This window comes from Cryptomeria japonica, chromosome 4, assembly GCF_030272615.1.
Source record: "Cryptomeria japonica chromosome 4, Sugi_1.0, whole genome shotgun sequence".
In the NCBI taxonomy this organism is placed as follows: domain Eukaryota; kingdom Viridiplantae; phylum Streptophyta; class Pinopsida; order Cupressales; family Cupressaceae; genus Cryptomeria; species Cryptomeria japonica.
Window position 1 is genome coordinate 609,057,246 of NC_081408.1, and position 250,427 is coordinate 609,307,672.

At 35.9% G+C, this 250,427-nt stretch overlaps 2 protein-coding genes and 1 long non-coding RNA gene across 10 annotated transcripts; 1 reads left to right on the forward strand and 2 right to left on the reverse strand.

The window, feature by feature from the left end:
* Positions 1-33,699: 33,699 nt before the first annotated feature.
* Positions 33,700-38,324, reverse strand: LOC131875497 (uncharacterized). 5 transcript variants are annotated; one of them, XM_059219992.1, is made up of 5 exons: positions 38,163-38,324; positions 37,254-37,419; positions 36,226-36,574; positions 34,144-34,265; positions 33,700-34,063 (listed from the first exon to the last, which is right to left on the reverse strand). In XM_059219992.1, the coding sequence occupies exons 2-5, from the start codon at positions 37,323-37,325 to the stop codon at positions 33,878-33,880; spliced, it is 729 nt and encodes a 242-aa protein (XP_059075975.1). In that variant the 5' UTR covers positions 37,326-37,419; positions 38,163-38,324; the 3' UTR covers positions 33,700-33,877. The 5 variants fall into 5 exon arrangements, with proteins under 5 accessions (XP_059075975.1, XP_059075976.1, XP_059075974.1 ...); XM_059219993.1 differs by lacking the exon at positions 38,163-38,324 and adding an exon at positions 38,040-38,152 and having other exon boundaries at positions 34,144-34,253; XM_059219991.1 differs by lacking the exon at positions 38,163-38,324 and adding an exon at positions 38,040-38,152.
* Positions 38,325-116,648: 78,324 nt separating this feature from the next.
* On the reverse strand, positions 116,649-237,330 carry LOC131032194 (ankyrin repeat-containing protein At5g02620). Of its 4 annotated transcripts, none has more exons than XM_057963138.2 (4): positions 237,154-237,330; positions 236,533-237,026; positions 194,903-195,423; positions 116,649-117,397 (listed from the first exon to the last, which is right to left on the reverse strand). In XM_057963138.2, exons 1-4 carry the CDS (start codon positions 237,183-237,185, stop codon positions 116,693-116,695), a joined length of 1,752 nt encoding a protein of 583 aa, XP_057819121.2. In that variant the 5' UTR covers positions 237,186-237,330; the 3' UTR covers positions 116,649-116,692. The 4 variants fall into 4 exon arrangements, with proteins under 4 accessions (XP_057819121.2, XP_057819124.2, XP_057819123.2 ...); XM_057963141.2 differs by lacking the exon at positions 116,649-117,397 and adding an exon at positions 130,988-131,435 and having other exon boundaries at positions 237,154-237,318; XM_057963140.2 differs by lacking the exon at positions 116,649-117,397 and adding an exon at positions 190,195-190,305 and having other exon boundaries at positions 237,154-237,319.
* Positions 140,298-145,669, forward strand: LOC131032195 (uncharacterized). The gene is made up of 3 exons (XR_009103395.1): positions 140,298-140,411; positions 141,156-141,418; positions 145,443-145,669. It is a non-coding gene; the product is annotated as an uncharacterized LOC131032195 (long non-coding RNA).
* Positions 237,331-250,427: the final 13,097 nt, after the last annotated feature.

Here is a 250,427-nt window from a genome sequence, read left to right on the forward strand (position 1 = left end):
TTTCTTACATTTTTGGAAATATCTTAGAATTATACATAGGATCTATTCTTTGTGATTTTAAATTTGATGCAAAATCAATCCTAAAAAATCAGATCTTTGAAAATTAGGGTTTTACATTATTTTACTCATATCTCACAAACTGCTTGGATTTGTTGCAGAAATTTTTTTATACAGGTTTGGAAGACCATCAAGACTCTCCAGTAAAAATGTCATATTTTTTGGATCAATTTTGCATTTTATATGAATTTTTTATAATTTTTCATAAAAAATTAATTTTTGGAGCAAATTAGCAAATTTTTTGGATTTTCTTATATTTCTAGAAATCTCTTGAAATTTAACAGGTGCTCTTTTTTTATGATGAATCAGATCTTTGAATTGGTCAGCAAAATGCATTGTTGAAGGCCCCTATTTCACAAAGTCTTTTGGATCTAAAATTTACCTAACTTGTGTGCTTGCAGGAAGGGGTGATTATTTCAAACAATCCAAACTACTAATAAATCTTTGTTGCAAGACCTTGGCAAGGGTTTTTGATATTTATTGTGTACCTTGTTTTCATAAACTAGCAAACACTTCAATTGGTGCACTAAAATTGAATCATTGTCTTTTGTGTCTTGAGCAATAGACTCTTTTTGTTTAATCTGTAGAGGGCCTGTCTTCCTGTGTGGTCATTAGGACTACTAGTGAGAAGAGAACGACCCAAGTGGTAGCGAGGAAAACCCACCTCTTTCGAACCACTATAAACAACTGTATTCATGGTGAAAACTATGGATAACGTGTGCTGATTAGTTCATACCGACACTATGTCTCCCCATAAACTCGTTTGATCAAATTTATTTGATCAGTTGTAGGGTGTAACCCTATCGGTTGGGAGCCTTTTGTATTTACAGAGCTAAAAGTGCCACATGTATGGCCACATGAGTAGATGTCCTTACTAGCACCTTTTTGTTTTAGAAGCCAAAATCTTTCTAGTTGTTGAGGCAGGAGGTTGGACCTTTGGTAGCGGCCCACACAAATACGGTTTTTAGTAGAGATACAAAGTTCACCACGGGGACTTTTCGTGGGGACTGATGCTTGGTTGACCCAAGAAGTGAGTGTCGAGGGTGCAGCCAGTGAGTTCAAGCATCTAAGTATCCGCTTTGAATAGCGTAGCCTCAGGGGTAAAACCTCATGTGGGATCAACAACTATTGTCTTGGCCAGCCATAATAATTGTGCTTGACTTATTTTAAACATTCAAAACAGTCAAGACCAAATAGCAAAACATTGTGTCTTTTGTGTCTTCAAGTGTATGCAAAACATTTTTACATCAAACAACACACTTTTCTTGGAGTCATTTTGAGTCTAAACACTTGCAAACATTGAGTCCTCATCAACATTGTGTCCTCTTGTCACGAAAAATAGTCAAACATTCAGATTTGGTCACAACCAACAACTTCACAAATTGAAAATTTTTTATAGTCCAACAAACAAGAGCAATCAGTTTCAGAATTCTTGAGCTTCCTAAGTTGTTTCTCCAGGTTTTCATCTAGCATTCAACTTGTCTTTGGGTCTCACAAAGTCCATCATTGCTTTACATCTTGCATTAAATTTACATTTGTCTAAACTTGAGTCAAAAGGTCACTTGCTTGTCCTCATCATACTTTGTCAACACACTACATACAACAACATTTTGCTAAGTGGTCCCTCATCAAGGTCTATCACCTTTGGGTCTCATTTGGTCTTACTTAGAGTCAAGGTCAACTTACCTCATCAAGAGAAACTATCCTCTCTTTGGAAGTCACACCTACTCTACTACATACATGCTTGGTCTTACACTTTGGACATTGCAAGTAAACCTTAGATTCATTTACATTCCATCCAAACTCTTGGTCTTCCATACTTTTTCCATTTTCATCTAGTCTCACACATCTCGGTCAATACCTAGTTCATGATTGAAACCTATCTTCAAAAATCTAGGAGAGAAACTAAAGAGGCTCAAGAGTCCGCAAACATGAGTTCTTCTGAGTATGACAATGATATCTTTTTCAATTCTGATCATACTACATTACCTGACATGGATGCCTATAGAAACATTCCAAATGTTGAGAACATGGACACTACAAACAATAATGATACACACAATGACAATATGGACAACATTTCAGTACATTCAGAAGAGGTGGAAGACACCATTATGAATCCTCATTTTAATCGATTGGTTGAGGAAATACTGAGGAGAGATAGACAATGCTTCTTACAAATGATGGCACAAAGTGGAGCCAAGATACCTCATGATTTTGACATGTCTTAAATAATGGAAAATCGACCTTTGCAACAACCTCACTTCAACATGGATCAAAGGAGGCCTAATAGTGGAGGCAATAGAAGACCACATCTTGTGCCTGAATCACCATCATCTTTGTTTCAAAAACCAGAGGTCCCACATACACATGGTCAAGCATATGATACTCACCTTCGCAGACCATTATGGAAGTCTTATGCAGAGAAATATGCTCAATCACATATCAATGCTAAGGATCAACCACCAAAGCAATTGGATATTCAAAGACATGCTCAAAATTTGGATACAAGGAAACCTCATGTCAAATTTGGGGGCAACACATTAGAACATGACATGCCTGTAGAGTACGGTATACATGGACAAAATAGATATTTCATTCCTCAACATGAATCTATACCAAGTGGTCCATATATGCAACATCACTATAGACCTCCTCCATATGAACACGTGTATAATCAATATCATCCATATATGCAACATGCTTCTCCTCCAATTGGTGCCTCAAGCATGGGGTATGGTCCAAGAAGTCGATCTCCACCTAAGAGCAATTTGGAGCAACAAATTAGGGACTTACAAAAGAAAATGGAGGACATAAATACACCGAAGCCAACATACACAATGAGAGACATATGTCCTTATCCATTTGACAAGAGCATTCCAATGCCTCCTTTTCCTACACATTTTGTGACACCTAAATTTGATAAGTAAAGAGGAAAAGGGGATCCTAAGGCACACATAAGACAATTTTTCATAGCTTGCATTGAGATAGCAGTAGAAGAGACATATTTGATGAGATTATTCCCACAGAGCCTAGGCGATCAAGCTATGGAATGGTTCTCCCAACTTCCACCTAGAATTAAGTCATGGGGTGACTTAGCAGAGGCATTTATTCAACATTTCTCCTACAATATAGAGACAAACATATCAATCACTACTTTGTGCAACACCAAGCAAAAAGATGGAGAGTCTTTTGCATCATTTTTACAAAGATGGAGGAATCTAGCCAGCAGATGCTCTTGTGAAATTCCACAAAAATAAATGGTATAAATGTTCACCCAAAATGTTAACAAAGAGATTGGTTATGACTTAAGGAAAGCTTGTTTGTCCACCTTCAAGGACGTCATTGAAAAAGGCTTAGCAACAGAGAAGGTCCTAATTGAACAAGGAGTCATTAAGATATTCAAGGAAAACAAAGATGACTTTAAAGGAAAAGACAAGCTAAGATTTTGGAATAAAAACAAGAACACAATCAATGATGGTGTTGTTGATGCCAATACAGTGCAACCCAATTTCATTTTTTCTGGATCAAATCAGGTGAATACTCAAACAACTTCTAAATCACGAAGGAAGTACACTCCATTGGGCGAACCACTAGAGTCAATTTTCAAGAAGCTAGTGGCAAACAAGATAATCACAATTCCAGATTTGCCTCCATATGAGCCAAAGGTTAAACCAAATTGGTGGAATGATGATGAGTATTGTGAATTTCATAAGAGCAAGGGTCATAAAACAGGAAATTGTCATTGACTGAAGAACATCATACAAGATCTCATTGATAGAGGTGACATTGAGATTGAAGGGCACTCATCCAATCAAGAACATGAGATGTTTAAGGAATCATTCCCAAAACATGACAAGGGAAAAGCTAAAGCCATAGATGATCAAACCAACTATACCAGAGCATCTTATAACTATGATTCAACTATCAATCAGATCTCGATGGACAATTACGTCTCTACCATTATCATCAAGGACAAAACCCCTGAGAATTCTACCCAGAGACCCAAGATCGTTCTAAAAGGCATTGGATCTTCTTCCGAACCTACCTCTGAATCTCATGTCACAACCCACTGAGGTAAATTCACTTTGCAATGTGCTCCAGCTAAAAACACCGCTTCCTCATCAACCAAACTTGAGTATGACCTTGTTTAACAATTAGGGAAGACACCCACGCTCATCTCCATACTTGAACTCTTGCACATATCCCCCGCACATAAATCCATTCTTGACAAAATCTTGAGAGAAACTGCTGTTCCTACTGATTTGAACGTGGACCAGTTTCAAGCCATGGTGGGATACCTTTCCGTTCCACACTCCCTTACATTCACAGAAGCCAATGACACCTCCGTAAGTCAACCACATAATGCACCTCTACACATTGAAGCCTTCATACACAAACATCAAATAAAACGAGTCCTGATAGATGGAGGAGCAGGTCTAAACATTTGTACATTGAGCACTATTAAACAATTGGGATATTCTGATAAAGCTTTAAATTCTACAAACAAAATTACCATCAAAGCATATGATGATGAAGAGCGTTCATCCAAGGGAACAATCACCTTACCTTTCAGAGTAGGGCCAGTTATAAAGGATGTGGTTTTTCAAGTCCTAGACCTAGAGCTCACATACAACATATTGCTGGGACACCCATGGATTCATGAGATGACGCAGTCCCATCTACATATCATCGATGTATCAAGTTCCCACACAATGGAGTTGAAGTGACCGTCAAAGCTGACCCAAATCCATTCATATATTACAACAATCTGTGACCTAGATCAGAAATAACAATTCTAGCCAATCGAGAAGCTATTCCTTCATCAACATATGTGGATCTAGAATCATTAAAAGCTTCTACATCAAAACAAGCAGAGCTTAAAGAAAAATTCAAGATTAAAGACATGGGATGTGGTGAGTATATCTTTCATGTTGATCAACTCCCACTATCTCCTAAGGTATTCAGTCAACATGAACAATCTATAAATAATTTGCAATGTCAAGGAATTGGGTGTGAACCACCTAGTGTTGTGGCTACTAAGTCTGAATGCAAATCTCCTCTAGTGGTGAAACCATCTCTTGATATCAATAGTCCTATGAGTGGTTCCAGCGAAGAATCTATTGAGTGTATTGCCAGCCCTCTTGAGAACTCACATAGCCTTACCATTTCATCCACTCATTCCATTTCCACTCTCCTCCCAGACTTGGATCAACAAGAATTACAAAAGCCCTTACTCATTAGGGATAAAAAATCACACTTTGAAAAGAAAAATCTAAAAGTCAAAAATAAAGAAAAGTCCTTTAGTCCAAATCAAAATCAAAAGCTATTGGACTCTACAAAAATCAAAGTCAAGGATAAAAATCCTATGAAGCAAAAAGAGAAAGAGTTGATCTCCCCTAATACCAAAATAATCGGGGGCAAAAGTTCTAAAATTTCAAGTCAAAATGCATACTTGTTGATCCTAAGTCTCCATCATGCTATCCTACTTTCACTTCTTTTCACAGTCATAAGCCTTCATAACTCATCCACTTGTTCCACACATCCATCCCCTTTTGGTGATACATCATGGACATTTAATGGAGCTTCCTTGAAGGACTTTGTTATCAGGGATGCCCAAACTTCTTCAGGTGACACGCATATGGGACTACGTAGACCACATGCTAGTAATTCTATCTCAGTTCCTTTATCAAAGAAGACAGTCACTCAAGCTACACATCATTCAGTCAAGGAACTTTGCAGTTACAATCATAAGGTTAAGCCTCACACATTTGAGGTGGGTGCCTTGGTTCTTAGAGAAAATCCTAAAAATCAGCAAGACAGAGAGAAGAAGGGCAAGTTTGAACCAAACTGGCTTGGTCCTTGCATCATCACAACAGCATATGGATCTGGTGCATATCAGCTCTCAACAACAGAGGGTGAATCTTTGGAGGATAGGTACAATGACTTTCTAGGTCGAACATATGCCTCGATTGTCATAACCTACTTGCTATAATAAAGCTCAATGATGATAACGCACAAGAAGCTCTTTCACTTTCATATCTTCTGTCTTCCATCCCCCTTTCTTGATTGACTTCCATCATCCTTCTTGAGTCTGCGTAGCCTGCTATCACATGACTGAGTATAATGACACACCAAAAACATTTGCATTTCATGTAGTTGCACCTGCATTACCACATATAAGCATTTCATACATACATATAGATATCACAACTGCATCACATCCTGCACACAACACCTGTTAGCACAATTTACATTTGCATTATCATATTCATCTGCATTACATACATTCACATTTGCATCATGCATACACATATAAAACATAAAAGAACAAAAAAATATATTGCATTGCATCATATACATATTTGCATCCATATCATAAGCATCACATAGAAACATACATCACATAGGTATGCATGCATATAGCTGCCGCAAAGATGAATCATCTCATATATATAATCATAAGTGTCACGATACAATGATGTCAAAATCATATGGCTACAATCACCCGAAGGTGTCTACATCATCATACAAAATGGTACAAAATTGATACATAGGGAGCCCTCTAGGGCTATGATAAACTCCCTCCCTCAAAGCTGGCTAGCCTCGATGGAGTATGAGCCCTGGAAGGACCCACCCCATGATCATCTCTCTTGTCCCCTCTGTCTTTTGAGCCTAGTTGTCTCATCCTCCTCTCCTCCTCCTCCCCGATCCCGCAGCCAATCCTCATGTCGCCCTATCCAGACAGAGGAACCCACTGATCACTCCTGCCAATACTACTAGTAGTGCTAATCCTGTCTGTGTCATTGTGTCCCATGCCATGTGTCCAGCCCTCATCTCTAGTCCTGGATCTTGAAACACTCTTCTCAGGGCTTCCCTATCTCCATCTCGATCGTACGGAATTAGCTCCCCATCGATCGGTATCCGTATAATCCTGTATACATCCTCCAGGGTGACTGTCATCTCCCCCATCGACAAATGAAAAGTGCAAGTCACAGAGTGCCACCTCTTCACCAGTGCAGTCAGCAATCCCATGTTCGCCCAAAACTAAGGCACATACAGAATATGTCTCAATCCCATAGCCTCAATCGCAGCTCGGTCCTCAGCTGTCAACTCAGGTCGCAACCTCTGAGTCGATGGGAATCTCTCCCGTGACTCCAGTATAGGCAAATACTCCTGCAGTCACACAAATCAATCATCTCAGTCCTAGTGACACTCATTGTTCATCACAAATTGTTGCTTCTATCCTAGTGGTACTCCCTGTTCATCACAAAGTACTACGTGTTTGGCACTCCCTGTTCATTACAAAGTGCTGCTCACATTTGCACTCACTGTTCATCACAAAGTGCTACTCATATTTTAGTACTCCCCGTTCATCACAAAGTACTATATCTTGGTACTCACTGTTCATCACAAAGTGCCTTGATCTATCTTATCTTATGGCCTATGCTCGAGTGAATCCTCTTGAGTAGTTTCCTAATTGGCAACGTATGTTCTATCACAGAATTGTCAATCCTAGCCCTATTTGCTATCCTAGTTTTCCCTAGAGGACCTGCTTGAGTGTATCCTCTCAACAGCTTATCCAATCGACAACGTATGTTCATCACAGAACTGTCGATTTGACCTAGACGACACAAATGCGCTTTCATGACATAAATGCGCTTATAGATTGCACAGACACGTTTGAAAAACACAGACGTGCCTGAAAAATAGACGTGCCTATGCTCTGCATAAACGCGCCTATCTTACACAAATATGCTTGAATTACGCAGACGCGCCTGGCACCAACGCAGATGCGCCTGGGTGTTTTTGACATTTTTTGGACCCTATCCTAGAGTGCATTTATTACACTATCTAGCATACATTAATGACAACAATAAATGCAACAAAGTACAAGAAGGTTTTGTGGTACTTACTGGCTCTCCTGCATCTGTTGGCCTTTGAAATCGGCGAACACAGTCGAATCTGTGAATCATTGCCATCGTTGCTGACTACTGCTGCTCTATCTCGCTCTGCACTCTGATCTCTTGAAGGTGTAGATGACAATGATGATGTTTTCCCCTCGTGGTCTATTTATAGACTGCCCTAGTCTTAGTCCTAGCCCTCATTTCCCGAGTCAGTCTTCATTATCCCGTGACTCTGTCACTTTATCTGGTCAGTCCATTCTATCCTGTCCTTCTTATCGAGAGATTGTCTGCGATCTTTCCAGACATTTTTTCATCCAATCTCTCGAGGGGGCATATCATTCCCATCTTGGGGCAACTTTGTATCAGTTCATATTATCTTCTTTGAAACAACGTGACAAGCTGCATTGTTTCAAAGAGGGGCAAAATGTAGACACCTAAAATTGTCATGTCTAATTAAATAAATATTTTATTTATTTAATTATCTAAGCCTAATTCTTTTATTAATTAAATAAATCCACATTTATTTAATTAAATTCATTTATCTTCTTCTAGCCTTATTTCTCATTTAAATAAATACCTTTATTTATTTAAATTATCATTTTTCTAAATTAAATAAATATCTTATTTATTTAATTGATCTCACTCCTTCTATTAATTAAATAAATCTTTATTTATTTAATTAATTCGTTAACCTTTTCTACCCATGACACATGTCATTCATCTCTTAATTCATACACTACCTACCCTCTCATTATTTTCTTATTTTCTTTACCTACCCTCTAATCATAGCTGACCATTTATCTTTTACACCTCTCAATCTTATCCCTCCATTTCATATGGCATCTTCTATATAAGAGGATACTTCCTTCATTATCAACCCTAATCAATCTATGCATCCTCACTATGCATTCAACCCTGTTGACTACTTGACTACACTACGCTTTTGAACATAGGCGATCCTACTTGTAACCACATTTCCGTTCTTTGTTGAGCTCTTGTGCACACATAAAATCTGAGAGCAAATATATCAAGCAAGATCAATGGAGATAGGAAGAATGGAGATCCAAACCCTATTAGACATGTGATGGTATAATCTTTGTGATTTCATTTGATTTGCATTGTCTTAGGTAATCTTCATATGTTATGGTGGATCTTTGTTGTTGTTAGGCTAGGGTTTTGTGGTTGAATCTATTTAGTCTTTCAATATTGTTAATCCATTTTCACCATATACAAGAATCAACCGACTTATGCAGCAAGAGTAACACAATGAAAGCAGCAAGAAAACATAACAAGATTACATAAACAAATCATATTATTGCTTTAGAACATCTGACAACCATCTGGTTATCTTCATATAATCATCAAAGAACATCCAATAGTTAACCGGTTACATGTAGGCTATCAGCCAGATACAATCCAACCAGGACTCTAAGAATCAACCAGATCATAAAATGTGAATCTCAATCCTTATTCTCAATTCTACTTCCTTTGCCCCTACAAATGATTACATAATATCATATTTATACCCACCGGAACATATTCGGGTCAGCCTCATAAGATTACATTTACCAATGCAGAAAAATGAAACGTGTAACTAGGTTGGCCCTAAGAATTAAAGAAATCTTTCCAGAAAATAATAACCACGAAGTGCGGTTCAGCAAGAAGGTCGGCCACATGCCAAAAAACATTGGACAAGACCCAAAATAGATCCACACACCAAGAATCGCGCTGGTAATGAAGGAAAACCAACCGGTAAGCACAAGAACTGTCCCGAAACCCAGAAACAGTTAACCAAAAGCAATAAATGACCAAAAAAGAACCCAAATGAACTGAAAATCTGGACTTAAGCACACAAACTAGCCTAGAAACCAGAAATAATATTTGCCATGAAAAAAAGCAACTACCGGTACCAACCGATAAGAACACAAAAAACTACATGATGAACTAAACAAGAAAAAAACTAAAAGGAAATATTTTTGGTTGATGCAAGATTTCTCATCGACTGGGGATGCTCCTGCATCAGACAACCCAGGTAGAAAAAGATGTTCCATGAGAGGCAACTCATGAACATCTAAAATGATTCAGAATAAAGACCCCATGCTCATTTCTGATCCAAACATCTTCTTTATCTACCAACCTTTGCTTTAGCTCCTTCGGTGCCTCAACCGACTTCTCTAACCCTTGACACTCTTTGTTTCTCTTCCTTTGCTTTAGATCTACACATTGTCTCTGTTTATTGGCTTCTTTCTTCTGCAACTCTGATTTGTCTCTGCCACAAGACTTCATCTAGTTTGTCACCATAAGATCTATGTCATCCGGTTCCATCTATCTATCAGGATCATCTGTCAGATCCTTTTGCAAACTCATGTCACCCTCCGGTATAACCTCTGCAACTGTTTCTACCAGATCTTTCTTCAAACCTTTCGGCATAACCTCTACCACCGATTTCTCAGTACTGCAACTTTTCTCAGGACTTTGATTCTTCACCTCCTTCTCTTTCTCCTTCAAATAAATCAATATGAACTTCTGCCCATCCTTCACAATAGTGACTAGGTTTCTTCTACATTCATAAATAGCTCTTCTATCAAATCACCAAGGTTTTCCCAATAGGACATGACAAGCACTCATAGATACAACATCACACAAAACCTCATCCCTGAAAGGCCCAATATTAAAATTCACCAAACACTGCTCCTTTATCTCTATCTTTTGATCATCTTGTAACCAACTTACCTCATAAGGACAAGGATGCTCAAGCCTCTTCAATCCAAGATATTAAATTGTTAGTACTTCCACTATCTACAATAACCTTGCATCACTTACCACCTAATTTACACACAGTCCAGAAAACTCTTCCTCTGAGTAGATGTTGCATCCTTTCTTCTAAACATAAGAGATTCTCCTTGCTCCGGTGCACAGTCAGATTTGGTACCTTCACCTTCTGGTTCCTCATTTGCCACACAACTTCTTGCCATTCCCTGCTTACATTCATAAAATTTATGTCTGGTTTCTCCACACTTGTAACATTTGTCAGGAAAATTTCTATCGATACTGCCAGTGCCTTTCCTCTATATTTTCTGCTCTGGTTCTTTACTCCACTTAGGTTTTGATTCATCTCCCTCAACTGGTTTCTTCATATTGTCACTCATTTGACCTCTGAATTTCTCCTTCCCTCTATTAGGTTGTCTTCTCCTCATCTCTCCTCAGCCTTCAAAGCATACTAGTAAGCTTCTTCAACTGTGGAAACCCTTAACATACTCATCTCATCCTAAATATTAAAAGCAAGTCCATTTATGTACCTCGCCACCTTTTCTCTATGTCCAGATCTAATCACCACCTTGTAGAATTCCTCAGTCTATTCCTTCATAGTCATGTTTCTCTGTTTCAGGTTCTGCAACTTGTTGAACAACTCCAACTCATAGTCTCCTGGTATGAACTTGGTCTTCAATCTTGCAACCATCTGTCTCCACCAGGTGGTTTTCAATTCACCATTCTCTTCTCTGTCTTTCTATAATTCTTTCCACCATAAGGTAGCGTGCCCTTTCAACTTAGTCTATGCCAACCAAACTCTCTGTGGGTCCTTGACATCCTCAAACTTGAAGTAATCCTCCAACTCTCCGATCCAATTGATCAGATCCTCCGAGTTCAGTGTTTCGGAAAAGTTGGAAACTTAAAGTTTATGAACTTTACTCACTTGTGCCATTCCTCTCGAGAATCTTTCCTCTCTTTCATCTTCCGGTCCTTCAGCTTCTTCAAGCTCTTCACCGGCTTCCTCATATTCATCCTCAGATTCAGGGTTTCTTCGCAAACCAGCCAAAGCATTTCGGATTTCGTTCGTCACTTCATTCTTGAAGTCTTCCATCATCTGCTCTACCCTCTAGGGGTTTGTCCTCCTAGGCGACATCTCCTCTTCCACTCCAGTGAACTGCCTCAACTCGGAGATCTGACTACTAGTTTCAATTGCCTCCCCTCGATGATCTATTAAACACACGTGCAACCTGTCTCCAATCGATGATCTGTCCACCCAAAGGAATGCCTCAATGTTCACAAACAATTCTTCCACTAGCCAGTCTATAACCAACTCTGATACCACTTGATGCAGCCATAACCGATAAAACCTTCAAAGAGAATCAATCAACTTATGCAACAATAGTAACACAACGAAAGCAACAAGAAAACAAAATAAGATTACATAAACAGATCATATTATTTCTTTAAAACATTTGACAACCATCCGGTTATCTTCATATAATCATCAAAGAACATCCGATAGTTAATCTATTACATGCAGGCTATCAGCCAGATACAATCCAACTAGGACTCTAAGAATCAACCAGATCATAAAATACAAATCTCAATTCTACTTCCTCTGCCCCTACAAATGATTACATAATATCATATTTATACCCTTGGAACATATCTGGGTCGGCCTCATAAGATTACATTTACCAATGCAGGAAAATGAAACGTGTAACTAGGTCGGCCCTAAGAATTAAAGAAATCTTTCTAGAAAATAACAACCACGAAGTGCGATTCAGCAAGAAGGTTGACCACACACCAAAGAACATTAGACAAGACCCAAAGTAGATCCACACGCCAAGAATCACACCGGTAATCAAGGAAAACATACTAGTAAGCACAAGAACTGTCCTAAAACCCAGAGTCAGTCAACCGGAAGCGATAACTGACCGGAAAAGAACCCAAATGAAATTAAAATATGGAATTAAGCACACGAACCAGCCTGAAAACCGAAAATAAGATCTACCATGAAAAACAAGCAACTACCAGTACCAACCGGTAAGAACACAGAAAATTGCACAATGAACTAAACAAGAACAAAACTGAAAGGAAATATTTTTGGTTGATGCAAGATTGTTCATCGATCGAGGATGCTCCTGCATCATCGACTTAGTTGTTCTACACATTACACCTTCTTCATCAACATTTGTTTTCATCTCGGGCAGACGCGGATCATCCCAGAGCTATGAATATCATATACATTGATGTAAATAAGCATATGGTAGAAAACAATTAGGACATAGAGGAATGATCAGAAGTTTAGGAGATCTGAGGTTGGCTCGCATTCTTGCTTGATCCCGTATTCTGTACTTTGAGCATGTTTGTAATCAGGCATGTGTGCCGAATCTGAAAGCCTGCATGTTGCCAACCAATTTGTATTTGAATTCCATAATATAATATAAGTCTGATTCTTCATTGCCTCCATCACATTATATTGATTTTGTTGTGTTTACTCTTGCTACATAGTTCAGACTGTTCTCCTTGAGGACTCTCCTACCGTGACTGCTTCAAGAAACATATTTATGTATATATTAGACTTGAGGCTATGGTTTAAATGAAAATAACATTCATTTTTATATTATTTACTTACATTTCAATTTTGGTGAAGTTTGGGGTTGATTTGACAATCAAAACTACAAATCGGGTGTATAGTTTATAAGATAAACTGTTAAATCTTTGTGGGTATTTTAGTTTATTTGGAAAGATTAATTATATGAGGGTTTGGAATAAGAAGTGAATTATAATTTTCTATCCCTTGATGCAAATTCAATTTAATATCACAAATTTACTAGTTTGAGATGTTACATATTGGTCAAGTCTACCCATCATGACATGTGGTGGCCCCCTTTCTAGTCACACAAAGAACTTGCATCCAAAATGTAAGGTTCTCTCTCCTTAAACTATATCACGAAAATAAATAAATACTCAAATCCATGTAATTATGAAAATGAAATAATCTCTCTCTCTCTCTCTCTCTCTCTCTCTCTCTCTCTCTGTATATATATAAGAGTTCCTAATCCAAATGTTAGTACATGAAATGAAATATAAAAATAGTACAACTTAGACTGTCATGCCATGTAATAAACTTAATACAAAAAAATAATGTACAATACTTGAGTACCAAGAGAAGATATATGAAATATAACCAATGAGTCTTTGAATGTCAATGATATATTCTTTCTAACACAAATAATACCCAACCTTGCATGAAATACCTAGCAACATGGGAATAATAGGCAAGAGGGAACCTTTATGCAACCTAACATTTCTACATGCATTTCTATCATGAACATGCAATGTCATACTATCAAGATATGGAAGAGAGATATTAAATATAATTTTGCTAGGCTACATTCATTTATTTCAATGAAAACATAGCTTTGACCAAAGCACTTGAAAATATTTAGTATATTTCATAAAGAGGATCAACCTTCTTTGTTAGTCCATATTAAACACTCATCTCGATCACACACAATAAAATAAACTACTTTATTTAATAAAAGACATAATAAGCAAAACATGCATATGCTCTTTAAATCAACTCTTTTCTTTTCATGCAAATGATAACATCATGATACTACATGCATTCATTTCCTACTATGAAACTGTATACACCTAAAAATGGTCTGAAGATAATTAATTAAATATGCAATTATTTAATTAATCTCCCTTCCTAATTTAATTGAATTCATTAGCAATTTGATTAAATCCTCCCTTTCATCTGCTTATTAATAAATCTAAGGATTTATTTTAATAGGTTCATTTCAATAGTCCCCTTTGATTAATTAATTCAAATTAATTAATCCTCTCCCCAATTCGATCAATTCTTCTAATCTCCTAATTAATTAAAATAAATCAATTTATGAGTTGTTGAAAATTAATTAGTCTTTTCCTATTATTTGAATTTTTAAATTCAAATTACCTACATGCCTCCTAACTTCTAACCACCTAACCTAACCATCCCTCTAACCTAACCCATTCCACCTAATCTTGGGTTTGCCTAACCCTATCCTATCTTGCACATTCTAACCTCCTTATCCTAACCTCTTATGGTGTGGATATTCTTCCCTTGAGACACATGGCACTTTGGCCACATGTCTCCTCCCTAGGACACTTTCCCTCTCACGAGCAAGGCTCCTGGACACTTGTCACCATAGAGATGACAAGTGTCCCTTCCTCCAACCTCTTCTCCAACCTCCTCCAATTTCACCCTTGATATCTTTAGACTCAATCTTGACCGTTGATTCATGCCACCTCACCCCTGGCCTTGGAAATCCTATAAATATCCCCCATTTTGAAGCACAAAGGATCCCATCTCATTATCAATTTAAGCATTGTTACTATAGGCATATCATTTGAGCATTGCTATTATAGGCAATTGCATCTTAGATTTAGCTTAATTTGATCATTTTCTAGCATAATTGTTGAATCATGTAGCTTTATCAATCTCTTTTCTAGCTTAATTGCATCATCATCATAGCTTAATCATGCATATAATTAGCTTAATTAGTCTCTTTGATCAATCTAGCTTAATCAATCTCATCTTTGCATATCATTATCATTTCAAATCCTCCATCTAGGTGTAGTCAAGTCACTGGGATTGCTTATCCAGATCTGAGAGCAAATCCATACTCGCATCTCTTTGGAGGTGATAGGTCACGTTGTCATGGTTCATCTTTCATTTGCTTCTTATTTCCTAACCATGCTTGTAATGATATATTGAGTGTTTGTGTTGCAGCTGCAGGTATCACACTTCACAGGCATGACATTTTGGCACCCACCATGCGGCCATAAATCTCATTTTTGGCCTCTTAACATCATCAAATTTTCAATCTAGCAGGTTTCTAATCGGTTTTGATTTAGAATTTTGTACGAGTTCCCTTTCTGTTTCGTACGAGTTCTTTTGTGTCCTTGTACGAGCAGGTGAGAATTATCATACAAAATTCTGCTTCTTTGTTTTCAAAACAGATTGCATTTCAGGGTTTTCATGCTTCAATTTGATTATTACTAATGCTAACCCTAGTCTGTTTGTGAGTTTTTTGGTAGCCTAACTAGTTTTTGCAATACGATTGTCTAAGATTACGCTTGTCAAAGCTTCATTTCATCTAAACATCATGACTACTAACATATCTATTTTGCAGGTTGCTTAGGAGGACTCAACCAAACTTTATGTCTTCTTTAAATTTTCTAGGCACACTAGTTTTGGCTAATGGAAATTAACAAACATGTCTTATGTGTTTTGATGATAGGAGAGTATTCTCTCACATTTCTTAGGTGATCAGAAAGCCAGACTCATCCTTTGCTTTCAATAATGCATATCTTTAGCGGGCTTGCCCTCCCGAGGAGCCTATAAGGCCAAAGCCATTAAGGCCGGTGAGAGGGGAATGACCCAAGTGGGAATGGCTAACGCCAAGTACTCCAACCCACTATAATATAAACACAATTTGATGAAAATCAAGTCAACGACAGTGCTCGAGAATACCTCTCCTCTGTACCTTCGGGTATATCAAACCTTGGTTTTCAAGGCTAGGAGACCTCTTAATTGAGTTTATACCTCGATGCGTCAAACGAATCCCTTACTAGTTCCGATTAAAATTAGAAGCTACCTGATTCACCTCTGAAAGGGGGATAATATCTGTGCAAGAGAGATAGTAACTCTCCCAAGACACTTGTCATATCATGCCCCCATTAGCGTTTGGAGTCGGATAATACGGTGTTGAGAATCCATTGTGTGAGACTCAACAACCGTATTCTGATTAGCTATTGGGTGTGTACCTAAGTTTGGAAGCAAAAATTTTCTCTCTCAGCTAACTTCCTTAGGTAGCGTATTGTGCTTGAGGTCACTTATCATATCACGTGTTTGTTGTGTCTTCGTCCCTAAAATAGAAAAATCAGACATCTAAAAAATTAGAAAACAGAAGCAAAACATCAAACTTCAGTAATCAACAATTTGTCCAAACAAAGTTTTTGTCTCTAAACTGTCCTCTGTCGTACGAGTTTGTTAGTTTGTCGTACGAGGCATCTAGTTTATCATCCGGTCCAGTGAGAATTATCGTGCGAGTATTCTTAGCAAAAAACTTTGTGTCATCTTTCATTGTCTGGTCGAGTGGGAATTGTCATACGAATCAGCTTAGCAAAGAATTTTGTGTCATCTTTTGTCGCCTGGTTCTATGAGAAATCTTGTACAATTTTCTGTCTTTTGTCATGCGAAATTTCTGGTTTGTCGTATGAGCCTATCTAAATTATCGTTCAGGGCTATATAATCTGTCGTACGAATTTATGTCTCTATCTGTCCAAAATGGTCTTCTTGTATGTCTTTTTCAGATCTGTCATATTTGCTTGGTCAATTTACAGTGAGCATAAACACTTGTTATCTATCATTCTGTGCTTAGAGTGTCTCCTTGGTTCGCTTGGTCAAGTTAGCATCTATCAAATCGGATTCTAGAAATAGACACCTCAAGATTTTCAAGTATTCGCCTTCAACAAGTTCAAGATCTAACATCTCAAAGTGCATTATCACCCTCTTTGATAAACTGATCACTCAAAACGTAGTTTCTCATCAGGATCTATCATGAAACTACAACATTTGTTTAGGACAACCTTGTTCCACATCGTAGGATATATCATTCCTATTGGACTTGGTTTTTATCAAAATCATCATCATTGCACTCCAAAATCGAAGATCGAAAAACTTACAAACTTTTAAACACTTGAATCGTCTTTTCATGTCATATCACTCTATTGTATTTACATTGACAGTTGATCACTTATCAAAACAAAATTTGGACAATCGAATCCTAGCACAATATCTAACACACGTGTATGCCGGTTTTAACCAGATCTCAGAGATGAAAGATTGCAGAAACAGAAATAGAAACATTTGAAATAATTGAAGATTATAGAAACATGGAACATGAAGATGAATACAAGTTGAAGAGGAAATAACAGAACAACATGTCAGAGACATTAAAAAAGATCCGCAATTTGATAAATTTATGGAAAAAAAATTGGAGGGTGACAAAGAAAAATATTTCCTAATGTCAGCAAAATTTGGTGCTACACTCCCCCAAGATTTTGATGTGAACAAATTGACACAAAGAGAAGTGACCTCCCCCTTAATAACGAACAATATGAGGATATTTTTGGTCTAAAAATTAATGACACGTCAATTCCTAGTAACACCAGAACCAATGAGGAAACTTACATGCCCAAAAGGGATGACGTAGAAGTTCTAAATAACGTTCAATCCAATGAGGATACAAGAAGGGGTAGAGATGATACAAGAAGAGATCAAGATCCTCCTAGAATGCAAAATCATGGTTATACAAGAACAAATCATGTTGATAATCCTATCACAACTCTCACACAACAAATACAAACACTGCAAACACAAATTCAAGATATGCAGAGAGGAAACATTAGAAGATACTCACTTCAAGAAATCTATCCTTATCCATTCGACAGAAATCTAAACATGATACCATTTCCTATAGGTTGTGAAACTCCCAGATACAAAAAATATGATGGAAGCACTGATCCCGAAGATCATATACGAGAATTTTGCACAATAAGTATGGAGTTTGCACAAGAGGATACATACTTGATGAGATTATTTCCGAAAAGCTTAACTGGACTAGCTATGGAATGGTTCTCTGAACTTCCACCTGGAATCAGATCATTCTCAGAATTGGTGGATAGATTTGTTTCACAATACTCTTACAACATACAACATGAAGTAACGATGCTAGACCTATGTAATGCCGAACAAAAGAGTGGAGAACCTTTCATGACATTTTTACAGAGATGGAGACAGTTAGCTTCACGATATCCTCGTACAGTGCTAGAGTATGAAAAAATGGATATATTCATCGACAACCTAAATGATCAAATGATTTATCATCTAAAAATGCATGGACATGAAATTTTTGGAAAGATGATTGATAATGGAATCAGAATGGAGGAAGCCATGATAAAGAAGGGTGAGTTGAAAATATACAAAGAAGGAGTTCATCCTCTTACCAACACTAACAACAACAACATTGATAAGCCAAAGTTTTGGAATAGAAATTGTAATGTCATCAACGATGGGATAGTGGATAACAACAATGTGAAACCAAAACAACCAGTTTTTAATTTATCTAATCACTCAGCGACGGCTCAGCAAAACAACAATCACCAAAAAGCTACTATCAAAAATTTCTTTCGAAGGTAATTTACAAACATTGGTGAACCCCTAGGGTCAGCACTAAAGACACTTCTCGAAACAAAATTGATTACTTTGCCATAAGGAAGGAAGTACGAACCTCAAGTAAAAACCCCTTGGTGGAATGATAACCATTATTGTGATTTCCATCGAAACAAGGGACATCATACAAATAATTGTCAACGATTGAAACATGTCATGATGGACATATGACAAACGAATCTCATACAACTTTTAAAACTCTACTTCCAAACTATGAGAAGGGTGAATCATCAACAACAAATAATGGTAAGGGTAAAGCAAAGATAAACTACGCTCATACATATGATAATGTGGTAAATGTGATTGCAGTTAAAGAAAAGCAAAATCAAGAACTTGCTCATGCTATCACAAGAAGCAAAGCTAAAGTTGTTTTGCCGGGTCCTACCACCAACATGTCATCCACTGCAAAACAATATAATCTAGTGGAATAATTTCAGAAAACGCCCATGCAAATATCCATCTTAGAACTTTTAAAGCTTTCACCTACACACAAAGAAATTCTTGAAAGAGCATTAGTAGATACAACAGTGTCTAAAGATCTTGATATAGATCAATTCCAAACCATGGCGGGACACCTCACAACCCCTCACTGCTTATCATTCACTGAAGAAGACAACATGTCCTTGCAACATCCCCATAATGCTCCCTTGCATATCGAAGTCATCATTCATAAGACGCGAGTTAAACGTGTCCTAATAGATGGAGGAGCTGGCTTAAACATTTGTTCTTTGAGTCTAGTCCGTGCTCTAGGTTATTCAGAAGATGCAATTGATCCCCCCAAAAAGGATCACCATTAAAGCCTATGATGAAGAAGAGCGTTCCTCTAAAGGAATTGCGATGTTACCCATCAGAGTGGGACCTTTATAGAAAGACACAACATGCCAAGTTCTAGAATTGGACTTATCATATAACATACTCTTGGGAAGACCCTGTATACATGATATATAAGCTATTCCCTCAACATATCATCAATGCCTAAAGTTTCCCTACAATGGGCAGGAAATAACGAACTCAGTAGATTCAAATCCATTTCAGTACTATAGTAATCTCAAACTAGTTCAAGAGGTCATTGTTCCTCATAATAGGGAGACATCATCTTTGAGCACACAATCTAAAGAAAAATCATTTGCCTCAATTTTGTCAAGTATGGAAAAACAAATGCAGCTAAGAGATCGAGAGAATGGAGAATATTCAATATCACAATTACCACTTTCTCCTAAATCCTTTGGAAAACCATCAAACTCTAAACAACAACCAATTGTGAAACATCTTCCGATATTTGATGGAGCATTTGTTAGTGCTGGGACCTTATCAGAGGAAACAAAAGACAAAGATGTACTACAATGGCTATACAAGGATGAAGAAGTCCAACAAAAGATCAACAATGTTCGCATACCTACAGAAAAGTATGGAAAAGGATTTAACATTCTTAGAAAAATGGGATACACTAGAACATGTCCTATAGGAAAAAGAAAAGAAGGTATATCAGAACCTATCCAACTTTACACTCAGCAGGCTATAAACAAAGCAAGCTTAGGGTATGGACAAGTTAATCTACCGGAAGACACATCTTTTAGCCAACAACAAGAGGAATATGAAAACATACAAGAACAACTGGCAATTGAAAGAGAAGAAATGTTAGCTAAGCAACAAGTACAAGCAAACATGAAATGGAAAAAGAAGCAAGATTCAAATCAACAAGAAAAACAAACTAAAAACACCTCCCAAACAACCTTAATTCTCAATCAAAACAAGAAAGAAGCTAATACAACTCAAGGAGAACTCATAGCAAGGTTGACAAAACTCAATCTTAGTCCAGAAGAGGTTGAATATGAAAGAAGAAAAGATATAGCAAGAAAAATAGAAGAAACAAATCAAATACTATATGAACAAATCTGTAGATTGCAAGCTGCAAGTGAGACAGATTCTGATGAATGAGAATGGGATTCCTATCACTCTAAGGAGTCAGCTGAAGAAAATTGCTTTGAAGAAGATGTAGGAGTCGATATAGTTCACACGTATGTAGGGCAAATGTTAGGAACTAGCTCACTTGAATTAGAATCACATTCGACTGACTTGGACTTAATCGAGGATGATCAAGAACTCCTTATGCGAGGTCATTTTGATGAGAGTACCGTTCTAGACATAGACATACATATTGAAAAATTTAATACATCCATCATGACCCTTGATACTCTTGAAACATCTCAACTCGATGACCCCTTACCTCTAATCCACCCCGAACTTATTGATTGGGAAAATGAAGGACATACTTCCATTGATACCTTTTCGAATGACCATGCCATATATGTATATCTTAATGCAATAGAACCTACAACAACTTTCACCAGGAATTTTAGCACCGCATCTTCCAGTCAAGCGGGTGCCAAATCTCCTAGTCGCAAAAAGAAAAATAAAGAAAACAATATCAGGTCTAATGCTGCAAACCATTTCTTGGCAACATTAGATTAGAAAAAAGTAAAAAGAAAGGACACATCTAATGGTGAAAACCTCCTCGAGGCACCAGAAGATGGGAGCTTTGACACTTTACCTGAATACTATCAAGAAAGGTCATCAATTTTGATCGAACCAACAGAGGCAGTTAACATTGGGACAACAGAGCAACCAAAGATACATCCAACAACTTCTCTATTAGAAGAAGAAATGCAACAATATATGGAATTGTTCAAACGACGACAAATCAATTTCACCTGGTCATATGCAGACATGCTAGGATTGGATCCAGAGCTTATTATATATCACTTAAATGTTAGTCTAGGAGCCAAACCAGTTAAACAAAAATTAAGGAAAATGCATCCACATATCGCTCTCCTGGTCAAAGCAGAACTAAAGAAATTACTGGATGTAGGATTCATCAGACCTGTAGCATATCCTCAATGGGTATCCAACATCGTTCATGTTTCCAAACCAAATAAAAATATCAAAATATGCACAGACTTCATAGATCTTAATAATGCATGTCTAAAGGATGACTTTCCTTTGCCTAACATTGACATCATTGTAGATTTAATTACTGGACACTCCATGTTTTCTCTAATGGATGGTTTCTCTGGATACAATCATATTAAAATAGCACCCGAAGATCAAGAAAAGACAACTTTCACATGTCCATGGGGTACTTTCTGCTGGAACGTCATGCCTTTTGGACTAAAGAACGCAGGTGCTACATATCAGAGAGCTATGACAATGATATTCCATGACATGATGCATAAATTCATGGAAGATTATGTGGATGACATCTTGGCCAAATCATACAACAAGTAAGACCATATAGGAATACTAGAAAATATATTTGACGGGTTAGAACAGTGTAAGCTACGGCTAAATCCTAAGAAATGTGCCTTTGGTGTCACTTCAGGCAAGCTATTGGGATACATTGTTTCAGCTAGAGGTATCGAAGTAGATCCAACTAAGGTCAAAGCAATCATGGAGATGGCATCTCCCAAGAATATCAGTCAACTCAGATCACTCCAAGGAAGAATCCAGTCAATTAGAAGATTTGTTGCTCAACTGGTAGATAAATGTCGACCATTTACTCATCTATTGCACAAAAATGTTCATTTCAAGTGGGACCATCAATGTGAGGAAGTGTTCAACAAAATCAAGGCCTATCTCATGCAACCACCCATCCTAATGTCACCAATTCTAGGAAAGCCATTATTACTCTATGTATCAACAACTAAAGTATCATTAGGAGTTCTGCTTGCACAACATGATAATGAAGAAAAAGAATGATCCATCTACTACATGAGCAGAACATTAGTGGGATACGAGATCAACTATTCACCAACAAAAAAAGCATGTTTGGCGATAATTTTTGCTTCTAAAAAATTAAGACACTATCTACTATCTCACTCCATCAAGTTGATAGCTAAAATCAATCCATTGAAGTATTTACTCAACAAGGCAACATTAACATGAAGATTAGCAAAATGGATCATGATCCTGAGTGAGTTTGATATTGAGTATGTTGACAGAAAAGCTATAAAGGGACAAGTCATTGCAGACCAACTAGCAGAGGCACCACTTCAAGATGATCGTCCTTTACAGATTGAGTTTCCCGATGTTGATATCATAACAGTCACCACAAAAACATGATAATTATACTTTGATGGTTCATATACATAGCATGGATTGGGAGCAGTTATTCTATTCACCACACCACAAGGTCATACAATTCCAAAAGCATACAAATCAAGCTTTCCATGCACCAACAATACAACTGAATATGAAGCTTTGGTTACAGGTATCAAAATGGCTATAGAATGGAACATTACACAACTTCAAGTCTTTGGAGACTCTCAGCTCATCATCAATCAAATCAATGACGATTATCAAACAAAGGATGAAAAGTTAATGCCTTATAAAAAGATGGTCGATGATATCAAGAAATACTTTGTAAAAATAACTTTTCAGTAGATTCAAGGAATGATAACAAAGCAACAGATGCCATGGTTACACTTGCTTCTCTCCTTCAGATACAAGAAAATCAACAACGTTATGAATTCCTGGTGGAAGAGTTATTTTACCCTACTCATAATTGTCCTGATTCCCAAACTATCTGTCACCTTGTTGGGCATGATTTCTCCTGTTATGGCCAAACTTACACATACCTGAAAGATAACACCCTACCTCCTGATTTATCAAAGAACCAAAAGAGATTCTTTATTCGCCAATCCTCTCATTATACTCTTGTCGCAGATACCCTTTTTAAATGAGGTCTGGACGGTACTCTTTTAAGATGTCTCGAACAAGAAGAATCTGAGAAGGCCTTAAGTGAAGTCCATAACAACATTTGTGGCACTCATTCAAGTGGTCTTACCCTTTTGAAAAAACTCAATACGCTTGGGCTATTATTGACCAACTATGGAACGAGATTCTTTTCAGATAGCTAAAACATGCAAACAATGTCAGATCCATGGAAATTTGATTCATGCACTAGCACAAGAACTTCATGCTTTGGCAACATCTTGGCCTTTTTGCCAATGGGGTCTTGATCTAGTAGGAAAGATAAATCCTTCTTCATCTAATGGTCACAAATTCATCCTTGTAGCTATAATATATTTCACAAAATGGATTGAGGTAGTACCTCTCACAAATATCACAGGAAAACAAATTGTTGCATTTATCTTGAACTACATCATCTGTCACTATGGAATAACCATGACCATTATCATTGATAATGGGCGACCGTTCAAGAATCAGGATGTCCAAGAACTATGTGAGAAATTCAAGATCCAACACAGATTTTCCACACCCTACTATCCACAAGGGAATGGGCAAGCAGAAGCATCAAACAAAACTATTTTGAAAATCCTTAAAAAGATAGTGAATGATGCTGATAGAGATTGACATATTCAATTAAAACCTGCTCTATGGGCCTACCATACTAGTATCCACACACCAACAGGTGCCACACCTTTCTCTCTTGTTTATGGATCAGAAGCAATATTACCAATAGAAGTAGAAATACCTTCTCTATGAGTATCATTAAAAGGTCTTACCCCAGATGAAGAACAACAAGTATCTAGATTGCAGGAGTTAGAATTGATCCATGAATGAAGACAAAATGCCTTTGATCATTTAAAGGTATATCAGCAAATAATGTGCCGTAGTTATAATCATAAGGTCAAACTGAGAATATTTCAAGTTGGGGAACTAGTACTCAAAGAAAATCCACACAACCAAGCAGATCGAGAAAAGAAAGGAAAATTTGAACCAAACTGGTTAGGTCCATTTGTGGTCACAAAAATATTTGGGTTAGGAGCATATCAACTATCAACACAGGATAGGGATCAGCTCGAGGAACCCATCAATAGCATGCATTTGAAGAAGTTTTATGTTTGAAAAAGCAGAAAAATCCAAAAACAGTGAAAAAGCAGAAAAATCCAAAAACAGTGAAAAAGCAGAAAAATCCAAAAACATTGATAAAGCAAAAAATCCAAAAACAGTGAAAAAGCAGAAAATCCAAAAAAATCAAATATGAGAAAAAGTGCAATAAAAACAGATGGTGAAAACCTGGCAAACAGGCACTATCTGTCTGATAGCTCTTCCATCTATTGGTTCATGCATCCTTCCGCTTGCATTCATTTTCCATAAGCACTGTTCATATCCATAATAAAGCCTTTGTACATATGCAGGCATCCCGGGTGGCTTCTCGCCATGGTTTGGATCATTGGGTATATCATAATGAATTTGTTTCTAGGCTTGGGGTAAAATCCTACACCTAGCTAGGGGAAAAACTTTTGATCATTTTGAGCTTAATCAAATAGGAAGAACAATAATCAGGCAACTCTTATCAAGCAAAAACTGAGACACATCCAACGTTGAACACAAGATCAAATTATCAACCATCAAAGTATCACATGTCAGTCTAAGCACATCACACACTTTTCAATGGATGATATCTTTTGGATAATGATTTTAATACAATTGTTCAACTTTTCTATCTTAATTTTCGCTATCATGATTTCTGAGTGACTCCAGGATGTCTCTGACTAGAGGAACAAGGAAGGAACATGATATTTTTCTTATTTGCTATCTGTAAATTAATCATTAATATGTGCAAATTTGTCTAAGGACATGATCATTGGAGTACCATCGAAGACATTTCCAATTTGTGTATTAAAATGGTTAATACTGCCTGTTTTACGCAATGGAACACTCAGGTCATCTTGGCTCGATTATACCTCAATGCTTGTGCTAACTTGCCATATCAAAATCCAGAAAAGTAGTGCTTAGGTCATCATGGTTTAATTATACCATCGATGTTTGCACTCACTTCCCACATTTAAAAAAAGCTCAATGATGACAAAACACCCAGTGACTGGTCCAGTCGTAGCTTTGCATTTGCATTTTCATTTAGCTTGCATCTCATTCTTGCATGGGATCCCACATGCTCATTTTATCCAAGGTTAAATCTATCACAAGAATCATCAAGGTATCATCATAAGTGTATACGCAATCAAACTGATGACTCATCTCTCTCCAGATATTGTCGACCCAACAAAAATCTTATGCTGTCCTCTCAACTGAACCAACATCAGCATATCTGAATCTTCCTACAACTTGTTATCAACAAACTGTTGGTTCTTTGCTCAATCAACCTTATCAATTCTATCAACCGATCGCATCTAAATCGATTCTATCATGTCTTATACATGATGTATCTTCCTGAAACCAGACGTTCTGATCATGTCTTATGTAGGATATATCGATCCTAAAACCAGACGCTTTGATCATCTTTGTCTTATACAGGAGGTGTCATTCCTGAAACCAGACTGAATCTCGATCTTATCAATCTAATCAATCAATCTTTATCAATAATCAAGAACCACATCACCGTGATCGCAAAACTCGCATTTTCATCAACCATAGTTGCAGAAATCAAATCATTTCTAATCGGGATATTAGTTTCACAAAAATTCACACTCCAAAAATCAATTATCTCATTTTATCTCCCGAGGGGGCATCATCGTACCGCAATTTATCAATCAATGTCTGGGGCATCTTATCGAACCAATATCATCATCAAAATGAGATTATTCTTTGAATCAACGCATCATCACACCTCGCTTCAAAGAGGGGCAAAATGTATACACCTAAAAATGGTCTGAAGATAATTAATTAAATAAGCAATTATTTAATTAATCCCCCTTCCTAATTTAATTGAATTCATTAGCAATTTGATTAAATTCTCCCTTTCATCTACTTATTAATAAATCTAAGGATTTATTTAATAGGTTCATTTCAATAGTCCCCTTTGATTAATTAATTCAAATGAATTAATCCTCCCCCCATTTGATCAATTCTTCTAATCTCCTAATTAATTAAAATAAATCAATTTATGAGTTGTTGAAAATTAATTAGTCTTTTCCTATAATTTGAATTTTAAAATTCAAATTACCCACATGCCTCCTAAATTCTAACCACCTAACCTAACCATCCCTCTGACCTAATCCATTCCACCTAACCTTGGGTTTGCCTAACCCTATCCTATCTTGCACATTCTAACCTCCTTATCCTAACCTCTTATGGTGTGGATATTCTTCCCTTGAGACACATGGCACTTTGGCCACATGTCTCCTCCCTGGGACACTTTCCCTCTCATGAGCAAGGCTTCTGGACACTTGTCACCACAGAGATGACAAGTGTCCTTTCCTCCAACCTCTTCTCCAACTTCCTCCAATTTCACCCTTGATATCTTCAGACTCAATCTTGACCGTTGATTCATGCCACCTCACCCCTGGCCTTGGAAATCCTATAAATATCCCCCATTTTGGAGCACAAAGGATCCCATCTCATTATCAATTTAGGCATTGTTACTATAGGCATATCATTTGAGCATTGTTATTATAGGCAATTGCATCTTAGATTTAGCTTAATTTGATCATTTTCTAGCATAATTGTTGAATCATGTAGCTTAATCAATCTCTTTTCTAGCTTAATTGCATCATCATCATAGCTTAATCATGCATATCTTTAGCTTAATTAGTCTCTTGGATCAATCTAGCTTAATCAATCTCAGCTTTGCATATCATTATCATTTCAAATACTCCATCTAGGTGTAGTCAAGTCACTGGGATTGCTTATCCAGATCTGAGAGCAAATCCATACTCGCATCTCTTAAGAGGCGATAGGTCGCTTTGTCATGGTTCATCTTTCATTTGCTTCTTATTTGCTAACCATGCTTGTAATGATCTATTAAGTGTTTGTGTTGCAGTTGCAGGTAGCACACTTCACAAGCACGACAGAAACATGCAAAGTTTATGTGATTACATATTACTTTTCATGCACAAAATAATGAGACAATTGATCTCTTATTATGAATTTCATTCAATATCTTATTTCAATGCATTTACTATCTAAATTTGTGTTTTTCTAACCATGATCATGCTAATCTAGTAACAAGAATAAATATTTTTTAGTCATAAGGAGAAAGATACAAGTATTTGTCTCATGAAAGTGTGTATATATATGTATGTGTGTGTGTGTGTGCGCGCGTGCGCTATCATGTCAAACAAAGACCAATTTAATGATTCCATATTCATAACAAAATTTGATTTCATACTATAACCCTAATAAGATCAAAGCAAGATATTAGAAATGATCATTCATGAAATCCAATTACATTTTGTCATATATATATATATATATATATATATATATATATATATATATATATATATATATATATATATATATATATATATATATATATATATATATATATATATATATATATATATATATATATAGATGTATGTATTTCTATACACTGTTGATTTAAAAATAGATCAATAGAAATGTCAAATTTTCATAGTTTTCATGATAAATAAGGCAATACATTAAGGAAGATGAGATAATAGAGAATTCATTTTATTGAAATTAAATTGATTAAATAATATTTATCATTTTATTAATTCAAATGAATCAATTTTCCCATAAAAATTCAAAATAATAAAATACCCAGTTAAATCCATTATAAAAATAAATAAAAATACATGATTTAATCAAATCATTTAACTCTTTGATCAAAATAATTAACAAATCTTTAAAAGAAAAAAGTTGTACCAAAACAAAATCAATCAGTGAACTCTTTAAACAAAATAAATAAATAAATCTATTAAATCATAAAAAGAACTAATTAACTAATAATAGCCACTACCTATTCTTATCCACTCCGTCTTTAATAAGATAAGTTTTGGATTTGAAATTAAGTCCTAACAATTCATCCATATTTTCAAAATTCAATAGATTGAGATTAAATCCTGAATTCTAGAACACCATAATCCTGATTTGAACAAGTATATATCTAAAAAACAACAACAAAGATTCAAGAATTATTTATCAGGAGATATCCATTTCCACTCTTTGGTTTGCATGAAGTTAGGATAGCAATTTTTAATATATTTTTTAATGTAGTATATGTTTGTGATTTCAAAGTATTAATAACTCAACCCAACCATGTATTTATATGTCAAGGATTTTATTAAGCCTCATCATTTTAATACAAATGACCATCTGACCATTGGAGATGATTGAGGTTCATGGTATCCTCATTCCTAATCCCTTCAAGTGATCCATACCTATATTGCAAAGTTTATATTGGTTGTTATTCAAAAACTCATCTAAATGATGTTATCATCATACTTGTAAATGGTCAACTTAAAATTAACTAAATAATGTAATAATACCCTTCGACGCTTGCTAAGATCCACACATCCAATAACAAAAAGATGCCAAATAATAGTAATAGTATGTTGAAATAGAATAGAAATAAGACAACATAGACCAAGATACCTTAAAATCCAATATATGTAAAAATAAAATAATTACCTATAATAAAATACTTTAGGAAAAAATCTATTGAATGTAATATTTGCAACTTAAGATCCCAAACAAATATAATACTCATTATATGTTTGACAATTTCACAACGATTCTCAATTCTATATAAAGACCTCCCATAATAATATTGGAGAAATAAATCATTAATCCTAAAATAAGATGACTTATTACTAGGTATAACTAATTGTAACTTCTTATTACAAAGTATAACTAATTCCACAAGTTACAATACGTCCCACTATAGCTTACAACATCATCACTCCAAATTGAGGTTACAAGTCCACTTAGTAAACATTTTTGATATATTAATGCATATGTTGGATGAAGGGTGCACATCAATAGTATAGGAGTTCAAGCTTGGAATTAAATGAAAGAGTAGGTGGTTTGGATTTTAATTACAAGACTAACAATTATTCTAATTTTTTTATTTATATTTTTATGATGTTTATAGTTGTCCAACCACCTTTGGCGCACACATTAGCTTTACTAGACTCGACCGTAAATTTTACAACATACTTTTGGTCAATCCAAACCCTTAGGCAATCCTTAATTTTGTTCCTGTAAAAATTGGACCATAGTGGTGAATTTGATAAATACAACTAATTAGGTGAATCGTTTATCTTCAATATAGACAACTAAGTTCTTTAAGGGAATATATGTCCATTTCAACACAAAATATTTTAGAGGGTGTACAAGTAAAAATTATTTTTGTTCATGTCAAATAAACACTCTAAAGATGAAACAATATGATTTTAAAAGGTTTAAAGGGGTAATGAAAGGACAATAAATTCAATCATGACAATTATTATTTGATTAAATTAATATAAAAAGGAAAAATCCTTATTCCATAAAGATAAAAACAACAAAATCTCTTTCTAAAAAGGCATGGAATGATGATTGGTTTTGGGCTGGTAGAATAATAATAAAAAAAATTCACTTGTGTTTATACCACTTCAAGATTTATAGGTCATAAGGCTATAATGCAAGACCAACCCAACTCTTAAGGTAAGCCATATTCTTAATCATATTCTTTTTTTTTTTACGAAAACACATCAATGTACATAGATCTCAACATATTTGCCTTTATTTAGTGGAAGCAATAATTTGAGTAAACATTTGTATCTAAACCATAAGCCTCTTTTGGCTAGGCAACCACGTGCAAGGGAATCCAATCCATCAAATTTACCTCGGGGTCAAACCTGTCCCAAACATGCCTTTGGGGTTTAAACCTTGGTAGATGACCTCAATATCACACACTAAAATCCTCACCGATTGTGCTCAATCAATTGACCTACAACACTTGGCTTAATTATATTCTTACCTATAATCCTATTTATATTTTAAAGTTATTTAGAAGTATTAATAAAGTCCAAGAGTTGTAAAATTCTTATATTCTAACTATTCTTTAATACAAAGTTAGATTTGTTAGAGGGATAGTAATGTGAATGATTAAACCACTACCTTTATGTGGAGTTATAGATTTGTATTAGGATGAAATTCTTCATACAATTCGATAATTATCACAACAACAATTAATGCATGCAAATGTGGAGTGCCCATACAATAAAAGCTAAATTATCCACCTTAAAAATGGATTAATGAAAGAAGCTTGATAAATTTGACATAAAAATTTAATCCTACCAATACATATGTATTACACACATAAATAAGTATAATCTAGGCTAATAATGAATGCAATCAATAATTATCACAACAACAAATTAATGTATGCAAATGTGGAGTGCCCATACAATAAAAGCTAAGTTATCCACCTTAAAAGGGGATTAATGAAAGAAGCTTGATAAATTTGACATAAAAATAGAATTCTACCAATACATATGTATTACACACATAAATAAGTATAATCTAGGCTGATAACAATGCAATCAATATCAAACAATTAATCTAGGCTAAATTCATCACCATCTTGAAAACTATGCCTTCTAAATAAATACAATATTTAAATAGGAGGAAATTAGGTTCTTAGCTCTAGTGATGATAGTGTGGCAATGAAGGGCATACTCAATTCATCACCATCTTGAAAAATACGAGGAAATTAGGTTCTTAGCTCTAGTGATGATAGTGTGGCAATAATGCTAATCAATGGCATACTTAATTCATCGCCTTCTTGAAAATTATGCCTTCTACTTGATGAATGTCATAGAACCTTTAAATATGTATAAAAAACCACATGGTTCAATCCCACATTTGTGGGTTGAATCACGATCACTTTAAATTTGATCTCTAAAATACATGGATATGAACTAATACAACAAAAATTCTTAACTCTACTAATGATAGTGTGACAATAATGCTAATGAAGGGCATACTCAACTCATCGCCATCTTGAAAATTATAGCTTCTACTTGATGAATGTCTTAGAACCTTTAAATATGTGTGGAAAACCACATGGTTTAGTCCTGCATCTATGGGTTCAATCTTGATCACTTTAAATTTGATCTCTAAAACACATGGATCTAAACTAATACGACAAAAGCTCATGAAACTTATTTAAATTTGATCTCTAAAACACATGGATTTGAATTAAGACCACAAAAACTCTTGAAACTTGTTTGCTTTAGTCTCTAACATCTGATGCGCTCGTGAGGACTATTGTGTTTATAAACACATTCGATTTTTTTTAGATTGCTAAGGTTAAGTTCTCCTTACACAACTACATAACTATACCCTTGGTTCAATTAACTTTACAACTTTGAACAAACATTCAAAGGCAACACACAAGCATGAAAATGACCTATATGTAGATGGCACAAATTTTGATTTTTTTCATGTGTTCTAGAGATTTCTTACCACGTCCCCATGCTACTGCTTAAGTGCAAATTTTGCTTAAAAGTTTAAGCAACCATAGTGTTCAATTTTTTTTATTAAAGGGAGAGAAAAAATGAAAACAAGCTATGAGTGGGGGCTAGAAATAAGCAACATCTGCTTATTGGGAAAAATGACATGTGTCTCTACAAAAAAAATTCACATTTTTTTTTGTTTCAAGTTTTTTCTCCAAAATTTACATGAAAAGATATTAAAAATTTCTTTCAAAAATACAATTTAAGATAGAATGTTGATTTTATAAGCATCAAAATTTAACATTCATGGACTCCACAAATTCTACAAATTGCTACAATTGAGCAACAACCGCTAGCTAAAATAAGCTAAGCATCAACTAAATTCCACAAATTGCTGCAATTGAGCAACAACTGCTAGCCAAAATAAGCTAAGCAACCGCATGGAGATCTGCGCTTAGATCTCTTTTGGCTAGGTGACGTATTAATGCCTTTAAATACCAAATTATAACAACATGCCACACAAAAGTGTGTTGAGCTCACTAAATGCCTTTAAATACCAAGACATAACAACATGCCACACAAAAAGCGTATTAAATTAGCTCACAATGATTAGAAAGAAATATGAACAAGATAGTTTAAATTTGAATTTGAACATTTAATAATTAGCTTAAAATGACTATAAAATATAAGAAAAAAATGAATATAATTATTATTTAATTTAATTTTTTTTTAGGAATATAAGGAAAAAAAAAAACAGCAAAAAAAAAAAGCTAAGAAAGATTAATTTGAACGTTTAATTTTGGGGTTATTTTTGCACGTTGTGAGACCTATCATAAGTGCTTGAAACTAAGCAGGGATGTGGTAATCTTTAAGTAGGGAGGGAGCCAATTGTGAATAAGAACCTAAATAGTTGAATTAGAACATTTAATGGGGACGTGATAATCTTGAAGTAGCGAGCCAAAGTATTGATGTAATTGTGAATGATATGTAATAATTGAAGGAAATGAGGGAAATAAAAGAAAGATTTGGAGTGTAACATATTCTCAATAATATGTAATTAGAAAGATTTGGAGTGTAACATATTCTCAATAATATGTAATTATATTCTACTAAGGAAATGACAATATCATGTAGAATGAGCAGAAGTGTGAGACCAAGGGACTCAAAAAATGAAGCCTGTGAGGAAGAGAAACAATAAGAGAACCGTGTCCCCTACCTACCTACAAACAAACCACTCTTCAACGACAGTTTTGTAAGTAAGGGTACATTTGTATAGGTTTGTTCTTAGTGCCCACACTATAAAGAGTCGACGATCATGGAGGCCATGACCCCACCAATATTTGAACTAAAATAAGACTTTTGAGGCATGGGGTCCCTACTTATCCCTTCATAAGTGAGGGATGCCCCCATGTTTGAGGACCTTAGATGCTCATCATGGGCAATGAAAAGAAAAATCACTAATTAAACATCAAATGCAAGTAAATTTGTAGAAAAAGAAATATACGGTGTTATTTCTGAGTACCATAATTTGTAATTGGATAACAGTTAAAAGAACCAATTATGCACTATACAATAAGTTATGCACATGTAGATGAATGGTCAGGAAGCTTATACTATCATCTTCTACAGTACCTCAATAAGTACAGAGTCTTATTACATCAGTCAATCCATTATACATTACTTATCAGACAACAACATTACATCTGCATGGTTTCGGTGGATTGGGAGCCTGTCCCTGAGAGTAGTTGTTGGTTTGTTTGCAGAGAAGATTGCCTAATGCTAGCAAGAGCTTGCATTGCAGTTGCAGGGGTCTGTGCCGCTTGAGATATTCTTTGTGCTTCAGCCATTTGATTCTGAGCTACATCTGCTTGACTTTTGGCAGCCTGCTCACAAATACTGAAAAAATGAACATTAACTAAATGAACATTAACTAGAGCAAGTAGAGAGTTATGGGATAACATACCATTAGAGCTTGTGGATCTTGAGTGGTAGATGCTAAAGTATGAGCAGTGTACATTCGAGTTGCAGCAGCTGAAGCCATCTGATTGGCAAGTCCTAGCAACTCTTGTTGGTCTGCAGTGATGCCTATCAATTGTAATATTTGATTCAAATCTTAGTGTCAAGAAGAATTTAGGTAAAGAAAAATTCCAAAACTATAATTCAAGTTTTGTAATCATGTGGGTTTAAAAGAGGTGAAATGGTCTAGCACTAAACATGTCTCCAAAAGCTTATGTCATGAAAGTATTTGAGAATCAGAGTTCTTTCCAAATGGTTGAACTAATCATAATAACAACCTTAAGACTGTTCATTAATGAATAATTATGGCTACACAAAGATATTTGGACAATTCCTTTTCACGCCATTGTCTATGCAGCACCCAGACTTATCATTTGATCGTGTTTTTTAAATCATTATAAATTAAAATATAACTAGTTTTTTTTTTTCAACTAATTATTAAACATGATCAATGATAAAATTTTGGGTTTGGATGCTGGATAGACGTTGCCCCTTTTCACAAGTTCTTCGCAAAGTATTGCTTATCTATATCACAATAACCATCATAAATTACTCAAAGAAATATTAAAGGAAGTTTTGGCAAAGGCCATCCACCAGAGGCGTTGTTAGGAAAGCAATCGTTTTCTTGGTGGAGATGTAGCTCTCGAGTAATGTGTGTTATTCAACAACTCATACACTTCTACAAGCAATGATTCTGAATATTGAAAAAAAAGTACAAATTCTCTGAAAGACACTAACCTTGTATCAACCGAAAGAAAATAAGCATACTTAATTATCTAAAAGACACTATTGGGGGGTGATTAATTCCTTCAATTCATTATTCTTCAACCGTTGAAGGAGCAGTTGTGCATTCATATCCTTCAATTCATTATTCAAGTGTTAGAAGTAGCAGCCGTGCATTCATATCAATTCAAATGATCGAAGTGTTAAATGAGAGTAGTTGTTCATACATATCCTTCAATCAAGTGTTGAAGCAGTAGTTGTGCATGCAATCTTTATAAGGTGCCAATAGATTGTGTATTACCACGACATCTCAGCAAGTTGTATAAATCCATCTGAAAGTCCAAAAACCCAAATAAGAATGAAGGACAATAAAAGATTTTTTTCATTTCTCTATCTAGAGGGTTTTCTCATGGAGGAAACTTTTTTGAGTATCTTGTTAACCATTCGAAACAGACAATAATTGTGAGAAAGAAGATAGTTTATGAGGCATTATTTCCTTCAAAAGCTTTTCCAAACCAAAAGCAGTCATTTAAGTGGAAGTCTCCAGTTCTGATGGTTATATAAGGGCCCTCGCAAACTTTGAAGGATGCATTTGTAATGATTTAAGAATTAGGTTACAATCCCTTGTAAAAATTACTAAAATCATATTAGGTTAGTATATTCAATATTTATGTTGTATATATTTAAAAACATAAAAAAATTAATATTTAAAAACAAATATTAAAATACAAAGGACAGACACATCCATCTGCACAGAGAAACTGATTGTAGGGCCAGGAAAAGAGGATTACGTTATATTTTGATAGGTGGATTGAATATTTGTAAAGTGGTTGTTAGTTAAGCAGAGATTCTCAGGCATGCTACAAAACAAGTTCAAGTTAAAACAAGAACTTTTTGTCTGTTCAAAATTGGGAAGTGGTTGTTAGTTAAGCAGAGCTTCTTAGGTGTGCTGCAAGGCCGGTTCAAATCAGAACAAAAACTTTTGCTACTTAGAACCATGAAAGTGGTTATCGATTAAGCAAAACTTCTTAAGCATGCTGCAAAATCGGTTCAAGTCACAAGAACATTGACCATTATAAAATTGCAAAGTGGTTGATGGTTAAGGATAGCTGGTTAGGCATGCCGCAAATGTGACTCAAAAAGCATGGTTTAGCTTTTACTTTTGCATGTCATTCAAATCCTTTTTGGTATAAAGAACTTGCACACCCACATTGTAATAGATAAGCAAAACACACTGTAATGTCTCGCAAACAACAGGCAGATAAAACTACATTCAGCCTTAGCGAAGACCTTGGAAATGAATTACCTGTAGGCTGTTGGAAAGAAGGCACATTTCCCTGAGAAAACCCTTTATTAGCAGCCATTTGAGATGAGGCCATGGATTGCTGGGCTGTTTGAGCGCCCAACATTTGTGCTGTCAGAGCAGTTTGATCTATCTGCTTCTGGGCAGCAGCTTTCTGCTCTTCAACGATTGCTGCAGTCGCCTCCCGAGCAGCAACAGTTGCAGCTTGCTTTCCACTTTCCTGCTGTGCAAGAACTTGCTGCGCAGCCCTTTGAGTTTTCTCTCGAGCTTCTACTTGATTAGCATAAGCTTGCTTGATTACCTCTTCTGCTTGCTGCTGGGCTGCAAACGCTTCCTTAGCTGCCTCTTTTGCCTACAACACACCCAAAAGAGGTCACCTATCAGAAATGTGCCCCAGATTTGGAGGCTTCTCTAAACTATCTGCATGGTGTACTTTGTGGGACTTCTTACATAGCATGAATAGGAGGAGAGAAGATTAATGTGGCACCATCACAGGGATATACCACTGTAGTAACTAACTTGTAATTTCAGACATCACATAGAACAAAACCACAAGGAAAAGAAGACCCACATGGCATGGGGCCAAAACTCCTGTGGAGACGAAAGAAATGGTAAGATATGTAGTATTTTAGAAGCCAAAAGAGCCTCACATACATATGGTATTTTAAAAGCAAATTGTTTCAATCTCATTTTCCATGGGAGAGGAAAAATGATTCTCATTTGTGAACTATAAAACAAATGCTTAGCTAATATAAATAAATTGTAAACATCTGATTTCATTTTTTAGGCTAAATCAAAATGCATTCAGTTTTATGTGCCCTAGATGACTTTGGGGTAATGTATACCCTTCAGAGAGGGGATCTCGGAGATATATAAAATCTTTCATGAATAATACACAGTTTCAGAAGAAATACATTTCAAATGCTTAGCTCTCTAATTTTAAAATGTGAACCCAGAAAAATATTCAAGTCAGTTGATGCAAAAGAATTAAAGAAACAAAAAACTTTATCCTTCAAGGTAGGAGCAGATACCTCTTCTTGCACTTGGAAAGGATTGATTTCCTTCGGATCATTTTCTTGACGTTTAGGTTGCTCAGACGCCATCTCAATTTATGTCAAGTGTGCGGAAAATGTTTTCCAATATGAAGCAAGGTGCCAAATATTGAATAGATTCTTTTCACCGGCGTCGGAAGGATATCTGAGACACAGTTTCAACAAACTGCGGTTCAATTACGAAACATACTTTAAGATTGCAACAGAAATATCTACGAAACCAAATGAAAAAAATCTCCAACTGCGTAATTTACAATATCTAAGAAAAAAATCTCCGACTGCATAATTTACAATATCTAAGACAAGACATATTTGTCCTACAGGGTCTTTTATTGCACAGCTAAACTGCAATGCAGTACTATTTCTTATTGCTCTGAATAAGGGTCAAAACTGACATAATTGATGCAGAATATCAAAAAGGATTGTTTGAAAAAATACATCAATTAGTGGAAATTTGAAAATCCTGCCTCCAAAAATTGTTTAAAAAAACAGGTCCATCGTTAACAATTCCAAACATTTCATTTTAAAGAGCGTGTTACAATCAAGTGGAAGGGAATCCTGTATATAATTTTCAAAAAAACTAACTGAAATCAAACACAAATGCGCTTTTTCACCAAACAATAACCTCAGGAAGCCATTAATCTCACTATACATAAAAACTCCTCCAAAAGAAATTGTGACTAAATTTCTATCCACATAATTTGATTCCTTCTTATAAAGGTAAATTCGTAAAATGTGGATTAACAGAAAAATTTCACATCATACCTTTGTCAGGATTGTTTCCTGAATACCTTCAATAACCCACAGATAATAACAAATTTGAGGCAATTCCTTCTTATAAAGGTAAATTCGTAAAACGTGGATTAACAGAAAAAATTCACATCATACCTTTGTCAGGATTGTTTCCTGAATACCTTCAATAACCCACACATTTTATCGTCTTCATTTTTCCCATTTATAAGCAATTTGAATGCAATTCAAGTGAAGGGAGCTTTCTGAAAAAATCCACTACAATTTTAAGCTTCATCAGGTACGTTCTGCGACATGTAGCAGCTACGTGGCAAGCGCATATAAAATTCTTCATGGTTTGAAGGATTACAGCTTTCCTGTACTTGACAGGTGGACTAACACAAATAAAAGGGCAGGAAGTAATGCAGGGGACTTCGAAATGCAATTTAATTTAGGTAGCTTCAAATAAATATTTGACAAGGTTTCTAGGATCTTAGGGGAAGCCTATTAGTAGTGGATATAGTTAGTTTTGTGTATCTAGATTTCTTAAATGGTATATTGGATTTCGATGATTGTTTTTGGTTGTTTTCATATGCGATTTAATTGCTTATAATTACGGATCTGGCTTTTGGGTAGTAGCGATGCACGTTATGAGATTAGTTATGCACACAAGGGTCAAAAAGTACACATTTCAAAGTATCGTCCAATACCTACTTAAAGATGTTCCAATAACCGTCCACTCAAAATTGCCAGTACTTGTGGACAAATGCCCCAGTTTTGCACAAATGTCCCACTAGTGATGTACAAATGGGCCAATTATAGATCAAAAAAGCTAAAAAATGATTGGCTATTGGTACATGTGAAACTTATTAATGAGCTTTTCATTATCATTTTTTCGACTCCTTTAAAATTAGTAATTGGGGGGTTAGGTGCACAAAGAATGATCGGTTATTGGAACACAATCTAGTAGTGGTGATCTTCCCCTAATTCCTAGTCTAAAAGAAATCTTTGACAAGGTTTATATCTTAGTCAATATTGTTGCAATCATATTGGTTATTACTAATTGGTTACATCTTAGTCAATATTTTTAAAATTATTTTTTATCAATACGATTGGTTAAAAAAATTAGGTGTTAAGGGCTATCTTTTTTGAGATGGTGGACGTAAATATTTTTAGTGTCACAAACTGTTTGATGCACATGATTAATATGTGAATAATTATTTTTTATTTTTAAAGATCTTTTTAAATCCATTTTGAAGGCATGTCTAAGGAATTACTAATGGCAATAATGATGGTATAAATCATTAATTTGTTATCGTGTGGAAAGTGGTGCGAGGTAACATCTCATCAATCGTTAGATTGTTTATTCACTTGTTGATTATATATACATATATGAGACTTGTCCATTGATGGCTAAACTTGAATCATTTTAGCCTTAATTAAATTGTCTCGGATTCCATTTATGTGAAGGAACAAGTTTATCTATGTGACACATTTTGTTTATCTATTCAGCACATTCTCCCTAATGCTTCGCTGTCATCATTAACAAGATTTACTAAAGTAAAAAAAATAGTCATTATTGTGTAGTTACAAACATATTAATTTAAAAAAATATATATAAAAATAAAGGGGTTCTGATGCAACCATAACCGGTGAAAAGACTTAAAAGAGTCAACCGGCTTATGCAACAAGAGTGGCTCAACAAAAGCAGTAAGAAAACATAACAAATTCATATAAACAGATCATATTCAACTCATAGAACTTCCGAAAATCATCCAGCAATCAATAGATTATCATCAAAGAACATCTGGTAATTAATCGGTTACATGCAGGCTTCAAGCCAGAAACAACCCAACCGGGGACTCTAAAGATCAACCAGATCATAACATGCGAATCTTAATCCTTATTCTTTGTTCTACTTCCTCCGCCCTTACAAATGATTACATAACATCATATTTATACCCACCGTAACATATCCGAGTCGGCCTCAAAAGATTACATTCACCAATGCAAGAAAATGAAACGTGTAAATAGGTCGGCCCTAAGAATTAAGAAATCTTTCCGAAAAAATAACAACCAAGTGATGCAGATCAACAGGAAGGTCGTCTACACGCCAAGGAACATCAGACAAGACCCAAGATGGATCAACATGACAAGAATCGTGTCGCTAATGAAGGAAATATACCAGAGAAGAACCCAAATGAATTAGAAATCTGGAATCAACCACATGAAACCGCAAACAATATTTGCCACGAAGAACAAGCAACTACCGGTACATACCGGTAAGAATACTGAAACTGCACAAAGAACTAGACAGGAAAGGAAAATGTTTTTGGTTGATGCAAGATTGCTCATCAACTAGGGATGCTCCTGCATCAAACAACCCAGGTAGAAAAAGATGTTCCATGAGAGGCAACTCATGAACATCTAAAAGGATTCAGAATGAAGATCCCATGCTTATTTATGATCCAAACATCTTCTTTATCTATCAATCTCTGCTCTATCTCTCCCAGTGCCTCAACCAAATTCTCTAGCCATTAAATCCCTTTGGTTTTCTTTCTTTGCTTCAGATTTGCACATTCTCCCTGTGTACTACCTTCTTTCTTTTGCAATTCAGGATTTCTTCTACCACAAGACTTCATCTGGTTTGTCACCATGAGCTCTTTGTCGACCGTTTCCATCTATCCATCAGACTCATCCTTCAGATCCTTCTGCCAACTCATGTCACCTTCCAGTATAATCTCTGCAACTGGTTCTATCAGATCTTTCTTCAAATCCTCCGGTATAACCTCTACAACCGATTTTGTCAAACCTTCCGGTATAACCTCTGCTACCGGTTTCCTGCAACTTTTCTCAGGACTTAGATTCTTCACCTCCTTCTCTTTCTCCTTCAAAGAAATCAATGTGAACTTCTACCCATCCTTTTCAATAGTAACCAGCTTTCTTCTACAGTCATAAATAGCTCCTCTATCATACTGCCAAGGTTTTCCCAACAAGACATGACAAACATTCATTGACACAATATCACATAAAACTTCATCTCTGAAAGGCCCCATATTAAAACTCACCCAACACTGCCCCTTTATCTCCACCTTTTGATCATCTTGTAACTAACTTACCTCATATGGACAAGGATTCTCAATTCTCTTCAACCCAAGCTTCTCAACCATATCCTCAGATACTAAATTATCAGTACTTCCACTTTCCACAATGACCTTGCAACACTTACCACTTGATTTGCATACAGTCCGGAAAAGACTCCTCCTCTGAGTAGATCTGGTATCCTTTCTTCTGAACATAAGGGATTCTCCTTGCTCCGGTGCACAGTCAGATTCGATACCATCCGGTTCTTCACTTGCCACAAAACTTCTTGCCATTCCTTGCTTACATTCATAGGATCTATGTCCGATTTCTCCACACTTAAAACATTTGCCAAGAAATTCTCTACCGGTACTATTGCTACCCTTCCTTGGTGTCTTCTGCTCCAGTTCTTTACTCCACTTAGGTTTTGACTCCTCTTCTTCAACCGGTTTCTTCATACTATCATTCATCTTGAATTTCTCCTTTCCCTTATTTAGTTTTCTTCTTCTCACCTTCTCCTCAGCCTTCAAAGCATACTGTTAAGCTTCTTCAACTGTGAAAATCCTCAGCATACTCATCTCATCTTGAATGTTAAAAGCAAGCCCATTGATGTACCTCGCCACCTTTTCTCTGTCCATCTCTTTATGTCCAGATCTGATTACCAACTTGTATAGTTCCTTAGTATATTCCTTCACACTCATGTTTCTCTATTTCAGGTTCTACAACTTCTTGAACAACTCCAGTTCATAGTCTCCCGGTATGAACTTGGCCTTCAACCTTGCAACCATATGTCTCCACTTGGTGATATTCAATTCACCATTCTCCACTTTGTCTTTCTGCAACTCTTTCCACCACAAGGCAACATGCCCTTTGAACTTGGTTTGTGCGAACCAGACTCTCTGCAGGTCCTTGACATCCTCAAACTCAAAGTAGTCCTCCAAATCTCCGATCCAATCGATCAAATCCTCCGGGTTCAGCGTTCCAAAAAAGTTAGAAACCTCAAATTTATGCACTTTACTTGCTTGTGCCACTGCTCTTAGTAATCTTTCCTCTCTCTCATCTTTCGGTCCTTCAGCTTCCTCAAGCTCTTCACCGGATTCCTCATACTCATCCTCAGAGTCAAGGTTTCTTTGCAAACTAGCCAAAGCATTCCAAATTTCATTCCTCACTTCATTCTTGAAGTCTTCCATCATCTGTTCCACCCTCTGGGGGTTTGTTCTCCTCGACGACATCTCTCGTTCCACTCTGGTGAATTGCCTCAACTCGACAATGTGACTACCGGTTTCAATTGCCTCCCCTCGGCGATCTATTGAACACCCACACAGCCTGCCTCCAATCGGCGATCTGTCCACCTCAAGGAATGCCTCAGACGATTCTTCCACCAGACGGTCCATAACCAACTCTGATACCAATTGATGCAACCATAACTGGTGAAAACCCTTAAAAGAGTCAACCAGCTTATGCAACAAGAGTGACACAATGAAAGCAATAAGAAAACATAACAAATTCATATAAACATATCATATTCAAGTCATAGAACTTCCAACAATCATCCGGTAATCATCAGATTATCATCAAAGAACATCCGATAATTAACTGGTTACATGCAGGCTTCAAGCTAGAAACAACCCAACCGAGACTCTAAAGATCAACCATATCACAACATGCGAATCTCAATCCTTATTCTTAGTTCTACTTCCTCTGCCCTTACAAATGATTACATAAGATCATATTTATACCCACTAGAACATATCTGGGTCAGACTCAAAAGATTACATTCACCAATGTAGGAAAATGAAACGTGTAAATAGGTTGGCCCTGATAATTAAGAAATCTTTTCAGAAAATAACAACCAAGTGACGCGGATCAACAGGAAGGTCGGCCACATGCCAAGGAAAACCGGACAAGACCCAAGATGGATCCACACGCCAAGAATCACGTTGGTAATGAAGGAAAACCAACCGGTAAGCACAAGAACTGTCATGGAAACCCAGAAACAACCATCCGGAAGCAATAACATACCAGAGAAGAACCCAAATGAATTAGAAATCTGGAATCAACCATAGGAAACTGCCAGGAAATTGCAAACAAGATCTTCCACGAAGAACAAGAAACTATCGGTACATATCGGTAAGAATATTGAAACTGCACAAAGAACTGGATAGGAAAGGAAAATGTTTTTGGTTGGTGCAAGATTGCTCAGCGACCAGGGATGCTCCTGCATTAGGTTCTCCCTAAGTCAAATGAGGTTGAGGAAGGAGCTATGGGGGAGGTGAATAATCATCCTCCATTGTCTCTCTCTAGAGCTCTTGTTTCATAGGAGTATTATATTAGTACTCTTTGTCATCTTTTGTGTGATTAGTGCTCCATTGTCCCTTTGCTTTTAGATTTGCAGTGTTGGGGTGGTCTTGGTTGGGTTGGTTGGTCTTTTGTTGAGTTAATTTGGTGTTTTCTTTTGTTTTTTTGATTTATTGCTTCCTTATCTATTTCAATTTTTTTTCATCCAGCAATCCTTATGGTTGTTGGTGTAGATAGCTAGTTAGCTTAAATAACATACCTAGAGAGAGCCTTATTCACATTTCTTAAGTCTCCACTTAGGTAATTTTAGAGTTTTGTCTTACATCATGTGGTTGAGACATCTGCCTCACTTTGTGAGACACCTTGTGCTTTCACATTTGATTCTTTCTTACACACTTGTCAAGTGAGATCACAAGTGTTGCTTCTTGGAGGGGGGGTTTATAATTGTCTCCTACCTTATCACCTCATCACCCTTGCCTATATATGTAAGGTATCTATGTACATTAAATACACTCACATTTCATATGATAGATATTGCTATTTGCACTAATTTTGGTTTCATTTGTAGAAGGTTTTATTGTGTATTATGATTCTAGATAATTCCTTACATGGTACTAAAGCTAGTTTTGGTTGAAGGTACTAGTTCGATGTTTGCACAAAGATTACTCATATTTCTTGGCTTCTTGCATACCAGTTCTCTCTCCAAGTTTGCATGTTTCCTTCTCACACCCAAGTGATTCTGCACATAGCTCTATCATCAAAGTGTTGTGGAGTCAAACCATCATTGCCATTGAATTTGAAAGGTCTAATAAACAAAAAAATATTTTCATTTGGCAAAAAAAGGAAACTATTTTTTGCAAATCAAGTTCTAGATGATCTAGTTAGCATTTTTTGGTAGAATTTTTTTTTATAGAATTTTTGGCCATTTCAATTTGTTTAGGTTGTTGTTTTCCTTTCTTATAGGCAATTTAGGTGAAAATATCTAGTCAAGAGTCTCTAGTATCATTCTTGTACAAGATATTGGCGTGAAAGTTTGAGAAAACACATCCTTCATTGCAGGTCAGTTGTCCAACAATCTAGTGTATAGAGAGTCGATTCCATAAGGCTTCTCTCTGCATGCCACCATAGGGAAGTTGCTTTAGTTTTGGGTGTTGAAATGGGCAAAGTATGAGTCTCTATTGTGCATTTTCCCTTTTGCAATAGACAAAAGGAAATGACTTGCTATCTCCCTCACGGGTAAGGCACCAAGATGGCAAACCAAAAGGGCACCTTAAGATACCACTTGTTTCTGAAATCAAGAAAGTCTGGTCTTAGATGAGAAATTCAAGATAGTAAAGCTCAAAATTTGAAGATGCAACTGAAGAGGGGAAAACAGATTTGAAGGTCAAATGATCAAAACATAACGAAATAAACATGCAGAATGCTAAAATATCATTAAAAGACCATTTCACCTTGCTATTTTACCTTCTCCTTCGGATTGAGCTTGATGAAGTGAAGGCACCCCTTGATAATGCTCCACTTGATGTGCTCCTTTGATTGCTGGATGTGGATGGCTCTCCAATGTTGTGCACAAATGGAATGGATTTAAAAAATGATAAGGATGAGATGATCAAGTTGCCAAGATGATTTCCTAGGTTCAAAAGGGCAGCATAAACTTATTGGATTTCAAGTTGTTTTGAATGAAGGGATGGAGCCCTATTTTATAGGAAGAGGAGAGGAAAACGAATGGCTAGGATGAATTCGAGATGAAGGGCTAAGATTTACTTGTGAGCTCACACAAGGTCCAAGAGAGGGTGTGGAGACCAAGAAATATGCCTTAAAGGCATTTCGTATCTCCACACTCCACAAGATGCATTGGAGGAATTAAAAATTCTCCAAAAAAGGATATCATGGGGATTGGAGGAATAAAAAGGAATTAAAAATTCCTTGGGAGAGGGGATGCCTAGAGGAATGTGTGATTTCAAAAATCTTACATTCACCTAAGAAAAAGAGCATTTAAAGCTAGTGGTTGGATGAAAAAGACAAAGAGTTGATTTTGTGGCTAATCATGATGATTAACCATTAACGACTCATTAGGAGAGGGATTAGGGGAAATGTTAGGTGGGATTAATATTTGTAGGAGAATTTGACTAGGAGAGAGAATGAGTGGAGGGAATAAAAAATTAGAAGAATAATGTTAAGTGAGTTTAGGGAGTTTCTAGAAGAATTTATTAGGTTAATGATGAATTAAGAAGATGATTTGTAGGAATCATGTAGGTTAACTAATTAATTGAAATTAATTAGCTAAGAGGAAGATTTGTGAGGATTTGATTTTTTAGAAGAATAAAGAAAGGGATTGATTTATCAAATAAATCAATCACATGCTATAGTGACAATATTAATTATATTTAATTAATATTGAGAGGAATTTGAATTAACATAATTAATTAATTAATTATGCGAGGAATTAAAAATAATAAAATAATTATTTTTAAGTGTCTACATTCTGCCCCTCTTTGAAGCGAGGTGTGATGACACATTGATTCAAAGAATAATCTTGTTTTGATATTGATATTGGTTTGATAGGATGCCCCGCCACTTGATTGATAGATTATGGTATGGTGATGCCCCCTCAGGAGATCAATTGAGGTATTTGATCTTTGGAGTTTTTGCGAAATTGATATCCTGATAGATTTGATTTGATTCGATTGATAAGATCTAGATTCAGTCTGGTTTCAAGAAGAATTCATCCTGTATAAGACAAAGATGATCAAAGTGTCTGGTTTCAGGAAGGATTCATCCTGTATAAGACATGATTGATCGCAATATCTGGTTTCAGGAAGGATTCATCCTATATAAGACATGAAAAAAAGTGTCTGGTTTCAGGAAGGATACATCCTATATAAGACATGACTGATCACAACGTCTGGTTTCAGGAAGGATTCATCCTGTATAAGACATGATCGGAGTGTCTGGTTTTAGGAAGGATACATCCTGCATAAGACATGACTGATCACAATGTCTGGTTTCAAGAAGGATTCATCCTGTATAAGACATGATTAGATCACAACGTCTGGTTTTAGGAAGGATTCATCCTGTATAAGACATGATTGATCACAACGTCTGGTTTTAGGAAGGATTCATCTTGTATAAGACATGATCAATCACAACGTCTGGTTTCAGGAAGGATTCATCCTGTATAAGACATGATCAGAGTGTCTAGTTTTAGGAAGGATACATCCTGTATAAGACATGAATGATCACAACGTCTGGTTTCAGGAAGGATTCATCCTATATAAGACATGATCAAATCACAACATCTGGTTTCAGGAAGGATTCATCCTGTATAAGACATGATTAGAATGTCTAGTTTTAGGAAGGATACATCCTGTATAAGACATGAATCAGAATCAGAATTGATTATGTGAGGAAAAAAAAATAGAGGAAGAAAAATTAAGGTGGAAGGGATAGATGAGGAACAAATATGAAGCAGTCGTGAGGTATTTGGAAAGAAGAATACAAGATGCGATACCGTGGAGGAAAATGGGGGCAATTGAGAACTCCATGGGATTATTGAGTTTAGGATTTGATGGAATTATGGTGAGATTTTGTGCACAACAAATGTGGAGAGACAACCTAGTTTGATGCTGCCCTGAGTGACTTGCACCATTGATTATAGAAATCAGGATGCCATGAGAAACGCATGGCGTGGACTGACTCTGTAGACAAACGGGAATTTCTTGCACACAACAATGCAAGTGTTAAGAGACACTAATACAAAGTTGTGGGTTCGTGCAAGGAAACCCTCAAACACACCGATACCTCTTGTACACGAGAAGGTAAGTGTTGATAAACACTAGTACTAGGTCGTCAATTTATACAAGAAGGATCCAAAACATGCCATACTATGAAATATGCCCTAGTATGCACCTATCATAATGTATCTGGATATGGAAGAAACTAGGCAGTCGTAAATAGTGGTAGTCGTAGGGCAAAAGATGCAAGCCTATATGAAAAGATCTAACAAAATCTAAAAAGTATCTTCCTTGTGACCACATGATACCTCTTGCCAAGAGTAGAACTAGGATGGACTTGGGATTGTTTCTCAAGACTTCTTTAAGCTTACACACAGAGGCATAAAATCTCAGTTTCAATGGGACATTCCTTGTTCATGACTCAGGCGAAGACTTCATCATCATACGCATGTTTTATTGGGAGGCGGAAAAGAAGGAATGTTGCGCATGGGTGGGCTGGATGGCAGATGATTTGTAGTATCGACATGATAGACAGTGGATCCGGTTATTTAGATCTCAAAAATTTGTGCAGATGCGGATGCCCCTAGCAGGTTTGCCGACAGGTACAATGTTGGAGACCCATTCAGCATAATCTATTGGTTTGATAAATTCTACGTCTAACAACTTTTGGAGTTCCACCTTGACCAAGAGTGCAATATGTGGGTGCATTTTGTGCAATTTTTGTTTTACAGGTTTTGCATCTGGGTGGACGACGAGATTGTGAACCACCAAGGTAGGGTCCAACCTTGGCATATCGGAATAGGACCATGCAAAATTGATTTTTTGCCTCTGTAAAGAAGTTGATGAAGTCTTGTTTCTCGATTTCTGCGAGGGATTTGGCAATGAGCACATTTTTCGGAATGACTTTGGTGCCCATGTTGATGCTGTCTATTTCTTCTATCAACAAATTTGATTTGTCCTGTGGAAGGTAACCAATGGTAGGGAGGTCAAATCCCTCATTGTCAAGTGTCTTTTCTAGGTTTTCACTTTCAGATACGCCCTTTGTTTTTATTTCTTGTTCATCCAAAGGCACCTCAGGGAGGTTTTCACCTAAGGAATCATATCTTTTTTTTTTATTATCTTTTTTGTGGCTAAGGGTATTGACTTGACAACCAAAGTATCCCTTTTCGTGTAGTTGAATACCCTCGATTCTACTACAATCTTCCATATTTTGTGCTGTTAGGAGAGCAATGAGAGCATTATCGTCGACGTAGATATCTAAAGTGGGTTTGTCTCGCTGGCCCAGTCAATGAGTTCAGGATGGACAAGATGTAGCTCATGTGAAGTGGGAGGGGTTACGGGGGTGATGGTATTGATGTAAGCGTCTAAGAAGATATCTTTCTCATATTCATAAGGCATTTCATGGAATTCCTCTTCGTCAGCACTTTCGATATCCGAAGAAGGACTAGAAGGGGCACCGGCGATAGTAATCTTAGGCACCGGGGTGTACCCCAAGCCTCTGTTGTATCTATAGGAGATAGGATTTATGAGTGTTTTTCTTCCTTTCTCCTCTGGTCCCAGGCCGTGTCCTTTGTAACCCATTTTTTCAACTATGGCAGATACTTTTGGGTACATTTCTTTGGATATTCTTGTTGGATCTTCATCTTCTTCCCGGTACAGCCATGAAGAGATATCTGCTTTGAGGCACTCATTATCAAGTGGGCCCCATTGCTGGAAGGTGGTGTTTTGGTATTGCATGACTGGTTTTGGGTCCTTTTTTATCTCTTTTGGTTTGCCAAATGACTTAAGAGAGGGAGGGAGGTTGCCTATTAATAAGACATCCTCTAATTTGTATTCTCCACAGCCATTGTCCAAGAAAATGATTTGATTATCTGGTTGGGATGATGTGGAGGCAACATTTGATGTGTCAGATGGAGACGTTGGCGAGGGTCTATTTAGTGGGCAATTATACGGATGCTTCCCCTCTAATAGTTTGCAATATTGAAAAGGTTGGGGGTTACCTTTGATAGTGATCTCTCTTTCGTTATAGGGGAATTTGATGCATTGGTGATAGGTGGAGGGTATGGCCTGCAAGGAATGAATCCATGGCCTCCCGAGGAGAATGTTGTAGGGGAGGTCAAGATCTAGTACTTGGCAAGGGGTTTCAATTGTAATGGGGCCCACTTGAAGAGGTAAGGTGACCTCGCCCTTTGAAATTCTTTCTGCATCATCATATGCCTTTATTGTGATCCTTCCTGATGTGTCTATCAGATCCTCAAAAAGTCCCAATTATTTTATTAATTTGTATGTGCACAGATTAAGCCTGGATCCACCATCTATCAGGATACGTTTGACCTTGTGCTTGTGGATAAGAGCTTCGATGTGCAAAGGTTTGTTATGGTCTTCATCCACGGGAGCATCTTTGGAGTTAAATACAATGTGTTGCTGGGCAACAAGGTTTCCAATGAGGGCTTGGAATTGGGTGGCGTTGATGTTATCAGGAATGCGTGATTGGAGAAGGGCTTGTTCCAAAATTTCTTTATGGACCGAGGAGGTCTTGAGAAGCTCCAAAATGGAGATCTGCGTGGGTGTCTTCCCAAGTTGATCAAGGAGGTCATATCGGCGGGTGGAAGACATGGGTGGGGGGTTTGGTGGGGGAGGAACTCCTTGGATGGTGACTCTTCCTCGGTGTGTAGTTGCATTGCAGTCATTCTAGAAATGGGAGGTGGAAGGCGTGGCGCCTTGAATGACTATCCGAGCAGGATTTGGTTTGCTTTGGGAAGAAGGATGATTAACTCCTTGGATGGTTATGACATTGACATTATTGTCTGCAGGTTCAATGTGACCTACCAAAAAATCAAAACTGGTTACGTGATTAGCATAGTCATAACCCATTGCGTTAGATGATGAGCCTTTTCCTTTATCATGCTTCGGGAAGGGTTCCTGGAACATTTTGAGTTTGTCATTGTTATTACTAGGTTTTGTATTTGCTATCTCCATCTCACCTCTATCAATGAGATCTTGTATGTAGATCTTTAGTTTCATACACTTTCATGTATCATGTCCCTTGATACGATGGTTTTCACAATACTCATTTTCATTATACCATCTTGGTTTAGGTTGATTGGGGTCAAACGGGCGAGTGATTGAAAAAACCACTATACCTGCTTGGACAAGTTTTTGAAACACCACTTCAATAGGCTCAGCCAGAGGAGTGAAATCTCTTGGAGTCTTGTTATTCAATCGGGGTGGTCGTCCCTAGATTGAGACATTGTTGTGAGGTTTTTGGGATTGATTTTGGTTGTTGAATTGATGATTGTTGGTGGTGGATTTTGGGGGAGCGGCCACAATTTGGACCCGCTTTGCATCAGTTATACCATCATTGACCACATTTTTGTTTTTTGACCAAATTTTTGGCTTGTCATTATAATAAGAGGAAGAACTTTGGGTCGACTTTTGATAATGTTTCAAGGTTCCTTCTTCCAACAAGACACGTTCGAGGGTGAGGCCCTTATCAGTCAATTTTTGGAAGGATTTGATGCATTAGGATATTAAAGGTCTTGAAAGTTCAGGCACCAAGTTCTTTTAGAATAGCTCAATTTGATGTTGTTCTGACATGTCCCACTGGAATTTCTTGATAAGATGTCACCATCTTTGTAGGAAATTGGCGAAGGTTTCTTCGGGCCTTTGTTTTGCATTACATAGGTCCATCATAGAAACATCATTACCCATGTTGTATGCATAGTGGGCCACAAATTTTTTTGCCAAGTCTGGAAAAGAGACAATGGAATCTCGTGGTAAAGATGAGAACCATGCCAAGGCATCTCCCGTGAGACTCTTGGGAAAGAGTTTGCGAAGATAAAGGTCACTATAGGAGACTTCCTGGCATAAGATGTGGAATTCTCGAACATGATCGTGGGGGTCTCCTTTGCCTTCATACTTGGTGAATTTAGGAATCTCAAATCTCGGGGGATATGGTGCAACTGATATAGACGGATCATAAGGACAAGGCAAAAACTATTCGAATGAGTAAGTTTTCTTTTTATTAGTCCTTTGTTTCATGTCCTTGATGATATTCTTCATGTCTTGAATTTCCTTGATGAAGTCTTGTTGTGGACTTTGATATTGATGAATTGTATTTGCCCCAAGAATTGGATGAACCAAAGAAGGTGCACCACCACCAATATATTGATATGATGAGGAGGTGGGAACGTGGGATGTGATGATCAATGTCGCTGGGATTTGAGGGACAGTTGGTTGCGGTCCGCCAGCTATTGTGATGGGATTGAATACGGCTCGGATAAAATTTGCGACATTGTTGGGAGGAAGGGAAGTTTGTGGAATATAAATTTGTGGTTGAATAGAAGGAGGTGGTATAGAAGTTTGTTGGAGAATAGATGAGATCGGATTTGATAGTGGTATGGATGGTAAGGAGGAAGAAGGTGGGATGGAGACCAGGGTGGGAGGTACCGCGGGTGACATTGATTGATCCTGGATGATTGATGGTGCTCCAATTGATTGAGTTTGAATAGTAGGTGCAACACTTTGTGTGGGAGCAAGGTCTCCTTGTGGTTGTTGGGTGAGAGCGGATCTATTAAATTTAGGCGGAAGTTGAGCTCCATGTTCAAGGAGAGTTTTTAGAAGTGCAGTAGGATTGTGTTTAATAAACTTTTCCATCATCTCTTGGTTATAAGAATCCGCTAGGAAAGTTTGCACTTCCAGACAAAGTTCATCTTGGTTAACCATGTCAAGATTTTGACGTTGATCTTGATCGGTAGGTTGCCCACTTTTTGTGTGATCTTGCGTGGGATCTTCATATAGGACACCAATGTCTGGCATGCCATATTGTTGTTCAACCATATTTTTCTTTTGGGATCGAGTTGCAACCATACACGATATTTGTGATGAAAAGACTTAGGAAAAATGTGATGAAAAGAATTAAGAAATTTGTGATGAAATGATTTGAGAAATTTGTGATGAAAAGATTTAAGAAAATTGAGGATGAAAGGACTCAGGAAATTTGTGATGAAAGGATTTGAGAAATTTGTGATGAAAGGATTTAAGAAAATTGAGGATGAGAGGATTTGAGAAATTTGTGATGAAAGGATTGAAGAAAATTGAGGATGAAAGGATTCAAGAATTTTGTGATGAAAGTATTTGAGAAATTTGTGATGAAAGGATTTAAGAAAATTGAGGATGAAAGGATTTAAGAAATTTGAGGATGATTGATGAAGAAGGTATAGTAGTGATGGTTTAGAAGAAACTTGATAACTAGGTTGTCTTTGACATGAATATGACTTAATGGAGGATCGATTTGAATTGCAGGTTGTATGAAGGGATATGACCACCCTGATTTGGATGATAATAGGTGTTTTAAAGGACAAACTTGAATGTTGACGTAGAGGATAAACTCTTAGCTTCTCTCTTGGGCTTATGAAAAATTGGACGGACAGAGTTTTGATGCAATTTTGGACTTTGTGTGGGTAATGACTTGGATAATTGTTTGTGTCTTGGTAAATGTTTTTGTAAAGTGTTTGGGGATAGTGATGTGTTTTTAGTCTACTCTTGGCAAGTATGTATCAAAGAAAGCAAACACAATGATCAAATGCATATTATATCAAAGACACTCATGCTCATATACAACATTCTTAAGGCTAGCAAGGACAATAGTCATTGAATCCTAATTGGTTTCCCATCTACGCTTACCCAAAGCGGAGACTTAGATGCTTGACCCCAATGGCTCCCCTCCACGACACTCACTTCTCAGGGTAGCCAAACATCAATTCCCATGAAAACTCCTCATGGTGAACTTTGTGTCTCTACTAAGGGCCGTAAGAATATGAGCCGCTTCAGAGGTCCGACCTCCTGCACCAATGACTAGAAGGTTTTTGGCCACTATGAACAAGGTGTTTAGTAAGTCTTCCCGTTAGGAGCTACCCTTCGAAGTTGCGCAAGCGCAATTGAGGCCTATAGCCCAACGAAGCACCAAGAACTTAGTAGTCATGCAAGCATGATTGAGATCTCTAGAATCCTACTAAGCACCAAATGTGAGAGTGAACTCTTATATAGCCCCAACCATTAACCCTTTCGTAGTCAATGGCCTATTTATTATAGTGAGTTGGGAACCCCAGGTTCGGGTGTACTCACTCGGGTCGTTCCCCTCTTACCTTCTCAAAGAGCAAGTTGGGAGGGCAGGCCCGCTAGAGGTAAACACACAATCAAACAAGAAAAGGTTGGAGGGTCTGGATTTCTGATCGTCTAGTAAGACGAGAGCATACTTTCCTACCTTTACGCTTTTCTTAAAGACACATAAGACAATGGTTCATTCCATTTTAATTAATATCTAGGTGCCTAATTTAAATAAATGCACAATATTTGGTTGAATCAGCCAGGCAACCTGCAAAACCACTTGATTAGTAGTTTGAAAAATGGAGTCTTCAAAAAGCGTCCTACAAAACAACTTGATTAGTAGTTTGGAAAAATAGTCTTCAACGAGCATCTTGCAAAAAACAACAAAATGACAAAAATATTAATTTTTTTTTATTTTTTGGGAATGAATAGAAAAACATGAATAAAAACTTTTTTACTAATGACAAATGTGGATTTGAAGAAAGCTTTGATGGGTAAATGGGGTTTGACTAGGTTTTTGTCGCTTTCCAAGGGATAGGCAAGCGAAAAATGGGGATTTTGGAGGAGAGATGAATGAATGGGAAAATTTGTCCAAGAGGGACAAAGAAGCAAAAGTTGGAGATGGATAATATGAGAAAAATTTGGAGGTGATTGGATAAAAGGGGAAGGAGTTATGACAAACCCTAAAAATAGAGAAATATGAGATTTTGGGCTTCAAAAAGTGGATTTTTGGGATAAGGCCTCCAAGGAAGGAAATGTGGAAAATGGCAATGTGGAGAATCTGGTGAAGTTTGGAGGAAAAAGGAGTTGAGATAAAGAAGATATGGCGAAAAAATAGAAAAAATTAGCTTTAACAGAGACCCTAGATTTAACAGAGCAGAAACCTTAAATTTAATAGAATAATAAAAAAAAAAATGTCAAAAGTTTGGATTTCTGATTGTCTAGATAGACGAGCATAATCTCCTACTTTCACACTTTCCTATGGTCAGACAGATTATATTTAAACAAAGCAGATAACAGGAAATTAAAAAAAAGAAAAAAGAATTGCAGACTACAGTTAGCACCTAAAAATTTTAGACAGATTAACAGAGCAAACAGTAGCACTAAACAGATAGAAAAATGTCAAAGGTTCGGATTTCTAATTGTCTAAATAGACAAGAGCATACTCTCCTATTTTCACACTTTCCTGTGGTCAGAGCATACAGTCGCACTAAACAGAATAGAAAAGTGAAAGGTCTAGATTTCTGATTGTCTATATAGACAAGAGCATACTCTCCTACTTTCACACAGATTATACTTAAACAGATTAGATAACAGAGCAAACAATAGATCGGATAACAGGAATTCAAATTCCCACAAAACATTCGTGCTAATCGCAGAGCTATCGGGCTGAAACTGAAACAGAAATAGAAAAAGAATAGAAACAAAAATGAAACAGAAACAGAAAAGAAGCTGTTGCGCAGAAATACAGAGCCGCTATTCTGGAACCTGCAAAAAAGATTTTTTTTTTCTTCTGCAGTCGCGCTTTTCTGGAACCTGCATCTCACAACTCACAAAAACCTAAAAAAAAAATTAGTTCTTAGGGACGTGGGTCCCATCGGGCGTGCCAAAATGAAGAGGGGAAAATAGATTTGAAGGTCAAATGATCAAAACATAACGAAATAAACATGTAGAATGCTAAATATCATTAAAAGACCATTTCACCTTGCTATTTTACCTTCTCCTTTGGATTGAGCTTGATGAAGTGAAGGCGCCCCTTGATAATGCTCCACTTGATGTGCTCCTTTGATTGCCGGATGTGGATGGCTCTCCAATGTTGTGCACAAATGGAATGGATTTAAAAAATGATAAGGATGAGATGATCAAATTGCCAAGATGATTTCCTGGGCTTAAAAGGGCGGCATAAACTTACTGGATTTCAAGCTGTTTTGAATGAAGGGATGGAGCCCTATTTTATAGGAAGAGGAGAGGAAAATGAATGGCTAGGATGAATTCGAGATGAAGGGCTAAGATTTACTTCTGAGCTCACACAAGGTCCAAGAGAGGGTGTGGAGACCAAGAAATATGCCTTAAAGGCATTTCGTATCTCCACACTCCACAAGATGCATTGGAGGAATTAAAAATTCTCCAAAAAAGGATATCATGGGGATTGGAGGAATAAAAAGGAATTAAAAATTCCTTGGGAGAGGGGATGCCTAGAGGAATGTGTGATTTCAAAAATCTTATATTCACCTAAGAAAAAGAGCATTTAAAGCTAGTGGTTGGATGAAAAAGACAAAGAGTTGATTTTGTGGCTAATCATGATGATTAACCATTAACGACTCATTAGGAGAGGGATTAGGGAAAATGTTAGGTGGGATTAATATTTGTAGGAGAATTTGACTAGGAGAGAGAATGAGTGGAGGGAATAAAAAATTAGAAGAATAATGTTAAGTGAGTTTAGGGAGTTTCTAGAAGAATTTATTAGGTTAATGATGAATTAAAAAGATGATTCGTAGGAATCATGTAGGTTAACTAATTAATTGAAATTAATTAGCTAAGATGAAGATTTGTGAGGATTTGATTTTTTAGAAGAATAAAGAAAGGGATTGATTTATTAAATAAATCAATCACATGCTATAGTGACAATATTAATTATATTTAATTAATATTGAGAGGAATTTGAATTAACATAATTAATTAATTAATTATGCGAGGAATTAAAAATAATTAAAATAATTATTTTTAAGTGTCTACAACAACAAGAAAAATAAGTTGTAGTGCTTTGAACATACCATCTGATGTGGCCCCTCTAAAATGTTAATTATTTTTAGCATTTCAAAAATCACTACAATGAGAAATTAGCTAACACCATATAGTTTAAGCCAATTTTTTTGCTAATTTTTAAACAAATAAATGATTTTTTACTAATTTTGACTTGGAGACATCCTAAAAACTAAAAATCGAGCATGCCCCCCCCTAATTTTTTTGAACTAATTAAAAAAATATTTTTTAAATACATCTAGAATAGAGTCTAGTTTCTAAAAGATGTAATTTGCTTCAAAATTCGATGAATGAGTGTAATACCCCCACCAGAGAACCCCAGAGTAATAACAACTAATAACTCAAATACATAGAAAATATTTTAAAAAAAAGAAGGGAAACATAACATATCATTCATCTTTCAACTCAATACAACACTAGGTTAATAAATTACATAACATAGATGAAATATGATAATGTTAAGCGAAAAACTTTATCACATCACATAATAAAACTCTAAGGGTTCCCTAACATCGCTACTAAGAAACACTAACTACCATTCATTAATCATATAACTCATCACATAAGATCTATTCTAAGTTCATTTTTAAGCACCAAATAAAAGATTCCCATGATAAACTTCATTAAAAATAAGAAAATATATGTAATTCACATAAACCATTCACTTGCAAGACATCCACTGATACAATTACATCTGTTACAATATTTATATTACAATTCTTTCCACTTGAGATAATCTCAAATATCTTTTCAATTACAAATACAAATATGCAGTTACACATTCTTTTTCATCACTTTTGGTAGATCATCTCGCAACTGAAATATGAAGACACAGAAAAACACATGGTAAAGATCCATCTAGCCACACACGAACAAGTCCACCAAAATATTCCCAATGGGTGAAAAAGAAACACCACCCAATCATGTGGAATCTGTAGGCCCACCCCTCATGCTAGGAGATAGACACAAGGCCCCAATCAATAAACAAGAAGGCTAGGGATAAATGAATTGAACATACTCACATCCAAGATACAGAAGATACCGACTCACATGATAAGAAAGTAAAGATAACAATCAAAAGACCATCCAAAGAGATATACAAAATTCATACTAAGGCTCCCAAAGAAAGGTATCTAACAAATCCAAACCTTCAAAGAACTCCTAAAGGATTCCACATATAAATACTGACACAACAGGATACAAGAATAAATGAAGGGGAGAGTGTCATCGCATAGCCTCGAGACTCATGCATAACTGTACAATCCTTTCATTGGGACAAGGTATTGCATGATCAAGCCATCTCAACACCTCTACAGATATATAGGCTTGCCAACTCAGCACCTCAATAAGTGGACAGGCCTTTCCAATCTCACCCTTTGCCTAAAAAATCACACGAGGCCATGAGTCAAGCACAATACATTATATTATTAGTGTGTAAACCCAACCCAAAGTTTTATTAATGTTATTACTTATTACTCTACTCACCTGTGAGTTACCCTAGCAACCACCTAAAGCCCCGACTCCCATAGAGAGTCACTCCCCCTTAATGCACCTTGACATCCTATCCCTTATGACTCAATATAAATATCATTAAGCATATGATAACGGAATAGAATCATACATAATTCATATACAATGTGCATAAATAACACATTCTGTAAATGAGATGTCTAAACATAGACCAATCACATGGTCAAGTCCTAAAACTAAATCTTAATCTCAAAGCAACTAAGCAACTAAGCAACTATTCCTTTTCACAAGCCAAATCAAGAAAGGGCATATGCATGCCAATCCAATAAAAGTAAACCATATCAGACACATAATTCCAAAATTGACAAGATAAATGGTCACCTAAGCCTCTTGTATTGACTTGAAAGTCAAATTAGGTCAAAACTAAAAACTGATCAAAACCTAGAAACTGTTGTGCGGATGGTCAACAGAGATGCGTAGGTGGCCAATATAGCTGCATAGGTGGTCAATAGAGTTGCGTAGGTAGCCAAGACATCTACACAGGTGGTCAAGGCAACTGTGTAGGTGGCCTCTGTATTGTTTGCAGGTGGCCTCTATTTTGTCCCCTAACACCTAATTCAGTTGCTCCATCTATTCGTTGGTCTTGGGGTGGTATGAAATTAAATTCAACTAAGCTACCAAGGCCTTCTGAAGGGATGTCCACAACACAAGTAAATACTGGATCTTGATCTGAAATGATCCTAGGAGGAATCTCATGCAATCTCACAATGTCCTTCATAAACATTTGTGCTATATAAGCCATTGTATAGGATAATCTCATAGGAGAAAGTGTGCCACTTTAGTCAATATATCCACAATGACCATAATGACATCATGTCTATGCGAAGAGATCAGTAGACCAACAATGAATCCATATCTATATAATATCCCATTTCCAATCTAGAACAATATTAGACTGCACAAGTCCTGTGGGATGTTGATGCTCCACTTTCATACTCTAACACTCCAGACATCTAGCCACAAAATCTACAATATCTTGCTTCATACTAGACTAATGATACAACTGTCTGAGATCCGCATGCATCTTCTTCACACTGAGGTGTGTAGAATAGGGTGCACGATGAGCCTCCATCATAATGAAAGTACCAAAACCCTCCTAAGTGAAACATAAATACATCCAAGATCTCACAAAAGACCATCCGCCTCCAATGAATAACCCACATATCTACCCACTAAAGGTCGCTCTGACTCTACCTGTGCTTTCACTTCTTGATACCAAGGGTCTAAAGGAAGTGCTTTATGGATCTTACTATACAAATCAACTCCAAAGGTCAACACATATATCTCATGTCTCCTCCTACTCAAGGTAACTGCTACCACATTCTCCTTTCCTTGAATATAAGGAAAGTTCAAAATCATACTCATATAGGAACTCCATCCATCGCCGTTGCCTAGCATTTATAATGAGTGAAGATATATTACAAACTATGATGGTCAGTGTATAACTCAAACCGATGACCCAAAAGAAAATGTTTCCAATGTATAAGAGTATAGATGGCCACTGCTAACTACAAATCATGAGTAGGGTAATTTAGCTCATGATCCTTGAGTTTAGGAGACTCATAGACTATTACACATCTTTATTGCGCTTGAGCTGCCCCTATGCACTTCAAAAAAGCATCGATGCAAACCACAAAATCACCTGTTTGATCAAGAACAACCAAGATAGGAGCGCCGACCGAATGTTCTTTAAGAATTTGGAATGCTTTCTCACATTGCTTTGTCCATATGAAATTATTTCCTTTCCTCTGAAAATAAGTAATAGGATGAGCTATTTTTGAAAAATAATTTACAAAACGTCCATAATATCTAGCCAATCCCATTAAACTGTGAACCTCTGACACATTATTTGGTACTGTCCACTCCACAACAACCTGAATATTTGAGGGATCCACTACAATACCCTCACCTAAGATAACATGACCCAAATACTTCACTTATATTTCAAGGAAAAACACACACTTAGCCAAATTTCCATACAAGTGATTATGATGAAGACAAAGAAATACCTGATGCAAGTGCTCTTCATGTTCCTCCATCATCCTTGAATAGATCAAAATATCACCAAAAAGCAATAGAACAAACTAGACAAGGTACTTATGTGATGAGGAGGGATGATAGAAGGTTAGTCTTCTTTGAGGTTGGTGGGCTTTTGTTCTCAATGTTCTTCCCAAGTCAATCCCTAGGCACAAATGGGATTCTTCTAAACCTTTCTCCTATCTCCTCCTCTCTATTCAACATTGCTTGCACCCTATTGTATTGGACATCACTCCTCCTTACCTTCCATGCTAAGGCATTCAAGTCTGAAATGAGGTCCTCTTGAGTGTCATAAAAAATGAACAAGTTTGGTTGTCCAACTGGCTGAATCTCCTCTCTTCCCAAAATGGGCAACTTTTGGAGAACCATGGTTTACCTAATCTTATTTGCTCCTTTAAGGATTTCAATCATATTAATCTATTGATTGAACATCTGGACAGGTTTGCAAGGTATGATGACTTTCCTTCACTTCTCAAGAATGGAAATTTCTCAATTTGATACAAGGAACGTAGGGTTACTCAAAGCAACTTTCTAGGTGCAAAAGGTCAATTTGATCAAATGGCTCAATACAATGCTTTGGATATTGTAGTAGGGTGTCTCAGGTCTCTACTCATCAATTTTGATGATTTGAAACAACTAATTTCTTCCCCTTCCTTACCGATTTCATGAATTGGTCAAATTTGCTCCAAAAAGGCTACTAGAATTAGCCCTAGTTTTTAATGAAATTTGTTCACCCTGCTCAACCTACTAAACTTCATGACAAACCCTTGGAGATGTGGTCATTTGATGTTGATAGCTCAAGGATTTTTGCTATGGCAAGTACTGTACAGACTGTTTTAGTGCTGTCCCACAAAATAGGCACTTTTCAAGGGTTTTTGAAAGTTTTAGTGAGGGTTTGCAATTTACAATTTTTCTTCATGATACTAGGCCAACTTAAATGCTTCAATCCTTGCTTTAATATATGCCAAAAACCTCCAAAGATTCAAAACTTATCTTCTAATATTGTCATTATATCAAACAAGTGCCACGCTGCTGCCCTTACACAGAAAAATAGTCTAGATGACTGGGACAACAACTTTTCAAGGTTTTACATGCATTTCCAACATTGGGTAAGCAAATACAATGAAGGTTTAACAAATATAGAAGCAAAAATTCCTTGTTATAAGTTCTAACACCCTGCAATACAATTAGGAAAAGAGTTTTATTGTGACTGTTGTTCCTTCATCCGCCTACACTGCACTTTGGCTGCATTAAACTGTTACAACTGTCCTTCTTGGTTTTTATTACTCCTTCACTATGTTTCTAGCCTACAATAGGTGTTAATGGCATGATATAATAATTCACATAACCTCTCCAAAGGCTTGTAAGTTTGAACATTCAAAAAGGGTGCCACAAAGTATGACAACATTATATTGCAGTGACAAAGAGCACACTGTTTTAGGATCCTTATTTAGGTCCTTTACAAACAACTTGTGTAACTTGTCATCTCAACATTGAAAACACTTGCAAATACATTTTCATGATGCAAGAAAGAGGGATACATCATTCCATACTATCTATTTAGAGAGGTTGGCAATGAGGATCTAACAATGAAACAGTGACTCACTGTTTTGCAGTCCGTTTTTCACCTTTGCCTCTTGCATCCAACCAAGTCATGAGAGAGACAAGGATGGTAAAGTATAATGCTAACTCTTGCCAACTTGATTCTCCTTCAACATTTCAAAGGTACAGTGCTATGAACAGCAAAGTACCAGTCAAACAAATTTGAGAATACCCAAGCCAAGTTGCTCACTTCACACACTTGCCATGGGCTTACAAACACTTGTGCATTGCTAGAAAAGAAAAATGGATGTATGGTATAGTATGTACAGATCCAACAAATTCCCTCAAATCCATGGATGAAGAGTCTTTGAAGAAATTAGTTGGATCATGAATGGTCTTCCATTGGAACCACAAAACAATGCCTTTCTCAATAGCACTTCAAACAAAACTTGTTCCAAACCCCAAGAAAAGATCAAAGATCACTACTAAAACATAAAAGGAGATCACATAACTCAAAAATAGGTTCATTACGGACTCATGGATCCATGGTACGGACTGTACCCTAAAAAGTGCAGAAAACTAGTTAAAAACTCACAGAAAACAAGAGCAAAACAAGTATTTTTCTTAATTTTCCATAATGAACAACCCATACAATGATTGGAACATGGTTTATATATATGTTCCAACTTTTTTAATCCCTTGTACGGACAGGTACAGGCTGGAACTAACCAAAACCACCAAAAACCACTTTTTTGACAACTTTTGACAACTTTTTGACAACTTTTGTTGCTCAAAAATTGCATTTTGACTTCCAGTGACTTGGAACTCAAACCAATGACTCAAAATCATTTAGAAACACTAAATAAACATTCTCCAATTCCTTTCAAGGCTTTACAACATCAAAAATTTAAAAATGCTCATTTGGACCCAAAATTGACAATTTTTAGCCTACTGAGCAAAAAAACAAAAATCTTGGAAACTCTTAAACACAAATGAGTTCCAAGCCTTATTACACCACAAAATAAACCTATTAAACCTACTAGAAGCATAAAATAAACACACATGCTTAATTTGCAATAAAATGTTATACCTGCTAGGATTTGAGCATTCAGGGGCTCAGGTGCTCCTGCACCATTTTGGAACACCCCATTCATCAAACTCAAGCATACAGATGGGGCATTAGTCAAACCAAATGGTACAACTATGAATTCAATATCCATAATGGGTACGAAAGGTTGTTCGATGGATGTCATCATCATGAATGCAAAGTTGATGATACCCTGACTTAAGATCAATCTTTCAAAACACCTTAGCTCCTTTGATCTGATAACAAAGATCATCAATCCTCGACAAAGGATATTTGTTCTTCATCATCACCTTATTCAATTGTTTGTAATCAATGCACAAACAAAGGGATCTGTCCTTCTTCTTCACAAAAAAAATAGGTGCTCCCCACGAGGAAATACTAGGACGAATGAACCCCTTAGTCAACAACTTCTCCAACTACATCCAAAGTTCAACCAACTCCTCAGTGGTCATGCAATAAGGTACCTTATAAATAGGCGAAGCTCCAGGTAAGATCAATTCAAAAATCAATGTTAGGCTTAGGTGGCATTCCCAAAATCTCATTCGGAAACACAAGCGCAAACTCTCAAAGAATAGGATGACTATCAAGGAAAGCCTCTCTAATCTCATCATCATCTAAATTATTCACTATGATAGAAAATAATTGACATCCATGACGCATGTACACCTTTAGACACCTAAAATTGTCCTATCTAATTAAATAAATATTTTTATTTATTTAATTATTTTAGCCTAATTCTTCTATTAATTAAATAAATCTTTATTTATTTAATTAATTCATTTGTCCTCTTGTAACCTTATTTCTCATTTAAATAAATACATTTATTTATTTAAATGATCATTTTTCCTAAATTAAATAAATACTTTTATTTATTTAATTGATCCCACTTCCTCTATTAATTAAATAAATCTTTATTTATTTAATTAATTCATTAGCCTTTTCTACCCATGACACATGTCATTCATCTCTTAATTCCTACACTACCTACCCTCTCATTATTTTCTTATATCTTCTACCTACCCTCTAATCCTAGCCGACCATCTATCTTTTACACCTCTTAATCTTATCCCTTCATCTCTTACAATGTCTTCTATATAAGAGGATGCTTATATCATTATCAATCCTCCTAGACTAGCATTCAAACTTTCATATGTGATCAAGCCTACTTGCAACCACACTTCTGTTATTTGTTGAGCTCTTGTGCACACATAAAATCTGAGAGCAAATATATCAAGCAAGATCAATGGAGATAGGAAGAATAGAGATTCAAACCCTATTGGACATGTGATGGTATAATCTTTGTGATTTTGTTGATTTGCATTGTCTTAGGTAATCTTCATATGTTATGGTGGATCTTTGTTGTTGTTAGGCTAGGGTTTCGTGGTTGAATCTATTTTAGTCTTTCAATATTGTTGTTTCCATTTTTACCATAAACATTTTGGCACACCTGGTGGGACTTTTGTCCTTTTGCACTTAACATCTTGGTTGAAGATTTTATGCTTTTGAAGTTGCAGATTTGACATCTCCGACAATATTTTGACATTTTTCGCGTCTGCGCATTTTAACCATGTTTGTGTTGCAGATCCGTGTATGTGTTTCTAAAACGCGTCTGTGAGGGTTGAAGGCACCTCTGTGTCTCATAACCGCATTTGCGTAATATTTAATCGCATCTGTGATCTTCATTTTGCAATTTTGGTTTTTGTTCTAATTTTTAGCGATTTATTTCATCATTTTGATTTCCGATCTGGTTTATTTGGGCTAACATCTTGTGATCTAGCTAACAAATTGGTGCAGCTTGTCCTGGAAGCAACACATCTTATCGAAGGCCCCTTTTTCACAAAGTTTTTTGGACCTAAAATTTACCTAACTTGTGTCCTTGCAAGAGGGGTATTATTACAAAACTACTAACAAATCTTTGTTGCAGAATTTTGGCAAGGGTTTTGATCTTTATTGTGTGCCTTGGTTTCATAGATTACCAAACACTTCAATTGGTGCACTAAAATTGAACTAGTGTCTTTTGTGTCTTCAACAATAGGCTCTTTTTGTTTAATCTCTAGAGGGCCTGTCTCCCCATGTGGTTATTAGGACTATTAGTGAGGAGGGAACGACCCATGTGGTAGTGAGGAAAACCCACCTCTTCTGAACCACTTTAAATAACTATATCCATGGTGAAAGGCATGGGTAATGTGTACTGATTAGTTCATACCGACACTATGTCTCCCCATAAACCCGTTTGATCAAAATTATTTGATCACTAGTAGGGCGCAACCCTTATCGGCTGGGAGCCTTCTGTATTACAGAGCTGAAAGTGCTGCATGTATGGCCACATGAGCAGATTCCCTTACTAGCACCTTTTTGTTTTAGAAAGCCAAAATCCTTCTAGTTGTTGGGGTAGGAGGTCAGACCTTTGGAGCGGCCCACACACATAAGGCTCTTAGTAGAGATACAAAGTTCGCCACAGGGAGTTTTAGTGGGGACCGGTGCTTGGCTGCCCTGGAGAAGTGAGTGTCGAGGGTGGAGCCAGTGGGGTCAAACATCTAAGTATCTGCTTTGAATAGCATAGCCTCAGGGGAAACCCCATGTGGGATCAACAACTATTGTCCTAGCCAACCATAAGAATTGTGCTTGTCTTCTTGTAAACATTCAAGATCAAACGTCAAAACATTGTGTCTTTTGTGTCTTCAAGTGTATGCAAAATATTTTTTACACCAAACAAAACACTTTCTTTTGAGTCATTTTGAGTCCAAACACTTACAAACATTGAGTCCTCATCAACATTGTGTCCTCTTGTCATGAAAAACGGTCAAAAATTCAGATTTGGTCTCAACAACAACTTCACAAATTGAGAAAATTGCACTTAGATTTTTGAAATGTGTCTGTGTAGTGTTTAATCATGTCTGTGTCCTATAACTGCGTTTGTGTAGGACAAAAATGTGTGTGTGTTATCATAAGCAAAACTACAATCACAAAATTCTCGGAAACGTGTCTGTGTAGTGTTTAATCACGTCTGTGTTGGCTAACCGTGTCTGTAAAGTATACAGGCATGTCTGTGTTCAGTACTGGAAAAAACTTACAGTCCAACAAACAAGAGCAATCCATTTCAGAATTCTTGAGCTTTCTCCGGGTTTTCATCTAGCATTCAACCTATCTCTGGGTCTCACAAAGTTCATCATTGCTTTACACCTTGTATTACATTCACATTTGTTTAAACCTGAGTCAAAAGGTCACTTACTTATCCTCATCTTGCTTTGTCAACACAATACATACAACAACATTTTGCTAAGTGGTCCCTCATCAAGGTCTATCACCTTTGGGTCTCATTTGGTCTTACTTAGAGTCAAGGTCAACTTACCTCATCAAGAGAATCTATCATCTCTTTGGAATCCACACCTACTCTACTATATACATACTTGGTCTTACACTTTGGACATTGCAAGTAAACCTCACATTCATTTACATTCCATCCAATTCTTGGTCTTCCATACTCTTTCCATTTTCATCTAGTCTCACACATCTTGGTCAAGACCTAGTTTATGGTTGAAACCCATTCCCAAAAATCTAGGAGAGAAGCTAAAGAGGCTCAAGAGTTCGCAAACATGAGTGGCTATGAGTATGAAAATGATATCTTTTTCAATTTTGATCATACCACATTACCTGACATGGACATCTATAGAAACATTTAGAATGTTGAGAACATGGATAATACAAACAACAATGATACACACAATGATAATGTGGACAATATTTCAGTACATTCAACAGAAGTGGAAGACTCTATTATGGATCCCCATTTTAATAGATTGGTTGAGGAAATCATGAGAAGAGATAGAAAATATTTTCTACAAGTGATGGCACAAAGTGGAGCTAAGATACCTCATGATTTTGACATGTCTCAAATACTGGAAAATTGACCTATGCAAGAAACTCAACTCAACATGGATCAAAGGAGACATAATAGTGGAGGTACTAGAGGACCATGTTTTGTGCTTGAGTCACCATCATCTTTGTTTCAAAAACCCAAGGTCCCAAATACACATGGTCAAGCTTATGATACTCATGAAAGAGCATCTCATGAACAAATCCATCTATGCAGACCATTATGGAAGTCTTATGTGGATAAATACACTCAATTGCATACCCATACTAAGGACCAACCTCAAAAACAATTGGATATCCAGAGGCATGCTCAAAATTTGGACACAAGAAAACCCCGTGTCAAATATGGGGGCACTACACAAGAACAAACTCATGACATGCCTATAGAATATGATATGCATGGACAAAGCAGATATTCCATTCCTCATTATGACTCTATACCAGGTGGTCCCTATATACAATATCATTATAAACCTCCTCCATATGAACATGTTTATGATCAATACTATCCATATATGCATTATCCTCCTCCTCCACCCGGTGGCTCAGGCATGGGATATGGTCCAAGAAGTTGATCTCCACCTAAGAACAATTTGGAACAACAAATAAAGGACTTACAAAAGAGTATGGAGGACATAAATACACCAAAACCGGCTTACACAATGAGAGATATATGTCCCTATCCATTTGACAAAAGCATTCCAATTCCTCCTTTCCCTACACATTTTGTAACACCAAAGTTTGATAAGTAAAGAGGCAAAGGAGACCCTAAGGCACATATAAGACAATTTTTCACAGCTTTTATTGAGGTAGCAACAAAAGAAACATACTTGATGAGATTGTTCCCACAAAGCTTAGGTGATCAAGCTATGGAATGGTTCTCCCAACTTCCACCTGGAATTAAGTCATGGGGTGATCTAGCAAAATCTTTTATCCAACATTTCTCATATAACATAGAGACAGACATATTAGTCACCACTTTGTGCAACACCAAGCAAAAGGATGGGGAGTCATTTTCATCATTCTTACAAAGATGGAGGAATTTAGCTAGTAGATGCTCTTGTGAAATTCCACAAAAAACAAATGGTAGAGATGTTCACACATAATGTCCACAGAGAAATTGGTTATGACTTGAGAAAAGCTTGTTTGTCTACTTTCAAGGACATCATTAAGAAAGGTTTAGCAACAAAGGAGGTCTTAATTTAACAAGGAGTCATTAAGATATTCAAAGAAAACAAAGAGGACTTTAAAGGAAAAGACAAGCCATGATTTTGGAACAAGAACAAGAACACAATAAATGATGGTGTTGTTGCTGCTAACACAGTGAGACCCAAAATCATTCTTTCTGGATCAAGTTCTACAAACAACCAAGTGAATACTCAAACCACTTTCAAACCACGAAGGAAATATACCCCATTGGGAGAACCACTTGAATCAACTTTTAAGAAGCTAGTGGCAAACAAGATAATAACAATTCTAGACAATCCTCCATATGAGCCAAAGGTCAAACCAAATTGGTGGAATGACAATAAGTACAAGAGCAAGGGACATAAAACATGAAATTGTCTTCGGCTGAAAAACATTATACAAGATCTTATTGATAGAGGTGACATTAAGATCAAGGGACATACATCCAATCAAGAACATCAGATGTTTAAGGAACCATTCCCTAAACATGACAAGGGAAAAGCCAAAGCCACAGATGAGCAAGCCAACTATACCAAAGCATCCTATAACTATGATTCAACTGTTAATAATATTTCGATGGACAATTATGTCTCTACTATTATCATAAAGGACAAAATGCCTAAAAATTATACCCAAAGATCCAAAGTTGTCCTAAAAGAAATTGGACCTTCTTCTGAATCTACCTCTGAATGTAATGTCACAACTCATCGAGGTAAAGTCACCCTGCAAGGTGCTCCAGCTAAAACCACCTCTTCCTCAGCAACCAAACCTGAGTACGATCCGGTAGAACAGTTATGGAGGATGCCTGTGCTTATCTCCATCCTTGAGATTTTACGCATATCCCCCGCACATAAAGCCATCCTTGATAAAACTTTGAGAGAAACTTCTATCCCCACTGATGTGAACGTGGACCAATTTCAAGCCATGGTGGGATACCTTTCCATTCCACATTCTCTTACATTCACTGAAGCTGACGACGCCTCCGTAAGCCAACCACATAATGCACCTTTACACATTGAAGCCTTCCTACACAAACATCAAATAAAACGAGTCTTGATAGATGGAGGAGTTGGTCTAAATATATGTAATTTGAACACAACAATACAATTGGGATATTCAGATAAAGCTGTGAATGCTACAAACAAAATTACCATCAAGGCATATGATGATGAAGAGCGTTCATCCAAGGGCATAGTCACTTTACCTCTCAGAGTAGGACCGGTTACAAAGGATGTGGTTTGTCAAGTCCTAGACCTCAATCTCACATACAACATATTGCTAGGATGTCCATGGATTCATGAGATGAGAGAAGTCCCATCTACATACCATCAATGTATTAAGTTTCCTCACAATGGAGTTGAAGTAGCAGTTAATGGTGATCCTAATCCATTTATATATTGCAATAACTTGAGGCCAAAAGCTGAGACAACAATTCCAATTAATAGAGAAGCTATCCCATCTTCTACATACATTGACCTTGAATCATTAAAACCTTCAACATCAAAGCAAGGTGAGCTTAAAGGGAAATATCAAGACAAAGGCATGGGTGAATACACTCTAAATCAAACCATGTGCTTATGACAAGTTATGAGTTCACCAAAAGAATATGGATGACCACATCCTTCTAAACGGGTATCTATCATTATGCTAAAATGGGATCCTACTATATTCCAAAAGTGGGGTGAAATGGAAGAAGAAGACTTATAAAAAATGCTTTACAAAGACCCTGAAGATGGTACACAAGATCACATCAGGATACCATGTGAAAAATATGGCAAAGGATTCAAGATCCTACAAAAGTTTGGGTACGATGGTAAAAGTCCTCTTGGCTTAAGAAAATAAGGTATCACTCAACCTTTGCAACCAGAATTGACATTTAAAAATTAGCGCTAAAAAGGGCTTGGTTTCATATCTTCCAAGGTAAATAGTCGCAAAATAGAAGAAGCATTGCAAATCATGATTTCCAATGTTCAATAGGAGAACCACTATTCCACCGACTCTAATGAATTGGAATGGGGTCCAGACAAATCCTCCAGTGATTATAAACTCATCGAGACATTCCGAGAACCAGGTGAACCCACAGAAGAAGAGGAATTCCATAGAAAAATCAGAGTTGGTCAAGAAACAACCCCTGAGGATCCCACATAGTCTTTGTCTTTAGGTTCTAGGTCAAAATCATGAAGGATGAGGACACCTGTTCTAAAATGTGCTTTTAGTGATGACAATTTGGACTCGTTCACGATTGAGACAGATGAGGAGAGTGCCAACAATTACCTCAACAACTACCTTGACAGACCTGAATATAACTGTATCTGCACCCTAACAGCCGCTGACTTCAAAAACATTGAGGGCCTTCCCTTTGTTCACCACCAACTTATTGACTGGGACCATGAAGGACCTTTACATTTTGACACATTCCAAAATGATTAGGCCTTCATCGACTATTTAGGCATACGCGATGATCTTCCACTTGGGGACCATAAAGTGGGGTACACTATAGAAATCAACAACGTGGCATATTTTGGTGAGGGTGGTGGGCCTTCCAGTCGCAAAAATGTAAAAAATAAAAACAAATCATGGGTTTTATGGTGAAAACCACATTGTGGCACTGTATGACCCCAAAAAAGTAAAAAGAAAGGATGTATCTGAGGGTGAAAACATCTCTGAGGCACTCGAAGATGGAAGGCTCAACATTATCCCGACATCATATGAAGAAAAATCATCCATGTTAGTAGAGGAGACCATCAAAATAAACATTGGTACATAAGAGATTCCACATAAAATATTCCTGGCACAATCTCTGACAGAGAGAAAGACCGAAGTTCATGAGTTTCTTCATAGAGCGATAGATCAATTTTGCATGGTCATATGCCAATATGCCTGGACTGGATCCAGATTTAGTAATGCATCATTTGATATTTAAACTAGGAGCAAAGCCAGTGAAATAAAAATTAAGAAAGATGCATCCACAAGTGGCATTATTAGTCAAGGTGAAGCTTAAAAAATTGTTGGATGTCGAATTTATATGACCAATTGATTATCCTGAATGGTTCTCCAACCTAGTACCAGTCAATAAGCCAAATCACATTATCATAATATGTACAGATTTCAAAGACATCAACAAATCTTGTCCTAAGGATGCCTTTCCATTGCCAAACATTGACCTGATAGTAGATCTCACAACAGGTCATGCAATGTTATCTTTGATGGATGGATTCTTTGGCTATAACCAAATAAAAATCGCATTTGAGGATCAGCACAAAACAACGTTTACTTGTCCCTGGGGAACTTTCTGCTAGAATGTCATGCCCTTCGGGATAAAGAATGCAGATGCTACATACCAATGAGCCATGACTACTATCTTTCATGATCTTATGTACATAACTATAAAAGATTATGTTGATGAGGTCTTGGGAAAATCATTAGACAGAGACACACATTTGGACATCCTTTCAGTTGTTTTTGATCGGTTGGAAAAATACAAGGTGAGATGAAATCCCAAGAATTGTGTCTTTGGAGTAACCTTCGGGAAGCTCCTTGGATACATTGTTTCAAAAAGAGGAATTGGAGCCGATCCAACAAAAAGTCAAAGCGATCCTAGAAATGCCACCACCAAGAAATATTAGTCAACTTTGATCTTTACAAGGAAGACTCCAGTCCATACGAAGATTCATAGCACAACTTGCAGATAAATGTCATCCTTTTCAGCACTTGCTACACAAAAACATCAAATTCAAATGGGATGATAACTGTCAACAGGCTTTTCAGATACTCAAATATTATCTTTTGAATCCACTAGTCTTGATGTCACTGGTCCTAGAACAACCCCTGCTACTCTACATATCATCTACACCAACAACACTGGGGGCACTATTGGCGCAACAAGATGTTGAAGGAAAAGAAAAGGTAGTATATTACATCAGTCGTACTTTGGTTAGATATGATCTAAATTACACACTAATTGAGCATGCGTGTCTTGCTATGGTTTTTGCTTCACAAAAATTACGACATTACATGCTAACTCATAAAACTAAGCTGGTCGCAAGGATTGATCCATTGAAATATCTTCTTAATAAGGTGACGCTTACTGGCAGACTAGCCAAATGGGTGATTCTCTTGAGTGAATTTGATATTAAATATGTGGATAAAAAAATAATAAAGGGACAAGCTATCGCAGATCAATTAGTAGATGCACCCATGATAGATGATGCTCCTCTAATTTTAGAATTTCCATATGAATCCATCCTGGCGGTATCACACACGAAGCCTTAGAAACTGTACTTTGACGACTCATACACACAACATGGTGCAAGAGCTTGCATCCTCTTTATCACACCGCAAGGGGATTCCATTCCCAAATCATACCGATTGTCATTTCCTTGCACTAATAACATAGTAGAATACGAGGCATTAACAACTGGATTATGGATTGCAGTTTAGTGGAAGATCCAAGAACTTCATGTTTTTGGGGACTTCAACTTGTAATTCGTCAAGCAACCCATGACTACCAAACAAAGGATGAAAAATTAATGCCTTACAAGAAAATGGTAGATGACTTCAAGCAATATTTCATAAAGATAACCTTTGAGCATATACCTAGAGAGAAGAATTGAGCCGCATATGCCATGGCTACTATTGCCTCACTGATTGATCTACTGCAGAATGAAACCCGCTATGAGTTCTTGGTGGATAACCTTTTGGTTCCCTCATATTAGATTACTCCTGTTGAGATGATATGTGTCATTGGTCCTGATTCCCAGTTATATGGATCCATTTTCACCTACCTTCGTAACACCACCCTTCCTCCTGACTTATCCAACAACCAACGCCGCACTTTCATTCGCCAATATTCCTGATACGTCATTTTAGCCGATATCCTATACCATCAAGGTCTAGATGGCACTCTTCTTAGATGTTTAGAAAGGGACAAAGCTCAGATTGCGTTACACGAAGTACATGAAGGTATATGTGGTCCACATTCTAGTGGTCCTACCTTAGCCAAGAAACTCATCAGGATTGGATATTACTGGCCCAATATGAAAAATGATTCATATCAGTTTGTCAAGAAATGTAAGCAATGTCAAATTCGTGGAGACCTTATTCATGTGCCAGCGCAAGAACTTCAACCGATTGCGACTCCTTGGCCCTTTTGTCAATGGGGACTCGAACTCATAGACAAGATTCACCCTCCTTCTTCCAATGGCCACAAATTCATTATCACTGCCATAGAGTATTTCACAAAATGGATTGAAGTTGTGCCTCTTACACAAGTCACTGGAAAACAGATTGCTACATTCATTCTTAACTACATCATTTACTAGTACGGTATTCCTCTTTCCATCATCACCGATAATGGGCATCCCTTCAAAAACCAAGATGTTCGTGAACTTTGTGATCGCTTCCATATTACCCATCGTTTCTCCACTCCCTATTATCCCCAAGGTAATGGTCAAGCATAGGCGTCTAATAAAACTATTCTTAAAATCCTCAAAAAGACAGTCGATGACGCTGGCCGAAATTGTCATATCCAAATTAATCTTGTACTTTGGGCTTATCGCACATAAAGTTTTAGATGAGACACAAGCAGCAATGGGCTTCAACAAATCAAATTTTTTTCAATAGACTTAGACAACATTATGGTTCAGTGCTATCTATCCTTTTGTGAAAGTAAACATTGTGACCACAATCAAATAGACTTATACAAGTGACAAGAGACACTAAACTTGAGGACTGCAGTGGATGTTGGTATCGAGTCTTGGTTTTCTTTTGATTTTATCTTTTGGTGACATGTCTTTTAGCTTTTCTAGGATGTCTCTGACTAGAGATTTTATCTCCAGGATGTCTTTGACTAGAAAGGCGAGGATGGGGTATCGTCACCTTTTTTTTTTTCCTTTTGCTATCTATGGATTGCCTCTTAGTAATGCATGACTTGTCCAAGGATATGAGGACACTGTGAGTCTAGTGTGAACTGGGGCATTCTTTGTTTGTGACTGTCTGATCTCCATGCAAATAGGTACAATGACTTTCTGGGTCGAACATATACCTCTATTGTCATAACCTATTTGCCATAATAAAGCTCAATGATGATAATAGCACAAGAAGCTCTTTCACTTCCATATCTTCCATCTTTCATCCCCCTTTCTTGATTGACCTTCATTGTCCGTCCCGAGTCCGTGTAGCTCGCTATCACATGACTAAGTATAATGACACACCAAAAAAACAAATATTTGCATTTCATGTAGTTTGCACCTGCATTACCACATTTTAGCATTTCATACATACATATAGATATCACAATGCACCATATCCTACACACAACACATGTTAGCTCATTTTACATTCTCATCATGTAAATAGTTATGTACATTATCATATTCATCTAAATTTCATACATTCACATTCACATTTGCATAACATATGAAAAACATAAAAGAACAAAAATATATTGCATTTCATCATGTACATATTTGCATCCATATCATAAGCATCACATAGATACATGCATCACATAGAAGCAACACCACATAGGTACACATGCATATAGATACCACAAAGATGAATCATCTCATATATATATCTCAAATATCATAAGTGTCATGATACAATGATGTCAAAATACATATGGCTACAAAATCACCCGAAGGTGTCTACATCATCATACAAAAATGGTACAAAACTGATACATAGGGAGCCCTCTAAGGCTATGATGAAATCCCTCTCTCGGAGCCAGCTAGCCTCGACAAAGTCTGAGCCCTGGAAGGACCCGCCCCAAGATCATCTCTCCTACCCCCTCTATCTGGTGGTGGTGGAGGACCCATGACCCCACCACTAGACGCCTATCTCCTGTCTCTCCTTCCAATGGTCGTAGTAGTCTGCGACGGTCTCTGAAAGCTCCTAGCCCGCTGATTTGGTGGCACCACTCCATAATATAGGTCTCTCCAGTAGGCTATCTCCTCCCCTACTCCTAGAACATAGGCGTATCCGACCCTTCTGTCCTCTGTTGCCTGCCCACCTGCCCTCAGTGTTGTGTCAGCCTTCGTATAGCACTGAATAGCCTGATCCCTCTCTCGCTCAGTGTCTCTCAGCTATCTCCTAAGCCTAGCCGTATCCCTCTCCAGATCATGGATCTCATCTACCTGTCCCTGGCAGATCTCTCTCAAGGATAGTAGCTCATCCTCCTCATCCCCTCTCCCCTCACCCTCTCCCTGTGGCTGCTCCTATGGCTGCTATTGTCACTGTCTCCATCCCTGTACCTATCTGGGAACCTGTGCTGCTGGCACCTGTAATGAAAATCCACCTCTACCCCTCACTACATGAGCCTGCGTCTCCTCTCCACCATCTCTCCTTTGAGCCACTCTCTTCTTCGCCACTACCCCATGCCTCTGCCATCGACCTCTACCTCCACCATCTCCACTATCATCTCCGCCATCTCCACCATCACCCTCTATCGGCTCCCTTGGATCCGTCAGCTGTGGAAATGGATGCTCTGCCCAATATGCATTGTACTCTGCATCCATCCCTGCATCCTCCACATCTGCCCAACTATCCCAAGGCATCATAACCATCTTCTGCATCTGTGTCATTGTCTCATCATAAGACAATAATGGACCCAAATGAGCATGATCCCTCATTGTCCGTGCATACATCCCTGACCCCTGTGGCATCCGTTGTATCCTGTTGAAATTCTTGCATACCCTATCAATCAACTGTCGCTCAATCACATATGGTGTCTGACCGATCAGATACCTACTCCTGAATACATATGGCAGCTCCACTGCATCATCCTCCCACTCCTCATAGTCTAAGTAAGGCCTCCATACTACACTATCTATCTCGCCAATAACCCAATGCCAATACTCTAGCCTCCCAATCTGTGGCTGAGAAGTAATCATGTCATACAAATATACAAAACTGCGCCCATGTCCCTTGCCTCTAAAGTGCATCGGTCATGTCACCGACAGATGCTCATATGCCCATACTTGCAACAATGTTACTCCACACCCCAATCCTATTGATCCATGATACACAAATTGATGCGGCTCATAATACAAGTGTGCCAGCAGACACGAACCCCATGCAAACCTAGTGTTCTCAATCACCAATGTCTCCAGAGTCCTCCCCCATCCCACAACCAACCCTCGTGTCACCTTGTCCAGACATAGGAACCCATTGATCACTCTTGCCAACACTGCCAGTAGCACTAATCTTGTCACTATCATGGTGTCCCAAGCTACATGTCCTACCCTCATCTCTAGTCCTAGATCCTGGAACACTTGTCTCAGTGCATCCCTTTCTCCCTCTCGATTGTAAGGAACCAACTCCCCAACGATCGATATCCTCAGTATCCTATATACATCCTCCAAGGTGACTGTCATCTCACCCATCGACAAATGAAAAGTGCATGTCTCTGAGTGCCATCTCTCAGCTAATGCAGTCAACAACCCCATGTTCACTCGAAACTCAGGCACATACATAATGTATCACAAGCCCATAGCCTCCATTTCTACTCTATCCTTGAATGTCAGCTCTACTCTTAAACTCTGAGTCGAAGAGAATCTCTCCCGTGACTCAACATAGGCAGGTCCTCCTGCAATCAAGCAAATCACCTGTGTTAGTCCTAGTGGTACTCCCTGTTCATCACAAAGTGCTTCTTTTTATCCTAGTGCTTATAGCTATCATATGACACTCTAGCCTAGTAGTACTCCTTGTTCATCATAAAGTGCTGTTTTTTATCCTAGTGCTTATATCTATCACATGGCACTCTATCCTAGTAGTACTCCCTGTTCATCACAAAGTGCTTCTTTTATCCTATCTTTTAGGGCACCTACTTGAGTGTATCCTCTTGAGTAGCTTATCCAATTGACAATGTATGTTCTATCACAGAATTGTCAATTTCATCCTAATCCAATTGACAACGTATGTTTTATCACATAATTATCAATTTCTATGGTACTCCTTGTTAATCACAAAGTACCTCGCTCTATCCTATCCTATGGTCTCTGCTTGAGTGTATCTTCTTGAGCAGTTTCCTGATTGGAAATGTATGTTCTATCACAAAATTGTCAATCCTAGCCCTATCTGGCATACTAGTCTTCTCTAGAGGACCTATTTGAGTGTATCCTCTCAACAACTTATCCAATTGACAATGTATGTTTATCACAGAACTGCCGATTCAACTTTGAAGACACAACCGCACTTACATAGTTCACAAACGCACCTGCCCTGCATAGACTCGCCTGACACACAGACGTGCCTATGTTCTACACAAACGTTCCTGCCCTACACAAACACGCTGACAACTTTGTATCAATTTATCTTATCTTCTTTGAAACAATGCGACAAGCTGCATTGTCTCAAAGAGGGGCAAAATGTAGACACCTAAAATTGTCCCATCTAATTAAAAAAATATTTTTATTTATTTAATTATTTTAGCCTAATTCTTCTATTAATTAAATAAATCTTTATTTATTTAATTAATTCATTTATCCTCTTCTAGCCTTATTTCTCATTTAAATAAATACATTTATTTATTTAAATTATCCTTTTTCCTAAATTAAATAAATACTTTTATATATTTAATTGATCCCACTTCCTCTATTAATTAAATAAATGTTTATTTATTTAATTAATTCATTAGCCTTTTCTACCCATGACACATGTCATTCATCTCTTAATTCCTACACTACCTACCCTCTCATTATTTTCTTATTTCTTCTACGTACCCTCTAATCCTAGCTGACCATTTATCTTTTACACCTCTTAATCTTATCCCTTCATCTCTTACAATGTCTTCTATATAAGAGGATGCTTCTCTCATTATCAATCCTTTTGGACTAGCATTTGAACTTTCATATGCGATCAAGCCTACTTGCAACCACACTTCCATTATTTTTTGAGCTCTTGTGCACACATAAAATCTAAGAGCAAATATATCAAGCAAGATCAATGGAGATAGGAAGAATGGAGATTCAAACCCTATTGGACATGTGATGGTATAATCTTTGTGATTTTGTTGATTTGCATTATCTTAGGTAATCTTCATATGTTATGGTGGATCTTTGTTGTTGTTAGGCTAGGGTTTCATGGTTGAATCTATTTGTCTTTGAATATTGTTGTTTCCATTTTTATCATAAACAACACCTTTTCAACTGCATAGCTAAGATCATACATAGGGAAATGGGTCTCTAAATGCCTACTATCTCGAGGCTCTTATTGGAACCATCTACACACTACATCATCTTATGTTGGAAATCAATGAGAGTTTGGTGCCTGTCCAACCAATCCATCCCCAACACTACTCCATAGGATCCCAAGGGAAGGATAGGAAGATCCACAAAAGAGGTGAATACTCTTAAATCTAGCTTGGAAGCACTCACTATGAAATCTACAACCACTTTCAAGCTGGTGGTCAAATCTACTTTCCGCCATTCATCTTTCCTTGTTGTTGCTAACCCACATCTCTCAACTAGGGAAGGGAAAATAAAAGAATTAGAAGCACTTAAATCAAACAAGACAAAAATGGTAATATCACACAACACACCTGAAGTTTTGATCATTGTTCCCTAATGCTCAGCTTGACAGTTATCAACCTCTACAAAAACTGAATGAGATCTACTGGCATCTCCAATTGTGGGCTCAAACGTAGCTAGTTTTTGATTAGGTAGATAAGTGTTTCTATGTGGGAAATAAACTACAATGTGAACTTTTTGACCACATAACTAACATCCTAATCCTTAGTCAAAACCTCTACTTCTGTGAGGTGCACTAGACTGTTGAGCACTACCTTTGTTGGAGAACTGTGGTGCACTCTAATTAGGCTAACTTGGTTGACTATGCTTATTGCGATTCTTCGATGACTAAAAAACTCTGCTACGAGGATGTTGAAAGTACTAAAAGTTCCTCTGCTTCTTATGAAACTTTCCTCCCTTCTAAGGTGTCAAAAAAATATTATTGGGTCCTAATGCTTGAAACTAATTACCTCTCGCACCTGAACCTGGTGGAGGGGTACTGCCCACTTGAACACCTGACTGACCTCCAAGAGCCAATACTAGGTTCTCCTCTATCAATTGTGCCTTCTCGACTACAACCTGCATAGTCTAAGGGTTCAAAAATATGAATTGCACCATTGATGCATGAATTGAGACCCTAAACAAAATGTTGTACTAGCATAGCCTCATCATCAAGAATATTCGCATACTGCTTGAGCTCATACAAGAGACACTCATATTTCTCCATGGACATAAACATCTATCACAAATAATGGAAGTCATCTACTCTCCTCTTCCTCTAATGATCAGACAAGAATCAAGAACCTTTCCAAAAATATATCCCAAGATACTGAGATAAGCTCAAGATGAATCTTTTGTTCCTTTATACGCCACCATGTAGATGCAAATCCTCTAAGATGCATGATAGCACACCTGGCCTTAGTATTACTACTATAAGGATGCATGGCAAAACATCTATCCAAATCAATAAGACAAGTCTCAACCTCAAATCTAGTACCAGTACCATCAAAATTTGGTGGTCGAGACCTGAGAAGGTCTCTCATGTGTCCATCCTGAATGGCATCATTATCAGTTGCTATATTATTACGGGGATGAGTATGTGATGTCTCCCTCTCTTGATGTTGGGACTGATGAGACTCCACTCACTGAGGAATCTCTTGATGAGGTTCCAAAAGAGCATCAAGATCCTGCAACATATTGACCAATTGAGGACCCTCTAGACCACCCTGCTAATTCTCACCCTACCGCTCATCTTTGTGGTCTCTTTGATTCTCATGTTGCAAATCCTCTTGGTGTTCATGATGCTGCTCCTCCTAATAAGGGTTTACCCGAGTGCTATGATGAAGACCTCACCCTCAACCTCTTCCCCTAGGAGGCATCTTCCTAACAACCAACAAGATATTCATAAGACAACGTTCAAGAATTTAACTAAGTGAGAGAATAGCAAGGGGTTGAGTCCAAGCAATTCAATCAAAGACACATTTCTACAATGAGACACAATGGGTCCATAAGAAACCAAAGTACCCAATGTATGAAAATATGCTTTGATACCAATTGTAATTGTTGGTATTTTGGTATGGTTTTGTCATTGATGTCAACTCCTACTAACACTTATCAACTCTGGAGAATCAACAACATTCACCAGCAAGCAAATGACTCATGCACAGTCACCAGTATCTGGTACACCGGTAGGATATAATGATCACCGACACTTGGAATGGCATGGAAAACACTTGGTTATGTCGAAGACATTGTTTGGACACTTTGTCTTGGAGATCTGTTCATTGGCATATTCGTATTTGCATATTTGTTGTTACCGACAAATAGGTCCAGGTTATACACCGACATGTTTATCTTTTCAAGATTAGCATGGCACGCTATGGAGATGATTTATTATTGTTGTAAATGCATTAAGCCGACATGTTGAATCGGTTATTGCAACGGGCATTAATTTATTTATAAATTAATTTTATTGTAATATCCTTTAGAGCCGACCTACTAAAATTGGTCCTAGGTTATGATATAAATATAAGATCTTATTTGTAAGATCGAATGTGGAATGCGAAGAAGAATTGTGAGAAGGTATATGCGAGAATAAGTAGAGCTATACACACAGACATCATTTGAAGGTGAAGCAAGGTTTTTGTGAAAGCATATCAGAACTACACCGATACTGAATCCAGCATATGAAGATGCTATTTTGAGCAGTACATTCTTATTGGATTTAACCATCCAATTGTAGTCAGTGTGACTCCTATTTTGTGTTTGAGTAGTGAGCTCTAGGCGCTTTGCCTTTCTGCATGTGCAGACCCCATTTGTATACACTTACTATCTGTAGTAGTATCATCTGATTGTGGGTAAGGTTTCCCACTGTGGTTTTTCCCCTTACTGGGTTTCCACGTACAAATATTGGTGTTAAGTGTTGTGGATGACTTTGTCTTTTTGTTTCATGCATTAATCTTTACCGGTATTGCAATTATTTGTTAAAACTGTCCATCGGTATAAAAGATTGGTTTACCGGTATTAAGAAATAAGTTGGTTAAGTTGTTTTGGTTTGAATTTATTTGACAACTGATTCACCCGCCCCCCCCCCCCCCCCCCCCCCCACCCTCTTAGTTGTCTTCAGGACCTAATAGTAACACCCCACTAGGGAACCCCAGAGTAATAACAACTAATAATGAAACCCTAGAGTAATAACAACTAATAACTCAATACATAGAAAATAATTTATTTTTTTTAAAGAGGGAAACATAACATATCATAACTCAATACAACACTAAGTAAATATATTACATAAAATAGATGAAATACAATAATGTTAAGTGAAAAACTTTATCACATCACATAATAAAACTCTAAGGGTTTCATAATGTCGCTACTAAGCAGTTCACTAACTACCATTCATTAATCATATAACTCATCACATAAGATCTATGCTAATTTCATTTTTAAGCACCAAATGAAATATTCCTATGATAACCTTCATTAAAAATAAGAACATATATGTAGTTCACATAAAGCATTCACTTGCATGACATCCATTGATACAATTACATATGTTACAATAGGTCTATAAAATTCTTTCCACTTGAGATAATCTCAAATATATTTTTAGTTAAAAATACAAATATATAGTTACATATTCTTTTTCAACAAATTTGGAAGATACATAACAAATAACAACATGATGGTAGATCATCTCGCAACTAAAATATGAAGACACCAAAAAAGACATGGTAAAGATCCATCTAGCCGCACACAAACAAGTCCACCAAAATATCCCTAATGGGCACGAAAAATCAACACCACCCAATCATGTGGAACCCATAGGTCCACCCCCCATGCTAGGAGATAGACACAAGGCCCCAATCAACAAACAAGAAGGCTAGGGATAAATTAATTCAACATACTCACATGCAAGATATAAAAGATACCAACGCACAAGATTAGAAAGTAAAGATAACAACCAAAAGACCATCCAAAGAGACATCCAAAAGTCATACAAAGACTCCCAAAGAAAGGGTAACAAATCAAAACCTTTAAAGGACTCCCAAAAGCTTCCACATAAATACTGACACAATAGGATAGTAGAATACATGAAGGGGAAAGTGGCATCGCATAGCCTTGAGACTCATGTGGAATCGTACAATATTTTTGTGGGGACAAGGTATTGCATGATCAAGCCATCTCAACACCTCTGCAAATGGATAGGCTTGCTATCTCAACACCTCAACAGGTCGACATGCCTTCCCAATCTAACCCTCTGTCTAAATGAGCACACAAGGCCATGAGTGGTGTACAATACATTATCTTATTAGTGTGTAAACCCAAACCAAAGTTTTATTAATGTTATCACGTATTACTCTACTCACCTATGAATTACCTTGGCAGCCAGTTAGGGTCCCAACCCCCATAGAGAGCCACTTCCGCTTAATGCACCTAGACATCCTATCCCTTATGGCTCAATATAAATGTCATGAAGCATATGATAACCAAATAGAATCATATAAAATCCATATACATGCATAGATAACACATTATGCAAATAGAACTTCCAAAGATAGATCAATCACAAGGTCAAGTCCTGAAACTGAATCTTAATCTCAAAACAACTATTCCTTTTCACAAGCCAAATCAAGAAAGGGCATATGCATGCCAATCCAGTCAAATTAAACCAAATTAAACACATACTTCCAAAATTTACAAGATGAATGGTCACCTAAGCCTCTGGTACTGACTTGGAAGTTAGATTATATCAAAATTTGGTTAAAACTAAAAATTGATCAAAACCCAAAAACAACTGTGTAGGTGGTCAATCTTGCACCAGAACATGTTGTATACAAACATACATACACATACACATACACATACACATACACATACACATACACATACACATACACATACACATACACATACACATACACATACACATACACATACACATACACATACACATACACATACACATGCACATACACATGCACATGCACATGCACATCCACATGCACATTCACATTCACATGCACATGCACATGCACATGCACATGAACATACACATACACATACACATTCACATGCACATGCACATGCACATGCACATCCACATACACATACACATACGCATACATACATACCATCTAATGAAAGGAAGTCATGATATCGTATAGGGATCATGAATGAGTAATACAAAATCATTCCTTTCACCCTAAACCCCAAGGAAAAAAAACATAAAACCCATAAGCATCAATATCATCAATAATCAAATGATAACATCAGAACATAGATTACCATCACATGAAACATCATATAGATTCCAAGTCATAAACATGTCATCACTAGCATCAATATATCCATCTCAAATAAAGTATAACCATAATCATGTCCTGAAACATATAAGCATCATAAAATAGTCCAATAACACGAATCATATGAATGTATCCACACATACACAAACCAGTGAAATAAACCACACAAAATTAGTCAAACATAGTCTAGTAAGTCAAAGTAACATGTATCTAACACAAAGCATGGAGGGGGTACTACAATGAGTAAAAAAATACCTAAAATACCACACATTCAAAAAAATGGATACACTAAGAAAATAAATTAAAGATGAAAATTTTAATATACTTGAAATTTGAAAAAAAAAACTACATGGTTAGATAGCTAAGTGAGAGCTTAATGTCATCATGGTATTTTTTTAATTTTACATTGAAACATGCATAAACCTAATGGAGAGCATGCTAAAAAATGTGTGAAAGTTTTTTACTTTTTCAAAAAACACATCTTTGGGCATGAAATGGTCACCCAACCATTTGTGTTCGATGTCCAAGGAAAATCCAACCTAAAGGGTTGGAAATTCCCAATGCAGATAACAATGTGAGTGTGTTATAACACACTCACATTATTGGGAAATAATATCGATTCTCTTTCATTTTATTTCTCTTCCACTTTGAATACCTCTCTCTTCGCTCTCTAAGTTGTCACCTCTCCCTCTTGGACCCTCTATCTCTAGGTTGTTAGGTCTCTCCCTTCCTCCCTCCTTCCCTCTCTACCTTTCAGTCCCTTCTTACCCCGCTTCTTTTTCATCCTCTTTCAATCTCCTTCTCTTACTTTAAATTAGTCATGGTTTAGGGTTTAACGCTTATAGTTTAGGGTTTATGGATTTGGGCTTAGATTTTAGGGATTAAGACTTACAATTTAGGGTTTACTATTGATGATGGATAGTTGACATTTAACCTCTCACTCCCTGCCTCCCTTCTTCCCTCTATATTGATACTTCCCTTTCTCTCTCCCTCTCTTCTCTCTCTCACATCTCTTTCCCCTCTTTAGGTCCCTCCCACCTACCCTCCCTCTTTCCCTCTCTACCCCCCCTCCCTCTTTACCTCAATTCATCTTCCTCCTTCCCTACCACTATCTCTCTCCTCTCTCTAGCTCTCTCCCTCCCCCCCCTTTACCTCTTTACCTCTCCCTCTTTGTCTCATTACCCACCTATCTCTTTCCCCCTCTATCTCTTAGATCTCTCTTTCCCCCCTTTAGGTCTCTCATCTCTATATATCTCTTCTCTCTAGTTATTCCCCCACCCTATCCACATCTCCACCTCTCTCCCTACCTCCTTACCCATCTATCTCTTGATGAACTTATATCTCTCATTTTATTCTCTATCTCCCTCACCTCTCTACCTTCCCCCTCTCTAGGTTCCTCACACATTCCTTCTCTCTCTCTCTCTCTCTCTCTCTCTCTCTCTCTCTCATTCTCTCTCCCTCCCCTCTAGATCATCATCTCTCCTTCCCTTATACAGGGTTTAGGATTGAGGTTATAACATATAGGGTTCAGGGATAGAGTTGAGGGTATAGGATTTAGGGTATTCCTTGTGTTGATAATTCCCCCTCTCTCTCTTGTGCCTTTTTCTCCACTCTCTAGGTCTCTCTATCCCTTCCTTCCTCTCTCCCTCTTTATTTACCCTCCCTTCTTCTCTCCCTCTCTTATTCTCTCTCTCTCTATTCTCTAGTTTTTTTACCTCTCCTCCAACCCTCTCTCCCTATTATCTCCCTCCCTCTCTACCTCTCCATCCATGTCTCATTACCAACCTCTCTCTATCCTCTATTCATGTCACCTATTTATCTCCCCATCTAGGTTTCTCACCTCTCTCTGCGTCTATGTCTCTCACCTCTCTATCTCTCCCCTATTTTGTTCTCTCACTCTCTCTCTTCACCTCTCCCTCCCTCCCTCCTTACCCCTCTCTTTGTGAGCTCTATCATCTTCTCTCTTCCCCCTTACCTCTCTATCTCTCCCCTCTCTAGGTCTCTCACTCCCCACTTAATTACCTCTCCCTCCCTCCTTACTCATGTCTCTCTTTCTCTTTGTTATTTTGTCTCTCCTTATATTTTCTCTCCCTCCCCTCTCTAGGTCATTACTTCTCCCTCATATAGGGTTTAGGGTTGATGGTATACTTTATAGGGTTGAGGGTATTTGGTGTTTATACTTCCCTCTCTCCCCCTTCCCCTATCCTTGTGTTCTCTCTCTCTCTCTCTCTCTCTCTCTCTCTCTCTCTCTCTCTCTCTCTCATTCTCTTATTATCTCTCACCTCTCTAGGTCTCTCCCTCCCACCCTCCCTCTCTACCCTCCTTAGGTCTCTCCCTCCCTCTCTACATCTCCACCTCTCCATCCTTATCTCATTACCATCCCCCAACCTCTCTCTCTCTCTCTAGGTCTCTCACCTCTCTAATACCCTCCATCCCTCACTCTAGATATCAATCCACTCCTTTCTCCCTCCCTCTCTTCTATCTCTCACCTCTTTTTCTCTCCATCTCTAAGTCTCACCCTCCCTCCCTTCACTTTCTTCTTCTTTTTTCTCTCCTTCTTGAGCTCCCAACCTCTATATATTCGAGGGTGCATGGTTTAACCTTGAGGGTTTGGATTATGATTGAGGTTATAAGGTATAGGGCTTATGGTTGAGGGTATTGGTATAGGGTTTATAGCTTATGGTTAAGGGTATAGTGTATATGGTTTAGGGTGTATAATTAAGGGTTTAGGGCAATGGTTATAAGAATGAGGGTATTGGTATAGGGTTTAAGGTTTAGGGTATTAGTTTTGTGGTTAAGGGTATGAGGTATAATGCATAAGGTTGAGGCTTTATCATATATTGTTTTAGGGTCAAGGGTATTTGTATAGGGTTTAGGGTTGAGGGTGTTGGTTATACGATTGAGGTTATTGGTTGTAGGTCAAGGGTATATGGTTTACATTTGAGGGTATAAGGTATAGGGTATAGGGTTGAGGGGATAATGTATAAGGTCTAGGGTATAGGTTTGAGGGTTTAGGGTATTGTATTTATGGTCGAGGGTGTAAGGTATAAGGTATAGGGTTTAACATATAGAGTTATAGGGTTGAGGGTATTGGCATAGGGTTTAAAGGTTTGAGGGTATATATATGGTTTAGAGTTAAGTGTATTGGTTATAGGTCGAGGGTATATGGTTTACATTTGAGGGTATATGAAACAAGGTTTAGGGTTGAGGGTATAAGGTATAGGGTTGAGAGTTTGTCATATAGGGTCATAAGGTTGAGGGTATATTGGTACAAGGTTTAGGGTTTATGATGTAGGGTTTTTAGTTGAGGTTATTGGTTATAGGTTGAGGGTATATGGTTTATATTTGAGTGTATTAGTATAGGGTTGAAGTTGTAGGGTTTATGGTTGAGGTTACAATATGCCCTTAATTGTAAACACTATACTTTACCTCTCTACCACTCCCTCCTTGTATTATTACCACCTATCTTCCACCCTCTATCTCTCTAACCTCTACCTCTACCCCTCTAGGTCTCTCACTTCTCTCTCCTCCTCTAGGGTTCTCACCTCTCTACCTGCCTCCCCCCATCCCTCTCTATCGATCCACCCCTTTCTCCCTCCCTCTCTTCTCTCCCACCTCTCCCATCTCTCTTATTTCTTATTCTCTTCATCATTTTTCCCCTCTCTTTGTTCTTCTCTCTCTTAGTCTCTTTAATTTAGGGTTTACGATTGTGAGTGTAGGCTTTAGGATTGATGGTACAAGGTATCTAGGTTTGAGGGTGTAGGGAATTCAATTTATATTTTAGGGTATTGGTATAGAGTTTAGGGTATATGATTGAGGGTATAGGGTTTATGGTTGAGGGTATAAGGTTTAGGGTCTTTGTGTGTGTGTTTGTGTGTCTCTCCCTCATTCCATTTCCTTTTCTCTTTCTCTATTTAGCTCTTTCTCTTTCCCTCTTTTTGGTTTTTCTTTCCCAATTTGTTAAGGATTAAAAAATATCAATAGAGGTTATTATATGATTTTGTTATAATTCTAGCACCTTATAATTTGCACTAAACAAGATAAAAAAGAGGCATATGACCCATCATTTAGACCCACATGCTTTTTTATTGTCTGGTTCCTATCCACTATCCGACAAAGAAGCACATTTTATGGTGTTGACATCTTATACAAGCATATTTTACATATTCACCACCTTTCCACCACTTTTTTGTTCATTTGACAATGTAGAAGAAGAAAATTTCATATTTCAAGACCAAATTTGATTATATGAGGTAATATTTTCATGTTCTAGAATTTGAATGTTTATTTATGATTTTATTGTTTTAATTTAATAATATAGATTCATTCGTGTCATAATTTTTGCTAATTCTATTATATTTATATATAATTGAACATTGGATTTGAAGGAAGTTGTCATCAAACTCAGATTTTGTCGAAATACTCATTTGTAGAGGTAGCATTAAACATGTGTACCTCATGATGAATGTGGTATTTGAGACCTAAAAATAAGTCATTTAATTTCTCCTCTATATTTTTATCCACTCTCATAGATAGATTTTAAACTTTTTGAATGTAATCCTTTACAAATTTTGTTCGTTGAAGTTTAGCTAGTTGGCTAAAGACGTTGTTAGTCACTCTACTGCTATATTGTGATTGTAGCTCATTTGTAAAGACTCACCATGAAATTGTGAGATCCTATGTCTATCGCTGAGCACATAAATATTGATACCAAATGAATTTCTTAGGCTCTAAATATAATTTTGTCAACTTGGTATTTGATGCATATCTTAAAAAATCTTCATTTTATGTATCCATGTTAGTGGATCACTGTAATCAAACTTGTGCATATCCAATTTTGGTATCCATATCAAAGATCCAAAATGAGTATTAGAATTTGAATCGAGACTCACTGATCTATATGATTCACCTTGGTTGCTTGAGTCATCCTTTCTTCATCCATTCATATAAACAGTTAACATGCTCTTTATGTCAGATAAATCTACTCCCATGTTTTGCACATCTCTTTGCAGTCAACATATATCACCCTTTGATGAGATTTCTTCCTTAACCTTGCTTATTTCTTCATTAGGAATAATACACTCAATTGTTCCTTCATCCTTATCAGGATAGTTTCTCAATGTGGCAAAATTATTTTTGTGTCTTATTGAAGACCTTGCCATGATAGAAAATAAGAACTATGCAATAAATCACACAAATAAAATATAATGTTTTGAAACTTTACTATAACTTTATAGGGTCAAATAACACTTATCTAGAAAAAATCTCCACAAAATTAGTAGGTTTGTAGCCTTGAGAGTGAAATTATTAAAAACTTTAATCTCATACTAAGTCATTTATACTCCAATTTCTCTAAAACTTGGAGTATAGAATATTCAATAACTTTATCAAAAGCCCTTTAAAAATATTTTTTTGTTTGTTCAAATTTGGAAGATATGCGATTTCCAAAATGACCTCCAAAATTCATGAAAAATCCTTGCCTTTATGGTGCCAATACCATGCTTTGATACCACTTGTAATGAAATAATTTGCACAAATGAGGAATGAAAAATGCTAAGAATGATGTGTAATAGAATAAATTCATAAGCCACTTTGAGGGGGCAAATCTCCAAATATCTCCAATGAGAACACACTTCACAATATGATAGTAAAATAAGACTCACTACCTCCTATGTTTACCCAACTTATGCCTAGGATATCACCCATGCCAACGTAACTAACTAAATAGAAATGTAACAATGATAATATGACTTAATTATGGGTTAATGTAGCCACAAGATGACTACTCATAACCATTTTATACTCTAAGATCAAGGGCGTAGCACATATGATAGTCTCTCTTTGGGCTAGAGATAAGAGGGGAAATTTCTTTCCTAGATCTACTTATAGTTTCCTATTAGATAAAACAAACTTCAATAGAGTTTGGAAAAAAAATTGGAATTATAAACTCATCAATAAAATAAACTTATTTTGGTGGAATTTGATTCACAATAGAATTCGCACTCAAGACAACTTAAAATGGAGAGGGTTATAAATCCCTAATAGATGCATTTTATGGCATAATGGAGAGGAAACTATGCCCCACTTGCTTCTTCACTTTGTTTTATCTAAGGAAATTTGGGGGTTGTCCATACAAAAGCTAGGGGTCTATTGGACATTGAATGATGGATTGATTGCTTTAATTGAGATTTTTACTCGTCCCTACTCTCACTCGTTGATAAAAAAACTATGGAATCAAATCCCCCCATCTCTACTAAAGAATCTCAAAGGAAAGGAACAACTATTTTTTTTTTTTTTGAAAGAAACCCTAAGGAAGTGTTTATGGCTCTCTCCAAGCTAGTAATAGATAAAATATTTGTTGGCAAATGGAAAACTCTAGATATCTCCCTAGCATTTTGGAAATCAAAGTTGGTTTTTTGCGGGGATTATCTTTGGACACTTCTAATGTTGAAAACTCAAAAAAGCTTGCTCATCAAAGGATAAAATGGAGACTCCTACCAAATGATTAGGAAAAAATAAATTTTAATGGGGTGGAAAAAGGCAACTTAGGTTTGGCTAGTGGTGGCGGAATTATATGATCTTCTAGGAGTGATGTCAAAACTGGATACTTTAATGGTTTGGGAGTGAAAACTAATAATGTAGCAAAAGCAAGGGCTTTGCTATGGGGCATTAAGATTTATCTTTCTATCAAAATAAATAACATTTAGATTAAAGGGGATCCTAAACTTATATTATAATTGATCTAAGCAAGTCTAGGGAAGGGTAGTCACGAGTAAGGAATAGGTTATGCTCTATCACATAGAAAGATTTTGTTGTGTCTCCAATTTCTCCAAGGGATTGGAGATCCATGGATTGGTGCACCATCAACTCTTGCATTTCCTAATTCTGATTGTATAGGTAGTAATGATAGTATTTTTTTACTTGAACCAGTGGTTCACTTTTTATTAGTAATGAGGGAAAGGATCTAACATACCACTAAAAAACTCTATTGAGACAATGATAGACTATTGAGAATGTAGGGAAGGTAGGGTGGGTAGTTGGTTAGATCTAGTATCAAGTGTACATGGCCCATAGTTGGAGTCAGTGTCTCTCCTAGGAATCCTTCTTTTAGAATCCTTAGGAAACAGGACAAAGTTGGCCCTTTTGAACAACTTGATGTACTATCTCCCTTCAACCCTTTTGACCCCTAAAATGAGGCAAAAGGAAAAGTCATGCCATGAAATGACCCCATCATCTCCACCCCATAAGAACTATAATATTTTCCAAGGATGAAATACGAAAATATTAATTTGGGGTGGTATATAGATGAAATCATTCATGAAATCCAAAGTCTACTCTTGGGCTTTAACAAGTATGAGTTATCTCATATTTATAGGGAAAGAAATAAAGCTACAAATTTGGATATCAGGTTAAAAAATTTAAGATGCTGGAGGAATAGAGAGAATCTATTGGAGAATGTTAGAAGCCTCTTGTTAAAGGAGTTTCAAAAGACCACACCCTTTAAGGATGAGTGTTACCCTTTGGGTATGTGCAGGATCATGGTGTGCCAAAACAGGCCCTTAAGTGGCAATGAAATTTCAGAAAATCAGAGTTATGCAACTTAACATGAAAATTTGAATAATTTGTGAACATTATTTTAAAATATTTAAGAAGAGAATCTATAGAAAATCGAATTTAGTTTCTAAGCTACAAGTTGTTTTTTGGAAAAAAAAATCCCATTTGATGAAAATTTCAAATTTCAATGTAGTGGTACAAAAATTTCAGGAAAAAGATAAGAAGTAGGCGTATGTCTGACCACCCTAATCACAATCAAATCATAATATTTTTTTATAAGATTTATAATATAATTATTAGACTCATGTCCGGATGTGACACATATTTTTTAATAATTTTTTATAAAGTAAATAATTATTTATGATTTTTTTACTACAACTTTTCAAAAATTCAGAAACTCCTATGTCTAACCACCTTAACTTGGTCAAAACCTTATGAAATTCATTTTTTTAATAATTTTTTCCTATAGTAGACAAAGTATAGGATGTGACACATGTTTTAGATTTTTAATAATTTTTTATAAAGTAAATAATTATTTATGAATTTTTTACTACAACTTTTCAGAAATTCAGAAACTCCTACGTCTAACCACCTTAACTTGGTCAAAAACTTATGAAATTCATTTTTTTATAAATTTTTTCCTATAGTAGACAAAGCATAGGATGTGACGCATGTTTCAGATTCAAAAAATGTTCTACCGTTTGAAAGTTATGAGTGTTTTTCAATCAGTCTATCAATCAGGACTTTTGTCAGAATTCAATTAGAATATAAATAATAATTATATATTAAAGTCAAAATAAGACAAGCCTCATATTGTTGGAAATTTGAGAACGTCCTTAAAAAACCCTTTTCGTTTTATCAATTTTGGCTATAAAAAAAGTCGTCAGCCACCAGTGTAAAGTCTGGAAAATCAAGGAATATTGAAAAACACGTTTTTTTAGTTGACTTTCCAGGCTTTGTCACTTCCAAGTCAAATCCCAAAGCATTCTTGAGCCAAAATTTCAAATTTGAAATTTGTACAACAAAAATCGAATGTCCGGTACAATCAGATATTCGGTATAATCAATTATCCGATTTTAATAAGTAAATTCAATAACAAAGTTTGCACATAATTAATCTATTGTTTATTAATATATTAATTTATAAATAAATTAGTATATGATATTAGGGAGAGGGAGAGTGGGGAGTGGGGGAGAGAGAGAGAGAGATTAGGGGAGAGAGAGAGAGGGGGGGAAGGGAGAGAGAGAGAGAGAGAGAGAGAGAGAGAGAGAGAGAGAGAGAGAGAGAGAGAGAGAGAGAGAGAGAGAGAGAGAGAGAGAGGGGGGGGGGGGAAAGGGTCATATTGTGTCCTATGACCCCTTAGGTGTCAAATTTTTGTAAGCAATATTGGCACTGCTTTTTATATTGTAATAATGGTTCATCTTGCCACCTTATGACACACTATGACCCCTTATGACACCATATGGTGTCGTTAGGGGTCGTATGGTGTCCTAAGGGGTCATTGGACACCATATGACCCCTAAGGACAACATATGACCCCTTATGACACCATATTGGGTCGTTATTGGTCTTATGGTGTCCTAAGGGGTCATATTGTGTCCTACGATCCCTTAGGACACCATATGACCCCTTACAACACCAAATTGTGTCATATGACCCCTTTAAGACACCATATGACCCCTTACAACACCAAATTGTGTCATATGACCCCTTTAAGACACCATATGACCCCTTACAACATAACATGACCCTTTACGACTCTATACAGTGTCCTTATGTGTCATATGACCCCTTATGACCCTTTATGACACCATATGGTGTCGTGAGGGGTCGTATGGTGTCCTAAGGGTTCATGGGGGACCATGTGACCCCTAAGGACAAAATATGACTCTTTATGACACCATATTGGGTCGTAATGGGTCCTATGGTGTCCTAAGGTGTCATATTGTGTCCTATGGCCCCTTATGACACTATATGACCCCTTACGACACCAAATTATGTCCTCATGGGTCATATTGTGTCTTAAGGGTTCATATTGTGTCATATGACCCCTTTAAGACACCATATGACCTCTTAGGACACAATATGACCCTTTACGACTCTATACGGTGTCGTTATGGGTCATATGACTCCTTATGACACCATATGGTGTCGTTAGGGGTTGTATGTTGTCCTAAGGGGTCATGGGACACCATATGACCCCTAAGGACAACATATGACCCTTTATGACACCATATTGGGTTGTTATGGGTCCTATGGTGTCCTAAGGGGTCATATTATGTCCAATGACCCCTTAGGACACCATATGACCCTTTACAACACTAAATTGTATCGTCATGGGTCATATTGTGTCCTAAGAGGTCATATTGTGTCATATAACCCCTTTGAGACACCATTTGACCCCTTATGACACAATATGGTGTCATTAGGGGTCGTATGGTGTCCTAAGGGGTCATGGGGCACCATATGACTCCTAACGGCAACATATGACCCCTTATGATACCATATAGTGTCGTTACGGGTCCTATGGTGTCCTAAGGGGTCATATTGTGTCCTACAACCCCTTATGACACCAAATTGTGTCGTCATGGGTCGTATTGTGTTCTAAGGGTTCATATTATGTCATATGACCCCTTTAAGACACCATATGATCCCTTAGGACACAATATGACCCTTTACGACTCTATATAGTGTCATTATGGGTCATATGACCCCTTATGACCCCTTATGACACCATATGGTGTTGTTAGGGGTCGTATAGTGTCCTAAGGGGTCATGGGATACCATATGACCCCTAAGGACAACATATGACCCCTTACGACACCATATTGGGTTGTTATGGGTCCTATGGTGTCCTAAGGGGTCATATTGTGTCCTATAACCCCTTAGGACACCTTAGGACCCCTTAAGACACTAAATTGTGTTGTTATGGGTCATATTATGTCCTATAACCCCTTAGGACACCATATGACCCCTTAAGACACCAATTTGTGTCGTTATGAGTCATATTATGTCCTAAGGGGTCATATTGTGTCATGTGACCCCTTTAAGACACTATATGATCCCTTAGGACATAATATGACCCTTTATGACTCTATACGATGTTGTTATGGGTCCTATGATGTCCTAATGGGTCATATTGTGTCCTATGACCCCTTAGGACACCATATGACCCCTTACGACACCAAATTATGTCATCACCCGGGTCATATTGTGTCCTAAGGGGTCATATTGTGTCATATGACCCCTTTAAGACACCATATGACCCCTTAGGACACAATATGACCCTTTACAAATCTATACTGTGTCGTTATGGTTCATATGCACTTTATGACCCCTTATGACACCATATGGTGTTGTTAGGGGTCGTATGGTGTCCTAAGGGGTAATGGGACACCATATGACTCCTAACGACAAAATATGACCCCTTATGACACCATATTGGGTCGTTATGGGTCCTATGGTGTCCTAAGGGGTCATATTGTGTCCCACGACCCTTTAGGACACCATATGACCCATTATGACACCAAATTGCATCCTCATGGGTCATATTGTGTCCTAAGGGGTTATATTATGTCATATGACCCCTTTAAGACACCATATGACCCCTTAGGACACAATATGACCCTTTAGGACTCTATATGGTGTCATTATGACCCCTTATCATCCCTTATGACACCATATGGTGTCAGTAGGGGTTGTATGATGTCCTAAGGGGTCATGGGACACCATATGACCCCTAAGGACAACATATGACCCCTTATGACACCATATAGGGTCGTTATGGGTCCTATGGTGTGCTAAGGGGTCATATTGTGTCCTACGACCCCTTAGGACACCATATGACCCCTTAAGACACCAAATTGTGTCTTCATGGGTCATATTGTGTCCTAAGGGGTCATATTGTGTCATATGACCCCTTTAAGACACCATATGATCCCTTAGGACACAATATGACCCTTTACGACTCTATACGGTGTTGTTATGGGTCATATGACCCTTTATGACCCCTTATGACACTACATGGTGTCTTTAGGGGTCGCATGGTGTCCTAATGGGTCATGTGACACCATATGACCCCTAACGACAACATATTACCCCTTATGACACCACATAGGGTCGTTATGGGTCCTATGGTGTCCTAAAGGGTCATATTGTGTCCTACGACCTCTTAGGACACCATATGACCCCTTAAGACACCAAATTGTATCGTCATGGGTCATATCGTGTCCTAAGGAGTCATATTGTGTCATATGACCCCTTTAAGACACCATATGACCCCTTAGGACAATATATGACCCCTTATGACACCATATTGGGTCATTATGGGTCCTATGGTGTCCTAAGGGGTCTTATTGTGTCCGACGACCCCTTAGGACACCATATGACCCCTTACGACACCAAATTATCTCTCTCTCTCTCTCTCTCTCTCCCTTAATCTCTCTCTCTCCCCCTATCCCATAATATTTCTCTCTCCCCCTTTCTCCTAATCTCTCTCTCTCCCCTTCCCCCTCCCCCCTCTCTCCCTTAATTTATCTCTTTGCCTCTCCCCTAATATTTCTCTCTCTCCCCCTCCCCCTCCCCCTCCCCCTCCCCCCCCTCTCTCTCTCTCTGTATCCTAATCTCTCTCTGTCCCCCTCCCCTAATCTCTCTCTCTCTAAAATATGAGTACTGAAATCGGATATCCAATTTTTTCCACTGCCATTAATGTGGCAACAATAAAAAAAAGGCGACAATGAGAATAATTTTTGGGACCACAAATTTATACATTAAAATCGGATATTCAATATAATCCAATATCTGATTATATCAGATATTTGATTTTTGTAAATAAAAAAGAGCCTTGTGGGCCATTTTGTGGATTCCAATGGCCCACATTCTTCACATTTTGTTTTCTGTCGATAATCACGGGTTTTCAGACAGGTTGAGACAAATTTGTGCTTTTGAGAGATTCTCCAACTGCACTACCAGATCATGAATCACACAGCCCCGCACTCATGCTACTTGTGCCCTACAAGAGTAAAATAAGATATACATGCAAGTTACTACATAATCTAATTAATACCAAAATAAATGATGAGCATGTATGTACAATAAAATACAAATGACTAGGTGCAATAATATATGTACCGTAAAGCTATCAAGGCCAAATGAAATGACTGTCAAGATGCCCTCCTGGATCTATGTCAACTCCTCCTCTGTCATCAACTATTAAATAGACCATGTAAATAAAAATTAGTACTTAATATTATTTAGATTATAAATATTCATTTAAAATATAGAATGAACTGTGAAAATACAAATCTTACCACTACATCATCAATGTATGATGAAGGTGCCTCCTTGCCTCTAGCATGCAAGGACTCTCCAAGGTATCCTCTAGTCTCTATCATAACATCTGGTGCATCGTGCATCTCATGCACCTCATAATCTATAGTGTGCGCAGGAGGATCAACAGGTTGTCTAACTAGACCCAAGCATATGTGCCCACACATGACACAACTATGGGGCACACAAATTTGTGGAGCCAAGGAGGACATGTCAGTGCCACTGGATGCACCACTACCATCAAAAGTAGGATGAGCTACTGCCCTAGCCTAAGAAACCAAAAGGCCACTCAAAGAGTGAATAATCGACATGGTCCGTGATGCCGCCTCACAAATGATATCTGGATGTTGCACTGGATGTGGGGGATCAACAGGAGGAGGGGGGACATATGGGCCCTAGACTACTTTGACTGCCCCAGGTCTATTTTGGGGCATACCTAAACCCACACCCTGGAAAGGTTGGATGTCAAAGTAGTTCACATGTTTTCCTAAAACAAACTCAACATACAATTTTTTGATGAAGTAGAAGGGGACATCAAGATTGTTGTTGGGTGGTTTATCGAAAACCATCCACCAACGATCCCAAATGTTTTTCACAATACCATCATTTGTGCACCATTTAATAGAAAGTTTTGTTTTTGGGGGTCTACGGGTTGACCAGTGCGGGGATTCAAAAATAATGCGGTGATAACAACTTTGGATATCTCAAGATCCTTGATCTCCTTATAGGACAAGCCATCTGCATATTGTTCCCTCATACAATCTCGCCACAAAAGAGCGACATTGTGCTCCTCAGTGACGGTTTCTATACTCTTTATGATTGACGTGAGGGGATCAAACATTGGGTTCAGGCGAGGGATCCTACGATAGACATCTGCAATCCCCCTCAATTGGTCAAATTTTGTGCAATTAAATCTTGAATTGAGGGGGGGTTTGGCAAAGGAGGGTTTGGTTGTTGCAGTTGTGGTTGATCAATGTTTTCATTGTTATCCCCCATTTTAACCTAATTGAATGTAAACAATTGAATTTAGTTAACAAATTTGAACAATTTTGTATTTGATTTAAAAAAAACCTAGTTTTCATGAAAAGAACATATTTTGAATGAAAAAACAAAAAAACATTTAAAAAAATGCAAAAATTTGAATGAAAATGATGAAAAACAATAAAAATCCTACCTTTTAATGGATTTTTTTGCAAATTTGGGTCACAAAATTGGAAATCGGGTCCAACCGAATATCATATTTGAAAGAAACTGTGTAACCCATGGGTAAAAAATAACCCATGGGTTGTCACAATCCACTTATATTGTCTCAGAAAATTGGATATCCGATATCCGATTTTATCGGATATCAGATTTTTATAATTAAATTATTTTAAAATAACATTATATTATATAATATAATATATTATTATATTATATAATATTATATTATTATTATATATTATATAATATGTAATATATAATATATTATTATATTACATTATATAATATATAATATATTATAATGGCTGGTGCCCCAAGAATTCCCAAGGAAAGGTGGGAATGAAGAAAGAAAGGACGGTCCCTATCCGGCCTGGAAGCTGCCAAGAACCTATTATATTATATATTACATATTATATAATATATAATAATATATTATATATTATATAATATGTAATATATAATATACATTATATATTATATAATATATAATAATATATAATATATTATTATATATTATATAATATATAATTTATTTTTTAATTTAAAATTACCTATAAAAATTGGATATCCGATATTCTCGGATATTCGATATCCGATTTTCTTAGGTGTTTACCATGCCAAGGTGTACTGACATCTAGGCCAAGCAAAAAGTCAACACGGATTTTTCGCGTTTTTAGGCGAGTGGAAAAGGCTATTTTTTCACATCGCCACTTTTTGGCCCCCCATGATCCTGCACTAACTCCTTTAATGACGAGTGTGGAAATAGGAACACATTTTTGGCAATATAAAAAATTATATATTCTTATATTATCTTTCTCTCATTTGAAACCCCATCCTTTGGGTTTGAGTGTGAAATAGACTAAGCACTTTGATGTTGCAAAGGTGGCGATGAATAGGAAAAAGATTTTTAGCAAATGCATTGTAATGATTGCATGGATGTTAGTTCTTGATGTTGGGCTTATACTTCTAAAGACCCGACAATAACACTCACTAAATATAACAACCCTCATATATCCTCCGAAATATTTGATTATGGGATATAGATATGGACAAGTGGCATAAATTCTCTTATGAATTCAAATGGTAAGAGTATGTGATGGAATATTCAAGTGCAAAGGAAAGATATTTTATTAAATTTGTTGGTTCCAAGTAATAAAATTTATTACATTGGAACACATCTTCATTTAATTTATAATACTTTCAACCTCTCTCCTTGTGAGGTGATAATTACATTAAGATCTATAAATTTCTACTTGTTTTTATGGACTCAAAGTTTTGTTTTATTTTGGCAAATGTGCTAGTTTTGTAGTGTTTACAAATTATCCATTTTACAAAGCTTCTACAATATAACTATTGCGATGGGTGGTGAGAAGGTAAGAATGGAACCATTATCTTGTGATGGGTTTCGTAGTGATGCTACCCTTTGGTATAATTGAAGTGAAGGCAAGATCACCACATTCCTAAAATAGCTTAATGAGACTAATGAAAATCTTTCCATACAAGAAGTGAGGATGGTTGAAATATCCTTTGAAGGTGGTCAAGACATTATTGCCTAGGCTACATGGATGTTGTGTAAGGGAAAAAAGTCAAAGAAACATTGCAAGGTCTTTGATAATGAGAGTATGAATCTCTTCTTCAAAGAGGGAAAAGCTTTGGTAAAGGTTCATGGTGGGTTTGATAGAGAGGAGCTCCCAAAGCCATGGGATAAGGTACTTTTTCTACTCATAAAATACTTTATGTAGGAGGGACGATATAAATGTTACTACTATTATCATTTCCCTTGTTAAACCATTTTCAACACAAAACCATCATAAGGTTCCTTTTCTTCCTTCTCTCCTCTTTGGATTCCTTGATGAAGTAAGGAGATGAATTGACCGTTAAAAACTTAGAGAAGACCTCATCTCGCTCCACCAAGGGCTCATTCTTTGCCTTCACTATTTTTATCTTTCTATCTTTCCCCCAAAACCCATGAGGGATTCCCTAATTGAGGAATTGTTGTCGAGTAATCATCCTCCATATTCTCCTCCTATGCAAAATCATGCTTGCAAAAAAATAGAGTTTGTTGTTGCTAAAGGAAAGAAAAAACTTACCACCCCACAAGTTATTCTTGAGTTTTATGTGGCTACTAAAGGAAAGGAAAAACCTACCACACCACATGATACCCCTGGTCTACTATTGCCAATCTTAGACCCTCTTGGTCTAGTGAAGACAAAACACCCTAAAACCCCTTACTCCTCTTTTCATAAGACTGCTATTGAAATATTTTTTAACCTTAGGTATAGCCCTTTAAAAACCCTTATTTCTGACATGTGCTACCATATTGGGATAACCAAAAATCTAAAAACTAAAATAGCTAAAAGAGCCTATGTCTAATTTTATGTGGAGAAGGTTAATTCTGAAGGGAAAGAGGAGTCTACTAAGGCTTCAAAGTGTTACTACTTATCAAATTGCCATTAGTTTTATGTCAAAGTTATACTATATACTCTAGTCGGTTAACACTACTGAATCATGCAGTCGGTATACACAGAGAAGTCAGTATGCACAGTCTAGTCGGTTATAGAAGAAAGCAGTCACAGAACACAGTATACACCGAGTTGTCTACTGAGTATCTTTTCATGATTACCAAGCATCAAAGATGACACACTGAGTTGATATACACTGAGTGAAACATGTTACCGGATACATTGAACCTGGACATGCATATGAAAATGTGTTACAAGATTGAGGCACATCTAACTATTATTACATTGGAAATTGCACCAGAATATTGTGTATGATTTTGAGATCAATCTAACCAATGAAATATTTTGTATAGTTATTCATTCGATAAATCATGTTTGTAAGATCGAAGCAATGAATTGGATCACCGTCTTAAGAGATCTATTTATACAACATGAGTTAAGGGTGTATGTATGAATATGTATGTGTGTAATAAGACTGTTACAGAGACACATAGGTCACTGAGAAGGTTTTCAGAGAACAGTCAAAGAACAGAGTAAACAGAAGAGTTTACCGAGTTACTATATGGGTTACCGAGGTATGCTATAAGCAAGGTAATCTTATTCTGAGCACATAGAATCTGCTATAACATTTTAGATGTAAAGTTGCAGATATTTGTAATGATTTTATTGTAATATTGTGAAGTTGAAAGAGAAACCTTTAATAGGGTAAAAGACTCTAATCAAGTCTATAAATTGTAAAGCCTCTAACCAGGTGCAACATTCAGATTAAATGTTGTAAAATCCTTTAGCAAGGTAGATCTAACAGATCTTGTTACTCCTAACAGGGTAAGCTATCAGAAATAGCTAAAATGTAGCTCTAACCGAGCACTCTTTATTATTGCAGTAGTGAAGTTGTGGGTGCCATCCCCACCGTAGTTTTTCTCTCTAACCAAGAGTTTTTGCGTAGCCAAAATATATGTGTTATGGAGTGAATCATGTATGATTGTTATCTATTTATTTTAACTTTATTTTATGTTACTGCACTATTTTGTTTATGCATAATAGTAAAGTTATTAATCAAGAAAAGTTTTGGAGTACTGATTCACCCCTCCCCTCTCAATACATTAGCTTTCCATATTGGGCCTAACAATTGGTATCAGAGCTTGAATCTTGGAAAAGGGTTTAACTACCTAAAGAGAAAGATCTTATCAATGGAAGGCTACAAACAATCTTGGAGGATTGTATATCTGCAAGAAGAGTTGGATCATGCTAATCAAGTGATTGCAGACATGCAAAGGCAAATGTAAAAATCTCTGAAAGTAAGAAGAAGATTATCTGATGACTTGCAGGATTCTCAAGAGTTAGTGGAACAAATTGAGACATCATCTGAGAACAATATATCCGAAGAGACTGAAGAAATGATTGGAGTATTGAAAGAAAAGAACAAAGCACTGACTGATCAACTAAAAGCAATGAAAAGAGAACATGAACATTTCAGCACACATATGACTAAAAATCTAGATGCATTAAGGACAACTGAGGATAAAACAAGAGATCTAGAAAGAGAGAAAAAACAACTTGAAGTCTTAGTATCTGATAAGAATGATGAAATCATAAGGTTGACCGGGATTCAACAAAATATGACAGATCAACTAGGGTATGCACATCATGAAGCAATTATGAAGAATGATGAAAATCAAGCATTGAGACTTGAAGTATCAAGGTTGACCAATGAACTTGAAACAAAGAAGAAATCCAAAGAAATATTGAAGAAGAGTTATGAAGCATCAAAGATGTTGGATGAACAACTAAATACAAGAAGACCCAACAGAGATGCAGGACTCAGTTACAAAGGAAAAGACTCTACCGAGAAAGGAATTCATACTATCGAGAGAGGAGAATCATCAAAGCAAGCTGGAAACAGGAATAACATCAAAAGAAAGAAGCCTATTTGCTACTACTGTGGAAATCAAGGTCACACTGCCAACATATGCCAAATCAGAAAAGGTAAGCAACCGAATATCACTAAGTCCAATGATTATTGTTACAATTGCAATAAATATGGTCACACATCTAATCAATGTAGGACAAAGTCTGTTAACAATTATCATAAGGCAAAATTCAAAGGGTTTTGTAAATACCGCAATAGATATGGACATAGTACCAAGAAGTGCTAGGTTAAGCAAAAGAACTACATGTGGTCTGCACACCGAGCAAACACTAGAGGTTACTGAACTTACACAGATCCTTACCGACAATATGCAATAGTACCATGGGATTACAATACAAGGATATGGTGTGAATGTTGTGGAACATATGGACATATTAATGCCAATTGTTTTATAAGGTTTGGAATGAACAACCGAAGATCATGGAGAAATCCTGGTATGGCATGTCTTCATTGTCACAAAGTTGGACATTTAGCTGGAGATTGTAGAGATCAACCTAGAGGAGACACTAAGGAAATAAAAGAAAAATTAAAGATGATTTGGAAAAAGAAGGAAGTTGTGTCAAATGAAGAAAGCACCTTACCTACCAAGTTAGGTGCTCCTATTCCAAATTAATCGGTAAAGGTATGAAGGGACTGCATTCTCTGAAGGTAAAATCATAACAGTTCCTATTCTATTATGTACTAAATTCAAAATCTGCATAGTTAAGATGCATCAGTAAGTTTGAAATTCTATCAAAAGTACTTTATAGGAAACCTGTCAAGTTGGTAAATGAAGGAAGCTTGGTCACTCGGTTAAAACGAAAAAAAGAGTAATTCGGTTAAAGGTGAACCGAGTGCATTTAATGTTTTTGACCTAACTCGCATGGAACTCGATAAGGTATTTTGTGTACTTAAAGGCATTTTTGCGGTCATTTACACTTACCAAGTTTTCGAAAGAGCAGAGCAGAGTGAATCAAGGCAATCAAACCTCCTACCAAGCGAATTCAAGGTATTTACATCAAAACTCATTGCACTATTAAAATAGTTTACTGATCTTATCAAATTGTTATTATCTGCTGAGTGTGAAGTATCTGTCGTTTGTAAACCGTCAAACCCTAAGGATAGTTTGCTAAGTTTTACCTGAAATCTACAATGGCGCCCAAGATCCAAGATCCCATAGTTGTCAAGAATGTAGAGAAGCCCTCACTGAAATATTCTTTGACTCCCAAAGTCGCCTTTGAACCGGATGACAAAACCGACTTTTCACTCATCCCCAATCAAGTCTTGTTAGTTGAAGATGTGAGATTCTTCACCAAATGCCGTGTTGAAGAAATCGGTCATGTTGAGATAAGAGACACCTATGATGAACTATGTACCGATGGTGTATTAAATAGCAAGTATGAACACATCAGAATCAAAGGATTGACTAAAGCCCTAACCTACCCTCGTGTGTTCAAGCCCCAATGGGTCAAGTTTGTTCTGAGCAGAGTTCATGATGATTTCATGTGGCTAGAAGAGAAACCATTCAAGATAACCAAGGAAATCATTCATCTGATCACCGGTTATCCTATCTATGATCATGCCCGAGCACAGAAGATGATATCACAGAAGGAATTAATCAGCTTAACAGGAGTAGAATCTGATTACAGAGGACTGAAACTGAACAATGTCACTGATGCAGAACTTAAGTTTTCTATTAGAGTAATCGGTTACTGTTTCTTCCAATCAGCAAGGGAAAACAACGTACCTTATGCAACAGTTGACATAGCTTATAAAATTGTGAAAAAGGGAATGAAATTTGACTTATGTGAAGTGTTACTGAAGAACCTGTTTGAGAACCTGAACACAATAAGAGAGACGAAGAAGAACAACTCGACAAATACACTAAAGTTTGGTTCACTTCTTGTATGCATGTTTTTCTACTTTGAAAAATTCTTTCCATCAGTCGGTAAAGTAGTTTGGGAACTACACCGACCAATCACCCATCAGATTAATGACTTTATCAAGAAACTAGGTGATAATTTCAATGACAGAATGGATGATTATTTTAGTAAATTTCAAGAGAAGATGCACAACAGGTACCGAATTCCACCCCAGCTAGTGGAGAAATATAAAGATGATATATGCTTTGAGGTAGACACCGATTACTGTTATGTGAATGCTGTGGAACCAAGGACAAAATCTTTGCCACCTATGGGTTACAAGATTGACTTTGACATCACACAATAGAAAATTGATGCATATCTTACATTACCAAGGCATACTACCGAGCTGAGGTATGGTACTTATGAAGAAGTAAAGGAAAAGGTAAAAATGAGCATTGTAGTACCCAAAGCTACAAGAAAAGCAACAAAGATGATTAAGGTATTGTCGAAGAAATTCGGAGAAGATTCTTCCTCCACACCTGTCAAAGGCACTCTTGCCATCATTGAAGAGGAATCTGAAGCTCAAGAGGCAGCCATAACATTGAGCACCGAATTGCCTAAGGGCAAAGTGTTAAAAAGAAAGAAATAGGACACTTCAAAGGCCCTACCGACTCCTCCAACAAAGAGACCTAACACAAGAGCATCAGCTGCATCACCGAGTAAGAAACAAAAGAGTGTTACTGCTCCCAAGGTAACAAAGACATACAAGAAATCTACTCGGAGTCTCATTTTGGCAAAAGAGTCTAGTGATATAGAATCTGAGGATGCCAACAAATTCTAGATTGTCAAGAGAAAGAAGGTAAATATACATAGCGTTGAAAACTTCTGTGCCAATCTGAAAGAATATGGCGGATTTGGTTCTTTTAGATATGTCAAGTATGAATCAAGAAACAATGATGAGAAGAGACAAATTGAAGAAGCTGTCGTTTGCACACTTCTAAAGTTTCAGCTAGCTCCATTGGAACTAGTAAAGTCACTTCTAAATGAACTTTACTTGCATATTGATAATAGGTGGAAGTATGCAATGGACTCAGAGAAACAAATTAGAGAAAGAAGTCTAGTCCATCTATTTCCTGATATGTCTGTAGCAGAAATAAAGGAACATTTGACAACCTACAATTCAAAATTTCTTGTCAAACAGAGAGCCTTAACATTGATGAATGGGCTATATATTGATGTAGAAAAGGAGACAAAAGCAAAGTGGCAGGAAATCTTCAAAATCAAGGATGTCATTGAACAATCTAAAGTTGAAATCGTTGATGTCACCGAGCACGATCCTGATGTCACCGAGCAAGGTCCTGATGTTACCAAGCAAGACCCAGCTGACACTATTCAAATTGATGGAGATGTCATGGATACAGAGGAACAGGAGCAGGAAATGATATAAGGCACTACTTATGCAAAACTTGTATCTAGTGAATCCGTTTTAGAACAAGTTCAGCCTTATCCACCGGTCAAGCAACCTGTCTCTACTGAAGCTCCTCAGGATACAACACAAGGCACCGAAGGTCACAAGTCTACAATAGGAGAAGATACTACTCTAGAATAGACCTCTCAAGCACCTTCGAGCACTGGAAATGTAGCAGTTGAGACACCCAGTACCGAGACACCACAACAGCTACAGGAACCGACCAAAGTGTTGCCTCTACCGAGCAACCTACCGAGAGTCAGCAAACCTCTCAAGCTATTGTCTTGGTCCAACTGACCAAAGGTAAAGAGAAGAAGGTGAAAAAGCATAGTTTCAAAGTTGATTTATCTAAACCAATAGTGTTGCCCAATGTGGATATATCAAAATTAAAGGGGCAAGCACTCATTGATTTTGGTGAACTATGCAAAGCAAAGGTCGAACAAGAAAAATAGATGGCCATACAAAAGAAGAATAAAGTACTTCAGAAGGTGAAGACACTGCTATCGGATATGCTACCTACATCTACAGTGTCAACTGATGCAACCATCCACATTCAACTGGATGAACTCCTTAATCAAATAGAAACATCCGGAGTTGATGCATCTGAGTACTTGAGCAAGATAAAAGACAAGGAGCTTACTGCAAAAATGATAGAAGAGGTACAAAAAGCTCTAGCTATTGGCAAAGTCAAACTTGTCAAATTCATTGTTGAGTTGTCCCCTCAACTCAAGCATATTCTTTATTTATTTTAGAAACTTTGTACATTTTCTATATTCATTAAAGATATCAAGAATAAAACTGATGCAATTGAGAAAGAGATCACCGATCTCTCAAATAAGTTGACCCCAGAGCCCAATTCCATTCAGAATTTTTATACCAAGCTTCAATAGCTCATGGCTCAACAATTGGAACTAAGAAATGAAGAACATAAGATCAAGATGTATATAATGACACTCCAGACATTATTCCTTCCTCATCTTTCATCAGTTCAAGAGCAGATTAACCTAGCCACACACCTATCTACTACACAAGAGGGAAGCACTCTTGATGGCTTAATATCACTATTGGCTGATATTCAAGCACAAAATTCCTTAATGGAAAGTGTCAAAGATGCACTCTCTATCGCACTCATCGACGCCCGGACAAAGTATAAATCCATTTTTGATTAGTTACCACCCCCGGATGGAAATTAAGTTTTTGATGTTTGTCAAAAAGGGGGAGTGATACTATATATTTGGGGAGTGATACAGTTTTGGTGATAAAGTTTTGATATAGTATTCGGAGTATTGTATAGAGGGGGAGTATACTGAGCAAAGTATGCAGAGTATCTAAGGACAATAAGCAGAGCACACAAGCACAAAACCGAGCATGCAAAATCAGAGTTATGTACAGTATAATGATAAGTGGAGTATATCTGAATATACTATTTCATTGACTATTGTATATACTCTCAAGTATAGTCATTTTGCAAAGTATATAGATTTTTGAGTTATAACTTTGAAAGTAGTTTTTGTCAAACATCTCAACTAATGTCAAAAGGGGAGATTGTTACTACTTATCAAATTGCCATTAGTTTTATGTCAAAGTTATACTATATACTCTAGTCGGTTAACACTACCGAATCATGCAGTCGGTATACACAGAGAAGTCGGTATGCACAGTCTAGGCGGTTACAGAAGAAATTAGTCACAGAACGTAGTATACACCGAGTTGTCTACCGAGTATCTTTTCATGATTACCGAGCAGCAAAGATGACACACCGAGTTGATATACATCGAGTGAACCGTGTTACTAGATACATTGAACTTAGACATGCATATGAAAACATGTTACAAGATCGAGGCACATCTAACCGTTATTACATTGGAAATTGCACCAGTAGATTGTGTATGATTTTGAGATCAATCTAACCAATGAAATATTTTGTATAGTTATTCATTCAATAAATCATGTTTGTAAGATCGAAGCAATGAATTGGATCACCGTCTTAAGAGATCTATTTATACAGCATGAGTTAAGGGTGTATGTATGAATATGTATGTGTGTAAGAAGACTATTACAAAGACACAAAGGTCACCGAGAAGGTTTTCAGAGAACAGTCGAAGAACATAGTAAACAGAAGGGTTTACTGAGTTACTATATGGGTTACCGAGGTATGCTATAAGCAAGGTAATCTTATTCTGAGCACATAGAATCTGCTATAACATTTCAGATGTAAAGTTGCAGATATTTGTAATGATTTTATTGTAATATTGTGAAGTTGAAAGAGAAACCTTTAACAGGGTAAAAGACTTTAATCAAGTCTATAAATTGTAAAGCCTCTAACTAGGTGCAACATTTAGATTAAATGTTGTAAAATCCTTTAGCAAGGTAGATCTAACAGATCTTGTTACTCCTAACAGGGTAAGCTATCAGAAATAGCTAAAATGTAGCTCTAACCGAGCACTCTTTATTATTGCAGTAGTGAAGTTGTGGGTGCCATCCCCACCATAGTTTTTCTCTCTAACCAAGAGTTTTTGCGTAACCAAAATATATGTGTTATGGAGTGAATCATGTATGATTGTTATCTATTTGTTTTAACTTTATTTTATGTTACTGCACTATCCTGTTTATGCATAACAGTAAAGTTATTAATCAAGAAAAGTTTTGGAGTACCCTCCCCTCTCAGTACATTAGCTTTCCATATTGGGCCTAACAAGGAAGAGGTAGATAAAACTGTCATTATTTTTGACACTATGAATGACATGGAGAACTCTAGGTCATGACGGTTCAATAGCCTTACTATTTATCCAAATCCTAATATTTGCATAAATGACACCTCCAATAACTCAAAGGCTACAAAGGACAAAGTTAATGAAAAGACAAATAAGGGTCTTGTAGAAGAAGAGAATGATATTGATAATAAAGGTCCTACCATTTTTTTGGAGATGAATACTCCCTCTATGAACTTGGAGAGCAGTAACATTGCCCCCATTATCGATCCTTCTTAGAAAAACTAGTCTAAATGTAACCACACTGTTATAGATGTTACTTCCCTCAAGGAAAAAGTTGATGATCTTGAAGGAAAACTAGGAACCCTCTCCCAGTTCAATTCAAAATTTATGCATGGGTTTGTGATGACTCTCTTTGTGCTACAAGAAATGGAAGTCAAAAAATATGGAGGTGATACAAGTGCTAGCTTGAGCAACCATAAGGAACTCTTCAAAGTCCTTATTGAAGAATGAGGGTAATTGTTAGCTTAATTTTGCGTTATTTAGCTTCTATTTTTGATAAAATAAATTTGATCTTTATGTATTGTTAGTGTGTTGTTAATGGTCTATTGGTCATTTTTTCCTACCATTATGCCCTTTTATGGTTAAAATATTCAAAAACCTAATTTTCCACTTAATATTATAAAAAATAAACATCAATTACATCATTTCTACCCTATTCCTTGATTAAATATGATGATACCCTCCCATGATATTCTCCCTCTATTTAGGGGCATGGTACCTAACATCATAGCTCAAACATATGACATGGCTAGTACATCATAATAAATTCTTCAAATCAACTATAAATAAATTTTGATAGTAAATTGTATTATACAAAATAAAAGGAAACATTCTAAATTGACAAATATGTAGTAAAAATTATATTAATAAAAAATATAATTAAGAAATTAATAATAATCTAAATTTATACTCTTAATATATTATTCTCATCATAAGTAAATGCACATAATATTGGGAAACCAAGCAAAATATTCCATATTGAATGCGAAAGTCTGAACGCAGAAACTCTGCTGATGTGGACGCTCCCTGCATGCGTAGGCGTACGCCAGTGAAGGTGGTGGAGGAGACCTCTCTCCTCCACGTGGTTTGAGATTTCTTCCCTCAAACCTGTCTTAAATTTATTTCTGCTGGTTGTCTTTTTACTCGCGTTTTCAATTAAGACTGTACACCAATGCGTGAGTGTTTCATTCGACTCTTAAATGGAGCCTGAGGACGTTATTGTCCCAGGCCCGTCGCCTAACCCTAACCTCTCACTGTCAAAACCAAAGAAGTCCTTCTTAGACACTGTTGCGGGCCCTAGGGATGGCGTTACCTATGATAGGAACACTAAGTTCATGCCTGGCATCACTCGACCCGATGGAGAAGGTAAGACCTCGACCATTTCCGTAGATCTCTCCTCCATTTCACCTAATGATGCTATGTCTAAAGAAATTTTATCTGAGAATAATAGATTAAGAAACACAACAATTTTCTTTGCCACTGTAGATGTTGAAAAATACCCCCCATGCAAATTTTTGGACGACTGGTTTTATAATTTTTCAAATATTAAACTTGGCTTTAGGTTTTCGTTCTATAGGCAAATTCAGAAGGGTTTTTTTTTTTTTTTTTTTTTTTTACCTCAGAGGAAACATAGGCCGAGGTCTTGAAAAAACAATATTGGGCCATAGGGAACACTTCCTTTCATGCCCTTTCTTGGTCACCTAAAGCCATCAATGAGGAAATTATGGCTCTCTCATGCCCTAGGTGGCTTCTACTTAAAAATGTCCTGCCATTCCTATGGCATTTCTTACCCCAAATCATCGAACTTGTGGGCAAATTTGTCAGGATGGATGACTCAATAGACTTATCCCCCATCTTGATGCTAGAATGTTGGTGTCAATCAAGTCAGGAATTGATATACCCGATGCTATGAATCTTAAGATTGAAGACTAAGTGTATTCATGCCCTCTAGAAACTCTAGGAGGGCTAAATGCTTGCTTTCTATGCAAGAAAGAAGGGCACCAACGTAAAACTTGCCCTATTATTAAGAAAAGAAATGTTGAAAATAAGATTGACCCCTCTAAGGCTGACCCCCAAAATCTTAAAAACACCAAATCCATGCCACCACTGGTAAATGGAACTGATACCACCTCCTCGCCTGCTAATGACCCCCCCATAATTACTATGAATAATCTGTTTAATGGGGAATTTGGAAAATTTGCCTCGGGCTTGAATAATGGATACCCCAGCTAGGGCTGCTCCAATGTTAGCCCCCTCCAACCCGTGCCCACCCCCTATTTTCTTTGCCATGGACACTAGCAAAACCCCCTCTGAAGATGGTTTTCAATTAGCTATCAACAAGAAATGACAAAGGAAAAATGCTCAGGGCTGAAAAAATCTGATCTGGTAATAAACAGAGTAACCCTAGGAAAAATGCCTCCTCCCATTCTTTAGACGCTTGTCAAAATTTGAACCATTCAAAGGTCAAGTCTATGATTAAGAATTTTGAGGGCACCGACCTTGGCAGTACTGTTACGGACTCGGGGGCTGGCTCTGTTAAAATGGTTCATAGACCTGGAACTCCCCTAAGTTCCTCCTCTATGATTCCCATCTTAGCACCTCCTCTGGATCTCAATAACACTACTGACAAATGCAGTGTCCCCAAACTGTTTAATGAAATTGATGACTCCTGCGTTATCCAAATCATTCCTGCTAATACTACAACTACCCCTGAGATGTTCCCTAATATGCTCCCTTCCTTCAATACAACATCTGAGTCTTGCACGGATTTCAGTAAAACTAGTTACCTAGGTCAGAATGGGGAAGGGATCATTGATCCCTTGACTGGTTCCTCCCCTAGTGAGGAGGAGGAAGACTAGTTGGATCATAGCTCTATGACTAAGAAAAAAGGGAGACCTTTTGGATCCAAGAATAAGAAGAAGGGGATTAATCCTCCCACAATCCCTGACACTCCCATGAATCCTTGTAGCTATAAGGCTGTCAGCAGCTCCTTAACCCCCTCTCATTAATGATGAAGTGTATTTCATGGAATGTGAGAGGGTTGGAGTCACCCGACAGGAAATCTATTGTGAAAAGATTCCTTGACATGCATAAGGATACAAATTTTCTTTTACTACAAGAACTAAAAGCTACTGATTTTACTCTTGAAACTACACTTGATTATGTCTGGAAGGATGCCATTAAAGTCTGTTCTAATCACCCTAGAGGCAAGGGTGGTGTTGGGCTCCTTATCAATCCCAAGTGGTCCAGTCTCATTATTGACAGAGGTATCTCCCCCTGCAATAGGGCTGTCTGGAGCTCCATCAATCTGAAAGGCTCTCATTTTGGGATTTGTTCTGTGTATGCTGCTAATGATTATAGAGATAGGATTGTTTTATGGGATTGGCTTAGATCTCTCCCAGACATTCCCTGGATAATTGCGGGGGATTTCAACATGGTTGAAAATAATTTTGACAAAACTGATGGCCTACCTTTTGCATGGAACAATTCGGAAAGAAAGCATTGGAACAAGCTGAAACTACATAAATTCCCGTTTGATCCAATGGAGGATCTTGGAAATTCCCCCCTCGACCTTTGGAACACCTGATGCAACTATCAAAAGGGTGAGAATAGAATCTACTCTAGATTGGATCGCTTCTATGCTAATAAAGAGAGTTTCTCCTTCCTCCCTGATGCCCAAGGTAGGTCTGTTTCTGTTTGGCCTACGACCCTATCCGACCACCACCCTGTTATGGCTCTTCTTAATATTAGAAATGTTGTGAATACCCATGTCAAAAAGTCCAGTAAATTTATGCTTAATACTTCCCTCCTCAAGGATCAGGATGTCTTGACTGCCCTACATCTCATCAGACTCCTTAACCTTCGGAATAGGATCCTCTCTTCTCATGATAGATGGAACCTTAATGTGAATTCCTGGCAGAGAACCCTATAGACTATAGGGCAGAAAAGGCAAAAAACTTCTGATTTGCTGAAAAATCTCTCACCAGCCAACTACATTCCTTAGAACTTGACATCCAAAACAACCCTAGTTGCGCTATCAAGGCTACTCATGTTGCGCATGCTAGGGAAGCTCTTAGAAAACACCAACAAGTCAAGATCCATGGGGCTATGGTAAGGGCCCGCACCAATTGGCTACAATATGGGGAGAAGGGCTCCAAATTCTTTTTTAATCTACTTAAGCATAAACAGTCCAAGGAAAAGATTGATAGGCTGATTATTGACAACAAGGAAATTATTGACCTCCCCAGTATCAAAGGTGCTTTTGAACTATTTTACAAAAACTTTTTAATGCCAATGCTAAGGACATTAGAGATAAGTGCAAAACCATGATCCCCACTAGGATCTCCCCTGAAGACTCCATCCTCCTCAACCAAAGGGTATCTGTTGAGTGAATCACTGCTGCTATTAACTCCTTGAAATCTGACAAAGCACCGGGCCCAGATGGCCTCCCTATTGAATTCTATAAGGCCAATCTAGAATGAATTGCCAATGACCTGCATGATGTTTACTCTGAAGCTTTCGATAATGGCAGCCTTGGTGCTAATATTAACAAGGGGTTCATCAAATTGATACCCAAGGATGGGGATAGAGCTTTAATCAAGAACTGTAGGCCTATCACCCTCCTCAATGTCTCCTACAAAATTTTGGCTAAAGTTATTGCCCTTCGACTTGAAAAGATCCTCCCTAAATTCATCTGCCCTACCCAAACAGGCTTTATCAAGGGCAAATATATCCTTGAGAATCTCATCACGAGCTGGGAAGCCATGGATTGGGCTAGGGCTTCTAACCAAGACATTGCTATGTTTTTACTGGATTTTGAAAAAGCATATGACCGTGTGGAATGGGACTTTGTCATCATGATGTTACAAGCGTTTGGGTTTCCGATTAAATTTTGTAAATATGTTAAGGTCCTTCTCCAAGATGCCTCGGCTCAAATTGAAGTCAATGGATCCTTATCTCAAAATTTTCAGCTTAGTAGGTCTATCAGACAAGGCTGTCCGCTTGCACCTGCTTTATTTGTCATTGCGTCAGATGCTCTCTACTATCTTATCAGGGACAATTCTCTATCCCACTATGTCCAAGGAGTTAATCTTCTTGATGACTCCAACCTCCTCAACATTCAGTTTGCAGATGATATTGCCCTATTCCTTGAACTTTCACCCCAGAATATTGACAACCTTGTTCAAAAGCTTAAAACCTTTGGTATTATGTCTGGAGCTAAAATCTCCCTTGCCAAGTCTACCCTCATTGGATGGAAAGATAAACCCCCTGACTAGCTTAGTCCCTATGGGTTTCAATGGGGAGGCCCCAACAAAATTGTCCGATACCTCGACATCCCTTTCTTTTTCTCTCCCTCTCTTAAAGAGATGTGGCAGTGGATTAAGAGTAAGATTGAAAAAAAAATGCATAGATGGGACAATAGGTTCCTCTCTCTTGCTGGAAGAATCCAGGTCTATCAGAAAATTCTCTCCTCATATAGTGTCTACTACTCCTCCGCTTGGATGTTCAATAATTATCAAATCCTTGATGTCTAGAAAGCCATAAGGCAGTACCTTTGGTCTGATGGCAAAGGTGGGAAAAAATGCATGCGGTTAAATGGAAATGGTGTCACATGACTAAGAAAATGGGTGGCCTTGGGCTAAAAGATCTCAAGATCCAAGGTATTTCCCTCACTGTGAAATGGATTTTTCATGCCCTTGATGGCATGGAACCCTGGAAAGTCCTGATTAGAAACAATATCGAGAGAGGTGTCCCTAAGAATGCTAAGTCCTGGAAAGCCATTCCCCTTGCTGACCTCGTGGTAGGTAGCTTTCCTATTTCTGTGCAAGGCTCATATGTCTTTAAGTCCATTTGGAAAGCCTAGGAGCATATTAGACATCTTATTGACAGTCCTAGTGTTAGCAACAATGGTACTATTCATGAGGAAAGGTCGATTTGGTGGAACCTCTTTTGTGCTAATAAACCCCTAGCCCTCACCCAAGGCTGCTCAACCAAGCTTTGGGCCGGAGCCAGCATCAGGGTCTTTGAGGACTTATTTGAGAATGATGTCTTAATCAGCTGGGAAGAGCTTAGCGCTTCCTACAATTTGCCTCCCACCCAAAAAAGAACATACCATATGATTAAGAATGCCTATGCTTCCCTTGCCCTGCCCTCTAGAACTGATTTGGACTCTCACCGATTTTTGACTCTCAAATGGAAAGATGGCTCTCTCCTACCCAATGCTAAATGCCGTGCCATATATGACCTGATCTCCAATGATGACTCTATTATTAACCATGTCAACATCATGTGGTACTTGAACTTGGCTGACAACTCTTGGTATGAGTGCTTTACTCGTCTATGGAAAAGCCCGGTTCCCCCTAAAATTCAATGTTTTAAATGGCAGCTTATTATTGACAGACTTCCATTAAGGAGAAATCCTCTCAGTACTGATATGTGTTCCCTTTGCAGACTACCTGAGACCGACAGACACATTTTCTTTGACTGCTCCTTCACCAGGGAGGTTTGGTTAATGTTTGGTTTTTACATTCCTAATCATGTGGATATTTTTAACATTATTACTGGTTATATTGATGGACTAAAAAAGGATGCTAATTTATTCTGGTTTATCTTATCTTCATATATTCTTTGGTTCATTTGGAAGCTGCGAAATGAGGATAAATCTAATGGCAATGGCAGATGTCTTACTGAGTCTCTTCGTAGACTCACTTTTTTAAAAATTGCTTCGCAGGTCTGCTTCTTGATGAATGTCGAAAGGCATAAGTTCCTTTGGTTCTTGCAAGATGGTCATGCCATTATTTTCATTTATGAGATGAAGGATAGATGGTCATGCCACTATGTTCATTTATGAGATGAAGGATGGCTACGAGTGGAGGAGGCTCGCGAACAACCAGTCTTCCTTTGAAAAGGCTCTAAAGAAGCTGCAAAAAGAGATTAACAACAATAGGATGCCTGAGGCTGACCACATTGCCATGCTGTCTCAGATCCAGGATCGAAAAAAGGTGATCTGGATGGAAGGGGCCCAAGGGTGGACCACTTGGATCGATCCATTCGATCACATTCTGTAGTAGTGCTTTGGATCCTCTTTATACTGTCCTTTTCTGACTTTGGACTGCTTTCAGTAATGTAATACAACTCCTTGGTGGTTTTGGTGGTTGAGGCGTAGCCTCCCCTGTATACAATTGGTTGTATTTTGTTTACTCTCGATCTTTAATATAAAAAAATGAACATAATATTGAACTTCTTAATTTCTCTAATAACAAAAATACCATTAAATAAATAATTATTTAAGATGCTACAAATACTATAATATTCCATATTTAGAAATGTGTTTTCCATTAACAATTCTTATACTATTGATGATGACAAATTGAAACAAAATTCTAGTTTAATTTTCAAGAATATTTACGTGAATTTTATTTATTTCTAGTTTCTGAAACACAGTTTCATTCATTTACAAAAATAAATAGCCTCATTCAATTAAGTGATGATTAATTTTTCATCATAAAACTTTCATTACCACAATATGTATTATCAAATGAAAAGATATTTATATAGACACACTCCTTTTTTTACAAAAACATATTCGACAAAAATAACCAACATGAATAACATACTAATTTAAATAGCATTTTAAAGAAATTAGTTTTAATAATAACAATACAATTTTACTCGCTATACCATATGAAATAATTTATTAATAATGTAATATAAACTATTCACATATAACATCTCAAATCATTCAATATCTAAAATCATGATTAAAGTTTCTAGGGTAGTGGTATGTTAATATCCTAAGGCTTAAAATAGTATTATTTTTCAAATTATGGTATATTAATGAATATTACAATCTATTGAATATTAAAAGTATTTTAAGGAATATCATAAATCTTTTTGTGTGTTGACAGTGTAACAATTTAGATCTACTGTTCATAGAATATTACTATTGCACATAACACATAAGTAAGAAATCATAAAGTCTTCATCATATCTAAATAAAAATAAGACATATTGTAAGTTACTTAAATAAAACTAATTTAAGGTACAAATGGTTAGTAATTCTAGTATGGATATCCCATCACTAGTTTGTGAGCATGAATATTTAGATTTTCAATTAATATCTTCATTTAAATGTTTTCTTCTTCTTTAGATATGTTAAGAAATAGTTAAGAATTCTTTGTAAATGAGTTGTTGAATTGATAAAGATTAAATCACATAATTGTATGTATGAACAAATAATACTATAACACAAGCACACATAGAAAAATAAGAGCATGAACAAACATTTTTAATTTTTTTTTTTGTGTGTTGACAATGCAACAATTTAGATCAACTATTTAGAGACTAGTATTTTTGCACAGTATTGCACACAACACATAAGTAAGAAATCATAAAGTCTTCATTATATCCAAATAAAATAAGACATAATCTAAGTTACTTAAATAAAAATAATTTAAGGTACAATGGTTAGTAATTGTAATATGGATATTCCATCAATAGTTTGTGAGCATGAATATTTAGATTTCCAATTAATATCTTCATTTAACTGTTTTCTTCTTTTGTAGATATGCTAAGAAATAGTTAAGAATTATTTGTAAATGAGTTGTTGAATTGATAAAGACTAAATCACAAAATTGTATGTATGAACAACTAATACTCTAACATAAGCACACAGAAAAATAAAAGAAAAATACTTTTTTTTCTATTATAAGACAAACAAACATATTTTTCAACAAAAGACCCCTTTTTTTTAACTTCTATCAACAAATTTATGAATACCCAGATATTTTCTTCTTAAGTCATTCACTAATCACCATGAAAATAATAATCTAACACTTCCAATTTCCTTAAAACTTATAAGTGTATCTCACACTTAACTTCTTATGCACTCAAATAAGAAGTTCAATAACTGAAAGAAGGGTAAAAAATCCTTACTAATAACAATAATGTTTTATTTTCTAATTTTAAAAAGTTAGGCTAAAATAATGGATTCCAAACTCCAAACAAATGAAAAGAGCAATATTTGTAGTTATGATCATCTTTCTTATGAAAAAAATATAGTATACATCTAGGAAAAACCTCTATTACAAAAACATCATCACCAAAATACAATCATTTTGACACATGAAAAATCATCATTTATGACATAAAACAATCTAGACATGCTACAAATGAAGCCATAATAAAATCTATGATACCTCGATGACATAAATGAAACTACTACCTTAGAGCATTTAACATATTTTTCACTAACAAAAATATACCATGTTTCCTCTTCATTTTATTAATAACCCAACCGAGTGTTGTTTTAATCTAAGGTTTTTTATTTTGTATACAACTTATAGACTCTAATTTGATTGTAATTATTTTAAGATTCTTGAAGAGTGTTTCAAAAATTTACATGTACCCAATCAAGAAGAAAAAAATTAGATATATATTAGCTAATAGTTTGATGATGTAACATAAAATATAAAATGAACATTATAAAATCACAATAGAAAACCTTATGTATTTTTCATTGCTCAATTAAAAAATATAGAAAATATTATTTTGAAAATAAAATATTCTCAATGACAAATAGCCAACCAAATGGCAGTACAAGATTTTCCAACCCATTGAATGGCTGGATAAATTATGCCCCACCAGTATAATGTATTTATTATATCAAGAACCCACCAAATCAAATTAACTATAAGACCAAAAAGGTCTTCCAATATGAACTTGTTGAAGTATTTTTTATCTGTGAAAATGTAGAGTTTTGAATGAAAAGTCCTTACCCTTACTGCCAAAGGAACAACACACAACATAAACCACACAGACAATGCCAACCATAGATATTTTCGTCCCACAACAAGGGTTATTGCAGAGCCAAATGCTACCAATAATGCTAATAATGCTACCATCACTGCCAAAAAACTAGTTTCAACCATAGGACTATCTTCCTTCTTTCCAAAAACTGCAAACAATAAGAGAACTGCTGACCCAATAGAAGTACCAAATGCTATTGTATCTGATATCACAAACACGTAGAAGAGAAAAACATAAAATATGCATTGGTACTTTGGACCTGTGTGTAATTCAGGTTCTCTTATTAGCTCTTCTCCCAATACATCAAAGGGTGCTGCAAAAGCAATTGTCGCAATCAACACTGCATTCAAAGAAATTATTTCACTTCGCCACTTTAACCACGATGTAGAAATCTTTGTTTCTTCTACCTCCACAACCACATTTGCATTATAGATTGCCCCATTCTCCTTAAGTAGCTTTATGATCTGAAACAAAATTTTAATATAAAATAAGGGGTGTTATGCTATCTTTATCAAGATTAAAATGCATAAAAGTATTATTAATATATAATAAAATTTAATTAAAAACAACTTATTTAAAAAAAAAAGTTGACTATAGTCTTCAATTTTTACAATTAATTCAAATATGTTACTAGTAGAGATCAATCTATGTAACTGGTTTTCAAAGTTAAGATCTATAAATAGGGTGTCTTTTTAGCAATATAATATAAGTATCAAAATAGATTTAATCAAGGGCTTTTAAAAATAAAATAAAATCATAATCTATATTTGGTGTCATTTTATGTTTACTAGGGTATTATATTATTATAGATGTTGATAATAATAAGTATAAAATAAATATATTTTGAATGTTATATCAAACTCAAATGATTATATATTTCTATTTGTTTAAATTTGTGATATTAATGTTTGTCATTAAATGTTTAAATGTATAGAACAACATCATTTGATTGTGCCAAAATTTACCTTTTTATTTGATTTGATTTCATTCACTTAAGGATTAAGAAATTAAATAAAATAGAATGGCAAGTAACTAAATAGTATTTGATCATTCATGATTAATTATTTATAATCACTAGATACTACATCCATAAGATTCTAGTTACTCACCAATAAGATTCTACCCTTAGGAAGGAAATGGTTGTACCAAATAAGTAAATTATTATTATTTTTTTATCAAAATCCTTACAAATAACCAAGATAGTTCTTATTGTTCAAAAAAGATATTTATTTTACATCTTTTATACCATTTGTATCAAAAATGTAAAAGTTAGTTTTTTTTTTTTATCACTATAGTTTTAATCAAGACTATGTTTATCTATTTGAAACAAGTGTAAAATTAATTCTTCATCTAAGTTATAAGGGTGAATTAGGGGCTGATATTTTGAATTAGCTAGCATTTATAGTGTAACAAGATCATATAATTTATAAATGAAACATATATGTAAACTAGAACACATTAAATATGGAAATACTTTGGCAAGTGTTGCCACTTCTCTTCAAAGTGAATAAGATGAGCTTTTACAAAGAGAAAATATAATAATCTTTTATCCCTCTTCTACTTTTCAAGAAAATTAAAGCATATAGGGTACATATGTTACATTGACTAAGCTAACAAGATGAACATTTGTGTCAAACTCATATGATGTTAGTTGTATCACAAATACATGTTATATTAAAATTAAAATGTGTTGAAGTGTGTATCATTCTAATCATATAGACTAATAGAGTAGGTCTATGTATTGTGACATATGAGGATGTGAATGCTCTATGTGGCATGCATATATGGTTTGACTAGACATTAATATGTGTTGATATGTTTGAGATGACAATATGTGTGTAAGAAGTGTTGCATGATGACACATGAGAATTGGACATGGGTATTTGAATACATAGTGTTTCATGTGGATGCAAGAGTACTATGTTCCATTCATTAAGTGTAGCTAAGTGTACAAATGATGATACTAAAGAGGATACATGAGGTTGTGTCTAGATAATTCGTTTATCTAAAAGGAGTAATTCTTCCTGTTCTATTGGTAGTGAACTAAGGATATTGTATGTGTAATTTCTAAAATGTTTACTACTTAGCCTAATCTAGTTGCTAGCTAATTTTTTCCTCATGGATCATTGTGGATTCACTAGGTTTAATTACATACAATTTTGGATCTACTCATGGGATATACTAGAGTGCGTGAAATAAGTTAATTAGTTATGAGGTGAAGTTAATATGTAAGCCTAAGTATTTTGGAAGGTAAAAAATGAAGCCAATATCACCATCTATGCCAAGAATAATATAAGGATCATTATGTAGAGGATTAGTATTTTAATGTGGCTCCTTGAATCATTCCTTTTGAATATGCAATCATTTTTGGCCACTTAAAATATGTGAGGTGTGTAATGAATATCATGGTGATATTTAAATTTCTATTTTGGGAATGTAAGTAACCATCGAACTTGTTAGTGTACAACCTAGAAGTTCTATAGAAAATTTTGTGCCTTATTCTCATTCTTATATGTGCATATCTAATGGTGAAACTACATGGTAGGATACATCAATGGTTTTATTGGTTGGAAACTAATATGTGTCTAGAAAAGACTTTGCCCAATAGTATTATATTTAGATATGTATTGCATGCATGCTAGATATAGTAGATGTTATCACAACATATACATAGGTTTGCATTATTGTAGATGTGCACAAGATGCATGAGAATGTGGCTAACTATATTTATAACCATGTATCTAACATTTACAATAATTTTAATAAAAAATGACTAACAAATTATGAATTATAAAATGATGGAAGCTGATAAACCAAAATGAACCCAAAAATGAGTGAAGAATATACATGTAACCTTTTCCATAATAAGACTCTCCTTGCTCAATCATGATGATCATCTTTAAGAATCACAAATTCATTATTATGCTTTGTCATAACTGATCTACTCAAGAAACCTATGTTAATAAATTGTTGAGATTATCTTAGAATCAAAACAATGGTTCAACCCAAGGTTCTTATTTATAATTATTGTGATGCTCTAAGGAATAAAGAAATGGTATGGTTGTTGAATACCTAGACAACCGAGAGGGGGTGTGAATTAGTTGTCTATTAAAATTTATTTTATTTTTCTTATAGAAATAGATCCGGTAAACTAATCTCTGATTACTTAACTATGATTAGATATAAACATGAAAGATCATACACATGAAACACCAGATATGACGTGGAAAACCCAAGAAGGGAAAAACCACGAAGAATGTTAGTTCTTAATATGAAAAAACCTGTTAGGGTGACACCAATTAAGGTGATTTTTACAAAGATGGCTCATTGCAGGTGGGCTCACTACCTGGATAAAACCGCCAGAAAAAGAAAGAGGGCTCACTGCCCAAAAGAAGAAGAAAGAAATAATCCACCACTAAAGCACATAACCGAATTGCTAGAAGAAATCTTAGGCTCACTACCACTGGTACCAGACAACATCAACACACAATGACACTAATCATCTACAACCAAACAAAACCTCACACAAATCAACAAGAGATAGATCTTCTTTACAATCCAAATTCTTCTCTATCTTTCTATAATTTATATATGTTCCTCATTCCAATCATTCTTCATTTTTTCATGTCGGCCAAAGAGATAAAGAAACACAATTCAAAATAAGTCTTCACTAAGCATTCTCACGGTGGAAAGGAATGAGAAGTGGACCACACTACGATGCAACAACACATTATCCAAATGCTACAATCACCAGAGATTAAGGTAGAGCATCTAGGGTCAACCGGACTTGAAATGATCATATCCAAAACCACAAATTCAGAGCACACCAACATGAGATGAGTCAGAATAGCAAAGATAAGTGCATGCATAACATAAATTTAAAATCTCATTAACTGAACTGGAAATGCAGAGAAACGCAAAGCACTAAAACCTCTACCAGAAAACTTCATTACTTAATAGACTTCTAGAGCACAACTTCTGAACCTCCAAAACACAAGAGTAATATCTCAAAGCAATATCCAACAACATATCAACACATCAACACATCTGCAACATATCAACAAAGCGAAGCAAAACCGAACACTGAAACATAGAACCGGTATGTTGACATCAATGAAAACCATACTAACATGTATCAAACATCTTCACATTTACACCAATCTCCCTCTTTGTCATTGATGGCAACATTCATCAACAACAAATACAAACAATACATAACTTCTCCAAAAAAATTCTCACTCTTAGAAAAATGACTATATATGTCCCCCTTTGACATCAAGTACAAAGGTGAATAAAAATCAGCTCACAAACCCACATAGGTCCCCCTAAGAGGAAGCCCCAAACATTAGCCCAGACAAAAATATATGCATGAAGTTCCTTAGACTAATGCACTAATAAATGCACCTAGTTCAAACTAGGAAGGAGTATGACCCCAAACATTTGTTGGAGATACTCAAAAGTATCTTTGCACAAAGCCTTCATAAAGATATCTACAACTTGCTCTTTTATAGGTGTTGGTGTAAATAATTATTCATCATGGATATTATTACACTTACTTAAGTTTACTTAGGATAATGCATTTCATAGTAGTTTGGATATGAGACACTTGGGTGTTTGTGTCACATTGGGATAGTGTGTGTAGGAGAAATTCCACCTCTTATGGTGTTGATCTTGTTATTACACTATCATATCCACTTATTGTGGAGTGATAATTCCACCTTCGGTGGGTGATCCACCTCATGTGGAATATTATATTATTTCTCCTACCTACCCACACCTATTTCCTACCTACCCTTGTTTCTTATTGAGCCACATGTCATATTTGTGTGCTCATACATATCCCTAGCCTTGCCTATATAAGCAGGCTCATCTACATTGTATGTAACAACTATTGATAATCCAGTTGATTATTGATCATTTTCTATTGATGAGAATACAGTTTATTCTTGTCCCATATTATGTCTCTATCTTGTACATTTCATTGACCTCTTGATCTTGGCAAAATCCAACATGGTATCAGAGCTATTGGAGTTTCATTGATTCATCTTGAAGAGGCATTATTGTGACGTCAAGAGGCAGATCTGAGGAGCATCATCATTTGGAGGCGTCCTAGACCAAATCCGACCTCTCCATTGCGTCCGGAAGGCCATTTCCATGAATTTTGGTTATAAAGTTGGCCTATTTTGGTGAGAAAATTTTTTTTCCCCAATTTTGCTATATCGTACAGATTTTTAGAATATTCATGTATTTTTCTAAAACAAACAAAAAAAAATTCTGAAAATTTTTTCAAAAAATTCAAAAAAAAAAAAAATCAAAAAAATTCGAAAGCAAAAAAATTGAAAAAGTCTAAAAAAAAAAAAGGAAAAATCATTTTTTGGGGGGTCTGCAGACCCCCCCCCCCCGTGCTCGCCGTACCTGTCTTTTCGCAAGTCGCAGGTTGCAGTTTTCCGGCAGACATCATACCTCGATCTCGGCTCTGCCGCACCCGTACCTTGGCCATCGCGCGTACAATCCTCGGCGTCCACGCTCCGTGCCTTCCACCATCTCCAGCACGCCGTGTCTCCTTCGCCGTCTGTCCGAGCTCCGAGCCCGCAACGTTATCCACCACCGCCGCCTCCCGCGAGCAGCCCCCGCCGTGTCCTCCGCGCTGCGCCGAAGCCACCGTCCGCGCCCGCTGTCCGTCAGCCTCTTGTCCATCACCGACGGTTCCCCGCGCTCAGCTCCGACACCTTCGCTCCAGCCACCAGCAGCTCCGCCGCCCGAGCGCAGCTCGGCTCACCCCGCCGGCGACCGTGCCACATCACCCGGACACGCAGATTCTCTGTACAGTGACATCGGCCATCCATACGCCGAGTCAACACATGCGGACCAAACCGTACACCACGTCATCAGTACGGACTGCCACATCAATAGCCGCATCACCCTGCACAGTCAGCATTCCGTACAGTACGGAATACCCAGTCAGCTTGCCACATAATCAGTCCGTACAGTACAGACGCTTAGTCAGCCAGAGAGACGACGTTTTGGCGACGGTCATACGGTCGTCAAATTTAACACAGTGTTTTGCTGACGTCAGCACCACATCAGCAGGGTTTGAAATTTTTTTGACCCCCTCTCATTTGCATTTTTGATTTTGCAGTTCAACTTCAAATGGCCATAACTTGCTCATTTTTGCTCCTTTTTTGGTGCAATTTTTTTTGAAATGGGCTAGAATTTCATGCTCTCCGCAGTGGTGAAAGAATTTTTTGATTTTGATGCATGGATTTTTTTAGAAAATGCAGTTTTTGGTGACTGTCCCTGAGTAATCCCAGTTTTTGCAACCTCAGAGGCTTCGTTTGGGGTCATCCGACCTCCTTTTTAGGTGCCGTTTTTTTTGAAAGTGCATATTTTTTTGTCTACTTTCACATGATGCTATCAGATTGATGTCATTGTAAGTAGAAATTGTACTTTCAGATCTTGGCCATTTTTGGCTCTCTTGGTACTTGTATATTTGCTTGAATCTCAGTTAGATTCATTGCACTATTGATTGAAGTCTCTTTTATCTCATTTGAGAAGTTGTAAAATTTGCATCATAAGCCCACTTTGCCTTGTTTTGCAAGTGGCTCATTGTAATCGCACTAAGTATAAAGTGCCAAAATCATCACTTTTGGGGGGGTACTTTGATTGATTGAATTTGGGGGGTGTCTCTTGTGCTTTTGTGCTCTTGTGTTCTTTCCTTTTTGCTGCTATGGGTTCTTCTAAGTTTCCTCTCTTTAACTCCACATAACTATGCTACTTGGAAAATTGATGCATGGAGTAAACTTATGGAAAAAGGACTCACTCATTACATTGATGGAACTATTGTTGCTCCAGCTGATCCTAAGGCTGATCCAGTTGGTCACTTAGATTGGCTCACTAAAAATATCATGGCAATTGGTACCTTAAGAAAGTATGTATCAAAGGATTTCATTTTTCATATTGAGAAATGCACTCTAATCAAGGATGCTTGGCAAAAGTTTCAAGACTTGTATGGTCAAGTTGATGAGATTAGGGGATATCAAATTGATAGTGATCTCGCCATGTTAGATCCCAAGAACTTTGATACTATACAAGATTATGTCACTAAAGCAAATGAGTTGAGGGCACAACTCAAAGATTGTGGCATTGATAAGAAGGATACTCAATTGATATTCAACTTGATAGGGAAGCTTCCACAAGAATATGCAACATTTGTTTCTAGTTTCCAAACTCATACGATGACAATGGGTTCAAGCTACAAAATGCCTACATTTGATGCTTTCAATGAAATGTTGATGATGGAACAAACTAAGTTGATAAGCATGGGCATTCTTAAGGCTTCTTCTAAGTCTCAAGCATTAGTGGCAAATCAAGGGAACAAAGGAAATCAAGGAAAGGACAACTCAAACAAGAAGAAATGGCAATCAAAGCCTAAAGAAAAAGCATCATCTTCTCCACAACAAGGAGATTCATCCTCTTCCAAGAAAGATAATTCACCAAAGAGAGAGAGACCTACTTGTGCTTATTGTAAAAAGATTGGTCATGAGGAACATCGTTGCCATACTAAGAAGATTGATGAACTCACACATATCATCAAAAAGCATAACATTGATTTGCCTAAAGTCTACAAGAAGGATGATTCATCAACTTCCACTTCCTCACATTCAAAAGGAAAAGGGCAAGCATTCATGGCTTCTACAAGTGGAAAAACTCACTCTTTTAGAACAAGAAAAGGAAAAGCTCTATGTGCTACAACAAATCATACTTCAGAGAGATGGCTTCTAGATTCGGGGGCTTCTCATCATATGGCATCTTCACAATCTATGTTCTCTACATTTGAGCCTCGCACCATGCCACAGATTTTGATGGGCAATCATACATACATGGATGTGATTGGGAAAGGATCTATTGACATTGGGGATAACTCCTTCAATGATGTGTTGTGTGTACCCCACTTGACAAACAATCTCCTTTCTATCTATCAAATCACACATGGCGCAACTAAGAGAGTTGTGGAGTTCACACCTGACTCAGTTTTTATTAGAGACATGGAGACTAGAGCTATCATTGCAACTGGGGTGGTTGATCATGCATCTCGGTTATACTCCTTTTCAGATTTTGTTGATGATGATGATTTCACATTTGATGATTCTACACATGATGATCACACTTATTATGATGATTTAGATTTTGAGGAGAACTTTGGACACTTGAACATGGGGATTCTCACATGTGACCCAGTTCTTGAGTCTTGTATTTCATCTTCTCATCTTGATATCACATCACCTATTGCACCTGATGATGCAGATAGTGCGACAGTTTTGCCTTCATGTGATTCAGTGCAGCAGGATATACATTGTCTTCCAGCTTCAGATTCATGGGATGATTACATGACAGATATTGCAGGTTTGTTTGTGGAATCCTACATTGCAGATTTGGGAGACATCATTGATGACATACATCTTCTCTTTGATGAAGATGATCCTTCTTCGATTGTTGCGAGGGAACACTCTGACCCTCTTGTTCATTCTCTACATGATCATTCTTTCGAGGTTGACATGATTGTGGATACTTATGTACAGCAGTTGGAGGAGGTCTCTTTATTCTTTGAGGAGACACATGAGTCTTTGGATATTGTTCTACATTCATCTTCACTAGATGTTGGAGTTCCTTTTTCAGTAGTGTGGAGCAGTTCACCACCTTTGGAAGGGGTATCTTTTAGCATCAACATGGGGACACTTGAGCAGTTTTCAGAGATTCCTTTCATCATGAGTTTTCTTCATACATCTTCCCTTCATGATTGGGGAGACTTCATGGATACACCTTTGGTTTTGTTTCTTCCTAAGGGGAGGAATGTTGTTCGACGTTCGTGGAGCAGTTTCTTCATACATCGAGCTTCTATCATTGGTGCAGATTCTTCATTGAGGGAGGATCACAGTTTGACTTCTCTTCTTCTCTCATATGGGGGGGACTTTTTCCTCACATGGGGTTTTGTTCCTCACATACTTCTATGAGAGTTTTTTGTATAGCTTTCATCTCTCTTTTGGGGGAGGGTTTTTTCCCATTGGGTTTTTCTCTCTTTCCCCACTTTGTGAGAGATTTCATTGCATTGGTTTGCATGCATTTGCATTTGTGCATGGGTACCTAACATGGCCTCGTAGCCGGGACCCATCTTGCATTGCTTAGTTGCATTGTAGACTTAAGTGCATTCCCCTAAGTTTCACTTAAGGGGGGGTGTTGGTGTAAATAATTATTCATCATGGATATTATTACACTTACTTAAGTTTACTTAGGATAATGCATTTCATAGTAGTTTGGATATGAGACACTTGGGTGTTTGTGTCACATTGGGATAGTGTGTGTAGGAGAAATTCCACCTCTTATGGTGTTGATCTTGTTATTACACTATCATATCCACTTATTGTGGAGTGATAATTCCACCTTCGGTGGGTGATCCACCTCATGTGGAATATTATATTATTTCTCCTACCTACCCACACCTATTTCCTACCTACCCTTGTTTCTTATTGAGCCACATGTCATATTTGTATGCTCATACATATCCCTAGCCTTGCCTATATAAGCAGGCTCATCTACATTGTATGTAACAACTATTGATAATCCAGTTGATTATTGATCATTTTCTATTGATGAGAATACAGTTTATTCTTGTCCCATATTATGTCTCTATCTTGTACATTTCATTGACCTCTTGATCTTGGCAAAATCCAACAGTAGGTACATATTCAAGTTTCACTTCACTATCTAGCACTTTTTCCCTTAAGAAATGATATTGAATAGAAATATGCTTTATTTTGGAATGCAGTACTAAGTTCTTAAAGATATTGATTGCACTTGTATTATCACACATGATTGAGATCGATTCATCAAACATTATGCTAGTATCCTTCAATGTTTGTTTCATCCAAAGTACCTGAGTGCAACATGAAGCAATTGCAATGTGCTCAGCTTTTGTTGTTGATAAAGATATAGAATCTTGATTCTTACTTAACCAGGCAACTAACCAAAAGCCAAGGAAAAATGCTCCACCACTAGTACTCTTTCTGTCATCCACACTTCTTGCCCAATCTGCATCAGTATAAGCTTTCAAATTAAAGTTTGATCCTCGGGGATACCATAATCTGAAATTTTCTATTCCTTTCAAATATGTGAATATCCTCTTTACTGCAACAACATGAGATTCCTTCGGTTCTTGCTAAAATTTGGCTGCAAGATAAACAACATACATGATATCCGATCTGGTAGCAGTTAGGTACAACAATTCTCCAGTCATAGATTTGTACTTTCTTTCATCAATTTTAGGAGATTTATCATCATTAGTCAACTTGCATCTAGTAGTCATAAGAGTACATACCGGTTTGGAGTTCTCCAATCCAAACTTCTTCAATAGCTCTCTAACATACTTTGACTAAGAAATGAAATTACCTTTACTATTTTGATTTACTTGCAATCTAAGAAAGAAAATTAACTCACCAATCATAGACATTTCAAATTCCTTTTGCATTTCACTAGAAAACTTCTTGCACATGTCATCATTACCTCCAAATATTATATCATCCACATAAACAACAATAATTAGGATCTTACTTGATTCAAATTTAAAGTAAAGATTGTTGTCAACCTAGACCCTTTTTGAAAACCTTGATTCAGTAGATACTTGTCTAACCTTCCATACCAGGCTCTAGGTGCTTGATTCAATCCATGCAACAGCTTCTTTAATCTACATACAACATCTGGTTCATTTGACAACTTCAATCCTTTCGGTTGTTCAATGTAAACTTCTTTTAACTCTCCATTCAGAATTGTTCATTTCACATCCATTTGATAGACTTTGAAATCCTTAAATGCTGCAAAAGACAAAAACATCCTAATAGATTCTAGCAACAAGAGCATATGTCTCTTCAAACTCAATTCATTCAACCTATGTGTATCCTTTGTATTCCAACCTTGCTTTGTTTCTTACTACATGACCATCTTCATCCAACTTATTTGGGAACACCCATTTTGTTCCAATGACATTCTTATTTGCCGGTCTAGGGACTAGTTTCCAAGTTTGATTCTTCTCAATTTGATCCAGCTCTTCCTTCATAGCCTTCATCCAATTCTAATATTGACAAGCTTCTTCAACTGTCTTCAATTCAACTTCAAAAATTAAACATAAGAGAATTTGTTCTTCATCAGCTTTGCTTCTTGTAATAACTCTTCTGTTTTTCTCTCCTATAAGTTGATTCTCAGAATGATTTTTCTACACATACCTCGGGGTTTTTGATATAGTTGCCAAAGAAACCCGATTTTCTTTCTACTTGTCTTCATCTCTGTTAATCTCTTCTTCTCTGCTTGCAGACTCATCATATTCATAACCTGCTTGTATACTAGTTTCTTTTAAAATATTTTCATTAACCTTCACATTTGCACTTTCAATGATTTTATTCAACCTCTTGTCATAACATTTGTAATATTTTCTCTTAATAGAATAAACTAGAAATATACCTTCATCAACTCTGTTATCAAACTTCCCAAGATTTCCTTCATCTCTCCAGATATAACATTTACTTGAACCAAAAACTTTGAAATACCTTACTGAGGGAATCCATCCATGCCACAACTCATATGTTGTCTTCCCATACTTCTTTCTGAATAACTATGGGTATACACAACAATGTGTATAACTTCTCTCTAGTAAACTTCTGGTAGATTTGCTTCTTTGATCATAGTTCTTGCTGCCTCTTGAATAGTTGACTATTCATTCTTTCTACTACCCCAATCTACTGAGTTGTCCTAGGAGAAGATAAATGTCTTCTAATTCCATGTTTCTCACAGAAAGTATTAAATTCATCAGAAATAAATTCCCCTCCTCTATCAGATCTTAAGCATGTCATACTTCTATCAACTTCATTGTCAACTCTAGCTTTGAATATCTTAAACTTTTCCAATGCCTTTGATTTTTCTCTTAGAAATGCAACCCGTCATTCTAGAATGATCATCTATTAAGAGAATGAAATGCCTCTCACCTTGTAAACTCCTTGTTTTGGTCAGACTACAAAGGTCTGTGTGTACCAAATCCAATAATCTAGTAGAAGATTGTTCTTTTCCTTTGAATGTTCCTTTTGTTTGCTCTCCCACTTGACATTCTTTGCAAATATTGTAATTCGTTTTAGTTAGTCTTGATAAATCTCTCACAGCTCTTGTCATACTAATCTTCACCAAATTATCAAAGTCGATATGACACATCCTCTAGTACCATAGCCAACTTTCATTGATTTGAGATAATAGGCAATGCCCAATAGCAACTTCTAATTGATAGACGTTTCCACCTGCCTTTTCCTCCACAACAATAATAGTTTTGGATCTCTTTTGGATCTCACAACCACCATCGTAAAAAAACAACATTGTAACCATTTTCACACATCTACCCAACACTCAAGAGATTATGATGTAATCCTTTTACGTAGTAAAAACTGTCAGTGTTATGCTTTACATCAAAAGTAATATAGCCAATTCCAACAATCTGAGTAGTCTAATAATCTCCAAATCTAACATAACCACCATCATACTTTTAAAGCTTTACAAATTTATTTTTGTCACTGGTCATATTATTTGAACATCCACTATCAATCAATCGTTCATTTCTATCTTTTCTAACATGCAAAGTTGAAGCATCCATCTCAACAATCTTAGAATTAATACTAGGTTTAGGTCCACCTTTATCCACCAAGAATAAACAATCACCATCCTCATAATCCGACTCATCCTCTGAAATACCAAGATCATCTCTAATATTGTAGGCTTTCTTATTGAACTTTCCTTTATTTTCCTTAAATTTATGTTTTGATCCTCTTTCCGGACATCTATATACGTAATGACAAATCTTTCCACTCTTAAAACATTGAAGAGGTAACATACCTTTATACTTGATGGTTCCTCTCTTTAGCTTTCTCACAAAGTTTGATTCCATTTCATCTAGGCTCCTGTCATTTGAGTCTCCATCTACTGCCTTTGATGCTTTAAATATTGTCCCGGATTTTGCTTTGTCTTTACCAAACTTCCTCATATTGAATCAGGTGTTAAGGTGCCACACAATTTTTCTATGGTAAACTTTGACAAATCATAAGTTTTTTCAATAGTTGAAATCTTGTCACTATAGCATTCTAGTAAAGTCCTCATAATCTTCTCTATCACATTCTTATCATCCATGGTACCACCAAGATCCCTGATCTCATTTATCACACTATCAACCTTTTGAAAATAACTTGTTATATCTTCACCTTCTTCCATTCTCCAATTCTCATATCTACCTTTAGCAGTCTGCATCTTAGCTAGCTTAACTCTATCATTTCCTTCAATGATATTCTTTAATCTTTCCCAAACTTCATAAGTAGTATACAATGCAACAACCTTCGCCAATTCAATTTTAGATAAGACACTAAATATAGCATACCTTGCTCGCTCATTCTTCTAATAGGCTTCAATCTCATCTAGTGTAGTAGGTCCATTTGCTAGTTGCGAATACTTGGTCTCTACAACTTTCCAAGTCTTGTAACTCAAGGAAATCAAATATACTCGCATCTTCACTGTTCAAAAAATATAGTTGGATAATTCAAAAGTAGGAATAATCAATTTATGTGCCATTGGACCTTCTCAAGTAGTTAGTGTCACTTTCTAGGAACCAAAGCTCTAATACTGATTGTTGAATATCCAAACAATTGAGAGCGGGTGGGGGGGTGAATCAGTTGTCTATTAAAATTTATTTTACTTTTCCCACAGAAATAGATCTGGTAAACTAATCTATGATTACTTAACCATGAGCAGATATAAACATGAAAGATCATACACATGCAACACTTGATATGACATGGAAAACCCAAGAAGGGAAAAACCACAAAGAATGTTAGTTCTCAAAATGAAAACACCTATTAGGGTGACATCGATTAAGGTGATTTTTACAAAGATGGCTCACTGCCAGAATGCTCACTGCTAGTGGGCTCAACGCTTGACTTAAACCACCAAAAAAAGAAATAGGGCTCACTGCTCAAAAGAAGAAGAAAGAAATAATCCACTAGATTGAAGTACATAGTTGAATTGTTAGATGAAACCTTAGGATCACTGCCACTAGTACAAAACAACATCAACACTCAACTACACTGATCATCCACAACTAAACATAACCTTGCACAAATCAACAGAAGATAGATCTTCTTTACAATCCAAATTCTTTTATGTATTTCTATCTTTTCTATATGCTCCTCATTATAATAATTCTTCATTTATATTGATCTCCGAAATAGAATTTTCATGTTGACCAAGGAGCTTAAAAAACACAATTCAAAAAAGGTCTTCACTAAGCATTCTCACGGTGGAAAGGAATGAGAAGTGGACCACACCATGATGCAACAACACGTTATCGAAATGTTGCAATCACCAGAGCATAAGATAGAGCATCCAGAGTCAACCATACCCAAAATGATTATATCCAAAACCATAATTCTGAAGCACACCAACACGAGCCGAATTAGAAAAACAAAGATAAGCGCATGAATAATAAATTTTAAATCTCATTAATAGAACTGGAAATGCAAAGAAATGTGAAACACTACAACCTCTTCTAATAAAAATCATTATTGAATAGACTTTTGGAGCACAACTTCTGAACCTCCAAAACACGAGAGCAATATCTCAAGGCAATATCCAACAACATATCAACATGTCATCAACACATCTACAACAAATCAACAATGCAAAAGAAAACTAAACACTGATACACACAATCAATACATTGACATCAATGACAACCATACTGACACATAAAACATAATCACATTTGCAACAATGGTATCGAATGCCACTATACATGTGAGACCAATAATAAGTGTTGTTAGAATGTTGAAGCAGTCATCGGTGAAGAGGGACCTCGAGGAGATCAGTCCAAACCAGTCAGCAAGAGTTAACAAAACGGAAACACGCAGATATGATGGAGGAAATGCATAACATATAGTTTTATTGTATGAAAGTTAATTACATCCAACCGATAACAACCGGGTTACAACATACCGACACACAGGCCTGGTAGAATAGGTCACACCGGGACCTTGAATCGAAAGATCTATCTTCTAGGCACAATCTATCTATCTGATACTTCTTGATTCTCTGATTGGTTGATTCTAAAGCATGATCATAAATATATATATATCGATCCAAAGGATCTGGTCGGCCCAAAAGGATAAAAAACTGAAGGGCAAGACCTAACATGCAAAATGAATAAGGTCGGCCTCCACCAAGAGATTCCTCCAAAAAATCCAAAGGATGAAACATAGAAGGTCGGCCACATGCCAAGCAATATCGAGATCAATGCCCAAGGCTCCACAAGCTTTAGAATGGGTTCTGGTAGATCACTAGAATAGGTCTCAAACAACCAGTAACAAAGGAACAATCGGTAACAAGAAACTATCAAGGGAACCGGTAGTGATATCTTGTTGGAAAGTGATATAAATGAGATGCGGTTAGAAAGAAAGCAGGATGATTAGGTCTTCAAGTAGAATCCAACTTCATAGGAACCGATGAGCCAAAATTGGGACACACAGAAAGGAAAACTGAAACTGCAAACAGAAACAAAACAAAAAAGAAAATGTTTTTTTTTTTGTTGATGCAAGATTGCTGTGAACTGGGGATGCTCCTGCATCAGACTTCTGGGGTTAATGAGAAAGTGATCCTCTCACTTTGTTGGGGTGAGGGGGAAACCAAGGTGGTCTACCTCTGCCTAAGAAATCCAAGATGAATCTTCAACTGTTCTGTTCTTCCACTCCACAAGATATTCTGTGTACTGACTGCTTCGGGTACTATACCCAATCCTACTGTCCAAAATTTCTTCAATCTGATCTAGTTCCTTTCAGGGCAATTGTTTCTCCAAGTCTGTAATACTATCCTCACTGAATCTTGGTTCATGGTACTCATGAAGATCTGCAATGTTGAATATAGGTGAAATACTTAGACTATCTGGTATCTCCACCTTGTATGCATTTCCAGAACTGAACTTTCTCAAGATCTTACAGGGTCCAAACTTCTTCATCTGCAACTTATTATAATTTCCAACTGGGAATCTCTCTTTTCTCAAATAGACCATCACTTCATTGCCAACTTGAAATTCCTTATGTCTCCTCTTCTCATTTGCCTTCTCCTTGTATTTGTTGTTCATGTCTTCCAAGTGTTGTTTAACCTGAATATGCAATGATGCCATGTGATCTACAAACTCTTTCGGTCTTCATCGCTAGTGTCTCTCAATTATGCTATTCCTTTAGGATGCATTCCGGTAACAATCTCAAAAGGTGTTTTTCTGGTACTTCTATTCATTGAATTGTTATAGGCAAACTCTGCTTGTGCAAGGATCAAATCCCAACTTCCGGTTTTATCTCCTACTAAACATCTCATCAAGTTTCCCAAACTCCAGTTAACTACTTCTGTCTGTCCATCAGTCTGTGGATGAAAAGTAGAACCGAACTTCAAATCTTTCTTCATCTTCTTCGGAAGTGTTCTCCAAAAATAGCCAACAATCTTAGTGTCTCTGTCTGAAACCATGCTCTTAGGTAATCCATGCAATCTAACCACTTGAAAAATAGGTCTGCTACATGCAATGCATATGATGTCTTCTTACAAGGTATGAAATGAGCCATCTTTGAAAATCTATCCACTACCACAAATATAGAATCATTCCCTCTCGGTGTCTTAGGTAAGCCAAGTACAAAATCCATACTTACATCCTCCCAAGGTTTTTACCAGTATTGTCAAAGGTTTGTCCAATCCCACATTCTGACTACTACTTTTTGCAACTTGACAAACTCTACAACTCTGCACATATGTCTTAAAATCTTTATGAATCTGGGGCCAAAAGTACTGCTCACTCACCAATGCAACTGTTTTATCAATGCCAAAGTGTCCAGCTAAACCTCCACTATGCTTCTCTTTTATCAGGGTCTCTCTCATGGAACTTCTAGGTATGCACAACTGAACTCCCTTAAATAACATCCCATCCTGAATGAAGTAATCCAACCATTTGCTTCCATCAACCATAACCGGTTCTCTACATGCTTTCCAGGGTTTTGCAAAATCCGGATCTTCATCATACAAGGTCTTCAAATATTCAAAACGTACTATTGTCACTCTCATCTCTGTCAGCAAATTCCTTCTCCTACTCATTTCATCAACAACTTCGTTAGATTTCCCACTTCTATGTTTCAACACAAATGTGTAACTCTGCAAGAACTCTACCCATCTCATATGTCTCTGATTCAACTTACTCTGACTGTTCAAATATTGCAAAGCTTGATCTGTATACAACACAAACTCCTTAGGCAACAAGTAATGTCTTTGTTTCTTCAAAGCTTGAATTATGACATAAAATTCCTGATCATATACTGAATATCTCTTCCGGGCATCATTCAATTTCTCACTGAAATATGCTATTGCTCTTCCTTCTTTACTCAAAACTGCTCCTATTGCTGTTCCACTTGCATCACAATCCACTTGAAATACGTTATTGAAATCCGATGAAGCCATCATAGGCTGCTCAATCACTTTCTGTTTTAACAACTCAAAACTTTTGTTTGCTCCGGTGGTCCACTTGAATTCCTTCCTATCTCCCCTCATAGTCTCAGTAATAGGATTACAAATTGAATTGAAATTTATGAGAAACTTCTGGTAAAAACTAGTCAATCCATGAAATGATCTTACCTCTCCAATGCTTTCTGGTGCAAGCCACTCAACAATGGCTTTTACTTTCTTAGGGTCCATCTTCAAACCATCCTCAGATATCACAAATCCTAAATAGACTAACTCATCCTTCATGAAAGTGCACTTCTTGATATTGATCAGTAACTTTTGTTCTCTCAACCTCTGCAAAACTTGTCTTAACTGCAACAAATGCTCCTCTTTTGTTTTATTGAAAATTAGAATGTCATCCAAGTACACAATAACAAACTTACCCAAGAATTTCTTCAAGAACTCATCCATCAACCTCATGAAAGTACTCGGTGCATTAGTCAATCCAAAATGCATCACTAACCATTCATATAATCTTTCATTTGTCTTAAATGTTGTCTTCCATTCATCACCTTCTCTGATCCCGGTCTGATGATATCCACTCTTCAAATCTATCTTTGTAAAGTACTTTGCTCCACTCAAACAGTCCATTATGTCATCCATCCTAGGCAAGGGAAACCAGTATTTCACTGTGATCTTGTTTATTGCTCTTGAATTGGTACACATCCTCCATTCTACATTCTTTTTAGGTGCTAATACTGCTGGTACTGCACATGGGCTCAGACTTTCCTTGATCAGACATTTCTTCAATAGCTCATGCACTTGTCTATTCAATTCTTCATTCTCTATCCGTGTTAACCGGTTTGCAGCTTTGTTAGGCAAATTAGCTCCGGGAACTAAGTCCATGCAATGAGTAATACTTCTAACAGGTTGCAATCCATCAGGTACATTATTTGAAATGATGTCCTTATATTCTGCTAGCAAATCTTTTATTTCTATCGGGTGTTCTCCCTCTGGTTCCAATCTCTCAGTCTTCTTAGGAATTAAGGCAAAACACACATTCTCATGTCTCAGTCCATCTATGAACTTTATTCGATCCACTAGGCAGATTCTGGTATTTGTATAGACTTCATTCTTCAAAGGTTCCTCCAAAGGCAACAGGGTTTGCTTCATCCCATTGGCCACAATTTAATGTATGTATTCTTTATCCCATCATGTATTGCCTATCTATCAAACTACCAAGGTCTTCCCAACAAAAGATGACAAATGTCCATAGGCATAATATCACACAAAAATTTATCTTGATAATTCCCAATTTTCAATCTTACTAAACACTGTTCACTTACTAACAACTCATGTTCATCCTGAATCCATGCTTTTGGTAGGGCTTCTAGGGTGTTTCAATCTCTCCAATTTCAACTTATTCACCATCTCTTTTGAAACAAGATTATCTGAACTACAACTGTCAATAACAACTTTACAACACTTCCTAGATACCTTACGTTTGGTTTTGAACAAGTTCTTCCTCTGCAAGGGTTCTTTATCTTCTCCGGTATGACACAAAGCTCTACTCATCATCAACAGTTCTCCATCTTCTGATTTATTGTCTGATTCGGTGGGGTTCTCTTCCACCACTACTACTCTTCCGGTAGCCTCTAACTTCTTACACTCAAATGCATGGTGTCATTCTCCTCCATATTTAAAATAGGTTCCTTTGAATGTCCTTTTGTCTTGTCTTCCAAAGTTCTCATTCCGGTAACCATCTGGTTCTATCCCTCAGTAGAAATTTCTATCATCCTTTCGGTACGAATTACCTTCCTTGCTCACTCCCTTGTCCTTGTTCTGACCTATAATGGTTCCTCTTCCTCCAGTGTATCCTCTTCCTCCTTGAAATCTTCTACCTCTCTGTCTCTGCTCATGCCTCTTATTTAATTTCTCTTCAACATTTATTGCATACTGGTAAGCCTCTTCAACACTCTCTAGTTTGATCATACTGAGTTCAACTTGTATAGACATCCACAATGCGTTCAAATATCTTGCAATTTGTTCAATTTTATCATCATGTCCAGATTTGATGTTCAACTTGTAAAATGCTTCGGTGTACTCCTTCACACTAGATTCCTTCTGTCTCAGATTTTGCAACTTTCAGAACAAATTTACTTGATAATTTGTCGGGACAAACTTTGATTTTAACTTAGCAATCACCCTATCCCACATCTTAATCTTTTCTTTACCTCTTCTTTGCCTATCAACTTGCAAGTGCTCCCACCAAAGAGATGCATGACCCTTCAACTGAGTACATACATACTTCACCTTCCTTTCTTCTACAGTGTTTTCAAAATCAAAATACTTCTCCATCTTCGAGATCCAATCCATCAGTTCATCTGAATCTAACTTCCCATCATATTTTGGTGGGGTAAAATAAGGTTTAGTGTTCGCCCTACTCAAAACCCTTAAAAACCTTTCCTCCTCTAGATCAACTGCTGATAGGTTCACTTGCTCTACCGAGGCTTCTTCTCCTTCATATTCTCTCACATCCTCAACATGTCGGCCTCTTCTCTTGACTGTCTCCACGACTTCTAACTGGGCTGCTATTCCTCGCAACATCTCCATTACAGAAGGGTCTGCATTCCCACACGCTCCACCATTCCTAGTTCCTCTTCGGGCCATTGATCCACGCTAGTCCTTTGCAATTGCAGGTCAGATCCACAATCCACTACCCTACAACAAGATTCAAGACACGCAACCTCCAGAATGAACTTCACTCTGATACCACTTGAAGCAATCATCGGTGAAGAGGGACCTCGAGGAGATAAGTCCAAACCGGTCAGCAAGAGTTAACACAACAGAAACACACATATATGATGGAGGCAATGCATGACAAATAGTTTTATTGTATGAAAGTTAATTACATCCAACCAGTAACAACCGGCTTACAACATACCAGCACACAGGCCTGGTAGAATAGGTCACACTGGGATCTTGAATCAAGAGATCTATCTTCTAGGCACAATCTATCTATATGATACTTCTTGATTCTCTGATTGATTGATTCTAAAGCATGATTACAAATATATATATATATCGATCCAAAGGATCTGATCGGCCCAAAAGGATCAAAACCCGAAGGGCAAGACCTAATGTGCAAAATGAATAAGGCCGGCCTCCACCAAGAGATTCCTCCGAAAAATCCAAAGGATGAAACATAGAAGGTCAGCCACATGCCAAGCAATATCGAGATCAACGCCCAAGGCTCTGCAAGCTTCAAAATGGGTTCCGGTAGATCATTAGAATAGGTCTCAGGCAATTGATAACAAAGGAACAACCGGTAACAAGAAACTGTCAAGGGAACCGATAGTGATATCTTGTCAAAAAGTAATTCAAATGAGATGCGGTTAGAAAGCAAGCAGGATAATCAGGTCTTCAAGTAGAATCCAACTCCACAGGAACCGGTGAGCCAAACTGGGACACACAAAAAGGAAAACTGAAACTGCAAACATAAAACAAAATAGAAAAGAAAATGTTTTTTTTTTTTGGTGGATGCAAGATTGTTGTGAACCGGGGATGCTCTTGCATCAAATGTTCTTATTATCTTAGAAAGCATCTCAAATTATTTTGTCATTGTGCACATCCCAAATGAATCTCTAGTATGGAATGCATTTTAGAACACTGAGATGTCCAAACTAGTTGGTAAGCTTATTGGATAGATAAAACTTATTGAATGTGAAATCCCTCATTTTAGTTTCCAATTTTGGCTTAATTTATTATGTAATATTAATACCGCGTCACATTTTTATATGGTTTTTATCTTTTGACACTCTTGATTGTCATAATAATTATGACTTTCTCTTCTAATTGAGTTGGCGTGAAACTTATGTTAGATATTATGATATTTAAATTAGAATTTTTAAATTATATAATATAAGATTATTCTCCTAAATTATTACATAATTTTATTACATATAATTAGTTTATTTATATGTACTCAATTTGTATTGAATGAGATGGTACTACTAATATAATGACATTTTTTGGTTATGGGAATAAGGAGTTTTGTGAAGGATTGGTTAAGTTAAACAAAATAAATTTGTGAAAGAAAAAAAACAAACAATATATTTATAGTTTCATTAGTGCGATATGATTTGTGATTGTAGGGTCGAGTTATCCCAATTATTTAATGTTCTATGCTATTCATTGTCATTTAATCTAATTATTTTGGTCATTGATTATTTTAGTTAATTTTTTTTGAAAAGTTAGATTTTATAGATACTTGCACATACACATAATTAGAAATATGTGTTACACTTCAATAAATGTATATGTGGAAGTAGAATACACATTTTCACTAGTGTAGTTATGCTTTGTGTTTTTTCATATATAATTATCTATTGTACATGTCCAAGACTATTAATTCATCTTAAATGAAAAATATAACTTTGTTAAAGGATTTCACTGTAAAATATTTGTCATAATTTTTTATTAATCTTCAAAGGTCCTAAGAATATTAGAATATATGACTAAGGTGGTGATCTTGATTAAGTTTCATATTTGATTGGTCCTAGGAATGAATGAGTTAAACTTTAGAGAAATTTATACATTTTAAAATATTATCAAATAAGGAAATATAAAAACTCATACTTAAAATAAAAATAAAAAATTAAGATCAAATTGGTGAGAGGGTTAATGTTTTGCATTGAATTTCATTTATGTAGAAATGATGCCATTTTTAATGATCCACATCACCAAAGGTGGGAAGTGAGGGATAGAGAATTTAATATCTAGTTGGTAGACAATTCCATTCAATGTAACAATCTTGAATTTTTTAGTGGCCTTTGAAGTTATAGTTGTATTGATTTATTTGTTAGCTATTTTGAGTTTCCTCTAGTTTAATGGAAAGTTTATGTTGAAATGGTTGCTAAATACTTATCTTAGAAGTAAGAGAATAGAGAACTATTAAATGTGCTTAAATTATTTTCATAGTTGGTTTGGAGATGAAAGCGGGGAAATGATTTAATTTTTGAAGGGATTGGATTTTGGCATCATAAAATTTACTCTATTATTACTTTATTGTCTTCTTTTTGGGAATTGTTTGTATAATTTGATATCATACTCAACTAATTTGAAAGGAGAAATTAAGAAGAATGAGTGCGTGCTACAATAGATATGTATTGTTTACTTGCAGTATGTTCATTTGATATAGGATTTTTAGTGGTTTTAAAGATGGTTATTTTTAAAGTCTTATCAAGGAATGCGTTTTAGATGTAAATAAATGTTGAATTTAATTATTGAGTTTTTCTTTAAAAATCTTGAAGTATTAAGAAATAACTTTACTGTGAATATTAATCTAGTGGAAAATGTTATGTCCTCTTTCTAAAAATAATAATAATTATTTAAAGTAAAGTCAATTATCCTAAAATAGTAAGTCAGGACCTACTGAAAAGTTTACTTTTAAAGGTGAACTTATTCAAATCAGATTTAATGATAAATTAATGAATGTTGTGTGAAATATTATTGGAGCCAAAGATAATAGAAGACTATTAGTTGTGTCATTGTTGGTTTGGAGATGAAAGTGGAGAAATGGTTAATTTTTGAAGGAATTGGTTTTTGGTGTTGTCAAATTTACTTTATTATTACTTTATGTTAGAATAAATAATACTCAAGCTTAGACATTTATTGTTTTAAGTGCATTTATTAGCTGAGATGTTGAATTCTAATTGATGTTCACCTACCCTCTCATCCTTTTGAGAAACATGGCCTCATCCTATGTTATCTCATCTCTTATATAAACAAGCTATTGTACATATTGTATCTTGGATCATTTCATTCTGTGGTTAAATATATCATTTGGTATCTAAGCCTACGGCTAGCGTTTCTTTTCGGCATCGAGAGCCCTCACCAGAGCAGTTTAGGTCCCAAGAATCTTACTGATTGGTGATATATCTCTCACCATTTCATTTGATAGACCCTAACGTTCTTTATTTGTTCGTTCCTGATTATTTATTATATCTACATCTTTAGTTTGATTGTTAAAGACTGCAAATTTCTGTTTGCCCTATTCACTGGTGGCTTGTCCAATCACTCAAAGTCACATATGCATCGATCATTGAGGGCCAATTTTGTATTCCCTTTGGCTGTGGTTTGTAGTTGTGATCATTTATATGTGGAGGCCGCATTTTTTATTGATTAGTTGGGTGCATCGTACTTCGCTGGACAACGCCATCTTTAAAGTTGTCAGATTACTTTCTTTTGGGGTTTTTTCTATTCATGCAGGCTCGTCTCATTGCATGCACCGTTTCCTTGGCTGGCATATTGAGTTTCAGTTGTGTATTTGGTTTGTCAACCCATTTATTTGTGTCACAGCAGCTGTAATCCTCTCTTGTGGGCTATCTCTTCAGCCTAGCTTGTGAATTATTTGCTTGGTTCGAGTTGTTATTAGTTCCTGCCAGCAGGAAACTATAGGGGAGGCTTTCTTTACTAACTCGTGATTAAACTCATAGGAAGCTGCCAATCAGAAATTGCTCTCTTGTTATATTTCTGTTTGTATCTATGTTAATGTTATGTTCATTCATGGAAAGATCAAGTTTTTTAAATATTAAATTTTCGTAATTTATTTTTCCCTTATTTGATCGAGCTAAAACTGACAGAAATAAACTGATAGAGAAAAGTGTATTGCAGGAGCTAAGACACATTCCACGATGTCACTGGGACTGTATTTCAAGATCTAGTTAGATACGTTGCGGTCTACGCTTCCACATTTTTGCATGCACCTTACACAGAGTCCACATATCTTCTTTATGTATCCACGTTTTCCATATAGGTTGTGCGATGGTAGATTCCTTGCATATTGAGAATGCCTATTACCTTGATGGTGAGACAATTTAGCACCATCCAGCTGCTTGAGCCCATGAAAGTTTTCACAGATTTGGTGATTTTCCCAGGTGAGGCTTTGCTTTCAGGAAATGCTTTTTACTGTTTAGGGTTTCACAAATTTTGCAAGATTTATTTGTTAATGAAACATAGAAAATTGTCCCTTGGTGTGTAGCTTGATGATGTTTTGCTGCTTGAAATCTGTTTAGATTTAAAGCATTAATTTACTATTATTTGTTTCAAATCCATTTCTTTTCCCACGGTTGCCAAGACCGTTACCTCCAGGAATTTTTCAAGTTTTTAAGCAGGAACGGGAAGGGAATTCCAGAATCATAATTGTAGAGTGCCCATGTTTTAGAATTTACTATAGGTACATCTTCACATTTCTCTTTGCCTTGCTACCATGGAAAATAATGAGCCCTGTGTGCATGCTTACAACAACCCCGACTTTTGTGAAGGAAGATTATTCACACTGATAGGTGAAGTGGGAGGCATGAAAGCCCTCTGCATTTGCTCAAAACTCATCGACAACTCATTCACGAAGCACACTGTTAGTGATTATGATTTTGTTTATAGCCTTTTTCATTTTCTGGGTTTGGTTTCAAATCTGTTTTAAACCTACTTAACTAGGGTAGTGGACATATCTATTTGATTAGGGCAATTACTATCCACTCAAATGATATGAATGTGCTGGACTCTAGCTGCATACACTGCCAGCTTTCCATTTTAATAAAAATTAGAACTTAAATATTTAGTTTTTTCTATATAATTTCTCATGATACATGTTTTCAGAATGCTTATAGATTCTTATCTATATCTCCTTAACACTCAAATAAGATCACGGTGAGTCTATTTATTATTATGTAATATCGTTTGGCCATGCTTATGTCTGCTTGGTATTTGTCACTACCATGTTTGGTTGTTTGTTTTGGACAAAGCTATTCAAGACACAATACTGATTGTGAAGATGTTAAAAAGAGTATTGTATTGTATTGTATGATTGTAATATAATAAATACTGTTGTATTCTAGTGAATTTATGTTAAATAATATATAGTTGTATTTTATTAAATTTTATATGTTTGGGATTTAATTTATATTCTAATCATTTGTCTTCCCTCCTACATGAATAATGTTTCTTTTGAATAGGCAGGATTATTCTGTATTTGTGAAATAATGCTGAACTCACAAACCTGCAAAAGTCAAGCTTTCAGGACATTGCTTGGGTTCATAGCACACCTTGCACTGTTGCACATATACCTTCCTAATAACATGGACACCCTAATTAATCCAGATTTGAAACAGTCTATGTAGTAGTAGGTTCATTGATCCAATGACAAACAGACTGAACCCGTTATGGATATAAAGAACAACTTTACCAATACTTTTCCCCAAGGGCTTATGATATTCCTCTTCATAAATTTCAGTCCTGCGTTTCCCCACTTATTTAATAAAATTATATAGCCCTAAGTGACGAAACCTATATTCACTCTTTTGAATTACCGATGATTACTCCAACATCATACAACTAAGCTACATGATATAGAACATTCCTGTTTTGGCATGGTAATGTAGGGTAATGTAGGTGTAGATTAAAGAAGTAGAGAAAATTTCACACCCATTTCTCTTATAATTTCCAGTATAAAAGATAATGCTGTTCGAAAAAGGTGAAACTATTGCATTACATTATCTGAACTTGTTATATTGGTTGTTTTCAGCAACTAATATATCTTATTTTATTGCTAGAATCTGAATTGATTGAATGCATGAAATTTAATTGTTAACGAGTTAAGGTATCATGTACAGTTTTTCAATATACAACTTACCTTAAAACATTTAATATATCATTTCCCAAATTTGAGCTCAGATGATTTTATAACATTCCCATTAAGTGATTAATGCTTTATTTGAACACTATAAATGTTTTGCTTGCTTTGGACATCATTCAATTGAAAAAGTTTTATAACCTTATGAAACTTTGCTGATTAGAACACAAAACATAGAACACGAACATAGAACACGGTGAAACTGATATAGCGAATGCAAATGCCATACTGAGCAGAGTGAATTGAAATTAGACAATTCCCTCAAATTTGATGATTTGTCAGTGGTGTCTGTTTCTTCATTGGACTATAATAAAACTTTGACAACCTTATTATTTTTTTGGAAATAATGTTCTACCATGAATTTCAGGCTCTCAAACATGGAATCTAGTTCTGAGTCGAATCTTGTTCAAATCATTTTAATAGTTTTTGTCATTAAAATGTACAACATATTTAATTGGTAAACAATGTTTAGAATTAGTTCTATGAATAAAATGCACAACATAGGAATTAGTTTTGTAAATAAAATGTACAACATAGGAATTAGTTTTGTAAATAAAATGTACAACATAATAACACACATTTACTGAATTTTATTTACAACTTCAATTTGATGTCACTTATGGTTGTCTTATTCTATATATTTAGATTAAAACTAGTTTCGAATGTGGATCTTAAGTTAGGAATACTTGCAAAAGTTCATACTATTTAGTGATATCTAATTTTTTAGATTTTCCAGAAGAATGTTTTCATATAGCTTACTATGTCCTTTAAAAAATGGGGAAAAATTATTAGGTGTCACAAATTTTCACAACAGATACCAGCTTTGCAGATGTAAAGATTACAGTGCATTCTTGCAAAGTATTCATGTCTATTAAAGACAACAACACATCAGAATTTGAGTTTCAACAGTTATTGACAGTAGTCCGTAACAATTGTTTTTATCCCCCAAAAATATCATTATAATTTTTTATGTACTACTAGATTAACACCAGTCAGAACTAATGATTAATGATTCATGCATTCGTGTATGGCCCATTTTCACAGGCTAGGTCTTCATGTGATTGACATAGATGACACTGTTATCATTAGCTATGTCCATGACGCAGCTGAACTTGATACACAACCATAGATAAGTTTTATTTATGATTCTTTGTATGCATGTTGGACCGTTTTATCATCTTGGATTTAGACAGAAACAGGTAATCGATTGGATTCCCTCCATATTAAGAAAGTTAACAGAATTAAAATTCCCCTCATTTACTTTAGGTTTACTTCTAATTTGGCAGATTATGCAAAAACGAAGGGCTACGATCAAACGTATAGTCTTGAGTATGCATGTTGGACCGTTTTATCATCTTGGATTTAGACAGAAACAGGTAATCGATTGGATTCCCTCCATATTAAGAAAGTTAACAGAATTAAAATTCCCCTCATTTACTTTAGGTTTACTTCTAATTTGGCAGATTATGCAAAAACGAAGGGCTACGATCAAACGTATAGTCTTGAGATGGGTGGTGTTTCACCATGTTTTAGCAGTTAAAATAAGGCTTCATAATATTTGCCATTCTTTATGCTTTCTATACTAGAAAGGGAAGTTAGATGATCATGCACCAGAGCTTTTTCTGCATGGTTGGAGGATTAATTTTATATCTCCCAATTCCTCTCATTTCTTAGAAATGTTCTCCTTGTTAAAACACATATTTCTAGAGTGTATATGGTTTAACCTTGTGCTATTTTATTAAACGAGTAAAGTTCTTATAGCAATTAAATCAAAATAAAAATTTAACTGTATATGGCATATTTTATGAAATGAATAAAGTTCTTATAGCAATTAAATCAAAATAAAATTTAATCGGTGCTGATACTATTTCACTTTTTCCAAATCTGTCAACGACAGCACAACTATCCTACCACACAAACAACTGCACAACTATCCTACCACACCTCGGCAGGAACTTAGCTGCTCTGCAGCTCTTGTTTGCCTGGACGACTTTGTAGTTTGCAATTTTTCTAAAGATTGTGATGGCAATGCATTTGGATCTGATTTGACCTTACGATTGTTTTGGCTCTGGTTTATTTGATTAATCGCCATTTATCTGCTTTGTTTGAACAACTGTTGAAAGTATTGGCGAGTCGCCAATGGTGTGATAGTGGAGTCTGCAAATTGTGTGGTTCATATGTTTTTTGTTTACTGCCATGATTTGCATTGAGATTGGGACTCCTTAGATTGGTTGATCATATTTGATAAATTGGAAACCTATTTTTGGCAGTTGGCAGCATACTGGATCAACATTTTTTGATGGAGGGTTTTATATCATCTGGATGTAGTTTGATGATCCTACTTGTTTCGGTTTGGCCTACACATTAATCCATGGTTGGGCCGATATCGCATCTTGGTTGTTGTTTCAAGTTGTTGATCGGGTTCCAACGACATACAAATTCTTTAATCAGCCCATGGTTTTTCACTTCCATGCAAAGTAATTAAGGTTGGGCCCATCCGTAGCCTTTTTTTTGGTGTGGCATGTGGGACTTCAGTCCCACATTTCTTGTGTGGTATTTGTTCTTTACTATTTTTATAGCATGGCAGTGACACATGATTCCAGTGCTAGTAGAAAGTTTTTGCCAACGCCCGTGCGCCCAATTGACTTGAATGATAATGTATTTTGAACTGACGTGGCCTGAGAACCGATCACATGTTTTGATTATTGAGCTTCTATGCCACATATTTTGCTTATTGAGCTTCTATGCACTAAAGGGGCGTTTTTTTTGGGTCAATCAGATTTCTACTTCATTTTTTTCCCTCTTTGGCTATTTTTTTTTATCATCTTGGGAGTTTCTATATATATGTTAGGCTCTATCTTTGAGTTTGCTGTCTGTTGTTTTTTTTTTTTGAAGAATTGTCATTGTCTGTAAATGGGTTTTCCATTTAATCTTTTTTTGATACCTTTGTTGACATTGACATGTAGAATTGGACTCTATTTGTATCCTCGTACAATTATTATTTTCAAAAATGGAAGTAAACGCAAATCTCTTTCTAGAGAAGCTCTTAATTGGAAAAATCCTTCAATTTCAATTTGAAGTTAGGCATAACAAACATAGAACAATTAAAGCTTTAATCGTTATTTTTGTTTATTGGTGATATATAATGCTTTTTCAAGCTATTAAATATAATACAAAAGACATTCTGTAAATAATGTATTGTATCCAATACAAATTATGTTGATTCGTTAGAAAAGAGTGGGAATTATACACAATGGAGAGATGACATTATCACCCATCTTCAATGGCTTCAAATGTTGCTGCTACATTTGTATGATCTAGTTCCTCTACCTAGCACACCTAGTAAGAGATTTGCTTGAAATTGCAAAATGGATAATGTGGAGTTATTGGTATGCATGTAGATGATGACATTTTGGGGTCTATTATTGATTTTGAGTGTCCTCATGCTTTTTGGACTCACTAATCAACCATTCCCAAATGATCCTCTTTTAGATTGTAGTATGCTTCTTCATCCTATAGAAAAGATACCCTATGATTATGATACTATTATGGGAATTTGAGACGTTGGAATATTTTGAGATTTCATATGAGGATGAGCTTGTTTTAGAGGCTCTTGATTCTTCTTCTGAGATAGTTTATCCACCTTCACATCCATTGACTTCTTATCCAGAGTCCTTGATTGAGACTCCCATCATTCTTGATCAACATGATCATCATTGTCTTTTAGACTTGTATGGAGGACACATTCAATATTTTAGATTTGTGGTTGTAGGCTGGATTCCAATCTAATGTCTTATACTTGGCTTCTCATTCTTCTTCTACAAATTTGGAGGGCATATTTATTTGAGGGGTTTTCTCTCCTTTTTGATGACAATCATTGCATTCATGTTACATCATATTCATCTTTGGAATTTGTTCTACATCAGTTTCCACATAGTTCCAATTTGTCACTTTCTTTTTTATTTGGGCATGTACCTAGTTGGATTGTGACATCATTGTCTTTCATGGACAAGGAGACACATGAGCAATTTTTAGAAACATCATTGTACATTTGGATTCCACTTCCTACCAATTCATATCTAGAATGGGAAGCATATCTGCATCTCTACATGGTTTTGTTTCTTCCTAAGGGGAGACAAATGTTTTGTAAGCATTGGATCTTGTTGTCTTCAAACATTTACCATTCATTAATAAGGGCATACACAGTCTCTCATCTTACTTCCCATGGGGAGGTTATTGATTGGATTCTCATTATGGATCTAGTTCTTGGGGGTTGTTAGTGTTGAGACGTCCATTCATCACTCATCCTATCACTTACCTTCATTTTCATTATCTCTTTTCTGGAGAGGAGTTTGGTCCCATGAGGTTTTTTCCTTTTCTTTGTTTGTAAGAGATTAGTTACATGATTAGTTGTACATGGGTACCTAACATGGCCTAGTTGTTCAGACCCATCATTATATCATATTGTATTTTGCATAAGAATTCTTCTCCCTAAGTTGCACTTAAGAGGGGATGCTGGAGTAAATATTATTTACTCACGATTAAGTTCAACTTAAGCATTTAATATTTTAGGTGCATTTATTAGTTGGGTTGTTGAGCGATAGTTGATGTTTAAATACTCTCTACCTACCTTCTCATCCTACTGAGATATGTAATCATCCTATGTTCTCTCATCTCTTATCTTTTGCCTATATAAGAAGTCTATTGTACACATTGCAATATATCTCAATACATCTTTTCATTCTAAGGTGAAATGCATCATTTCTCTCTGTTGGCATAACTGATAGAGATGATGATGTACCTGTAAATGATGATGATGATATATTGATGGACTATTGGTGATGATATATTGATGAACTGTTGGTGATGATATAATTATGATATGATGCTCTATGATCAGTTATTTGTGTTGTCATTGATGACAACCATGTTTGTTTATGTTTGTATATCATCTAAGCTATCTAAGCCTAACTGGTAATGTAATGTTTGCTAAGTTGACAGTGAACTAGTAAGCAGGAACAGTGAAGGAGATGGTTGTGGTAGAGATCCATGTTGAGTTAGGTGTTACGGTCTGACATGTATGCTTATGACATTGTAATGAGTCTATGACACGTACCACATCATGTTTGGAGAACCTGAAGTCATATTTGTAATTGACTGTTGTATATTCAGTGTAGGGTTTGAGAACTAGTGACAAGATCTTTAACCGGTGATGTTTTATGGTTTGGCAGTAAATCTTTTCATGATCTTATCTTAGTGGTGATGTGTCAGAATCCGTGTGAATGGATAAGATGTTATTTGAGTGCATTCAAGGAGCCAATTTCTTTAAAAACAACGAAGTGCTTAGCAAAATATGATAAGGGTTTGACAACTTATCAGATCGATGTGTGATGATGTGTTATGATCATTCAACGATTGTAATTGTCTTGAAATTTGTTGTAATAACCTGTAATGATTTGATATGATCTATGATGTAAATTCAATGTATTTTAAATTTAGTTTGGATTATGTACCCGACCTAGTTGAAAAGTGTATTTAGGTCGAGTTTGAGAAGAGTTTCTGTGTCAGTGATTAGAGAAGGAGAGTGTGTCGAACTAGATCGAGATGTCTGCATGTGTGAAGCAGATTGGAGCTGAAATGGATCTGTACTAGCAAGTAGAGAGTGGTGTGATCAGGTCGTTACCTATTGTTCCCTAACAATTACAGCAGTATTAAAATCCCTTAACCGGGTAGGTCCTAACAGGCCTGATATTGTAAATCCCTTCACCGGGTGGCTCATTAATTTGAGTTTAAATCCTTTAGCAAGGTTACTCCTAATAGGATTGAGGTTAAAATCCCTTCACCGGGTGACTCCTAACAAGGTCTGCTCTTAACTGAACATTATTGTAAAGCTCCTAACCGGGCTAGGCTTTTAATAGGGCGCATTTCGAAAGAATGCAAATTTTGTGGGTACCAATTCGCACCGTGGTTTTTCCCATTTGGGTTCCACGTGAAAAATATCAATGTTCATATGGTGGTTGATTTGTTTATGTGTGGATTTGATATCATTACATTGCTTACACGTTGATGAACACATGAATGAGTAGTTTGGTAAATCTACTTTTAAGTGATTGATTGAGTAGTTACCGGTACTAGTTATGAATTGTTTTGAGAAGTATTTTCAGATTGGTGGAAGATTTCAGTTTATTGTTATTATTGATTCACCCCCCTCCCCCCTCTCAGTAATAACCAAAATCCTCACAATAACACTCTCTTCATGTAAAAGTTATTTGTAGTTTGTGATCTTGTCTTGGGAGCTTGCTCCAACACTCTATAGTTTTCTTTTGGGGTATTTTTTGTGTATTTTAATTATCATAAAGAGCTAATTTGAAAGGATAAATTAAGAAGAATGAGAACTACAATAAGTAGGTATTATTTAATTGTAATATGTTCATTTGATGTAGGATTTTTAGTGGTTTTAAATATATATTTTTTAAACTCTTATCAAGGAATGTGTTTTAGGAGAGAATAAATATTGAATTTAGTTCTTGAGTTTTTCTTTAGAAATCTTGAAGCATTAAGAAATGATTGTATTGTCAATATTAATCTAGGAAAAAATCTATATCATAACCAAAATTATGATTTAACTGGATAACAATAAATGGTATATAAGGTTTAATAAACCAAGAGAGAAAAGATGGTCTAAAACCTAAAATAGGTTAGTTGTAGAATAATAGTATGTAAACACATTCAATGTAAATGATTGCGATTTATAAGTTAATGTATGTTATCATTGATGTTGTTAGATGGTATCCAAAATTATTGACAAGATTACACTTGGTATTTCACCATGTCAATATATTTGTTTTTAAGCAATATAAATACCTCAAGATAGAGAGGGAATTATGAATAAAACATAGAGGGTATATAGAGATATAACTAGAAAGTAAAATATTTAATTTGTGATATAACATTACTAAGCAATGATTGCTTTGTAAGTTTCATTTCAATAGTTGGATTTATTATCTTGAAGATTTTTCTTGGTACCTCAAACCATGTTATTGGTTGTAAGAGTTTTTACTTCTAACTATGGTTTCTTAGAATATATTATAGATTTCATTTAATATTGGAACTTCATATTATTTTAGTATAGATATTTTACTTATGTAAATGAAAATAATAATTATACATTAAAGACTAAAATATATATTTTACACACTATAAATGATTGTTATATCATTCATGAATTTTCATTTTAATAATTATTATACATTATTTATGATTGTTTTATATTGTTAATAATAAGCTATTAGTATTGTATATGACTTATGGAAGTGATAAAATTATGTATATAACATCTCATTTGTAACAACAATAATTTAAATATCATCACACATGACAATAATTTAGTTAATAAGGACATTTTTAATGGAATACATACATGAAAAGTTTCATATGAACCTACGCATGCCATATAGGGAATTAAATCACGTTGAGTGTGTAAGGAAAGTAGAGTGTGGAAAATGTCTTCCAAATGTCAAATTCTTAGAGAAGAAGCATGGATGACTTTCAATTCCAATTACAGTCATTAAGATGCACAACAATGAAATAACAGAGTAAAGAACAAGATTCACAATCACAAAGCTGACACCAGAATTCACGTGGGAAAACCCTTACGGGTGAAAAACACACACACCAAAGCAAGTCACTTATATTACAGTAAAATTGATTACATACAAGATACATACCAATTGCTCTCTCAGGTGTACTTCTATAGTCTTTGTTTTTGGCAATATTACAAAACAGTGAATCAAATTCAATCCCACAGACCACAGTTACAAATTATTTTGCAACTAACTCACATTCAAGATCCAACATAACCACTAATCGACCATCATCATCTATAACTGATTTTCTAGAACTTTATATCTTTTGTACAGAAAATGGTTTGATTTAGTTTCCATGGCTTCAACTGTCCAACTCTCAAGCTATCAGATAAACACAAAGAACTCACAGCAAATTGCCATTGCTCAAGCTTGGATGAATCATTGGCATCCAACTCAGCGGGTCAAACCAAGTCCATCATGGTCCCACCTTAGTCTCAGAGATTATTGATCTCCATTGTCTCATCGAAATCACCTTTGTTAGCCAGACAACCCTCCTGTCTTATCGGCATTGGATATTGTCTTTTCGGCATGGACTATGGCTTTGGCTTCTTCCTCGAAAAATCTTACCAAACATCGAAGTCTCACTGAAAGCAACCGCTCATCGCCAAGACTCAACAACGTCTCAATGACATGGTCTTATCGACATGGGGTGTGACTTCGACTCCTAGTTAGACGAGTCTTATTGACCTCTTAATGTCACACCGAACTCTTGACTTCGCCAAGACTCGACAAAGTCTCACCGATTTGGCTTTCATTTGTAAGAACCACAACTTTGGCTACTAGCTTGGAGTCTCTCACCGAACTCTCATGTCACCCAAAAATCCTATCATGGCGGAAAGACTTACCACTTGTCTCACCAAAATCGGTAGGAAATAAGGCTTCTGCATACTGCTTGCAGAGTTTTACTAAACCCGGGTGTTACACTGATATCCACAACACATTGTCAAGACCATTCCACCATCACAACGAAATAGAAGCTCATCGGAGAAAGAAGTAACTTCGGCTGGCTGCTCAACCAGTCTTGGTGAAGACCAAAGTCATATCAAAATCCTTCTATGCTCGACTTCGCCAAAATAGTGAAAGAGTCTTATCGAAAAATGATCTTTGCTAAAACCAAAAGTCATCTGATGGAGATTTCAACCAGTAAGTTTGAGACACCCATTCTCAATAGAGTGCACAATTTTTGTATTATTGCACAAAATAATAATGGAGATTCAATTACAATGAATGAATGAATTCTTATAAAGGATGAATGAAACCCTAGGTGCAAAACTCTAATGCTTAAATTAGGAGAACTAAAGCAACACAAAGTAGGAGTTAAATTAAGTTCAACTACATTTAGAAAAGAAAACTCTAGATAACTAATAGCACTTGTGTTTAGCTTAAGTGAAAAAGTAATAAAGGACCTTATTAATAAATAATTAGATAATTATCCTAATTACACCAATACCCTACCGTAAGATTAACTCGGGGATAATCTAAAGAGACAAAGATGAATGCAAAATGCATGCATGAATGAGTACCAACAACTAGGTTTGATTAGGTACTCATGTACAAACCAATGCAAAGTAATACAACTCTCACAACTAGAGAGAAGGAGAAAACCTAGTGGGACAAAAATTCTCTCCAAAAGAGAGAATAAAATAACAAGATGATGCATGAAGGACTCAATGATACCCCCCACAAACTACATACATCATGTATACACAATCAAGTATCCCTCCATAGGAAGGAAAGAGAGACGACCTAACCCCCCATAATGTATAATGTCCTACACCCCTTAATGTATAATGTCCTACAGAAATGGTGATTGCTTTAAAGAAAAACATAGTGTAATGTCTAACAACATTTATCCCCTTGGGAAGAAGATAAACCAAATACAAATGCATAAATTCCTTCCATTTTGGATAAGAATTGGTAGGAAACAAATTCTGAATGTAGGATGATGACGTCTTTGAAATCTACTCATGTATTGTTGAGACCTTGGAAGATGATGCCATAAACCAATCAGGGGCATACTCAATCACAATAAAAGGTGACAAACAAGGAACCACTGGAAATTGATTTTGAACAAGCTCTAGAGAGAAACATGATGTGACAATAGTTGTGCTATGTCTGTCATCAAATAGGAGAGATAAACCCTCAAATGTGTCTACTGAATTTGAAATGTGAGACTCCACAAACAATGAAGCAATGTCTGTGAAATAGGAATCCCAATCAAGAAGACATATAATTAAATTATCCTTCTTAATAAGAATAAGAGTCTTAGTCAATGAAGGTACAACATTCATCTTTGCAAGTGGAGAAGGAGCAACTTGAGATTTTGATGCATGCTCAAGCAAGAGTTGAAAATAATTGTGAGAGATATTAGGACACAATTCATGCCCTCTTTAATTCCTCCCACAATATTTAATTCTACAACCCTTATCCATGATTCACTCCTTGAGATAATATAAAAAAATGATACAAAAACAAAAACCCTCAATACAAATAAAGACTTGATTTCCATGTAGCCCAAAAGGACTAGATTGAGATATCTAAGCACCTAATGAAAATTCTACGAAAAAGGACCTAATATTTGAATAGGGGACTCTGAGAGCTTTCTAACGATATATGGTTTTCAAAAAAAGGAGTTTGGATGTGCAAGATATGGCCTCAAAGTGCAAAAATGAAGGATGAGTTTGGAGGTCTGCTACAAAAATTTCGTGTAGAATTTGACAAAACCACCAATAGTTTCATATTAGCGTCGAAGCTAGCTTTTCGACAATATCTCATTTGCCCAATTTTGCTTCAATATGACAAAGTTATGAGCAAAACATCGAGACTAGGTCATTTAGGGTTTTGAGATAAAAATAGAGCCAACCAAAATTAGTTAAGGGGTGCTAAATATAGAAAAACCCACAAATTTAGCAGGTTCGCCAAATTTTGTTGTTGTAGGCTGATGTGACAACTTGGTACATAACATTTACATGCTATTTCGACTTTTCATAAAAAATGAACCCCCTTTCTAAAAAAAAGGTACCCACATGAAACTTTATTTTTTAAAATTTTTCCAAAGAAAACTTTGGCAAAATTTTTGCTAAAACAAATTAACAGCTACACAAAAGTTTCGCGAATTTTTGACCTTATGCCTACATAGTGTATTGTCGTATGCTTCGTACGACACTACTAATTTTTGTATGCAAGCACAACTGCCCCCCCCCAAAAAAAAAAAAATAAATAAATAAAAATTAAAAAGTATTGATATTCGATTTCGATGATTTGACAAGTGATTGTAGGGTTTTTGGGCCTTTTGAGCATGATGGTGACCTTTGTTTTGCTCCAAATTGCATTGATTTTCAGCTACCCTCAAATTTTGCCTTTATTTTTGTGCCCTCAACCAATTTGACCCAATTTTTTAACTACTGAATTTTTGATGAAACGACAATCAATCTTATGTTTTTTGACATTACAGACTATTAGTGTAGGTTTTTATTTTTGTAGTTGGGTTTATATTTTTCCCTTTTCCTAGGTTTTTCCTACACTTTTATTAAGCTTGCTTAGATTATATAAAGTGAGTTCAATTAGTGAGTGGGTGATTTGAGGTGTCAACATCCTACAAGGGAGGTGGCAGTTGCTATCTTGGGAAGATGCTCTTGCTATCTTTAACCCGCATAGTGGCCTCTCCCTATTGGTCCATTTTGCCACCTCTCCCCTCTCCCTAGCCTATATAAACTCACTACCTTGCTTGTATTTTTATATAGTTGGAGATAGTAATATGATGCTATGTTGCCTTGGAGCATTTCACATCAATTTTCTCTTGGTATTATATTGTTATGCTATTCTTCTCATTTGCATTTACAATGTATTTGATCTATCTCTTTCAATTAGATTCTGAATTGTAATTTGTTTCTCAAATTTTAACATGGTATCAGAGCTTGTTTTGTTAGATTATTTGTAGAGATCTTGTAAAATCTTGTTGTGTTTTCTCTTATATTTTACACGATCTGGAGAACCAACAAAGGTTTATGAAGATCCAATAATCTTTGTTTTGCATAAATGTTTTTTGTGAGATCTGGGCAATTGCAATAATTTTGAGTATTCTGGAAATATTTCTAACTATTCCATTGCATCCAGGAGGCTCGATAAAGTCAAGATTGGCTTTTGTTTCATCCTTTTTGGAGATCATTTGCAATAGTTACAAAACTGGGGTTTGCAGCTCAGATCTGGAAGACAACTTTCAAATAAGGCATTTTGAGGCCAAATAGACATTTCCATTGTGTCTAGAAGGCCCAAAAACTTCCATTTTCATACAAAGATTGTCCATATTTGGACACCAAAGGCTTTGACAAAAATTTCTTTTTTGGAGGGGCGTTTTTATCTTCACAACATTATTTTTCATCAATTTTGTGGTGTATTATTGTTGTTTCTAGCCTTAAATGGTTGCACCATAGCCCTACTATGACCCAGGGATCTTTTTGCCAGGTTTATTGACCATTTTTTGCTGATATAAGGCACCAAAATTTGTTGATTTTTGTCTACGCATGAATACTGAATGTTTTATTTTCCCTCTTTTCACCTGTCAAAGATGAAGAATCAGGCCTGAGTTGGCCGTGGGTCGATTTCCCTTCACAATTAACACCATTGGATTTTATATTCCAATGAGTGGTTGGTAGGCCATCTTTGTTATCAGCAAAGTGCAGTTTTTATAGTTTAAAGTGTTGATATATTAAAATAGGCTATTTTACATGAATTTGTTTTTGCTATAACTTTTGATTGGTAACTCAAAATTGAGTGTCGTCTTTTGCAAAAGTGAATATTTTGTCATTTCCCACCTAGTAGTACTATTTTTAATTGTAAATGCACTAACTTATAAAGTTCCAATTTTGTGGGGGCGGGGGAGCAGGGCGGGCGGGGGGTGGTGGTCTCGTGTGCCTTCTTTGAGTTTTTTCTTTCTTGTTTTCCCCACAACAAGCAATCTTACTTTCTACATTAAAATCGATCAAACTACAATACCAATACTCACAACTACTATGCGAGGAACTCAAAAATGACAATCTATCTTAAGAAGTTAGGATTGTTTAGAGTATCTATGGGTCTTCAAACTAAACCATCACCACCTGCAAAAAATCCAAAATGGTTTAACAAATGTGATGAAACTTATGGTACTCTATGCATATCTATATCTCCTGATCTTCTTTTTCATGTTGGATCTGCTACAACTCCAAATAATGTATGGACAACTTTAGAAGGGTTGTTTGGTAAACAAGATGAATCAAAAGGACACCAATCGAAGAATGAGCTAATAGGGTTAAATCCATGTAATTTTGATACAATTCAAGACTTCTTCACAAAACTAAAGGTTGTAAGATTGCAATTGAAGGCATGTGGGATAGATAAGAAAGATTCACAATTGGTTCTAAGCATTCTTTTCAAACTTGGTCCAAACTATTCAGTTTTTGTTTCTACATTCTATTCCTCTAAAAGTGCATTAGGAATCAGCTATAAAATGCCTTCTCTTGATGATTTTGCAAATGAACTCTCAAAAGAACAAGATAAGCTGAATCAAATGGGCACAATTAAGTCCTCTAAATATCATGCCTTGGCTGCAAATCAGGGCACAAAAGATCAAAGAGGGTCTTCTAAGCAAGAGAATAAACAAAAGAACCAAGGAGAAAAGAAGCAAGAACAAAAATTGGTTGCACTAAGAGCAACTAATGATGCATCTCCTTCAAAAGGTTATAAGCTCAAGAAGGAGAAAACTAAGTGTTCCTATTGTAAGAAAAATGGTCATGATGAACATAAATGTCTAAAGAAGCAAATTGATCACTTGTCTCATATTCTTGAAAAGAACAACATCAAGGTGCTTGATTATGATATACCAAGTTCATCTCAAGAATATTCAAAAGACACAAGTAAGGGGGAAGAAAAGAGCAAGGCCCTAGTTGTTGTTGCTTCACAACCTAATTCTTGGATTATTAATTTGGGTGCTTTGCACCACATGGATTCATCACAAGATAGTTTTTCCTCCTTGGAGTCATGTTCTATACCATCTATTCTATTGGGTGATGACACTCTTGTTGAAGTGCATGGGAGAGGGTTTGTTGACGTGGGCAAAGAAACATTTCAAGATGTGCTTTGTGTTCCATCTTTGTTGATTAATCTCCTTTCTGTCTATCAGATCACTCACACTGGTTCTAGCAAGTGGGTTGAGTTGATTCCAAAAATAGTGGTAATCAGTGAGATGCTCGATGGGTCTACAATTGCAGTGGGAAAGGCAGATCATTAGTCCAGGCTATATCACTTTTCTCACTTTGTTCCCGATTCTCCTTCACTTGCATTGCTCACTCACTCAGATGAGGTGAGTCGTTTGTGGCATCAATAGTTTGGCCACTTGAACTACTGCTACTTGTAGCAGCTTAGTCAACATGATATGGTTATAAGGTTGCCTTCTATTCGATTTTGTGATGGATTTTGCCAAGGATACATTCTTGATAAGCATCCTAAATAAAAATTTGATAGAGGCAAAGCATGGAGAGCCACCCAACTTTTGGAGCTAGTTCATAGTGATTTGGCAAGATCCTTTCCACATCCTTCTTTTAACGTGGCCAAATATGTCTTGACATTCATTGATGATTTTTCCTGGTACACATTTGTATATTTTCTCAAACAAAAGTCTGAGGTCTTTGAGACTTTTTAGGAATTCAAAGCCTTTACAAAGAAACAATCAGGGAAAACCATCAAGGTTCTACGCACCGATAATATGGGGGAATATGTCAACCAGAGGTTTGAGTAGTTTTGTATTTCAGAAGGCATTGATCCTCAACACACAGATCCCTTCACTCCACAATAAAATGGAGTTGCAGAACGTAAGAATTGGTCCTTGAAGGAAATGGCTAATTGAATGATTCACTCCAAATCATTGGCACCTCAGTATTGGGCAGAGGCCATCAATTATGCATGTTATATCCAAAATCGGGTTCCTCATTGAGCTATGAAGGGGGTAACTCCTTAAATATAGATTGGACTGGTCAGAAACCAATAGTCAAACACTTCTAAGTGTTTGGGTCTCCTGCATGGGCCCACATTCCAATAGAGAAACACAAGGCTATGGATTCGCAGAGCAAGCCTTGCATTTTTGTTGGGTATCCAGATGGTGTCAAGGCTATAGGCTTCTCCATCCTACCACACATGAGATTTTCATTGAAAGGAGCGTTCATTTTGAGGAGGATACTTCCATTTCTTCTTCTGCCACTTGTCCATCTTTCAATCCAATGGAGACATTGTGACTTCATGATGATAGTTCGTCAGAGGATTTTAATCCTCCTGATCCTTCTGAGGAGTCTTCTTCCTCCATTTCAGATGATGATGATGTGGATTCATCTTCCTCCTCTCTTGCTCATCATTCAGAGGGTGATGATTCTCCTCCAAATTCTCCTCATTCTCCAACTACTAGGCCTCTTTGGTCTCGTCATACATTGGAGTCAGCTGATGATTGGGTCGGTGATCCTTCAGATGCAAGAAGAACAAGGTCACAATTCGAGCATGCTCCACATCTCTTCTTTGCTATAGCTTCAGATCCACAGTCCTTTCGGGAAGCTTTAGGTGTCCCTGAGTGGGATGTTGCTATGCAGGAGGCATTCAATTCCTTAGAGAGGAACCATACTTGGGATTTAGTCCCTCTTCCTAAGGGAAAGAAACTTGTTTAGTGCAAGTGGATCTACTGAACAAAATTTGTTGCAGATGGGTCGGTTGATAATCATAAGGCTCATTTGGTCACCAAAGGATTCTCCTAGGTTCCTAGGATTGACTACTTTGAGACTTTTGCACTAGTTGCCAAGATGAATTCCATCTGACCCGTTCTTTCTATTGCTATAGTCCATTGCTGGGAAGTTCATCAGATGGATGTGAAGAGTGCTTTTCTTCATGGTGACCTTTAGGAGGAGATATATATAGAGTAGCCACAGGGATTCGTCTAGGATCCTTCACTTGTTTGTTGCCTTCGGAAGTCTCTTTATGGCCTTAAACAGGCCCCTCAAGCCCGGTATGCCAAGATGGACTCCTTCCTTTTGTCAGTTGAGTTCACTCAGTGCCATTCTAATTTGAACGTCTACTTTTTGCAGTAGGATGATACTCTCACTTTCCTTGTTCTCTATGTTGATGACTTGTTGATCACAGGAAGTCACTCATCTCACATCAAGGCAGTCAAAATTGCCCTTCATGATCATTTCTTGATGTCTGAATTAGGCCTATTCCACTAATTCTTAAAGATTGAGATCAATTAGTCACCCTCTGGTATCTTCGTTGGATAGCCTACGTACACTCTTGATATGCTCTCCCAATTTCACATGGCTGATTGTAAGCCTACACCAACTCCATTACTATCAAGAGTCAAACTTGAGGCTTCTTATTGTTCAACCTTGGTGGATGCTACCTTGTATCACCAATTGGTTGGAATCCTCATATATTGGAATCACATGAGGGCTTAATATTTCATATGCTATGGGCCTGGTCTCCAAGTTCATGCAGGAGCCACATGAGCTGCATTGGAAGGTAGCCAAGCAGATTCTTCACTATGTATAGGGCACTCACAGTTATGGAATTCATTATGTAGTGGTCGAGGATATTGACTTGGTTGGATATACAGATTCAGATTGGGTCGACGATTCTCATAATCACAAGTCTACTTCGGGGTATTGCTTATGTCTTGGTCCTGGTCCGATTTCTTGGTCGAGCAAGAAGCAATTTCCTATTTCTCTTTCATCTACTAAGGCTGCGTATCGAGGAATAGTTAATGCTGCTACTGAGGCCATATGGCTTTAGCATATTCTCATTTAGTTAAGGAATTCCCTTCTGAAAGCCTACAGTCATCTTTTGTGACAACCAGAGTGCCATTCAGATTTCTCGCAATTCAGTCCATCATCAATGAACCAAGCACATTGAGATTCACATACACTACATTCGGGAGCTGATTCATAAGCAAGTTCTTGATCTTAAATACTATCAAACATCATATTAGACTACAAAAATATTAACCAAACCCTTCACTGAGAGCAAGTTCATTCATTTGAGAGCCTACACCAACTCCATTACTATCAAGAGTCAAACTTGAGGCTTCTTATTGTTCAACCTTGGTGGATGCTACCTTGTATCACCAATTGGTTGGAATCCTCATATATTGGAATCACATGAGGGCTTAATATTTCATATGCTATGGGCCTGGTCTCCAAGTTCATGCAAGAGCCACATGAGCTGCATTGGAAGGCAGCCAAGCAGATTCTTCACTATGTATAGGGCACTCACAGTTATGGAATTCATTATGTAGTGGTCGAGGATATTGACTTGGTTGGATATACAGATTCAGATTGGGTCGACGATTCTCATAATCACAAGTCTACTTTGGGGTATTGCTTATGTCTTGGTCCTGGTCCGATTTCTTGGTCGAGCAAGAAGCAATTTGCTATTTCTCTTTCATCTACTAAGGCTGCGTATCGAGGAATAGTTAATGCTGCTACTGAGGCCATATGGCTTTAGCATATTCTCATTTAGTTAAGGAATTCCCTTCTGAAAGCCTACAGTCATCTTTTGTGACAACCAGAGTGCCATTCAGATTTCTCGCAATTCAGTCCATCATCAATGAACCAAGCACATTGAGATTCACATACACTACATTCGGGAGCTGATTCATAAGCAAGTTCTTGATCTTAAATACTATCAAACATCATATTAGACTAAAAAAATATTAACCAAACCCTTCACTGAGAGCAAGTTCATTCATTTGAGAGCTTTTCTTGGGGTGCGACAGATGTCCTCTTTTAGGGGGACGTCTTAGTTCCATCTTTCTTTTTCTCTCTATTCTTGGGGGGGCGTACTCTCCTTTGTTGCGAGGGGGCTTCTTCCCTGTTGCGGGAAATACTATGTACATGGGTACCTCATTAGGCTTCATTTGTCAGGACCCATATTTTCACCACCTAAGCTATGCTTAAGGTGGGGTTGTTAGTGTAGTTTTTTTATTTTCCTAGTTGGGTTAATATTTTTCCCTTTTCCTTGGTTTTTCTTACATTTTTATTAAGCTTTCTTAGGTTAAATAAAGTGAGTATAATTAGTGAGTGGGTGATTTGAGGTGTCGACATCCTACAAGGGAGGTGGCATTTTCTATCTTGGGAAGATGCTCTTGCTATCTTTAATCTACATAGTGGCCTCTCCCTATTGGTCCATTTTGTCACCTCTCCCCTCCCCCTAGCCAATATAAACTCACTACCTTGCTTGTATTTTTATATAGTTGGAGATAGTAATCTGATGCTATTTTTCCTTGGAGCACTTCAAATCACTTTTCTCTCGGCATCACTGTTATGTTGTTCATTTTATTTGCATTTATAGTTTATTTGATCTACCTCTTTTAATTTGATTCTGGGTTGTAATATGTTTCTCAGATTTTAACATGGGCACGATGGCAACCTTTGTTTGAGCTCATTGTGCACAAAAAAATCACTCTAGGTTGGGTCCCTCAAGCATGCAGACATGAACTTGACAAAAGAGTTCTGATACCATGTAGGAGTTGATGATCAACCACATGAGTGAAGATTCATCTTCAAGGAAAACACCTGTCACACAAAAGAGGTCAAGTAAAGATTGTATACTATAATAACCAACGAATTCTGAATTATTGCACAAAACAATATTGGAGATTCAATTATAATCAATGAGTGAATCCTTATAAAGGATTAATGAAACCTTAGGTGTGGAACCCCAATGATAAAATTAGGAGAACTAAAGCATTGTAAAGTAGGAGGTAAATTTTGCTCAACTACATCTAGAAAAGGAAAATTTGGATCACTAAAAGCACCTAAGTTTAGCTTAAGTGAAAAAGTAATAAATGATCTAATTAATAAATAATTAGATAATTATTCTAATTTCTCCAAGAGGGAGGTGATGTAATCATAGGTCCGTTAAAAATCAAGAATGAAAGGAACATATAAAGGAATGAAATGTGCTGGAGTGCGAAGACAAAACGATGAATGAAAATGAATGGAGAAAAAGATCTTAATGTGAGGAAGAAACATATGCAGTGAAGATGATAAGATGAAATGATGCATAAGGAAGATAAGTAGGAATGCGAAAAAGACTAGATTAGGGAAGGGTTTTTGCATGGTAATCAAAGAGGCAAGATGAAAGTTTAAGTAATTGTGAAATTTAATGGGTAATAAAAGAAGCATCATAGGTAATAAGGTTCTGTAAGAGGATGTTGTGTGGCTCATTCCTCTAAAAATGTCCAAAAAGGATTGAAGTTACAAGGTTTTTACATTCATAAGTTATGTATTGGAGCATGTAGAGACCTAAAAATTTATCAAAAGCTTTAAAATTGTAAAAAATTTCTAGGGTAAAAAAATTAGCCAAAGATCATTGGTTGATAGTGAGATACTAACATTTGAAGGTTTAAAAATCTTATAAAAAATATTCAACTTGAATTTTGGACGATTAAATAATTGAATGAGACCTTGGTGAATGTTTGATCAATTCTGGCGTAAATCACTCAAAGCTCGCCAGTTTATAAAAAACACCTCAATTAGGTGCTCGAGTCTAAATTTATGTCTCTTAAAATTTGTACTACTTTAGCAGAGAAACTTAAATATTAAAAATACACCAAGAGGCACCAAAACCCAACAAGGCATATTATTTTTCATATTTCAAGGCATGCAAAAAGGAGTGAAAAATGGTAGGTTATTAAAAAGGGAAAAGAGATAAATCAGTTCAATTTTTGGGAAGCTATAAATAGGCAGAAGACTCTAGAAGCAAGGGGAATTAACTTACATAATGTTGTAGTTTGTTGCATGTTGCATGTCATAATTAAATAAAAATAATAATATTTTATCGTATGAAATATATGGGGTGTGTGAAAGAAGTTGAATCTACTTTTTAGTCAAAAAGTGGAAGTGTTTTTCTTGATTTTCAAGATTTGTCACAATTGATCTAAAAATTTGAAGCACTTAAAAGTCACTTTTTCAAGACAATACAATGCACGTGTATGACTTCCATATTTTTAGCTAAATAAAAGGTTTTTTTTATTGGGAAAAGATTTGTAAGACACTGAAGATTGATAGGGATTTTTTTCAATATTTTTTAATTGATTTTTTATTGGCCCTAATTATTGTTTTGAAAACCCCTCATGTACAACCACCATAAGGAGACCTAAACTAATCATTTTTTGAATTTTTTGAATTTTTAAAAGAATTAAGTGTAGATTGATGTAATATAACTTTTTTCAAAAATGATAAAAAAATAAAAAAAGTTGAAAAAAAAGAAAAAAACTTATTATTTCAAGTTTATGAACCAATTTTATAAAAAAATATTAAAAATAATTCAATTGTAAAAAAAAAAAAATTGAAATCTACACACTCTTGTATGTAATAAGCTTTAATTTCGCAAAAAAAAAAACCTAAAACTCTTTTCTAGTGACATTGACATGATCTTCAAGTTGTCAATCCAAGGCTAAGGGTCGGATCACCAAGTCTTTCTTGAGCCAAAACCCACAACAAAAAATGAGCCTCCAATTTGGATTTTTAAAAATAGGATCTTGTTATTTAAACCTTTTTTTTTGTACTAATTTTAAAAAATGGGTACCCCTTTTGTAAATAATAGGTACTTTTTTAAAATAATGGGTACCCTTTTTTAATGAATAAATAATTTAAAGTAACGGGGTCATGTTTAAAAAAAATAGGATCCCACTTTTTAAATAACATGATCTTGTTTTGAAAAATTGAATCCCTTTTATTAAATTTCTTCAAGTCCTAGAGCATAATGGGTACTTGATATTTACAAAACAAGTACCCATTTCTATCAACATTTTTTGTTTTTTTATAAGGCAAAAACTTCCACTAGAAGTGGACTCAACTTCTTGCACCTACCCCATGTTATTAAATTTCTATATTTTGTGTCAACTAAACCCTATAAAAAAAGGATAACAAATTCGATGAGTTTTAATTACTTTATTATATATTTCAGGAGAAGGGATATAAGTGGATTTCTAAACCCTTTTATACCAATGAAATAGAAATGTGTCTCTTTTGAAAAATGAACACACACATGCATGGATGCATGCATGTACATACACATAGGATTACATGCACATGTGCATGCACCAATACACCCATATCTTTTTATGTTTTGAAATACATTTGAGGAAAAAGTCAAGAAAAAACACGATTTGTCTTGTTTGGGATGATAAATTATGTGATATAAAAATTCTATGAAAATTCTTGAAAGGATGTTATAAAAACTAAAGTTTTCTTAATCAAAGCTAAAAATCTATGGGAAACCTTTTCTATTTCATAGAATTGTGTCTTCTTTAAAAAAAAAACAATCATATATATATTGTAAAGTATTAAATTGTACACCCTGACACTTTATACTCCTATTTTACACCACTTTACACACATTATTGTGTTCTTAAGGGATCTTTTTATAATTAATCAATTTTCATATTTGCTTATGATGTTAGTGGACCCAAGGTTTAAAAAGCATTTACCTATGCATCTAGGGAATGCATTTAAAGGAATCATCTATGTATCATTTTAACATCAAATAATCACAACAAATAAAAGGAGGAAAATATATGTGCACATCTTGCTCACACTTTTGTAGTGTCTAGTGTATCTGTTGATGCCTAAAATTTCTCTTAGAACAATAGCCTTATGGGTGTTGGTATTTTGGTATGGTTTTGTCATTGATGTCAACACCTACTAAATACACCTACTTTGGAGATCCAGCAACATTCACCGGCAAACAGTAAACTGTGCAACAGTTACCGGTATATGGTTAATCGGCAGGATATAATGTTCACCGGTACCTGAAATGACATGGAAGACACTTGGTAATGTCGAAGATATCATGTGGACACTTTATTTTGAAGTAATAATCATTGGTATATTCTTATTTGCATATTTGCTTTTACCGACAAATAGGTCTAGGTTATCTAGGGTTACACCGGCAGGTTTATCTTTTCCAGATTAGCATGGCACACTATGGAGATGATTTATTATTGTTGTAAATGCATTAAGCCGACATGTTCAATCGGTTATTGCATCGATATTGTATAATTTGTAAAATATTTTTATTGTAATATCTTGTAGAGCCGACCTACTAAATTGGTCTTAGGGTATGGTATAAATGTAAGATCTTATTTGAAAGATCAAGTGTGGAATGCGAAAAAGAATTGTGTGAAGATATATGCGAGATTAAGCAGAGGAATACACGAAGACATCATTTGAAGGTGAAGTTAGGTTTTTGTAGAAGCATATCAACATTACACTGATACTGAATCTAGCGTATGAAGATGTTATTTTGTGTAGTACATTGTCATTGGATTTAACCATCCAACTGTAGTCAATGTGACTCCCATTTGTGATTGAGCAGTGAGCTCTAGGCTGTTGGCATTTCTGCATGTGCAGACCCCTTTTGTACACTTACTATCTGCAGTAGTATCATCTGATTGTGGGTAAGGTTTCCCATCGTGGTTTTTCTCCTTAGAGGGTTTCCACGTACAAATATTGGTGTCATGTGTTGTGGATGACTTTGTGCTTATGTTTCATGCATTAATTCTTACCGATACAACAATTTTTTGTTAACACTGTCTACCATCATACTTAACTGATTTACCGGTATTAAGCATTAAGTTGGTTAATAAGTTTTTAGTTTAAATTTTTTTGACAATTGATTCACCCCTCCCCCTCCCCTTAGTTGTCTCTAGGACCTACAATTGGTATCAGAGCCTAGTCCTCTTTTTGCAGAAGTTTAACAACTTGAGGAGATCTAATGTCTACTAATTATTTTAGAAAGGATAGTCCTAAACTTGATAGAACCAACTATGGGATATGGAAAATCAGAATAGAGACACATCTGAATTGCATTGGTAAAGACATCTGGGAAGTTACTAAGAATGATTATACTGCTGTTGTAGCTGGTCATACTGCTCCCACTTCTTTAGCTAAAGATGAAGAAAATGATTGCAAAGCTAGAGAAGCACTCTTGAGCGCATTATCAGATCAACAAATCATGGGATTATCAGATAAATCTACTACAAAAGCTATTTGGGATCATTTGGAAACACTGAATGAAAGAGATTCGACAGTCAAAATTGCAAAACTTGAAAGCTTCCGAGTCTAGTATGAACATCTGAAAATGGAAGAAGATGAAAGGATTTATGCTTTTATGGAAAGAGCAAATGAAATTGTTTTGGGTATCAAATGTTGTGGAGGAACCTTGAGTGAAGATGAGATTGTTTCAAAAATCTTAAGAGGTTTGCCACCGGCATATAAAATGAAGGTTACTGCTATAAATGAGTTGAGAACAATGTCTAATACATCAGTAACTAGGGATACATTGATTGGAAAACTTTCAGCTTTTGAAATTGAGGAATTTGATCTTGTTACTACTATAAAAATTGATTTGGCCTTCAAAGCATCAACATCATCTATTCCATCCTTTGACAAATCAGACTGGAGAGCCTTTTATGCAAGAGAACTTGAAGAAACCAGGAAGGAGAATGAAGAGCTTGAAGAACTTGAAGCACTATTTGCAAGAAAAATGCCAAAAGGCCCAATTGGAAGTAAGTATGAAGGTAAAGCACCCTTTAAATGTTTTAACTGCAATAAGATTGGTCATATGGCTTCAAAATGTCCTGATAGACATGCTAGACTAAGAGAAAAAGCTAGAAGAACATACAAACCTAATCCTGAATATCAGAGATACAGATTTAAGAAAAACAAAGATAAATCTTGTTACATTGCTGATGAAGGTGTGACTGATGATTCTAATGAGGATCTAGCAGACAATGGATGGGTCTTTGTTGCTATAACAGAAGATCAACTGGTACCTATTGCTCAACCGATAGAAGAAGCCCTAGCAACTAAAGTTGAATCAAAGGATGAATGAATTATTGACTCAGGATGCTCACATCACATGACTGGAGACAAAGGTAAATTCTTGAACTTTCAAAAATACAATGGAGGTTTAGTAAGATTCGGAGATGACAAAGCCCGTTCAATCAAAGGTAAGGGTTCAATATCTCTTGATGGTAAACATAACACTGACAATGTCTACTATGTTGAAGGATTAAAACATAATCTTTTAATTGTTGGTCAATTAGTTGAGAAAGGTTTTCAGTTACAATTTAAAAATGGAAAATGTAAAATCATGAATAGAACTGGTTTGGAAATTGCAACCAGTAATCAGACTAGAAGTAATATCTTTCATTTGAATAACAGTGAAAAGACATGCTTAATTGCACATATAGATGAAAGTTCGCTATGGCATAAAAGACTATGTCATGTAAATTTTGATTGCATGGTAAAAATCAGTACTTCTAAGGCAATTAGAGATCTACCTAAAATTGTGAAACCTCATAATACAATTTGCAAGGAATGTCAATTTGGAAAACAAGTTAGAGCTAGTTTCAAAAGTATTCCAGAAAAATCCAATAATGCTCTTGATTTAATTCACACTGATTTATGTGGTCCAGCTAGAACTAAAAGCTTACAAGGTGATAGATATTTCATGCTAATTATTGATGATTATTCCAGAATGTGTTGGGTTACTTTTCTTAGAGAAAAATCAGAAGCACTTGGGAAGTTCAAACTATTCAAAGCAATGGTTGAAAATAAAACCAGTAAGAAAATTAAATGTTTAAGATCAGATCAAGGAGGAGAATTCACATCTAGAGATTTTAATATATTCTGTGAAGTAAATGGAATCAAAAGATAGTTATCAGCACCTCGGACACCACAACAAAATGGAGTTGTTGAAAGGAAAAACAAAACTATTTTGGATGCAGCAAGAAGTATGTTATCAGAAGAAAATCTACCACATGTGTACTGGAGAGAGGCAGTAAGCACTATTGTCTATACATTCAACAAAGTTCACATCAAAGGTGAAACTGGTAAGACCCCTCATGAACTATGGTTTGGTAATACTCCTCTTAAATATTTCAGAATTTTTGGAAGTAAATGCTATATTAGAAGAGATGAGTATATTGGCAAGTTTGATCCTAGAAGTGATGAAGGAATATTTTTTGGTTATTCATCTAAGAGTAAAGCATGTAGATGTTTTAATAAAAGATTACATAAAATTGTTGAGAGTACAAATGTAAAGATCGATGAACAATTTAGAGAAACTTCAAGGTATATAGACTCTGAACCGCTAACAAAAATTATGACAAATGAACCTACAATAAATCCATCGGTACAGAATGATGATCCAGTTACTCTGGTATCATCAGAAGATTCCACAATAAATGAAGAACAACAACAGACTAAGACACCCCGGTATGTAAGAATAAATCATTCTGAAGATCAGATAATTGGAAGCAAATTTAAAGGAGTCATGACAAGAGGAAGATTGGCAAATGAAGAGGTATGTTTTATTTCTCAAATTGAACCATTCTCTGTCAATGAGGCATGTGAAGATAAATTTTGGATTAAAGCTATGGAAGAAGAATTAGGACAAATTGAGAAAAATAATACTTGGACATTAGTTCCCCGGCTTAAAAATAAAAATGTAATTGGAACCAAATGGGTATTTAGAAACAAACTCAATGAAGATGGTAAGGTTGTCAAAAATAAAGCAAGACTAGTGTGTAAGGGATATTCTCAGAAAGAAGGAGTTGATTACAATGAGACCTTTGCACCAGTAGCCAGAATTGAGGCAGCTAGATTATTCTGGCCTTTGCAGCTCACAAGGATTACAAAGTTTATCAAATAGATATTAAATGTGCATTTTTTAATGGAGATCTTGAAGAGGAAGTCTATATTGAACAACCTGATGGATTTTCCTTGACAGATGACAATGATATGGTTTGCAGATTAAGAAAAGCTCTGTATGGATTAAAAGAAGCTCCAAGAGCTTGGTATGCAAGATTGGATAAGTATCTTTTAAAGATTGGTTTTACTCAAGGAAATGCAGATAGCAATTTATATTACAAAGTAACTAATGATGATATCTTGATTATTGAAGTATTTGTTGATGATATAATCTTTGGAGGAGAAGATGAATTATGCAAAGAATTTTCTCTTGAAATGCAGCATGAATTTGAAATGTCTATGATAGGAGAAATATAAAAAAATTTAGGATTGCAGATTTTACAGACTAATAAAGGCATATTTTTTAGTCAATCTAAGTACTTGAAAGAACTACTTAAGAAATTTGGGATGGAAAACTCTAAACCGGTAAGTACACCTATGACTACAAATGACAAATTATCTCAAAGGGATGAATCTACACTTGTTAATCCAACTAGATACAAATCTATGATAGGAGGTTTACTATATTTGACACAAACCAGACCTGATATTATGAATGCAATATGTATAGTTTCTAGATTTCAGAGTAATCCTAAGGAAAATCATGAATCAGCAGTAAAAAAGATTTTTCGGTACTTAAAAGGTACAACAAATCTTGAATTATGGTATCCTAAAGATGAAAATTTTGATTTATATGCATACACAGATGTAAATTGGGCAGGAGATGTGGATGATAGAAAAAGCACCACTGGAGGAGCATTCTTTCTTGGAAAGAGATTAGTTTCTTGGTTAAGTAAGAAACAGAGTTGTACATCTTTATCAACAGCAGAATAAGAATATGTTGCAGCAACAACAAACTGTACACAGGTACTTTGGCTTAAGCAAATGTTGAAAGACATAAAGGTAAAATGCAAGGAACCTATTACTATATATTGTGATAACACTGCAGCAATTGATATTCTAAGAATCCAGTATTACATTCTAAAACAAAACATGTTTCTATCAAACTGAATTTTATAAGGGAAAAAGTTGAAGAAAAGGAGATAAAACTGGTTTACGTGAATACTAAAGAACAACTTGCAGATATTTTTACAAAACCTTTGCCTAAGGAAACTTTTGAGTATCTCAAAGATCAGCTCAGAGTCATACCTCCACTGGTAGAGACTTAGACAGTTGATGATTGTCATCAACCGGCAGAATTAAATGGACAAATCTTATATTCCAGTATTTGATGAGGAAGCTACTTCTCAGGGGGAGTAGTTGGTATATTGAATTGGTTGGTATTTTGTATAAACTTGACATTTTGTAGCTTTGGCATTTGATGTCAAAGGGGGAGAGATATATGGAAAAACACATTATCAATTAAGGAGAGATATCTATGGTGAAAACTGGTACAGGATAACATAAAATAACTCATGTTGCTCCCAAGGGGAGAGATTGTCACTTTAAGGAGATTGTTGGTTTTACACTTGGCATTTCTGTTTTGGCACTTTGATGGTTTTTCCATCTTGTGTTGCCATCAATACCAAAGGGGGAGATTGTTGGTATTTTGGTATGGTTTTGTCATTGATGTCAACACCTACTAAATACACCTACTTTGGAGATCCAGCAACATTCACCGGCAAACAGTAAACTGTGCAACAGTTACTGGTATATGGTTAACCAGCAGGATATAATGTTCACCAGTACCTGAAATGACATGGAAGACACTTGGTAATGTCGAAGATATCATGTGGACACTTTATTTTGAAGTAATAATCATTGGTATATTCTTATTTGCATATTTTCTTTTACCGGCAAATAGGACCAGGTTATCTAGGGTTACATCGACAGGTTTATCTTTTCTGGATCAGCATGGCACGCTATGGAGATGATTTATTATTGTTGTAAATGCATTAAGCCGACATGTTCAATCGGTTATTGCATCGATATTGTATTATTTGTAAAATATTTTTATTGTAATATCTTGTAGAGCTGACCTACTAAAATTGGTCTTAGGGTATGGTATAAATGTAAGATCTTATTTGAAAGATCAAGTGTGGAATGTGAAAAAGAATTGTGTGAAGATATATGCGAGATTAAGCAGAGGAATACACAAAGACATCATTTGAAGGTGAAGTTAGGTTTTTGTAGAAGCATATCAGCATTACACCGATACTGAATCCAGCATATGAAGATGCTATTTTGTGCAATACATTCTCATTGGATTTAACCATCCAATTGTAGTCAGTGTGACTCCCATTTGTGATTGAGCAGTGAGCTCTAGGCTGTTGGCCTTTCTGCATGTGCAGACCCCTTTTGTACACTTACTATCTGCGATAGTATTATCTGATTGTGGGTAAGGTTTCCCACCGTGGTTTTTCCTCTTACAGTGTTTCCACGTACAAATATTGGTGTCATGTGTTGTGGATGACTGTGCTTATGTTTCATACATTAATTCTTACCGGTACAACAATTTTCTGTTAACACTGTCTACCGGCATGCTTAACTGATTTACCGATATTAAGCATTAAGTTGGTTAATAAGTTTTTAGGTTGAATTTATTTGACAACTGATTCACCCCCCTCCCCGCACACCCCCCCCCCCTTCAGTTGTCTCCGGGACCTACAATGGGAAGTTCAGTGAGTGAGGAACCTATTGCGCATCATTGAACAACCTCTGGGATTTTAGAAGTTGGCTCTTCATTTGAAATGGGAAAAGAGGAAGGAAAATGTTGAAAGTAAACTAACTAAGGCGATGTGCTAGATATTTAAGATTCTAAACATTCAAAGCACAAAAAACCATACATCATGTGGACAATTTAAAAGCTTGACAATTCAGTAATCAGAACAGCTAAAATCCTAAGATTCACTACAACCATAATTGAAAGAGTCTACAACATGATTCGACCAACAGAAGCTATGCTTAATATCTTAAAAGCTAATATAGATAGAAAATTTTCAACTCTTACTCCAATGACATAGAGCGTAATTCAACCACAAATGTAAACAAATAAACATAAAGGCCCGAAATCAACATAGTTTGATTACCTTATCTTCCATAAAACTGAAAACAATACTAAAGTCTGAGTAAGATCAAAATTATCTTTATGTGTGAACCCCATAATATGATTTTCGATTGCCCTTTTAATGGAAACAAAAATCCTTGGAAAAAAGAAAAGATTCCCCTCACTGGCGACGTGACTGCTCCAACAAACTGATTTCCTAAATGGCTCACACAGTCTCCAAGGTGGATGTCTATCATCAGATCATGCCTCTACAATCATCATTAAGTTGTGATGACCTTCAAAATTATGTTCTTCCTACGCGCAACTAGTTGATTGGATGCTAGGATGCATGATAGCTAGGCATGCTTCCCTTTTGCTTTTCATCCCTTTCCCTATGAAAGTTTCGCGGTCGTGATACGTGGCTGCAAGGTAGAACCTCTCGACCCTTATCCATTTCCTTTGCAGAAAAACCCTACAGGCGAAACACATGGCAAGCAGGCAGGACATTTTGGTGAGTTTGCTTCCCTTCCTTAAGAAAACCTCACCAATGAGACATGTGGTGAACGGGCACGTAGGAACAAACTTGCTTGAAAGCCCAGGTAGAGACGCATGTAAAAGGACACATGGCGATGCAGCAAGACTTTGCGTAGCCAAGGTAAAAATGCCAATCCAAAAACGCACCATGTTGACACATGGCGGGAAAGGAAAGAAAGCCCTTAATAGATTCGAGCAACAAAATTAAGACAATGAAGGGGCCTGAAGAAGAGGCTAAGGATTTTGATACACAAGTTTTGGTGACTCAAACGACCGATCCGCTTGTGGATAAGGAACCTCAAGACTCTGATTCGCAAACTAGATAGTGAAAATAAAACTTAAAGCTACGAAACTGCAACCTACAAAGGACACCACTCCTCATCAAAAGGTTGTGTTTGGGCTCATAAATACTCATATGTCTGATCCAATTTGATCATTTCTTTGAAAGATAAATTGCTCAGCATCCTGAATGCTTGCTCCAAGTGGAAACTGAGCCGAGTTAGAGGGTGTATGATATTCTCAATATTAGAGGCGTCAGGAAAAGCTCCAAGTGATTGAAAGTAAGACGGATCCTGATGATACTGTTCTAAGAGCCACATCATTTGTTCCTCTGCTACCATTCATCTGTCTTCAAGAAAAGGGGATGGTAGACCAATATGCACAAAAAATTTGAATTGTCTCCTAATATGAGTGGTGGTGGTCATCAATATATTCAAACATTCCTTTGCATGCAGGGGTGTCCTATTGCAATCAATAAACTCATTAACTTTCTGGGCAGCTAACCTATGATCTCAGGTATTCCTGTGGCAACTAGAGTATGATACGCCACTATATATAGCTTTTCAATTAGTAGCTCACACTTTGATACCTTCGACACAATATCTTGTAGGGTCTGATCAACTGCATTCTCCACTTCTCTGCTTAATCTCTGCATGTACACAACAAACCTCAAGGCTGGTTGGAGGGATACAATGATCATTTTGATCTTCTCCTAGTATGAAACATAAAGCTGCCACAAAACAGGGGTGAAGTGAATTTGAGAGTTGGGCATTGGACTTGATGCTTGGAGCAAACTAAGTTGCGCGCCTTTTGATGCCACCTCTATCATTAGTCCCTCAATTTTCCTTTCCGAATCTACTACTTATTGCTGAAGGGAAGTAAGCTTCGAGGCTTTCTCTTGAAGAGCCTTCTCTACCGCCACTTTTGCTTCTTGCTCATTCTCACAAGACATCCAAGCTTCATGGACCTCCTTATCATATTGTGCTTGCTTGTCTTCAAGATTCTGCTACATTTGCACTTGTAAACCCATGGAGGCAGGGTGTTCCTGATTCACCTGAGAGAGCTCATTGAGCTTATTGTGTAGCTGGCTATCTACCAACTGCTTAGCTTGCTTTCCATCAACCAGATGAATTTGAAGCTTCTCCATCTCTTACTGGAAAGGTCTCTTTCTGCTGTCATATTTTGCAATTTTGTTTGGATGTGAGCCACATCCATAAGGCTTGTCTTTATTTGTGTGATTTCTTGATCCTTTTCCTGTAGCCTTTTAGACATGTCTTGTTTCTCATACGGATAGCTTTGTACTCAAGCAGTTAACTTATTCAGATCCTCTTGGAACTTAGCTCTCTCTTCTTGGATCTGATGAGAAAGGTTGAAGGTCTTTTCCTACAATTCCTTCGATTACCAAGCAATATTTGCATCTTTTTCCTTTTCTTTCAACCTCAAGAGTTCTTTACATTATGCAACTCAACTTCTCTCTTCTCCAAGCAACGACTGATCTTCAAAAAGTCTTTGGTTGCTACTTTCTATGTCTCCTCCATAAGCTCAACTTTATCTCGAGGCCTTGCTTGACTCAAATTTATACCTACTACGTGGACTGTGTATTCCTCAAGTTGCATTTGTCCTTCTGGTTTGATTACATTTGGTATTCTGGATGCAAACATGATGGATTCATGTGTCATGTTAAAGATGGTTTCTATGCATGGAATAACGAGCCTGGCAACATTCTTTTCTCTCCTCTTTTGTGCATGTTTAGCTCATGCCATCTTTATTACATCCGCTTGGTCTCTAAATTCAAAAGGGGACTATATATATTGGCCAACAATGGGATATCCAAGAAGTAGAGAAAAAGGAATTCGGACTATGGAAGACTTAGACTGTCCTTGCTTAGGCAATTTAGCACTGATGGGGAAACTAGTGAGATGCTTTACAACTGCCTTGTAATGGTTGGAGGCAGAATACTCACACTGGATGCAAGGGGCAATGAGATTGTTGATGTTATTGCAATCTGAAGTGTAAGGATTGATGTTGCCGAAGTACTAATTGTCGCAATGGTGGGTGCTACAAAGGTAGTAACAAAGGACAAAACCGTCTACGAAGGGACAAAGGCGAGAATGGGGGCACTAACGTTGCAATTGATTACACAATGGATGGGGAAACAACCGCATTAACCAAAGGTTGGGAAGCCTAGGGGGAGAAAAATATACTCGACCCATAGGGGCAGACGAAGATGGATCCGAAACTGCTATTGGTTCTGTAGCCCTTTCTTGCTAGCTTCCTACTGAGGTTGCTGAGCATTTTGGGGCCTCTTTTTAGAATTTTGAGTATGCGACCACTAGACTGCTGGATATTCCTAACCTGTTGTGAGCTTTGTGACAGATGCAATCATAGGTTTCTTTCCCTTTATTTCTTGTATCTCATATACTTCTCATCATCATCTCCTTCAATATTATCATGTTCTTTGGTCCATATATCATCAAACGTATCATCTAACAGGTGAGCCTGAAAATCTGCATCAAGGTCCTATACTTCTTGCCAAAAAGTCTATAAATCAACAACCTTCTTTTCTGACCAACCTCGTCCTATGAGATTTTTCATTAGTGACACACCAATCTTTTTGGCAGGGTACGTTCATGTTGCGACCCTATAGAAAGATAACTAGGGTGGCCTCTCTATAAGGGATGTTGTAAGGAGGTTAGGGTCCAAGTGTACGTTGGGGCCATCTGCATGCGGGTTTCATTGTACCTTTTAATAGGGTCGAGAAATAAGAGAAAAATTGACTTTGAGGTCTAACACATAGCCATTCGGGTCATAATTCCTTTTGTCTTCTATATACACCAGGCCTAGATGGGAAAGTTTACCTACAAGCAAATTTTCAGCTGCCCGTTTATCTAGAATAATTGTTCATATGACTAATGGATAGTCATAAATACCAATTTGATGTCTTCCAGCTCCATGCATTTTATCTACCATTGAAAGTTGCGTAAACATTTCTATTGCTAGGACTCTGTCCATTAGGCAGGTTGGGAGTCGGAAATGCTCCTCAGGAAAACAATGCATTTTGATGACAGTAAGGTCTACCCCTAAAAACCAATCACATGGAGATTTATTATTTACCATCCATTCGGCTTGTTTCTTCGAAATTCAATATTTTTTTTACTCAAATCCTCTAGGATGGGGATTCAGAACTAGGCATAAAATGAATAATAATCATGGGTGGCAGAAAGAACGTGGGTCCAGGTTGACACAGACTTTTTATGATTCTACTCATCAACTACAAACAATTGCATATGCCAACTAAAAAGTCTGGATTTTGATGTAAAAACATGTGAGCTAGAAAAGAAAGGTACCTGAACTTGAAATCCTTGTCAAAGCCCCTCATTTCTTTGATTATACCATTTTGAATTATGTTCACAAAACCAAAATGGAAAACACTCTTTGTTTTCTAAGTTTAAACGCCAAAGCCATTTGGCATTCATGCACGTCCCGATCCACATCAAAACCAAAGATAAAAGCCAGCATGGAGAAAATATCCCACAAATCCCGATTGAAGCTCTTTAGGGTTATTAGGAATTTGGGTTGTTGAACCTCCGCTTTACCTTCCTCAATTCGATATTACAAAAACTGAGGCGGTCAGTCCTAGTTGTCTAGTACTCTTCCATTTTTCCCCTGGTAAATTTTTCAACTCCTACTGAATAGGCAGGAATGCACAACATGACCCTGATGGAATCCACACTAATAACCACCTTAATATTTTTACCTTGGATTACTCCGCCATCTCCCTCAAAATTCAAGATGCATGCCTGCAATAGCTCCGGACAATAGTGGACGAACGAAACCATGTATTGCGGGAGAACGCAAGCCATAGTTTGTATCCCAAATAATCAATTTCTATTTTTTTCACATTCTCTTGCATTCATGCTTAAGAACCTTCCGGTAGGGTCTTTGTGTTTGAATAAAAATTAGGATCATACACATCATCAGACCCATCCTTCACAAAGATTGGATTTACATGGGTTACCTTTGAAGCCACCCTTGTGTTTGGGTAGTTTGGTTAATTCGACATTCTTGTCGAGGTGTAGGATATATCCCCAAATATATCAACTATAGACATGGGAGCGGATGGTCCTATTGCTTCTCTACTAGCTGAAGCTCTCTTCGTGGCCGTGTTGCTTTCTCTGTCAACTCGAATTCTCTGTCCGTCAACTCGAATTCTCTGTCCAACACTTAGTTTTTTTTTGTTTACTTGTCTTTAGGTTAACCACATGGTTTAAGCATTTTACTCTAGGCATGGTGGTGATTATGACTTTTGTGCGAAATTAATTCGTTGTTTTTTTTTGTTTACTTGTCTTTAGGTTAACCACATGGTTTAAGCATTTTACTCTAGGCATGGTGGTGATTGACTTTTGTGCGAAATTAATTCATTGCTGACGAGGGAGTGTCGCCTCACTGCAGTAAATGATCATCCCACCTTGGAGAGTTGTCTTTTAGGAATTCGTGCTTTCAAGTGGGAAGTACAACACCTTTTCATGTGCTTTATTAAATGCAAAGACTGTAGAATGACCTTGCGTGAGAGTCCCTTTCTTTGATTTCCTCGGATTTGCTGCTTTTAATGCTTTATATGGAAATACACTCAACATCCATCGAGACAACTTGCACTTTTTAAGGTCGCGACCACCAACTCACTACTTTCTTGCCACTTCACTTTTCGCACACTGGGCACTTAATATGAGTTAGATTTTCAAGATTTTAATATGATGACATCTTGTACCATCACCACTTGGATTTTTAGACATGGTCTATATATCAACCATGTATGACTGTTTAGCTCATATGCAATTAGCTTTTGGTTGTGAATACTTAGCTTATTTCATACTTTCTGCTAGACTTATTTTGGTGAGACAACACTTATAGACACTTCGATAAGGTTAGTAAGTTCAAAACCACAGTTGGCCTTCCTAGGGGTGGTCACTAACAATCGGCTCCTAAGGATGACTAAGAATGAAGCACACCTTGGCAATTGTGGCCATCCGATGGGTTTTAGGTGACGACTTTGTGACTAGTGAGGATAGGCACAAGGTAAATACTGACATAGTCTCCTGCTTTGTCAGCTTATTTCATACTTTCTGCTAGACTTCCTTTTGTGAGACAACACTTATAGACACTTTGATAAGGTTAGTAAGTTCAAAACCACAGTTGGCCTTCCTAGGGGTGGTCACTGACAATCGGCTCCTAAGGATGACTAAGAATGAAGCACACCTTGGCAATTGTGGCCATCCGATGGGTTTTTGGTGACGACTTTGTGAGTAGTGAGGATAGGCACAAGGTAAATATTGACATAGTCTCCCGCTTTGTCACCACTCTATTACTTAGGCAAGCGTAAAACTCACATTATTCAGCTCACTAGGGAGCTATTTCCAAAGAATTTCTTGGGTGGCCTTAATGAGATAGTGCATACGACTGTGATAGGCCTTGGTATACCCACTACTACTAATCTTTGGCACTACAATGACCTTACTGATGTGGTAGCTTGGCTTCCCTTCCTTGGCAGCTTCCTCACGACTTTTGTAGAACATCATTGGCTGAAATAATCTAGCACCATCCATTTCCTCATGAGGCTAATGAATATTGAACGAATTTGCGGCTTAGAATGGTATACTAGTTTTCGGGATATTGTTTCTCCTCTTGCTCCTATTGTTGCACTTCCAACGTTTCCAGCTCTTGTTCTAGTTCCTCCTGTTGCACTGATCACCTCGTCCTCCAACGAAGATGAAGAAGAAGTTGATTAAATCTCCCCTTTTTAATGCACTATGTTACTCTTGTTTATAGGCCTATGAGCCACTTTTGAATTATATATTGCAAATACTATAAGATATAATGAATATATGAATCTTTTGGATTGCTTTATATGGAATTGTGTGTCAAATTTATGTGGTTGTGCTTTCTTTTCAATATTAGCTCAAACTTTCAAAACTTGTGTCATAATATAACATTTACACTTTTTACATTATTTATAAAGGCTAATGAAAAAACAAAACTCAATAAAAAGGTTTAAGGTGGATTCCATTAACAAGAATCCCTAATGGTTCACCTTCTAAATTATCTAAATCATAAGAATTGTGTTGCTTGCAATTTGTGATTCAGAAGAGACCCTCCCATAAGGAGTCAAATTTATCATGTTGCCTAGGCTTAGCAACACATTCATTGTATTTCAACACCAATCTCCGGACTTAAAACCTGGGTCATAACTCTTTTTGTCAAACCACATTTAACCACCTGTTGGTGAACATCCATTACATTATGTGTAGTATCCCTCAACTCTTGCACTTGAACAATTCTACCAACCTTACTTCCATAGCTCCATTTTCCTCAGCCTCCAAGGATTTAAGCAATTGTAACACATGGATCTCCATGGAAATGGGTAGCACAACTTCCTTACCATAAACTAATTCATATGCATATGTCTTCAAAATATTCTTTGGGGTGATTCTATTCGCCCAGAGTGCTGCTCTCAAGTGCTTGTGCCACTATCTTTTGTGTTTTGATGCTATCCTCTTGATGAGCCTAACCAAGTTCTTGTTTGTTGACTCCATGAGGCCATTTCCCTACGGGTAATAGTTTGAGGAATTTTTAAGGAAAATACCATGGTCCAATGCAAATTGACATAGTTTGGAGCCTAGGAAGGCCCTAGCATTGTTCGAGATAACGGTCTTTGGTGGGCTAAACCTTGTAACCAGCTCTTCCAAAACTCCCATGATTTTTTATTTTGTTGCATTCTTTAGAGGTACAACTTTCGTCAACCATATGAAATAATCTGTAGCTGTGAGTATCTATTTATGTCTGGAAATTGAAGCCAGATTAATCATTCCAATAAAATCTAGGCCCCACTGTGCAAAGGGCTCATCACTCACTATCAGATACAAAGGCATGACTACATTCTTCCTGTTTCCTACAAAGATTTGACATTCTTTGCATGACCTAACTAATGAATGTACTTCACTGAACATGTTAGGCCAAAAATAACCCACATGCATAATCCTAATAGTGGTGGTTTTTATAGAAAAATATCCACCCACAGAGCCATTATGATACTCATTAAGAATTTTCTTCGCTTGCTCCTTGTCCACGTAGTGCTAGAGGATTTCGTTAAAGTTCCTTTTAAACAACACCCCCTCAATGAGTGCATATGCAACATTTTGTAATCTATAAAATCTCCTCTTATGAGGAGGAAGATTCAATGGGTATTTACCTGTCTGCATAAAATTTACTTTGTCAGTCAACCAACTTTCCTCGGGCTTTAATTGATTAAACCGAAACTTCCTCAACTACAAACTGGGGTTTCTATGCTATATATTCACATAGTCCTTTTTCGTGGACTACTTTGGTCGATCGAACCTCGATAACATACTCCAGGATCTTAGTGTTCCAATTGGCTCGCTTCTCAGTGATCTCTTCCTCCATAATGTATTCCCAAAAAATGGAATGTGCTACATAGATCACAGTCTTATAACAAGCGATTAAATGACGAAACCTCTTGAGTCCCTTTACAATAGTAAAGGCTCGCCTCTCCACAAAATTGTATTTGACTTCATAATTCTTTAATGTTCTGGAGTGGAATGCCATAAGATGTTCATATTTTCCTTGATCATCTTGCTGAGTCAGAACCATAGCTATACTATACTCATTATTGTAGACATACATGATGAAATCCTTAGAAAGATTTAGATTGACAAGTACTAGGGTAAAGGAAATGGCTTCTTTCACTTTTTCAAAGGCTTCCCAAGCTTGGTCAGTCCATTTAAAAGGTTGGTACTTTCTTAGCATTAATGTGACGAGCCTAATCATTCCTGCAAAATCTGATATGAATATGCCTACACAATTGATTTTCCCCAAGAAATATTAAACTCCCTTTATTAACTGGTAGGGGTAGTTCCTTAATGGCCTCCACAAGTTTAAGATCAATGGACACTCCATCTTTAGACACCACATGTCCCAACAATTTCCCTTGCGGGACCCCGAAGATACATTTTTTTGGATTCAAGGATACCCTGAATTCTAAGCACTTTTGGAACACTAATTCTAGATGGTTGAAATGATCCTCTTTTGACTCTGAGAACACAGTGAGATCATCTAGATAGATGAGAATGATTTTATTGATCAATTCCTTGAAGGCAATGTCCATTGTTCTCTAGAAAGTGGCTCCTACATTGGAGATGCCAAAAGGCATCTTAGTTTGGTGGTGAATGTTGTTTTGTGTCGATCCTCTTCTTTAATAAGAACTTGGTTATACCCAGAAAAACCATCGAGAATGGAAAACATTTTTGACCCAGCTACAGTCTGCAGAATCTGTTCCATAGAGGGTGGAGGATATGGTCTTTTAAAGAAGCTCTATTCAGATCTCTCAAAAATCTACGTAGAGGCGGATATCCCCATGCTTTTTATAGACACGAACTAGGTTACAAACCCAAGTACTATGCTTGATTGGATACACTATCTGAGAGTCGACTAGTTTTCTCAACTCTTGAGCCATGCAAGACTCAATTTTTGGGTTGACTGGTCTATGATTTTGTCAGATTGGCTTCAACCTTCTGCAAGCTCAATAGTATGTTGAATAACAGTAGGATATCCTTTTAAATCATCATATAACCACACAATGACCCCTTTATAATTTTCACAAAAGGATACCAATCTAACTTTATCATGTTGAGGAAAATTCTAGCCAACCTTAAGCTTTGTGTCATCTCCAACCTGGAGATTGACATAGTCTCATTTGTCTGCTGCAAATTTCCTTTTATCATTTTTTGCGTCATCGCAGTCGAACAGGTTTTCCAAGGTGATCAAACCTTTCAAAAGCTTCTTAGACTTTAGTTGAATGACTTGATCTTCATATGCTTTTGCCACATTGGGTTGTAATTGCTTAGCAAACTTGCATGACTATTGGATGAACATAGAAATATGGACATCACTTTCAAAAACTTGCTAGTTTTGATCATTATCTGGGATGGCTGGTCTTACGATCACGCAGACTAAATGCTTGTTTTCTATCAATTCCGAGACAAGATCAAATTGGACTCCGATAGTAGCTAACCGATTTGTAGTTGTATTTTACCTTCTAGAGATTCCTTGAATGTTGAAAGCATAAAAATTTTCAATTAGGTCCCAAAATTTATGCCTATTGAAGTGCATGCAGACATTTTTAGTTGCGGATGTTCCTCAGACTTGCTTCACCACCAGCTTAGAGTCTCCTAGAACTTTTAATTGTTTGATACCCATCCACTCTACAAGGCTTAATCCCCACACTAGGCCTTCATATCTTGCCTCATTGTTTGTGCAAGCAAATTGGAAACAGAAAGCCCTAAGGACTTCCTCTCTTGATGGAGACTTCAAACACACGCTGACTCCTGATCCGGTTTTACACCTTGCACCATCAAAATACAATGTTCGTAGCTTAGATGTGCAACCCTCCTTTGAATTTTGCACATATTGCTCATCTTTGGAGATCTTACGGATCACTTGGTCTTCATCATAGATTACAAAAGTTCTTATACCAGTGGCATGATAGTTGCCAAAGGGATTATATGTATCTATGAACTCATTAAGAATGACCTCTTCTTCAAGAGTTCAATCAGCAGTCACTTCCTCATCCTCTAGAAATTCAACACAATACATTTCATCCTTAGTAATGGAGTTGTGAGCAGCCTTGAAGTTCATCATAGCTTCTTCAGCTATATGTTCTAAATGTAAAGGTTTAGACAATATTTTCAATTTAGCCCCATGTTTAGTTCTTAGAATGAGATGTGACCAACCTAGGGAAAGGTACCCACTTATTTTTGCAGTAGTCTCTTGACAAACAAAGTCCAAAAATGGGGGGAATATCAATTACTACCACCTCCTGGGACACGGTAATACTAGGACATGCATATAGGGTTAGCGAAAGACTTTTAATCACACCCACAACCTGAACCTTATTTCCATCTAACTGCATATCCCCTCTAGCTAAGGGATCATATTTAAGTTTTAGAGCTTATGCTATTTGCTTGGGCATCACAGTGGTACTAGCATTGCAATCTATCATGGAATTATGAAGCATCTTATCCCCTACAATAAGAGTTAAAAAGAAAGGGGTGAGTTTCAGTTTGTCTACCTTTCCTTTTGTAACTTCACTCTCATCATTCGTGACCAACGGCTTGATGTGATGGACCTTGAACCTCCAGTCCTTTGTCTTTACCTTTAGCAAGCTTCACAAACTAATCCATTCATTGTTCGCTGATCAGGTTCTCCCAAAGCTTCTCATAGCAATGACTTTTGCCCTGAAATGGAGCTAGAATATCCCACAACGACACATTTGCAAGAGCTTTCTTGAGTTTCTCCACCACGTTGAAAGATTTTGGGGGTAATAACTTGGATTCCTTAGGCTTATAAGGTACGACTTCATTGGGTTTTTGGAAAGGTGATACAATTACAGGTTGCGTTTGAGTTTTATCTAGACCAACCTTAGGCTGCTAGTTTACAGGTTCTTATATAAGTCTATGCTTTGAGTGAGTGTTCTAATCAGATTGTACCCGAGGAGTTTTTGAAGTTGAGGCATTGTTTGCAAACACGACCTCTTTGCCTTCCATCCATAAAAAGACAACATGGTCGAGAGTAATTTTAGATTCCTATTTTAAGGACATACCATGCATTTGGGTGGTGAGCACAATATTTTCTATTCCTGGAGAAGAGTAGGTGTAGACTCTTTTATTTGGTGTATACCCTTGACTACGTTGCTTGGCTAGCTTTTGTTACAAAATTTCCCTGCAGACAATTTTGGGGCATATGTGCTTCATTACTAACTCTTTATTTTGGTTCAAAGGAATGGTTGCAAGGGTGTAGGGACGTGAACAATGTGGTTGTTAGGCTGAGCTTGGGAAGTTGTCTTCGAACCCCCTTAGAACTGATTTTGTTGATATAGGGGTCTCCCACTTTGATAGTTTTGAAAGGGAGGTCTCATAGGCGTTGCCTACTAACTTTTGATATTGATTATCTCGTTTGAGAAAGTCTTCAACAAATTCTTCATATCATTCACCTCTGCTACCAAGGAAGTCGAATCCATAGTGCATGAATAAATAGATTGGGGAGGTGCTAATGAAATAAGAGAAGCTTGGTCTTACATTGGGGCTGATAACTCAGGGAAGACAAGCATAGGCGGTCTAGGTGGAAGCTTTCTGGTGCCAATTTGATTATTCTCAGCTTTAACTGCTAAGCTATAGGCATCTAGTAAAGTATTCCCCCCAAGAGATTGAAACATAACAAATATGTCAGAGTTAAAAGCCGATAGATAAAAGATAAATGCCATATCATTTGGAGGTGGGCAATTGTTGGAATCCTTTGCCAAGTTTTGTGAAATCTGGTGTTGAAATCAGTTATTGCTTCTTGTGGAGCTCACTAGATGGTTATTAACTACTACAATAATGAATATTTGTCTCCTTTCTCTGTGAAACGCTCAAATAATTGATCTCTAAGCTGGTCCCAATCTGCAATCAAATTAGGTTGCAAGGAACGATACCAATCTTGTGCTTTGCCTTTAAAAGAGGTTGCAAGCAATATTAATGCCACATTTTGTTGCGTGACATTACACACAATACAAACATCAACTACATCTTGTAGGTGTTCTGCAAGACTCTTGGAATGTTCCCCTCTGAATTTGGGCAAAGCCTTCAAGGCGGAAGCTAGAATGGGATCCCACTACACGAGACATAGGCAAAATAAGAGCGCACCCACTATTCCATGTTACAAAATTACGAGGAGGGATGGCCATTTGCATCGGGGCATGGATCTAGGCCTGAATACCTCCTCTTGAACTTCTTGCTTGAACTATTACTAGCGACAGTACCAACAAGATGGGATTCACAATAGTTAGGGATATAGTAACAGGTGTATGCTCATACACCCACTTATGGTTTTGATGTTTTTGGTCCCACCGGGCGTGCCAAAAAAAGAATTGTTGATGCTTAAAATTTCTCTCAAAACAACAACCTTATGGGAAGTTCAATGAAGGGAATTGCACATCACTGAACAACCTCCGAGATTTTAGAAGTCGTCTCTTCATTTGAAATGGGAAAAGGGGAAGGAAAATGCTAAAAGTAAACTAAGGAGATGTGCTAAAGATTTAAGATTCTAAACATTCAAAGCATAAAAAAGCATACATCATGTGCACAATTTAAAGACTTGACAATTCAATAATCAAAATAGCTAAAATCTTAAGATTCAGTGTAAGCATAATATGACTTAAACATAACACCGAATTGAAAAAGTCTGCGACATGATTCAACCAGTAAAAGTTATGCTTAATATCTTAGAAGTTTATACAGAGAGCAAATTTTCAACTCGTACTCCACGAATAAACATAAAGGCCTGAAATCGACAAAGTCTGATTATCTATCTTCCATAAAACTGAAAACAATACTAAAGTCCAAGTAAGATCAAAATTGTCTTTTGTGTGAACCTCGTAAAATGATTTTTGATTACCCTTTGGCAACAGAGAGTCCCCAGAAAATAGAAAAGATTCCCCTCACTAGTCGTGTGACTGCTCCAACAAACCGATTCCCTGAATGGCTTGCACAATCTCCAAGGTGGACGCATGTCCTCAGATCATGCCTCTACAATCATCATTGAGTCGTGAGGAACTTCAAAATTATGTTCTCCCTACGCATGGTTGGTCGATTGGATATTGAGACACATGGCAGCTAGGCGAGATTCCCTTTCGCTTTTCATCCCTTTCCTTATGAAAGGTCCACGATTGTGATACGTGGCTGAAGGTGGAACCTCTCGGCCCTTCTCCATTTTCTTTGCAGGAAAACCCCACAGGCCAGACACATGGCGAGCATGCAAGACATTTTGGTGAGTTTGCTTTCCTTCCATAAGAAAACCCTGCCATGAGACACGTGGCATGTAAGATCAAACTTGCTTGTAAGCCCAAGCAAGGATGCAAGGAAAAGGACACGTGACAGCGCAACGAGACTTTACAAAGCCAAGGTAAAAGTGTCGATCCAAAAACGCGCCTTGCTTACACGTGGCGAGAAAGGAAAGAGAGTCCTTAATAGATTCGGGAAACAAAGTTAAGACAAGAGCTGTGATGCAGCTAGAGTCCCTGCCTTTTGCCAAAAAAATGACATTTGTTCTATGTTTGTATTGAATAATGTTTAAGATACATCGAAGAGGTATCTATTAGTTGCATACTCTTGTGTATTAAATGAGGTCAATTGTTAGGCGATGTTTAGCAAGTGATGTCAATTTGTGCAACAAAGGTGTTAATGAAAAAATGGTATCTTCAAATCAACTAAGAATCTGTTTATAAAGATCCAATCAGTAGTGAAATAAAACCTATGAATCAAGAAGATAATTAAACTAATGTTATGTTCATAATAGAAAGAGAGGGAGAGGTGGAGTGGGGAAGAGTGGGAGAGAGCGGGTAAGAAGATAGAGATAAAAAAGGTATAGATAAAGATGGAAATGGAGGAAAGGGATATGGAGAGAGTGAGAGGAGGAGAGAGGGAGAGAGATTAAAGAGATGAGATGGGGATAGATAGAAATGAAAGAGGTAAATATGTAGAGGTAGAAAGGTAGAGATCTAGGGATAGAGAAAGATAAATATAGAGATAAGAAGTAATATATAGATATAAATAGAGTGAGGGAGAGATATAAGGGTGGAGAGAGAGGACAAGGTAATAAGATAGAGATAAAGGGAGAGTTGGGAGAAGTATGGAGAGATAGAGATAAAGATACAATGCGATATAAATATTGAGGCCTAAGAATAGTAAGAGGGACAGAGAGGGAAAAAGAAAGAGAGATGCAAATGAATAGATAGACACATGTCTAAAGATAGAGGGAGCAGGAGGAAGAGAGCGAGAAAAAAAGGGAGAAAAAGCAAAAGAGATAGCAATATATAGATGAAGATAGAGAAGGAAAGATAAATGTACATGGTGATATAGAGTGCTAGAGGGTAATAAGGATCCATTTGCAATGTGCTATTATATTTGTTATAAGGAGGTAGAAGGAGATGAAAAGGCATGTATATAAGGTGGAAGAGATAGAAGTGAAAGAGATAAATATATAAGAAATGATATATAATATAATATATAATAATTTATAATATTAAAATATTGCATATAATAATAAGTATAAATTATATTATATATTTTTCAAATAAAATAAAATTTAATTGAATAATAATTTAATATAAAAATTAAATATATAACATTTAACTATATGATATTATTATATCAAGATTTGATTCTTTTTTAAATGGAGCATCTCAATATTATATAATTTTATTTTATTATATTAAAATGGTTAACAAAACTATTTTTTAAATTGTATCAGTTTAATATAGTTTATTTTATTTTTAATCATTTACTTGAATTATCGTTTTAATTTTTCAAATTTAATTTATTTAAGAATTTCACTATATTTATGTTCAATTTTTTAATTAAAAATTATTATTTAATATTGAATTTATCTTTCAATTAATGTTATTCTTGTTTGTAATATCAATACTTTATATTCTTATACTTTATAAAATTTAAATTTAGATTAAGAATAAGAAAATAAAGTAATGATATTACAAACAAGAATAATGTTAATTTAATGATTCCAATAAAAAGAAACATTAATTCAATGATAAATTTAATATTAACAAATAATTTTTTATCATAAAATTAAACATAAATATAGTTAAATTATTAAATAAATGAAATTTGAAAAATTAAAACTATAATTAAGATTAAAAATAAAATAAACTGTATTAAAACTATTGCATTTTAAATTTGAATTTTTATATTAAAAAATTAGTAAAACCATAGTAAAAAAGCTAATAATACAAAGAAACATATTGTGAAGGTTTAAAAAAATTAAATTTGTTTATGTAATTTTTTTATTATCTTTTGATATCATATAGATAATTTCTAAGATTGTTAAAGTTTTTTAAATTTTTATAATCAATATTTTATAGAATTTTTTTAAAATATAATAATTTTTAAAGAAAATATAATAATAATATGAATTTTTAATGCTAATTAAATTAATATGAAATTTTAAATTTGGAAAAAGATAATAGAAAAATAAATTTTAATATCAATGATAGTGAAAACAAAATAAAATTATTTAATATTTTTATTTCAATTATCTAGTTTTTTAAATTAAATTATTTTATATAAATATAAAATTTATCTTTAAAATTATTTTAATAATTATCATGTTAAAAAATTGCTTTATAAAATAAAGAAATAAATAAATACAATATAATGAAAATAAATATTTTTTATTATTTTCAAATTTATTTCATGTCTGGCAAGTGTTGAAAGTGGGTAATAATTGTTTAAATTATTTTAAAGAATGATTTAAATAAACAATATTCAAGTATGGACATTGAGGGTATTTTAAATTATGGTGGAACTCCTTCATGTAAAATCTAAATTTGAGAAAGTGCAGCCATCGGTGCAGGATGCATGGTAAAAAAAATTATATGATAAATTCTTTTTACATAAAACATTATAACTAATTTTTCCCCTCATTGTTGATTCTTCAACTATTTTAATTTTAAAGAAAAAAACTAAAAACTCACGAAAATTATACCTGCCAATATAAAAAAAGGTTAATCCACATTCATTACAATCATGTCAAGTACTATTAAAAATCAGTTTATTAGATACTGGGCACAACTAACAATAAATAAAAAATGATTATTAATGCTTGACAAGATATCATACTTTACCCAAATCCCTTAGTTTGCATCGATACCGTTCCATACAAAATCTAGCTCCAATTTGGCGGATCACGGAAGGCCGTACACATTCTTAATTGATCCGCTGAAAAATAGTAGTGGTACAAACACATGGCGGTCCCACAGAAAGTCTTAGTATACGTGGCACAAAGTAATGAGAGGAACTGTGTTTAAATGTTTTTATTATTACTTAATTTGTCACCGATATTAGCCAATCGAATAAATTTCCGTCGAAAACTAAAAAGAGTACTATAATATATAAATGCACGTCCTCACACTCCATTACTGACTAGCAATTGCACCTTGGTGTGCAATGGGTACACCGAAGAGGTGTAGATTCATGGAAGGTCAAATATGAAAGGTTTTTTTTGGGCGAGGGAGGGGGGGGGCTGGGGGTGGGGGCCTAAGGAGATATAGATAGAGAGGAATATAGAGATGGATATGGAGAGGAGAGGAGTGAAGTGGGTGAGGTAGAGAGATAGGTACACATAAAGATGGACATAGGTATAGGGAGGGAAAGATGTAGAGGTAGAGAGAGATGGGAAATAATGAGGTGGAGAGAGAGGGAGTGATGGAGGCAGAGACATGGAGAATGATATAGAGGAAAAACAATATATATATATATATATATATATAAGTACAGGAAGAGGGATATTGAGAATGGGAGCCATGTGTAGAGATAAACAAGGAGAAGGGAATATAGAAGTAGAGAGGGTGGTAGAAGGAGATAGATAGAAGAAGATAAATATGTAGAGGTGGAAAGAGGTAGAGGGAGAGATAAAGATATAACTAGAGAGAGAGAGAGAGAGAGAGAGAGAGAGAGAGAGAGAGAGAGAGAGAGATAGAGAGAGAGAGAGAGAGAGAGAGAGAGAGAGAGAGAGAGAGAGAGAGAGAGAGATGGAAATAGATATAGGGAGATGGAGAGAGAAATATTGGGAGATGTAGAGAAAGAGGATATATGTATAGATATTGAGAGAGGGGGCATAGGTAGGGAATGAGGGAGAATTAAGTACAAGGGAGATGGAGAGAAATTGAGAGAGGTATGTAGAGGAGGAAGGGAGGGAGAGAGAGGGGGAGTGGGGAGATGACTAAATATATAGAGTTAGAGGGGAAAATGTAGGTATAAAGTGATATAGAGAGATAGAGAGGGATAGAGAGAAAGAGAGCTAGATAGATAGGGAGAAAGATAGAAGTATGGATCCATACAAGAATAAAACAAAACCTTAGAATTAGGAAGATAACTAGGACCCATTACCAATATTATTGATATATTAATATATATCTAGAATTATAAAATTATATATAAATATTTATCTATATTATATATTGATCATATAGTTTATTGGAAGCAGATATTCATTGAAAACTAATCTTAATTCATTTAAAATATATAAAATTCTATAAAATAATTAATATATTTTAAAATATATATTTAAAATAAAAAAAACAGTACTTTCACATTACATAAATATATTATTGCATAGTTTGTTATTATCTGCAATTCTAGAGAATATATTAGATTAAAATAGTTAACAAATGTCCATGTTCTCTCGATTTCTCTCCTATTTGATTTCTAGAGTATTTTAGATAGGTAATAATATCTAGAAGATAATATTATTGATATATTAATATATATCTAGAATTATAAAATTATATATAAATATTTATCTATACTATATATTGATCACGTAATTTATAGGAAGTAGATAATCATTGAAAATAATGTTAATTCATTTAAAATATATAAAATTTTATAAAATAATTAATATATTTTAAAATAATTTATTTAAAATTGAAAAATAGTATTTTCACATTACATAAATAGATTTTTTGTATAGTTTGCTATTATCTACAATTCTAGAGAAAAACAATGCTTTATATGAGATTAAAATTGTTAACAAATATCCATGTGCTCTCAATTTCTCTTTCATTTGATTTCTAGAGTATTTTAGATAGGTAATCCAAATGGATGTGGCATTTAACTATCAACTTCAAAAAATTGAATAGAAAATGTATAATTTCTAGAGGTGATAAGAACTAAACCAATCAATTTACAATGTAGATTTACTCCCATGGGAATGCATTGCAACTACACCATTGATGTGGTCTGCACATCCACTTGCAAAGAGAAGAATCGGGCAACACCATTAAACACTTGATCTGAATCAAAGAGAAGAAAGAAGATTTTGAATTGTGGAATCAATTGACATTACATTCTGGCATCCCGAATTCAATATATAATTTTGAAGATTGTACTTGATCCACAAATTTTGTTGAGTGATGATTCTCATCTCCACAAGAACCAAATTGAAATTTCTCAATGTGAAACAATATACCTCATTGATATACTTATTTTGATACATTTAAATGAATCATATAGCATACCAAGATGAAATAAAAATACAAATAAATTTTTTAAAATAAAAATATACTCCATTCAACTCACTCAAGATCTATTAATAAATATATTTTTAAAATAATAATATAAACAATATTCATTAAAAAAACTATAGACTATGATTAAATGTTTGACTTATCTATGTTTTGAAACAATTGTTACTAAATAATTTGCCTTGCCCTATTAGCAAGATTTTTATTTTTAATAAAATTCTAGCTTACTGATTCAAGGGTAATCAAAGTTTTTTGTAAGTTAAATTAAAGTTTAACGGCCTCTCATTTAAGATTTAAGAGAAAAGTAGACTATATAGAATTATAATTTGGTGGCCTTTGATGTACATCTATATCAAATGCTTGTTTCTCATTATAAATTTAATATCATTTTGAGTTGACCATTATAACGTGTAGTTTAAATACGGTAGTGGGTGCACAGTGCAGTGGGTCCCAATCATGGGAGTGAAAAGGAGAACCGGCCTTCATGTGCAATTTATTTGATATGAACTGTGTTGTCATAATAGAGCCCGCCTTCCATTGTAAATGAGGAGTCGTGCCAAATCGAAAAGAAGCTACGAGATGCCTGCCGAGAAGCTATGAGATGCCTGCTGGAAAGCGGTAGCAGAGATAAGACCGACCGACAGGTAGTATCAGAGCGTTTGACGGAGAGGAGCGAATCGATGGTCCCAAACAATTTAATGGTCTTGCACCCCTTTTCAACAGAGCACAACCATCGATTTAACAAGTTAGCTTCCATAACTTCATATAAGGAACACATTCGGTGTAAAAAACAGCTTAATTTTTAAAAAAAATAAAATAAATAAACCCCAGCAAAAAATGAAACAGCCAATGATTGATCAAAAAATTAATAATTTTTAAAACAGTTTAATAAGAACAAAAATAAAACTTTGAGATAAGATTAAATTTTTCAATTTGCACAGTTACCAAAGCAAGTTAATGCTGGAGGTGAAAACATTAGTTCCCTACTTAAGGCAGGGACTAACAATGAAGCGGCCCGAAGAAGAGGATAAGGATTTTGATCCACAATATCAACTTATTTATTCTATACTAGTATTAAACATCAATCTTCATAGTCATCCTAAATTTGAGAAAGGCTCTTGAGCTTCAACCCTAGCATAAATTGCCCTATTATGATTCTTAACACCACCTAAGTTTTCTTTACATTAAGCACTATGTAAATACTTTATATGTACCAAGACTAAATTTGGGTTTAGATAAAATCACATGATTACAATAATATTTTTGGCTTCTAAAGATTATAACAATGTCTCAAACACACAAATTATCATGATTTCATCTCTTTTTTTTCTTTTTCTTTTTTAATTTTATGATTCTTTGTACAATTTTAGAAATCAATTATTAAGCCTCCGTCACCTCCTAAAAAAAAGTTCACATTCCAATGTGTATAAAACTCTTATCATTTTAATTTGGCATAATTCAATTTACATCATTCATTACATATTTTAATTGATTTATTTATCCAACTTATTTAAATATCTAAAATTCAAATTACATATTTTTAGTGTGTGCTCTTATCTCTATGCTATGACACTATATTGTGGAATTTGTTGAAATTGGATGAGATTTCTTGATCATGCAAACTATTCTAATCATGAGTTGTACATGATACAAGCTATAATTTTTTCTTCCTCCCATGGACTCATTTTCAATGTTGCTTAAGTTATTCGTTTTATCTTAGTGATACTAAAATCGTGTTGTTATAATGTTTTAAAATATTTGTGAAAGACATGCTCTAATTTATTAATTCTAACTACAATTTTTTTTATATGTCACCTTTATAATTTTATATCGTATTCAATCAATTTTTTTAAATGATAAGAACTATAACTTGATGCACCATTTCGTCTCACATTTTATTTGAATTTAAATTGTGTTTTATTATCATATTTTACCATGGATATTTTCTCCTTCAATGGTTAATCCACTTAAAAATATAGACATCTTTTTATGATTGCGTTGCCTTATTTTAAGTATTTTATTTTTATATCCAATAAAATATTTTGATTTTAATTTAACTAAAGAGAATTCAAAGGAATCCATTTAAGTAAAAGTAAATAAATTCAAAATATGTGATAAGTTGTAGAACCTATAAGATGGTAATATAATCAAATTATGGTTTTAGCTTGGTGCAATAGGCTAAATTCATCTAACTCAAATTTTCAAAGTATAAACTGAAGTTACCTTGCACAAACTCAAAATTCTAATTTCAAGAGTGTTTTAGATCACTTTGATTTCATAAGGCTACCTAAATAAAAGATAGAGGATGTCTTAATTTTCAAGAATCGAGAATGATGTACTTAACATGCTATAGATAGATGGAAAAACTATGCTAGCTACTATCTAACTTAGTATTTGAGATATTTAAGAAGAAAGGAAAATAACACCAATTTTGCCTTCTTAAGTATGTATCTATCATTTTAGTTGGAATAAAAAAATTATATTGTATGAAGATCAAATTAAGCTAGAGAATTTGGAGAAGTATTAAAAATCTCTAGAGGTGTAATCCAATACTAATGAGTGTATAGATGAATAAAAGTTTCTATTCATGCACAAGAATGAATCAATATGATCATTCTTGTACATCATTTAATAGGGAGTTATATGATAACACTTTGATGATAAACCCCACAGTGTACACTTGAGATTTTTTGTAGCAAATGGTAAAGACAAAGCTTTATCTAATTCAATATGATTAGTTTGTGAAGCTCATATGACATAACATCTAACAAGACTGGGGCACAATTATATAATTTTTAATTTAAAAAATATATTCATTAAAATAAATTGATTTCTTTAATATCTTACATTATCAAATAAGTATTAAGTGATTTTATCAAATACCCTTAGAAGGGTTCTACCTCATCGATATCAAGAATGTGTATGGTGTTGTTAATAGATCCTTGTCTATAGATGTTAAGGAGAATAAAATAATTCTAAACCTCTTATTTTTAAAAATGAAATAAATAAAATACCATTGTAAACAACTAAAAGAACTAACTATGACCATTTTTCCTATCAATGGATACAATTTTTTTTTTTATTGAAATCATATCCAAAGATTTTTCCTATTAATAATACACATTAAATGATTTGAAAAGAAGTTTAACATGCACTAAAAGACATGGGGTGTATTGTAGTTTAGATTCCAATAAAATTATATGCATATTAATGAAAATGTTTTCTTATAACAACAAATGTCAAAATTAGTAAAACAATAATAAGATAACACGACTAAGTTAGAGGTGGTTTTCATATTCAATAGCCTTAAAAAGCATGCTAAATAGTATCGACAATTATCTTAGTATACAAAAATTTTGGGCATTGACTATTAAGAGGATGGAAATAATATTTGCTCTAGCTTAATTGTAGGAAAGAAGACTAATACTTCTTATGAAATATGTGAATTTCATATTAGAGTATCTCTATCGTATAATAATTATTTTTTTCCTTGTTTTCTCACCTAATTCAATTAAAATATATGCTATAATTATTTTTTCCATGATTTTTAACTCGATTCAATGAACAAACTTGGATTCAACTTTGTCTTGTTAAATGATAAGTGAAATTGTAGTTTTTGTATAGTTGGATTTGACATGTATGATATTATGTGACAAAATTTTAACACCTATGCTCTAACATGCTTAATACATGTTTAAATCTATGGTCCATGATCTTGAAGATGATGAACAAAGATGGTCAAAGATTAGACAAGATGGCTAAGAAATAAGAAATACCATTTAACTTATAGCAAGAATTATTCCATACCATATTTGCATTCCATCACAAAAAACAATGCTAAAAATGACTATTCAAAATAAATGAAAAAAATTAGCAGAAACTATTCACATAAATTATAAGAGTGATAAACCTTTTAAATAAATAATAATACCCACCAAATTATAAAACAAAGAAAAACACTATATATATATACAAGTTGAATGGAAGAAGCACAATAACATTGAAACCCAAGACAACTTAATGATATTAGCACCTTAAAAAACTATTGAAAGGAGACGACACAAGTGTTTGTTTATTATTTTTATACATTGCCATAAATTTAGAAAATATATATGTTAGAAATTTATAATTCTTTCGTTTAGTGAATAAATCCTCAAGTTCTTAGAATAGACCAGTATGAAAAAATAAATATCTTTTAACTTATAACAAAACAAGAATTATTCCATCCATATTTACATTCCGTCACAAAAAACCAATGATAAAAGTGACTATTCAAAATAAATGAAAAATATAAGTTATAAAAAATATTCACATTAATTGTAAGAGTAATAGACATCACATTAAAAAGACAAAATTAATGACTTACCTGATGGAAAAGTGGCTCATCTTTCTCCATGTTTCTTACTGCTATGTCCAATGCTGTTTCTCCCTCATCGTCACGATCATTAATCAACCTTTTTGATGATGCAGCTACAAGACAATGCAATAGTGGTGTGATAACATCTGAATTCATGTCAAATATTTGCTCTGCATTCATGATAGCTAGGTGAAGAGCGTTTCTTCCCTTATCATCTACCAATTCTATAGAATCTTCACAATACTCTAATATGGTTTTCACCATTTCCACACTCCCCTCCTTCACTGCTATATGAAGAGCACACTCTGATTTCTTGTCAAATTTGTAACATAATGATCTGTCCTTATCCAAAAGCTTTCTGGCAATCTTTATATTTTCTTTGACATGCCTTGTTTGCAACCAAGAATGAAATGGTGGAACAAGCTCCTTCAATGGGGGTATTAATGCAGCAATGTGTAATGTTGTCCGACCAACATCATCTACTTCTGAAACAAGAATGGGTTTGTGCTCCAAAATAATATCAATTATGTCTGTACAAAATGCATAAAATAATTTACTATAAGTTAAATCTCATTGAATCAATTCTATGCTACAATAATAAATTAGAAGAGAAAAATATAACATCTTAAAATAAAATTATAAAAATAAACAACACAATCAATTTATATATTATAGGGAATTCAAATCTAAAATCTAATTATATTAAAGTAAAAAAATATAGCATGATAGTTTTAATTTTGTGGTAAATGAAATCATATTTTATTAGGGTATATTTTATTTTTTCAAAATTAGTATTATATTTTCATAAAAAAATAATTTTAATTAATCTATTTAATTAAGTTAATTTATATTAATAGTTTTTGAAAGGAGACTATTATAATAACCAATTTATTCTAATTTTAAAATTTGATACATAATATGAACCAATAAAAATTAATTTTCATAAAATATTTATAATATTTCAAAAGATATTCCTATAAATTTAAATTACAATAATACATTTCATTGAAATGTATTCTTTAAAATATTGACATATCTTATATAAATCAATTACATTTATTTATTTTAATTAAATACCCCACCAAACATCATATATATATATATATATATATATATATATGTGTGTTAATTAAAACTCTCATTAATTTTCATTAAAATATTCATCATATTTATTTGATTTAACTTAGTTAAATATTTAAAATTTCTTTGTGATTTTATACAAATATTTGTATAGTTACATATGTAATAAGAGTACAATACAATTTTTTAAATAATATGCATTTATTAATATTTAAATTTATTAATTTATTTTTTTAAAATATAATAATATTATTGTGTTACTATTTCATATTTACTTATTCAAATCATTAAGGATAAAAGCACATACCTTGTCTTTGTACTTTTTCATTTTATAGCTAACTTTTGATACTAATGTAAATGTATCTTAATGTATCTTGTCCTTTGGAATAGACAATGCTTTAACCTTTAGAATCTATTTCAAATCTCACATTTGTCACTTTTGAAGCCAATCTTTTGGAATATAACAATTACAATGTCAACCCACAAGTCAAGACATTATAAGTTGATTATCTAGGGTCTTGTATTTATAAATAGTCTTAGGCCATCAGTGCACATCGAAATATCATAAAAAACAAATTTAGAAATCCATATCAAAAAAGCATAGAGCATCTATATAAATATTACATCAACACAGACATCATAGGAACTCATTTTTTTAATATATATATATATATATATATATATATATAAACAAAGAGGTTTGACTCATTATCAAAGAATTCATAACCTTCCCTCTACATATGTATCTAGCTAGATAGCACTTTTCAACACAACCCCTATTTTAGACAAGGATATAGATATGTATCATAACATGAATTACATACCCTGCAACTTCTTTTTATTATATGATTTCGCTTATTTTAGTGTTTGCTAAATATAAAATTTAAGGAACTTGTTTTATCCTTCTTTAGCTTATAACTAACTTGTTGATAATCACAACTTAGACATGGGATTGCCTCTACACATCATAGCATAAGCCTCTTACTCTACCTTATAAGGTAGTTGAGAGTCAAGAACCAATTGAAATGTGATTGACCTACTCTCATCCTCCCATCCAAACTCAAATTCTCTCCCACCTATTTATAGAGCCTCATCATTAAATTTTACGCTTTCCTCACATCTAGTAAGGATATCTTTAATGAATTTTGCCACCAAAATTAATATTTATCTTCTACATTTCTAATAGTTACTAAGCAAAAACATTACTAGAAACCTCTTTATGAGCCCATCTTCGTCCACTTGTGCTTATAAGAACACTTTTTGTAAAGCTTACACTAATCAAGTGTCGTGTTTTCCATGCATCCTCCAAGCTACTTGTAGGTGAATTATCAAGGAGAATAGATCAATTCACACTAGAAACATCTTGAGTTATAGGTTCCTCTTTCTTTCCTTTATTAATGTGTGTGTGTTACTTGCATACGTTTCTTGCTTCCTATCTTGTTTGTTTTCCATTTACTTTATAATTCAAGACATCAAACCCTCATTCACACTTGTTGAGTGTACTTATGTATTAGATCACTTTCTAAACCTTTTCCATCAAACCATTTTCATTATCTTCCATATCTTTTGTCTTTATCTTCTTTGTTCACCTATCATATTTTTTTACACAACCTAATCTAGCTTTTACCCTCAACTTTCAATCTATTTTGATCATAATTTTTCAACCTTACCGCTATCATATATATATGTACATAAACTATCATATTTCTACATGGATATCTTTAGGAAATATGCAAAAGGGAGTTGATTGAGGAATACTGCCCCTCAAAACCTTAATTTTGCGAGGTTGAAAGTGGTTTATACTGATATGTATGAGTATTTAGGTCTCATAGTATAAAATAAGAAGTATTTATATGACATAAAAAAGCTTCACAAAAAAATATTAGGGTATTTAAAGTAGTTGTTTCCAAACTCACCCCCTTTCAGAAATTTTCCATCTAAATGGGGCTAGCCTCACATTCTTAAAGGATAAATCTAGAGACTTATATATTTATGCACATTTCTATATGAGCATTCTAATGTTTCTACAACTATCACATCTAGTTTACCAAAAATAAGTTCTATTTTACTTTTTTATTTACTAGGTCCTAATTTTATTTATTGTTTTTTTAATATTTCAACCCTAATTTATGGTAGCTTAAGAAATGTTTAAATATAATTTAAATTTGAGATAAATTCACGAAAAATATCTCATAGATCTTCCCTAGAAATTTCAAGTCACTTGGATCAATTTCCAAACTTGCCTCTTTTGTGACATCCCCCTTCTAGTGGTGTTAGTTCCCGTTTATCAAAATATAACATTGATAGTCACCATTTTCACCAAGAACCATTGTCCTACCTATATATATTTTTTATAGCATCATATTAGTCAAATTTTAGGTGCATCCCGTTCAAATGTTGAATTTTTTCTTTAAATATTTTCATTGCTTGGTTCTTATACTTCTTTATATTATGATAGATCTAATTACTTTCAACGTAGTGTATTCTAATAAAATTTTGACCTTATTCTTGTTTAATATTGATTATAAATATTTAAAAAATGTAAAACTTCTTAAAAACATAATTGGGAGGTTAGGATTAGTCTTTGTTCTTTTATTTGTTGAAATAGTTACCATGCAACCCTATGTTTAGATTAGAAACTTTGTCCTTTTCCTTGATTTATTTTATGAAATTTCTCATGTTTTTTTCTTTCACCCCTCTAAATATTTTATTTCATATCTCTATCCATTATCACTTATCTCAAACCCATATTATTCCTCCATCCATACCATCTCCTATACTCTACGACCCAAAATCTCTTTCCATTGTACCTAGCCTTTTTATATCCTTACCCCTATTTTAAACACATTATCAAAACTTTAAAACACCAATTTTGACCATCTAAACACCCTTATATACATTTGGGACACCTATTTTTCCTCATTTTACCCTATCTCACTTTTTACCTTCACAACAACATTCCAAAACTTTACATAAATGTCCCTTGATCTAACTATAATTAACACTATTTACACTCTTTTAGTGTCCTCCCATTCTTAATAGTTCATTCCTTTAATTTATCTTTCAAAAATAATTGGACACTCGATCCCATCTTCCCCTAGTTTCACATTAATATATTAGTCTCTAGCATCATTGAATTTTCTTAACTAATTCCATGACATCTGACTCTCCTCATTGTCACTTATAATTTCCTTAATTTAATTCTTAATCACTCTTCTATACTAACTTATCTTTTCACTTTCTTCAATAATTACTTTTCTTTTTATTATGATAGCATTTTTCATTATCATACTCAATAGGATTCCTTCCCTTTTTAGTAAGTATTTTCCATGTATCAATCTTCCATGATCCATCTCGCCTCCTCCCAAAAATTTTAGTTTTTATCTATAAACTATGATAGTGATCCATATTATCCTCCCCTCATCCCTAAAAAATATCCCTTAATGATGGACAACACTTTTATCCTCTCCCTAGCCTTGCTAATGGTCCACTTCTCATTAGTGATGATTGAGAACCTTGTAGCTTTCTTAATGACCACTCTTTCAATGTTATTAGTAAATCTTCCCAACATCATGATGTGGAGCTACCATTTGCTATAATATATTCAATTCCCCTTTGTGTTCTAATTTCTTTAACACCACACTCTTTAGAAATTACATAAGATACATATTTTTCATATATTGACTCTTAGGCTTCTTTTACCCCTTGTTATTCTATATCTAAGATTTTCTCCTTTTGATAGGGATTCTCCATAATGTGAACCTAATTAGTTTATTCCCTTTTGAATACCATTGATTAGTATTCCTTCTCATTATAGTACAATAATTAAGACATAATTATATATCCTTATTATGATTCTTTACCTCCTTATGTTGTATCCTCATTTATTATTTATCCACCAATATAATGGTTGCATCTATACTTCAAGTTGAGGCATTTCGATAGATGGGAAGACTTTAGCATTTGGGCATTTTTTAAGAATATATTGATAATTATTGTAGAAACAAATTTTGCAATCATTTGCACTAAAAATGTATTGAAATGATATGTTTGAATAAAATATTCAGTTACAACAAGTGTTCCATATGAAAATCTATTATATGTACTATGGTCGTTCCCAATATTAAAATTCAATTCAATGAATAAGTAGTATGGGTATTTTAAATCTAAGAGTTTTATATGAATATTTAAGCTAAGGTTCATTACAATAGTTGGTAGGAATATCACAACCAAATAGTTGCATCAAACCTATGAAGCTCAGGGATTGAAACATAGAATGTAAACTAGGGATACTAGGCATGGTCACATCCCATGTTATATATACAAATAGATTGTAAGACACGATCACTAGTAGTAGGGTGAATTTAAGGCAATATAATATAAGTATAACGACAGAGAGAATATATATAAAAGAGGATGTATAATATGAATGTATAAAGATGCATAAGGAGATATACGCGTGTATATGATACAATGCATAAATATTTCAAAGTACAATTACTTTTTAGTCTCAATCTAATGTGTTGTGTATGTTCTTACTCTTTTTCTAGTTAAGATATCTTATGTTTGAAATTATTTCTCTATTCTCCTTATTAGGACTGTGTTCGGGATAAAGACTACAACATTAGAAATTCATTGGGATTCAAAAGTCCAATATGTATCCCTAGATTTCTTACTAACATTGGTTCTGTTGTTGGGACCCTTGTTAGGTCTTGTTGAGAAAAACAAGGAGATTTTTCATACTCAAAACATATATTGGATAGAGGAGATAAGAAGATGAAAGAAACGGTGGAGGATACCAGTAGCCCCCTAGAGAGACAACAAGAATGCTTGTGCACTATGCAAAATAACCTTCAACAAGACAATATTGAAGACAACCTGTAGCCAAACTATAGGGGAGGGAGAAGTCAAGGAAGATATAACTAGAGGAGAAATGATGCATTTTTCTTTAATTGTGGTAAAGGTGGCCATTATGCACTTGAAAGTTGGGGACCAGAACTAAAAAAGAAATGTCCCTTCTTTGAATATAAAAATCATGATTTATTCAAATGTGAATGTGCTACATGCATTTCTTCCAAAATGTCGAAACATCATCTATGAGTGAGCAAAAAGGAGTCCGACTAATCCAAAGAATGTCACCACAGGGGATAAGACACTGCCAATAGATGGACATCTAGTCCTCCAAAACATCCAATGAAGAGTACTCCAAATAGGAAGAAGTATTAGAGATGAAGCAAAAAAAGAGAATCAAAACAAAAAAGAAGGCTACAGTCCTCACTAGACAAGAGACTGAACTCGAGAAAAATATACATAAGGAGGCTAAAGAGAAATATGAGGACTCCAATCTGAAAGAAGGAAGTCATGGGTATTTCTAGTCTACTCAGAATCAACTAGAGAGGGTCATAGAACAAGATAAACAACAATGACAAAAGGTGGGTTACATTTTACTGAAGAAGTAAAGATGTTGAAGGATTTGGCCTCCTCAGCCCAACAAAAAGACTTGGTAATAAAATCGAAACACTTGGTAAGTATTGGAATAAACAAAAAGCAACAACAATCAATCAACTATCTGAGGACTGAAATTGGAAGAATGGCCCTCTACACATCAATGTACATATAAATGATAATAAGGTGAAATATGTAATGGTAGATCTTGGTGCTAACTTGAACATCATTCCAACTACCAAATGGTAGAAACTTGCCAGGCCTAGATGATTGTTAAAACCCCTATTAATATAAGCCTTGTCGATGGATTCAATATGAAAACACAAGGCACATGGAAAAATGTTGAGGTGAATATTAAAGGCATTAAACAAATTGTCAACTTTGAAGTTTTAAAAATGAAGGAGTCGTTCAATACGTTTAGAGCCTTACTAGGTGTAGCATCATATATTATAACCAGTACAATTCACACCTCATGTTTTATGCTCCTACTTTAGCATGTCCTATTTCTATTTCCCCTGGATCGATTTTTGGTCCCTTTTACTCTAACCTTCATGTCATTTGTTTACATGGTTGAGTGGGCCCCATATTGGAGTTGTCTATCTCTGTTTTATGATTGGTTGGTCTTGTTTCTTCGAGGACCAGGGCATGGAGCACCTTGGTCTTGCACAAGGATGCCCCAAAATGCCTTGGTCCCCCTTAAGAAAGACCCAATTTGAAATAGGGCAGGCCCTCTCCCTCCTCGATGGATTTTGGTGCCCGTGGCTACACTTGACTGTTGGAGGTCGGCCTAATCGACAATTTACCTAGGGAACCCTATCTAAAGACATTCTATCAATTCATTTTGACATCCACAATCTATCCATAACATTCGTGCATCTGTGAAGCAATCATCATCGAACATTTTCAGACATCCAAGGCAACATTTTCATCCTTCAAGCATTACGAAGAAAAGTTACATCAATCTTCATGCAAGCGTGTATGTTTAGGTATTCTATGTTCATGTGTTTGTCATGCCATTGCATTCAACATTTGTGATTACATTCAAAAAGCATTGCATCATCAATCCTTCTATCAACCATTTCAAATTTAAGTTATATCTCCTAGAATTTACTTCAATATTTACATTATTTCATTCAAGGTTAATTCCTACACCAAGGTTTGAACTAAGGTAAACCCTTATCCACAACATTCTTCCTCTCTTTCTGTGTGCGGGGAATAAGCTCAGGAGTTGTACTCAGAGATTTGATAGAGTTGACGACGACAAACAGGTTCAGCTTTCAACAGAGCGAAATTCAGAGGACCAGGGTGTATCTATACTACTTGGTCCTAAAAAATCAAGCTAAACCTCTAGGAATAGGTTCTAAATCTCTGTTTTTGCCCAGATCCCAATCTGTGGCTCCGTGGGACATCTGTAGCATTTTACTTTCATCAATTTACTCCAATTATCCCTTGTTTTTCCTAATTTCACAATTACATTCAAATTTCAACTAAGAAAGGAGACCCACAAATTGGTAAATTTGATCAGTATTCTCAACCCCTTTCCCAATCAAATTGTCGCTAGATCTATTATATGTACCCCCTTCTTTCAATGTATGGTTAATTTGGTTAGTTATTGGTTTTATTATCTTAGTTGGTGAAACCCTAGTTCCAAATTACACCACTGTACTAGGACTATGACTGTTTATCAACAAAAATGGTGTTGAGGATTCTCAGAAGGAAGAAATTTATTTTGTCAATGAAAGTAGAATAGTTCACATACTTTTTAGCGAACTATAGGATAGGATAGATGGGGATTGGATTTCACAACATAGAGGAGAAGATATGGGAAACCTTGACTCCATATCTTAACTTTTAGATGCAAGAGAAGAAGACAATCCCAATAATTCCAAAGAGATAGAACTTGAAAGTAACCTAGATAGCACAAATATTCATGAGGTTCTTGATGCTTGGGTTCAAGGCAAACAAGAAACAACATCTTGAAAATTCTATGGGTTCTAGAGGGCATTCTCAATATATAGTGAACCACTTAAACCTCCATAAAATAAGGCACAACATCATAGGGTACCGTTGTCAGTAATATGTATTGTCATTGATATAAACCTGATGTCTAATAACTTGTATGTTTTCCTTAACTGTTGTAGTCATTGATGATATGATGATTGGTTGAGTAGAGTATTACTATAGTTGTTGAGATGACAGTCATGTCAGTTGGTGATTGGTTGAGTATTGTTGCAATGGTTGTTAGAAGTAACTATATGACTAGTTGAATGGATCATTGAGGATGTGATGATGAGATTGCATTGGCTATTATTTGTCAGTTATTGACATGATTTGTATTGATCTATATAACTGAGGATGATGAGAGGAACAAATGGATATTAAGTGCAGATGGCTTGTGGATTTCCACCTCCTTGATGTCTAATGTCTATACTGAGTTTGATGTATTGAAGTTGTTGATATTACTAATGACAATGGTGGTATGTTGATATTCAAATGGGTTGAGATATTAAGATGAGGATTATATGTATGACAATAAATGAAGATGATGCACTAAATGTGAAGGAGATGGTTCTAGACAGTTCGGTCCTTGGAAACCTCATGGACCAAAATGGTATAGAAGTATGTATTGATGTGTGTTTGGAAGAATGCTCTATATTCCTCCATATTTGTAGATATGGTCTTATGGACTTGGATATGATGTTTATGCTCTATGGAAATTGTACTCCTATCTTTTCAAGTCCTTGGTGTGCATCTGATTTGGTTAGTAATTGTTGTTGGTTGTCAATTTGGTTCCCTATCAGAAGTGGTCCGAGAAATGCTCTACATTTCTCTGTATTGATGTTTCTAGTGGTGTGGCTTGGAGGATATGTTTACAACATTTGTGTTATGTCTTAGTTCAATTATCAAATGGTGGTGTAGTCTGCAAGTAATGATATTGTGTTATGTGTTTGATTGGCTCTCCTAAATGAAGTACTGAGTATTATTTATGTTGTGCTAATGTGATCTTGATATGAAAAAGTGAAGAACAAATTTGAGAATGTTGTTGTACGTTCATGGAAAATCTTGGTGTGCTCCACATGATGCTAGATGGTCTATTTGATTATGCATAGTGATTGGAATCTATGTTTTAGTTTATCTACCTTGGTTTGGTCGATTTGTGTTGGTGCTTGGCTTGCGGTGAATCCTTAGATGTCTCTACTTGCTTAGAAGTTTTTATTGCATTTTTTTGGGTCCTACCTTGGCGGTTGGGGATCCGCATTAAGTTTGTTTATCTAGAAAATATGCTTTGGTTGACCCACGATGTGTTTTGGGCAGACTTGAGGAAAATTTGTTGAAAGCCTACTTGTTGTTGATTCATATATTCATTGTATCTTGCTTTGGAGAAGTGATCTTTAGATTGCAAGCATTGTATCTTGCCCTAGGGTAGTGTGATGTAACCTGCAAGTCCCTTAAAGAACAATGTGCTTCCTTGGAAATGAGCCTAAAACTATATTGTAATAATTTCATATATTTGTAAATTGATTCTCGCTGTGGTTTTTTCTTTTTTGGGTTTTCCACATAAATCTAGTGTTCTTTTGTGTATAGTGTTTCATTGTTATATCTTTCATTACTAATGATAAGAATAAGGTTAAAGAGTTTATGAATTAAGTAGAAATGTTTAAGTATTAGGTCCAGATTGATTCACCCCTATTAGTCTTAAGGTGTGTTCAACAATTGGTATCAAAGCCAAGTTCCTCCAAAAGAAGCTTAACCACTTGAGGTAGATTCAAGATGGCACAAGATGGATCCTACAAGGTTCTTAAATTAGATGGCACAACTTACTGTTTCTGTGAGATGATGATGGAATCATATTTGAACTCTATGGGATATGGAATTTGGAACTATATTGTACATAGTTATACTCTTCCCTCTACATCGCTTGCTACTTCGGATGAAATCAGAATGCATGAGAAAAATGTTAAGACAATAAATACAATCATAAGAGGATTTATGATACAAAACTCTTGAAGGTGATGGATTGCAATTTGTCAAACAAGTCTAGGAGAAGCTTAGTAGCATATATGAAGGAGACAAGAAGATAAAGCAAGTTCCAAAATATCAAAAGAAAGTTTGAGAGTCTAAGGATGTTTGAAGATGAGAATATTGATAGCTACATGCACCGAGTAACTAAACTGGTTTGTGGAATTAGAGGAGTTGGTGGCAAATTGGAATCTTTTGTTCCTTGAGTGTATGATATTGAAGAAAGTAAGGATTTGGACACATATACAATGGATCAACTTTATGGAGCACTTATGGCCTTTGAGATGAGAGATGTTGAGTTGGATAACTCCAAGAAGGAAGCTACATTCAAAGTTAGCAAGAAAATGAAAGACAATGTTGATCTGGATGATGAAGAAGCAAACTTTGTTAGAAAATTGACAAAAGACATTGAAAGGTATAAAGGTAAGTTACCTTTCAAATGCTTTACTTGTGGAAGAATTGGTCACTATGCATCTAGGTGTACATTCAGAGAAGATAACATTAGGAAAGGAGATCATAAAAGCAAATGAGATAGACCTAAACGAAGTTTATATTCCAAAGAAAGTAGTTACTCATCTAAAGAAGACTGTGATGACTCAAATGATGAAACAATGTTTATGGTTATAAAGAATGATAATATTGGAAAATATGAAAAATCTAGTAGTCTATCTGATAGTAACAACGGTGAGAGATCCTTGATTGTGTGGATTCCTCTCCATGCAAAAGAAGAAGCTAATGCTTGGGCAATTGATAGTGGTTTCTCTAATCATCGTAGGAGCTAAGATTGTGCTTTGATACCATGCAAAAGGTGATGATCAACCACAGGGACCGAGAATCATCTGCAAGCAAAACACCTATCACACAAAACAAATCAAGCAAATATTGTATGCTCTATAACAACCAGAAAATTTTGTATTATTGCACAGAAGAATTGGAGATACAATATTGGAGGTACAATAATGGAGGTATAATATTCGAGGTGCAATTATAATGAATTAAAGACTTGCTTTATAGAAAGCTAGAGATGCCCTAATCCTAAAATTAGAAGAACTAATGAAATGCAAAGGAGAAGCTAAATTATGCTCAACTAAAAGCTATTAAAGCTAACTAGAAGTGCCTATAAGTGAACTCAAACTAAAAAACATAACACCTAGATAAAATAAAGTACCTAAGTTTGGCTTAAGTAAAAAAGCAATTAAAGGACCTAATTAATAAATTATTATATAATTGTCCTAAAATTACTCCAACACCCCCCTTAATATTAGCTTAGGAATAAGCAAAAGAGCTAATAGATGAATGCAAAATATATGCATGAATGAGTCTTGACAACAAAGGTCTGACTAGGTACTCATTTACAAACCAATGCAAAGCAATGCAACTTTTTGCCAATGAGGTCTCTCTAAATAGAGAAAAGGAGAAAAACCACATGGGAAAAAAACCCTCCAAAAGTGAGAGATGCAACGAAATGAAAAGGGTACTACATGTGACTAAAATGAAGGACTTAAAGTGGCCCCCAAGTATAGAATTAGTCATAGAAGTACAATAAATATCCCCCCATAAGAGAGAGAATGAGGATAAGAATCCCCCAATGTAAAAGTAGTTCCCTTGCCAATGATTAACACATGAAAATAGAACATGATCCGCTGCCTGCAAACAACATGTGTCCCCTTCAGAAGAAACCAATTCATTGGTAAGATGAGAAGCCACTCCCATAAATTGGAAGATGTAGGAATCCAAATCCAAATATATGATGATGTCTCTGAAAACTGCTCATGTGTCACCAAGTCCTTGGATGATGAAGATGCGACAAACCAATCAGGTACAAGCCCAATCACAATAGAAGGTGATAAACAAGAAACCAATGGAAACTATTTTTGAAGAAGCTCCAAGGACAAACATGATGTGCCAACAGTTGTGCTACGATTGTTATCAAATAAGAGACATAAACCCTCAAATGTGTCCTCCAAATCTAAAATATGAGACTTAACAACAATGAAGCAATGTTTCTCAAATACAAATCCCAATCAGAAAGACAAAAGGATGAATTATCCTACTTAACAGCAATAAGAGTCTCAATCAATGAAGGTACAACAACTATCTCTGAAGGTGGAGAAGGAGCAACTTGAGATTTTAATGCACACTCAAGCAAGAGTTGAAAAGCATTAGGTGAGAAATTAGGACACATTTCACTAATTTCTCCCACAATATTTACACCTACAAACCTTAAACATGAGTCACTCCTCAAGATAATCTCCAAAAAAGATACAAAAATAGAAACCCTCAATACAAATAGAGACCCGATTTGCATGTAGCCTAAAAAGGACAAGATTGAGATCTCTGAGTACTTAATGAAAATAATGCAAAAAAGGACTTGAGATATGAATTGAGGATTGAAATATTTTTTATGATGTGTGGAAGTCAAAAAACAGAGTTTAGATGTGCAAGATAAGGCCTTGAAAGCACGAAATCGAAGGCTGACTTTGGAGGCCTAATACAGAAAATTAGTGCAAAATACATTCAAACCACCTACAAAATAAGGCCAATGCCAAAACTATCTTTCCAACAATATCTTTTTGGTTTGATTTTGACTTTGTATGACAAAGTTATGGCCAAAACACTAAAGAGTGGTTTTTAGAGAAAAAACTAGCTAAAATTAGAGAAGGTTTGCTAAATTTAGCTAGGCACTAATTTTAGAAGGCAGCCAAATCCGTCGATGTCAGTGTTGTACCTACAGATGCAGGTCTAGTACAAGTTGTTGTACATACCTTTTTGTGAATAGAAATTGACTTTTACTAAAATAAACCTTCTTTGCACAATTTTTAGAAGATTTTGATACAAAAATGAAAATTTTGCTAAGCAAATTTTTTAGCGAGGGGAAATTCAACCTTGGCTAATTTTCTGACGCCACTAGTATAGTACAATGGTACAGATGTACAAATTTTTGACCTCAAACAACATTCCCACCAACTTTTTTCAACAAAAAAAAATTCCACCTTCGATTTTGATGATTTGATAGGCGATTTAGGGATTTATGTGCCTTCTGAATGCGATGGTGATCTCCATTTTGTGCCTAAGTCTCCAATTTTTTTAGCTACCCATAGATTTTGTCTCAATTTACTTGCCTTCAGCTAATTTGACACAAAATTTCAACTACTCCTATTTTGATGAAACAATAGTCGATCTTAGGGTTTTTCGACACTGCAGACGCATTGGTGACCTTCGTTTGAATCCAATATGCACAGAAAAATTACCTTAGGTTGGATCCCTCAAGCATGTTGATATGAACTTGATAGAAAATGCTCTAATACCATGTAGGAGCTAAGATTATGCTTTGATATCATGTAGAATTTGATGATCAACCACAGGAGCAAAGAATCATCTACAAGCAAAACACCTATCACATAAAAGAGTTCAAGTAAAGATTGTACGCTCTGTAATAACCAAAGAATTTTGTATTATTTCACAAAAGAATTGGAGGTACAATATTGAAGGTAGAATAATGGAGGTACAATATTGGAGGCACAATTACAATGAATTAAAGACTTGCTTTATAGAAAGCAAGAGATGGCCTAATCCTAAAATTAGAAGAACTAAAGAAATGCAAAGTAGAAGCTAAATTAAGCTCAACTACAAGCTATAAAAGCTAGCTAGAAGTGCTTCTAAGTGAACTCAAACTAAAAAAGCATAACACCTAGATAAAATAAAGCACCTAAGTTTATCTTAAGTGAAAAAACAATTAAAGAACCTAATTAATAAATAATTAGATAATTGTCTTAAAATTACTCCAACACATGACTAGTGACAAAAGAAAGTTTATGAATCTTGAGAAATGGAATGGCGGATTAATCAAGTTTGGTGGTGAAGAAGTTGCTTAGATCTCTGGTAATGAAACCATAACTATTAATGGAAAGTGAAAAGCAGAGGGCATTCTCTATGTCAAGGGTTTAAGACATAATCTTCTCAGTGTTTGTCAGATTGTAGCAAGGGTTACAGGTTACATTTCATGAGAATGGAGGTGAAATTAGAAAAGGGAGCTCTCGAAGATTAATTGCAGAAGGAATAAGGACTCATGAAAATATCTACCACCTAAAAGAAGCTCAAGGAAGAAATTGTATAATTCCTCAAAGCAGTGAGTGTTGGTTGTGGTATAAAAGGATGGGACACATCAACTTTAATAACATTGTGAAAATCAACACTACAAATGCAGTAAGAGATATGCCCAAGATTGTCAAGCCTATTAATGATGTATGCAAAGAGCGTCAGACGAGGAAGCAGATAAAGGAAAAGTTCAAGTGCAAAGAATATTCTTCTTCAAAACCCTTGGAGTTGATACACATTGATCTATGCAGACCTACTAGAACAAGTGGAGTACATGGTGAAATGTACTTATGATACTCGTTGATGATTACTCCAGAATGGCATGAGTTACTTAAGAGAAAAAATTGAAGCATTAGAGAGTTTTACGATCTTTAAATCATTGGTTGAGAATGAAATGGATATGAAAATCAAATGTCTGAGGTCTAATAAAGGAGGTGAATTTAGATCAAGTAAGTTTAATAAGTTTTGTGAGAACCATGGTATTAGAAGACATTTGTCTTCTCCTAGGACCCCTGAACAGAATGGAAGGATAGAGCAGTTCAAGAAATGGCTAGGACAATGATAAAGATGATAACTTACTGGATGTTTACTAGAGAGAGGCTATGCATACTACTATTTATATTCTTAATGGAGTGTAAGTTAGAAAAGGCTATTCAACGACCCCCTATGAGTTGTGGTATGGAAGGACCACCATTGTAAAGTACTTCAAATTTTTTGGGAGCAAGTGATATATTAGAAGAGATGAGGATCTTGGAAAGTTTGACTCAAGATTTGATGAAGGAATCTTTGTGGGATATTGAACAAGAAGCAAGGCCAATAGATGCTACAATAAAAGGCTTAGGAAAATAGTTGAAATCTCAAAAGTCAAAGTAAATGAAGAATGAGACTATACCATTGAAGAACTTGTGGATTGCAAGAGAGGAAGTGTTCCCTGCACTGCAAACTCAGAAGAGGAAGAAAAAGGAACCGAGGAAAAGGAATTTGACTAGACTCCTAAGACTTCGGCAAAGTATGTTCAAAGGGATCTCTCTAAAGAATAGATCATTGGTGAAAAGAATGAAGGTGTAAAATACCAGAAGAAGACTTGCCAAGGCAAGTGAACAAATGAATATTTGTCTTTTGTCAAAACTTGAACCCAAGATCTTTTCTAATGCAAGCAAGTATGAAGGATGGATAAAGACCATGAAAGAAGAACTTGGCCAAATTGAGAAAAATCTGACATGGAAACTTGTTCTCAGTCCTATAGATAAGAATGTTATTGGAACCAAGTTTGTATTCTAGAACAAATTGAATGAAGAATGAGAAGTAACAAGAAACAAGGCAAGATTAGTATGTAAGGGATACTCTCTACTTGAAGCATTGATTTTGAGGAGACTTTTCCTCCAATGGCTAGAATGGAGGAAATTGGAATGTGGTGAACACACTAATACGTTGAGAGAGGGGGGGGAGGGGGAGGGGGAGGGGTGAATCAATGTATCACACTAAATTCGATTTCTAAAAATTTTAATTCAACTTAAGTAGATTAAAACATTAAAGCATAAAATCACAAGAGCACAATCAGAACACCAAATATACAAGGGAAACCTAATGAGGGAAAAACCTCGGCGAGAAAAACTACTAGGATCTACTATCCTAATCTAGCCTCACAATGAAAAATATGATTGTAATGTTTATGAGTACCAACTCAAAGGAACACCAATACCTAAACTTTTATGGACATCAATCCAAAGGAGTACCAACTCCTGATTTAGAAGCTACAACTTCAAGAAATTACAATCCTTATCCTGAGCACCCACTCAAACTAATCATAATAAAATAAATACATATAATTGCCCTGATACTGATGTATTCTGCAAATCTGTTTGTTCACCTCTTCAATTATGCCTAGTGTATCAACTTAGCTCACACTCTGCTTTGCTTTTCAACTTCTGGCTCTCTCTCCTCTTCACAGTATCATCAATTTGTTATCTTTCAAAAAAGTCTCTTTTTTTGTTCTAGTTTACATATATTTACATGTTCTATCCATTTTTCTTTCATGTTGGCCAAAACTCTATTTGTCAATAACTCATCACATATCAGTAAATCGGTTAGTTTCATTGTTATCATGCAACATGATCTACACAACTCACTCTTTTTCAGTTTGGTTCATTCATCTATTCGTTTTCTCATCACAGATCATCAAACTTGTAAATGATCATAATCTGTCCAATAGAGTTTCATACTTTTTTTTTCATTTTGATTTGTATAATTTCCAACACAACTCGTGCCAAAAAGAATTTCTTCTGACAGTTAAATCCAAGTCGCTCACTGTCTTAGATTTGACCAAAAAGTTTGGTCGTATTCACCACCATGGCAGTTCCACGTGCCACATCATCTTATCTCCTTGATTATCTCCCAATAACTTCATCTGTATGTTATGTCGAAGAGACTTATTGATGCGCTAATGTCTTGCCAACATGCTTCTTCACAGTCTCTATTACCTCTTAATCGATTTCTCAATCTATATTGAAGAGACTTGAAAGAGTATATATTCAACGGAGTCGTGTCTCATCGACATTCATTTTACCTTCCACCTTCTCCTTAGCTTAACGATGAATCGATGTGACTCAAGAAGAGTCTCATTGATAGCGAAATGCCTTATCCATATAACCTTATCAACTTTGCAAGTCCCACTTAACATGCCACTTACCATATCAGTGTGACTTCCTCGCGTCAAGAAGAGATGCATGAGGTCTCTTCAATATTGTAATGTCATATCGATATCAATCATATCACTTTACAACGCTCGAAGTTTAGCAGCAAAACACGTGAGCCATAACTGACTTTACCAAGTGTGTGTCAGGCTATATAAATAGCTGATAGCTTTGATACGCCGACAATGTGGGATACAATCCAAACCACAATTTTGTCCATTCTACGCATTTTCTACTTGATCTATTCAAATGCATTCATCTACTCTATTCTGATCAAATGCTCGACTCACAAACACGTAATTGACAACAATGCCAACACATGACTCAACGCAATGAGTCGAATGCAAAATTTCTCAGTAAAATGCCAACAATCTCCCCCTTTAGCATTGATGTTAACACTATCTATAAATTCGTCATCCCGTTCTGATTCATTCTTCCAATGCCTACATTTTACACCTGTTCAAACCTGTATATGAACATCTATTTGTTCATCTCTTCTTTGTTCTTCTCCCCCTATCAATATAAATCCTCTTTACATCTCACCAACTGTTCATTCTCCCCCTTTGAAATCAATGGCAACACATTTAGTAACACATTGTGGCTAATACTGGTACTGCTCCCCCTAAGAGGAACATCGGACATACAATTAATCTTTTTCAAATACATCCTGGTCAGACTATCTTCCTTGTGGCATTTAGAGAGAGGTGAGGGAGGTGACTCCAATTTTCTATCTGAGAAACCCAAAAGGCTCCTTGGGAAGTGGCTTTGTAAAAATATCTGAAACTTGGTCCTTTGTAGCCACATATTCCAATTGAACCTCTTGATCTACAACCTTCTCCCTCAAAAAGTGATGCTTGATAGCTATACGCTTCATATCAAAATAGGGAGGCAAAATAGATTGATAAGAATAAACTGTATTCTAATCAAGATGAAAATATTGATCAACTAGATCATCAAGAATTACATTCAATGTAGATGAGTTTGCTTATAAAGGCAAGGCTAAGCGACAAAAGAGAACACAATGATGACATGTGGCTCAATGAGATGCAAGGGTTGGTAGTGGTAAGTAGAAGAAATGGTAAAATATTCCACATGAGGTGGATCACCCACCGAAGGTGGATTTATCATCCCACAATAACTGGATATGATAAAGTAACAACAATATCACACCATAAAAGGTGGAATTTCTCCTACATACACACTCCCAATGTATGCACATCTCCCTAGGTCTCTCATATGCAAACTACAATGTTGTGCATGTACCTAAGTAAACTTAAGTAAAGTGTAATTATATCCAACATGAATAAATAATTACACCAACACCCCCCCTTAAGTACAACTTAGGGGAATGCACTTAAGTCTACAATGCAACTAAGCAATGCAAGATGGGTCTTGGCTACACGACCATGTTAGGTACCCATGTACAAATCCAAATGCAATCTCCCATAAAGCGGGGAAAGAGAGAAAAACCCAATGGGAAAAAACCCTCCCCCAAAAGACAGATGAAAACTATATACAAAGAACTCTCAAAGAAGTATGAGAAGGACAAAATCCCATGTGAGGAAAACGTTCCCCCCCATATGAGAGAAGAAAAGAGACCAAGTAGCCCCCCTCAATGTAGAATCTGCACCAATGGTAGAAGCTCGAAGCTTAATGAAGAAACTGCTCCAAGAACGTTGAACAACATTCCTCCCCTTGGGAAGAAACAAAACCAAAGGTGTATCCATGAAGTCTCCCCAAACATGAAGGGAGAATGTAGGAAAAAAGCTCATGATGAATGAAGTCTCTGAAAATTGCTCAAGTGTCCCCATGTCAATGTTGAAAGTTACCCCCTCCAAAGGTGGTGTACTAATGGACACTACTAAAAAAGGCACTCCAAGATCTAGTGGAGATGAATGTACAACAAGATCCAAAGACTCACATGTCTCCTCTAAAGATAAAGAAACCTCCTTCAATTGTTATATATAAGAATCCACAATCATGTCAACCTCGAAAGAATGATCATGTAGAGAATGAACAAGAGGGTCAGAGTGTTCCCTTGCAACAATCGAAGAAGGATAATCTTCATAAAAGAGAAGATGAATATCATCAATGATGTCTCCCAAATCTGCAATGTAGGACTCTACAAACAAACCTGCAATGTCTGTCAAGTAGTCATCCCAATGAACTGAAGTTGGAAGACAAGATATATTTTGTTGCACTGAATCACAAGAAGGCGAAATTGTCGCACTATCTACATCATCAGGTGCAATAGGTGATGTGATATCAATAGGAGGAGATGAAATGCAAGGCTCAAGAACGGGGTCACATGTGAGAACACCCAACTTCAAGTATCCAAAGTTCTCCTCGATATCTGAATCATCAACATATGAAGAATCAACCTCATCAATAGGACCAAAATGTGAAAAGGAGTACAAACGAGATGCATGATCAACCACCCCAATCGCAATGATAGCTCTACTCTCCAAGTCTCTAATGATAACTGAATCAGGTGTGAACTCCATAGTTTTCCTCATTGTCCCATGTGTGATTTGATAGATGGAAAGAAGATTGTTTGTCAAATGGGGTACACACAACACATCATTGAAGGAGTTATCCCCAATGGCAATAGATCCTTTCCCAATCACATCCATGTATGTATGTTTGCCCATCAAAATCTATGACATGTGACAAGGCTCAAATAAAGAGAACATAGACTGTGAAGATGCCATATGATGAGAAGTTCCTAAATCTAGAAGCCATCTCCCTAAATCATGACTTGTAGTACCACAAAGAGTTTGTTCCTTTCCTTTATTTGTCCCAAAAGAGTGATCCTTTCCTTTGGAAGAAGAAGCCGATGCAGACATTCTAGAAGGCAAACTGATTTTGTTCTTCTCAAGAAGATATTTTAATTCATCAATATCCTTCTTGTAACAACATTGTTCATCATGCCCCAACTTCTCACAGTATGCACAAAAAAGATTGTCCTTATATGATTTCGTCTTAGGTGAGGATGTAGAATCACCTTCTTGTGGAGAGGAGGATTGTGCTCCATCTTGTTGTGGCTTAGGCTTAGGTTGATTTTGGTTCTTGGATTTTCCTTGATTGCTTTGATTCCCTTTATTAGTCACCAAAGCTTGTGACTTTTAAGATTTGAGAATCCCCATCTTGGTCAACTTAGATTGCTCAAGTATCAACATTCGTGAATGCATCAAAGGACGGTGGAGTGTAGGAGGCACCTTGAGCCAATCGATGGGTGTGAAAGCTAGATACAAAGGCTACATACTCTGATGGAAGCTTGTCCAACAAGTTATAAACCAATTGAGCATCCTTTTTGTCAATGCCACAATCCTTAAACTTTTTTCTTAGCTCATTTGCTTTTGTGACATAATCTTGGATTGTATAAAAATCCTTGGGATCCAATGTTGTGAGTTCACTATTGAGCTTGTAGCCCTTAATCTCATCAACTTGACCATACAATCTATTAAATATATCCCACACCTCTTTAATTGTTGTACACTTCTCAATGTGAAAATGAGGTCATTTGATACATACTTTCTCAATGTTCCAAGTGCCATAGAATTTTTAGTGATCCATTCAACTTGAGCATTAGGATCAGCCTTAGGATCAAGTGGTGTTGTTATTGTTGCATTTACATAATGAATGAGTCTTTTTTCTATTAGTTTACTCCATGCCTTAATCTTTTAGGATGCATAATTATATGGAGTTAAAAGTGGAAATTTAGGAGAACCCATAACACCAAAATTAAAAAACACAAGATAAAGAGAGGCACAATCACACAAGACACCCCCCCCCCCCCAAATTACTCAATCAAGAATCCCCCCTCCCCCAACCCCAACCCCAAAATGATGATTTGACACTTTATACTTAGTGCATGTACAATGGCCACTTGCAAAACAAAGCAAGGTGGACTTCTGATTTCAACTTTACAACTGCCTCAAATAGGCTAAAAGAGACCCCAACAAATACTGCAGCTGATCTAAACTGAGATCCAAGTAGCAAATAGGCCAAAAATGACCAAATATTGAAAGTACAATTTCAACTCAAAATCACTGCAAACTAATGGCGAATTATGAAAGTAGACGAAAAATTATGCACTTCAAAAAAAAAACAGCACCTGAAAAGGAGGTCATATGACTCCAAATGAAACCTCTAAAGTTGCAAAATTGAGGTTTAGACAAGTATAATCATCAAAAACTGCAAATTGTGAAAAATTTGTTCATCAAATCAGAAAGTTCCTCCACCACTGCAAAGAGCACTAAAAATTAGCCCAAATAAATAAAAAATTGCACCAAAAAAGGAGCTAAAATGAGCAAGATATGGCCTCTTGAAGTTGAACTGCAAAATCAAAAAGTTCAATGAGAGGGGGCTCCAAATTTTTAAAAAAATGATGACATTAGCAAACCACGAGCTTAAATTTGGTGCTCATATGACCGTCAAAAATTTTTACCACCCTGCACTGCATGGGCATCTATACTGTACAAACAAATGACATGGAAAATCCTGACTGGTTTCGTATAATGACGTGTCGTACGGTCAAGTCAATGTGTTTGATGAGGTGGTGATGATGTGGCAGTCTATACACAAAGTGTGCAGTATGGTTGCTGACTATATCTTCCCGCATGGCCCCCTGCGCATGGACTGTCTACATGGTAGATTGAGGGAGCCACGTGGTGATGATCATTGACTTTCCTCCTGCGTGGACGAGTAATGTCCCGCCACGTGGCTTGTCCTCAAGAAGATCCCAGGTGGGAACCAAAGAGGAACTTGTTGGGCGGAGTGAGGAGAAACAAGTGGCAGCCAGAAGTGGGGGCAATGTGAAGCCCGGGAAGAAAGGCGATGGAGCAGGTGACTGTCAGAAGCCAGGAAGGACACCAACGGTAGTCGGTGGCGGTTGGGAGGTGTCTATGAAATAGTGTGTGGCCTGCACAAAAAAATGGTATAGTGGCATGAGGGGGTGCAACCCCCCCGAAATATATATGTTTGATTTATTTTTTATTTTTAAATTAAACACTTTCAAAAATTAACAAAAAAAGCGAATTTCAATAATGAAATTTTCGAATAAAATTCACAAAAATATAAAAATATTATTTTTAAATTTATTTAAAAAAAAAAATGGTACCATACAGTCTAATAGGCTGATCTTTTCTCCAAAGGGCTCGAAATTGATTTTCACCAAAATAGGTAGAATTTATACTCAAACTTTATGGAAACAGCCACCCAGACTCAATGGTGAGGTCGAAATCGCCATAGGACACCTCCAAAATGAGCAGCTCCCCATATACGAAAATGAAAGCCCCAAAATCTCTCCAAAAAAGACTAATCAATGAAGCCCCAATGGCTCTGATACCATGTGAGAATTTGTTGAAAATAGCCAAGATCTAGGGCATAACGAATAACACAATAGAGAGACAAAATAGATTGATAAGAATAAATTGTATTCTAATCAAGATGAAAATACTGATCAACTGGATCATAAAGAATTGCATACAATGTAAATGGCCCTACTTATAAAGGCAAGGCTAAGAGACAAGAGAGCACGCAATGATGACATGTGGCTCAATGAGATGCAAGGGTAGGCGGGTGATGCAATCAAGGTAGGGAGATCCAATGAAGGACATGTTGAAAACAGAGTACCACTAAGAGGGGGGGGGTGAATTAGTGGTTCCTAAATTTTGACTTTCAAAACTACTTCAAAATACTAGTTAACCACTCAAGCACTTAAACAATCAAATTGGTAAAGCAAGAAGGAAAGCTAAGGAGATCAATCACACAGATGCAACTCACAAGACCAGATGTACGAGGAAAACCCAATGTGAAAAAAACCTCGGTGAGAAAAGTTGTTGGAGACTATTGCTCCAATCCAGCCTCATAGGTAAAACACTAAATTACAAAGTTTAGGGCACCAAACCAAGGAGCACCAACCCCTAACTTTAGGGCACCAACCCCTACACCAAGCTCTAACTTGGCGATGTATATTGAAATACAATTTGAATATAGTTAAGGCATCTTGTTGCGATTGAATTCTACAACTCTTGATTAAATATCCTACTGTCAGTTGACAGTCTTTTCTCCTCCACTGAATCTCACACTACCAGTTGTGAAATTACTCTCTCTGATTCTCGACCTCTCTCTCTCTCTCTCTCTCTCTCTCTCTCTCTCTCTCTCTCTCTCTCTCTCTCTCTCTCTCTCTCTCTCTCTCTCTCTCTCACACACACACACACACGGTCTCTCAACACACTGTGTCACACTCGGATGTTGCCTTCTCTGCCACACCTTGCCAGTTTAGCTTAACTGTGAAACTACACTTATGTCGGTAGAACCCTCTCACCGGTATGCTTGCTCACTTACTTTGAAAATCTCTTAGAATAATTCCTAAGGCTAACAATTCTTCTCTTTCACTTAATCTCTCTTTTCTCTCCCTCTTCTTTGCAGCATCAATCAATGCTTTGTTTCGAGCTCCTCTCCTTATACCATGGTTTCCCGCCAAAAAGCCATTCAAATTTAGAGCAGTTAGGATTTTCTCCTCCCGACACAATCTTCATGAGATCCGATCCATTCTGTATTGGATCGATCACTTGTACTCCAAGGATGTATCTGTACATTCTTTCCATTCCCCAATGCATACTTGCTGAAGATAGCAATCTCGAACAAGATTTCCTGCCTTGAAATCTGTCAACTCATAAAACACTTCAGTTGTTTCCTTTTCGAGGTCTTCCTGAATCGGATTTCCTTTGCATTGATCCAGGCGCCAACTACTCCCTGATCTTCCTCTGTCATCCTTTCTTCTTCGAACCGCATCGGTCAGTTACAATCCCGTGATTTGTGGTTGTTTCATTTATATCGACTGGCAATTTCACCAACCGTGTCGATGGAGGCTTCATCGACCACAACATATTTGCCACCTTGGCTCCACATGGCATCACCATGGTCAAACACTTTTCTCACCGACACATAGTCAGTTCAAGCTTGAACATTCAACAAACTCATACCAGTACACATCTTTACTTGTAAGGCCTTCTTCTGCTAACTTGCAGTGCACACTATACTGGTAACACATCTTCACCTCCAGTGGTTTGTGATAATTGTAACATTTTGCCTCTTCATCATGTAAGGGAGCAAACGTCCAAACCGGTTTATTGCTCAACATGTTAACACACACACAACCTTCATCCTGGTTTATGCCTTACCTGTAAGCTTTCATTCTGACTACTCATTCTTGTGTGAATTGCCATCATGCCGGTTGACATCAATGACAATTTAATGCCAAAATGTGAACAATCTCCCCCTTTGACATTGATGTCAACTTCTTGCAAGACACTTCATACCGGTACATTTCTCCCCCTTTGACACAATGACAAAGGGTATTGTACACTCCCCCTTTGATCCATATCGAGCTCCCCCTTAGACCGCTATCAACTCCCCTTGAGCCACATGAAGCCTTCCTAGACAGATGACACAACTCCCAACTTGTGTCGGAGGTACTCAAAAGTGCTTACCGGTAATGGTTTGGTGAAAATGTCTGCTACTTGTTCTCCAGTAGGGACATAATCCATCCTTACCTCCTGTCCTTCAACCTTCTCTTTGAGAAAGTGATACTTGATAGCAATGTACTTTGTTTTGGAATGCATGGCTGGATTCTTTGCTATGTTGATTGCACTCGAATTGTCACACCGGATGAGAACAGGATCAGTGATGTCCTCCTATATGTCTTTGAGAGTCTGCTTCATCCAAAGCACCTGAGAGCAGCATGTTGCAACAACAATGTATTCAGCTTCAACAATAGATAGAGAGACTAGGTCCTGCTTCTTGCTATGCCATGAGACCAACCGGTCATCTAGAAAGAATGCACCACCACTTGTGCTCTTTCGATCATCAATGCAACCTGCCCAATCAACATCAGTGTATGTGGTGCAAGAGCACCTTCACAATTTTGGCTTATTTGATCCTAATGGGATCAAGAATTGAATAAAGGACTATTGTAAGAGTCCAAGTGTGTGTTTTAGGTTTCATTATGGTTTAGGTTTATCTTAGAGTGGTTTAGATAATGTTACTCAAGTTTTCTTTCCAATTTTGGCCCATAGTGCCTTGTAAGCCAAAAATGGCATTATAGTGAAAATGTGTTAAAAAACTTGTAACAAGCTTAGAAAGGAATTGGAGTTGATCTATTTAATGATTTGACACCATCTCAAATGGTTAGGTGGGAGATATTTGTCTTGTAGGTCAAAAATGCACTAAGAGTCGAAAATTGCCAATGTTGTCAAGCAACATTTTGACAAAAAGTGAGAAAAATTGTAAAATCACTCTACAAGGTAGTTATGGACGCCGTAATGGTTGAAATGGTTTGAGTGTTCCTATATAAGGACACTTCAAACATTGTAAATAGGTTGGCTTGGTCTTAACAAGAAGAAGTTAATGAAATATGACTGTTTTTCATGCTTTTTGAGCAAAAATTGTTCTAACAATCCATACAGAACACTATTTCCATACTGTTATTTCATGGGAGTTTGTGTCATGGTTATATGAAGGTTTTTCATTCTTTGTGTTAGGGTTTTTACTGTGTTTTGGTTTATCAAAAAAAATATTTTAGTTTTTGCCTGCTCGTTGCCCTGTCAAGGGTTTGAAGCTCTAAAATGTCACCACTTGACTAATCCAGGTCTGGGAACCCATATAATGGATTTAGTCAAGTTGGAAATCATGTATATACTGTACATATGCTCTATTTTGTGCCAAAAGTGTGGTTGGAAGAAGAACTTGAGCGAATACTAGGCAAGTATTGGTTATTTGGCTAGTAGCATGAACAAAAAACTCAAGATTTGCACCCAAAAGTAATTTGGAGTGAACAAATGAATGAGGCAAAGGTATGGGCATGTGACCAAGGTTGTTAAACATCATTTTTATGTGTTGGAATAGCTTGTTTCATTTAATCATTCTCTTGTTGTAAGCAAAAGAACGAGTTCATTGTTTTTTTGGAATTTATATTTGTAAAAATGCTCATGGAGTGCTTCAAAGCATGATCCAAGCCTTGCATCATGAAGGCAGTGTAATAGGAGGTTTGTTTAATGTTTGAAGACCTCATTGAGGTTCTGTACAAGTTTATACTTCTTGAAAAACAGGTCCAAAAAGTGTAGCAGCAGTCTGACTGGTAAAGGGCAGCAAGTTGACAGTCACAGTGACATTTCTCTCCATTTTCAGATTGCTTGCCAAATGTTTGGCATTATGAATGCAAGGCAGCAGCAGGGGAAGGCTTCATGTTGATGGGGCAGAGGTTCTAAGACAACTTGGAGGCTTGTTTGGTGGAGATGCAATGATTTCCCAATGTGTTTGGATCTAAACCCTACCAAACCCTACAAAAGTGCCACAAAAAGTGGACAGCCCTCAATATGCCTTAACAGTGGTTTAAAACACAAAAATCTATGAGCATATACCCCTAAGACACCATCCAAATTAAGTTTGAGTGAGGAAATACCCATCGTAGAGCAGGACAAGCACAAAAGTGTCAAATTACCCCTCCACAGGCTACTAGCCTTTTTGGTTGCATAACACACAAATGACAGTTTTGGTCAAAATGCTCAAACCCGATCAAAAGGAGGATTTGGGGGTTTACGAAACCTTGGGAGATAAATCCTAAACAATGAGACAAATGCCAAATAGGCCTTGGGACATTGTGTAGTCCCTTTTGGAGGTTTTTGACCCTTTGGTTGGAATTTGAGTAGCTAAGGGCTATGAGCCTAAAACCAAATTGTGAGCATCAAACCTTTAAGAAAACTTTGCTGCCCCTACATGTCCATGTAGAAGACTCCTAATGCATTCTGGAAAAATGGGGTTAATGCCAAAGATTAGAGATTGAGGGTGTGTAGATGGGTGGAGTAGGTAACTTGAGTAGATTTGAGCATGGGTAGGAGCCAACACCTTAAGGGGAGTTTGTTAGGAAGGTGATATTGGAAGTACTTGACACTATAGCCATGAAGACTGATTTGTAAACACATATAGCAGACTCAAACATGTTTTTGGGTAGCAAATTGAACTTCTTGAGCAAATTGACCTTTTGAGCACTTTCCTAGCAAACTCCCTATCAGTATGCTTCCAAGATAAAATTTCCTTGTTTAGGATACCACAAACCATAGCTAAGCGTCCCTTGTAGGTATCTAAAAATTTTGCTAACAACATTCATATGTGACTGCTTTGGTGTAGCTTGGAATATGGCCACCATGCATACTGCCTGAACTATATTCGGTCTTGAAGCAGTTAGATACAATAAACTGCCTATCATGGATCTATACAGAGTTTGATCCACCACTAGTGATTCATCATTCTTGCTCAATTTACTGCCGGTCACCATGGGGGTACTTATCGGTTTACAATCTTCCATTTGAAATTTCTTCAACATCTCCTTTGCATACTTGATTTGTGAGATAAAGATTCATTTATCTTGCTGTAATATCTGCAAACCAAGAAAGTATGTCAATTCACCAAGCATTGACATTTCAAATTCTGACTGCATCAGATCAGCAAATTCTTTGTAGAGGGTGTCCTTGTTGCCTCCAAAGATATTGTCATCTACATACACAACCACAATGATCATGTGGTTCCCATCTTTATTTATGTACAAATTTCTATATGCACTTCCCTTTTTGAATCCCTTCTCCTTCAGGTACTGATCTAATCTTGAATACCATGCTCTAGGAGCTTGCTTTAGACCATACAAGGTCTTCTTCAGTCGGCACACAAATATCTCATCATCATGCAGCATAAACCCTTCGGGTTGCTCCATGTACACTTCTTCCAAATTTCCATTTAGGAAGGTAGATTTTACATCCATTTGGTATACTTTATAACCCTTGTAGGTAGAAAAAGCTAGAAACATTCTAATTGCTTCTAATCTAGCTACTGGTGCAAATGTTTCTTCAAAGTCAATCCCCTCTACCTGAGAGTATCCTTTGCACACTAGTCTAGCTTTATGCCCAACAATCTTACCTTCTTCATTCATCTTGTTCCGGTAGACCCATTTTGTGCCAATGATGTTCTTGTCTTCCATTCTTAGGACTGATTCCCAAGTCTTGTTCTTCTCAATCTATTGCAGTTCTTCTTCCATAGCATCCATCCATTCTTTTCTTTTGCTGGCCTCATTGAACGTTTTGGGTTCAACTTCAGTCATGTGGCAGAGGTTGACTTGTTCGTCATTTCGAGCAAGTCTTCTTTTGGTTTGCACACCATCACTCTGATTTCCCAAAATTTTCTCTTCTGTGTGATTCAACTGCACATACCGGTTGGGACCCTTTTTGGATGCTTCTTCTGGTTCATTGTCTGACTGAGCTTCATCATCGTCATTACCGGAATCATCATACTGGTTAACCTGTGGTTGACATCCTTTGTGCATATCCTCATCAACTTTTACATGCACACTCTCAATGACTCTTCTTAGTCTTTTGTTGTAGCATTTGTAGGCCTTGTTGTTAGATGAGTAACCAAGGAAGATTCCTTCATCACTCCTGGAGTCAAAACTTCCTAGACCATCCATATTTTTCTTGATAAAGCACTTCCTTCCAAATACTTTGAAGTATTTGACTTATGGCTTCCGGTCATACCACAACTCATAAGGTGTCATTCTGTTGTCTGTTCTTGACTGAACCCGGTTCAAAGTATATGCAACAGTATGAACAGCTTCCTTCCAGTATGTGTTCGACAGTCTGGCCTCATTTAACATGGTTCTGACCATCTCCTTCATTGTTCTGTTCTTCCTTTCTACCACACCATTTTGTTGTGGTGTCCTAGGAGCTAAGTATTACCTTCTAATTCCATGCTTTTCAAAATAATCTTCAAACTCATTTGAAGTAAACTCTCCACCCCGGTCTGATCTTAGGCATTTTAACTTGCACCCACTTTCTTTCTCCACCATCTTCCTAAAGATCTTGAATCTTTCGAATGTTAGTGATTTATCTTGTAGGAAGGTGATCCATGTCATTCTCGAGTAGTCATCAATTAAGAGCATAAAGTACTTTTCACCTGTAAGTGCTCTTGTCCTAGTTGGACCACATAGATCTATATGCACAATTTCAAGTGGTCTTGAGGTGTTGTGCTCTTTTGTCCTGAAGCTCACTTTAGTTTGTTTACCTTTCACACATTCATCACAAAATGTGCTTACCGGTTTGATGATGGGTGGAATATTTCTCACACATCCCTTTCTTCTTACTGCAACTAGGTTATCAAAGTTTATGTGACCTAATCTTCGGTGCCACAGCCAACTTTCATCTACTTGTCCTAACATACATTGGGACTCATAGCATTTCTTTAGATTATAAACATTGCCATCCGTTCTCTTTCCTTCTGCCACAACTTTACCGGTATCGTCTTTCTTTATCTGGCAACCGGTTGAGTCAAAGGTGAATTTGTAACCTTTGTCACACATCTGACTCACACTCAGCAGATTGTGCTTTAGGCCTTCCACATAATATACATCATGTGCCTTCAATTTTCCATCAATGCTTAGAGTTCCTTTTCCCTTTATTTTGATGGAAGAATTGTCTCCAAACCTTACTCATCCACCATTCCAGTCTTCAATTGTGATGAATTTCTTTTTGTCACCAGTCATGTGGTTGGAACAACCACTATCTACAACCCATAGATTTTTCCTCTCAGCATGTAGGGCAGTCTACACTATGAGACTTGATTCTACCTTTTCTTTTTCTTTCTCAACCCAAAGGGGTTTGGTCTCCTTCTTCTTGTTAGCTGCTATATTATGCTCAGGTTTAGTTACCGGCTCTTGATCAAGATTTGTCTTCTTCTGCTTGATCTTCCGGTTTTTACAAAACTTTGCTATGTGTCCAAACTCTTGACAATTATAGCATTTTATATCTTAATTTAAAGAAACATCCTTAAGATTATTGTAGGGTATTGGTTTATTCTTCCTACATTCAAAACTCTTATGACCATATCCATTGCACTAATAACAGACAACATTCATATCCCAAAGTGCATTAAATGGATTTCTACTTTCATAACTCATAGAGGGCTTATTGATTAATCTACAGTCAGCCATTTTATGCCCAAGTTTGTTACACTAGTAACAGTAACCATGAAAGTTTGAAACATATCGGTTAGGTAGCCTTGGTCCTGAATGGGACTGCCTCATCGAGGGTCTTCCCTTCATGTTGTTGGATCTAGTGAAACCTTCATGATCAATCCTTGCATTTCTCCTTGGATCTGCATGTTGATACAAGAAGTGTGGCCTCCAGTTCATTAATGTTACCGATTTGAGTGGCGATTTCCAATAGCATCTGCATATGTCTTTTTGTCAGTATCCTTGCCTACAGTGAATGTCTTCTTTTCTTCACCTTCAAAAGAAGAGGTGAACTTTATTTCTTTGCCAGATCTATCTTTGTGGGTTGAACTTTAACCTAATTCAAATCCTAAACCACCAATGTCTTTAGATTGCTTTTGTTTGCTCAACATCTTGTCTAAGGCCTCGGTGTTGTCTTCATATTTGCTCCTTATTTTTATTTCTTCCTTACTTTCTTCAAGCTCCTTTCTGAGCTTCACTATCTGTGCTTCCAACTCTTGATGCTCATTTTCCTTCTTTGTCAAATCAGAGGATGTAGCTTCACATATCCTCTTAGTTTCTTCTAGTTGCAATTTCAAGTTAGCTATAACTTGACCGGACTCATCCAGGGATTGCTTCAAGAGATCTTGTTCATTTACTGCAGCAAGCTTAACCTTTTTGAGTTCTCTTCTTGTTTTGCTCAATTCCTCAAGAGCACTGATAAGCTCACCCTCCAAGTCCACTTCAGCCTCAATGTCCTCCTCTTCCTCATCTTCATCAACTTGTTCACCAAGTGTCATGAAGAGATTGACTTTTCTGTCAGTCTCATGGTAATCATCCTCTAATGCATTTTCTTCATCTGTTGTATCATCCTCAATAGTATATAGACTGTTTTGATTCTGGTAGCCTCTCCTTCCTTGCCAATAGTCGTTTCTTCCTCTATCTTTGTCGATAGATTTTTTGAACTCTCTTGACATATCTCCACCGGTTTCCTTGTGAGGACAATTAGCAGCAAAGTTTCCGACCTTCCCACAGTTGAAACATTTAAGCGGCAGCTTTCCTTTATACCGACCGGATCCTCTTTTGAGCTTCCTAACAAAGTTTGCTACTTCTGCATCAGAGTCTTCACTGGATTCTTCATGAGTAGTTACTTCTTTCTCCTTTTTGGTGATGTTGAATGCTGCTTCTTTCTTTGAGGATGTGTCACAATCTGTTCTCATCTCATAGGTTATCAGTGAGCCAAATAACTCATCCATTGTAAAGGTTTTCATGTCCTCGGCTTCTTCTATGGCAGACACCTTAGTATCATACTTGGGTGTGAGAGACCTAAGTATCTTCTTGACAAGAGTCTCATCTGCAATCTCTTCACCAAGTCCTCTGATGGTGCTCACAGTTTCATCAAATCTGTGAAGATAGTCTGCAACCTTTTCATCATCTTTCATCTTGATGCTTTCAAATTGGCCCCTTAGTGCTTGCAGCTTGGCCTCTTTGACTTTTGCATCTCCTTCAAACAACCTCTACAATTTATCCCAAGTTTCCTTTGTTGAAACACGGTGCATGACTTTGACAAACTCATTATCAAACAGACCGCTCAAGATAGCATGTTTGGCCTTTGCATTATTCTCATACTCCTTTTTGGCATCCAGATCAGTGGGAGGAGCATTAGGAACAACATACCCATTCTTCACAGACATCCACACATCAAAACCCAAGGAGGAAATATAGGTCTCCATTCTTCTGCTCCAGAAGGCATAGTTGGATCCATCAAACATGGGGGATTTTGAGGAAGTGGACTCATTTATTTCCATTGTGTTCAAAGTCCAGAATCTACCCAAGGTTTAAAGATAATCGAGAACCTAGGCTCTGATACCAATTATTGAACACAGAGTACCACTGAGAGTAGGGGGGGTGGTGAATCAGTGGTTCCTAAATTTTGACTTTCAAAACAGCTTCAGAATACCAGTTAACCACTTAAGCACTTAAACAATCAAACCGGTAAATCAAGAAGGAAAGCCAAAGAGATCAATCACACAAATGCAACTCACAACACCAGATGTACGAAGAAAATCCAATGTGGGAAAAACCTCGATGAGAAAAGCTGCTGGAGACTACTGCTCCAATCCAGCCTCACAGGTAAAACACTGAATTACAAAGTTTAGGGCACCAACCCAAGGAGCACCAACCCCTGCACCAAGCTCTAACTTGGCGATGTATATTGAAATACAATTTGAATGCAGTTAAGGCTTCTTGTTGCAAATGAATTCTGCAACTCTTGATTAAATATCCTACTACCAGTTGACAGTCTTTTCTCTTGTATTGAATCTCACACTACTGGTCTTTTCTCTTGTATTGAATCTCACACTACTGGTTGTGAGATTACTCTCTCTCTCTCTCTCTCTCTCTCTCTCTCTCTCTCTCTCTCTCTCACACACACACACACACACACTTGGATGATGCCTACTCTGCCACACCTTGCCGGTTTAGCTTAATTGTGAAACTACAGTTATGTTGGTAGAACCCTCTCACCGGTATGCTTGCTCACTTACTCTACAACTCTCTTAGAATAATTTCTAAGGCTAGCAATTCTTCTCTTTCACTTAATCTCTCTTTTCTCTCCCTCTTTTCTGCAACATCAATCAATGCTGTGTTTCAAGCTCCTCTCCTTATACCATGGTTTCCCGCCAAAAAGCCATTCAAATTTAGAGTAGTTAGGGTTTTCTCCTCCCGACACAATCTTTATGAGATCCGATCCTCTATCTTGGATCAATCACTTGTACTCCAGAGATGTATATCTACATTCTTTCCATTCCCCAATGCATACTTGTTGAAGATAGCAATCTCGAACAAGATTTCCTACCTTGAAACCTGTCAACTCATAAAACGCTTCAGCTATTTCCTTTCGAGGTCTTCCTGAATCGGATTTCCTTTGCATTGATCCAGGTGCCAACTACTCCCTAATCTTCCTCTGTCATCATTTCTTCTTCGAGCCGCATCGGTTAGTTACAATCCCGTGATTTGTGGTTGTTTCATTTATATCGAATGATAGTTTCACCAACCGTGTTGATGGAGGCTTCATCGACCACAACATATTTGCCACCTCGGCTCCACATGGCATCACCATGGTCAAACAATCTGCTCACCGACACATAGTCGGTTCAAGCTTGAACATTCAGCAAACTCATACCGGTACACGCCTTTACCGGTAAGGCCTTCTTCTTTTGCTAACCGGCAGTGCACACTAGACCGGTAACACATCTTCACCTCTAGTGGTTTGTGATAACTGTAACATTCAGTCTCTTCATCGTAAACAGGCGGCCAACCTCCAGACCAGTTTATTGCTCAACATGTTAACACACACAGCCTTCATCCTGGTTTATGCCTTACCGACAAGCTTTCATTATGTCTGCTCATTCTTGTGTGAATTTCCATCATGTCGGTTGACATCAATGACAACTTAATGCCAAAATGCCAATAGGACAACCCATCCTTACAACCTAACACAAAAGTCATGCAAGATATACCGGTAACACAATGCCAGATGTAGTAGAAAGAACAGCCGGTAACAACACAAAATACATAACCGGTAAACAATATGAACAATTATTATTACAGTCTGAAGAATTACACATGCCACATGTTGCATCGCAGTCCAGGATACAAACAATGCTTACAACACAGATATGAGATCCACAAATCATCTGCAAAACAAATCGGCCTCCAGAAAGAATCTGTCGGTTCCACCCTAATCCGGACCTCAACCCTTCCGACTTCAATCCACTGGACCAAAATCTCGTCGGTTCTACATCTTCGCTCGATCTCTAAACTATGTCTTTGATCTTCTGTCTTTTGTCTTTCAAATGATTCGTAAAATTCCATTTATACTGTCTGCAAATAATAATAACTTGATCAAGTCGGCCCAAAGACCAACCGGTTCATGAAACGTGCTAACGGTAACATGTTGGCTCAAATCACTAAGAACATCTCCAAAAATCATAAAAGACATAAGAAACATAAATCAATGATTCACAAGTCACAAAGATCAACTGAAACCCGATCCAAATTTGCTCAACACACTGGCAGACTAACCGGTAAGAACATATCAACCGGGCCAATACCGGAATCGATAACTCACTGGGATTAAATCCAAATGCCATGAAACCCGAACACGACAAAAACAACAAACACAAGGGAATAAACCCAAAACCACAACGCTAAACTCTCAAACAAGAAGAAACGCCACGATCTCAAGCAATTCCATTGCAAACTGCTCAACCGGTAAGAACTACACCGGTGCTCTTGCATTAGTAGGGGTAGGTAGGAGAAATGGTAAAATATTCCACATGAGGTGCAGCACCCATCGAAGGTGGAATTATCATCCCACGATAAGTGGATATGATAAAGTTACAACAATATCACACCATAAAAGGTGGAATTTCTCCTACATACACACTCCCAATGTATGCACATCTCCCTAGGTGTCTCATATGCAAACTACAATGTTGTGCATGTACCTAAGTAAACTTAAGTAAAGTAATTATATCCAACATGAATAAATAATTACACCAACAGATATATTAATGGAGTCGGTATTATCACAAAGAATCACAACTGGCTCTTCATACTCAACCTTAATGTCCTTCAAGGTTTGTTTCATCCAAAATAGTTGAGTGCAACATGAAGCAACAACTATATATTCTTCCTTTGCAATTGACAGTGACACACAATCTCGTTTCTTGTTGTGCAAGGAAATCAATTTGATGCCAAGAAAGAATGCACCACCACTAGTGCTCTTCCTATCATCAACACACCATGCCCAATCAATATTTGCATAGGAATGTAAACTAAAATCATTGCCTTTGGGTTACCATAAACCATAATCTTGTGTATGTTGTAGGTACTTGAATATCCTTGTGATTGCCTTCACATGAGTTTCCTTCGGAGCATCCTAAAATCTTTCTACCATGCATACATCGTGCATTATGTCAGACCTATAAGCAATTGATATAACAAACTTCCAATCATGGATCTACATCTTGTCTGATTTGCCAGTGGGGATTCATCTTCTTTTCTTAGTTTACACCTTGTCACCATAGGTGTATGAACTGGCTTGCAATCTTCCATCTAAAACTTCTTCAACTTTTCCCTTACATACTTGGTTTGACAAATAAGAATACCTTAGTCTGAGAAATCTGCAAACCAAGAAAGAATGACAACTCTCCTAACATGGACATTTCAAATTTATTTTGCATAGCTTCAACAAACTCTTTACACATTAAATCACTACTTCCCCCAAGAATTATATCATCAACATATACAACCACAATTAATTGATGATCTTCTTCAGATCTAATATACAAATTATTGTCTGCAACACCTTTCCTCAAACCTTGTTAAAGGTATGAATCCAATCTTGTATACCAAGCTCTAGGAGCTTGTTTTAGCTTGTACACTGCATTCTTAAGTCTGCATGCAAAATCTTGATCCTTTGTTGATAGCAAATCTTTTGGTTGTTCAATATATACTTCCTCTTCAAGATTTCCATTTAGGAATGCATATTTGACATCCATTTGATAACTTCAAGGAACATTCTAATCATTTCCTTATTCTCAAATTTCTTGTCAGCAACCATATCCTTCTTTTTTCCAACTGATTGGATGTTCTCTTCATCTTTCCTTTTATCTTTAGACTTTACAAAGACATTGCTGATTTTGTCTTTGCTTTTCTTCTTATCTACCATAGTGTTGTTAGAACATTGTCCCTTCTCATAGCCTAGCCTAGTCAAGATATTAGAATTTTGTTGTTTACTCAACATGTCATCCAAGTCTTTAGTGCTTTTGTCATACTTCCTTAGACATACTATCCTAGCCTCAAGTAGCTCACATTCCTTTTCTTTAGCCTGCAACTTTTCTGTCTATGCATCCTCTATCTTCTTTTCTTCTTCAATTTTAATTCTGAGACTGATTATTAGTGCTTCAGATTCATCAATCGTCTTTTTGTACTTTTGATTCTTTGCTCTTACATGGTCCAACTCATTCAAGGCAGAAATGAGCTCTCCTTCCAAATCAACCTCAGCTTCTTCTTCTTCATCAGATCTATTTGATTCATTATCATTCTTTTTAGTCCCAACCTCAACAATTGCCATGAATAAATATTCTTTCTTTCTAGGTTCAGTGGCATTTTTAGAGTCACTTTCAGCATCCGAGGTACCATTGTCTTCTTTATAATATAAACTCTTTCGGTTCTTTCTTTTATTGTACTTAAATTTTTTTGATTGATTTTGGGATCCACACTCAAAACATTGGAATGGTAGTTTTCATTTGTACTTACCTAATCATGTTTTTAATCTCCTTACAAAGTTGGCCTCTTCATGATCAACCTCATAATCTTCCACCTCAACAACCTTAAATGCAACTTCTCTCTTTGATGTATCACCTTTTCCTGTTTTCATTTCATATGCATTAGAGATCCAAACAATTCATCCATAGAAAGTTTATCTAGATCCTTAGCTTCTTCAATAGCAGAGACTTTTGAGTCATACCTTGAGGGTAGAGATCTTAACACCTTCACAATCACAACATACTTAACCTCTTCACCAAGTCCTCTGATTGCATTAACAACTTCATCTACTCTAAGCAAATATTCTACAATTCGTTCTTCTTCCTTCGTCTTAAATCCTTCAAACTGAGCTCTATATGTCTGCAACTTGGCTTGCTTAAATGTGTCATCACCTTCATAGATACCGCGAAGTTTGTTCCAAATCTCCTTTGCAATTTTGCAGTACATTACCTTGACAAATTCTAAATTTGATAGTCCACATAATATGGCATTCTTTTCTTTTGCATTGTTCTCATATTCCTTCTTTTCATTTGGGGTAGACGGAAAATTGGTAGGCGATGTATACCCAATCATAACTGACTGCCATATATCAAATCCAAGAGAGGAAATGTAGGATTCCATTATGATCTTCTAGAAAGCATAGTCAGTTTCATTGAATAATGGTGCCTTGTTAGATGAATTTCCTTCATTGCCAACCATGTGTTCAAAAGCAAATCTACCTTGAGCGGTTAAGCCTATACCAAGGAACCTTGCTCTGCTACCAGTTGTTGAACACACTCATACACTAAGAGGGTGGGGTGAATCAATGTATCACACTAAAATAAATTTCTAAAGTAGATTAAAATATTAAAGCATAGAAACACCAGAGAACAACCATAACACTAGATATATGAGGAAAACTCAATAAAGGAAAAACCTCAATGAGAATAGTTGCTAGGATCTATTGTCCTAATCCAGCCTCAATGAAAAATCTAATTACAATGTTAATGAGCACCAACTCAAAGGAACACCAATCTTTGAACTTTTATGGACACCAATCCAAAGGAGCACCAACCCCTGATTTAGAAGCTACAACTTCAAGAAATTACACTCTATTCTAAGCACCCACTTATTGATAGGATATATGATCCTAATGTTGCCAGCATGATTCACATTGAGTGGACCAAATTTTCTACTCTCAAGGGTTATAGTGATAATGCTAAGATGGATATACAAACTATGGCACATGAGGACCCGATTTTTTGGTGGAATTGTCATGGTCAATAATCAAATACTACCACTCTTGCCATTTGTCTGCTATCTCAAGTTTCTAGTTCTTTAGCTGTTGAGAGGAATTGGTCTACCTATAGCTTCATCCACTCTTAAGAGGAACAAACTTACCTCAAGGAGAGAAGAGAGTGCTTTGCATCTCCTTAACCATAAGACACAAGTGTAGAAAAAGAGTCTAGCAACACGATGAGATGTAGAGCTAGAGGAGATAGCACAGGTTTATGAGGATGCTATGACTTCACATGCAAGGTTGGTTGGTGTTAATTTGGTGGACCTTGACCATGAGGACTCCAATAGTTCTACCGATGAGGAGTTTGGGGATGAGTAGAGGCCTCCCTTAACTACATTTTGTACTTAGTCTTATTAGAGTTATTTTGATATCATGCTAGTCATTGTAATCATCCTTATGATATTTATGATATAACATAAATCTCCAATTTGACAATTTCATTTGTCAAATTGCAATAATTTTATTTAGCATTATGATTAAAATTAAAAGTATTTAAAATTAAGTTTCATAATACTTTCATTTGAAAATTTGAAATGTAATTCAAAATTCTTAATTTTAAGATTCTTATAAATATTTTCATAACTAGTTATTCAAGTACTATATATATATCAACACCGCCCCCTCGCCACCCCCCATCGACATCCCCCCACTATCCCTGAACTTAGGCCCTTTGTCCCCCTGTCCCCAAAACCCATCCCCCCGTCTCAAAAGGTGGTGGAACATTAAATTTAAATTAATGGTAGCAACTAAATATTATATTGTCTACCCCTTAACCCATCAATGATTTCCACCCTTAGGCCAATGATTTTTTGTAAGACTTTTTTTTTTTAAGGAAGTATTCACCATGGTGATTACTATATTTTTTCATTATCATCTAAGATTTATCAATATTTTGTACAAACAAACTATGATTTTAAAAAATTGCCAATAAAAATCATATTGTTTTTCGAAAAAATGGAGAGATTCGCCAATAGAAATTAATATTTGTTTCAAAAAAATGAAAAATTCGCCAAGATTTTATATGGTTTTTTGAGGTGGGGTTTCTTAAAGTCATCCATGCCCTAGACCATCCAAATACCCACAACCATTCACAAATAAAAATAACAATTGTTACAACTTCAAGACCATATCCACTGGCTATAGTTGGCCAATAATTAGTGGGGGAATAATTTTGCACACCTCTAAGAGATATACAAGGATATTCTTCTATCAAGACAAGGTTGACTTGAGGATAAATCAAAGTTTAGAAGGAGGATGATGTTGGTAGGAACAAAACAACCAAATAAACATTTGGAAAACATTTTGCATCTTGTTGCATTAGACCTACAAAGCTTGGGATTGAAACATAGAATGTAAACTAGGGGTACTAGGTATGGGTCACATCCCATCTTATATCTACAAATTGATTATAAGATATTATCATCAGTAGTAAGGTGAATCTAGGGAAATATAATAGAAGTATAAGTGATGTAGGAGCATCCTTGGGTACCAAGCAACCCCTCATCAACCAAAAACAATTTCTTTTCAAATTGCATTTCAATTTGTAGTTGTCTCAGCACTTTCTTTCACATTTCACTGGATCTTTTGTAGTGTATCATCAAATGTTTGGGCCGACCTACACATTTCATCATTCTTGGGTATTGAGACCCTTGAGGCCAATGTGGATCTTTACCAAAGCTCGAGAAGCATATATAAGATCATTTTGTAATCATCCATGGATAATGAATTAGTTAGATAGCAAGTTTGAATATTAGATTCAATCCGCCAGTCCAGGGACTGTGATTAGGCCAATATGCCCATTGTGTAACTTATAATGCCTTGTGGTAGGCCTGTGAGCCCCTTGTTATCCCACATATGAAGGCATATGATCTAATGAATGTTGCTAATGGTGAATATATCAATCTTCTTATTTGTTGCTTGCTTTTCTTGAGTTATTTTGTTATGTTGATCACTATGTTGCACAATTGGATTGTCCCATCTGGACCCTCCATTTGTGGTTCCACCAATAAGGATGGGATAATATATATCTAGAAGAGGATGTATGATATAAATGTTTAAAGAGGCATAAGAAGTTATAAAGGTGTATATGATATACTAAAGTACAATCAATACAATTAATTTTTGATCTCAATCTAATGTGTTATATATGTTCTTACTCTTCTATTAGTTAAGATATCTTTTGTCTAAAATTAGTTCCATGTTCTCCTTAATAGGACCAAAGGGTAAAGACTACAATGCCAAAAACTAATTGGAGTTCAAAACTTTACTTTGTATCCCCAAATTTCTTGCTAACAACACCTTTTTCCTTTTTTAATTTGAATTTAATGATAATTTACATATTCCCATGCCTAAACTTCCAAATTGTGCACCTAGAACAAATATAAAAGGACATCACCATTAGGCCATTTAATTAACGGGTGATATCCATCATCAGGACAACCCCTTCAAATCTCTCTATCACAAAGGACCAATCAATAATCAATTCTCATTCTTTTGCATTACACACATCAACTAGATCATCCCTTGTGTTAACTTTGAGCTAGGTCTCTCCAACATTCATTGCATATGAAAGTCTCAAGAACTTAGTAACATTCACAACTACATGATTATTAGTTGTATTTGTTACTTATTGGCTTTCAACTTTACCAAAATTCTTGAATAAATCAACACAACTAATTAAGGTATAAGGAAGGAACTAATTAATATGGTCTCATATTGGTTTGAGCTCTTCCTTGTTATATAAGATTTCAAATTCCTTTGGAAACCTTTTCGATTCATAATTCAAACCAAAAAAATTATTTAATCAATTTTATGTTTTTTCTAAACCCAAACTAATTATTTAATTTACTAATGTAAGAAACTATTTAATATGAAGTGTAGAAGCATTCTAACCTATATTATAGATGCAAATAACTTCATGGAATTGAAAATTCTGAAATACCCACTGAATGTGAACGCGTGACTACTCGAGAAGGTTAATTCTACCCTTTATGATGATAGAGAAATGAAAAGAAACCTGTGACTTTTATGTAGAGAATAATAAGGTCCAAAAAGTTATGCAGGAGAAAAGGAACATAATGAGAAAAGTATGGAGCATGGTTGGAAAATTTGGAATCGTAGTTATGTGGCTCCAAAAAAATTTCAGATTTATAAAATTTGTAATTTATTGAATATTTAAAATGTATTTTTTTCTAAACATATATTATTAATTGTTAGTGTTTTTTTTCTTTTTTGATAATAAAAATAATGTTTAATAAAAAAAATTTAGGTTTATTAGATCATCTAATTGTGAATTTCTAAAGAATATTCTATGATTAGTTATGATAATCATTAATTTTTTAAAAAAATAAAAAATTCAAAATATATACTTGAGAACACACAATTTCAAAAGTGAAAAGTGAAGATGAAGATAAAGTTTTTTCAATAGAAAAATTAAAGTAATATTTTTCTTTTCTAATTTAGACTAATATTTTTCATCATAACCCTTTGGAAACTGTAATATTTTTCATCATAACCCTTTGGAAACATTATGATAAAAAATATCAGATACAAACTAAAAATACAAAAAGAAAAATAAAAACGAAAACATACTTAAACTTGTACCTTAAATCCATTCACAGCGATCAGAAAATATTAGGTTTTCAGTTACCTGACTTTTTGTTGAAGACAGCAAAATGTAGAGGCGTTTGACCATCGCAATTTCTTCTGTACATCTCCAATGGCGTCCCATCCAGCAGCTTTTCAAACATTTTCATGGTGTACAAATTTTCAGACAAGGAAGCTTTAAATAGGGCCGTTTCGCCCGCTTTATTCGTCAATCTCGCTAGTTCAACATCTAGCTTCAGCAAAACCTCCACTATCTCTGTATGCCCTCCACTCGCCGCCTCATGCAATGCCGTGTTTCCCTGCAAATTCTTCTTAGCCAAGAACTCAAGCCTCCCTTTGCCTTGCAGATCTGCCTGTAAATCAGCTTGTTCCGCCATTTCAATCAACTTTACCACGAAATCCTTACTGCCATGATATGCAGCGATGTGGAGCGCGGTATTCTTTGCAGGGGTAACCTCGTTGAGCACATCAAGCTCCTCCTGTCGCAACTTCTCCAGTTCCTCCACATTGTTTGATCTGGCAGCTCTGAAAAGCTCTCTGTCCATAAATTTGCAATAAGAAATGTAAGTATTTTAAAGAACTGTCCACTAATTACTATTTTCTCCATTAACTTTAAAGGAAAACATTAAGGAAACGCATAATCAAGATGATTCAGAGTACATACGGAGATGCAGGATGAGGAGAATTCCCGCTCATTTTCCCCTGAATTTCATAGGCCGGACTTTCCGGACTTCCAATTTCCCTCGGAAGAAAAATGGAACCTATGATACAATTTCTTTTGGAAAAAGGGCGTATGTAAGCTATAGAACATGTAAGTCACCAAGAAAGGCATCTTTCCTTTTATGTCGGTTCAAAATATCAAAAGATGCCTCCCTTGTGGCACAAATTTCAGATGTGTTTTGCAAGGATGATATACATTACAAAGGTATAATGCTTATCTCAAAACAGAATCCGAATCGGATTTATGTAGGATGCTTGCTTTGGTATTTTCCCTTATTTTCTAAAAGGGTCTCTTATGCTTCACTTTTTTCAAATATCAAAAGGATGCCTCCCTTGTAGGTTATGTAGCTTGCTTTGGTATTTTTCCTTATTTTCTAGAAGGGTCTTTTATTATGCTTCACCTTTTTCAAGTATTGTAATCTTTTCTAATAAGTTGGAGAAATAAGAGTTCAAGTATTGTAATCTTTTTCCAGAAGTTGGAGAAGAGGTTTTTTGATTTAAAAAAAAAATAGTTTAGTAATTATTTTTTTAAGTTTGAAAATGATCTAGTTTAATGGCAGAACATCTTAATGGAAGATTTTAGTTTTGCAAATATCTTATATCCAATCAATTATAAAAGGAATGGATGTGAATACAATGTTTAATCGTATTAATCATTTTTAATGTAAAATTGAAAGGATTAATCTATACAACATTTTTGCCATATTTTTAAGTAGAAAGTAAACTAAAAAGTAGATAGATTTTTTTTTAACTTTTTCTTTAAAATGAATTCTTCATTTAGAAAATCATTCAACTTCTACATTAATATTATTGTGATGTTCATGTAGGTAGAAGTTTCAATTCTGGTTGGGTTAGCCCAATGGGTGTGACTTGGAGACTACTATGCCCATCCCTAGAGGACTGCTCTCACCTCATCTTGCCCCATTGGTCCTCCAACTTGACAATAAATAAGTAAGACCAAGATAAGGTCTTGTGGGACATGGGGATGAGATGCAAAGAGCATTTTTATTTTAAAAGACCAAGATAAGAACATGGGTTGCACCACAAACAAGGCAACCATTTCACCTTTACACTAACAAGTGATCCCCACATAGTAATTTTTTTAATAACAATTAATAATATAATAACCAACTGCTGACAATGAATAGTAATATTATATTACATAAATGATTAATTATAATATTGTAGGGAGTATATAATGATATTTTCAATGAAGGAGAGAAATATATGGAAGGCAAGACAATGGTTTGTTGTATTTCAAAAGATGAAATGGACTAAGGAATAACTCTCACATGCTCTAAAGTAAATGAAATTATAAATGTAATGGAAGAAAAATAATACCCATTATATTTCAAAAGGTGAAGTAGACTAAGGAATAACTCAAGAAAATTATATTATGTATAAAGAGAGGAAGATAATAGTAATTGTATTTCAAAAGGAATTGGACTAAAAAATAACTCAATCTTCTATAAAGAAGATAATATTATAAGTGTAAATAGAAGGAAAGAATATTCATTAAATTTTAAAAAGTAAAGTGGATTAAGAAATAACTCATTCATGCTATAAAGAAGATATTATAAGTGTAAATAGAGGAAAAGAATAGTTCTATTTCAAAAGGTGTACTCACTTAAGAAATAAATCATTTGTCCTATAAAGAAGAGGGAAATAATAGAAAAACTAGATTTTTGATATGATGAATATGTATAATATATGCAAACTTCAAACTTAATAATGACTTATTATTATTAACATTTATAATTTTTTAATTTTTGTTTTGAGTAAATAAATTATTGAAAAATAGTAATATCATATTTTTGATAGTTTAAATAAAAATATATCTCAAAAATTAATTATAAACTTAAATATATTATTTTTTAATTTAGAATTAAGAGGTGTACAAATAAAGGAGGAAGTGTTGATATTTTGTGCATCAAGATTATATATAATTTTAGTGGTAAAAATTGTATACCCATCCTCTTGTTTCTTGTCTTTAGTGAATAATTTTCTTTTTATGCTTCATATTGTGCATAAAATGGGGTAATTTTTGTAGTTGACAAAAGTAACTTTATCTACTCTTATCCCATCATCACTCATCTCTAAAATCTAGGTCAAATTTTCACATCTAATTATTCAATATCCATTTAATCGCTCAATAATGTGATAACAATAGATTACAAAAAGTAAAAAATATACAAAATAAAAAATAACAATATAATAATTAAAATCCTAAGATAGAGAATGTGTATTCCCTTTATTCATTTATCAATAAAATTGGCAAATATATGAAAATCTAATCAACTAACCTCATACATATTGTAGATCAAGAAAATGGGAACCAGTTCGAGAAACCAAAACAATGCATACAATCTACCTAAAACTAATCACAAAAACTCAAATTGTATGCTAATCTTCCTAATCCTACCAACAAAGTAACTAAAACAAAGCATAAAATAGATGCAAACCATCCATCGCTTCTTTAGTTAGACCTCGTTGATCTTCCTTTTGGTTCTAATGTGATTATGTCACTCTTGAGAAGCCAGGTGCATGAAATGACGAAAGCGAAGGGGCTTGATATGTGAACCTTACTTGAAATGTGTGATTAAAGATGATTGCTAATTGCTAATGATGAAATGAAAGTTGAAAATGCGATAGAATAAGAATGCATAAAAATTAAATTTTTAGACAATTGGACAGAATGAAATTACATGAAAGTTAGTTGGAAATGATTGAAGGAGAGGTCCCAATTTATAGAAAATTGGAGACTCAACAGATGGGCGGGATAGAAAATATTTTTGATCAGGTGGATGGACGAGATCAAATGCATGACATAGTTGTCATTCGGGGAAGGATGAAGGAGAAGGAAAAAGCGACAAAAAAGTAAAAAGTAGATTTTTGGGGATGCATACCTCATTTTCAAATTAAAAAATGAAAAATAATGAGATATTAGGATTTTGAAAATCAAAGATGTTTCATGAGACAAAGTTGCCATTTTTGAAAATTGAAAAGATATTTTCAGTTAAAAATTGAAAAAGCAGATATTATCCTCATTTGAGAAGATAATTAGGAAAAATAAACAAATAAAGATATTTATTTAATTCAAAGACATAATTAGATAACTGAATAATTAAAATGAATTATTCAACTATAGGTTAAAATGAATGAACCTTTAATTAATCAATTAAGATTGCTTGATTAAAGGGGATAGATTAAAATTAACCACATAATGCAATATTATTTAATTGATTTTAAAGGGGAAGGGTTTGATGACAGATTATGGTAGAATACTTAGTAAAAAGGGGCTTAATTAATTAATGAAATAATTATACCTAATTGGGCAAAATAGTCAAACTGACGTCTGAGGACCTAAAAGGGGTCAAATTAAGTCAATTTGGATCAAAATAGGCGAAATTAAAAAGAATTGGGAGGAATTGGGAAAATTGGGAAAATTGGGAAAATTAGGTTAGGTTAGGGACAAATTGACATGTAAAAAATGGAAAACGTGGGTGATGCAAATTTTTAATGTTTTCCTTTTTCCCCTCTTTGAAACAATGAGATTTTGAGTGTCGTTTCAAAGAAAATTGAAAAAAAAAATCATGCCCCAACAAATCGAGGGATAGAGGTACGATGTCCCCTCGAGAGATTGTTTGTGTATGAAAGAAATAAATGATCTCTCAAAAGAAGAGCAGAATGTTAGATGAAAGAGGAAAAATGATGAAAGATCAAAAAGTTAGTAAGGAACAAAAAGATGAGATGAGGACCAGTCAAGAAAGATGAATCCTTGCTTTCGTATGTGCACCTTTGGCAATAGAGAGCTTTATTTTAATATGGAAAAAATGAATACATTGTATCGTGACATGCATATGGTCAGAGCGATAATGTAATCCTTTTTGAAAAATAAATAGATACATCATAGATAAGGAATGTGCCCATGATATAATCTGAAAAGTTGGGTTGTATGCAAAGGGTCAAGGTATGTGCAATAGTCATAGAGTGACCAAACCAGCACATACACCCAAGATATACATGCTACAGAACATCATGAACATCATCCCACAAATAGAAGATAATAACAAAAGAGGTCATGAACCATCCAAGCCACTCTCATCACTCGGTGATATCCTCAAGTAGCTTAGGAACATGACCAAAAAAAAATCAATAAAAGATAAGACTCACTAGACTAATCGAGCCAACAACCATTCTGATCTTGTTGTAAAAGTTGATAGTTTATGTGATAGGATGATCATGATGTCTGGTTTCAAAAATGAAGTACCCCGTTTAAGATAGACAATGTCTAGTTTTGAGTATACCACACCCTGTATAAGACACATCATAGTTGATAAAGGGATGATAGCGTTTATTGATTGATTGATGTGACAAGTTTATCCATCTGACTTGTTGATTTGTTTGATAGTGTGTCTGTTGATGCATGATTTGATAAGCGCAGTGCTACGGGTTTTCCGTTTGTGTCTGCTCAAGTTTGTCCATTTGTGAAGGACAAGTTTATTGATGAAAGAATGATAATGATGATTATTGCTTGGTTTTCTTTTTGATTGTTTTGAAATTTTTAGGATTTTGTGGTTATTTGATGTTTTTTGGAGATTTTTTCAAGACATTTTTTGAATGTTTTTTGATTGATTTTTTCAAGACATTTTGCAAATTTTAAGATTTTTCATGATATTTTGCAATTTTTAGTATTTTTAGGACATTTTACAGTTTTTAAGATTTTTTTATGACATTTTGTGATTTTAAAGATTTTTCATGATATTTAAGCTATGTACATGTTGCAACCTCTGATCTTTTATAGCGAGAAGGACTCCATCGATAGATCATGATAAGAAAATTGCCCCTAGTGTCTAGTAGGGTAGGGACATCTGAACGGATGAATGGACTGACAGATTGGAAATGCACAGAGGGAAGATAATGGGAGCTTATGATGGCATTAAAGTTGAGTTGGCTTCCAAGGACTATCTTGCAATGGGATAACATGTTTTTGCCAAGCTAAGGGATTGGACATGACAAGATAAGATGATAGTATGGTGCACTAGATGGCATGTGGTCCATATGAAGGGACATGTCAAGAGGTTTTTGAAAAAAAAAAATTTTGCATTTTTCTTTTTGTTTGTCCTTAGCTTTGATCAAGATCAAGGATGGATTAAGGGGATAACAATAATCAATGGATATGATAAGCAAGATAAAAAAATGGATAAGGGATATGGATAGGATGAGGGTTTGATGGAAGTAATATGGACAAAAGGGATGTGGACTTATGGGACTAAAGGGATGTGGACAAGGTGAAGTAGATAGGACATGTGGTGCTTAGGAAGATCCTTATCCTTGTCAAGATCAAAGATGGAAAAGGGAATATGGATGCAGATAAGGATGAAGGACATGAGGGATTAGGGATAATGAAGGACATGCTAGATAGGATGCGCTAGGATAACATGAATGGAACCTGCCCTGAAGTATGGAATGCAAGAGGTTGAAGGATTACACATGATGCATGTTTGCTAGGTTTTCATCATGGTACTTTCCCAAGGCACCTGTTTGGCAGGTTTTCCCCAGTGGACAAATTTTCTTTACTATATTTTTTAGATCCCTTTTCAATTCTTTTGTACTTTTTTAAGGATCATTTTTCAATTTTTTTTGTTTTTGACATTTTTATAGAAGACAATTATGCATGATAAGACATGGAGGAAGGACTCAAGCATCTTGTTGATGTTTCAATGGTACCCTTGAAATATGTGTTGCAATAGACCATGACTATGAAGGTATGCTCAAAGACATTGAGAGGATAATGAAATGGATGATTGGATGAAATGGGATAAGGACTTATGCAAAAGATTGGATAAGAGGGATGGAAGAGTGGAAAAGAGGTGTTGGATAATGGATTAGATGTTGGAAGACTTGTGCATGAGTGGAGGAAAATGTTGGCAAGATCAACATTGGCACACACCTTGAGGGGTGATGGAGTAATAAAGGAAAAGTAAATTTTGGATTTTGACATTTGGATGGAGGAATAGCTATGGATTTTGGGATATAAGGACCCAAAATGGATTTGAAAGGTGGAAGGTGTTTTGAAGGATGGATAGCAATTTTGGATGCCAACTTTAATTTTGATTTAGGATGTTGTGCTTTGAGAATCCACTTGGGAATCCACATGGTTTTTTACTTTTCTTTATTTTTTAGTTCCTGGAATGCATTGCTTGTGCAATGGACTTGGGAACCCATATGATGTTTGACTTTGCTTTTTTTTTGCAATGGGCCTTTGTGGCCTTCTAAATATTTCTTTTTCTTTTCGGATCATATTATGCTTTGTTATTTTAACCTGTCGTTAGATGGGACATGTTGATCCTTAAATACATGTGGATTTTTGGACCTATGGATATTATGCTTGGCATCCAAATTGCTTCCAAAGGGAATGGAATTTATGGGTAGATGGGGATGATATGAAGGTAGTTTGGATGGGTTGATGTAAGTAAATGGTGGGAAGGTTCTCAAAGATGTGTGCCTTTTCTAATCTTGATCTATGATAGGATATGTATATCGTGAGCTAGTGGATGGAGGAATATATGGACCTAAGATCGATGGAAGGCATGAAGGGTTTGATTTTGGGATATGAGGATCCAAAATGATTTTGGAGGATGAGGAATATGCATTTCTGGACATAGATGGATGGATGTGGAATTTAGCAAGGGTATCAACATCTTGAGAGTGAGCTATGTAGCCAAGGTCATTACCATCAAGATTTCCTTTGATATGGAGGGGTTCCAATATGCTTTGTTCATGTAGGCCTAACCCTTTCCCTTGATAATGCATGCTTTGACAAATATTTTTACCAATGGGATATTTTTTATTTTTTAAACAAGACATGAGTCCGTTTTGAGGGGGATATGGTATGGAAGAAATGATAGGCTCATGGAGTAAATTGGATTGGATGAAAGTGGAGGAACCAATTTGATATGTAAGGGGTTCATGAACAACTTGCGTAGAGGTGTTGGGATCATGAGGGGGATTAAAAGAAATGGTAGGTTCATCTAGTGATATGGAATCTTGTGGGAGACATGGAGATGAAGGAATGGAGGTATCTTGATAAGGATCTAGAGAAATAATGGGATCTTGTTTAGGACATGAAGGTGAAGGGATACTTTGATCTTTAACTTGGAAAGGGATCACTAGAGTCCATTGTAAGGGTATTTTTCTCTTTATTTTGAATGGATTCATTAGGAAGGATGGAAGGGATGTCATGATCTTGCTTAGGAGGTGAAGTGTCAATAAGAATTGGGAGGACAATGGGTTCTTGAGGCAAAAAGGGATCACCTTGGATACGGTGGTCGAGGACAATAGGATCATCAAAGGAAATGAGATCTTGGTCAAATGTTGGATGCAATGGGAAAGCTTTAGAATCTTGATCTTGATCTATTTTAGGACTTATTTCTTTATTTTATGGATCATTCCCTTGACATGGGGTATTATTTTGAATATATGTGAGGGATTCTAAGAAGGAATCAATTTTTTGACATAAAAGTGATGGACTTTGCATGGGACTCTCTAGAATGGGAGCATATGGTGTGATTGGGTCTTGCATTTTTTAAGCATGGAAGGGACTAGCATCATGAATTGAGTTAGCTTGGAAAACTATTGTGGATAGTCCTTGGGAGGTTGCGTCATTGGATGTGTCATTGGAAAGAGATGGTGTATACTACTCTTGTGAAACTTCAAGGGACGAAGAAATGGTGGGAAGTATGGAGGCTACCTGAGGTGCAAATTATTGATGGGAAGAGCCATTGCTAAATATGGGTAGATGATCATGTTTAGAAATAGTCTCTTGCACATGGACTAGTACTTGAAGAAAATCGCCAAAAGTTTCAGGTTGGCATTTTTGTTCTTTGGATGATTGTGTTTGTGATATTCTTCCAACGTTTACATTTTGCAAGGTAGTTGTTGATTGACCTTGTTGTATGATAGGTGACATGTTGACCATGTTCGATTGATGTCCAAAGGGTGGCATGTTTGTAATTACACTTGTGTTCATTTGGGACACCCTTGGTGGTCTATTTGAAGACATAGGAGGATATTAGCACCGACATGTGATGTGAGTAAAGGTAGAATTGATTGTCTAATTGTGTGTGACCTTGGTAGGGGTTGACTTGTTTGCACAATTACTCGTGGTACTTAGGTTTGTGTTGTTTGTTGGATTGGTTGTTGGACTTGCATTGTTGGGAAAGGATGATGTTGTTGTCACCCATGGTGTTGTCATGACACTATCGATATTTGTTGTTGTGCCTCTGATTGAGTCATTTAAAATCCAAGAACTTGTGGCATCTTTTCTTGATCTTGTGGCATATATTGTTATTGTACTTGTTGGAATTGTGGGTCTTGTTGATACTATTGGATGGTTGGTTGTTGTTGTGTCATTTGGTGTGTTGGACCAACACTTTGATAAGCTTGGGGTTTCTGAGGCTGATATTGGATGTCTGCTTGCATAGTTGGATGTGTTTGTTGTTGATAGTTGTTTCTCATGTTTATTTATGATAGAAGAGCTGGTATGTTTGATTTTGTAATGAGAGATAGTATGTCAACTGATTCTAAGTTTGTATTAGGACCTTTGAATTTTTGAAATAGTTTGGACATCTGGGATCTACTTTCTTCACTTTTTTTAACTTTTTATTCCAAGATCTCTATTTCTCGAGGTAGTTTTCCTTCAAGTGATGGAGAAATAGGCATGACATTTGTTTGTTCATGATAATTTTGATCCAAATTTTGGGACATACATATGTTGGATTGGCATGATTGATTGTTTGGTTGCAATGACATGGTCTCATGTAAGTTGGAAGGTTGATAGGGGAAATGTTGTCTCCTAAAAGCTAGAGAGATTGTTTCAACCATTGCACTATATGCCATTTTTTTGGATTTTTGAAGTTAAGGAATGAAATGCGATGCAACTAAGGGATGAAAATGCAACCCTATTTTTTTAGATTTTGAGAATTTTGACAATGGACAAATGCAACCTATATTTTTTAATTTTTTTGACAACTTGGACTAAGGAATGACAAGATGCAATCCTAAAGGATGACAATGCAACTTATGTTTTTGTTGTTTTTGAAGATTATGAAAAACCTTAGGAATGCAAGTCTAAAGAGATACCCTAGGGGATTGAAATAGAATCAAGACCTTTAAAGGAAAAAATGACAAAATGATAAAAAGACAAATTGACAAAGTCTCACCTATCGCCTGGATACTAAGCTAGGTTTGATGAGATATTGTTGTTGATAAAAGGACAAGGATTGATCAAGGTCAAGACTCCCTAACAATGACTTTGGATATGATCTAAAGATTTGATTCTTCAAATTTCACAAATCTGGTTTTGGAGATTAAATGCAAATGCGAAGATTGATACTAAGGAAATGATATGATTTAAAATGAGGATAGCAATGATATGTGCTAAGGGGAAATGCAAATGGACTATAATGACAACTTTGGACTTGGACTAGAAAATACCCTAATTTTGAAGATAATGCAAAATGGAGATAATGATTTGACCCTATGACTTATGAGGATAAAGACTATGTAAAAACTTATCCTAAAATGATATGGGATTGGCATAAACAATGATAGGATCGTCCCAGAGACTAGGGAGGATAATGATCACTACTAAAATTATATGAATTAATGCAAAGATGACTCTAAAACTTAGCATAACGACAACGGTATGCGAATGAATCCAACTAAGGATAATGCCAATGATATGTGAATGAATCCAACTAAGGATGATGACAATGATATGGAAATGAATCCTAAGATAAAGGATAATGATAATTATACACAATTCTAAGATGAAACGTATGTTTGGTTGAAATAGTTTAAATTCCCCACATGATGTTTGACATAGCTTTAATTTGCTAGACAAGTTTTTCATTTGATTGTTTGGAATGTTTGAAGTGTTTTTGACAAGTGATTGGATTTTGATTGCTTGGAATGTTTGATTTTTTTTGAAAAAGTGTTTGGTTTTGATCGCTTGGAATGTTTGAAGTTTTTTGACAAGTGTTTTATTTTTGGAAAAGATTTTGTCTTTGTTTCAAAGTAGTCAACAAACACATAATACAGAATGGTCGCTTGATTTTGACTATGAAATGAGCACATTCAAGTAAAACCCTAGGTTAGGCAAATATAATGCTTGTTGAATCCCCTTGCCCATAATATGACATTCAGTTGGATACATAAAAGCTTGGTAGCACTAGATCCACTCCATGACAAACACTTCTCGGGCATACCAAGCTTCGAATTTCTAAGGACCCAAAGATCTTGAGAAACTTTATATCTCAAGTTGAAGGGTACATGAGGGGTTTCTTTGGCATGCGTGTATCACAACACCTGAGTCAACAAGTACAAGGTTTTTGGAAATTTAAAATAGTTGGTTTGTAGTAATTTTTTTGATGGGTCTAGTCGAACAACAGATTCGCGAAACAAGCCACGTAAGGCTCTAATTGAGCTTATTGATGTAGAGAAGGCCTCTACATACATCGAATTCACTCAACACTCCGGCTGTTTGACCATGTTTTTTGTATAGCAGCTCAAAAACACACCGCTCGAGATCACATTGGGAGATATGATATCCCCAACATGTCCCAATTCGAAATACCCTTGTGAGGTGATCAAATCCCCATCAAAGATATCCCTCTACTACAAAAGAAAAGGTAGGTGTTGTTATCACCTTTCCCTCTCCCCTAAGACCCTGAAGGCTGGTGGAAAGGTACTTAATGCAACAATGGACCCCACCCTATAGATTACGCAAGCGCTCGAGAGACAAAAGACAAAAGTTTATTTCCCTTAAAGATAGCAGCATGTGAGCTACTCTAATCAGAAGGAAGTCCCATGTCCATTTTAAACCAAATTGAAAAGATGGTAGTGGTGAGTTACTCTATTAAAACATTTGCTTGACATTCATTCTTTGACAATCATCCTGTATCAAACAAATTAGTAGTTTCTGAATTCAATCTTCGTCCCACGAATGCCACAATACTACAAGAAATTGATTAGTAACCCAAAAAAAAGAAATGAAACTCTAATCTAATTGATTGACCAAGATGATTCAAGAATATAAGTATACCTGCCAATTGCCCAAAAAATGACCAACTGCTCAGTAGATCGAACCAATTGCACACTAGATTGAATAAACTACGGACTAGATTTGACCAACTGAGCACTAGATTTGACCACCTGGGCACTAGATTTGACACTTGCGTAGGAAATTTGTCTGAGGTTCAATTTTTCAGTTTTTGACCAACAAAACCCTGATTTAAGCACAAATTGACAAAAAGAGGGTGAAAGAAGGTTTAATTTTGTTGTTGAAGTGTAGGATTGGTATGATTTTGATGTTGTTCGTCCCGTTGATCAATTCTCCTTTGTTCTTTTGAAGCTTGAAAAGATTGTAACTTGAAATTCGATGTTCAATTACTCTCCTAATTAGGACTAGATGAAGATTGTTACTTGAATTGAAATCAAATAGACTCCTAATTAGGACTAGATGAAAATTGTTGCTTGAATCGAAATCAATTAGCACTAGATGAAGATTGTAATTGAAATTGAAAAATTAATCCAAGCCTAATTAAGAGCTATATGAAAGTTGTTTGTATGAAATTGGAAAGGGTTAATCCAAGATTTAATTAGGTCCTAGATGAGAGTTGTGAAATTGAAAGCCTTAAATCTTGTAAATTTGTTCTTCAACTCTTTCAAAACCTGCCAATTAACTTGTCAAAATGATCAAAACCCTACATATAACAAGTTTATCAGTCAAACCTTGCATACAAGATTGAACAAATTGGTTAAATCCTCTTTCTAATCAACTATGCATTATATTGGACCAACTGTGCATGAGATTTGACCAATTGTACACTAGATTGAACCACTTGTGTAGGACATTTGACCACCTATGCAGAAAACACAGCCACCTATGTAAGACTGGGTGCCACCTGTGCAGGACAATGATGAGCACAAGAATCAATGTTCCTCAATTTTTGAGTACCTGCAATTGATCAAAAACTCATAAAATATGTCAAATTTGTGTCTGCTTCACATCAAGTTCACTAGATGTAGATCAGGAAAATGGGAATCAATTTGAGAAACCAAAATAATGCATACAATGTACCTAAATCTAATCACAGAAACTCAAATTGCATGCTAATCTTCCTAATCATACCAACAAAGTGTGATTAAAGATGATTGCTAATTGCTAAGTGCTAATTACAAAATGAAAGTTAGTTGAAAACGCGACATAATAAGAATGCATAAAAGTTAGATTTTTAGACAATTGGACAAAATGAAATTACATGAAATTTAGTTGGAATTGATTAAAGGAGAGATCCCAATTTATAGAAAATCGAAGACTTGGCAGATGGGCAGGATAAAAAATATTTTTAATCAGGTGAACGGATGAGATCGAATGCATGACAGAGCTGCCATTCGGGGAAGGATGAAGGAGAAGAAGGAAAAATTGACAAAAAAGCAAAAAACAAATTTTTGGGTATGCATACCTCATTTTCGAATTAAAAATTGAAAAATAATGAGATATTAGGATTTTCAAAAACCAACGATATTTCACGAGACAAAGTTGCCATTTTTGAAAACTAGGAAGATATTTTCAATTAAAATTTGAAAAAGCGGATATTATCCTCATTGGAGAAGATAATTAGGAAAATTAAATAAATAAAGATATTTATTTAATTTGAAGATATAACTAGATAATTGAATAATTAAAATGAATTATTCAACAATAGGTTAAAATGAATGAACCTTTAATTAATCAATTAAGATTGCTTAATTAAAGGGGATCAATTGAAATTAACCAAATAATGCAATATTATTTAATTAATTTTATAGGGGAAAGGGTTTGATGATAGATTAGATTAGAATAGTTAGTAAAAAGGGGCTTAATTAATTAAACCTAATTGGGAAAATTAGTCAAACAGATGTCCGCTGACCTAAAAGTGTTCAAATTAAGTCAATTTGGGTCAAAATAGGCGAAATCAGAAAGAATTGAGAAAATTGAGAAAATTAGGCCAGGTTAAGGACAAATTGACATGTTAAAAATGAAAGACATGGACAATACAAATTTTTAGTGACTAGACATACATTCAAATAAAAATAAAATCAAGCAAAATTTAGAGATGCAATGGATCCAATTCTTATATTTATAGAAACTAATATATGCCCCCTAAAATG

What these genes read in the sequence shown, in the direction of transcription:
- LOC131032194 (XM_057963138.2), bottom strand. Translation starts at nt 237,185, where the DNA reads ATGAGCGGGAATTCTCCTCATCCTGCATCTCC. An exon ending in TGTCTTCAACAAAAAGTCAG is followed by an intron (nt 195,424 to 236,532) that starts GTAACTGAAAAC and finishes CATTTTGTACAG; the next exon opens with ACATAATTGATATTATTTTG. An exon ending in ATGAGCCACTTTTCCATCAG is followed by an intron (nt 117,398 to 194,902) that starts GTAAGTCATTAA and finishes ATTTTGTTTCAG; the next exon opens with ATCATAAAGCTACTTAAGGA.
- LOC131875497 (XM_059219992.1), bottom strand. Translation starts at nt 37,325, where the DNA reads ATGGCGTCTGAGCAACCTAAACGTCAAGAAAATGATCCGAAGGAAATC. An exon ending in TTCTTTCCAACAGCCTACAG is followed by an intron (nt 34,266 to 36,225) that starts GTAATTCATTTC and finishes TACAATTGATAG; the next exon opens with GCATCACTGCAGACCAACAA. An exon ending in AAGATCCACAAGCTCTAATG is followed by an intron (nt 34,064 to 34,143) that starts GTATGTTATCCC and finishes ATTTGTGAGCAG; the next exon opens with GCTGCCAAAAGTCAAGCAGA.